Source organism: Drosophila willistoni, assembly GCF_018902025.1.
Source record: "Drosophila willistoni isolate 14030-0811.24 chromosome XL unlocalized genomic scaffold, UCI_dwil_1.1 Seg142, whole genome shotgun sequence".
Classification (NCBI taxonomy): Eukaryota; Metazoa; Arthropoda; class Insecta; order Diptera; family Drosophilidae; genus Drosophila; species Drosophila willistoni.
In genome coordinates this window covers 5,148,289-5,435,400 of record NW_025814053.1, presented here as the reverse complement: position 1 = coordinate 5,435,400, position 287,112 = coordinate 5,148,289, and the positions used below count along the sequence as shown (strand labels likewise).

Below are 287,112 nucleotides of genomic sequence, written 5' to 3'. Positions count from 1 at the left end.
CCCAAATCAAATATAAGAAATCTCAAATATATATCGAAACGGTTATTAGACTTATTATGATGACTGTGCAAATCAAATAAATCAACTCGCATTAGCACCAAAACAAAAAACCAATACCAACATGAAAACTTATGGCAACGACCTGTCCTTACCCTTTACACTAACTAAACAAGATTTGTAATAAGCTTAAGAGTTGTTTTACTTAATTTAGTGGCTGATATGAGCAGGTTCTAGTCTAGTAGTTTATAGCATACCTTGTCTGTGGTCTGATTAGTTTACAGGGTATACATACGTATACGAGAACTTGCCAGACAAAGAGACGCTGTGGCGACGACCCCCTTCCCTCCCCGCCCCTAACGTTCGACCCATCGAAGGCAACACGAAACGCCAACAAAACGCGCGCGCATCTTTGATTAATTGCCATTAAATGCAAATGCAAATGACCAACGAGAAGAGCCAACAAAAAATTAAAACATTAAATGCAAAGCATTTTGACTTTGATTTATATCTACTTGAAAACTCCAACCAAAACATCACCGAATCTCTGTGACATCTTCTATTTGGAGGGCGAGGCAATCTTTTCATCTATCTTGAGTGACATCTTCGTTTCATTTTTGACTAATTTGGCAATTGTTTTGGTTCTCTTTTTTTAGCTGCTTCTTTGCTTTGTGGCTTTGGCGGTGGCCGATGTCAAACATTTGACAGATCGTAATCTGGATCTATTTAAATATAATCCCAGCGATATTTATACACTGCCCGAGGATATTGATGATGATAAACCGGCTGTGCATTATAGCGGCGATGTGATGAAGGCCAAAACCGAGAAATTCCAAAACTTTAATGCTGGCAAGAAATTTAAATTGGAGTGAGTTAAAAATTATATAAATAAATATATAACCTAAATATAAGAGTAGGTCATATTATAATTTTTATTTTTTGCATTTGAAAAGAACTTTTGTTCAAGGACTTTTCTTTCTTAAAACATTTCTATTTGATATGGACATTCGATCTTTATGAAATTTGGCACAATTATAATTACGTGTATTGAGTTAACAGATATTAAGTTTTTTAAGAAACGCTTGAAAAACAGCAAAGTTATAAATTTTTCACATTTTTGCAATTCTATTTTCGTTTTTTTTGAACAGATTGAAGACCCAAAACGGTATTGAGGTCAGCAGTGTGGGCAAACTGAAGGACGATAAGACATTTGTGGTGAGCGGCTCATACTCTTTCACTGGAGCCGATGGCAAACGCTACAAGACCCGCTATACAGCCGATGAGTTTGGCTACCATCCCATTACCGAACTCGATCTGGATATTCCCGAGTAAGTAATCACCCATTTCCCAATTTGAGCGATGTAATTGATTTGTGTGTGTGTGTTTTAGACCTCAACCCTTGGCTGCCGCTGGACAAAAACCCGCTGTCGATGCTAGCAGTCTATTGGGCAACAAGAATCGCTTCCAGTTCCTCAATCAGAATTTGAATCCCGAACAGGCTGGACCACTCCGTGGCAGTGGACAGAGCGGTGACGATTACAGCTATGTGCCCGAACAGGGTGGTGCCCATGGCAATTTGTTTGGAGCACCCTATGGTGGCGGTGCCGCCACTTTTGGTGCCCAGAGCGATTACTACGGCTCGGTTGGCTCTGGTAATCCATTTGGTCCCGGCAGCAGTGCCTACGGCTCGGCTGGCAATGGCAATGGCTATGATTATCAGCCACCTCAGGTGCCTTTGATTACTCCGTCACGTGAATACCTGCCCGTGGCTTAAGAGTACTTTACAACAAATCCACTCCCAATTTACCTCCAACCCCCGCCCTCGTCCTCGTCCTTCGTCCTGGTAAAAATCCTCGTCCACCCCAAATATTTCCTACAGTTTTTGAACCCTAAGCTGCAAGTATTTAGTTTTAAGTGCTCCAATTCTCGAATTCTCCGTATATAGCGCAATTATTATTATTTTGTTTAATAATTTTTTTTTTTTTTTATAAATCATTTTTTAGTGTTATACACAAAAATATATAATCTATTATTAATTTCTTTCGTCCTTTTACAAAACACAACAAAAAAAAAAAAAACAAAATGAAAAAAAATAAACAAATCAACACTCCCCCTCCCTTCCCTACCCCCCCCCCCAAAAGAAACGACACAAAACGAATCTATGTATATACACTGAGTGATATTAGTAGTAAATAATAAAAATGGCTAAACTAACTTCAAAAAAACAGAAAATGTTCCAAATTCAATATTTATCCTAGTGCATTCTGATTGCCGGTTTGTATTAGAGGTGAATGAACAATGTTTAAAATGAATGAAACTGAATGAAATGAGAATGAATACTAGTTCGAATGAATGATGTTTGAGGAGCTTTTAAGGCCCATTCACTTAACAACATGTACAAACTAGACATCTGCATGATTTCATTCACATACTAAATAAAATGAGTACACTCGAATTAAATTGAAGTGAGTGTGTGGGAGGCTTATACTGAGTAAGTGTGTATGAGTATTACTCATACAAAGCAAACTGAATGAGTATGAATACTGCTTAAAACGAAATGAGTACTTAGACAGCATTCGGACAACTCGAATATCCCATTTCAAATTTTGTAAATTTCCATTTTTTGTGTCGAAAGTCTACATACACCGAAATCCCTCCTATTAATAAGGTAAAAAAAAACAATGATAATTTGTATATTTCAAGACTCTTTCGACAAATTGCTACTTTGTAGGTCTTCCTTATTGCTCAGAGTTTTATAAACAGGATCTAATCTAGGCAACAATCGGGTAACTTAATGTACGTTTCAGAGCACCTTACAAAAGTCCTTCAAAAAACAAAACTAGTAGGCAGAAAAGGACGAAACACATCGCTAAATGTTATTAAGAGGAGGGATTTCGGTGTATGTAGCACTCTTTTCCCAGCACTTTTTCTGCTTTCGAGGTGTATGTTGACTTTTTTGCTTGACTGTATGCATGTTTCTGTAAGTACAAAAAAAAAGAAATAACAACAACAAACACTTTGTCATTCGAATACATTCGAGACCTGTCAACTCATTCGACTCATTCATTTCGTTTCAACATAGTGTGACTGAGTGTAGCCTGTTTCTCACTCATACTCACTCAATTCATTTCGAGTGGTGTATATTCGAATATGTTTTTTTGCTAGTCATGCAGATGTCTAGTACAAACTGAATGTTTGTTTTCGAGTACTCGACAATTGAATTCTTATATAATTTGTAGTCTTTTATTCGTTTCAAAGCTCTTTTAAGAACTTCAAACAAAGGAATCGGTGTGAATAAATCAATCAAATCGTTGAAAAACTCCAAGTAGTATTATAAATATTCATTGTATTCAAATTATTTTGAGCATTTTATTTAGTGCAAGGCTGGGACTCAAATACGAATCGTAGTTTCAATAGTTTGAGCCATTTTTGAAGACACATTGGTTCATCTGTCAATTGATTTAACTCAAATTCGAACCTTAGTCATGAAAAAATGAGTTATTTCATTTTACAGTGCACTCATACTTATAGATATTCATTTCACTCAACTCTCAGCTCGAAATATTCATCTTAAAATTTCTTGTTAAATGTGTCAGATGTCTAGTTTCTATCCCATTTTAAAATAGTTCCCTAAATGTGTAAAGTAAATTTTTATCCAAAAACGTTAAGAAACTCGAAAGCAATTTCGAAATGAGCTTGTGATTTCATTATGTATTAAATATTTTAAACTTAGGCTCCTTGAAAATTAAGTAGACAAAAACACAAGCTATGTATATTCAATTCTAGTCTTAAAGAATCTTCTAATTCATTTCTAAAAACAAATTATGTAGCATACATCTAGGGATAAATTGAGGGCTACTGCCGACCCAAAAGCAACTCCACTCGATCTCTGGCCTCAGTATAGGCGGCCATCACCTCATCCAGAGTGCTGGCCTTTCCCATTTCGGCCGTCTCACTGTCACTTTCGAGCAGCTCATTCAATTGCTGCTCAGCCGGTTGACGTTGCTGCAATTTCTGTAGACGAAGCATCAAGAATCCTGTACTCCGCATGGCCTGGCTTATATCAGCATTCAAACGATTATGCAGACCGCCCTTTAAACGCAAATTATTCGGATTGAAGTAGCCAACGAAATCGAACAGTTTACGTCCACCGATAAAATAGCGATTCATATCATCCAACCAAGTGCCCAGAGGTCGCATGCATTGCAAACGAATTGCCATGGGATTAAGTGGTAATGGGGTAACCAGAGAGAATGCATAATGGGCATAACCCTCACAGCGTTCCCTCTGCCAGCTGTCGATGCTAATCACCTCGAAATAGATGTGCAATAAATGCTCGGGATTGTGCTGTTCCTCGCACAGGAGATTCAATTGCCAGCAATGGGAGAGATGGGCTAATCTCTGATCGCCAGCCTGCATGCATGTGGCTGTGGCGCCACGCAATGGGAATGGCTCCTCCACATTGGTGGAATCGAGAATAGTATTATCCGGCGGCTGGACATAGTAACGTACATGTATATTGGCATTTTCAAAGTCTTGAGCCTCACTCAATTCGAACATTAGCGAAATGCGACGCATCCGCTTTGGTGGCAATTCAAAATGTAATAAACTACGCAATTCATTGGCCCAATCTCGTTGTTGCTGATGATGATGAATTAAACGTCCTGTGGAGGCATCTGAGGGTAATTCCAAATCCACATCGAGATTATCATCTTGCTGTGAACTAGTTGTCGTTGTCGTTGTTGTTGTTGTAGTCACAGCAGTCGATGAACCAAATTCCGATTCTAAGGGATTGACATTTTGAAAGCCATAGGCATATAGCTGACTGCAATCGTTGTCACGATTGATTTTTATCATATAATCCAAATCATCGGCACTGAAATTGAAGTCCGGATAGACATAAAGCAAACCCAATGACGGTGAATACTTGAGAGTGAGCAGCAGAGTGTCAGCCTAAAAAGAGATGAAGAAGAGATGAAACCCATTTGCAATTGGAGTTTGGAGTTTTCCTTTAGGTACCTGCAATTCAGCATAGACATACATCAGTTGGAAGCCCTCCGCATGCAGTTGATGTGCCTCCTCGGGCAAGGCCTCTTCGCCATCGGCATCGATCAGAGTGTGAATGAGACAAGTGCGTGCCGCAAAGTTGGGATCCTCTATGGTCTGGACACTGATCTGTGACATGGGCAACGATGAGAGACCCGCATTTTCAGATAAACTGGACGTGGGCGTAGCATGGGCATTCCGCCGCCTTTTACTCTTGCGTGGCTTGCGGCGTACCCGTATCTCTAACGGTTCCTCATGAGCTTGAGAGTGAGCCAGCTCGTGACGTTGCTGTAACTCGATTATGTCTTGGGTCCAACGATGATAGCGACGTTGCAGGGGAGTAAAACAATTCCTCGGATCCCCGTAACGTTGCAGCTCCGAACGACTAAAGTGTTTCTGTTGCCAGCCAATACGCAAATTGGCTGTGGCTCCATTGCATAGTTCCTTATTGAGATTGTAGAATACTTCATTGGCACCCTGTGGCGTGGTATTGGACTTTAATTCATCCATTCGATATGATTGTGGCTGCTGATCCTGCTCCTCTTCCAACTCTTGTTGTTCGTCTTCCCCAGTCGCCTCCTCTTCCGTTTCTTCATGTACCTGCTCCATTTGGGAGCTGAAAACTGAAGTGGAATCCCCTGGCTGACGACTTCTTCCCTTGATCTTTCGGCTATTCCTTTGACTAAGATTACTGCTATTGCTGTTACTGCTGGCGGCTCGATTGCTGCCTATTGAAGCCCGACTTGTGGGATAACCACTACCAGGATTATAATAATTATAGTAGCCTTGCATGCCGTAGCTAAACTCATCGCTATATGGCACATAGATAAAGCAATCGGACCAATTGTCCTGACCATCGCCATTATCGCCATTCTCCTGACGCGGACTTGGCGATGGCGAGATTACGGGATAATGATCACTGTGCGGAGAATGCGGATTGGCTCCGTTGTATTCAAATTTTGGCACAGGCAGCCATTCGCTCATGTGTCGTAGTTTGATATCCAATTGAAAATCAGCCATACTACCAATAATACGATATATTCCCGTTCGTTTCATAATTGTTGGGCCTTTGGTTATTAACTATTTTTGTTTTGTTTATTGTTTGTTTACTAATAAGTTTCTATTTACTTTTGAGATCGGTTGTTATGGTAACTGTCAAAACGAAAAATACCAATTACGGTATTTAATATACCGAAATATAAAACTATCGATAGGTTTTAACTGACGGTGAATTTATTTCGAATTTAAATGCATACTTTCAGGCTCCACATATTCTTGTGCTGCAAATGTAAAGCTAACTTCATTTTCATTTCCCACGAAACAACTAGTTTTAAATCAAAAAGTTTACATGTTTGGATATGTTTTACAAACAAATGAAAATTAAAGTTTTTATAAGGTTTTTAAAAAGTTATTTTCTAGTACTTTTGACCATAAAAATTGGCAAATTTATCAATCTTGTGTCTAAAGTTTATCTTTAGACTTATTAAGCAATATTAGCTTAACAAGTTATTCATACTAGTGTGATGTTATGAAAACACTTGTTAGCAACTCCATTTAGGCCTTATTTAAAATGATACCTGATCGTTTAGTAACTTCTTTTTCATTAAACAGCTTTCTCTTGATATCGACTCTATTTATCGACAGAGCTTTGGAAACCTCCAAACAGTTAGAATACGTTTACTCACCACTCTGGGAGCTTTCGTTACAGCGAATATTCAATTTCTTAAAGCGAATATTCAATTCTTTACAGCGAATGTTCAATTTTTTACAGCGAATACTCAATTTATTACGTCTCCGGCGAATTCGGCCTTGTGGTTGTTGTTGCATTTGAGAGAAACTTAACTTAACAGAGAGCACCCCGAGCGAATTGAAGAGAGTCGTGGCGAAGTGTCTGCACTGAGAGAAAACATATGGTATGTTTTTTCATACATTTATATTTTATATTTTCATATTTTCAAATTATTAATAATACAAATACAAAATGAATTAGAACTAATCTACTACTTACAAATATTGTTTAAATCAATTGCCACCTCGTACACCAAAAAGTATACTATACCTGCCTCAACACATACATTGATCCTTCTCAGATAGCAACTCAAACACCTTCTTTGGCACCCTCTCGGAAATGATAAAATCAGTTTTGTTTAATTTGCGGGGGCGGAAGTTGGCGTGGCAAAATTTTTAAAATAGCCAGTTTCTGCGCGTCTGTTAAACTAGTCTGCATACCAAATTTGATGTCTCTAGCTATTATACTTTTTAAGAAAAACAGTTTTATGTGATTCCTGGGGGCGTAAGGGGGCGTGACCGAAATTCCAACTAACTCTATATATGTACATAATACACGAGTATACATACCAAATTTGGTGGCTCTAGCTCTTATAGTCTCCGAGATCTGCGTGTTCATACGGACGGACGGACGGACGGACAGACAGACAGGGCTAGATCGACTCGGCTGTTCATCCTGATCAAGAATATATATACTTTATAGGGTCGCAGAAGCTCCCTTCTGCCTGTTACATACATTTTGGCGACTTTTATATACCATTTCACCATTCACTATGGGTGTATGGTATAATAAGCCAAAATGGCAACACTGCTTGCCAGTTGCTTGCCAGTTGCTTGTCAGTGTTTAGCGCGCGCGCAACGCCGCGGAATAATAAACTTTACACTTTTTTTTTTGAATATAACAATTAATATTCGTACAAATCAAATATTAATTCAGTTATATGAAAACAAACAAACAATCAAACCGAAAATAAAGCGAGAAAGTATTAACAAACGTTGAAAAAAGTGAAAAGTGTTTTGTCAAATTGCATTTTTTTTGTGTGTTTCCCCTCCAACCACATCGATTGCATTTTCTTACCAAAAAACCAAAAGAAACTTCAAATATGCAGCAAAAGGTTGAAGAGGTTAGTATCAACACTAAGGGAAATACTGTGTGAAACTATATTTAAAGATTGTTACTAAGAAATGACAAATAATTTTGGTGAAATTCCATTTCCCTTTTTTTGGAAAGAAAATTGAACATTTTTTGATATCAAGCTCAGGATTATGATTCGTTTTTAACATTCCCGTTTGTTTTTAGTAAAAATCTTAGTTTCTTACGGTTTAACTTTCCGTTTCTCCCCGCTCTATGGAAAGAAGAAGTATTCAATTTTAAACCAAGTGGATCATTTATTCTTTATAAAGTTTGATGGATGCATTTTTCATTTAGAAATATATGTAGTAAATTTTCAAATTTTCAACAGCCAACAAAATGTTTTTTTACTTTTAATGAAAAGTCATCTTATTAAAGAATAAGAATATGTCAAATTGACTTTTTCTGTGGTTTATAAAGGAATTTTCTAACAATAAAAGTTACATATCGATAAAGTAAAAGTTATAGAAATTGTACATACATTTTCTTAATAACATTTTATTTAACTTTTATAAACTTGTTGGGCTTTTCTTTTAGTTAGTATGACTTAGATCAGAGTCGTATCTCAATAATAACTTTTATAATGTAATGAGTTTATGCAAAACTTGGAAGAACAAATATTGCTAATCAAATTTTGTTTATTGCCATTATTAAAAAAAAAAGTAATTATAATGCTTAAAGCCACCAACTCTGATAAAAACAATTCTTGCTTTTCAATTTATAAATATTGCTTTTCCAATGAACTTTATCTCAAGAGTTGTTCGTTTTGTTATTTGCTCAGTTTGTATTATCTTAGAAGAATGTCTTCCTTACCCTTACCATTACCCTTACCTTTGTAACTTAATGATTTGAAGGTCATTTAGCTAAACTTACTAGTCTTAGTTATTAGCTGGAATTACACGAAATACACAAAGTCAACTCTTGGTATTTATGGCCCATATGTGACACATGTCACTACTATCTAAAACTACTATCTATAACTAAGACCAAAAGATAAGTATTTCCCCTTCCCCATCAAAGAAATGCATATGAGGGAACCTATCTACCATTTACCACCTATCACCTATGACGTTTTTTCTAAAAGATGCCTCATTTCCTCAGCAGTTCTTTGGTTCAGTTCATTTGAGTTCACTTAAGTTCAGTTTAGTTTAACTTACTTTTAAGTAAAGTTCTTTCTTTTGTAGTTTTTGTTTTTTTCTTTTTTGCTAGACCTATTTTTGTATACCTTACACCCTACCTCAAAACTTCCCCCCTCCTGTGGCACCTGGCACCAACTGGCAACTGGTCGCAGTTCTTGTGCTTCTGCCGTGACGTTCCATTGACTGATTCTCTGGCTAAATAAGCCAACAATAATAACAACAATAACAACAACACCCACAAAGAGATCTCATTGTAAAAAAAATGGTTTTTTGTTTGGTTTTTCATTTACATTTTTCTGTTTTTTTTTTTTTTTGGGAGGTATTATTTTTTTTTTTATTTGGTGATATTATTATTTATTTTTGCTGTTTTTGTTGCTCCGACGCGTGTTTTTGTAGTTGTCCTCGCCCTCTGAGTTATTTAAACAGTTGCCACACACACTAACACACACTCACACACACACACGATGTTGTGTGTCTGTTTTGTCTCCTCTTATTATATATTTTTTTGGCTAAAGCAATTGTTTTTAAAAACCAATTTATAATTGTAAAATAAAGTCAAAGTCATGACAAGAGATTATGAAGTGAAATTTGTGTTGATTTCTTGATCGATTTGCGGGCATAAATCACAGTTTCTTCTTTAGCTAGAAACAATAAAACGAAACAGCTTTAGTTTATTTTGCTTTATTTATATTGTTGTTGGTTGTGTTTTTGTTTGTTTTGTTGCCATTGTTGTTGTTGTTTCTGTTTGATCATGAGCCAAATGCAAGAGACACGGAACCAAATTCGAGGCAAAATGCAGTAAGTCGATTGCAAGTAAAAGTCGAAAAACCTGTAAGAAGACCATTGCCATATAGATGGATCGATGGCGGTTTGGGGGGTGCTGCAGAATGGACGGAGTTCGAGATGACTGTCCATGACCCAAATAAATGAAATCGGACGAAAATTGTTTTAAGAATTGCAAACACCGAGACGACATCGAGATAAAGAAGAAAGAAAAGGCAAACAAAAAAAAAAAAGAAAACAAAACAAAAACAAAAATACAAGACATAAAAAAGAAGTAAGAAGACATAAGACGAACAAGTCATAGTAAAGTAAAGATGACATTAGTTCGACTCGTGAAGTGGCAGACGGAGAGCGAAAAAGATTAAGAGCAAGAGGTGGGTGAGGTGGTGAGGTGGGTGGGGAAGTGGGGTTAGCCACATTGATGTCAGACAGATTGATCTATGTGGATTTCGGTTTGGTTATTGTAGAGAAGATAAGATATGATCCCCAGCGACCTGGATTCGTGCAATTGTTAAGTCTCATTCCATGGAGAATGTGTTGATTAGGTTCTCAGTTTGACCAACTCAAATTTGACACTAATTATAGGAATTTGTCTTTACCCAATTTACAGGAAAATAATGTTGAATAAATTTAGAGATTTCCTCAACAAATTTAGTTACTTTCATGTACATAAGAATATCAATATGTATATGTAGTCATAAATTGCTTTGTTTGTGTCACTTTTCAATTGTTTTTTGAATACAAAACAAAAATAATTAAAAATCACAATATAATTAACAAGGAAATAATTAATTTAAGTAATAAATTGCTGACAAATACGAGATGACATTATCTCATTAAAGGGTTTCGAGAATGTGGATTAGCGGTAAAAGGGGCGCACAGTGGGCCATTTGACTGTGTTTAGGTCTAACAAAATTAAAAGATGCTAGAATTTTTGAAATGAACGTAACTGATTCGAATGAAATACGATATTTTTGAATAAGGTTAACCAAAATATTCACTGCCTTGACTTTCCATATTTTTAACTATGATAATGAAATTTGAGATACTAAAATCTGTTATAAATTGTTAGTGGCATACCAAATTTCATAGAAATCGGGTGAAAAATACTCAAGTTATTAACATTTTTAACAAGATCAAGCAATAGAGTGAGTCTAATTGTAAGTGTAAGAGTGAGCGAGATAGAAGGCGTTTGCTTTTATTTTTGACAAAACTTTCTGTAAATATGTTCAACAACTGAAATTTTTAAGCGTTTAATTTTGTATAATTGCGAATTTTGGACAGAACGACTTCAAAAGAATGCCACAAATTTGGCTCATAACTAAAAAAAATGTTCAAAACTAAAGGAAAGTAGTTTTTGAAAAATGATTCTCTCTCCAAAAAGTGTTCCCAAATTCCTCTAATAAAATGTGCATTCAGCCCACACACAAAAGCGAAACAGACATTGTAGTTAAAAAATTTTTGGATATGTTGCCTCCCGCTAAAATGGAGGGAAAAAAAGCAAAAGAAAAGAAGAAAACCGGTTAGAATTTTATGCTATTAAAATTTCGCTTTTCGCGACACCAACAACTAAAAAAAAAAGCAAATTTTCTTGTTTAGCAGCAAATTTTCGCCATTTTGCAATTGAAAGTAAAATTGAACAGAAGTAAGCAAACCAAAACAAAAAGAAATAGAAATAAAAATGCAAAAAGAAAAACCCAAAACCGGTCAAGACGAGGACTTCTTTTTGTTGATTTTGGAAAATCCTAAAGGCCATTATCAAACAGGCAACAACAATGCGTGGCAAGTGTGGGTGTAGGGGAGAGGGGGCAGGGGGGCAGGGCGAAAGAGAGGCTAACGAGATGCGAGGAGAGAACTTTTATTTTATTTAACTACAAACTGTAATTACGTTTAAACGGCAAACAAAACAAACCGAAAGAAAACCAAAAATAACAACAAAAAGAAAAGAAAAGAGAGAAAAAAACGCAAACAAACAATAACAACAAAAGCAAACGAAAAAGTACGCCAAACTTGAAACTTGTCGTTGATGAGAGATCGCTGGAGCTAAGGAGCCCGAGATACTGTGATAGAGCGACCAAGATAGAGACAGAGATAGAGAGGAAGAGAGAGAAGGTGATAGAGGTCAATGTCTGGTTCAATGACCCTTGACCCTTTTTGAAGAAGACTTACATACATACGGAAAAAAAATATAATTGTGTGTTGCGCTAAGAGCAACAGAAAAACTGCAAAACGCAAAGTCCAAAAGCAAAAAACGATTTTGAGATCCATTGGCCCAACTCCTTACTAGAGGATTCATTGCTCGGATGAACTATTTCTACCTTTGCATGTCTATTTAACAATGATCTTGAAAGAATTTTCGATTTTGTCTACAAATGAAACTGTTTAAAGGGTTCTCCTAGCCCTCATTGATCTAGCTAGTTCTGATAAGCGGATAAGTTATCCATCCAACTTCATCCCCCTCTGTTCTCTGTTCCTATATAGATTATCCTACAGTTGATCTACCCTTTGAAGAAACAATTGAAGCCCAAAAAAACTCTTCCAAAAACTAGCCATTCATCCAAGTATTACCAATTTCATAGTTATATATATTCTTGGTCTATACCGATACCAATGAAAACGAAACCAAATATGTTAATGTATATGCTATTCAAATTAGTTTCTCAGTTAAGTAGCTTGTGGATTTGTCACATACAAATGTTTTGAAGGTGTCAAATCATTTATAGACTAAAGCGTTGGATATTTTATTTGAAAACTTTCGATTACATGACCCCCAAACCCTGTTGGACCTAAACAACAATGGCATATAAACAAAAATATTATGCATCATAAATTTCACTCACAAAGAAAGAGCAAGAGAGAGAGAGAGAGAGAGAGAAAGAGCGGGAGCGAGAAAGAAACCGGTCCAGATCTTGTCTTGTGTCAGTTCTGACAATGAACCCAAAAGCCAAGTTAAGACTCTTACGAAACATCTCATAAAAACAAAACGACTTGCATTCAAAATGAGGCATGGTTAAGGGGGGGGGAGGGAGAAATTTTTGGAAAAGTGAATGGTGACCGTTAGGATGAGCTCCAGAAATACTTAAATACAATGCAATTTTTTAGGTTTTTTTTTTTTTTTGAAAGTCTTTTTTGTTTGTTGAACTATATTTTATGCAAGGCGCGTATCTAATTAATTGAGCCAAGCTAAAATATTTACCGTTGGCTGGCCACATTAATTGCCGGTTCGATTTTATAACACAGAAATCAACAATTTGCCATAACCCATCTATCCCTCCCTGCCTCCCTCCATCCTCCACCTCTCATCAGTCAGTCAGTCAGTAAAGAGGGGAAAGAAAATCATATAGCGCTTTGGCCATGTCAATCAAAGTGAAAGAAGTCAACTGATCGTCACAGTTGTATCTGTAGCTTGTATCTACAGGTGCCGATTATCTCATAGATACAGATTGCTTTACTTTGCTTTTGCTTTTGCTTTGGCTCTCAGTTCGTTTGATTGCACAAAACATAATAATTGCCCATGAAAATAGGCCATTGCAATTAGCCAATCAATGATTAAACAAAATTGATTATTTGATGCAACAAAGTGATCACTTTGAGATACTATATATGGGTCTATATATATCGGAAATAGAATGATATACATATACCCTAATACATAGGTAAGGGTTTAGATTCATCTTCTATTTCTTTCAGTTTTCAATCAGACTTTTACGTGGTAACTTCAAATTCATCATTTGGTCCATCTGCCTGTCATTCTTTTCTCTCCATCTCTCTCTCTCTTTCTATCTATCTCTGTCTCTCTCTTCATATCTATCATTGAATAGAACGTGCAAGAGTCATAATGAGATTTTACATTTTCTTTTTCTTTTTTATTTCTGGCCAAATACAGACAGAGTGGGAAAGTTTAACTAGTTTTGTTTTTCTATCAATTTCCTTCTGGCTTTTTTCTTTAGATTTCCGGTGGTATGTGAACAAAAAAAAAAAAAAATCACAGAAGAGAAAAACGTTGATCATTATCATGTGTGTGGGGTCAATTGAAGATGCTGAGTGAAAAGGAACAGAAATTAATCACGATTTGATCAAATGCTATGGGAAATACATATATATACATATATACCTTTGGCTAAGAGAACTTGGTAATAATTGAAAATGAAATTATTTCTGGAACGAATAAATCTATTTCTTATCGAATTTATCTAGATCTAAGACTAAAGGGGAATCTAAGATGCGAACGTTATTTAATTCCAACTTTTAAAAGGCAATCAAAGTTTATTCAAAGTTGAGTCTATTATCTATATCTTGTTGACTACAAATTTGATTTGTTTTAATTTTTGATTAAAGAATGACCCGAAAATAAGTCGCTTATGATACATAGATGATTATAAATGAAGCGGAAACTGATTGAAAATTGAGGTCACAAGATGAGTCATGGCTATGGCGGTATTTTATCCTGAAAAAGGATTCTTTTATGAGCAGAAAGTGAGCCCAATTTGGGTTAAAACAGGATTTGCATATGATCAGAAATTTTATAAAATATTTAATGGGTTATTTTAGTTCTGCTTAAACAATAGATGAATACAATCACTTTATAGTTAATATTTTAATCTTGGAAATCCTTTTTGGAAATTTACACTGAATTGATTCTTGACTCCTTCAACACTTATCCTAACTCTGGACTCTAAACATTGCATGTGTTTACCTTCATTTATTATAAAAATTGTGACTTACCCTTGTGTCTATATGTGTCATATTTCATTAAATGAACTTCCACATATTCGAAATAGTTCTCATCGGCATCTGAGCTTAGGTTTTAGCTCGACTTCTGTATAAATGGCCCTTAGAGGACATTTTCGAATTGAAACATCAACTAAGTACCGATTATGTGGTTAAAGTTCCATTTTGCCAGTTTTGTTCGACTTCATTTTTAGAGTTTGATGATTGTCTGATGGCCTTTTGTGTTGGCATTTCACATGTAGACAAAACTTTTGCAATTGGCTTTCTACTCCATTGTGTTTATGCCGAAGAATGTGCATACATATAATGGTATACACCTGCTGACCTAGGGCAATGGGTTTTTTGGTTTACTAGGCACCACACACATACCTACATAACATATATGTAAATAAACATATCTCCCGCAGTGCTATTTGCATGGCAACCTTAACCCATTGGCATATATGCTTAACGCCCGCACTGAGCTCGGCACTTGGCACTCTCCACTCTCTCTTTCAATTAGCCATGCCTCATGATGGAACGGAACGGAACGGAGCAGGCAACCAAGCACAACACCTGTATATTTTCACACAGGTGACTTCGACACCAGCAACAACAACAAAAACAACAGCAACACAAAATCTCAAATGTAAAATGGCTAAAAAAAAATATCAAATTACTTGCAAAGCGAAGAAAATGTTTGAAAAGGTATATCCAGTTCAGTGTTGGGTTGCTCCAAAAAAAAGAGTTGTATGTTAAACTCTAACTGGAAATGTTCTCTTACAATTGAACAGAATTTATAAATTATGTCACATCGCAATCAATAATCCTTTTTAAAAAGTCAAGTCTATGCAATTATCGATTTTAGTTTCGATAGTCAACACATCGATCCTTTTTGTATAATAGAGTGGAAAATGATTTCAAAATTGAATTTGAAAACTTTACAAAATAATCTGTAAATGCTAAGAGATCAACGTATAACATTGTATGCGCCCTTTTGAGACCTCCATCTATAGATAAAGGGTAAACCTCAAGTCGATAAGTCAAACCTGCTTCACTTTCTTGTGTTTGATTGCATGCCGCAAGATTTGCAGATGATGATGGCAGCTCTGGCTTCAGCGCTGACTTGGGCTCTGCATTTTGTTTGTAGCCCACCTTGCAAACATTTTGTGCTACTTTACATTTTTACATGGTAGTTTTTTTTTTTTTTTTGTACATATTTATACCATACACCCATAGGGTGAAATGGTATATTAAAGTCGCCAAAATGTATGTAACAGGCAGAAGGAAGCATCTCCGACCCCACAAAGTATATATATTCTTGATCAGGATCAACAACCGAGTCGATCTAGCCATGTCCGTCTGTCCGTCCGTCTGTCCGTCTGTCCGTCCGTCCGTCTGTCCGTCTGTCCGTATGAACACCTAGATCTCGGAGACTGTAAGAGCTAGAGCCACCAAATTTGGTATGTAGACTCGTATAGTATGTAGAGTGATCAAGTTTATTTCAAATTTTTGACACGCCCCTTTCCGCCCCCGCAATTTAAAAAAAACGTTTATCTCATAAACTATTCCAGCTAGAGACACCATATTTGGTATGTATATTCGCTTAGTAAATGCACACATTTTGTATGTATAAAAATTTTGCCACGCCTTTTTCCGCCCCCGTAATTTGAAAAACTTAATTATCTCCCGTATTTTTTTACCTTATGCAATCAAATTTGGCACACTTAAATTTAATACTAATATCTAGCAAAATACCAAATTTGATCAAAATCGGACAAAAAACAGTCGAGTTATGCAATAAACGTTTTTCCCATAAGGCCGGAGTTGGCCGTTGGCTGGTGGGGGCGCTAGGGTGCTCGTATGATTGAGTGAGCGAGATACTAAGATATGCTTGTAAGAAGCATGTGAAAATGCATTCGTTTAATAAAGTTGAAATATTTGCTTTACTGGTGTATGGTATACCTAAGTCGGCGAGACGACTTACTTACTTCATTTTTTTATTTATTTTTTGCTGCATTGTTGATTTAACTGTTTCGCCCCCATGGCTTGGTTAGCTGTTGCCTCTTTCTTTTCGCATAGTGTGAACTTGTGGCCAGGGTTGCCAATTAGATTTGCGAAAATTTGAATGAAAGTACAACAAAGTGACAGCGAAATGTCAATGACAAAAGCGTATCGCAATTTTCAACATCATCAGCTGAAAAACATTATTCATGATCATTATTGTTATTATTATTATTACTAAACATGAAAATATCGACTTAACAATGGGGATGGTACTGTACTTTCTCCATCATTTCACAATTTGAATTGAAAAGAGCTTTAAAATGTAATCACCGGGGGAAAAATTGGATTGTGTGGCCAAAAGGAGGAGGAGAAATAAATATCTAGAGAGTTTTTTTTTCTATTGTATTTTTTTTTGCTCTTCATTTATTTATTTATGTACTTTATTTACTGTTTTTTTTTTCTGTGTGTGTGTGTGTGTACATAAATATAAGTCAAGGTTCTATTAACTGTTGGCTTACGAGGGGATTTTGATAAGAAATGTCACATTATCAATGCCAAAAGGCGATAAGGCATGCATATATATGTACATACATATTTATATGGATTGGGATTGGATACTTGGGTTGCAGGTGCATATAGAGTGGAGCTGATCGGGTCCAATGATGGATTTCCAAAGGCAATTTGTCAATGTCAATGGTTGCTAATTAGCATATGAGAATTTTTTCCAATTTCGCTCGCTGGCACAACTAATGAGGGGCAAATCTTTTCAATAAACTGTTATACAATACATTTTTACGTATACAAATGGTGAACGGTAAATCAACAAAGAAATATGACATAATCGGCTAACTGTTATATAAGAAATGTTATCATAACCAAGAATCTCAAGAAATTGACTTAAAAATGTCATTACTTATTAAGTCTAAATTATATTCATATAAGATATATGTAGTAGGGTGTTATACAAACTGTTATACATACAGGAAATAGTGACTTATTGCTATGGTTGAAAAACTGTTATACAAAGTATACGATATTAGAAAGAACTGTTATAAAGAGATAAGAGAAATTGAATATACTTTGAAAATATTGCCTTATTGAGCAAACTATTACACTACATCAGCTCAAATGTTGTTAGTCTAGCAGTTTAGTGTTTATATTTTACGAAACTGTTATACTTTTTGGCAACTGTTATACCTTTGGCAAAATTTTTTCATTAATACTTGGCATGTTCAGCAAAAAATTACTTTTCTTGATAAGCAAAAACACATTTGCCAAATGCATTTTGGGGCCACAATGTGTTATACAACTGTCATAAATTAGACCATCAATTGATATACCAACTTTGCTTTTGCCCTTCACCTCGTTTACACTCTTCTTGGTCTATACAGTATTTGTCGCTGAACTAAGCAAAAACAAAACTTTATCTAATCACAGCTACATTAAACAAATCAATATACATACATACATACTAACTTATAGGCAGTTAGGTACATTTTAGTATATAGTCGTGGCATATTCCAGACGTTCCATTCAATTGAATTTATTATATATTAAATTTAGAAGTGATTAGTCTTCGCTCTATTGTTGTGGCTTGCCCTTAAGAGTTGACAGAGTTGTGGCTGGCCTAATGTTGATATAATTTCGAAAAACAGATAAACGCAATGCACAGATGATGACTCAATTTGTGGTCTGAACTTGAAAGAAGGCCTAGCCCTATCTATCTATGCATATATGTATGTATATATAGTTTACCGATAACAAACAAAATGATAGCCGATAACGTCTTATATCAGTCGTAATTTTTACTGTATATATAAATGTGTCTGTGTGTGTGTGGCATATTTAATATATATACTTAGTAGGTAGGTATGTACATACATATATACAGCTGTTTGGGAAACAAAAAAACAAAATCTTAAAATTCCATTCTTTACACCAATATAATACTAGGGTAACTACTACTACATACATACATATATACAATAATATAATGCAACTATCGAGCATGTAATATAGCGCACCTGTTTGCTTGTTTATTTCCAGAAAGGGAGAGAGAGAGTGGGTGTGTGTGTGTGTGTGTGTGAGGGCAGGGAATACTGTTAGCGGCAATTGGCAAAGGAAACCAGATAAGATACTTGGCTATTTCCACAATTTTTGTTCATTTGAGTAATTGAAATGCCATGGCTAATTATAAATTCTTGCCAAAATGACTCATGCATCTATATTTTAAGTTTTTATATTAAACATTTAGTTAGGGGATTTTCGGATGTAGGGGAAAGAACCTGCCACCTTTGCAATGGTAATGAAGCCATTCGCTCAGCATTTCCGCTGCAGTGAAAAGCACATAAAAGGAGAAAGAGATGAGAAATGAAAAGAAAAAGGTGCCAACTGTCACCGGCAAATGCATTGCAAATGCAGTTTAACGGTCTCTGTCTCCCTCTCTTTCTCTCTCTCTCTCTCTCTCTCTCTCTGTCTTTAGGCCATTAGACTAAGTAACTAAATACATACATTGGAGGTGTACATAAGTAGCTGTTACTAGTCTTAGCCATCTGTCTGTCGGTGTGTGTGTGACAGTAACATATTTTCAATAAAGAAAATAAAGCCATCAAGAGGGGGTAATTTGTGGAAAGGAAAAGAATCTATTAGCATACAGAAGTATCTAGTTTATTTCTTTTTTTAATAGAGCTACATACATATGTATATATAAATATTGTTCACTTTTAGTATTCTATTGTGTGACTTTTGCGTAATTTATATGTGACACGATTTGGAGCATTCAGAGACGATGTCTCTACCGTCTCAGCCACTTTAGTTTTTAGAGCTGGGGGCATCTTCATGTGTGTTTTGTTGGCTAAGCGTGGGAATGCCAATTCGTACACATTCCTACAGAGACGAAATCAAAGTCAAAAACTTAATGGAGTCCTCACCTGTGAGACCATTCAAACTAGCCTCGCTATAGGATTATACTTTTGTAGAATGTTTTCAAAAGGTAGACCCTAGGAAAGATCTACATAAGTGAAAGATCTACAGCAAAAGTTTCAAATTAAAAATTTATATAGAAAGATAAAGCTAAAGATTATAATGTACTTGGATTTTTTTGCTGTAGATCTTTCACTTGTGTAGATCTTTCGTAAATGAATAAAACTTATGAATTATAATGTACTTAAGTTTTAGTCATTTAGATTGTTGAGGAAATAAAACTTATTTAAATTTATATATCAGTTCACATTTACTTGTTAACCAACTGATTAATATTTAAATCAATCTAAATATTAAAATTCAAAGTTTTGCAGTAATTCTAAACTTTGCGCTCCTACTCTCGAACCAGTTGGGAATTATAAACGCCTAAACTGGAATCAAAAGAAATAGTTCATAAAATTGGAACTATGTATTATTAATGCTAGTGGTTTTAACTAATAGTAAACTAAAATTAGTGCTAATAGTGTTGATTATTTCTTTGGATTTATTTGATAAGAGTTGGGGCTCCTAAATATTGTCTATAAAGACCGCTCCTGTACTACATTTGTCTTAATTGTTATTGTTCTTTTCTGTTTCCTCATTTTCAGCATGTCAAATTGAAATTAGTTTGCGGTTTAAGTACACACAATTGTTAAGATCTTCATTTCAAATGACTTTTTGTTTAAGTTTAAGTTTAGAATTGCTTTTTGGTTTGTCTTTTTTTAAGTTAAGTTCGCGAGTTGAAACGATAACGATTTTCGTGTGAATTGGTTTTTACTGCATCAGATTAGTTGGCTATAATCAATTTGTGATTTGACATTCCATTTGCGGTTGACTAAGATTTGAAATGAAATCACTTTCGAAACTAAATATGTGCTGGTAATAAATCAATCAATTCATATCTTTATATATCTTTGGATGGGGGTTTTTCGCTATATAGCGTTTACCTAACTGTTTCTCCTTCTACCTTCTCTACCCACCCAAAGACCATTGTGTGTGTGGGTGAAAGGCAACCACACAAAAATTTCCATATCTCTTGGGCTGCTTCTTAAGTATGCACAACCTTTCACAAAGGCTTAAAGGGATGGCAAGGGAAGGGAAGGGAAGGGCGGGGAGGAGGATAGGGTTATGGTTTTTTAAGCGCACCAACCTTAATGATAATGATAATTTTTATGATCATGCCAACTAACAAAAGCCAAGACAAAATATGACGCTTATAAAGTGCAGTTAGCAACTCTTTAAATCCATCTAAACAATTTACCGTTTAGCTGCTATTGCTGGTCAGTCGGTAAGTAGCCAGTAAGCGGACCGCTAAATGTCATAAAAAATAAAGAAAAAAAAAAAACCCAACAGGTGCCACAGCAGTTAAGCCAACAAATGGACAATGGACGTTGCACCTCGCTAACATGGTGTTTGGTTAGTGTTTTGTTTACTTTTTTTGATGGACAACTGAGCGCTTAAATCAGTCACAAATGGGTGGGAGAAACAACAACAACAACAAACCAAAAAAAAAAGAAAAAAAAAAGAAAGAAAAAATATGAAAAACCGTTTCCCTAACATTTATGATGAAATTAACATGCTGAAGAAACTGAATGCCCCATCCATATTATACTTTCCCACAATTTCCACTTCACTTTTTCTAAATCAGTCAGAAACTGATCTAGTTTTCAAGCAACTCAATTAAGTTGGCCCATGTTTTGTGGTATGGCAAATATACATACACAAAAAAGCACAAACATCAAAACAAAAACTAGAAACAAAAACAAAGAACCGCCAATGGCAACACCTAGCTAACATCACCCAACACAATTACCTCAATTGTTCTGCAAATATTTGCTACAACTTTTAATTAAACAGACCGCATTGGCAATATGAAACAACATTTTAATTATAAGCACACACACACGGGGAGAAGATGTAGCCAAAAACATGGCAATTACAAAGAGATATGTAAGAAGGAACAACAACAATAGAACAGAACAGTTCAAAAGAACCAGAGAAAAACCCGATTGCAAACTACAAACTACAAATAGTACAGTAAACTCCCACTACTAACTAGCTGTGATGTGTTTTTTTAGATCTATTAAGAACCTTCTTAAACTAGGATAAATGATTTTTTGACATGTTTTTCTCTGGTTTTTCTGACTTTCTCTTTTTTAAACACTTCTGAAAACAATTAAGTGAAAGTTTTAAGAATTAAACCTAAATGATCCCTGAATTGATGGATATATGGATTGCTTTTGGTAATATTTTTATAGAGGGAGATCTTACTTGCTATCTAACGACTTTTTAGCCCTAACATGACCTAAAAAAAAAGAGTTTATAAACGAATTTAACCCTGTATTTATTTGGAATCAGCCACGAAAGAGTGAGAAAGAATAATATTTATAGAAGGTTTTGGTAAACAAAGAACGGCAAGAATTTAGTTAAATTAAAGTCATGGGAAGACATTAAGTCTAAAGATCTTAAAATACTTAGAGTCTTCTTTTCGCTAGTCATTTTTGTACACAAAAACCAAAAAAAAACCAATAATTGTTTCTCTGTGTTAATGGGTCAACAACAACGAATGAACTTAGGGTTCTTACGTCTCTTTCTCGCGCGTACAATTGAGCTGCGGGTGGGGCGACCACTGTACTTTTACATACTAGTAGTAGTACTTTGGGGCTAGCCTACTTGACTCTCTGTATCTTTTACGTGCTTCATGTAGCGTGGCAGCTGTTGCCAATAGAAGAGGAAAAGACAAGAAAAGCGCGCATCAAGTTCAAAAGCCTAAAAGCAAAGCAAATGGCTGACACGCAACAAGAAATGCAATGCAATGATAGATACTTATAGTACACACACACACACACACATGTATCTGTATCTGTATATCCATCTCCTGTGAGCTATATCAGTGTCTCTGCATCTGTATCTGATCAGTTGTTCTTCTGGCTGTTTAATGTCATTGGCCCAGCAGTCGGTAGCAGCTGTCTAGCCTGGAAAGTTGAAGCTGTTTTACTTTAGTTTTTGTTTCGCTCTTCTTTCTTTCTCTCTCTTGTTTTTTTTTTTTTAGTTTTGCCCATTGTAGAATGACATAATGTGCCTTCGTCATGCCCCTCACGTTGGCTGTGGTCATTTGGCATGCAGCACAGTCGCCGCTCCAGTGTCTTGTCTCTTGTCTCTGTTTGTCTCTTTGCACTGGTTGACATAATTTGAGTGTTTGCTGTTTCTTTTTGTTGTTGTTGTTGTTGTTGCAGTCTTGTGAGTGGATGGACAGATCAACGTTTGAATGTTGTCACTGCTGAACTGCAGCAGTTGTGTGATTTTTGTGTGGAAATGAAAAGTGTTATACAACTGTCATAAGTGTCATGGGGTTATGAAGTGCTAGAGCACTATCCAACTTATCAACATTTGCTGGCATTGAAATTGAAAGCTGTAATAATATTGTCACATTTTTTGTTTAGCTGTGACAATTTGTTATCCAAACTGTTATACAAAATGGTATACAAATAGAGAGTGTTTTACACTCACATGTCTTTCATAAAACCTTTATAGAGAGTGTGAGACACTTACATGTTTTTCATAAAAGTCATATCATAGCATAATTTTATTTAAATTGTAATACAAGCTGTTATACATATTGTAACACAAATGATGGGGTAAAAAGCTCACTAATGTTGAAAAAAGTCTAGTATTCATATAATGTTATGAAAGCTATCATAAAAACGGTTATACAAACTGTTATACAACCTGTTATACATACTGTTATACAACCTGTTATACATACTGTTATACAAGTTGTAGTACAAATTAAAGGCTTGAAAGCACTAACCATAGAACACATAGATGGGACAAACTCATGATTTTTTGATTGCAAACGCTAGCCTAGTCATGGAACCCCAGAGAACTTCGGGAAAACCCGAACGCTCTCACTCTCAATGAGAGCGTAAAATGGGGAGAGGGCAAAGCAGCTACGAAAAAATTTCAGTCTAGCACAGACTACCGAACGACGAAGGCAGGCCTACGTCGCTTGTGATTTCGTTCTGTCTATGTATGTGTACACTCGTCGGTACATGCTTAGGCTTCGTAGTGTGGTTGTGACGTGAAGTTGTACAACATCGCATTTCAATAGCTCGCTCGACCAAAATTTTTCATTTTCGTCAAAACAGCGGCAATGCGAATAGGATATGCCCCTGTCGAAAGAATATCAAGAAATATTGGCATCAGCTACGTATGTATCCCGGTGGCTGTGCCGATAGAGTGTTTGCTTGGCAATAGGAATGTCGCTGGTTCGAATCCCAACTCGATTATCGTTAACGAATTTTTTTTTTGTCTATTTTTTTTATTTATATAAAAATAAAAAAATAAAAATAAGCAAAAGGAAAAAAAAACAAAATGAAAATAAATAAAAACAAATCAAAAAGGAACAAAATAAAAAATAAAACAAAAAAAAAAAACGACAAAACCAACAAAAAAAAAACAAAACAAAGAAACATTATTTATATTATTATTAGGAAACCCCCTAAGACTTCGTTAACGATAATCGAGTTGGGATTCGAACCAGCGACATTCCTATTGCCAAGCAAACACTCTATCGGCACAGCCACCGGGATACATACGTAGCTGATGCCAATATTTCTTGATATTCTTTCGACAGGGGCATATCCTATTCGCATTGCCGCTGTTTTGACGAAAATGAAAAATTTTGGTCGAGCGAGCTATTGAAATGCGATGTTGTACAACTTCACGTCACAACCACACTACGAAGCCTAAGCATGTACCGACGAGTGTACACATGCATAGACAGAACGAAATCACAAGCGACGTAGGCCTGCCTTCGTCGTTCGGTAGTCTGTGCTAGACTGAAATTTTTTCGTAGCTGCTTTGCCCTCTCCCCATTTTACGCTCTCATTGAGAGTGAGAGCGTTCGGGTTTTCCCGAAGTTCTCTGGGGTTCCATGACTAGGCTAGCGTTTGCAATCAAAAAATCATGAGTTTGTCCCATCTATGTGTTCTATGGTTAGTGCTTGAAAGGTTTGAAATGTTGGGAAAAACAGTTTTACAAAATGTTATACAAACTGTTATACAAACTGTTACATAAACTGTTATACAAACTGGTAAACACACACACACTATTATCTGCGATGTTTTTGTCAAAGCTAATGTTAGTATTTTTTTTGAAATCTTACCAATTGAATGATACTTCCAATTTATTTAACTGTTATACACTTATTATAAAGCCATCAAAAATACAAATTTGTTTAAATTAGTTAAAATCAAGTCCGTTTGATGCGTTCTTTGTTCTCTGTTGCCTTTGAATAGTACTATTTAGCTGTTATACAACTGTTATATGTACATTAAATGTTGCAATCATTTATCATGATTGACTTGCCATTGAAATCCCAATGCAAAATCACGTTTTTTATTAGCTTTTAAAGGCCTATTATGGGCAATAAATTGATTGCTGATCGCCATTAAACTCAGTCTCTGCCCAAGTGATGATATAATACATATACACAGACGATTTTTGGATGGCCATACTGCAGGAAAAAGAGAAAAAGGCCGCCATCATCATAGAACACTTAACCTGAATCATACATACCCTCGTCTTATATAGTCTCTCTATATATGTATGTATATACATATATCGTTTTATTTTTATTTCATTTTCCTTGCATGGAAGCACTTAATTTAATGACTAGTCTGACTTACTAACTAACTAACCGACTGCGTGGCCTAAGCGACTAACCGACTGAGATTTTGGCTTGGCAGAAGGCCCAATAAAACTGACCAGGCCAAGACCAAATTAATGGTCAGACATTTGCAGTGGAAAGTAACGGCAAAACTCTCTGATTTGGTCAGGTCACGCATTGTTAACGTCTTTCAGAGTCGTTTCTGGCCAACAAATAAACAGAAAAAAAAACTAAGCAAAAAAAACAAACAAAACCATCAACGAGAAAGACAAAAAAAAAACCAACAACATACCAAATGGACATGCCACAGAAAGTGATCCAATCGATGAGGGCATTTTATCAGTCCCTCATTTGATTTTATTCGCTTATCGCGAACTAAGTTTTATTTTTCCAGGAGAAGCACACACACACACACACACACAAACACATGCCAAAAGAAATAAATCGAAGAGGTAAGATAACGAAAATGATTCCATTTAGGTTGAAAGCAAAAAAAAACAACATTTTTACCAATAATTTGTACAATCAATTAGTTAGTTAGTCGCTTTGGCCTAAATCCATGGAACTACACGGGGCAAAAACTTTTCGTCTATATATATAGAAAAGTTAACTAATGTTTCCAAATAGCCTAGTTAAAGAATTTATAAAGGAATCCTTGACAAGATCTTTAGATTTAGTATATTAGCAATGAATGAAATCTTTGTATTAATTGAGGTTAAGAAGTTGAACCTTTGAATACTTCAAATGGATCAATAGATTACAAATCAATATTAAACTCTGATGGCATTGCAGATCAGTAAATATATATACAATAGATCTATATCTTTTTGAATAGATGTTAAAGAGTTCACAGCATTTGTTGTCCTTTTGGGATCACTTTTAAATTTAAATCCCAAACCATATGGGGAATTTCCTGGTTCAGACGACTTTCAGTTGCAATTAGTTAATTGCTGTGACTTAATGACATTTTATATTTAACGATTTACTTTCACTTGAATCCCCTTTGTTTATGTATTTTTCTTTTTGTTGTTGTTGTTTATTCTGTTTTGAAATGACGCAAGATTTGTGAGAAAAAAGATGCGTGTTTCTTGACAGGAAAATTTTAGCCATTATGTCTGTCCTGGTTGTTGTAGGGGAGAGAAAGAGAGAGACATAGGGAGAGAGGGAGAGAACAAGAGTAAGACCTTATGAATCCGTTTTGGAAATGTTTCGCAAAAACCAACCCAAAGTGTATGAAATTTTGTCTGTTTTGTAACCAAGTTTGATTTTCACTAAAGTAAACGCTTACGATTCTTCGATCTTATTAACATTAAAAGGCCTTGTCTTTTGTCTTGAAATATGCATATTTCTCTCAGTGTATTTAAAGTTCTGCTTAGGTTTTGGCTTTGTGTTATTTGCTCTTTTTGGCATATTTTCGCTTTGTTTACCAATTTGTCAGTTTGCTAATGGTGCCGCCTAGACAAAAGAGACGTGACTTTGTGCACAATTTTTGGCCAAGATGTGTTTTTTTTTTTTGGGTGCCTGCTGTCGTGGTGTGTGTGTGTGTGTGTGTGTGGCAACCTAAAGCATGGTAAATATAATAACAGCAATCGGTATATAACGGTAATTTTGGAATGGTAATGGCTAATGGTAATGATATGGCGTCATAATTGACACATGCTTCAAGTGCATCCGCCTTAGATTGTTGTTGATTTCAGTTTTTGGCTTGCTACGTTTTTCTTTGACTCTCCACTGATGATGGCAATAGATCACGATTTTGTCCAAAAAAGAAAAGAAAAAGAAAAACCCCAAATTGATCGCGCGCTGCTTTCTTCAGGTCAAATGGGGCACAAACTTGGTCTGAGGCTGAGGCAAATGATCCGATTGATTTCGCAGACAACAAAGAGGAAAACTCTGAAAGTATAATCTCACGATTTCCAAGAGAAAATTGCACAAGAAATAAACCAAAAATAAAAACAAAAATAAAAAAGAATCCATCTATCTATGAAAAATCTCAACAAAAATTGCACTTGAAATTAAATTAAAGTTAGTCACTAAAGTCTCATTGCAATCAATTTTATTTCAAATTGATTTGCTTTAGGTTAAGGAAAGGAACTTGAACACTGAAAGGATATCAAACAATTTATGTATAAGTATTCATCTAAATGAAATAAGTCAATGGGTTCTCATTACCTCATCTCATTTGAACAAATTTGTTAACTTTTATATATGAAAAGTATTCAGATAATGTTCAGTTGTTAATGTTAATCCTCGCAAAAGAGATTGGCCAAATAGAAGAAATCTTTCTCATCTTAAAGCAATATTACATTGAATATTGATTTTAAAAATCGTCTAACTTTTCACTTTTGAAAAGTTCACTTTGAATTCCTCATTCTACAATACATGAGAAAGACTCAGAGACATAATTCATTATAGATTATATAAATTTCATAATAAAAAGTAAAAACCATTTTGTATAATATTCAATATTCGTTGCCTTTGACTTCAAAAGTGGTTTAAAGGGCAAAAATGTTGGCTTAAGTTATTCATTGAAAGATCTATGAGATATTGGCCAAAAGCAGCAACAGCAACAGCAACAACAATTCAATGGGTCAGGCTTTATTCCCATCATCCTTCATCATTGACCCAAATGCCTTGTAGGCAAAAACATTTTGAGTACTCGCCCCTCTTTTGCATATCAATTTGATAGTGTTTGTTGTTGTTGCTGTTGTTGGTTTTGCACGCTTCAGCTGCAATAACGCTAAATGAATTGGCCCAAATACGTTTTGTTGGTGTTGAACACGATGATGTTGTTGTTGTTGTTGTTGTTGCTGTTGATCGTCATGATGATGATCAGTCGCCTGGAAACGACAACAACAGCAGCAGCCCAAGCTAGAAGTGGATCACCTCAAAGAGTGAGAGAGAGACAGCGAGAGTGAGTGAGTGAGGGAGAGGGCCAAAGATGTTGCTGGAGAAGAGCCCAAGTCACGGTCACGTTTCACGTCACGTTCTCTCGTTGTTTTTGTTGTTGTAGCTGTTGTTCTTCAATTCTACATTTCTTCTTTCGACTTGTTTTTTCTTTCTTTGGTGTATCAGCGCACCCTGTAACCAATTGGCTTAAAGGGCATATCAAGCTAGGCCAAAAGCTCAAGCCAACAATCACCAACTGATCTACTTAGTCTTTAAGCCGAGATATTTGCTCTGTTGTTACAGAATATTTTTAGGTTTTTTTTTTTTTGTTTTTTTTATGTGTTTCTGTTTTTGCCAATTTGCTTTTGACTTGCCTTTTGCTGATCTAGCAAACTAACAAATTGCCCTACAGTTCCTTTAGACCTCCCCCTCATTCTCCCTTGCGTTGTCTCGTGCTGTCTTGTCTTGTCTTGTTTGTGTGCCTTGGTCGATTGCATGACCCATGGTGACCCCGATGAGGCGGCATCCACACAGCATGCAAATGAGTTCAAAACTTTGACTTTGACTTCCACTTGCAATTGCCAGTTGCCAGACGGACGCGCGCCAAAACTGACAGCTGTCAACTTGACATTTTGGGCAGCAGCAGCAGCAGCAACAGCAGCAGCTGCTGTCATTGCACTTCGTGGTGGTGGCAGCAACAAGTTGTGTGGCAACAACAGCAATAATAATAATAATGATAAAAAACTTCCGTTTTTGTACAAGTTTTGCTGTTTTGTATTGCCCATCATATGGATGTCCATTGGTTACACATTGTGAGTCTTTCTTTTGGGTTGGCAAGTGAAAACGACAACGACAACCACAACGACAACGACAACGACGCAGACGACGCACATTTCAATTCGATTTCATGGTACAACAATTGAGTGAAAATCTGCATCGAATTTGCCCACGAAAAATCGTTTAATGAGCGGCTTCGTCTCTCTTATTTTTCGGGGTGTTGCCATTGTGTGGCGACTACTACGACTACTTATTTCTTTTTTTTTTTTTGTTGCTGTTCACAAGGCAACAATGCTCATTGCGCGCCCACTTAACGGCATCGAAAAGCGGAGACGTAGACGGAGACATTTTGCTCGCCACTTTCTAATGCGGAAGCCACCAGACAAACCAAAACGACAGTCAACCATCCGACAACAGCAACAAAAACAACAACGCACCCACATGCCACAGACCAGAGTCATAGACCCTCACTCTCAATGACTTGAGGCCTAGTCAAAGCCACTTTGGTCGTCCAAGTCGGGCAGGCGACGTTCGGGTGGGCTCAGTGACCCGCAAAAAAAGCTTGTAAGAGCCCTCTTCACCTCACCTCTCACCCCCTGGTTGGCCATAAGCTGTATATGCCCACCATGGGGGGGAAGTATTTAGTCATCAAATGGATGCTGATTAAATGCAATCAAGATGCTCTCCTTGTTATCATAATAGTCTGTCACATAAAAGATATCATCGGAACTATCATCATCATCATCATTATCAACGTATGAGTGATTCTTTCTAAACTTTAAAAGACATTTGAAAACGTATGATAAGAAGATGATAACTTATAGCATTCTTTATTGAAAAACTACCCGAAAGTATGCTGTATTTTCGCTTGATTTAGTTGTAGTTCTCAATCAATTGGAGCGTTCAGCGTAAGCTAGACTTTGAGACATATTTGTGAATTTTGAAATATTGAAGGGTTTAAAAATGTTTTTGTAATTTCTCAGAGTACAAAATGTCTTAAAAATATGTATTTTCTAAAGTTTTGAAATGAGATGAAAGAGAATGTTTCAAATTCCATTAACTTACACAGAATTTTCCATTGCATTTAGGCTTATATATAGTGCACAGGTTGTATATCTCCGATTCAGCCGGATCGGACCACTATATCATATAACTCCCATACAAACGGCAAAGTCACGAACAGTGACTTTTCTCAATAACTTCGTTATTTTCTGAGCTTATGTTATGTGAAATTTAATATTAATGAGTTTATTACACATCTAAACGAGTGTGCTTAATTTGATGAAGATCGGGTGACTATATCATATAGCTCCCATAGGAACGATTGATCGAAAACAATGACTTTTGTCAATAACTTCGTTACTTTTGACGCGATTGCTTTCAAATTAAACATTTGTTTTAGTTTTAGTTTAATATATCTGTTAATGACTGTGCCAAATTTGATAAGGATCGGGTAACTATATCATATAGCTCCCATAGGAACGATCGGTCGAAAACAGTTACTTTGATCACTATCTTCGTTATTTCCTATACTAAGATTGTAGGCCCTTCTTTCGGAAACATTAGCCGTTTTAGATAAAACGTTTTTCCACTTTGATGGCTATAGGTAAGGAAAGAGTTACCAAAAACGTTGCAAGGGTATACAAACTTTGACGCGGTCGAAGTTACCCCCGGCCCTCTGGTTGTATTTTCTTTCATTACTTAAAATTTACTTTAACAAATTAAAAGCCTTGGCAAGGAAATATGTAAGTAATGTGTTAATTAGTCCTAACACCATATCTCCCTCTCTCTTTCTATCTCTCTCTCTCTCTCTCTCTATCACTCCCCTTGTTTCTTTCTGCCAGCATGAACTCTTCACACCTTTACCTGCATATAATTATTTGATATTTCTGCTAACTGTTTTTCGTTTTTTTTTTTTTTTTTGTATTTAACACCCGCTGTAAGGTGTTTCACTCCGTTCAGTCAACCGCAAAACATAACTTTGAACTCCACATAGATACATAGATAGTGATGGTAGGGAGAGACAGAGGAGGGCGTAGAGAAGTTATTGCATTTTAAAAAACCAACAACACAACAGATAAATTTATGCAACATGCGAAACAATAAAACAGAAATTCCCTCTATATCAGCAGCACTTTTACTCTCAATTGTTAAATATTTATTTTATTTAACATTTTAACGACTTGTGGGGAACAATGGCGATGAGCTTTTGTTTAAATTCAATTTGGATGTGATTTGTCACGCGACTTTTTTGCCGATCCGCTTACTTGCCACCAATCTGTTGTGGTTTTCCCCATTGATTGAGCTGATCGATCGTTGGGATAAGGGAAAAAGATTATGCAAGTTGCGGCCGAAAAGGGCGTTTGATACGATTTCCTTTCCTCAAGTGGTGCAACAATGCGGGTTGCTTGCCGCATTTGTTGTCTGCCCCACACTTCTTGAACCTATACGCTCCATTTGGCCGTTTCTTTCTTGCATATTCGATTACATTCAATGAGCTAACGGTAAATGTGTGTGTGTGTGTGTGTGTGTGCATTGTGATCGAATGAACGCACAACTGATGAGTGTAATCCGAGTAGCATTTCCTCTCTGGAGGTCACAATCAGCTCAAATAACTCAAAGACAACAAAAAGAGACAACATCAACGAAGCGACATGAGCAATCACAAGCATTACAAAAGGAACTACAAAGCTTTAAGTTTCGAAATGATTTCAATCACGACTCGATCAGTGATATTAATAATTATCTCTTATATACTCTTCGGTATTCGAAAATTAATCTGAGAAGGACCTTTTCCATGCGTCTTTCCGTCTGTTGCAATCCAATTGAATCTATTGGAACGATCTTTGGTTTTTCTTATCATACTTGGCTTAAGTAGTTCAATCAGCCACTATAACTGTCTACTATAGCCAAAAAGATAGCTTCTTTGTAACAAACTTGTAATTTTCATTAAACTAAACTCTTGTTCTTGTTGTCTTTGCAGAAGGTCGATCCCTTGACACGCATTCAAGAGGAAATCAAAGAGGTGGTGCGACGTGAAGAAGAATACCGACAGCTGGTGACCCTCACTTCCGTATCGGGTGGCACTCCGCCTGTGGAAGTGGTGGAGTTTGAGACGTACACAGTGCAACAGGATAACGAAGAGAAGGAACAGCCACAACAACAACAACAGCAACAGGATCGTGGCATTTTGGTTACAGCCCAACCTGTTGTTGCTGTCCAAACGACCAGTTTATTGGTGCCCATTGATGAGCATTCGAATACACCCGACTCATTGGCATCCAGTGTGAATAGCAGCACCAAAGAGGAGAGTCTCGATGGTCAGCATTCTGATGATTCTGGCATATCGGCATCTTCCAATAACAACAATAAGAATAACAATGGTCAGGTAGCAAAGCAACCATTGAAATTGACCATTGTGGGTCGTCAAGAGCAGCGTTACATTGGACCAAATTGTTACAATCTAACACCAGAGCCGCCACAACAAAAACTGAAGGCACACACAACCATAACGAGCACACCGCATCAGCAGCAGAAGCGACAATTTGCCTTCAATGGCATTGCCACCAAGGGGGTGATGCAGCGTTTCATTGCCTCGCATGGCAAAGTGCAGCAATTGGGTGGTGGAGTTGGTCTGGGTGGTCCGGTGACGCCAATTGGCCTTAACACACCAACTTTGGCCATCAATAATAATAATAACAATACTAGCACTACGATCGCCAGCAATGGCACATCGACGACAACTTTGAAATTGAATTCGCGCACTGCTTTGGCCTTTCTGGAGAATGGAGGCAACACCCAAACCATCGGCAGCAACAACATCAATGTGAACAACAACAATATCACAATCAGTTCACCAACAGCAATCGAACGCGATTCAGAGGGTCGTCCATTGCGTCGTGGTTATGTGCCCGTAGAACAGAAGATTCAACGTGAATTACAGGATCTGAAATCCCGTGAAACGGAACTTAAGCGCCAGCGCAAGCTCAATAGGCAAAATACATTGAAAGCCTCACTGGACAAACTGTGAGTCACCAAGATTCATTTGACATTGATTAGAATGTTTTTCCAAATTTCATTTTCTTTCCACAGACAACTGAGCACAGACGATGAAGCCGATGGCGAAGAGGACGATGACGAGGATGATGAGGATTCCGAAGTGGAGCATTGCTATGGACCAGGCAAATTACGGAATGCCCAGTCTACCCTAGAGCTGGATAGAGATTGGTAATGCAAAAAGAGAGACAAAAATGAAGATATGGAGAGGGAAGCTAGAATATACGATTTTTTTTAATGGTTGGACAAAGTAATTTAAGTTTCGCAGCCAGTAAAAGATCTTCCACTCTGAAGTCGGAGACCTTGAGCTTTACATTTGCTTATAATTCACAACTGGTGTAGACATAGCGATCGTTTCACATGTAGTTAAGACAGAAAGATTATTCAACACTGAACCAAACAACTGGTTAAAGCAAAGTGGCAGAGCCCAAAATCACATGAATACAGTGTTGGACTGCTTGCGTTACTTAAGCAGTTGTGAATTATAACAACTGCTTAAGTCACTATCCAGTAAAAGATTTCAAATTGCTTTAACTTTTGCCAAACTGAAAAGAAACTAAATTAATTATCTTTCATTTGTTGTAGTAACGACCAGGAATTGACCTACAAGGCCACGGGCAATCGTAGCCTCAATGCCGCCGTCCTTATTGCTGCCAATGGGAATAATAACAGCAATGGCAGCATTTCCATTGGCCTGCGTCCGGCCATGTCGTTGGCCCAACTCTGTGATCTAACACCCGAGGAGGCGCCCTCATCGCATCGCCTAATTGCCCAATGGGAGAGTCTGATCAAGAAGAATGCCGAAGGTGCCGCCGCGCCAATTGAGGCGATTATCTGAGTGCCGAATCCGCATTGGAGGATCGATAGTAGCAGACCAAATTATTTGTATTTTGTAATTTCTATAATCACAATTTATGCCCTAACTTTTCCATTCTATGTAGGTTTATATGTGCAAATCCTTTTTCTTTTTTTTTTGTGCCTTTCTTTTCCTCTACTTCTTGTCAACGAATTAATTTTAGTTAATCGATGGAAATTGTATTGCCCATGTACTTAATATTGTGTAATTTATATTTGATTTACTCATTCACACATACATACATACATATGTTTGTGTGTATGTGTGTGTGTATTGCATGTGTGTGTAAAATGTTATATAATCCTGTTGTATATAATTCTTAACGATGTTTCCAATGCAAATCAAAGTCCAACAAAGATAACGACTTGCATATAATTTATTGAAAACAAAAACAAAAAACAAACTTACACATAAAAATATATAAATATATATTATTTACATACATATATGCAAACACGATTTAAATAAAAGCAAAAACAAAAAGCAATTCTGTCATCTTTTTGTAAAGATTTATAAGTTCGGCACTGCTTGAACTGCTTGAGCTGGATAAATCTAGATTATGAGATGAAAAAAAGTAACTAAAGAAGTAAATGCTTTCACATGAAGTGAAATCGCAGTAAGTTTTCAAATTTGGTGGCCATTTTTGCTGATCCTGAGCAAAGGATTCGTTGATGTGTCTAGTGGTGGCACATTTAATCCCATGATACGCAACGATCGATAATTTTTCTGCTTACGATTTAATTGTATCGAAAAATGCCTTTCAATTAATGGAATTGTTAGTCGATTATTAGCTCAAATAATCGTCTCATGGTATAAAACATATTTAAACCTAGACATACATATCTCTGCTTCAGTTGTAAAGGATTGGATTAATCGTTAATTCATATGATTAAATAATCGATTAATCATTTTTATGTCCCATCATTTCCAAAAATAATTGCAAACACCATTTTAATTCTATTATGTTTTTGTTGTTTTTTTTTCTTTCAGTTTTTTTGGTTTTCTGTTAATATTTTTATTAAATATAATTTCGTTCATTTCATTTTGTTGCTGTTCTTGCATTTGGTTTTTTTGGTATTTAATAAATACTCAGATATTACACAGTGCCATTGTATTGTATGGGGGACGGGGGAAGTGGGTACCGTGAGGGAGAAGGGATAAATCTGGTGGAGAGGAGATGGTAATATGGATTGATGGTTGATTCGCTCTGCTCTTGCATAGTGTAAACTGAGTGCACAGTGGTATACATATATGTATATATATATAATCGGGTGCTATTTAATGTTAATTCTCTCTTAAGATCTGATTTGGTTTATTTTTGGTTTTCTTTACTGCTACGGAAGCCTCAAAAATGTTACTATATTTCTGTATGTATGAGTGTTTCAATGTGTGTGTAGGTGTAATGTTTGATGTATTCATTATATGGAATTGAAAATCTTATGCTTAATAATCGTTAGGCAAGTATATAATTTCTTTATTTACAAAAAGCAAAAATTGAAAAAACCACAAATGATAATGAGAAAAAAAAAAGAAAATCTCTACAAAAAAAACTTTACAAGCTGGACAGTTTGAAAGTCAACTAAGTTGACATGCTCTTGTCACAGAAAGAGAGAGAGAGAGAGAGAGAGAGAGAGAGAGAGAACATGAAAGAAGAAATTTAAAAAGATCTCAAACGGTTTTTTTTACATATTTTCTTTTGTTTCATAATTTAAGATAGTGAAAAACGATCGTTAAACTTATGTAACTTGAACCTAGTAGAATAAAAACACATATAGAATTAGTTGCATACTTTTGGGGATCACTTTTGGAAAACCAAGATATGCAAAAAAAAAAAAAAAAAAAACAAACCCAAAAGAAAAGATTAACTAAACTAATGTATAATTGAATCACTATATGTTGTTCTCAAACTAAATTCTAGTTTGCTTGAATGAGAACTGCCCCATTTACACTTTAAAAGCAGTGTTGGAAAATGTAGATTGTCAATCCCTTTCTCTCTTGTTTTCTTCGTTGGCATGGATTAAATGAAATTTTTATCAAATATATATGTAAAAACATATTGCACTGCATTGAATTGTCTAAAGTACAGTTAGAAATTAGACAACAAAATGTACACAAATAAACATAGGACTAAGAATAATTATAATAATAAATACTTTGGCACACATAAATTTATATAAAAATTAAATATTTGAAATTGCACAATCGAAAATTATTTGTATTTGCGAAAATAAACGAACGTATTAGTCACATTACAACTTGATCGTCCTGTACTAATTCTGTTGGAACCAAAAAACCATTGACTGCTCGTTAATATCCTGTGTGTGTTTATATATATAATTTAAATAGTAAGTATATATATATATATATATGTATATATATAATTTTTGTTTCGTTTTCATAATATAGTTTTTGGTTGGAGATTTAGAAACTAACACTTAATACCGACTTTTTTTCATATGCGTTGCTATATCCTTGACACAAAAAAAAAATACTATCCTCCCTACAAAAAAAAAAAAAAAACAAAAATAAAACCGAAATTTCACAACAAATGAAAGAAAGCGCTTAAAGCGTTATTCTTCTTCTTTTTTTCTTGGCCTATCAGATAATTTGAAAAAAAAACTAAAATGAAAAAAAAAACTTGTTCAATATATTATTAGTTATTATCATTCCGAATATACGCACACACACATATATATAGATATAGATATATATATGTTGGTATTTACATGTACATATATCTTGTATTTTGTAAAGATTTTTAACATAAAATTAATCAACAAATTTCTTAGAGTTTCGAGTTAAATATTTTTGTTTTTTTTTTCTTTCTTTTTTGTTTTGTTTCAGTGTATGCCTGTTTGTTTGTATGTGTGTAAATGCCGTCCTGTAAGTTAACGGGGCTTTACGTCAGAGGAAAGTAAAACTGGAAGAACGTGACCATTTCCACTGGTTGGTTTGGTTTGGTTTTTTAGACGGCATGTGAATGGGCCATAATGTGTAACCCCCTTTGGCTATCTTCTGTCTATCTGGTTGTGTGTGTGTGAGTGGGTGTGTGTGTTTGTAGGTGTGTGTGTGACTTAGAAAGTATACGCTTGATACTGATAAATATATATATATATATATATATATATCTGTATACTCTACCATAAAATTGCTATACCAAAGATGAGTTGATGCTGTCAGTGTAAACATGTCTAAAAACGTTTAAACACACAAATTAACCATTGGGACGAGATGTAAACCTTGTCTAAGTTGTCCAATTTAACAGCTTTAATCTTAACATCTGCCAATTTCTTATGCAAAATACAAATATTTGTAAAATATTGGAACTCTAATTTTGATTCAGATAGATCAGCATTATCTTAGACAAGGTTTAAGCAACTAAAGAAGAAAATGAAGCTTTGCGATTTTCAAAGTTCCCCAGAATATTTTATAACTAGCAACTGTCAAGTGCTATATACATATATATATATGTATTTGTTTAGTTTTTTTTTTTTTTTTTGGTATTGTCTGAATGTGCTAAGTACTTTAAACGCTAATCTAGTTCGTGTCTTAGTCTGTGTGTGTGTATGTGTCGATGAGTTAGTGAGTGATTTGAGTAAACCGACATAAAAAATGCACGACAAAAAAAAAAAAACAAACAATACAAACAATCTTATATAGTAAAAACTACAGCATATAACTAGTGCATAGTTACATATGTTTTATACCCTTTGTTTTTGGTTTTTTTTTTGTTCTCTCTATATGGCTAATTAATATGTTATTCTGTGTGTGTGTGTGTGAGTTCGTTTCGCCAGTTCTGTGCTCTGTGTGAAGGCCTAAAGCAACTGTGCTATTACGGGCTCAATGAGACACATATGTTCGGCCCCACGAACCGGCAATCGATTGAGACAGAAATGCCTTATCATATCGGGTACCGTTTCAAAAGGACGACTGAATTGACCCAGTATATATTGGCCGGCTTCGTTGCGCTGTATTCGCATATGCATAAATCCCTTGGCTCCCCTACAAAATCGACAAGAGAGAAGGAGGACGATAATGATATCGAAATGTTATCGAAATGCCATTTCACTTACTTTAGCGATAACGAATAGTCCTGTTTGGTTGACTCGCAATTGCGGACAAGAAATGAACCTTCGGCCAAAGGACGCAGCGTAGTTTCTGCCTCGATGCGAGTTATGGCCCCATGGTACCAGCTAAAAGAAAAGATATCGATAAATTGGAAAACCGATTAGTAAGCAATAGGGGCAGGGTAACCGATAAACTGTCAGTTTATAATTGTATTTGATCTTACCCTTGACGCTCTAGTGGTATGGTCACTTCAATTAGATCCACCGCTGTGACATAACCCTGACAGAGATTTATGTTTAGTTCCTTGTTGCTATTGAGTCCCCTCAGATCAAGACTGCCAAATTGTTTGGCCGCCTGACGTGGCTCATTCAGATTTAATGTCAAGTTCTGACGGAAAAGTGCTGTGTCTGTAAGAGAGGCAAAGGAAAAGGTGAAATTCACGAGAGTGTTAACTAGAATCTTATGCGGTCTTACCCAGCTTATTGGCCATTTTTGGATCATCACATCGCATGGAATGACTGGACGAGGCCTGGGAAATTCCACTGGATTCGGTGCTATGCATCATTAGATTATTGATCTCGGCCTGATTGGCCCGGAGGCGTCGCCTCAGTTTTGGCATGTCGAAGGGCAGCTCGCCAAGATCCACTGAAGTGGCACTACCCGAAGTGCAGGCGGCCTCCTGTTGCAGGGTTTTGCGACGCCGCAACTTGGGCATATCGAATGGAAGATCACGTAGCTCTTGCGGCAAGGCAGCATTGGCATTAGAGCTCGCACTGGTCCCACCGCCTCCTCCTCCTCCTCCTCCTGTTGCTGCTCCAGCAACACCAGAATTGCCAGCATTGCCTCCACCACCAACAGTTCCACTGGAATTCGAGGCGTCTGAGGCACCAATTAGCTGGAGTTTCGGTAGGGTTAAGCGCTGGAGGGCCATTGCTGGCAAAGGTTTGCCATCTTCACGTGAATGCAATGAGATGCCGCTATCGGAGCCGAGGAATTCATCAGCCAGATGGAGTAGGGCCTTATTGGGGGCACCTCCGCTACTGCCTCCACTTCGCCGTTGCTGCTTACCCGTGGCACTAGCCACAGTTAACAATTGAGGCTGAGCGGCTGCAGTTGCTCCCTCCTCTTGGGTCTGTCCCTGCTGCTGCTGCTGTTGCTGCTGAGACTGCTCTGAGGCTGGCTCTTGCGAGGATTTATCCGATATGGGACTGAGTATATGCAATTTGGAATGCAATAGCAAGGGCGGTGGTCTCAATGGATAGGCCACACTTGAACTGCAGCTGCCACTCTCCGAGCTGTGCGAACTCAATGAACTGGAGTGCCTTGACTCGGAACTGGAAGTGCTGCGATTGCCCTCACTTGTGCTGGAGCGCAATGATTCCATGCTGCCGCCGCTGCTTGAGGTGGCAATGCTTTCCGTGGAGCTATAGTTGTGTCCACCACCAGCTTGATGTTGCCCATTGCCACCGGCAGCATGGCTGGCATGGCCATGCCGCGTCCTTCTTGCCCCATGATGGTTATGATGGTGGTGATGATGATGGTGATGGTGATGAGAATTCTGACCGGTCGGTTGGCCTCCACTGCGTCGCAGTTCCAATACTCGTCCCGATTCTAGGACAAAGGATCGCGGCCTCCTTGCTGCATTCGGCGCGGAAGCTGAGGCAGAGACGGAAGCGGATGCAGTAACCGATGCTGATGCCGAGGCACCGGCCGAATTGTTTGAATTCGAATTGGTTGAGGGCGGATTCACGTAGGCGCTATCGGTGAGGCTATTATCATTGCTCGAATTGCACAATTGCTGTGGCAATCGGAGATCTCTTAGACGGGGATGCGCCGGATTGGCCAATGGCAAGTTCGGGGCACTCTTGATGCTGTTCAAGTAGCGTTCATGTTTACCCGGAAACTTCATTGGCAGCGGCGCCGTGGATGGTGGCGATGGGGTATACCCTCGTATGGGCAATTGTGAGATGGCTCCAGTTGATGTTATTCCCGTTCCTCCTCCTCCTCCTCCCGTTATTGATGTCGCTGCTGGTGTTGTTGTTGTTGCTGCTGCTGCTGTAGCTGCTGCTGTCGCTGCAGTTGCTGCTGCTGATGATGTGTTAGATGTTGCTGCTGGGTTTGTGATATTCTGATTCTGATTTTGCTGATCCCGATGATCAAAATCCATTTGGCTTAATTGCATTTTGGCCATTTCCGTTTGCGCCTGATGCACTTGCACCTGCAGGGCATCACTGCTAACCGAGGATTGCTCTTGCAATGCCTGATTTTTGGAATTCTTTGCCCGCTTACACTCCAGGCGGGACTTTCGACTTTGTGACTTAACATCCGTATTCCCATTGTTAAGTTGCAGCAGAACCGAGTGATTGGTTATGCGATCCACCTCATCCAGATCATCATCCGATTTGGCTATCTTACAATCGAAAGCCGTCTCATAGATCTGTCGTCGACGGCTAGCCATGGTGTCCGAATCCTGATCTTCGTCGTCGTCGTCAACGTCGTCGTCGTCGTCCTCCTCCTCTTCGTCGTCGCCGTATAAATCGAGCGTATTAATCGACTGTGATTGCTTCTGGTTTGTCAATTTGTCAACTGTACTGGGTGGAGCCGCCGGTGGAGCACACTCGGCACACTCATGGACCCCATGCGGATGGACATAGAAAATGCTGCGTGGACGAAAATACTCCTCAATCTCGTCGAGATCGACACCAATGCCAATGCCAGCAGCAGCAGCCGATGGGGCGGCAATACAGGCACCACACACGGCTGCTGGTCCCAGCAGGCGGTGCGGTGGCATCGGCGGTGAAGCCTCCGCCGGTGGTGGCGGCGCCTGTGCCTGTGCCTGTAACGCCTGTGGTGGGCAACACTTAAGTAGCTCACCCTCACCGGCGTCGCAGTGCTGTAACTGCAATTGCAATTCTCCGCTGCCGCTTCCCGTGGCACAGATCTGTGGCGTCTGCTGGTTACGCGGCTGAACGTTGCACGTTTTGCGCACTAAGGCCAACGCACGAGCATGCCATTCACGTCGCTTCAGACACTCGCTGCAATCCGATTCCTCGGAGGTGCTTGTGCTAGGTGTCTCACACCTTATGATATGGACACCCTCCTCGGTGAAGCTATAACGTTTCGGTGTCGACTGATCCCCTAGCAACTCCTCCTCGAGTCCAAGTTGACTCTCGTCCAATTGTGGTTCGTTGTTGGCTACTTCCGGGTCAGGTTCATCAATGTCATCCGCAGCATCGGCTAGCGGTTCATGGGGAGCATCCAAGCTAGAGCTCTTACGATAACCACTGGCAGAGCCACCAAGCGAACCGAGTATCAATTGATTATGCGTCTGTTGCGGTGGCTCACTTGCCGTACTTTGGCGGCACTTTTGCTTCGTCTCCTCACGCTCTTTGTCCTTATCCTGCAATAATAATAATTAAAATCTAAATCGATATTCCTCACAATTTATATATATGAGTGGCTTACCTTATCACGACTCTTTAGCAAGTCAGAGTAATAATACGGCGATGGTTGACGCTTACTGTGCTCGGTCTGGGCAACGGTTAGTTTACGTGGACTACGTTGCAATTGGGGTGGCAAAGGACGTACCAAGTCATCAGAAATGCTATCCGGTGAATTGAGTAAGGTTTGAGGTTGTGTTGATGCCTGAATTGTCTTTGACTCAATCGTTTCAATTTCCTCCTCGTCTATGTCCCCGTCATCGTCTGAGGATTTTGGTGCTGAAGAGTCTGCAAATGATCAAGAGAATGTTTCTATAGTTTGCACATTGAAGGAGGAGCATTGGGATTTTGCTGACAGCTTTTAATTAAGTCGCATATTGCGCGACTGCAAGTCGCCGCCGCCTAGCCAAGCGGGAGGTGGACGAGGGGGGGCAAAGGCAAATGAAGTCAAAGTTGAAGGCAACTTGTAAACTTGTAAGTGACGCAGTCTATTTGGCGCTTCACTGGCTAACAAGCACTCAGTGTGTCTGTGTCTCTGTCTGCTTCTCTTCTCTTCTCTACTCTACTCTACTCTCTGACCAATCACTGTCTGCCGTTTTCCATTTAACGCTTGGTTTAACCCCACAAAAACCGCAAGCAAGAAATTGGCATAAAGTGCCACTTAATCGCAAGACTAGTTAGTTTCACAAGCTAAATTCAATTTGCTAATTTCATAGGCCTACGAAATAAGTTTTCCAGTAAAAAAAACTTAAAAAAACAAAACTAATCAGTTACATCTAGAGAAACACATTCTATATAATCCATTACTAATTTACTAGGCATAGAAAAACTATCCTTTGAAGATTTATATGGTTTTGCTTTGGAAACGGAAATGATAAGTTATTGAGAATATTATAGTATGGAATTAATTATTTTGACATCTAAAATTATTCTCTTATTCTTTTTTGATTATAACTTGTTCACTTCTAATGTTTTTTCGTTGCCTTTGCAAACAATTTTTATTTCTTTGGTTCAGCCGCAAAGTAGGCAATACAATTTATTGACTTACCTGAATTGTAATTTCGTTTATCCTTTCGATGATTACCGTTATTATTATTGTAAGTGGAATGACGTTGTTGTTGTTGTTGCTGCTGTTGTTGTTGTTGTTGTTGCGCTGTTCGTGGTGTAGGCAAAGTCTGCAGTTGTTGTTGTTGTTGTTGTTGATGTTGCTGGTGACGTTGTTTTTGTCCCGTTCCCACACGTCGTTTGGCCTTCTTGTGAAAGACCTTTTTATGTTGCTGCTGCTGCTGCTGACCGTGAACGTTTTGTGAACGTGTATCCTTGGGATCAGAGTAACCTTCGATCAGTTTCACTGAGGCCTGTTTAATGTTGCTATTGGGCAACGGTGGATGCTGCAAGGTGGAACGTTGTTGCTGATGTTGCTGCTGCTGCTGCTGCTGTTGTTGTCCCGCCGGCAATGTGTTGTTGTTGTGCGCTTGATTATTTTGTGTATTATTGTTATTGTTGTTAATGTTAATGTTGTGCTGTTGCTGTTGTTGTTGTTGTTGCTGACTGAGCAATGTGGCCAAAGGGGCGGGCAATGGCGGTGGCGCAACAGCTGCTGCTGCTGCTGTTGTTGCTGTTGTTGCTGCCGCTGTTGTTGCTGTCGCTGGTTGCTGTGACGCTTGTTGGGCTTCTGTAAATGGCAGCTGTTGGTATCAGAAAGTGTGTGTGTGTGTGTGTGTGGAGAAAAAAAGAGGCAGCATTAGCATTTTCGCAACTAATTTGATTTGCGTTTCAATTTCGTACAAATTGTTTGCCATTTAATTGAAAATGTTGGTGCCTTAATAGGTTTTCATTTAACCCCGTTCTAACCCCAAAAGTAAACTTTTTTTTTCCTCTCCTCCCCCTCTGCCCCATTGCGGTTACATGATAGACCAACAAGAGAAAATAATAGAAAAAGAGAGCCGAAAGCCTAAAAGTGAAAAAACAACAAACATGAAATGAAGGAAACTCTCTATCAAGTTTTTTTTTTTACAGAGATTCTACAAATTAAAGATTTCATCTATACATAATATATTAGATTGGGTTCTGGAAACAGATCCTCAATGACATTTCGGAAAAAGAAACCATTTGGATTCATTTGTCTTTAGTCCAAAAAACATTTAAAAAAAAACTTGCAACATTTTCTTAAGTTCTCAACCTTTTCTCTACGGAGAACCATAAATTTTAATTGCAAAGAGCTGACTTTATAAGGCTACAAATCAATTAGGGCTTAAGTGGAAGTGGCTCCCCCTCCCGGCCAACGTTTTAAATTTGTCGCTTGAGTAAATAGAATTTGTGTGGCATTGAATTGAAATCATTTACGCAAGAGAGAGTGCTAATCAGATGACACTTCCAATTACCAAATGTCTCAATTACTCTGCACCTAAACATGTATTCATTTATCCAAACAACCATCCATCCATCCATCTATCTGTCCATGCAATATGCCTTGTTATGCTCCTCATGCAATTAATGTCGTTTAGACATGACAAATAGCTGACATATTACACAACTGCAACATCAGACTGTGACATTAAGAGTGACGGGGGGTGGGCAGGGAGATATTACAAATATGAGCATTGTTAATGTTAACACACACTTAGGCACACACACACACACACACATAGAAATATTTATTACATTGAGGAAACCAAATGAGGATGACCATATGGAAATGACAATAATAAGATGGGCTTGCACTTGCAATTTTGGAGAATATTTTTGTAATTGAAACTCATAAATTAAACTTTAATGGGTGTGTGTGTGTTTTAATGAATATTGAACTTGAAACCCGTGCAATGCGAAATGAGTTGTTGTTGTCGCTTAGCTACCAGGCAAGTATGTCTAGCCAGTCAGCCATGGCTCGTCTCTCCATCCACTCCACACAGACATGCCTTATGCCCCATCATCTCTCATCTCACAATCAGTTGTAATGTTCCCCTCCCCCGCCCACCATACACCCCTGCCAGAGATCCCTCCCTTCGTGATGGCAAATAATTGGGGTTGAGTATTCTGCTGCTTAGGGTGTTTATTCTGCATACACATACAAATACAGATATACGTATATATGTATATTTCCAGGATAAGGGTGCTCTTTCTCACTGGCTGTGACTGCACATAGATTGCTGTTTAAATATTTGCCTTTGATTATCAACATGCGATATTAACAGACATATTGTGTCTCGTTATAGCCATGTATGAATTGTATTCTCTATGGCTTTCAATCAAATCGAAACGGAAGGAGCCCGAACCGGGGAACCAGGCCAGAAGAAAGGAAAAACTTGAACAAATCGCTTGCCACATGAGACTAAACGAGTTAAATGAAGTTTGAAAAGGGATAGCAGGCAAGCAAAAAAAAAAAAAAAGAAAGAAAGAAAAAGCGGAAAAACTATTAACGGACAAGACAAATTGTATTGAACCAAGGAATGTTTCCTTATATAGATATTCTTGAAATCAATTGAAAAGATTTTAAATTGAAGCAAACTAAACAAAAGTCTAGACTCTAGACACAAGAGATTCTTTCTACTAGATTAGAAGCTAACACTAAACTGTTAGTTAGTAGTTGACTGCGGTCTAATTCTCTCGCTTAAGTAAATTTGTTTAAAACTAATGGAAATTAATAAAAACTCAACTTCCATTTGAATTTAAAATCTCGTGGATCTTAATAGTCTTGAAAATTAGCGAAAAGTTTCGAGAAATTAAATTAATACAGAACTCATAAAATAATAAAATAAGCAACATTTTTAAATCTATCAACAAGTAGAAAAAACAATTTTTGAAACATTTTGTAGCCATTCTCACAATATGCATTTGTTAGTCTTTTAAGGATATACAAAAAAGATCCTATATATGGCCAGGTTTGTTAAAGCAAATTTTTAATTAGAAATTTTTCATCGAAATTAATATTTCACTCATTATTCACATAAAGTCTTCATTTAACTTTTTGCAACTTTGCTTCGAGTTAATATTCAAAGAGGGAGTCAATCTTTTCCAACTCGTGATAATAATTAATGAATGATCTCTTTACTGGTTGGCCAATGTGGCGTATGAGTTATATTTAAGCCTTGTATGAACTTTAACTTTTGTTTTTGCGAAAACAAAGCAAAAAAAACGAAGAGAAAAACAAAAACAGGAAAAATAAATATCAACATAGGCAAGTTATTGAAATAAACCGAAAGGAAAATATACATATACACTGACACACAGAGGCACACACACAGAGATGAATGTGCATAAACGTGTTCTGACTGCCATACCAGGACACAGCTCTTTGGCTCTTTTGTGTGTGAGTGTGCGGTTTTTTTTTGTTGTTGCTTTTGCTGTTGCTGTTGCCGCTGACTTATCGCTGAATATTACTCCATGGAGAGTAATAGCAAGAGCAACAACAGCAGCAACGGTAAAAGCCATGACAAACTCCACTCTCACTCCGAAATCCTCTTGTTTTCCTCTCTCTCTCTCTCGCACTCACACTCTCATTATGTCTCTCCCTCTGTGTCTCTGTCTCTCTCGTTCCCTCCATCTCTCTCTTTATTTCAAGTGCATACTTCAGCAGCAGACGAGGAGGTGCATTTCATATCGAAAAATGTCGCGTCCCCATTAAAAACGTGAACAACAGCAATACACACACACACACACACACACACACAAACACACTCATACATTTGTATTTATGTACATACATACATACATATATCTATGAGTGCCTAGTATATGGACACGCGTCCAACTGTTTACGCCAAACAAAAGTCATGAGATAAAATTACATTAATAATTGTGAGAGCTGGAAGAAACTGGAAGTGGAAATGGAAATGAAAATGACTTCAAATGAGCAACAGACACAGCAATGGGGAGTGGGGGATGGGGATGGGGATGGGGATGGGGATGGGGGAACAGCAACTCAACCCAGGAAGTAAAGTCCTAAACGATGTTGCCATAGGCCATTTGCTAGTTTAAAAGGCTGGCCAAAATGAAAGAAAGTAGGGGAAACTCGTGAATTGGAGTTTAATGGCGTTTAGGTAAATACATAATAAATGACTTTAATGAGTAAATAATTAAGAAACTTTATCCATCTAAGAATCTATGACCAAAAGAGTTGTGATTTAGTCATTTAAGGAGTAAATACTAATAAATTCTGCCTAAATTAAAGATTTTTACAGCGCCTCTCATCATTTATGAATATTAATTGAGAGTGAAATAAAAGAGAAGAAGAAATTTTCAATAATTAAAATATTAATTGTCATTCAAAAAAATAACCCACAAATTGGCAGAGTTAAAGATATGCAAAAGCAAAGAGTTTTTTAAAATTTTGAACCATTTTTTAAAGTAAATTTTTATGATTCCCACTGTATACAGTTCTAACCGAGTTTCATCTCGATCGATATCAAAGCAAACAATTTATAAAATTATATTTCGATACGAGTTTTGAAAGAAATTATAATGATATTGAAAATTTTCAACAGTTTTGAATCATCATGTTAATTCCCAAAGTTTTAATGCCAATAAAATGCTCAATTTTCATTTCAAAGAAATTTTCAGGTGAGGGTTAAGGGCCTTTAATCTGTTTTCAACAGTTATAAAGTTTCGAAGGGCATAAATTAAAAAAAAATATTTTGAACATTCATTCTATACAATTCATTTAATCCATGTCAATCTTTGAATAACTCTTCAAAGTGCAAGTGTAAATAATGTGAGTAAAACTTATTCATATTGAAACTTATCGCATTTAGTTGAGATTCATTCATCATTTATGTAATGATTTCTTTACTCACCCACTCACCCACTCACACACACACACAAAGATTGATAGTGATAAACATAAACTGCCACATGTCCTTACCACCCCCCTCTCCGCCAACAGAATACAGCCTATCACCCCCGTTATGCATATTCTTTCGATAACATAAACATAGTTTGATTCCATTTGCATACTGATTCTTGCCAATATCCTGCCGTAAATCTTGACAAGATTTCTCAATCTCTTTAAGCTCCTTGGAAGATTGCCAGCACAAATCTTATGAAACACACACACACACACACGTACACCCAGTGTGCCCCCATCTCTGCCCTGCCTTCTTCGTCCGGGGCTAAACAAATTTCAATAAAATGAAATTCAAGTGGCAACGAGAAGCCTGTTCACTTTTCTTTTCGCTTTTTTTATGCATGTGCCTCATGCGGCGCACCATTTTTTGTGCTTTCACTTTAGTGGCAATATGCAAAAGGCCGAACAGGGGAGATGGAGCGGTGCAGGAGTGAGGGAAACAATACTCATACACACACACACACAGAAAATATTTCGTATGGGCCATAAAAAAGAGCATCCCTCCAGCTTTCTCCTTCTCCCCTCCCCGCTTCTCATTGCCACACACATTTCTATATAGATAACGTGCAGAGATTTTTCTTCGTTTTGTTTTTATTATTTTTTTTTTTTTTGCACACTGGGATTCCAATTTCGTCCATGGGGAAATCTAATATCGAATCTGTGCCGATTTCTTTTCAATAGACATCTACAAGTGTCCATAGACATATGCCCAAAGGAGAAATTTGGCAAATATTATGTAAATATTCTTAATTAGCATGAATTTGGCAGATCTTGAGTCTAGTTCAATATCTGTTTGATACAAAACAAGTTGAATAACTCAATTCATTCCATGGAGCTCTTCGTTTTCTATTTCTATTCTTCTTCTCTTGATCACAATTAGTTCTAGACTCTAGAGATCTGTATTCACTTCAATTCAAATGATGACAGAAGTAAATTTAGGTATTCATACAATATTCATTCTCATGGAAAATGAGTTCAGTAAGATTTATGCAAAGTTTTGTCTAAATGTAAACCACTGTGCTGGAGGGGTGGGGGGTTGTGCCTGGCTGGTGTGGTCAAAGCCGTTTGATTTGTGGCGCATTTTCTGCAGGCTGAACGCCATAATATGAGGGAATATATCTGCCAGTTGCCCATCTCTGTCTCCCTCTCCCTCTCTGTCTCTCTCTCTCTCTCTCTCTCTATCTCCCTCTTTCTTTCATTTTTGGTTTTCGTTTGAAACATTGTTGTAGCGCCCGCTGGGCAGTCATAGTCGTTTGTTTTCCCTCCTCTTTCCTTCGTTTTGTTGTTCTTGTTGGTTTCTCTTTCTTGTTTTTTCTTTCTTTTCTCTCCTTTTGCAATATTTTTAGCCAATAGTCCGTTTGGTCCATTCCCTGTACATGGGCATTGTTTGAACAATGCTTTGTTTGTCCAGTCAACCAGTCAGGCAATCGGGCAGTCAGCGTACACCCAAGCCAATCCTTCAGCCTTTGGGCTGGAATGGCTTTTCATTAGCGCATTGCTGATGCAGCTGACGACGTTGTCCTTCGTCTACATTTAGCTATCTACTTCTACCTACTAAAGTTTAACAATTAGGCCTGGCCTGCCAGCCAAGTTAATTGCCTTTTTTTTTGCTATAGCTCTGATGAAAAATGAGGAAAAAATTGATATTAAATCTACTTACAAATTCAGTTTGTGGACTTGGCGCTATCCAATGCTCGGGATTTGTTGGTATTGCCTCGGCCAGGCAAGGATCAAAACTGGACGGTCGTTTCTTCACAAAATCTACGGGCAGGCTGTAATCATCACAGATGGCAATCTGAAAGAGAGATAGAGACACAGAGAGAAGCCATGGAAAAGGTGTGAGTAAGTAAGAGATGAATAAGAAGCTTTCACGCAATTTATTTATGCTAAAAATAACATTTACAGAACACGACACGTGCCCTCGTCAAGTGGCAAGTTCTGATGGTGGAGGAAGGGGGGAGGGAAGGTGATGTATGTGGGCCCCCTCTTACCTAACCCATCATCTTTTCTACCTTTGCCATTTGCGTATCGTTGTCGTTTGCCTGCGTCATCAAAAGTGTTCAACAATGGCTAAATTACAGTTACAATTAAAAATGGCGACAATGCCCGCCTTATTCTCTCTCCTTCTCCCTCTCACTCTCACTCTGTGAGATGTGTGTTTGAAAGAATTTGAGCCCAGACCAGGCAAGCAAAAGCCTTTTGTCAAGTATTCTTTTACCGGATGGAGTGCTTACTGAATGAGTGGTTACATGGCTGGTTTTCTTTTTTTTTTTTGGCGATGGAAGGAGTGGGACAGGGGACGGGAGGGATCCAAATGAATTTGTTGTTGCCAGGTTTTCTGCAATTAACATCAAGTGGTTAGAGCTATTCTGATATAACATATACACACCCACGCACAGACATTGAGAGAAAGCATTTTCATAAAATTGGTACAGTTGCACGGGAAAATGTAGCAAATATTGAATACCATTGCCTACTTTTGTGGGCAATAAAAATGTGAAAACACATCTGATTCGACAACTAAATTTGTTATTACATCTTATCCAATAGTCCACTCAATAGTTTATAGTCATTTATTGTCATTGTCTTTGGAGAACGCATATATCTATACTAACGCCCAAAAGTATGCTACAGGTTAAAGTTGTATATGATTTGTCAAAACAAAGAATGTTCAACGAATGTTGCTAGGCTATAGAAGGCCTTTTCAACAGTTTTTTTATAATTTTCAGAAGATACACTCTCAACTGCCTATTGCATACTTTAGGGCCACGTGATGCGCTCTTAACTCTTAAGACAAAGATCTATGGAAGATTAAAATCCTTTAGCCAGATTTAATGTTGAAATTGTTCGACGACTGATGCTGGTCTATTAAATAACCAATTTGATGTACCTCGAAATACAATTGCAAGCGATAAAGTTGACGACAATGGCGACAATACCATTCCATGCCATTCCATTTAGTGCCATTCCGGCAAGTGAACTCATGCGCCAACTCTCTGGGGATATCGACACAGCTGCTATGAAAGCGCCAGGCACAGGGACCAGAGCAGACCACAAAAGTCTCCTCGGTATTAAAATCAATCCAACAGCGACGACAGAACATGTTGCTAATAATTTTTCAGACTCCACCACCACGAGTCTCCAAGCAGACACAGACAACGCAAAGTCTGCTAACAGGATACCTAGGATAACAGCAACAACAACAAGGACAACACTTAAGAAAATTACAAAATGTACAAGAGACGAGAGCAAGCTAGACCGAACGAAGTTGAGGTGAGATAAAAGAAGGACTAAGCGCGCTTTGCTCTCAGGTGTTGACAAGCGTATGCCAAATCCAAGACTGAGACCTCCCCCCATCTTTAGCCATAGTCTTATATAACTCTAGAGAGCAAAATGAGATGTCTTTTAAGAGATTTGAACCAACTACCACCAACTACATCTAGAAGGTGGACTACTGATGACTCAATAAGCTACATTTAGTTGCCAACTGGCCAACTAGTCTCATCTTTGTCGTTAGTTGCCTTTCACTTAACATTGGACCATAAAAAATGTATTGCCAAATGCTTTTGGCTCATTGGCTGCATTTTGTCTGCTTGAGTAAATATCATAAATTTTAAAGACAGCATTAATGCAACTCGATGTCGAGTCAGATAGCCTTGAGGCCCTGAGCTACCTGGCCACACACACACACACACACACACAGTTTCTGTTGCCTGTTTGGTTTTAGTTTTCCTTTTGCTTGCACCTTTCCCTCTTCCCCCTTACCCATTTCCCCCTTCCTGCTTCCTGCTCCATAGTGGCGCATAACCGCAGGCACTTTGGCAGCAAGCCCGCTTTTGCGTAAAGACAAATGCAACTTGCAAGTGAGCCTGGGCTCATTCTGGCTTGTGTTTGGTGGCCACATGTTGCCCCATCGTGGCAAGCTTTTGACACAGTTCTCTTCTCCTTTTTTGTTGGCACTGGCCACGGAAATGGCAACCTGGCTGCACCGTTTGGTCTTGGCATATTGCGGAAATCGCAAAGATGCCACAAAAACCCCTAAACCAAAGTAAACCGAGATAGAAACAACGTAGAAAGCATCCGAGCCGGGACACGACGCGCCTTTTGGTCTTGGCTTTGATTTCGCCAAAAAAAATAAAATAAATATATGACAAATTCCTAAAATAAAACAGAAATTTCTTTAATGTCGACTTTTGTTATACCCTTACTAAACTTAGTCACGTATGTATGTTTGGAACGCAAAGTCAATAGGTCCTGTTTAGCTAGTGACCTTCGAGGATGATCCTTTAGACTTGTAAACTCGTGAGCTAAGTTCTCTCCTAACCACTCAGATGTCAGCAACATACGCGGAACCTCCTTATCAAACTGTCTATCAAATTCTCTCTTTCTCCTTGTCAATCTCATTCTTCAAGTTACTCTCCCTCTCTCTCTCTCTCTCTCTCTCTCTCTCTCTCTCTCTGTCTCTTTATATAGACATTCGAGTAGGGCTTATCCTGTTAATCCTGTTGTTGCTGTTTGTCAGCGCTGTCAAAGTGTCCTTCCTCTTCTAATTGCAATTAGCTGAAACCAACTTTAACCTTTTAACCTAACGATGGTCCTACAACTGTAAGGGATTTGCCCTGACTTTAGTTTGTCGCTTTGGCTTGACTAACTGACTGATTGACTGATTGATTGATTAATCGATTGCCTGCCATCTCTTTCACACTAGCTGGCCAATCGTTAGCTGATTGATTAGTTCGCTATGCAAGGGCTGGCGCTTTCAATTACCAATTACCGTTTGACCACCATTCTCCTGCCCCGTCCCCATTGCCTGTTGCAGGATAAACAAGCAATTCGCTTTCAGATTGGCCCCTTGGGGGGGGGGGGGGGGGGGGGGGGGGGGGTGAGGGGTGGTGTGGGTCGGTTGGCGTGTGTTAACATTGGCCTTTAACGCTCAATTGATTTGTATAGGCAAAATGCGTGGCGATTACAGGTAAATTTCTCTTCCCTCTCGCTCTCTCCCTCACCATCTTCCCGTGTCAATGGGAGGGAGCAATGCAACTTTTTAATAGCTCTCACTGGTCCAACCCCAACACATAAATGCTGTCTCCTCTCCTGAGGAAAGTATGCAAAATATATATAAGTTTTTTTTTTTTTACCGATGTTTGTATCAGCCTCAATGGCACTTTTGGGAGTGGGTTAGGCAGAGGCGTGTCAAAGTTTCAAGTGTTGCTCAAGTGGTGGAATGGGGGGGGGGGGGGTTAAGGGAAAGGGGGCATATATTTCATTTACACAAGACTGCCCCTCAGATTGCTTTGGGGTTGCACATAAATTTTAATTAAATATTCTTGGTGGGTTCACGCTATTTTTTTGCTTTCTGTTTTTTTTTTTATTTTTCATCCCGTTTTAAAACTCAAAGTGACTCAGGCAGATAGACGGACAGATAGGAGAAGAGAGATGGCGAGTTGATGTGGCATGTGGCACATGGAGATTCACCACCTGCCATTTCGTCTATAAATTTCAATGTCGCACCACCCGAAAACAAAAAATGCCACCTCATCTCAATGCAGTCAACTCACTCGCTGCCACGCTGAGGGTTGAAATACCAAATGGCAGACACCAGGAGACAGAAGGCACTCTTGGCCAAGTGACAACGACGGCGACAACCCTCTACACACACAATCCGAACTGAGCCACCATAAATTGTTTGCCCAAATGTAATGAAAATTACAAAAAAGAAAGCACACACACCACACACACTGGCAAAACGGATGAATGTAAGGAAAACGAGGCAAACCGTAAAATAAATAAATTCATTTGCGGCTGCTGACCAAGGCCGGTTGAGTTTTAAATACTACACATGTTGCCAAACATGGTTGCAACAACAAGCCAAACCGCCACCCGCCACCCTCGACACCCACGACACCTTCCCCAACACACAGACACATCCAAACAGTGGTGCAAAGTTGGGGCAAAATAAATGCCAAAGGCAAAAAGACTATCAAATTTTCTTCCTACAGATATTACTAAAAGGATTTGGCTTCAACCAAATACCGCTTTATCTTTAAGGACTTTGATAACATGTATTTATTATCTAAATTGTGGTAATAGATAGTAATAGAAACATGATTTTGCTTCAACTTTAAGCTCCACAACATTTTTTTGACACCTAAAAGTATGCCATGAATTCATTTTTCACTTATAAGAAGCGTTTTCAAATGTCTTATAGTTGAAAAAATTGTACACACTGCAAAACCTTGTTTATAAACTAATTTCCTTATCTACAGGACATAAAAAAATGTCATAAAACCAATTTTGTGGCATACTTTAGGGGGTAAATTTCACCCATTGCACTTGCACACCCTATATCAACACCTTTAAGTGATATGGTCAACAATTCATTACGTAAATTAAGTAACTTTCGTGTCTCTAGTGTGGCTTAGAGCCATTTAGAGTTATAGATATATATTATTGCGCTCCGACGGTCTTGAGTTAAGACTATTACTTGACAATCTGTTTGCTTCATTCAACCATGATCAGTGCTAATGAAATCTATGAGAGAAACACATACTCTCTGGCCATGATAGTCAACTGGCAACTGCCAAGCGAAGCTAACTTCCTGTTTTTGGAGCAGAGAACATACATACATATACATATAGAATATAGAGTTGGCCAACCCCGCTTCTTCTCTGAAAACCCTTTATGCCATTCCAACATTTCCATCCGCAATGTCCTCCTTGCCCCCCATCACCATCTCCAGCTCCAGCTCCAGCTCCAGCTCCTTCTCCATCGGCATCGTCATCGTCATCGTCGTCGCCACTACAGTTGAGCGCACATTGGAAATTGTTCTGCTTGTGGGAGCAGAAGTTGAGCGGGTTTTCTGCGCTGGGATTGTGTATAGTTTTTGTGAACTTTGCAGAAATGCAGTGACCGGAAAGTTGTAATATCCAATCGGCACTTTATTTGCGAGTTGTTCACACTGGCGCAATTCTCCTCCCTCCTTCACTTCACTTCATTTCACTTCAGTCCAGTTTGAAACTGTGATTGGTGGCGTCTGTTTTGTTTTTTTTGGGTGTGCCATGTGTGGGTGGTTGCGGGCTGGAAATGATTTGGTGTAGTCACTTAAATGGGCATTACGTGGCAAACGAAATGAATTGCCTGCAAAAGTGCCAATAATTGAGACCCAAATGGTCATTCTATATCGGAAATTGTAGTTGGAATTGGAATTGGTTGCAAAAGTGACCAGAACAGAAGCCAGCCAGTAGTAGTCAGTAGCAGGGAATATTACAAAATAAATTGCAATTCCTGGTTGGTTGTTCGTCGTTTGGCTTTGTCATCAATTTAATGTTCCACATGCAAATGCAGTAGCAAATTATCTAGATTGGTTTATATGTATGTACATGGCATATCATTATTTTTCCGACTAGTTCACGTCCTATATATTTACACATTAAGGATATTTGTTAGTAAGTGGTTTAGATTACCATTACCGTTTAACGAATTGCTCAATTCAAAAGAAAACAATGGCAAATAAAGGTTCCTAAGGTGTAATTGGTTATCATTCTAGGTAGACGTCTTAATACTAAGGCAAAGAAGATATAACTCATGGGATCTGCCTATTAAATGACACACCTGAAAAGTAGAGATAAAGGACTCCAGAAATTAGAGTAAATATTTTCCAACCTAAATTTAGGATCTTTCTTGGAGAACTTCTTAAACAAAATAAGCAAGAGTTAGGTCACTTTTTATGCCTTGCAAGAAGTTCTTTTCTAGATATTTATCTCGCATTTTTATTTCCCAATCTGAATTAGAATTAATCATAATAGCCACTCAAAAGAAAAACAACCCGAAACTAACCCGAAACTCGGCCTCAAAATGGCTAACATAAAATTTAAAGACGACCATTTCCTAGGTGCAAAATTACGTATCTAATGAACAATGAACGTTGGCTCCTAAGCAAAAGCCCATTGTTGACCTTTTTTTCCACACCCAATTTTTGGTTTTGGTTTTTGCTTTTGTCAGCTAACCACAAAAACTACTTCGATGGGTTGGTGGGCCAAGCATATGGGTCCAATTACGCAGCACATCCGGCTGAAAGCGTAAACCAAACCCCAAAAACCAAACACCCCCCGCTCACTCCACAGGCCTCACTCCTTGCCGTTTCCAATTCCAATGGCAAGCACATCAACAAACACTTCACGCCTGACATTTGACAAGAAGACGTTCATGTCGAGGAGGAGGAGGAGAAGGAGGTGGAGGTGGAGGTTGGGTTGAAGGCGGAGAAGGAGCAGCCAAGAATGACGCTCACAAAAATCCAAATACAAAAAAATGGCAATAATATTTTTATGGGTATAAATAATACAACAGAGAAAGAGGGAAACAGAAAAGGCCAGAAGGGGGAAGGGAAGTGAAAGGAGGACAGAGAGCTTCTGTGGGGGATGGCACAAACTGTTTTTCACGCCATTTTCATGCATTGTGGGTGGTTGGGTGGTTCATGGGGAAGTCTTTCGTTTTGGCTAACCACACGCATTTAATGTTGGCAAAGTCGATTAAGCTTCTTCGTCCGCTTGTTCATAGCGGGTTTTCCTTTCCATTTTTTCTTCATTCCTTTTTTGGTTACCCACCAAAAAAGAAAAGGCAGCTGCTAACTATGACTTTGTCGTAAGCAAGGCCACCAGTGAAATGGTGGAGAGAGCGGAGGCGGGGCCGGGGGCAAATGTGTCTATGACTCAGCCATAGTGGCTGTTTGTTATGGTGAGATAGTGGCCGGGCCGGGGCGAAGGGGGGAGACAGCAAATGGTTGTCGCTTTTGTGGCTTATTAGTTTAGTTGAGAGTACAAAAACAATTTGAGAAATTGCTTGGCAAAAACAAACATATTTCATTTATGGCTGAGAAAGATTCATTGCAGATTCCTTTTCAACAAATTGAATAAATTACAAGTCACAACAAAATGGAAATCGAAAATGCACAAAACTCAATGCAATGGAAAATCTAAATATTTAATATCCAACTACTTAGTCTAATCAGTCTCTGGATCTATTTTCAAACCATGTAATCCAAACTTTCAATACTCAGAACAGACTTATACTACTGCTTCTTTCCACGATTCTAAAAAGCATTCCTGAAATATCACTTAACAATAACTTTCGGAATTATTAGAAGTTTACCAAAAATCCTTTATAGAACTTTTGGGCTTTAATTTCAAAAAGTTGCCTCAACTTAAAATGATAAAGCCTATTTTTTTGGCCATAGCTTCTGCCAATTTAGGCCCAAAAAATTTCCTAGTCAAGTCTATATGTGGAACTGAGGGGAAAGAGAGGAGAGTAGAGGAGAGGAGGAGTATAATCAGCAAGTCAAGCTCATGGATAAACAAAACCAGCCCCAGGCCACATATTTCATTTACGAAAATATTTGCGGAATTTAATTTTATGAAATTTTCCACTCGAGGGTTAACACACACACAGCCGAATCGAGCCGCCGACATCATCCTCTGTGGGTGGTTAACGTGGCCAAAAAGAAAAATGAAACGAAACCGAAGATGGGAACCCAACGCATAATGCTAAACAAATAAAAATTTCTGATGTTGATGCTGATGCTGAGAGGCATTTACATTTTTTTTTTTTTTTTTGGCAAATAATCACGTTGACTGATGTCGATGACGCGCTGAGAGAAAGAGAGAGACACTGACTGAGTGAGGGGAAAGAGGTGAGGGTATCGAAGTTGAGACAGGCTACTGACAGGTGGTTTGGCAAAGATTTCGAAATGCCTATTCAAAAATACAACAAGAAGTCAGCCTGAGTTATAGCGATAAAGCTAAAGCTTCCCCTTATTTTCACCCCCCCATCCACCCTGCACCATTTTTGCAATAGACTCACGGCACTTGAGTGCAAACATAACAGACCAGTTTTGGTTCTCATCCCCTTGATACAGGCCAAGTGAATGTTTTCATTTCACTGTCGAGACTTATGGCAATTTGTCTGCAAGTGTTTGTTTGTGTGTGTGTAAGAGAGAGAGAGAGAAAGAGAGACAGTATGTGCGTATGTGTATATACAGCTCATTAAATACAAATCAGCTTAGCAGCAACAGCGCATCCTCATTCTCATCATCATCATCATCATCAAGAGACAACTGACAACAGTTTGTGGTAAACTACATTGACATTAATGCCGAATATTTGTATACTCTTGCTAATTGAATTCGCTCAGAGTTTTCTTTCCAAGGGTAGAGCATTCGATAGTGCACTCTGTAAAACAAATTGCTCTGCAGCAGACTTCATAAAGTTAAAAGGATTCTAGGATAATCACCTTACGTGTAGATAGCTACAGAAAAGTGAACCCTTCAACCACACTGATACTTTGCTACCCTGTCAATAAAGTAGGATGGACAATTTCACAGAAAAGTGAAGAAAAAAACTACCAACTAAGCGAAGAAACACAAGCCAAACCAAAATCCACCTTTCAAATAGTAGTTACTAAGCAAACTGCGGCAACTCTTTTCTATAGTGTTGAAAAACACCTGCTCAATGTCTCTTTTTTAGATCTACTGACAACTCTTTTGCTGCAGTGTTGGTAAATGTAATGCCAAATTCAGCTGCCGATTGTAGAGTAAAGTGAGTGTAGTTCTTTTCTTTGTAAAATGCCCAAGCCGAAACATCAATGTAATTAAACCGACACGGTCGTTCACACCACACTCCATTAGGATGGATGCCACATGGGACACGGGATGTAGTGGAAAATTCACTTAAGCTTCAGGTAAGATGCTTGCCAATGCTTATCACAGAGACAGGCAGGCAGGCAGGCAGACAAATGCCGGCTCATGGACAACTCAATTTTCGGGGACCCCGACCTGAAAGTCAATTTAAAAAGCAAATATAAAACCTCTCAGTCAGTAGTATGGTTGGTGGTGTGTGTGTGTGTGTGTGTGTGTGTGTGTGTGTGTGTGTGCACTTAAGCCAAAGATAACAACGACAACAACAAGAACTGGCTGACAAGCATATCATCATCATTATTATCGTCATCATTCGCTTGGTCTTCAACGTCCAGACACTAATTAGTAATCCTTGACACGAGTTTCTTTGTCATTAAATATGCTACATGCGAAATGCCGGGACTCAGCTGCTGTATGTAGTTGTAGTCTTCGTTGTAATTATTTGTCCAAACACACACACACACACACACACACACACACACGCGAGTACAGGTATTAGGTTCATGGCATTACTTTTTGGTGCCATATCAAGTTTATGACCGACAGCCCACCCGTCATCCCATTCATCCCTTCCCATCCTTACTGCATACTTTTTCATTTTTCTCCCGTTTTTATGACTCATAATCCAAAAGAAAAGAGCAAAACCAGAAGCGGCAAAAGGGACAAGTAAGAAAGAAAGAAAAAACTACTATCTTATACCCCACTACTTCTGTTATATGTATGTGGACATAGCATCATCATTTGTATGACAACAGATCAATAACTTATAGAGCTTAGAGCCTTCTCTCTGAGCGGCATCCAGCTGGGACCATAGCCGCCTGGACCGAACATTCGAACAATTTCCATAATCTGCCAATTCGTAATTCATAGTAAATATATGAAAATTCGATTCGATTTGCTGTGATTTCATATTATTCTATCTTTGTATTTATCTCTCTCTGTCTTTCTCTCTCTCTCTATCCTTCTTTCGTTTCTTTCTTTTGGCTCGCACATATAGAATAGATTTAAGGGCCGCCGTCGCGTCAAAAGCATAAATCAGGCATTTTTCCATAGCATACTTATACGGGCCAGGCCCAGTGGGCACAGTAAGTCAAAAGCAGATATTTTAGCTTTCAATTTGTTTAAACAGAGCAGAGTTTAGCATTAATTATTTTACTCAAGTAAAAGTTGGATTTATTTGAAATCGAAACTTTATTAACGACCGAGTTCGAGTTACCCGAAATTAGAGTTTTAAACGGTCGTTAGGAATGTTCGCAAAAGTATGCAATAAACAGTTTGAGGATTCGCTTCAGGAAACATATAAAGAAGTTTTGGAATATTCTGCGGATAAACGAAATCTTCAAAGCAAACATTGCTTAAAAATTTTTTTGGAAATAATAAATACATTTCCAGTCTGTTGCATACTTCAAGGAGCAAGGTATATTGCATTTTATTACCATATTTATTTAGCATTTTCCATAGCTTTTCTAACCAAGGTGCCAACGTCTGGCCATGGTAAGATGAAGTGGAGAGAGAGTGAGAGGATCTTGGGGATTGTTTGGTATTGGTTAAGGTCTTTTCTGTGATTATTTTGCACGCGTTTTGCGTTTTGGCCCTATTCCAATTTGAAAATGCCGCCGGTGCAACGGAAATGTAACCGCAAGAGCCAAAAGCAAAGCATAAAAAAATGGGGTGACAAAAGGGGAGGAAAAATGTATATTTCAAAGCGTCAGACGACATAGCAATTTGTTGCGCACATGTGACGACGGTGACGCACATGTATGTGTGTGTGTGTGTGTGTGTGTGTGAGTCTGGTTGTATGCGTATTTTTGTGATGGGGCAGACACCGGCTAACATTTGACGATGACGCATAAAGCACATGTGGGATCGACTTTGGGGACTCTGACGGTAACAGTTCCTCCCTCCTCGCTTACACTTACATATTTTATGAAATCCAACACGCATCCAGCATATTGGACTATGCAGCGGGGGGGAGGAAGGGAAGGGAAGGGAAGCTCATGGGGCATGGACATGGCGCATGATGTTGATCTGTGGTTAGGTGGAAAACCGGAAATTGTAACACAAACTAGATTTTTCTGTGACTTGTCAAGGAGTGCCTACGAATTAGCATAATTTGTTAGTTTAACACGCTGCCCATCCATCCATTGAGGGTGTTTGTTGGTCAGGCGGCAGCTGTTTCTACACCAAAATGACATTATTATTATTGGTATTGGTAAATGATTATGCTGTTGCCTGAATCTATCTATGTGTATCCTGTATTATGTACGTGCCGAAATCTATGAAAATGACCCAACCATTTCATTTATTAGAACACAGACTCACACCCGTCTGACGTGCACTTTACATAACTAATGTCCAATGTCCAGGAACAGATGCCAACAGACTGCCAAACACTGTCAAAATGGCATAGCATAAATAAGCAATTTGTTCAAACTGTTGCCAGATTTTAGGCGCAAAAGCTAAACTCATTAATATGAGTGGTGACACAAATTTAAGAGGCGGAGAGCGCCCATGTCCACACCCAGGTGGACACTAAGCGAGGATACCAAGTGGTTATATATTTTTCCTAATTGAAATTTTGTTAATTAATATTGATAAATTACAATATTTTGTAACATTTTATCTAAGACTTTAAATATATAATCTAAATTATATGTTATTAAGGCATTTATTATCACTTCCTAACTTGATTTGATCATATGTACATGTGTTCAACGAATTAAAATTTTAGTTTAGTTCTTTGTTCTAAGGAATGAAGGAACTTAGCTCCTTGAAAGGTGGACTCTTGTATAAGGATAAGGAATGTCCTAAGGAGGACATTCCGAAAATTGTTTTAAAAAAACGAATTCTAGAATTGCCTTTTGCATACTTTACAGCGCAAAATGAAAGGCTTTATGTGTCCATAACTTAAGAGATTAAAGAACTTGGGCCTGTATCGATTCTGTATATATGGGTCTTAGACTTCTCTCTCCCATTCTATCCCCTCCTCGTTTCCCCCTTTTTATACTACTCTAAATGGTTTATTTGAAATCACAACTAAAGTTATCGGTTACACAACTTTTACCATTCTTTTAAACACTTTAGATTTATGGTTATTCTTAGGGCGAAGGGCAATGAAAAAAGAAAACAATTTTTGTTTCTTTCTAGCAAACATTTTTATTGACTAATTTTTGATATACTCTTGCCTGCTCTGTCTTTCTCTTGCCCTCTCCCTCCCCCTCTGTTTTTTGCTGAGTGTAGAGTGTTTGGAGTATTTCAAAGATTATTATATACAATATTTCAGCTGAGTCAGCGTAAACAACATGTTTACCACTTTAACACTTGACACATGACAAGGACAGAAACCAACAGACGCCAAAGAGACTAAGAAAATCAGCACGAGAAGAAGAACAAAACAAAACATGAGAAGAAAACCGAACAGAGATATAGAGAATGAACAGCAAACTATATGTTTACATACAAAAGGCAACTCACGTTCACGTTCAACCGCAACACGGTCCAGGACCCCCAGGACCCCCAGGACCGACCAGGACTCTCCCACTGCCTTCTTGTCCTGTATCAAAAACAACAAACGTTCAAAACGTTTTTTTGGCCAAAACACAAAAAGAAACTTTTTTCATTTTGGTGTGAAAATTTGTTGTAAACGAAACTTGCATGTTTCAAGTTTTTTGTAACGCCCCCGCCCAACCCCTTTACAGGAGGCGAAAAAAAGGGTGAATATTTAATAGAGCAACCAGGTAGCAGGTAGCTAAACATTTTGTTTGATTCTTAATACTCTCTCTCTCTCTCTCTTTTTTCTACATTCGCCAAATGACAAATTGTCAGGTCCAAAAATTGCAGGGAGAGAGAGACCGAGGGTGACTATGAGATCAGAGGTCACCGAAACGGTTTGCATGGGTTGTGTTTGGTGGATGGGTTGCTTATGTGTTTGACTTAACACTTGTTATTGTTGTTCCCGATGTTGTTGTTGTTGTTGCTGTTCTTGTTGATACACATGTAGCAGGTCAGACAATTTCATATGAGAAAAGTTCAAGTTGTTGTTTCGCCAGTTTGTTTGTTTATTTGTTTGTAGAGACCTTTTCAACGCAATTTCCATGAATTACTCCTGGGAGGCATTAGGGCAAGGATTTCCCGTCTGCCCCAACTCCCATTAGCAAAAATTCACATTTTTCCCTATTGCTTGTTGTTATTTTTTTGTTTTTTTGGTTTTTCATTCTGCAAGGCAATGAGATCACACACTTTTGGAAAGAGAAAGGTTCCAAAAAGGTTTACCTTTAATTAGATTCCAATCTTTAAGTTTTAAACTCATCTAACGAGGTCCTTATTAGACAAAAATTACATACTAGACAACTTATAATACCAAAATAAAATGTTAGAAATATTCTTATCTTAATCCCGATAAAGAACAAACGATCCAAGGATGTAAATCAGTCATTTACGAGGAGATAGCAAAAATATATAAAAGAAAGTTGACTTTACACTAAGAAAACTTTAAAAAGGAAATCATCTTATAATAATTTACTACCAAAAAAGATTAATTTAACTAAAGGAACTCTCTTCAAATATTCAAATTTATACGTTTCTTTAAGCGGACAAAACCATCTGCAAACCCAACCACTTTTTCATTCACTCTGATAAGGGGAACTTAAAATTCTAACAATCAACCAAAAAAAGGTTTCTGGCCATTATTTATATACGTTTAAAATGTGAATTCCATTGTGTAAACCCATTTTACAGTACTTGCACTTTATTATTAAGTTGAAAAAGAGAAAAAGAAAAAAGAAAGGAGAACTTTAAATAGATTGCACCCAGAACATTTCATTTAGCTTAGGCAATTCGATAAGCTGTGCTTTAGCCCTCGAGTAATGTCAGAGATAATGACAAATGTCAACAGGACACGCTTCAAATGCATTTATCAACACTGTTACGAAACCCCCTCTCCATCCCCGCTGTAAACCTTCCACACCACCCCCCTGGGGCTATGAGATTTGCAACAGCTGCAATGGGAGTACTTAGTTCTTGTAGGGGTGTAGGCGGGGGGCTGGTAAGGGGTGCTAAAGGGGGATGAGTTTAATGTGATGGAGTGTATTCAAGTCCGTTGAAAAGTTTTTTTTTGCATTTTGATCGGCTTTACACGACTTTAGCTCCGGGGCAAGGTAAAGGACAACGCAAAGACTTACAGGATGACAACCATTAATCATTAGAGTGAAAATGCCACGAGTCCTGTCTATGGTGGATGGTGGAAGACCCACACCAACCCACCCACGTATCCATCCAGACACCAGAAGCATTCATCGTATAGACCAAGTCCAAGCAGTTAAGCGGCTTGTGATTTTGCCTTTTTTTTCTCTCATTCGTTTTTCTTTCATTCGTTTCTTGAATATTTTGTCCATTCGCAACAACAATGGGCACATTGTGAGAAGGCCTAAAATGTTTTTCAGTTTTTCTTTATCTCATTTTGCAGACGTGGAAAATCACTTGATGAAAAGCAGAATCAGGAAGCAGCAGCAGCAGCAGCATCAAAAAAAGGACTTCAACTTCTGCAAGCATTGTTAGAAATGACTGAGCTGAGGTGAATGGATGTGTAAGAGGGTAGCGGCTCCTCTATCATAATTTATTATTCATGTTCTTATGTACACACTCACACACACACCAACACACACCAATACACACACGTCTTGTATTCCGTTGCCTTTTGGCAATTGTTGGGCATTAAATAAGCTTCAAATTGATGGCCCTGGCCCATTTGTTAATATTATGTCTGTTGCGACATAAGACTTTTCCCATTCTTGCTCTTTGATTACATTTTTTTTCTCTTTTCTTCTTTTTTTTTTTGTGTGCCTCATTCTTTACTTGGCAACGCCTTCCATAACCAACAACAACAAGAGCAGCAAAAAAAGGCTAGGAGAAAAAAAAAAGAAGAAACGCAAAGTATATATATTTATTCTCTACCATATTCATTTGCATTTCAGTTCTGCCCACTTTCGTTCATTAACTTTGCCCTTCGATGGGTCTCATTAAAAGCCGCTTCATTAAAAGGCTTACAAAAAGGCAAAAAAAAACTTTTCTGGATGGGCTTATTATTGCATTCCACCATTCTCTACCCTTCCCCATCCCCCCATTCTTTCCCCTTTTTGGTTGATGTCGCAAATGTGAAAGCGTTGCAAAATTTAACCGACTGTAAGTGTAATATATGTAATAAAAGTTTGGCAGACAAATAAAAATTTTTGCCCCGTCAAAAAATATAATAAAACTAAAAATAAAAATACGTTCGTATTAGCATCGAAGTTTATATACACTTTCAAAGTCAATCGACCTAGCGATTTCTCTCAAATTAGCTGCAACCACTCTGAAATAGTTAATATGGCCAAAATAAGTTATGGACTCGAACTAAAAGTTGAGAGACCAACAATATATGATGAGGAAGCATAAAATGATAGTCAAACCAAAATTATATATAGACAGCTGATGGTTTTAGTGCAATTTCAATTATTTTTTTAGGGAAATTTCCTTCTGTTAAACTTTCAAAGGAGTTTTTTTTAAATTATTGAATGCAAACTTATAAACTTTCAATATTATGTTAACAGCAAAAATTGACAAATTTGTGACTCAATTCTCTTTCATCGTTATTTTCTTAACGAGCAAACTTTTCTCAACTTTAGCTATAATTTAATTAATTTCCTGCTCTGAAAAGTATGCTACGAATTAAGTAGTTCTATTACGCTTGCCAACAATTTCCGTTGCAACTTATTAAAACCATAAGATTTGATTAGCAGTTTAGTGAAAATGACTAATCAACTGTTAAAGGGCCTATCCCCAGGATGCCAACCCACAACAACAACAAACTAACCTTAGTTAACCTTAGTTCTTGGTAATGACTCGCCCTAGGCAAAGGTGTGGCCAACCAAAACACAAAAAAAAACAGTAGCAACAACTACAAACAACCAAAAAAAAAAAAAAATTAATGACCCACAACTATACATAAATTACATGCGCTCCAATTTATATAAGCCATTGTATAAGAGGACAATTTAATTAAATGAAAAACCGTAAAACAAAACGCCTAAAATGGCAGGCGACATACCTAGTAGAATAATAATAGAATCATAACTTAACAAATACAACTCAAATATATATGCAACTTTGATCAATGGGATCAGGAAACTATAACTTTTCTAAACCTTTTGACTGCTAATTGACGTTCTTTGATGTGTATTAAAAACTGTTGGTTAAATGGTTCTAAGATCGAATGACTATACTCGAAAGGGTAAAGCAATTGCTGTCAATCGATCTTAAATTGAATAATACTAAAATAACTATTAATCATTTTTTTAATATTTAAACTATGTAATATGCCCGATTGCAGTGGGAGTACTTAGTATAGGGTATACATGTTCAGATATAAAAAAAAGGCGGGCCCGGCCTACCAACAATACACAACATATGCGAAGGCACGTAGCCAACCTGCCCACTCTTGCTCGTGCTCACTCTCCCGCTCTCTCTCTCTCTCTCTCTCTGTCTTAGAATAGCCCCAGCGATGAGTCATGAAGGTCATGACGAAAGCAGCGGCAAAAAAGGAAAGAAAAAAATATATTAAGCTTTGATTAGCAGCAACACACAACGAGGAGAGAACATTGCGACAGGTTGACAGCCAGACAGTATGGCAGCAGCGGTGGCCAGGCCTCTCTTTCTCTCTCGTTCTCGTTCTGTGTGCGTCGTTTGGATGTAGCGCTCTCTCAACGTTGCTTGCCGTTATGTCGCACGCTCTCTCTCTGACGAACAAAAATTGAAGTGAAGAGAAAGCTGAAGGAAGCTAGCGAGGGAAAAATCAATTTCGCAATATTACAACAACATGCGCACTTGTTTTGTTTGTGTTTGTGTTTGCTTTCATCATTTCGTTGATTTTGTGTTTTATTTTGTATTTTCCTGGGCCTTTTGCGCCTTAATGGCAAACTATTTGCCATTCGATTAATTATATAAATTAGTTGTAAGGCTCACCTAGCGGTTTTGTTTTTGTTTTGTTTTTTATTTTTTATTTTTTTTTAGTTTTGTTTGATAGTTTCTTTGGAAAATGTTTATAAATTTGTTTCACTTTGGCTCTGATATTTGAGTTTAGGCTTATGCCACGGTTGTTTTGTAATTTGTTTTATTTAAATTTTGTGTTTTATAAGTAGTTTGTTTTTTATGATATGTCTAAGGACCAGCACAAGTAGAACAACAACAGAAAAAAAAGAGCACGAAAACGAAAACAAACAACCAACAACCAAATGGAAATTGTTTTCTTTTTGCAAATTTCACACACACACAATTTCTTGTTGTTATTTTACATTTATTTATGTTTTATTTCTAGCTATCTTTCTCCTCTCTCTCGCTATCTTTTGTTGTATTTTTGTTAATGTTTTTTTTTTTTCTTTTAGTTAATAGAGTTTTTGTTGCTGTTGTGTTGTTGTTGTTTTTAAATTAAGGACCGTCGGCGGCAAGGACGGCGACAACGCCCGCGTTGCGTTTGCTGCTGCTGTTGCTGGCACTGCAAAGGCTGATGCTGAACTGAATACGAACCAAACACCGACGTTGGCCAAGTTAGCTCTGCTCCGTTCGCTGCTCTGCAACAACCCCCAAAATAGGTTGTGACACGTGCGGCACCCACACAACAACAAAACCAATACAAAAATACATATTGCATGTGTGTGTGTAGCAACCCTGCAGAGCGTTGCCGGCCTTACCAACACTTCAATATCGGCGTCTGCGCAGAGTGGCAATACCGCTAAAAAAAAACTCTCACACAAACACTCACTGCCAGAAAAAAGTGTACTTGTTTAACAAAAATACTGATTCTTCAAAAGATATAACAAAACAATTCACAATAATCATTTCCAATTACCAAGAAAAGCGATAATTGCAAATATATCAATAAATTAATCAATATCGTACCCAATAATTTGCATTAACTAATTGTTTGAAACACCTTAGCAAGTCCTTTCTGTATTATATAATGACAATTTCTTAAGATTATGAAACATTTTGTGATATATTTCTGTTTCTATGTGTTTTTTGTATTTATTCTTTCTTTGTCATTGTCACAAAGAGCTGTAAAAAGCATTAGAAAAGTCGGCACAAGATTTTTTCGACGCCCGAAATTATCTTTATATTGGCAAAAAAGAAGGTCTACAATATACATACATATATATTGCATAATATGTATAAGAAGAATGTCGTGGGAAACTTTGAATTAAAATACTGTAACAGTCAAGAAACTTGTTCCCAAAGAAATTTCTCGCTGATGAAAACAAAATGGAGTTCTTCAAGTGTTCAAATGTAAAGAGGAGTTTCATTTTGCAAAGTTTTATAATTATTTTCGGTTTAACGAGCTTTTCATAGGAGTAAGCTAAATATAAACTCTAAAGTATAAATAATTTCAAAAGTGATAACAAAAATTGTGAAAATGTTCGACCTACTTAAAAAAAAAAAAAGCTAATTAGTTAGGCATTTAAGGGGGCAAATTTATTATTAGCACTGTGCAAATGAAATAAGAGAACCATAGCCAAAGATAGAGAGAGAGTGAGAGCGAGCGAGCGAGTCATATCATCATAGCATACTTTTATGAGTTGAGCTCTTGACGTTTTTTGGCCGCACTTGTGTAATATTGGCAATTAACTAAACCAAAATGGGGTTGATATTTGAATTTGAATTCGAATTGAAGTGATGAGAGAGAAAGAGAGAGAGAATGGAGAGAATGGAGAGATTGAGATTGAGGCTAGTGGCTAGGACTGGGACAGGTTGGGTTGTTTGACAAAAAGGATGCTGCAACTGACTGACCGGTTAACTAACTGACTGCGGTTACGAATCGCCACAAATGAACACAGGTCATTGGACAGAGTGACCTCAAAAAATCATTCCTATTTCAAAAGACAAAACAAAAAACCGAGAGAAAACTGATTAAGACAACATTGGATAAAAAGTTGATATAATTTATGGCGGGTTGGCAACATCATCATAAACCCCACAGAATGCTCCACTTTTATTAGTGTTGTTGTTGCTGCTGGTGCTGGCTCAAATGAATCAATTAGACAATGTTGCACCTGGTGAAACATCTGACGACCCATTCATTTCGAGCCTTTTCTCTTGCTCTCAGACCCCCTCAGAACCCACATACATTTCAATTATTTTGAAAACATGCGAAATGCTCCAATTTCTCTGGTCTTGACCAAATAAATCATTTGATTTGTACACTTGGTTCCACGATTCCATGGGACTCTACTTTACTCCTTAAAGCGGTCCCAGGGCACAATGGATGGACGATGGAGGGCGCCGAGTGGAGCGAGCACGTGATGTGCGTGACTTCCGGCTCTAAATCAAGGCAAACGTTTTCAAATTGTCTTACCTTTTGGTCCAAGTTTGCAAGCCAGGAGAACTGCTGGCTTCATCTCACACTCAAACACCCACCCACACACACACACGCACACCCGGAAGCAACTGTAGTTAATATTTATGGCGATTTAATCTTCTCACTTGAGCGCTGCTCGGTTAAGTTTGATAGACACACACCAGAAGCAGGAGGCGAATGAGGTACTCGCGCCCATCTCTCTCTGACTGACCCTTTTTATACCCTCTGCTAAGACGAAACAACTGGGTGCCATCAATTGAAGAAAGAACTACATTTGGCCCAAATTTATTCCAACTCAATGTTGAGTATAACCCCTTTTTGGGTTGTTGCTATAGGGTATCGGAAAGTCAGTGTTTCCACCTTATGCACTAATTCTGCTTCTTTTTTTTTGGAGTTGTTCTTATTTTGGGTTTTGGCCACCAGTTTGTTTTTGCGTGTCCATTTAATTTCCGTCTGGAATTGCTTAATCAAACATAGCATCGAGGGGAATGAGAAGGGATAAAACTTCTTCATCCTGGACAAATCGCCACAGTTTCCCCCCCCTGCCGCCTTGGGGATCCAAATGGAGGTGGGGAAGGCGAAAGTTGGCTTAATGAGTAGTTTTTCCCTCCATGCGTCAGTGTGTTTGTGTGTGTGTATGTGTGTGGAGAGGGGGAACAAGAGGTTAAGCCCACCAAAAAGCAAACAAAAAGTGCATTAGCAACAAATTGTTATTGTTGCTAGGCTGACTTTTTGTTAAAGTTGCCCCCAAAAGAAAAACAAAAAGGGCGAAGCCATAGCATAGGATAAGACTCTTATAGTTACAGAAGTTGGTTAAAGTTTAGTCAAAGCAAATGTCAAGTTAAACATCATTATAATCATATATTCATACAAAAAAAAAAAAGAAAAGAAACATCTATGCTTTAATTGGAATATAATTTTCGACATAAAATTAACTAGAATTGGTTAAATGTTTGCTGAAGTTATTGAGAGGCAAACAGACGATTCACGCGGAATTTGTATTAACTATTTTATAAAACATTTTGTCAATTTCTATTATTCTTTGAAATTTTTTGGAAATCTTCATGGAAGTTTATAATAGTAATAAATGAAGAGCTTTATTGACTTCATTCAAAATTGTAGAATTTGAGAAGAAATGGAAAGAAATTCAAAAGAGAATCCTTTTTAATTACTTCCTTGAACTTCTATTTACATATATTGCCCCCAAAAAGGTTATAAATTCTTCGACTACATAAATGTTAAATCAAACAAAGGCGAAACAAAAAAAAAAAAGAAATCCGAAATTGATATGAAGATTAAATTGCCATCATTTTGTCGAGTCATCGCCTCTTCATTCATTTGTAATCTTTGTATGTAATTGATAAGGCTTCATTTATAAGGCAAATTCATAAGGCAAATGCAATAGATTGGCAAATGGGATAATCAGCAACGAACGCCAGACCAGGAATTGCTATCATCACAGTCGGAACGGAAATGAGGAACTCTAATTTAAATTAATGACACATAACAATCTCAATGAGAGAGCGAGAGCAAGCAAGCGAACGAAAGGAAGTAAACCGAAAAGAAGTTTCCAGTTCTCCTTTGAGTTCTTATTTTTTTTTTTCAATTAAACAAATAGCTGAATTTGACATTTCTTGTTGCTCGTTGAAAAGTTCAAAGTAAAACGGAAAATAACGATGAGGGCAAGGACGCGCGATAAGACACAAACACACACACAAAGCACCGCCCTCCCGCCCCCAATCTTCAGGTTTTTCAGTGGAATTTCACCCAGGAAACTTTATGTCGAAAACGATTGGAACACAAAAAGCGCCGGGGTGGAGCGATGAGTGCGTGCCAAAGCTTATCAGTGCAATGCCATCGCCTAACAACAATAATAGTTAGAGGGGCCACGGGGACTCGGTTCAAACTCAAAGCCAAGCCAGGACCAGGCCAGGACGAGACCAGACCAGACCAGACCAGACCAACATACTGCAATATTTGTGCACTTGGGCAGCTTTTCTCAGCTGCTTCTTGGCTCGTTTAAAAGGCGATTACACAGATATCTAAACATTTTCTTTAGATTAAATCATAATTCAATTAGTCACAGGCGAGTGAACTGCAAAGTGGGCGTGGGGCAATGACAAAAAAGAAAAAATAAATGATAAAAATGTTGACTTGAGCAAAAATAGCAAACAAAAAAGGAAAGAAACGTTCTGAAAGTCCTGAATTATGAAAATGTTTGTGGGAACATTACACTGTTGCATACTTTAAGGGGCCTTTTACTAAATTTTCATCAGCAATTTGCTATGTATAACAGTTTTTTCGACACAAATAATTCTATATATGCAACAACAAATAATTCTATATATTCAACAAAAGGTTAAGCGGCCATCTTTATAAAACTATATCAAGAACTACTAAGATGTAAAACAGTTAGGTATAACAGTTAGGTATATCAGTTAGGTATAACAGTTACGTATAACAGTTAGGTATATCAGTTAGGTATAACAGTTAGGTATAACAGTTAGGTATATCAGTTAGGTATAACAGTTAGGTATAACAGTTAGGTATAACAGTTAGGTATAGCAGTTAGGTATAACAGTTAGGTATAACAGTTAGGTATAACAGTTAAGTGTAACAGTTGGTTCTAACAGTTAGACAAAACAATTTTATTGAAGTTAGGTATAACAGTTAGGTGCAATAGTTATCTCTACAAGCTAAATATGCAATTTAGGTATAACAGTTAGATATCATAGTAAAGTATGACTACTCTGTATAACAGTTTTTTCCCTAGCCATGATCTAATTTATTTTAATTATATTATTAATTTACACCAAAAAAAACAACCTTTAAACCTGGAAATTGTATAAATCGCTTTACTGTCACAAAGTACAGTCTTCAGTGTCAGTCAAAACATGCAAATTTTGTTTCGCAACACCAAAAAACAACAACTACAACGAGTACCTGCATTTAGAATCGAGTACACTTAGTTAAAACAGTTAGTTGAGAGTGTGTGTGTGTGAGGGAGAGAGAAGCTGACGGTAACAGCTGTCAGTGTCATATTCATTGTAAATTACAAGTTCATTTGCGACTTGGCATTACATCCGTTTAAGCGTTTAAGCCCAAGAAAGAAAAAGAACGACGAAGAACCCTTGGTTGCATAAATTACACACCAAAGACTAAGAAAAACGAAAAAGAAAAATACATTCCGGAAACTATTTTCACAGCAACGAATATTCTATACACTATGTGAGATGAATTTATCCTTTGAAGCAATAAACGATTGTACTAATGTGACTCAAAAGGAATTCGAAATTGATTAAAAGAAGGATTCATAAGCGACTCATCAAGAGGAGTTATGATTATTTGCGATCCAAAACTAAATTTAATTCGTATATGATTAGAAATTTTATAAATAAGAAATCAAAAGGGATTTCTTTACTGAGATTCTTTGAATTTTTATTTAATATTTGATTTTTATAAGGATTAATGTTATAAATTTAAAGACACTGAACTTAGCTAGAAACTATTTTCTACATTTTTCAAGGGACTTAAAAGATTTGTTTCCTGAGTTTTTTTAAATTTGAATTTTATATATCATTTTTATAAGGATAAAGGATATACATAGATTTGAAAACATTTTAAAACTGTTTTCTACATTTTAAAGTCTTTGAAATTAGCATTAGCTACTAAAGCTATTTCTTCAGAGAAAGGGTATGGAGAAAAAGAGAGTGTCTGGTGTACAGTCTCTGCTAATGAAACTTAATGATGGACCATTAGCGAGTGTCGTCGTCGTCGTCGTCCAGCTAAAAGTGTAGATACATTATGCATTTTGATGCGTCAACCAAGCATAAACTTCGACCAGCAAGACAAAAGAATCGAAACCAGCAGAAAAACTCTGAAACATCTTAAAGTAAAAAGAACAACAACAAACAAAGAAAAAAAACCATCTCTAACATCTTGAGCACGCGTTCTAAGCTTTAACCTTTCGCCACAATTCACAATGATTGATCATAAGATCATAAGGGAACTTGCAAAAAAAAAAAAAAAACTTCGAAACGATCCCCCTGAAGCATCATTAGCAACTTTACTTTTCACGCTTTTATTTGATTAGTTCATCATTTATTATTATTTATATTAATTAATGAAGTTTTCGTTTCGTTTCGTATGGTTTCGTTTGATGAGCAATGGCAAATTATAATAATTGCGGATATAATATGATGAGAACCAAACTAAAATCCTGAACAAACATAATAAGAATTCCAAATATAGCGATAGCAAACATAAAAACCCAGAATGAAAAACCAGTTCTAATAATGCAGCTCATCTAAAAATATCTACAATAGATAGATTGAAAATAATGATTGGGCACAAATATCGCAAGCATTAAAGGAAGGGTAGGGGGGAGAGATGGATTTAATTTACATTTTACATGGACCTTGAACTCCATATGAAAGCATCTGCAAAATGAGTTATTAAAGTTTCTTAATTGTGGCTTTCTTTACTTTTGCTACCGTATTGTTTGTTGCCGTTTTGATGATCATTAGCATACAAATGATGATGTTCACGATCAAGCCATAATAAAACAATGTTTTTTTTGTTTTTGTTTTGTGTTCTCAAGTTGTTTATATGCTTCAAAGGCTTGTGGCCGCTTAAGGCAACATTTTTGTTTTGGGTTTTTCGTTCTTGTAATGGCCCTCAAGTGAGGGCATTTTTGGAATTAACTCAAACCACTCGATTGCGTTTGGCGAACCGGAACTCCGCCAGGTGCTTAAGCCCAGTCTTAATGATGGAACAAAGTATACTATCTAACATCAAAACACATGAATCTCTCTTTTTTAAGAACTTATGAAAAACTCTTTAAGTTTAGTTTTCTTTCTTTCTCAAGTTGTAAGCAAAACACAAAATGCTTTGTCCCAACTGAATAATCACTGGGTATCAAAAAAAACAGCATATATAACGCTCTTTCTAGCCGATGTTTTGCTGCCTGTTGCTATAATTAGTTTAAGCGCAGATTTTTGTGGTATGGTGTGTGTTCCTTCTCTTTGACCAAAGTGCCAAATGTTATGTACAATCCCCAAATATGACCTCGCATCATCATCATGAGGTGCATCTGACGAAAAGCAATCATACAATCGCAATGCCTCACCCACACACACCCAGCAAATTAATCTCCAAATGAATCACACGAATAGCACTTGCTCTTTTATTAATAAATTTGCCTTCGTTTTCTATAGATTTGGTATAGTATTTTCGCTTATCTCCTTATCTTAGCCATCATTTTAATATATTTCAATTCATTTCGTTTGATTAAACTAGTTGCGAATTATAGCTACGACGGAAAAACAGAAGAAATTACTTGAACTAATCTAGGTATCGCCTAGTTTACTTCCTTATCTTATTGTTAACCATCATTCTAATATATTTCAATTCATTATTAAGCTTTCGTTTGATCAAACTAGTTGGGAATTATACAAAAAGAGAAGAAATTATTTCAACTAATCTAGGTATCGCCTCTTTGCAAAATGTATTTTATATTTCAAGTAGCATTAAAACGATTTTTCTGTTATGATAGTTCGATTTATGAGGCAATCGATTGTAATCAATGCCAGAACTCTTAAACTCCTGTATAAGCCATTAAAAATGTCATTAAAAACTAAAAAAAACTTGTTTCGAACTTGACAACAAAGTCGAGATACAATTGAACGTAAAGTAAAGTAACGATTTCCACAAGAATCTAGTTCTTTAACTTAAAGTAAACAAAATTTAAGCGCAGTATTTCATATTCCCAAGTCTTATAGACTTTTGGCATAAACTTTTATCAGTAATAGAGTATAGAGCAAGAGAGAGAGAGAGAGAGAGAGAGAGAGATGAGCACATAATTCTTTAAATTGTTTAATCTGATTAATATTAGCTTTTTAAATTCCCCATAAACTTATAGAAATGTGTCACTTTTGTACAAAATCTCATTGATTTGATTGATGCACATTAATTTATCTAGTTAGAAGTCAAATCGAAAAGCACAAAAAATGTAAAACAAAGGCAAACAGAAATTGCAACGCCTTCAACACAAAAAAACTCTTAGCATCTAACTAGCATCTGCTGGCCAATCTAATCTCTTGGCTAATTAAACGGCCAAAACAACTGACTTGACGACGCGACGCGACGCAACGTCGACGACGTTGAACAAAAAAACAATTAAAATTGAGCATGGCATAGGCCAAAGCGAAAGAGAGCTTGGGGTCGGGTCGGGTCCGGCGGGCCGGGCCGGGCCGGGCCGGACTGACTGAGTGCTCCATAGAGTTTTTTTTGTTGCTTTTGCTTTTGGCTTTTTGGTTTTTGGGATGGCTATAAAAAGCAAAACGCTCCAACCAGACCAACAGCAGTCGGCGTTGAAACGTTTCCAACTGAAATTCATTTGATTTGCGGTTAGTAAAAACAAAATCGAGAAATCGAAATCGTTTAATTGTTTTTTGTTTTTTTCAATACTTCAATTGAGTGTGTGGTTCTTTTTTTTTTTACTATTGTGGTTTTTTTCTTGTGGTGAAAGAAAGAGAACATTATGTTTTGGCATCCCATAGTGCTAGTCCTGATTGCAATCAGTTCAATGGTTGCGGCAGGACGTTTACCTCAACGTTATTTACCGGCCTCGGTATCGGCATCGGCCTCGGTGCCCTCCAATCAGTATTTGGCCCCACAGGCCAGTCAATTGCGTTATCATGGCGTCCACAGCGGCGGTGGACAGGCGGGACATGTTCGTCCAATTGGCGGAGGACTTCAGCGTCAGCATTATGGTCAACAGCAGATTCCCATTGTGAGAAGTGATTATCAGAGTGATGCCAATGGAAATTACAATTTTGGGTGCGCGAAATCAATGAGAATCAATCGATGAATCGATCAGAAACCAACAATTTGCTTTTTTGTTATTGTCCTATTAGATACGATACTGGCAATGGCATTCATCGCGATGAGACTGGCGAGTTCCATGGCGGTTGGCCCCATGGATCATTGGGTGTACGTGGCTCCTATTCGTATACCGGAGATGATGGCCAACAATATACGGTGAACTATAAGGCCGATAAGAATGGTTTCCATGCCGAAGGTGCACATTTGCCAACATCGCCCACAGTGCCACACGAGTAAGTCGTCCAAGTCATCCTCCATTATTGGCAGCTCCTACAACTTTTCCATCCATTCCACAGGCATCATCATCAAGGAGGACGCAGCGGTTTTGGTGGCAATGCTGGCTATCATGGAGCTGCCTCATCGAATGTTCAGGTGCCCTCATCCCGTTATTTGCCACCTGGATATCGTCAACGCAGACACTACTAGAGTTACCTATGCCCAGATCTTTAGCAAGAGATTTTTGTAAAAACCCATATTTTCGATATGATAAATAAATTTTTTAACTTTTCCAATCCAAACTTATTTCAAATTCAAACTTCTTTCTCTTTTAAATGTACCATTATCTATAGGATTGCAATCTGCATCAACTAACTTTCAAAATATTGGAAATCCTTTTGAATTGTGTTTTGCTATGCACTCAAGTGAATCATAATCACATTAGATTACTTTAAATACTTCAAAAAAGACTTAAGTTGTTAAACAGAGTAATAGCTTGGGAAAGATTGAAAAGTTTTTTCTCTACAACCCACAGTCTGAGAGTCTCTAACTGTCTCTCAACTGTTTGACTTAACACTTTGGCCTTAATGCATCATCGTAACTTGGCATTGCAATCGAGTTACTTCATTCAACTATTTTATGAAAATGGCAACATAAAAAAGAGTGAACAGGTTGTCTCATAGCGAGCAATTTCTTTCTAAAGATTTTTAGAATTGCAAGGCCAACATTGATAAAACTAGTTGAGAATCACAACTCAGATTGAGGCAAAGTTTACAACATCAGAGTTTGTCAGTTTGAAGTAGTATAGTTTATTATTTTTTACATCCAAGCCAGAGGTTTCAAACATTTCAACATGAAAAGAAATCTTTTCCACATCAAAAAGATAATTAAAGTAAACAGTCAACAAACACTATAATTTTTAGAGTATGCGTAAAGTTGAAAGTTTATTTGAGACTAGAGGCATTTCAAAAGGGATATCCCTCATATGGCAGGGCACAACTACATCAAAGCAATAATTTCAAACCAAAAAATTATGGCTACATGGCTATGTACACATTCGCAGCTATCAAATTGATAGACATTAAAAGTTAGAGTGTTAGGATGCCAAAATGAAATGAAAATAAAAGTAAGTTTTACCTTGGAAAACTTTTCAAAGTGTTGTATGATTGAGGAAAGTTTTCTTACCCATTTTGCCCCCCTCTCTCTCTCTCTCTCAGACTATTTCTGCCTCGCTCTTATGATCTAAGGGTTGCAGGGCGGGTAAATCCGTTTAAATTTATGGCGTGTCATTGTTTTGGGCATAAAATTAAGTGAGTTTGTTGAAGAACAGAAGAGAGAAAAGAAAAAACAAGTTATGGGGGCGAAGGGGGAGTGAACGAGACAGAGCATAGTCAGTCACCCGACATGTAGTTAAACATGCACAGACATGCATGCAAATGATTGCATTCGGGATGTTCGCCAAAGCACATGTTAATGAAATTCAATAAGTGCTGCCTACTTTCGGGCGCAATGTCTGCTCTTAATGGGCTTCTCCCACCCCCCCATTCCTAGCAAAAATACATGGCAAATAATTTATAAAATTCATAAGCGCCTTTAATTTATGAGCAGAGACCTTTCCCTGCGTCTCCACCCGCTCTGCTCCTGCTCTGACTCTTCCTCTAAAGCGCCCCCAAAGCGTTTCTGTGTAATTTTAATTAATGCGACCGCGGCATGCCAGAAAAGAATAGCTAAGGAAACAAAAAAAACGAAAAAAAAAAGAATCACTGAAGAAAAAAAGGAAAACAGACGAAAGTTTCAGAGACAATTTCCAAAATATACATACATACAAAAAAAATGACAAGAACAAGAACAAAAGATACGTTTTGCATTTTAAAAAGCTCCGTGGCAAAAGAAAGAACATTTAACGCTTGACATTTCTTCTTTTTTTTTTCAACCACTTTTTCAGTTTTGAGTCTTTCATTGAAGTAAGCTTTACGCATATGATTAATGCCACAAAATGTTGCCAAACCCAAAATCCAAAAGAAAACCAAGGAGTAAGAAGAGGGGAGAAGAACACTTTTCTTACACTTTTCTTCGACTTTTCTTACACTTTTCTTCGACTTTTCTTTATTTTTTGACAATTTTTGCTTATTTTATTTCCATGTCGCCTTAACTGCATATTAATCAGTTACTCTAACTGTGACTTTTGGCCATGTCTGTGTATGCTGGTGGATGTAGTTGGGGGGTGGCGGGGAGGGAGGTAACTTTGGCAACTCTGCCAACTTATTTCAAGCAACAAACGCAACAGCAAAGGGGCGTATACAAAAGCAAAGGTTCGTGGTATGAGTTACTCCTCAAGTTGGCTGATTCTTCTTTTAGATTAGTTACCAAAATGCTGAGAGTTGCTTTTCGTGTGTTTCATTTAATTGTTAAATTGATTTTTGGCCCTAAGGAAATTGATGATGAAAGAAATTTATTGTAATACGCATTGGAATAAGTATGGAATCGCTAGAAATTCAGGGGCAATAGAATGGCAACCCTGTTCATATACTATAGTGTTGGGAAACACTCAAAAAAAAGATGAACTTATTTGTACCACTCAAAAAAGATGAGCAAGAACAGAGTACCGAGATTCATAAGTGGATAGGATCAATAAAGCAAACACTAATTCCTTTTAATGACAGACTCTTTGGCAATCTCAATCGTGTAATAAAGTGTTAGAAAACGGTTTATAGAAAATGCAACCGTATCACAAACAGTTTTCTTTCTTTGGAATAAGAATGGAATCGCTAGGAATTCAGGGGCAATAGAATGGCAACCCTGTTCATATACTATAGTGTTGGGAAACACTGAAAAAAAAGGTGAATTGATTTGTATCACTTAAAGGAGCAAGAAATACAGTACAGAGATACATAAGTGGATAGGATCAATATAGCAAACACCAATTCCTCTAAAGGACAGACTCTTCAGCAATCTCAATTGTGTAATCAAGTGTTAGAAAACTGTTTATAGAATATGCAACTGGATCTTAAATAGTTTGTGCGTTATGTTCAAAAAGAGAGCCATAGAAAGCAGATCATCTAAGCCAAGACAGCTCAAAAAGAGACAAAAGACAATGTCAGGATCTTGACTTGTGTACAAGTTTTTTGCACTTTGTGTGTGTTTGACCCTCTATGCGGCTATGCGTGTCGACCCTCTGATCTAAGCTTGTAAAGTTGACCATTTCAGTTCAATTGAAATACATTGGCAACAACAAAAAAAAACTGTGCAAATAATTTTCAGGCATTGCGTGCAAAAAAACCAGCGAAACGAATCCAAGTTGGGGGGGAAACTCTAGTGTTAATACACCTGTTCCACGTGTGTGTGTGTGTGAGTCTCTATTAAGAGGGAGAAGGAGCTGTAGGGGATACGCTACACTTTACTTTGATATTGATATGGCAGTTGCACGCACGATGCCCCACCATGACTTTGCTCCAAACACCACGCACTCGAATTCTACAGTGTTTCATTATTACTATACATTTTCGCCAGTCAGGCTCCACCCCTTTGCACCTTCTTCATCTTATTCCCCCCCATAGGTTGGCAAAACCATCTAACTCAAACCATCTCCTCCCCCTACTCTTTGCCATTCCTCCTGCATCTGTGAGTCATCGTCATTGGCAATGCGAGAATGTTGTTACCCCGTCCCAGTGGACATCATTTTCATTAAAATTTTAATAGCCAGCTTGTAACTGTATTTCGTTGTGTGTGTGTGTGTGTGTGGAAGTGGGTGTGTGTCTCTGTGTGTGTGTGTGTGTGTGTGTATCCCTCTGGCTATGTGTAACACGTAATATTATAAATTTAAGAAGTTTGCCGAGGGTAAGGAGAAATTGAACAACTTGTTTTAGTTGCCACTGAGTGAAACTTAATTTTTGAAATGCTGCAACACAAAAATTTAATAGTTAGATGACATTTGAGAATTTTTAGTGTTTCAAAAAAGAATTTTTGAATGTTACAAACTTAAAAAGACAGTTAGATAGAGTAAAAAATGTCAATAGAATGCAAATTTCAAGAAGACTTTGATTTAATTTAGCAATTTTTTGCTTCTAAAGGGCTTAAAATATCCATTAAAGGATGGAAAAACTAAAGAAAGGGTTAAAAATATCCATTAAAGGATGAAAAAACTGAAAAATGTTTCTGCTTCTTTCAATTATAATCGAAAAAGATAATAACAATTTCACAAAAAACTTTACAAAATGTTGTAAACTTTCTGCTTAAAAAATTTGTGGTTAGCCAAATGTATTTAGGAATTGTATTCTGTATTCTGCTTAACTAATCAAAGGATAATAATAATTGAAAAAGTTAAATCTCAAATGCATTGAATTCAATTCGTTGGTTGGCCAAAACAGGATGCCCTCCCTCCCCTCTTGGCCCTGTCGCAATAAATCGTCGAGTCGCTTTCGAATTGAAATGGAAAACAAGAAAATTCCAATAAACTAATTTGCACACGAACGGCAAAAAGAGCAACCAAGACCAAAACTTGCCAGACAATTGACAAACGAAACGGGGGATGGTAGAAGGGGCGGGGCAAAGAGTCAAAAGGAATTCTTGTGTATGAATTTTAAGAAGCTCTAACAAAATGCAAAAGCCAATAAAGGGGAATCAAATTGAAGAAACTCCCTTCGACCCCACCCAAAAAAAAAAAAAGGAGAAAGCTGTGAAAGATTGGAAAGTGGAGCCCACATGTTAACGGATGCAAAAATTCTGAATTCGAAATTGTAATTGTCTCTCTCACTCCTCTGCCCTCTGCCATATGGTAAAGTTGAGATCTCCTTGTGTTTGGTATAATAAATTAGCAACGCGTATCGTATTATTGACTGGATTTTGAATAATAACACACAAAGGACCTCTGCTTCGTTAGAAAGGACTCCTGCTTGGTCTAAACGTAGTTTGTAGAAGGTGAAATCCCCCATTGACGCAACGACGACAAATGAAAATCGAGATGGAAACTCGAATACACAACATGTAATACATTCCAAATGATGTGCTGGAGGAGCAAAAACGGATCCTTGAGATGGGTTGGGTTGGGTTGGGTTGGGTTCGGGTTGGCTTAACTTGGAATGGGATTTGGACACGTTACACACAACTCAGCACAATTGCGCACATAAATTTAATGCGCCAAATAATACGCAAGGCAAGTGAAACGCATATTTGAGTTGGCAAACAACAGCAGAAAGGAAACTGCTAAGAAACATGTTCAAGATACAGTGGCACCAAAGGCTAACTACAACGTTTGAATCATATATATCTTATAAAGGTAAAGGAACATTTCTTGAAACACTTCTGAAATAGTTTTTCTTAAAGTCGACTTGATTTATTGCTAATGACTCGATTGATTGGTCTTAAATTTTTACAACTTGTTTTTAGATATGTTCTTAAGATATTAAAGAAACGAAGAAGAGTTTGGAGACAACGAGAATTCTTAAACCAAATTATTCGAAACTCACTTATTTGGCTAACCTAACTGGTGGCTTAGTGGAGACCTATTAAATCTTCAATTCTGTTGATCTCGAATTCCAACCCCCGACGTAGGTGGAGTTTTCCCCCTGATGAAGCAATACTAAAAAGTAGTTCCATCGGGGATAATGGAAACGATTGTGAATAACGAATCATTTTTTTTTTCACTTATTTGGCTCGGCCTCAAGTCCGATTCATCGATAAAATCATTCAAAATCGCAAAGGTTTGTTAGACTTTTGGTTTAAAAAAATATAGTTTTCCTTGCCATAATCCTTCAATTTGCTCAATAAACTTTTATTAAACTTTTCCACTGTGCAAAAAAAGAAAAAAAAAAACGCGTTAAACAACGTGTATGTATATTTTTTTTTTTTTGTTTTTTTTTTGCACGGTTGTTGCATATTTCATATGTGTTTTTTCTTCAATTTTTTCTTTTTTTTTTTTGTGTTGGCACAACTTGAGATTTTTCAGTCACACACACACACTCGTGAGACAGACACACTTAGACACAGGAGCGGTTTTTAAGAAACGAGTGAAACGTATTATAAAACGGAGAGGAAAAGTAAATTTGATACTGTTGGATGAGTTTTTTAGGTAAAAAGTGGCGAGAAAAGAAAAATTACTGAAATGAACTATGAAATAGAAAAATTGTTGATCGATTTAATCATAAAAGGGATAATCATTTAAATTGACACCCTTTTTGCACCCCTTTAAGACTAATACGCTCCTGACATGTCTCTCATTTGAATGCATTACACACACACACACACTCAGATGTTGGAATGTTAGAGCAAAAAAAAAAAGGAAACACAGAACGTTGTTGGCGGCCTGAATAATTTAGAACCACCTTGTGCCCCCAATTCAGCTGCCTCCCCCACCACCCCACAACGCGACCGCCTTGCCCTTTCCTTTTAGATATGTTTGATTAAATTTGTAACCACTTGTGTGTATGTGTGTGTGTGTGTTAGAGGTGTTGGAAATTAACTGGTTACAGTACTTGATACCTTCAACTATCGTAGTAAATTTTTAGCCTCGAATGAGCTACTTAATGCCTCAATTTCTTGGCCATATTCCCATATGGATGAGGAGGAGGAGGAGGAGCAAAAGGAGGGCGGTGAAAGGCAGAGAGAGTTCTCAAAGATTGCCCCGGTTGACTGACAAGGCAATTTCACTTATTACCAACAATAATTCACACGCAACACGCCAAAGAGGGTGGTGGGCGGTCGGACAGGTTGGGGTTGGATTTAAGCTGTGACGAGCAATCAACAATTGTTGCATGAATGAAATGACAAGCGGATGAGAAGTAGAATAGAAAGCAGCAGCAAGGAAGTCGGAAGAGGAGGACCCATAAGCAGAACCCGAACCAGGACTAGGACCAGGACCAGGACATTCGAGGCTAATGATTGCCAACACACAGATCACTGAGCAATTTTCATCATCGTCGTTGAGTGAGTAATGGAGGAGAATGGGGAAAGGGGGATGGGTCTGTTGTTGTCTGCTCTAATGTTCAAAATTGTGCCATCAAAAGTAATGCGTAGGCCGTGAAAATTGGCTCTGGCCCCTTCAGATAACGCATTTAGATGATGGAAATTAACCAGGACAATGAGTACCTTTTCCATAGCATTCAAACGGCAGAATGTATGGGGAGGGGGGGAGATGAAAAATGTGAAACGAGTAGGCAAAAGGGAAAATGTAATAGAATGTACAACAAGTGAATTTAATTTCATATAAATTATACAGAAAAAAATACATGAAGAGACAAAGATAAAAGGCCATAAAAAATAAGAAGAAAAACCCATAAAATCAGTTTCTTAATAAAAATATTTTTAAAAAAATATACAAAAATTCAAATAAAATAAAGAAAAAGAGCAATAAAACACATAATGAAATTTTTTTTTTTTAACAAAACGATTTTATTTTTTACATAATGCATTGAATATATTAAATTGATTACATAAAACAAATAAAATATGATTAGAAATTAAATAAAGCTTACATTAAACATGAATAAAAAACACTGTAAGCAACAATTGTCAAATAAATATTAATAAATCAAATTAATTGAATTTAAGAACTAAAATATATTATAAAATTAAGACATAAAAGTTCAAAAAATGTTTTATTTTAATATATATTTAGGCAAATATTTATAAAAAGGAACTGAAAAACAAGCAAAAACTAAAGAAACAACAAAAAACATTAAACAAAAAGAAATTTTAAGTCATTTAAATTTAATATTTTCACAGAAAATAAAACAGTAATAACAATAAATGAAAAAACAAAAATTAAAATGAAATTTCCAATTGCCTTCAAAATGTCAACCCCAAAAAGTAGGCAACAAAAAAAAAGCTAAAAGGACCAAAGCAATTTTAATCTCGAACTATGAATTGATTGAATTTGATTTTTATTTGACCTTTTACTCTGAAACTAATATACACAAATGAAATTTGTTGTCGGAAATTTTGTTGGCTACCAATTTGCCTAAAGAAGACAAACAAAATCAATTTCATTACCTTAATTCGATTGTTCAAAAAGGAAAACCATTTTCTATGCCCAAATAACACACACACACACACACACCGGAAAAGTTTCAAATGAAATTTTGTTGTATAAACCTTTTACGCGGTGGTTTTTCCAACTACTTAAACTGCCAGAAAAAATTTCAATGCCATTTGTCTTGCGTTATTTTAGAGGAGCAAAAACGGATGCCTCCTCTTGTCCTGCCATGGCCTGCCCCATGCCCCATGCCCCATGCCCCATGCCCCTAACAAAATTGACACTGACAGGCAGAAGTGAACCAACAACAGCCAAAACAGATTGTCAGACACGTCTCACTCCGTATGATTAGTGGGTGTCAGTGGATGAGGCGGGATTCCCCCGCCGGAGTTCACGTGAGAATCTCGAGCTGTCACGGGATGGGCCTGGAGACCATAAATCTAAGCGAAAGCCAAGCAAGATGCAAGCTGCAAGGACTTCATCATCATCATTATCAGCATTATCAGCAGCAACAGTCGCAGTGTCTCTTCTCTCCTGTCTCTGTCTCTGTCTCTTTTATCTAATTGAATGGGAAAGCGAAGCGAAGCCAATTTTTTATTTATTTATCACACGGACAAAACTTGCCGTGTGCAGGTGGTAAAAGTTTCGTTGCCTCCTCGCCCTTGAGTTAAAGTCCAGCCAGCTTATCGAAACGGACAGCTGACAGTTGTTAGATTGAAGTCAAGACACATCACACAACACCCACCAGGGATAGGGATAGCAATGGTTGGGGAATTCTTCTTTACTTCTTCTTTTTCTTATTGTGGATATGTTTTTTTTTTTAGAAGGATGATGAACCCAGCCAAGGCACGACAACAATTTCAAGTGCTCTGCGGATACAAAACCGCAGCAAGAAGAAGAAGTACTTAGACAACCATCAACTGATAAATGGTTGCCTGTCACTTGGATGGAATACAACATTCAGCGGACCACAAAATCTGCCCCACCCGAAGGCAAAAACAAAAATCAAGAGAGGCAAAGAGAGAGAGTGATGGTTAGTAGAGAAGTTGAAAAATTCATTAAAGCTTTAACGCAACTCTCTGATCTTTCTGACCTTACAAAACCCACGTCAGAAGAATTCATTCGTTGGACTCAATTCTAACAAAAATTTCAGCATTGCCAAAATCAAATTAAAGTTAACTTAGTTACTTGTGCAGCCATTTTTACACTTAAAATCAACGCTCGACGCTCAATTAAAATTCAATTTGCTACACGCCATTAATTAGATTCCTCGGCCCCCACCCCTCTTCATTGAACTAGCCGGGGCTCTCTCCTGGGGTTTCGAATTGGGGGCAGGGCAAGAAACTTTCCGTTTTCGGCACCTGCAGCCAAAGTTTATGCAATTTGTGGAACCTAAAAAGCTTCATAAGCATCGAATAAGTTTATATCCTGTACACAGAAAGGAGTTTACTTTTTTCTATAAATCATAATGAACGCAAAGAATATTGATGAAATGAGGTATGCCCAAATTACGCCCATTGAAGTGTGGGCATCCTCTTAGACTAATTAATCGAAGTTTTCCCTTCAATTGGGTGTAATCTATGCGCATAAATTTCATGTCTGGGGCATGCAACATGTGCTCGGGTGTGCGGGGATGCGCATAATTTAAGCCGCCTTAAGGCTAATTGCAAGTAAGAAACCAAAGGCAACGCAACGGAAGGGACAATAGACGAACAACAAGGAAGTAAGGCCAATGACCAACGCGCTGGAGTTTTTGTTAGAGGTTTTTCTCTTTTTGTCACTCACCTGTTTCTGCAATGTATTGGAGAGCTCTTCGAGGCACTCCTTGCGCTCGAAACGTTCAAACTTGAAGCTATTGGAACGATAGAGCTCATTGTCCTCACGTCGACGATTGCGACAAAGGCGACGAGTGATGATGTTGCCACTTCCGCTTAGACGAGGCCTGGTCAGAATGGGGGAATGAAAAAAGAAGAAAATTCAATTAAATAGCCGTCTAGTTTGTGCGATTATTTCTAAAACACTGTCACCCTAATGCCCCTCCCCCCACACAACACACACACACACACACACATACACATACACGGACCCAGAGTCAAAAGGAGGAGCTCGTTAGGCGCTTCATTAAAATTGTACACAAAGCTCTGCTCCATTTACCTTATATTGCCAGGCCACGGTTTTTATTTCCCCCTTTTTTTTTTTTTTGGTTAAAAAAATTAAATAACGATGAAATAAAACCAAATGAAACGATGTTGTTGATGATGATGATGACGATATGCGACCCACTTTACATTTGAATTCATTCGAGGACCGTAGGCACTTCAATGAAGCCCAACTAACGCCACCCACCGACCCACTCACCCACCCACCTATAACCCCACTCGAAATGAAACAAAAACTTCGCGGCCAACAAAAGGGCAAGCCACTGGAGTAAGAAACTCAAGTGGCAGGGCCACTTGGTCCACTCAGCTCATGCACCCAGCTGGAACTTCAGAAGCCACTCACCCGCAGGGTTTGCAGTGCGTCATATGCAGATCCCAGTTGAGATGGAAGTTGAACATGCGCAGCTTGGCCACGGCTCGTTGACGCAATGAGATGTCCGGTGGAGCAGCAGCACCACCACCACCAGAAGCTGCAGCTGCTCCAGAATTCGATGTGGTTGATGATGTGACTTGTCCAGAAGCCGAACCAGCTGCTAAAGTTGGAGCACGCTGGGCATTTGGATACATCATGACAGTGCCGCTAGGCGCCGAGGTGGCAAAGAGGCGACGCGATGAGAACGAACCACTAGCACCACCACCACCACCCGCACCACCAATACCACTGCCAGAAGTGCCATGGCGATAGTGTTGATGGTGCTCCTTAAGGGTGTAGAAACCGCCAGAGGAACTGCAAGGGAGAAAGCAAATCAGTGAAGAAAGAAGTAACACGGAGACACCAACAAATGAATAATGGGGAGATGGATATCATAAGCTATAAGAAATGATGGAAAAAATGAATAGGGAATTCTGACAATAAAGAAAGAAGGGAAAAAAAAAATCAAAAAATAATGACAAATAAGAAAACAAAAAGACAATGAGAGACAAAAACTGAGCATGGAAAGAAAATAAGACTAAACGGAAAACCAAAAGGGACGAATGATCAAGGAAAAGCAAGAAACTAAGAAGAAAAGTGAAAATAAATGAAGAGGATATGAAAAACACCAAAGAAAGATGAAAAAATTTGGAAATTTTGGACAACCACAAAAAAAAATAAAACAGTAAAGTGAAAAAAAAAACTTTAAAAAAAAATTAATAATGTTTTTAAAAAGAATGATAAACTGAAGAAGAAAGGCAAAGCGAAGGATATTGAAAAGAAAAACACTTAAGAAATGAGAAAACAACCAATGAAGAATGGGAAAATGATTCAAAAAGAAAGGCATAAGAAAGGAATATGAAAGGTAAAGTGAAGGATTTTGAAAAGAAATTCTTTGTTCAAGAACTAAGGAAGCAAAAAAATATGTTTGTAGAACTTACGACATATTATCACCACCGCCGTCTCCTACACAGCTGGTGACACTCATGCCACCGCCTCGACGTGGTCGACTCTTTCGGCGACGCCGCCGTCGACGTTCCGATGAGGCGGTGCGCGTCTGTAGGACATGTTGACTCAGCGACTTGTGGCAACTTGTGCCCGGAGGTAACTGTAATTGCTGCCCACCGCCACTGGTAGCCAATCGTCGGCCAGTTGCATTGCTGCCACCGGCAGCAGCAGCAGCAGCAGCAACTGATCCAGCGCCACTCGGCTGCAATCCTTGGACAGCTACCACGAGCTGAGCATCACCGAAACCGCCCGCTGAGCTAATCGTATCGGTGGATAATGGTGTGGCAACAGCAACGCCAGTTCCAGCGCCAACTCCAACGCCAGCAGCACTTGCATTGCAGGGGGCATTAGCTTGTTGCGAACTCGATGATGATGATGGATGCTGCTGCTGATGATGGTGATGATGATGTTGATGATGATTCTGTGATTTGCTATTACGCAGACTGTGGTTCACTTTGCGCCACATGCGCTCCATGGTTTACGTTGGTTTTTGTTTTTTGTTATGTTTTGTGGGGTGGCGCGGAGGTTGATGGATGAGTTGATTGGGGAAGAGGGTAAGATTATTTCCTAAGCAATTTCAGCTAACTACAAGATTAGGCAGGGCTTGGGATAGGACTCAGGGGTGGGGTGGGGTGGGGCGGGGCGGGGGGAAGATGAAAAAACTAGGGTCCTTTCAATTGTTGTTGTTGTTGTTTGTTTATTGTTTCCAGGCGGCAGTGTTTGGTTGTTGGTATTGGTTTTGTTAGTCGTTGTTCTTGTTGTCGTTGTTGTTGTCGTTGCAGCATGATGGCTGCACAGGCTCACGCACAACCACACGCACACACACACACACACAAAAGCTACTCAAAAGGAACTATTCATTGTTGTTGTTGTTGTTGTTATCTGTGAATAGCGGAAACAAGTAGAAAAAAAAAAGTTGAGAAAGAAAGCGTATGAATTGAGTTGACGCGCCTCTCTCTCTCGCTCTCTTGTGTTTATTGCTCGCTCGCTCGCTCTCTTTCTCGTTTACTGCTATTCCTGCACTTTTAGGTTAAGCACACGCTTCACTCATTTGCCTAAGCCGCTTTATTATTCCCGCTGCTGCTGCTGCTGCTGCTTCTGTTGCTGTTGCTGCCCTTGTGAATGAATGAATAGTGAATTTTTGTTGGGAATGAGAATGAGCTGGCAACTCTACTCTACTTTGGGGAGCAGCAGCAGCAAAGACAACAACAATACTGCTTAGAATAACGGCAATAACCGCATTTAATGGGGCAAACATACAAAAAAATTTTGTCTTATTTAACACTTGATTTCATTACACTTAATTCACGTGACAGCATAACAAAAAATATTACCAAAAAAAAAAAACAACACAGTTTATACACAAATTTGAGCTATAAATATTTTTCTTTTTTTTCCGTTTGTTATTTATTTAATGTATTGTTTTTATTTTCGATGTGTATTTTTCTGTATTTTATTCGATGTAGATTTTTGCGTTTTGCTCCTCCTTAGCCCAGCGCCGTGTTGGCTGGCTGTCACGTTGAGTCAACAATTTTTTTTTTGTTGGTCGCCAAAAAGCGAATTTTACTTGCTCTCTTTAACTCTCTCTCTCTATCTCTCTCATTATTTGACTCTCTCTTATATTAACGCTGTGCCTTAGTCTGAAAATACAGTGGTCTTCATGCAAATCCTTCAAGAAAATTGTAATCATTAATGAAGGGGAAAACTGTCATGAGTTTAGTTTGAAACAGTTTATTAATTTTCGGAAGTATTTTAAGTAATCATTTACTATTTACATATTTGAATGTAATGTGATATTTAAATGGCGATCAGCTAAGCTCATCCTTTCTAAACATTAAGCTATCTTTTTCTTAGACTTTAGGCCCACTGTATGGCACTACTCTCATCTTTTGCTCTCTTTCTCGCGCTGTCTCTCTGCGTGGGCGCAAAAACTTTTTATGGATGTGTTGGTGTCAGTGTGTGTGTGTTTCTAGGTCCTGTGTATAACACTGCAAAGGAATTCCTGCTGAGAGGGCAAATACAGCCCGCAGCGGTAACAGCAGTTGTTTAAGGTAATCGACAGAGAACGTGAGAGAGAGACAGAGAGAGAGAGGCTGGACCCCATCGATAAACAGAGCAGCTTGAGCAGAAGCTTTGTTGCTGTTGCTGCCTCAATCAGGAAGATGTTTTGTCGCTGAAAACACTTTTGAATTTTTCATTGTCTACTTCTAGGCGCACACACACACACACACACGCACTGACTCACACACACATGAGCATAATGATAAAACAAATGGTAATATACACACAAACACACCTATACACCTCACGTGTATCATACTGATTCAACCGGCACACTCAAGACAAGAAATAACAATAAATTTTCGTATTTGTTTCTGAATAACTTTCATTTATATACATTTTAACCGCACACACAACATGAAAATAACAAGAAATCTCTCTTCCGGAGCGAATTCAAGTTTTAAAAAACTTTGCCCAGTTAGGCGAAGCGAATTTCAATGAATTCCAGCGAACTGTTCTTTGGGCTCAAACAAGCAAAGCGAATTTATGTTGGCTTAAACAAGGCGAATTCAAGCGCCCTCTATGCATGGGCGGCGGAACTAAAGTTACAGCATAACAATTAAATCCAGGATTGGAAAAGAATGCAACGGTGGAAATTTCAAATCCTCAAAAATCAAGCATACGACTATATTAAGTATACGACTTGTTAGCCTCTAAAATGCTACGGTTGGTTTTTTTTTTTTTGTAAAACATTGGAACAGTATAAGATACAGCATATGCCTCCTATGCTTAGATATCCTTTAGCTGAAAATTGATTTGCCGCATAATTGGTCGAATTTTTCCGAAATAAAAATTAGATACAAACCATGTCAGGGGAATCTTCAAATAGACTTCTTAATAATTATTCCAAGGTTTTCGGAAACAATTCACATCTGTAATTAATAAAAGTCACTCAGAACCTTCAGGATATGAAAGCTTTTTTGTCCATTTGTTTTGAGTTTTAATTGTTCTTAATTGTTTTTTTTTCCATTTCCCCTGTTTGTTTTTGTGGTGGTGGGTGGTGGGGCAGAGAAAAGGGGTAACTAGGGCCATGCAAATTTTGTTTTTATATATTCTTTGTTTATCTTAAGATCTTTTTTCTTTATTATTTTTTGTTTTCTTTTTGTTTTTTTCCATCATTATGATAATGATCCTTTCGTTTCGCTTCACTTAACTTTATATAGTTTTTGGATACTCAAATGCTACATCAAATTTTCGATTATCGATTCTCTTACACTTTTTTGCTGCACTTAATGATTTTGTTTTTGTTTTTTTTTTTTCATTTGTTATTATTTGCCATTCATTTCAAAAAAGATTTTCAGGCTATGCAGATAGTATATTATGTGGTAAGTTGTTTAGTTTTGTTATTAGTTTATGGTTTTTTACCTGTTTTTTTTTTTTATTTTAACATTTAAGTGACATCAAACACACAAATATATTTACTGAGTTCTTTTTTTTTTTTTTGTTTATATCTTGATTTTGTGTTTTTGTTTTTTCTTGTATGCATTTTATATATGTATGTATGTGGTACATCTTATATAAGCGATATCTATTCACACTCACACTTAAGTTCCCACCCACACTCATACACCCATAACCCCCATACACACAGTCACACACTCATACGCCCACTCCTTCCACACACACACCCACACAAACACACTTACACACTTACGAAATTTTACAAAGAAATTGTTAGTTAATCAATTATATGTATTTTTGTTGTTTTTTTCTCTTAGATTACTAAAACGTTGGTATTGGCCTATTGCAAGTGGTTTTTTTTTTATTAATGCTATAAAAATTTTTACGAATTCGCGCTGCTAATACAACTTCCTTCTCTCTCTAACGCTTAGAGCATCTAATTGAGATCCTTCAACGAAAGTCAGCGGGAGAGAGAGAGAAAATATTGAGACTGAGTTGATGAAAAGACGACTTTGGACTTTTGTTGCCCCCTGTAGAATATGTCGATATCTACTTTCATTCTTCTTCTTCTTCTTCTTCTTCTGATTTGTCTATATCACAAAATGTGTTTAAAAAAAAAAACCAACCAAAAATCAAACAAAACTTTCTCATTTTAGCCCAAAAATTAGAAAAAGCGCCATCAAAATTATTTCCGTTATGAAATTTAACGGTACACAATCGACTATCGATAAATTCAACATTATCGCTCTGCTTACTAATCGTTAAAAACATTTTTTCAACTTCTCTTCAAGCCATACATATATTTCAATGGAACTGCTGAGTTATCAATACTAAATCTTCTTTAACGATATTGTTCTTGCTCAATGTTCTTCGATATTTTGGTATATTATCGTTAGTAAGCATCAAAACAATAATCGACGATTAAGTTTGTCGATTTGCACATTTATTTTTGTGTCCCTTTGAAACAATTTACATATATGTAGAGATGCCTTTTTGATTGAACTTTTCTAAAAGCATGTTTTAAGAAATTGTCTTTTGAGTTTTCATCGATTTCATTTTCAAATCGAATCATCTCTTTACCACAACCAATTTCTTTTAAACATTTTTAAATTGGTACCAAAGCTAAACAAGATTCCAACACTCACATAGCATGACAGATATATATTGCTTATATATTCTAATCCAAAGATCAATTCTGTGCTTTGTATGTGTTTGTGGCGCACTGCTGGAAAATAATGATGAATGTTTTGGCCAAAAACGAGGGCTCACATCATTTTGTCATCATTGTTCGACTTCATTTCACACTATATATATATGTATATGTATGTATATATGTATATGTAACTATATAGAAATACTGTATACATACAATATATGAATGTGAATGTATGTATTTTCTGTTAGTTTCTTTTAATTTGATTTCCATTGCTGTAATATATCGTTTCGTTTATCTAGTAAAAATCTCTAGTTTAATATGCATAATACCTACACACATACATATATATATATATATATATATATGGTAGGAGTGAGTGTGTGTGTGTATGTGTTAATGTATACTTTTTGAAGACTTCAAAAGTGAAAAAGCCATTAAATTCTATTAGAATTCAATTGATTGGCTGACTCTTGACTCAAAAATGTTTCGTTAGCCACAATTTATAATAGATGTAATCCATATAAATGTATATATTGTTGTTTTTTATTGCCAAATTGAAAAAATGTTTGGCAAACAAATTGGAAATCAAACAACAATAACAAAAGAAAAAACGCCTTCTCCTATACATACACACACACACACACACATTCAAAACGCCTTTCTGCATATTGCTTGATTTACTTTTTGCCCCTCGTATCCTCACACTTTCCAAGTGTTGGGAATATCCTTTTCTCCTATGCTCTCGCTTTAACATTCGAGTTTGTTTTTCATTTTCATGTTGTTGTTGTTTTTGTATATTTCTACATTATTAAGTATATATATATTGTATTTATAATTCCAATTTATGTGTGTGTGTTTCGTTATCATTATTATTATTATTTTTCTTTCTTTCTTTTTTTATGCGGTACGCAAATATGTACAATTATTTGTTTTCTCATTCTTTAAATTAAATATAATTATAATATAATTTATAAAATATATTATATATATATACTATATATATATATATATGTATAATAAGACAATATTAATTATAATAAAAAAAAAAAAAACGAATTGGTAAAAAAAAAAAGATCGTGGTGTGTGCAACATCTATAAAAATAAATTAATAATTAATATAATAATAATAATTAGTAGTAGTACAAAACTAAATACAGTTTTTGTTTTTCTTCTTTATTTACTTAGTTGTCCTCTTCTCTTTCTATCATTTTTGCTGTTTTTTTTTTGTTTTTTTGTTTTACGTTATTTATTTTTTGTTTTGCATTTGCTCTTATGCATTTGCTTTGCTAAATATATGATATTTTAAAAAAAATAGATATATATCTATATATATCGTAATGCTATCAAGTGTATTTTTAGGTGTATAAGTTGTAGTTGCTTCTTCGTCTTCTTCTTTTTCCATTTTTTTTTTTACTTTTGTTGAAATCTTCTTTGCTCTTTTTTCGTTTTTTTTTTTATAAATTGGCTGCAAATATTTTTTATTTTGCACCATTTTTCAAAAATTTGGTTAATGCTCCGAAAAGCTTTTGGTGTTTTACTTTCTCTCCAAAAATATCAACAAAAAAGTAAAATATACACACACATATATATATATACATATGTATATAAGTGGTTCAAAATTATCCAAACAGCGCATCTCAATTCTCGTTTTCTTTCCCCGATTCAGAGACAACCTTTACATTTTCGTTACAAATTTTTCCCCTTATTAAATTAGATGGCGATTCTAAAAAACAAAAAATCATGAGACATACATCTTATATTAAGATTTATGGCATATCCATTTAACAATTTGCATTTGGGGGGGAGAGATTATTATAATCGCCATCGTCGCCCAATAACGCGCGCCTCCATTTAAAAGTCATGATTGGTTTTAGCTCTTGTGTAGCATTATTTGAAATTTATGTCAATTTGTTTATATTATTTGCCACAAACACAAATGGAATGTTGGCCGCTCTAGCGACGCAGAGACGCATCGTGCATTGTGCATGGATTTTGATTTGAAAAACATTGTAGACTCGCCTCCTTGCCTGGGGATACCACAATTGGATTGGATTGGATAATTTTTTGTATCAATATACGTATGTTGTATATATGTATATATATATATATATATATATATATATATTGTAGGTTGGTCGTCATGGACAGAGGGCGTAAGCTATTTCGCCTGCCCTCACAAAAAAGTTAGCATCCTCTGCTATTCCGCCGCTAAATTTGAAGCGGAGCGGAGGGTGCGCGCTGGTCTGGTCTGGTCTGGTAGGACGACACTGTGGCCACTGTTTATGTGTGTGTGTGTTTTTTGTTTTTATGTGTGATTGTGTATGTGTGTGTGTGTGTGTGTGTGTGTGTGGGTGTTTGTTTGTATGTAGTTTAAAAGTGCTCCAAAGCTCGGCGCAGCTTTTTACAATAAAATGGACATTAAGACTCGCGCTCCTTTTTAACCTTGACCTCTTCGCCCAATATGGTGGTGATCTCGCCCTGCATAAATGCCCAAGGTATGGTGGAATTGGCCAATGGACAGCGATCGCCGCTGGGGCAATATACTTCATTGCCCAGTCCCTGGAAATTGAAAGAAAACCAAAAATGAGTTAGATTAGTTGCACTCAATTTACACCGAATTAACATCAAAAACTTACATTTTGCCTTTTGATACTCTCACGACTGCAGGGGAAGCAGAATTTATGATGATTCACGGATGGGCATTGTACGAAATGTGTATCCTCCAAACGCTCCTGGCATAGTGTACACTTCAGGGTAGCATTTTGTGCTGCTGCCGCTGCGGCTGCTGCTGCTGAATTAGTTGCAGCACTGCTGCCCGGTGCACTACTGCCTGGACCACCGCCATTGCCTCCACTGCCACTGATGCCACCCGAACCAGGTGTGCCCTGCTGACTACCGCTGCTGCCAGGACCAGCATTGACAGATGTTCCACCAACGCCGCCAGCGCCACCACCAGCCACAGAGCCGTTTCCCCCATTTGGCCCACCGCCATTGTTGCCACTCGCTGAGCTGCCATCGCCACCAACCGAATTGGGTGGCAGAACTGAGGATGGTCCAACGGTGCCACCGTTACCAGAGGTTGTACTACCACTGGGTCCACCGCCACTGCTGCAGCTGCTCAATTGTGAACTGCTGCCACCGACACCGCCAGGACCTCCGCTGGCACTGCCAACAGGTCCTAGTACACCGCCCTGGCCGCTGGGATTTGAGCCGCCACCGCCGCCGCCGCCCACCTCACTGCTTGTGACAGTTGTGCTTGACACATGACGTGATCCCGACGAACGACGACCAGATGAGGAACCTATATATACGCGTAAAGTAACATATGATTATCAGGAAAAGCTCAATTTAATTTCATCATCTTACCCGAACTATTTGGCGAGTGTACACTTCGCGGTGGCAAAGGCCCTGATGGCGGGCTGGATCCATTGCGTCGACTGGCTGGCGATAAGTGCTCTGCAATGGAAGAGAAAGATTGTGATTAGCTAAGGTCAATTAGCTGCCAACTGGGCTAACCATCTAGGACTTTGCATGGAAATAAGAAAGAATTATATTGGTTTAAATGGGCCGGGATAATAATAACCAAAATAACCAAATTTTATGCAATTTAAACCAATTTGATTCTGTTTTATGTTCTATAGATTTTTATATTGTTAAATTTCCTTAAACCGAAATTCCCTTCTTTCTGTGTTTATTCTTTATTCGAGATGACGAATCCTAAATTAAGTTTGAGGTTAGGATAATATGTATCTGAGATTTTGCTATGGGTAACAGGACAAAATCGTATAACTGTATCTTTATATTTTTTTTAAATCGTTCAAAACAGAAAAACTTTACAGATACAAGAGAGAGAGAGAGAGACTAAGAGGGAGAGATAGAGAGACAGAGAGAGGGGAAAAAGAGAATGGGATAGATAGATGGCGAGTTCAACGACAGACCTTAATTGACTAATGTGAGTGGTGTGGTGGGGTGAGGAGAGCAAGGGGATTTTGGATAGATGTGGAGGTTGTTGTTGGGCAGCTATGCATGTAAAGGCGATCAGATGTATCATTTTTTTGTGTACAACAAGTCAAGTGCATTGTTTGCAGGGCCTTGGCCTGTTGTTAGTTGGCTATTCCTCGCACACACACACACACGCACACACTTGCATGCATTTACATACATATATGGAATATTGTAAGTTTACTTTTTTTTCTATACTTCAGAACGAGAAACTGTTTACTCAATGGGGGCGCTGCTGCTGCGTTACTATAGTTCGTGTGCTTTCGATTTTTCATGCGAATGAATCAGAAAGAAAAAATCTATTTGAAAACAAATTGAAGATGAATTCGACTTGAGAGTTACCCTACACACATCATAAACAACAACAGAATATGAATGACGTCATCAAATTGGTCAATTCCTTTCAGGTAACACAAACTGCCCCTTTTTTATACTATGATAATGGGTATGATCATTTTTGTATTAGGCTTTTTGTTTGTGTTTTATTTTTTGTTTTCTTCTGTTCTGTTGTGGCAATGTAATTTTAGAAGTTGGCACGAACGAACATGTTGCCATGTCTCCCCCGTGTGTAAACACAACAAGTTTTCATTCACATGATGACATGACGCCGACGACGGCAACGGCAACAACAACGGCGGCCATAACGACGTCACAGCACCGACCCATTGCGTGTTTGGTACCACTGTGCCACAGCTGGTTATCTTGTTTTATTTTTTTTTTCTTTTCTTTTCTGTTTCGTTTTTGCGCAAAACGTCAACGTTAGTTGCGCGCATGCATACGTCATAAAAGCAGCGACGCAGGCAGCGAAAGCAAGCGAGAGAGAGAGAGAGAACAGCAGCAGCACATTTCAGAATGCAGTTTTTGTTGCTGTTAAACAAGAGCCGGTTTCACGTTTTGCATGCATTCCCACTCACTCACTGTGTGAGAGTATTTCTATGTGTGTCTGTGTGTGTGTGTGTATGTACTTACTTACTCTCTCTCTCTATCTCTCTTTCCCCATAGATTTTACAGATTTTTGTAGTTCGTCACGCAGTCGGCGAACTACCGCGTGACTCTCAATTACCAATTTACATAGCCGAAAGCTTTAACAGGGCTCTGTTAAGATTACTCCCCCTCCTCTCTCATTCCTACCCTTCTCTTTCTTGTACACTGGTTTTGTCTTTAGCTTCTTCCTCTTCTTGTTCTTCTTCTTCTTCTTCTTGATATGTGTGTGTATGCAAGGCACGCGCACGCGTAGCCACAATTTACTTTTGCTTAAAGTACACACACAAAAAGGCAAAAATAATAATAATTTGTATGCCGAACGGCCCCATGGCTCAAATGTCGTGGAGCTGCCCCGGACTGGCTGGCTGTCAGTCAGTCAGTTAGTTAGCCGTCGTACTCCGCACAGTGGGTTGCATACGAAATAGCCGTATGCTGTTATGTTTATGTATTATATCAACATACATACATACATCCATACAAATGCACATATGTACATACATATACATATGTATGTACATATTTTTGTATATAAACATTTTGCCTACGCGGCAAGGCAAAAAAAAAACCAACACAACGTCGACATTGCCAATTTGGTTTTGTTTTTGTTGTTGGGTGAGTGCGTGTGTTTTTGTGTGTGTGTCTGTTGCGTGTGTGTGGGCTGCCCATATAAAATGGTGTGTAATTTATTTATAGCTATTGTTTATATTTTGCATGCTTAGAAAACGAAAAGAGACCAAGCTACATACATACATACATATGTATCATCAGCCCAGTTGTGGGTGGTGGGGGTGGTCGGAGCAGAGAGTGGGTTGGGTGGGTGGTGTGTCAGTAGCAGCAGAACAGCATCCATCCATTCAATAGATTCAATAGTCAAAATGCATATAAGAATGTTCCACAGACACACACACACATACACAGGCATGCCGGCCGGCTGGCAGGCTAAGCACCGTGGTCAATATACTATTTGCATTTAGCGCTAAATTGGTAATGCAGTTTGGATACAAGCTCAACAATGTTTCAAACAATTTTCACATTGACGGTAAGCAAAAATGGTTAAGGTTAATGTCCGCTTCATGACACAATTATTGTGGTTTTTCGTAATTTTTGATCATTTTTATTTTGAATTTCGCTTGAAATGCAATCTAAAACGGCAATTGAGCCATATTCCCCAACACATTCCCGTTCTTGATTTGGTCTATAATTCCCTTTTATTCGTCCTGGATGCGTAATGACACAATTTTCACCTTAAATTCTAAAGAAGTTTCACTTAGAAAAGAGGACTTCAATATCTTAATAGTTTTTCCCATTGGTTTCGATTTAGTCTTCTCTAATGGCTTCAAAAATATATGTACATAAATTGTATACAAACTTCAATTCGGTATGAACATATGTACATACATCTCATCTTCCTAGTGTATCGATTCTTCTTCTTCAAGGGTCTCTATTTTTAAACAAGTTCCTTTTTCAGAGAATATGTGTGTGGTGAATGCACTTCTTTTCGATGGAAGAGATTTTCAAAAAGGGGAGCCAACCAACAAACAAACTAACCCAACTAGCCCCTCGCCCCCATAAGGAAGAGGAGTACATACAATGAATGTTTATTTGTTTTCATATTTCCACTGACACCCCGAGACGGCGGCGGAGACGAAGACGGCATAGAGAGCACACCCCAAAACGATTCCAATTCAATCCAATACAATCTCCGCTGCTATTGCTCTGTGTTCCCTCTATATCTGTCTATATTTAGCATATAAGATTACTTTTTAGCACATTTTTTTCGTTTTTTTTTTTTTTGTTTTGCCTCGGTTTGGGTACAAAATACCATTTGTTGTTTTTGTTGTTGCTGTTGATTTTGCACTATATAGTAAAAAATGTGTTGAAGAGAATGAATCATTTGTCAAATTTATTATAAAACAAACACAAAGGCAAATAGCAAAAACAAAAACCGATATTGTACAAATGTAGAGAGAACCGCACCCAATACAATATTATGATCGGAAATTGTATTCGATCTTCTAATATGCATTATCCTTGGGGGTTCTTATATGAAGGGTGTCTCGTTTTCAATCCAAGTGTTTAAGTATTTTATCGATTGATTTCCGTTAATGATGATATGAAAACCTTATCTCAATGAGCAAATAGATTTCGTTAAAAGGTAATATTAGAATCCTAGTACTAGCTCCTTATCATCCCCGCGTTGCGTTTGCACCGTGTTCTTATCAGTCAATGTAGAAGATTAGATAAGTAGGTTTTTTCTCGCCCCCCTCCCTCCCTACCTACCTCCCAAACACCCCACCCACCCATTGATAAGATAAGAAAAAACAGCTGTGTGTACAAAGATATATGTCTAAGTATGGGAAGCCCAAATGAAAGTGACGACGACGACGACGAATCCAAAAGAATTAAGTTAGGTGTATTTGCTTTTCGAATTGAAGGAGAAACTAATACTAATCTACAAAATGTCAGGCCGCGTTAGCTTCTTATCAGTTAAAGTGCTCTAGAAACAGAAGAAAATAACAACAAAATTAGCTTGAACTATATTTGTTCATTTTTTTTCTTTCTTTCTTTCGTTTTTTTTGTGTTCTGATGAAATTTGAAATGTGGGAAAATTTACATATATATACATATGTATGTATAGCTGATAACTGAACTGATAACGACGACGACTCTACTACTAACTAACACACAATCGGCTGCCACATTTTCTATCTTATCGAGCAATTCTTTTTTTCTTATCACTCTCTCTCGCTCTCTCTCTTTCTCTCTCTCTCCTTATCACTATCTCTATACCACATGCTTTTGATAAGCTGATAAGATATACTCATTAGAGATTAAAACATAATACTCAGTTGGGCAAAAGGAAATGCATTGTTAAAGTGCATTCACAAAAATTATGTGGATCACTGTGCAAGCCCCACCCGCCCACAAACTACCCCTGGCCCTTGCCCCATTTTAGCAATGGCAAGCGGCAGCAGCAACGTGCCTAAAATTGCAAGCCGGTCAAAAGAAAAAACTTTTAATTATGTCAAATTTTGTATACCCTTTCTTTTCAGATATTTTCACAATGTATAAATAAACTTGAATGACATCCTTATACCTTATATAAAGTGTTTACAATCCAATATTATGTCCGAATCAATATTTGTGATCCTAAAGTTAGTTAGTTATAAAGTTTTCTTCGCCTATTTTTTGGTTCAAAGCCAAAAATTGTGTTAATTTGATCGAATTTAAATTGATGAGAATTTTTTCCATCTATGGTAAGTTTGAATATGATTTATCGACTTTAAGGACACGATTTATCAACTGTTTAATGTTTCAGATATTGGGAAAATCCTAGGGAAAACATTTAATGCGGAAATTGAATTAATACTAATACTACTAGTTCAAAGGATATAACAGTACAGAGAGATTACACAGACAATTGGCTGGAGGATTTCTTGAGAAGGAAACAACAAAATCAAAAAGGCTCAACCGAAGAGCAAGCCCAAACCGTATTAGGCACTTTTTCTTCTTCTTCCTCCGCACGAGGCGTAAAGTTGCCCCAAAAAAAAAAAAAAACACAGTTTCCTTACATAGTGCATATATGTATGTATATATGTATATGTGTGAATGTATGTACATGTATACATAAACATTTGTTAGTATACACAAAAACAAAATAGATACGCGTAATAGAAGAACAACATTATTCCGCTAGCTTTGTGTTTTTTGTTGGTTGTTGTTGTTTCTTGTTTGTTGCTCTGTTGCTGACTGACTGACGGACTGGCTTTTGCTCCCCTCTAATCATGTTTTCATTGATAGAAAAAGGCAGAAAAATTTACTGTATATGTATGTGGACTTTTGGGGTCTGAAATTTGTTATCAGCCCAAAAAATAATATCCAAAACGACTTTGCCCGGATTCCATTTGATTTCTTGGGAATAATCCGAAATCACAAACTTAATAAATACATATATGTATGTACATATGTACATACAAAAAATACTTCCACAATATGTACATACGTGATGATTTATTGTGAGAACCTGATATAGGAACTAATATCCTACAAAATCAAGAGAATGTCGAATATAAATAACCTCTATTACCTTTGGAAAAATGAGATGAAAATCAAAAACTATGCAATACGATTATTAATATTAATAAATCAGATGAAAAATCTACGTAAATACACCATTGCAGATAAAGCAACCTAGTGTTTCTTTTTCAGAAACTGTTACTGTTAAATAATATATTCATTAATAAATAATTAATAATTTGAAAATCATAGTGAAAATGCAAAAAATTGTACGTAATCTATTAATCTATTTCTCTCTCTCTCTCTCTCTTTTCTAAAGTTAATAGAAGTAATTGATAAACGAAATAACCATTAATTACCGTCCCCAGTTGTTCTACACTAGTTCTTAAATCAAGTTTTATTTATATACAGTATTTTTCTACATTTGCCCCACTGTTCCTCTGCCAGTGCAGATGACGGCATCGGCATGCGCAAAAAAATGTGTTGTTTTTTTTCTTCTTTCTTTACGTTTCACACACACACAGATACAGACAGATACACACACATGTATGAAAGTAGGTACATGCATATATATATGTATATATATGTATATTTATTTATGTATGTATGATCATTGCAGGCTCGTTCCGTAATTCCGTATACCAACTAAAATGTATCTACACTACTAAATATACATGTATGTACGTGTGTGTGTGCAACTTGTTATCGCATAACGTAAAACAGCTAACAAGAAGCGTAGGGGGTTTGGGTTAAGCGGGGGAAAAGGAGGTACTCTCAGCCAGAGAAGAGACAAAGACGAAATAAAAACCAAAACAAGTTTAATGACGTTTTGCGCGCGCAGCGCAAAGGCAAAGAGGAATATACACAACCAACTCACACACACGCACACATACACACATGACGAGCAAGCACGCATCGAAACGAGTTTGCCACTGAACAAACATGAACGAGAGAGAGAGAGAGAGCGAGAGAGACATCCAGCACAGTTACATGGAGAGCAGGTAACTTGGGTTTTTTTTTGTTGTTTTTTTGCACGTTTCTGTTTTTATTACATTTTGCGGGTTGCGGCAGCCCTTAGTATGTGTTTATATACATATATGTATGTATATGTATGTATATTTTGTAAATTTTTTCCCCATATTCAATGCGCATGTCCCTTATAAGGCAAGCAGCAGCAGCAGCAGCAGCAAGAAGAAGCAAGGGCTGGGGCTTTAGCCAGGCGGCAGCAGCAGCCTTCTTCCCCCTTTTTAAGAAACGAAACGAGACGAAACGAGGGTTGCAAAATGCGCTTACGTGTGTGTTGTGTATCTGTTGTGTGGCCTAAAGAGCGAGCCTGGACTGGAAGTTCCAACAACTGCAACCGCCAACTGCAGCAGCATCATGCGGCATCAAAACCCGGGGAACTGGGAAAAATTGATAAGATTCGAACCTTTTTCTGTAGTAGCCCCCGCTGATTATGAGTGTGCGTGTGTGTATGTGTGTGTGTGTGTGCATTATCTAATCGACCGCCCCTGGTTATCAGCTTCAAGTCCATCGCGTTGTCTCCCCAAAAGACCTCCCCACCCATCTCCCCTTCTCCTTAGTCATTCTTAAACTTATGCTAAGAGTTGTGAGGTTGATAAGGCCTCCCCCTCTCTCTCTCCCACCAAATTCAGCTGTCCCTCTTCTTCGTGTTTATAAAGACAAGAGGACGATACACACACACATACGCATTATCTCTTTCATGTACCAGATTCTCTGACTCGCTTATCTCCCTATACTCCTCTAGAGGAGAAGGGGATAATGTAAGGAAATGAATCCCTTCCTCTTCATTGCCTTCTTAATAGTAATCGAGTTGATCAGCTCCTCATCATCAGTGGAAAAGCATTATCATTATTATTATCGCTTTTTTTTTTTGCAGTTTTATTATCAGAGAAAAATTTTATGTATGTAGGAGGTAACCGTCCTGATAATTTAAAATCTAATCTACTTCTCTTCTACACAAAAGTAAACAGCATTCTTTGTCAAACTAACCAATCGTTACATATATGACTATAGATTGTGGGGAAGAAGAAGGGTGGGGGTAATTGGAAGTGAATCTTAAATCTGTTGGCTCATTCTTACCTGCTTTAAATGTTGAAGCATCAAAACTTGGTGCCCTAACGGGCTGCTGTTTATCCCGTAAATTGAGTTGCCTCTCTGGCACATAACTGACAGCGGCTGGCAATGATTCACCACGGGTCAATGGTGGCCTCACTCCACTGGGATCATCGACGACCAGAGCAGTACGCTTCACACCCGTTGGTCCGCCCACAAGGCCACCACCAGGTCCGGCTGATTCGACCGAATGTGGACCATGCGGTTGTGTTGGATCATCAATATCTTCAGAGGGTGGACGCTTTAAATTGACTGACAAAGCTGGGGGCACTGAGGAGCCGGCTCCGGAGATGCCACCGCCGCCACCACCACCACCGCCTCCTCCTCCGCCACCACCAACTCCTGGTTGTGGTTGCCTTTGTGATGTTGTCGGAGGCATATGGTGGGGCGTCATGTGTGAGATGCGCACGGGTCGTACTCCGCCCGCACCGCCGTCGTGTGGTGAGGATTCTAGCTTAATAGCAGGATAATCCATGAGGCCCTGCGTGCTCTGTTGCTGTTGCTGCTGTTGGGGAGGTGGAGGTCCAATCCTTGGGACTGGCAAATATGATGCCACAGTGGCCGCATGATGATGATGGGCAGCCACTGCTGCTGTCACAGATAACGGACCAGCACCACCGCCGCCACCTCCGGCACCCGAAGGACCAACAATTGAGGCGGTGCTAGACGATGGTGCCACACGATGTGGCGGTGGAGGTCCGGGTACTTGCTGTAGTCCGGCAGCCACTGCTGCCGCTGCAGCTGCTGCTTGTTGCTGCTGTTGAAGAACAACGACTTCTCCATTTTCGAGAGCACGCTTGCTACTCGGATGCAAGCGTTTCATTTGTCTGGCCGCATCCAATACAACCTCAATGCGATCGGCTCCCTCATAGTTAACACAACCACGGCAGACGGCCTCTGAGAAGTCATTGATCATGGCCCAGGGCATGCGGGGCAGATCGCAGAGATAACAATGTTGGCGTTTCGTTTGCAACGACATGATGCACAGGGGATATAACACTAACACCAACTACTACTACTACTATTATTCTCTTCTTCTACACACAAGAAACACACTGGAAGTAGCCGCCGCCAATGGAATGGCGCAGCACAGCGACGACCCAAATTTACGCGCGCTCAAGTCGCCCCAGTTTTTCTGTTTTCTTCCTTTTTTCGTGCCTTGTGCGTCGTCTTCTTCCTTCCTTTGCTTTTTTCTATACACTTCACTCTCCGAGAAGAAAACAAAAATATACAAAAAATTTGTTACTTTTTTTCTCGTTTTTTTTTTTTTTTTACTTTGCTGCTTCTGTCAGTTTGTGTATGTCCTTGCTGTTGTTGTTGATAACGATGTTGCTTGTTGTTGTTGGGGGGATGATAATTATCGATAAAAAGTAATGTTTAATAATTGCCGCTCAAATTGTTGTAGAAGCTGCTGCCGGCTACTATCGCAACGACGACAACAACAACGCTCAGTGTTTGTTGCTTTTGCTGCTGCTGCTTTTATTTTTATCATTGCTCTTTGGCACATTTTCTTCCCGTTTCGTTCTCTTCTTTGATATTGATTTTCGCTGACGACGCTTCTTACATGGCCTTTCAAATTTTTTAGTTTTGGCGTTGTTACTTCTTTATTATTATTATTTTTTTTGTTTTTCTTCTTTCCTTTTTTTTAACAATTTTTTTCTATTGCGCCGCACAACACAAGCACAAACAAACACTTCTATGCATACACATAGATACACTCACACACACGGAGAGACGCGTTTACGGTTTAGTCGTCGTTGTGTATGTATTTCCTCTCCGATTCACACTAAAAGAGAGTGCGCGAGAGCGAGACGGAGGCAGAGACACGTACAGAGACCGCGCTCTAGTACTACACACTATGCTACTACGATGATGACGATGACGAAAAGGGGCGGGCAGCGGCGCGGTAAGAGCAGCGTAAACCAAAAAAAAAAACGTGTAGATATGCCGCCGTATGCGTGCCTGCCAGAGAGTGAAAGAAATGGACAACTTGACGCGACAACGTTCGGCAACAGAATAACGGCAAAAAGGCAAACCCCTCGTGATACCCTACCTTCGAACTCTTTCGTTCGATGCAACTTGTGCGGTCATACACGATTCGAGTCCAACATCAAGGGAAAGGGGCGAACATCGGGCGAAAGGGGGCGAACATCGAGCAATGGAGTCGAACTCGAACTGAAAGGTGTATGTGTGTGCGTGTGTTGCTTTACACTGCGCAAAATTAAAAGTGATCAAATTCTTAAGAAGTGTAAGTAGCAGAGGGGTGTACCCAGTGGTAAAAATTATCATCTTTAACACCTTACTTTTTTCATCTGTTGAGAGAGATGCAAACCCCGTTTGTTTTGTGTAACCAAAATAAAAGCTTCAGCACAAGAAAGACCTTCTAGTTGGTGAATTAAACCAGTTCGAGGCCAAGGAATGAAAGTTTTGCAAGAAATCGGAACCAAAACCCGTAGTATTTTGTATCTGAAACGTTTAACAAATTGGCAATTGGGTTGGAACTAATTTTGTTTTTAGAGCGCAGTGTTCTTTCGCTCTCCCTCTGTCCCTCTCTCAGTCATTCCTTCATCGATTCTTTCACAGATCTACACAACCATGCATACATACATATGTACATACATATGTACGTACAAATGTATGTTGTATGTATATATTTTGATACATATATAATGCATACATACACATACAACAGTTGCGTACGTGCTAGCACGTCATAAGCAAAAGCTAAATACGAATACGACGACGACGACGACGATTGTGACGAACACGAGTATTCGTGCAACACCCCCCAATATTCCAACAATCCTTGGATACGGAATAAACGTACAGGGAGGAGGGGTGGAGGGGTAGACCATGTACAATTGTACGTAAGATATAAAAACATGTATGTGTATGTGAAGTCTTGTTCGGGTTCGGGTGGGTAACGAAGGGGAGGAGTTGGGGTTGACTACTTTTGGGGGTATCGATACACAAATGTAGACCTTGAATACGTAATGTTGCTTGCTTGCGTGCTCTTCCTCGCTCTCTCGCTCTTGCGCTCTCTCTTTCTATATGTGTTTAACTTGCTGATGGAACAGCTGTTTTAACAGAGCTGTTAATGAAATTAAAAGCAGAATAAGAAAACTGTCGCTGTTATCGCCAACATAACATTACAAAAACAATAAGAAAACAAAAAGGAAAACTGTTCTGTAAACCTATGAACCTGGGAGACCCAGGAAAAAGGAAATATATACACACACACACCCACTTAATATATTTACGTATAGAATATACATATTAGTGTATCTGTTTTGTGCGCATGTATGTATACATACACATACATACATATGTACATACATACATACATATACATACATACATATAAAAGTTGCATTGATTTTTATTGTGTGTGGGTACGCCTCTTTTTTTTTCGTAGCTCGTACAATCGATCCATTCGAAACCATGGTCTGGGACAAATTCCACGATGGAGGAATATATGTATGTGTGTATGTATGTACATATGTATACATACAACCTGTCGTCATTGTGGTTGTTTGTTGCCCTTTATTTTCCGTATTTTGTGTATGTATCCTTTGAGCAAAGCTTCCTGGGAATAAAAAACTATGCTTATATAGAACATTTAGGACTTGTGGGTGGAAGGCAACTGGGTCCACGGACCAGGTTCTACACTCCTGCATGTATGTGTGTATGTAGGTGTGTGCAGGTGCAAGCCAAAGCTTCGATAGCGACATACACACATATACACATTTACATATGTATGTACATATACATACATATGCATTGACAATGCAATTCACTTGAATAGATGAGCAACTGTACCGCGATGTACAGGAGCAGGAGCAGCAGTAGCAGGACAATGAAGGCGGAAACAAAAGTTAATAGTTATACATATGTATGTACATACATATGTGTGTATACATATTGGAAATCTATCAAAATGTAACTAAGAATCCTTCTGTCGACACAATAGTTCTAATAATTTAATCATTTTGTCAGCTATAGAAAGGATTTATGTTAAAGTTAAATACCCAATCAGATTAGTTGCAATTGCCTTCAAATTATGGATTCCAATAAGAAACGTCGTACTGCCCGCCAATTAAATCGAAACAACCTCTCACATTTTTGACCAAAAAATTTTATTCAATTCCGATTTCCATTTTATATATACATATATGGTTTTAATTGTTCAAATATTGTAGTTTTATTAAAAAAAACCATATATGTACATATCTATATAAGTGGGGAAAATGGGTTTTTTAATAAACATAATCCGTGCCGAAAAAGCGCTGTAAAAGATTTTTGATTACTGAAAGGTTGATTCATTGTTAATTCATTTAATAAATTACCATCTAAATTGACAAAAGTTAATTAAAAACTTTTTAACAAAACCCTTAACGTTGCACATTTGTTACTTTTTCGAATTTCAAAAGGTTTTCGAAAGTGATATAGCTTTCTAACATTTTTTTATTGCGCTATTAGTCAAATGATGATATTTTTTTTTTTTTACAAACTTAATCAATTTTTAAAATATCTAAGTGTTTGCCATAAAACTGAGATATAATCGGCTGGAAATTGTCGAAAATGCGAACATTATCTTTGCGAATCTGTAAATTCGTAAGTCTTAGACTGATTTTCATTCATGTCCTAACACCCTTTACTCATATTTTAAGCCAAATCCGGCACTGGATTTAATCAAATAGACACACACAGAGCATATAACAGTTAGAACAGCATAAGTATTTATTGTATGGAATGAACAGTTAGAGCGTTTCTTTTCGTTTTATTTATACTAATAATTACTAACCTACTTGTAAATCAAGGGACAAAAAAAGAACAAAAAAATTACAATTAAAAACAAGAAAACAAATCTATCTATGTGTATGTATATATTGAGCAAATTCGATATTCAAAGTTATGTTTTAAATGAATGATACATAAAAATATTATGCCACAATAAATTAGAATTAAACACTAACATGGAATGTGCATTGTATATATATATATATATATGTATGTATAAGTGTATATATATGTATGTATATATATATAAAAAAATTAATTATAATTATATACTTTATTTGTTTTGTCTTTTGTTTTTAGTGGGTTTGCTGTTGGATTCCTCTCTTTGCTCTACTACCAACTACACATCTCTCTCTCTTTCGCTCGCCCACTTAATGGGTCATGGCACAAGTTTTCTCTCACTATATCCATCTCGTTCGTTTCGAATTGCTTAGCAGTTGTTTAATTATATTATTATTGAGCTAAAACTGGAACCAGATAGGGTAAAATTTAGTAATATATGTATGTATATATATAGGCAAGTTTAGGAAAATTTTCAAGTTCATTTTGTGAGTTTTTGAAACTTTTTTTTCAACGAACTAAAATTCAATTTTGATCTGTCAAACAGATAATTGAAATCGATCAAAGTTTTGTTTTGTTTTTTTCTTTTTGTCAGTTCGAGTTACTTTAAGTTAGTTGCAATCATTAAATGGTTTATAATCATATACATATACCTATATAGTATATAAATTAATTGAATTTGCAATTTTTACTGTACAATAACAATTACATACATATATGTATATATCTAGTTCCAGTTTTTCTTTCTTATTTTGGACATTTCTTACAACTAAACAATTATCGTATATGAATAAAATTAGTTTCTTTTGAGGAAAGGGGAACAATATTTTCGTTAGTTTTTTTCAGTTACAATTTAACCCTGGTTAAACTTATGTACTAAAGATTTTTGTTTTTTATACAAATCCATTTTTTTTTTATGTTTGTATGTCTTGCGCGTTTTATATATTTGTATGTGTAAATATTGCATTTGTTTTCTTTTTTGTTTATATTTTAACAGGCACTTAACCTTATTAGTAAGTAGTTTGTATGAAAAATACAACAAAAAAGTGTCTAATATTAAAAAAAAAAAAAAAATAGAGAGAAAAATGTAAAATAATACCTTAAGCTTAACATCGGTGTTACCGATGTTAATAGAAATACCCTTGCAGTTTTACTTGATGTGATAATCTATCTACATATATTTTAGGTCTATATCCTGTGTGCGCTTCTTGGAAAGTTTTTGAACTGGAACTGAGGAGGAGGAGTTCTTTTAATTTTCGCTTATGGAAGACATTCTACATAGTTATAGATAATATTTTGTAACATAGTTATAGTTCTAGTTGATTAAAGTTTATATATAGTTAGAAATTAGGAATGGTAAGTGCTATTCTCACAGACCGACTTGTGTATAAGGTATATATAGGGTTTCTTGGTTAATACCCTCTGCAAGGGTATATAGAAAGCGTTTTCATCGAAGGTTCGTGGTATAAATTTGAGCTGCCTGGATTAATTTCATATTTTATCGTCTTTATCATCTCCACACAATTTTAGAAACTGTGTGTGTGGTCGGGCTAATTCGCTTTTGTTTGTTGTGTCGTTATATTAATAATAATTTGTTTGTCGTTTTGGTTTTTGTTTTTAAATGGAATGCCTTTTGTTGGGAGGTGGGGTGGTGATGGTAGGGAATGCTAACGATTAATGCCACGCACTGGCGGTGGCGGAGGTATTCTGCGACGATTGTTGCCACCAACAACAACAGTTCCACCAGTTCCAGAACGATGCTGTCCATGACCATTGCTGCTATTGCTATTCGTTGCTGCCGCTGCTGCTGTCTCTGAGGCTTCGCGTAACTTTTGCTTTTGATCACTGAGACGAGCACCCAAACGATGCACTTTCTCCGGACTGAGTATGGTGAGGCGTGTTGTTGTGTTGCTATGGGTGGAGGCGGACACTGAAATGAAATGAAACGAGTATTAGCATATACAATTCTCATGTGTTGGAGGGCGATTAAATGTCTAACCATTACTATTTAACCGCTGAGCTGTCGCTGCCGTGTGCCTCTGGGCTAAATGTTTACTTGGTGATCCTGGCCTGCTGCTGGTCGTTCTTATATGTCGCGTGGGTGATATTGAATTATTGTTGCCTGTCCTTAGGGATTTTGTTAGGGGGGCACGAACTGTTGTTGTTGTTGCTGTTACTGGTACCAAGGGTAAGGTTAATTTATGCTTTTTGGCCAGCCAATCGTTGTGGGATGAAGAAATTCCGGATGCTGCTTGTGATGATGGCCTATGCATTTCGGCATGACAAATGAGCGTTGTGTTTGCTATTGGTCCTGGTTTAGCTGCAGCTGTTGTTGTTGCTGTTGTCGTCGTTGTCAGGGTAGCCTTACTTCGCTTTGATGGCGAAATCGTTGGCGGTTTGGCAACTCCAACTAAATGCTCTAAAGATTCAGCTTGATTTAACATCGTGGGCATTGGAGGCGGCGTCTTGGTTGTGGTCTTAATGGGCAAATGACGACGTCCGAAGATTGGTGTTTGATTTATGCGTTGAGCGCGTGGAGCAGCGGAGCCACCATTAAGATTAGCCTCGTGCTCCAAACGTTGAAACATTTTCAAGGCCACTGGCGGTGTTTTAAAGAAATGCTTTAAAGCTGCCGGTAAGGGGCGTGTTGCAGAAGGCGGAGTCGGAGAAGCAGTCGGAGCAGGCGCACTAGGCAGCGGCGTTGCATCAACTTTGAGCTCAAAATTCGGTTGAATTGCATCCAATTGGTTTATCTCATGATAATTGAGACTTGTATCACAACTGGAATCCACATCGGAATAATTATTCAAATCACGAACATCGTGCAACTGCAGATCTCCGCCTGGACGCAAATCCACTAGATAACCCTTCTCGCCAAAGGGTCGGCATTTTTTCAAGGCCTGTTTAAGGGCACGTTCGGTTGATGTAGTCTCTGGTGTTAAACCTCGATGATTCTGCTGTTGTTGTTGTTGCTGCTGCTGCTGTTGCTGTTGTTGCTGTTGAGCACCCAAAAATCTCTGACGACGTCGTGCCCGCATGCTATCCCTTAAACGTTCACCTGTGGGTGAGAAATCTTTGCCTAAATGCGGTGATTTCGGTATATCCTGTGGTCGCATTATCACATTCTCCTTTTCCTCGGCCAGCAACTGTTGCGGCGATGTTGCCGATAATGCTGGCAATTGTCCTGATGCCGATTTCACAGGCGAATCATGGGTCTCACATAGATTATCCAAGCTACGTTGGGATGTGGGCGATAGAGCATCTTCAGAGCTAATGTAACTACTGCTCTCTTGGAAATTCTCAATCTCATGCAAAAGTTCTGGTGCCGATTCGGCGCCACTATCCAAATGCTGATGCAGTTGCTCTAACCATATATACAAGGTATCGAAGCAGGGACGCATATCCGGATTGAGATCACAGCAAACAAAGGCCACTTTAACAAACGCCTCCGGACAGTGAGAGCAAAATTTCTCACGAAACTCTTGCTGATTGAGTGAGAAATCGGAATTACGTGGCATATAATCGGGATCGGCTTCAACGCGTCCAATGATCTAAAGGATTCAGGAATGGGAATAGAATTAGCATTTCCTTTACAGAGACAGACACAGAGACAGAGACACTCACCTCACAAAGCATAATGCCAAACGAAAAGACATCGACTTTCTCATCATATTTGAGACCCTTCATCATTTCGGGTGCCATCCAATAGGGATTACCCACAACCGTATAACGTTGACGTCGTTGGCGGCTCTTGCTACGTTTCAATGTCCCACCGGGTGACCATACGGCAGCAGCATCCCCCACCGTATTGGCCCCAGGCAAACGAGGTGGGGCATCAACACTGCGCGCCAAACCAAAATCGGCCACAATTACGGAACGATCTTCGCGTACCAAACAGTTCATTGAATTCAAATCCCGATGAATGATATTCATAGAGTGCAAATAACTCATACCGCAGGAAATGTCTCTGGCCAGGCGAACACGTTGTGACCAGCTCAACGATTGCCGCCCATCGTGGATGAGCTCTTTGAGACAACCGCCGGCCACATATTCGGTGACCATGTGCAATTTCTTATCCTTATAGAGAACGCCAATGAATTTGAGTACATGCCGATGATCGAGCAGACGAAGAACGGCAACCTCTTTAATGAAATTCCTTTGGGCCTCCTCATCGGCACGATGCAATTCCTTGAGTACCATTATTTCGCCACTCAAACGATGTGTCACCTTATAGACCTTGCCAAAGAAGCCTTCGCCCAGTTTCTCACCCATCACCAAATCGGTGGCACGAAATATTCGCTGCGGCTTCTGGACAACGCGACAACTTTGTGTTCGCGAAAGATCATATAATTGCGGATGAGCTGAATGCTGTTGGGCTGTATGTTGATCATCCAGGAGCTTTGATAAGCTAGAGCAGCGTTCCTTTTCCTTAAGGCTAGTCGATGTGCAATTGCTAACAATGGCGGAAAGATTGTTTGTGGTTGTTGTTGTTGTGGTGCTGTTGTTGTTGTGATTGTGATTATTGTTGATATTACTGCCCATTGATGAAATTTGTCGCAATTTCCTTGTCTTTGTCCCTCCAGGCGGAGGCGCCGTCTGCTGAAGCGTTAGATCGTTGGTTTTGTACAGATTTCGTCCCACTTCGACACTCGAAGCAGATGTGCTCAAGGGCAGGGCCAATGTGGAAGCGGAACAGGCACGTTGTATATCCGCCTGACTGCAGGATCGACAAACTTGCACTGGATCATGTTCGACCGTCAATTGCAGCATCTTCTCATTACTGCGTATCAGTTTATCGATTTGCTCCACCGACGAATCACTCACGGGCTGACCATTGACCTCCAAAATGCGATCACCAATATGCAGATTTGTTAAATTAACATCGATTCTAGACAGAAGATACACACAAAAAGAGAGAAACTTAATCACACACGAATAAAAATGGATCTTTAAACGAAATCTGTTTCGATTATCCGTGCTTTTTACCTATAAGAACCACAACAACGTTCGGCCATCGAGGTTAGCAGGGAGAAGGTATATTTACCCAAGCGACCATAAAATTTACAAATGAAACTGCATTTTACATGAGAGCATGAAATCGTTTAAACACAAAGAATATAGAGACCATAACCATGTTGCAATATTAGTATGATGAGAATTAGTAGGCTATATTAATTATTAAAATGTCTGTGTGGTGTTTTTGTTTTTTTTTTTGTCAAAAGAATTCCAAAATACTTTAATTAGAATTACAAGCAAACCTATTGAATTGGCTGCTGCATTATAACGTTGTTGTTGTCGTTATAAAAGTTATCAATTTATTTAATTTAATTTTTCAAATGCTGACAACATTTTGATGGATCACTTTGCTAGCCCAACAACAATTTGAGTTATTTTCTTTTCCATTTTCAATTTGTAGAGTAGTTTTTAATAAGATTTACTAACATAGTGGAAATACTTGTCGTATGTGTATTATATTACGCATACGACAGATAAGCCACAAGATGGATTCATGTTATTGGGCAGATTGAACAAGAAAACATAAAAATCTCTAATAATTTTAGACGCCCAAAAATATGAACTATTTAATTGTTAGAAGGAAAAATTCTTTCTGAACGCAATTTGGAATTCCAGTGGACACTCACTCACACAGAGGGAGAGGGAGAGGAGAAAGAGGGGGTGTAGTGTGCAATATGCTTACTCAGTTATCCGAACAGTGGGACAACCATCATCCAATGGTATACCGCCATCCACACGTAAACCGGGTGTTGCATCCTTCGGAATCTCAACCAGCCGTATGGAATGCATTGGTTTGCCAGCTTTCGTTATCCGTGCTCTAGAATCTAGTTCACATGAGTTGGCCGAATTACTGGAAACGGATGTAGGTCGCGTTTGATTGCCATTCCGTTTGCCGTAACATTGACCACAATAGAGTTTGGAACGTTCCACGAGAGCATAGGATTCCCCTTCGCCAATGAATGAACCGCAGGCTGTGCAACAAAAGCATTCCGGATGGAATTTATGTTCGCCGGCAACCATCACGGGTCCCGTAATTACGGCCGTACACTGCTGGCAGGCATCACCGAAACGGGCATAGTAATCCTCACGGCAATAGAGTAAGCCCTCGCGTTCGAAATACCAATTATGCAGATGATTATTGCATACAGAGCAACGGAAGCAATCGCAATGCCATTGCTGGCCCAATGCCATGACAATGGGTTCTGGTTCATCATCGTCTAAATCATCTAAATCATCATCATCCAAAATTGTTGTTGATGTGCCCTGATGATAATTAAGTTGTTGTTGTTGTTGCAGCAATTGTTGTTGTTGTCGTCTTTGGCGGGGACTTGGATGTGAGAGCTGGCAACGGCAATTCGGACAGACTGGTGGGCCACCTCCACCAGCACCAGCACCAGGTCCAATCCTTCGTTGTGTCTGCATGATGCAGCACTCAGCACTGGAAAAGGGAGAGAGATAGTGATAAATAAAAATTCGTAAACATTGGCTAATATATAAATAGCAACTATTGCTAATATCAAAAGCCTGGTCAATAGAGCTAACACACAAACACTCACATATATATATATATATATATATATGTATTTATTTATATATAAAGCTGACGCAGCTGCTCTTGGCATGTTGTCGTTGCATGTATATGAGCTGTTGTTATTGTTGTTTTTGTATTTTAAACTAAAACAAATGACGAATGCGCTAGCCAAATAGCTACACACACAGTCACACACAAGTTAACAGGCGACGGTCAAACAGCAACAGCAGCACAGTGGTTTGTGATATGAACAACATCTTGTCATTTGTATATTTTTTTTTATTAAATTAAACGTTAAATTGGTCAAATATTTTAAATGTTTTCAAGCGAAAGTTTCAGTTTTAGAATTTAAAATTCGAAAAAACTGCCTTGAACCACTGTGCAAGCAACACTCATACAGCTACACGCACAGGTGCCTGGAACCCAAACACACGCACACACACACAGGCAGAAATTTTTTGTGTGTGGGGGAACGGGAACAACTAACATAGGTAATAAAAAGCAGCAACATTATGTCTTTAACTTGTCTCAGCAACATTAAGCGCTATTTGGTTACTAAAACTAGCTTTATACACTCACATACACACACACACACTTACATAATTTTCTGTATATTTTTGTGGGTTTTTGGATTTTGGAATTCTCTGCGACGCCTTACATCACGGTGTTCCTGACGACAGGGTAATGTTTACGGTACTGGGATGGAATTTTAATTGGCTGGGTTAAACTTTAAAGGCTTAAAAATGCATTTGCGTTTGCATTTGTTGTTAAAAAAAATAGCTGCCAGCAGCTTAGAGGTGGGAAAACCATCGATATTATCTGTGATGTATCGATGTTTTGCATTTTTGTAAAACATCGATATTTGACAACAGCAGTTATCGATATTACAAAAATAGTGGGAGTTGAAAAAATTTAAAACAAGGGGGACAAATACCAGGGATACACAAATTTCCCTAAAGCGACACAAAGATAATTTTTGCACTTCAGTTTGAACTCTAATAAGAATTTCCAACCTTAGTTTCGCAAAAATTACTTTGTAAATTAAATTTTTGAATTTGTTTTTAACCCGAGCAAAATAGTCCCCGCTCACAGGCGCCACCTGCTCAGGCTATTGCCATAACAGACACCTATCGTTATCGTCATTTTCGAAGCAAAGTTGTCGTTATCGGCATTGTCAGAGTAAAGTTATCGACGCTATCGGAACAAACCTAGCGTTATTGACAATTTCGAAGCAAAGCTATACATATCGACAACATTTGAGCAAAGTTATCGATACCACGATATATCGTATCGATATTTTAAACATCCCTAGTTTTTTGCTTTTGCATTTCAAATTCAATTTCTGCTCTGAAAGGTTGAGAACGCCGACTGCGACTAAAATACACACAAAGATATATATATATATATAAAACCACCACATACAGAGCCAGTCACAGCTGACATACATAAAAATAAAGTGCGCAAGAGAGGAATACAGCAAAAAAAAAATAAACTGCGTTTCTTAGTTAATAATTTAATACAAACAATCATGAAGTTCCAATATAAAGAGGAGCATGCATTTGAGAAGAGACGTGCCGAGGGTGATAAAATTCGTCGCAAATATCCTGACCGTGTGCCTGTAAGTAGAAAAAATACACTTCAACATTAACACACACACACATACGAATACACATTAATACACATATGTGTGTGTATGCGTTTGTTTTGCGTCGTTCGTTTTTGTTGCTGTCGCTTTTATTTTTCGTATGTGTGTGTGTGTGTGTGTGTATACGGGGGAAAATCAATAATGCGCAAATTGTAATTGTTGCTAACTTTTTATATAATATTGCATATAATTATATAAATTATATACACTTTCTAGGCATGTTAGTTAGCTTTGACCAGAGTTTAGAGTATAGATGGAAAAGCCACTAAAAGAGTTCATATGAAAAACGAAATTGACCCTCACATACAAACACAAGCCCAAAACACACACACACAGAAAAACTGCTTTGTTCTCCTTAGATGGTGTCTGTGTGTGTGTGTGTATGAGCAAGAGAGCGATCTAGTGGTATATAAGCAAGGGGGAAGAGGGTGTGGGGATCGGAGGGGGACAGATGGAGAGTAGCTATGTAGTTTCAGTTATTTTGCTCAGCTGTTGTTGTTGTTGTTTTCACTCCCTCTCTCTTTCCACCTGTGCTTTTTGCCTTCATTACTCAAACCACCCTCTAGCCCGAAGTCTTCCCTCCCCGCGTTCCAGAAAACCATAGAACCAGTTGTTTTTAATTTTTGTGATTTTTTTGTTTCAAATTTGGTTTGTTTTGCGAAAAACAACAACAGCCAAATAGCCAAATAAGAAGAAGAAAAACAAGTATTGCGCATAAGCACAAATCGCGATTGCTAATATTACCTTTTTGTTGTTGTTGTTTTTTGTGTTATTGTTGTTGATTTGTTTTCCACTGTTAGTCATTCCCCCCATTGTTTGCACTTTTTGCAATTTCATCATGCCAAAAGACCTGAAATATACATCCTTATCAGCAGCAACAGCAAAATGCCTCTGCTTTCCCTTTTTGATGGTACTTCCCCTCTCTCTATCTATCTCTTCTATCTATTGCTTTCCTTTTCCTACTTCTTGTCACCCCAGTGTTGTTGCTTTTTATAGATTTCATCCTTTTTAACCAAATTTCTCTCTCTCTCTATCATCAAATATTTAAATTTTGTATGTTTTCGCTTGTTTTGTTTGTTTGTTTGTTTTTGGCAACCAGACAAATCACATAACAGCTGACCAATTGGTGGCGAGGCCAGCTGGTCATACAACTATATAGTATATATATCTACATATGTATATCTAAATATATATTCTATCAAAAATATATCCTATAGACACCTTGACAAAGGCCAATGACGTCGAACAAAGAATTAGCAACATATTCAATACAAAAACTCGAAATTGAAACCAGAATTTGTTAATTATTCATTATGTTTTGGCGCTTCTTCCTACTCCAAAAGATAATTATAAACATAATTAAGGAAAATATTGAAAGTCAAAGTGTTTATTCTAAAGTCCACACAATTTGCTAAGATATTAACGAAGTTTTTATACTCTAAACAAAGAAGAATACTTTAAAACATATTTTTGGTGACCTTGAAATGTGTTAAAAGAAAGTTTATCAAAATTTCATAGTTTTTCAAAAGATTTCAAAGATATTTCTTAGTTAAAAAATTAATTTTTATACAATTTTTAGATTTGTTATTCCAAGGATTTTTTTTTTAATCTTATCCTTTAGGACACTAAGAGAATGAAATTGTCCTAAATTAGGAAAATTTTAAATTGATAGTGCTAAAAAAAAGTGGTTTAAATCTATTAGGATTTCATCGACAATCCGTCATATCCTCACAAATTTATCATTTAGTATCAATGAGAAAGAATTTGGGTTAAAAACTGTATAGAATCAATAAGTGTAAGAAAATCAGCCACATGCTGCTATATCAGCCGTTTTATACCTTGAACCAATTGTCATTGCATATAAAGCAAATATTGTGAAACTCACGATTACTAATGTTGAGTCATCTAAACTTTGTTTTGGGAAAAGTATTTTCCATATTTCTTCGATTGCAGGCCAAAGTCAAGGTCATCAAAATGATGTTCTTGTTCTTTGTGGCCTTGTGAGAAACAATCATGAAATGATGTGAAAATTTGAACTAAAAATAAACACAGAGATTATAATAAAAAGAAGAACAAACGAAATCTTGCAAATGAGAATATGGGAAAAGTTGTGGTTCAAAAAAACAAGCCGAAAAATTAATAAAAGTATTGAAATAGTTAAAAGGATTTAGAAATACTTGGAAAAATGCTGCATTCCAAAACGCCTGCATGAATAATTTTTGTTATCTAATGTCAGGGTATCACGTATTCGTTATAATAAGACGAACACGGGAAAACACGTACAAAATAATTTAATAAAAGGCGCAGTACAAAATTTTTGTATAATTATTTAACTTTTACCCTCTCACTTACTCACCATCACCCTATCTCTATCTCTGTCTAATTCAGGTGATTGTCGAAAAGGCACCAAAGGCTCGCATTGGGGATTTGGATAAGAAAAAGTATTTGGTACCATCGGATCTAACTGTGGGCCAATTCTATTTTCTCATACGCAAACGCATCCATTTGCGTCCCGAAGATGCTCTATTCTTCTTTGTGAACAATGTCATTCCACCAACATCGGCTACCATGGGCTCATTGTATCAGGTGAGTGTTTAAAATCAACTTGAATTTCAACAGGACTTAATTCCATTTTTCATTATGCTGCAGGAACATCATGAAGAGGATTATTTCCTGTATATAGCCTATTCCGATGAGAATGTCTATGGAGCGGCCAATTAAGGGAGTAGTCGCTCGAGTATATAGAAATGCATCCAACATCAACAGCCTATACAGAAATCGATCTATATATATATATTAACTATATATAATACGTTTAGCAGACAGCTTAAAACAAAAAAAAAAAAAGAAATACAATCGAAAAATAATGAAGGCAAAAACTGCTGGAATTAGCTAAACAAATTGATGGAATAGAAAACAAAACAAAAAGAAACAACAAAAAAAAAAACACAAAAATTTATTAAACATAAAACAAAACAACAAAAAAAGATTGATAAAAAGTATATTGTTATGTGACACTTATTTTATATAAACATTTTCTATACGATCTAAGTATTTCAAACGATTTGTCCTATGCTTTAATTATGTAACAAAGCCTCCATCCCCGTCTCCCCCACCCATCTCCCAAAAACTTTATGCAATATGAGTTCTTCCTGACGACCCGCCCCCCAATCCTGTGCCCCCTTATCACCCCTTTTTCTTCTATAAAGCGCAATTACTTTAAATTTGATTTATCTGTAATTTTTTTTCTTCTCATTGCGTTTGCTTTGCTTTGTGTTTTTTAATACAAAAAAAAAAAAAAAAACCCAAAACAAAAAAAAAAGAGATGAAATAAATTTTGTGCATATTTAGTATGTATGGCTACGAATAGGACTCTCTCGGTTAAGTGTATGGTAATTAATCTATTATTAATTAAATAAATAAATACAACAAAAACAAAATAAAAAGATAAAAACAAAAAAACAAACAAACTAAATCAACAACTTATATAAATATATGCATATTTTAGTGGCAGCTTTTATTAATCAAATTTGGAAATCATTAATTGAATTTGGTTTCAGTTTCTAGAAGAAATTTTAATTCCACAAAATTTGTGTGGCTATTATTAATAAAAAAAAAAAAGGAAAAAAAGTTCGCAAAGCAAATGATTTTATGAAAATGTTCAATTTGAATACAAAAATTGTAATTGGTAATTGTGAGATATCGGGAATAAACAACAAATAGAGAAAAAACAATGAAAAATCGCAATCACAAAGTTTTCCAATTTTCAAATGATCCTGGGATAGAAACTTCTGAAAAGTTGATATTTATTAATTTTGGTTGAATTTTAAAATATTCCAAATTTCAAGGATTGTCATTAATCGCTATCGCACCAGTATTTGCTATCGATATCTAGGTAGTTTGCAAAATGTTTGAGGTTCGGCCCACTTGATGTTGGCTCATCGGTTCGAAGTTTTGGCTCAAACATGCTTGAGTTCGACTCATTTTCGAAGCGAAAATTCAGTTTGGTTCGGCAAATATTCAGTTTGGATGGGCGAATACTCAGGTGGGCGAATTCATTGTTTTGTTGCTCGATACTCGATAATAGCGATACTTTTTTCGTGTCCCTATTTCGGCCGAATTGTTATTATTATTATGATTGTTAATTGCGTGTGTGTGGAGAAGCGTCGCTAAAATACAATACCGAATTAAACGTTGCTCGCAAAGCCGAGAATAGTGCGTGAATAACAAAATAAAATTGCAAACAAAAGCAAAGAAAAAAAAACGAAAGAAATAACGCGTGAGGTTTTTTTTTGTTGGTTTTGGTTTTTTTTTTTTTGGTTAACAACGCCGCCAACAAGAACAACAACAACAATATTAGCAGCAGCAGCAGCAGCAGCAGAAACGAGACACGGTAGAGAGGATTTTGTTAAGAAAGGGAAAAACTCATACGCGAGTAACAAAAGAGAAAAATGGTAAGTTTAATATTATTTTTTTTTTTGTTGCTGCATGACTTAAGATATTTTTCTACGAACATAAAAAAGAGAAAAATTGTAGTGAGTTTTTCTTTTTGCACACACACACACAACCGTAGAGGCGCAGCAGCTGAGCGTGTGCATACACTGTAGCCATCTCGCTTACTCCCACACATTTGGTTGAAGCCACATGGTTATAGTTATAAATGTGTGAGATAGCAGTAAACGTTAACGCTGACGCTTACGTTCAGTCTCAGTCGCTAGAGCACCAGCACCAGCAGCCGCAGTAATAACAAAAACAAAAAGAAGAAGAAAACTGCGGCCCCTCCAACCTCCCAACCATCACTCTCCCTCTCTCGATCTCTCGTCTTTTCCACACATGCCATTGAAGAGTTTTTCCTCATTGATAACCATCCTCTTTTGCCTTATCTAACTGCCTCCCCTTCCCCTCTCTCTTTCTCTTTAGTTGTGTGTTGTAGTTTCTTTTGTTTTCTAAATATTTTCAATCACATTTTTTCATTAAATTTTTGTTATTGTTGTTGAATTTAGTTTTTTGTTCCGCATGGTTTTTTTTTTTTGCCATGTGTTTCCATTCAAACGTGATTCAACTTTATGTTGTTGCGCTAGGTTAGGGTTAAGGCCAAATGATCCCAGTACATTGAGCAAAAGGTGTGCCATGGAGGAATAATATAATAGATTAATGTCCTCTCAAACCTAATTTCCCCCACAAAGTCATCTCATTGATTTAGTTTTCTATTAAAAGAAGTTTTCCTTTATAATTTTTATATTCTTGATATAGCTTAAATCTATATAGATTTGCATTTCTCTTGTCAGCTTAGTAAATTAACTTAAGGCTAGTCAGAACGGGACAATATTCTTATCTATATAGGGCTAATGCAGAAACTATCGGTTAACTAATATTAGTTTTAGCACAGTTTAAATTCACCAAGAATTCGAAGAATCCTTTTGAAACATATAAAAAAGTTTTGAAAAATTCTACGGATAAAAAAAAAATTCAAAAATCAAGCATTACTTCTACACAGTTTTTAAGATACAGGGCATAAGAAATGTTAAAAACAATGTCTGTTGTTGTTGTTATTGATAAAATAATTCAATATCAATCATAAATCGACTAAGAGCGCTCAACAGGCAGAGCCAGACTAACTGATTTAGCCCTTGATATTACATGTGGCTCAAATTTGAACGTGAATTCAATATACAGTGGCTCACAGCTTATTTCAACCAGCACCCTGAAAAAAGTTTGTCTTTCTATAAAATCTAAACAAAAAGCGATATCAAAAAAATTTAAATGCAGGTAGTTAATGTAATGTTTCAAAATATAAAATATGACTTAATTTATTTTTTAAATGTATTTATAACATTTTCAGAACTTGAAAACTAAAAAATGAACCAAGAAGAATGCCACAGCTTATTTCAACCAGGCCACTTTTGGAGCCGATAATCTTGGGTTTTCCTTTATTTTGCGAACAATATAGCGCTCGTCTGATGAATTAAAATTTTTGTTGGGAGCACTTCTACCCTTGTCATGGGTTCTATTTTCGCGAACAAATCGGTAAATGATGCTTTGGACTGTGGAATCACTAAGTCCAACTATCTCCCCAATTTTCCTGCGGGAATGACCAGATTTAAAGTGGCTGAGGACAAGTTCTCGCTGTTCGATGTATGTGCGTGGTCCCATTTTGCGTAATGAATTTTTGTGCAAGATCTACTCTCAAAATTCATTAGAAATATGAGAAAATGCTCAGCTGACAAAGTAGGTGGTTGAAATAAGCTGTGGCATTCTTTTTGGTTGATTTTTTAGTTTTTAAGTTCTAAAAATGTTATAAATACATTTAAAAAATAAATGAATTCATATTTTATATTTTGAAACATTACATTAACTACCTGCATTTAAATTTTTTTGGTATCGCTTTTTGTTTAGATTTTATAGAAAGACAAACTTTTTTCAGGGTGCTGGTTGAAATAAGCTGTGAGCCACTGTATATATATCTTTATTATTCCGTTCATTATTATTTATTTATGTTGTCTCAACTTCAGGCAGCTTTTACATCGAATTTCTATAACTAATTTGTCTTTATAATATTAAATATTATGAATAGGTGAGCTTTATTAATAAACCTAGATCAAATTTTAACGAGCAATGGCCGTGGGTATTGATCATCTGTCCAATGGATGCAGACGCTTTAGCTTTTGCCTGGAATTGTTGACAGCCAAGTCGTTAGCTAAAAGATTCGGATGAGCTTCGACCGTTGGTAGGCCCAGGTCGTGGTGGAGACATTTCTGCTCCTGTAATGCGACCAGGCGCTTTGTTCTGTATGGTTTGGACTTTTTTGACTGTATATTTAGATGCAGAGCTCCAAATGGGAAGGGCATATGTCAACGTAAGTACCACGATCGCTGTATAAATTTTTATTTTACTTGCGAGGGACAACGTGCTGGACCCTCTGAGCGTCCAGTCCAGCATTTGGAGTTTTCTGGTTTTCTGGTCTCCGCAACGTGTATCGTAACGCCCAAATATGTGGCATTGCTGGCTGCCGGAATTCTTTCATTGTTGAATGCTATTACATGGCAGGTTCAGCTTCCAAGGGCAAATGGGGTTTCAGTTGACTTTGTGGTATTTATAGATTTGCACCATCGTTTGGTCCATGCATGGAAGTCATATAGGTATGATTGAAGGGCTTCCGTCGTATCTTGTGGGTCGCATGCACTAAAGAGGATAGCCGTATCATCAGCATACGTCGCAATCATCATTCCGTTGTTTGGGGACTCAGTAGTAAATTAAGTGATTGATGGATTTTTCGAATAGAACTTAAATGATTTATTTATTTAGTTGCGCCACCTAGATTCTTTATTTTCGCCTAGAGCATCCCTATAAAACCTGTGTAGACCTAGAAAAGTTGTAGATCCATTAAAAAACAAATAAATATAAACGAAATATAATTTTAGTGGCAACACAAAAAACCCTTTAAGAAAAAAGTTGTTGTTTTAGACTTATAGACTAAATGGTAAAGAAATATTCTTGGCTCTAAGAAAGAAGGATTTAATAATAACTTATAACAGTATACATAATGTGAGAATTTTAGGGAAAGTTAATGTCAACAAATATTCATAATTTCCCTAATTCTTAACCGATTTGTATATATTTTTTTTTGCAATATTTGTTGCATCTTGAATTCAAAAAGTAGTTACAAATGTTACAAAGTAGTTAGAAACGTATTTAAGAAATTAATTTAATTTTCGGGGCCAGTTGAATTGAAATGTCATACAAATTAAAAGCATTTGGGTTTGAAAACATAAAAAATTTAAATTATAAAATGTAATAATGTAAGATAAGCAGAATTTCCCATGTAAAAACTCAAATAATGATTAAGAAAATGCGCAATTATCTCTAGAGGAGAAACACGGGAATTTGCATATCTTCCATCTCTTTCATGCCTTAGCTTCTTTCGTAAGCGTAATCTTTCATAGTCCTCAGCTAAAGTTAAGTCCTTTTGTAGGCCAACTTTAATGAAAAAGGTCAAAAATTAAACATTTTCATATATTCTTATACATACACAAAAAAGTGTATTACGGAAGATTTAAGTTTGAAGTTTAAAGACTTCATTTTCCATTTAAACCAACTGATTTTAAATTTTGGGTTTCTTGTTAATCGTACTTGTTGCTTAGTCGAGACACAAACCAAACCCCCCACACACACACCATTCAGGCTTAGCTTAGACGCAAACCATTTTTTTTGTGGGTCTTTGTCATTTGTGGAGAATAATGAAAAGTGTTCGGGGATTGGCGGTGCATTCGTCTTAATTAATTATCCTAGTTGCAATTGCAATTGCCACTCCCACAATCTGCGCATTGCAATACATTTCCCCACCCGTACAGCGTGAGACAGAGAGAGATGGGGAGAGGCCAGTAGGCTGGTCCTTATGGCTATTTATCACATTATATGCTTTGGTCATTGCATTCGCATAAAGGATGACGCATGCGCTCCAGAACTGAAAATCCAGGATAGATGGATGGATGGATAGATGGATAATGAGGGGTGAACTTCTCATTTTGTTCTCCTTTTTTTTCTTTATCCTTTTTTATTTTGTTCATTTTTGTTTTTTTTATTTTTATTTTTGTTGCTTCTCTTATTCTCTGTGTGGCAACAACATGTTGATGTATCATTCTCTCTCTTTCTCTCCCATCCGTCGCCTTCTCTGAAGGAGATGGAGGCGTGGTGGGAAAAACATGTGTTTATTGGATATAAAATATTTTCAGCATTTCCTTTATTGCAAGGTCATTCGTTTTGATTTTATTTTGTGTGTCAACACACAAAAACTGCCCTCGTCCCCTTTTATCCCGTGTAGGAGTAGATGAGGGGCAGACGTTCTCTCTGTATGTGTGTGTGCCAGAAGGGAAAAATAGATACTTGATTGATTTTGATTCTATTTATACACAAAAATAGGAAATTTTTGTATTTATATTTACAGAATATAAAATATATCAATTATAACATTGTTATATTAAATCGCGTAATTAAATTTATATTGGAAATATATTATAAAACCATCTTTAGAAATGTCCAAAAAGGAACGAATGCGTAATTACAACTAATTCAAAAAAAAAAAAACCCTTATAGAAATTAATCAGGAAAACTCCACAAAGAGAAATTTACGAAAACATATATATGTTAAAAGATATAATGCAGAGATCCTAAGATCGAAATCGAAAACATTTGAGTTGTATTTAACTTGATTTTTTATTTCTGGAGCTTTGTCAATGTTTTTACGCTTTATTATGTTGTAATTCCCAACTAGTTTTAGCTCAGTTGAAGATATGGAATGAGACATTGCAGTCTACTGATAATAACTAGACCTTAGGTGCCATAGGTCATATATATCTGATTTGAGGAGGCCAAATTCCTTCTTTGGCAATTGTCACTGTATGTGTTGTTCGGTGACGTCAAACGTCCCAAGAGGTGCAGGCACAATCAGGCCCTGTGAGTGTCAGGGTAACCAGTCGACGGCGTCAGTTGTTATCTGTCTTGCTCTAATTGCTATACATGCACCACATTGCCCACTATCCACCTCGCCACTCCTCCCCCCCCTAGTCCATTGCTATTGCTGCAATACTTTGTTTTTAGAGCAGAGGCCCTGATATTGTAGTGGGCATAGGCTTTTCCCCAACAAGAGACAGAGAAAGATAGTAAGTGAGTGAGTAGGAGGGAGAATGTCTGTTTTGGTAAAGGGGGTTGGGTGCATTTGCATAAGGAGCACTCGCATCGACTCCTCTGCATGCAACGACCAACCCCTCAGTTCATAACCTCTCGCCTCATGCAATGCGCTGTCGCGCACATTGGGCGCACTTTACCCATAAGTGAAACAAAACAAAGTTATTCAGTTCAGGACAATCGTCTCAAATAAGAGACGAAGAGAGATTGTCAATTGTCAAATTAAAGTTTGGGTAACTCCTCTGACCTTAAGTTAAATAAAGTTAGTTGGCATATAAAAACAAAGTATGAAATTTAGCTGAATCGGATCTATTATACTATTATTAATGTCATGCATCATCAATTATACAATTTGAAGAGTTTTTAATGTCATGCATCATAACTCCGAGTTTCGAGTAGATCGGACGAATAGATTTATTGTAAATTGGCTATAAGTTTCTGCCGCAGGAATGCAAGGAACAAAAAAGGGTTATGTAAATGTGTGTCCGTATTCCCTAAAAAACGATAAACAAAGTCGAAGTAAGGGAAATTGTGATCTTAGCGAAAAGAAAAAGGGAGAGAATAATTGTAAGATCCATTATTTAAAGTTTGAAACATAATATTAAGGTCAATTACAGTGAGAGTATAAAGACTTCGGCATAGTCGAGGTTAGGTTACACTGTACCGCCTACCCACACACATATGTACATACATGAGAATGTACCTCCCCATGTAGCAGTGTATATTTTCCATTTATCCCTCCATACACGTTTGAATCACCTTGTATTGTCTTCTTCTTGATTACAACCATAGCCTAACCAGCCAAAAACCAACCAACCGACCAAACACCCACCCACCAACCCAAACACCCATCAAATCGTCGTCGTTGTTGTCGTCCACCCCACCAACCCTTTCGGTTTTGTATAATTTTCGACGAGAAGAAGGGGTGTGTTTATCGGTATCGTCGGCACGGGGACTTTGTCTCTGCGTTCCACTGTGTTCTGTGTGTGTTTCCTTCATCTCTTCTGCTTCGGTTTCTTCTTCTTCCATCTTCTAACTCTTGTTTCGCTCTCTGACCGTTACCCATCCGAGAACCACCCTGGACCTGGTTGGTTCCACCCCACCCTTAACTCATTTCCATAACTGTGTATAGTGTAGTGTGTAGTGTATATGGTTTAGAGCCTGCAGTTTTTGTGTTGGCGAAATTTCCATATTGGTTTGAAAATTTTCGTTGAATTTCGTCGTCTCGCTTCCTCCTCCTCCTCTCCTGCCCGTTGCCATTGCCGTCTCCCTTCCTCTCCCCCTCCGACTCTGCTCTCTGTCTCGCTCCTTCACTCGTCGCTGTTGTTGTTGTTGTGTCAAGTTGGCGGGTCGGTCTAAAGCATTTTGGGTTCTGGGTACTGGGTCCTGGGCCATATCCTCTTGTAGTTGGCTCTAACACGAGCATAGAAACAGTCGCATAAGCGTAAAGCCATCGGCATATAAATTTTCCTTTCAAAAATTTTCGTTGTGAATTGTGAATCTCGGAAATCTGTTTGCAAAATTAAGAAAAACCCAAAGAAAAGTAAAAAAGAACCCAGTCAACTGGTTGACTGAGTGACTGCCTAAATAATAAGTAAGTGAGTGTTAACATTTTTCTTTTCTTCTTTCGTTTCTTTATTCGTATGCAATGTACGCTCGGTCTATACATTCGTGTCTCTTCGTTATTTTTTGGTCTTCTCTCTCTTTCTCTTGCTTTAGATGTGTGTTTGTGTGTGCAAATTTTTTGCTCGTGCTTTTTGTGCCGTTTTTTCTAAACAAATGCAAAATATTTTTCTTTCATCCAGCTTTCTATTTCCCTCGCTCGCTTGCCCTCTCTCTCTCTCTCTCCTTCTCTCTCTCTCTCACTCTTGCTGTAATTGTGTTTAACAGGATGACAACTCACAAAAGTGTGCTACATTTTTTGTTGTTGAATATTTTCATCAATTGTCATGTAACTCTGAAAAGTGTACTACATTTTTTTTTTGCATTGTTTCATCAATTTTATGTAAATTCCCTTTAAACTTTGCAAAGTTATTGATTTTTATTCTATAAGAACAGTGAACACTCTCTTGACCAGACAGACAGTGAATACCGTCAGTCAACGAAACCCATGAAAAAAGGGTGGTGTCCCTTTTCCTTCCCATAACGTTCATTAAATGTTACTATTTACCATTTCTTATTTTCTTTTCTTTTTAACAGACTTCAAAGAAGCGAAAAATCTTTTTAGACGCTGGCGACGACGACGATGATGATAATAATTTCGATGATGAAGATTCTGGTTCAGACTTTGATGACGATGAGGATCCAGATCAAATCGAAGTGCCAGGTAAATAAATCCACATTGATTTCCAGTCGAATCATATTTTCATTATCTCCATTCTGGCCCATTTATTGTCTGTAATTTTGTATCTTTGCTAATGTTAATTAAAAGCCCAACTTGCATTAGGAAGCATTTGAAATATTCATGAAATGTGCACTGAGTGCCTAAGGTTTCAATCAAAGTGCACCAAGTACCACCCATGACCACCACCACCCCCCTTAAAACCACTGATGATAATGATGTATACATACTTGGAATATCTCATTATCTGGGGTCTAGTTGCCTTTCAGATGCATATAATTATAATCCACGTACATAACATTCGCATATACACATACATATGTACATATGTTTATATACTTGGACATATTGTACATGTTTCTTATTTACCCGTTCATCAAATTAGTCTTGTTTATCGATTGATGAAATGACCATTAAATTGATCCAGTTGGTTGTCTGAATAATTTACAAAGAACATGAAATGAAATGCTTAAGGGCTATTAGGAGAAGGAATTGTTAATAACTTTACAGGCAGAATAAATGAATAAACAAACACACACACAGTCACAGGTTTGTAGTGTTGTAAGGGGGAGTGAAAAATGCATTTCAAATGAAAGGTGAAAGTGTTTTTCACAGCTGCTAACTAAATTCAATAACTAAGAACTTTCGTTTAGAGCTTGAAAAGATTGAGTATTTAATGCTCAGTGTTAGCTTTAAGGAATGACTATCTTTAGTTATATTACTTAAATTCGAATTCCTTTCCTATTTTCAAATAAATCAACTCTTTGTTAAACCTCAACAACAATTAAACTTATTTTGCAGATACGAAGACATCGGTTTTTATTCTAGACTATTGTCTCTTTATTTCAATTTCTTGTATTAATGTTGTACTAAGTCCTATTAGTAGATAATCCTCCTGATCATTATGAAAAGTATAGTCAAGGAAATTTATAAGTTTTTCGTTATTCTAATATTGTAACCGATAAAAGTACCTATATATGTATGATAATGTATAATAATTCAACACAAATAACTAACTAGTTATTAAATATTTAGATTGAATGTGGGTGGAACTCATTATGGTTGAACATATACGACAAATTCGATGGAAGTTGACCGCTGATTCTGAAACCACCACCACCTCACGCCAGTCAACCCCATCTCTCATCTTTCCCCCTCCTTCCGCCATCCTCCCTCCTCTATGTACTCTAATTGCAAGCACATTATAATGTTGCACCTTTCTATGTTCTAGGAGAATGTCTACGCCTATGTATATATGCTTAAGTTCAGTTTATATATGTATATGCATATACCTTTGAGTCTCCTCGTCATCATCTCCTTCATTTATTATGTATTTGCAATTATGCAATGTCTTATGGTCTCCCTCAGTCTCTGTCGGTCGTTCTCTCTCTCTCTCTCTGTCTCTCGCTTTCTCCCTTGGAGCGGGGGAAGTCCGAAACCATATATTCCACCCACTTGCAATGTCTTGACTTAACCCACGCATAATTTTCAGCATGGCTCATTAAATTGTTAAATGTATATTAAATCTCATCCATGAAGAAGTTAAGGTATAAAAAAAAACACACACACTCACACACAAAGGACACACACATTCAATGATATATAGTTATATATTGGCCAAAATAAAAGTACTTGTTGCTCTTGCCACGTGCTGTTGATGTCAGAGAGAGAGAGAGAGAGAGAGAAGAAAAAAAAAACAAAAACCGAAACGAAATTTTAATAAAAATGCTGGTTTTGCCGCCTCTCTTTCTATCTCCCTCGCTGTCTCTCTCTCACTCTCTCCGCCTATTGTTTTCGCCCCCGGCATCAGCCGGCTAGCCATGTGCGTTTGCTCATTTTTTGGTTTTTTTGGTCTCTTTATACCCTTTAATACTCACACATTAAGTGGGTATATTCATAGATGAATCATACATTTGTAGTTTTGATCAAAAATGTTCTCTTTTGAATACTGAATACCTTCATGTGAGTTCATTTTGTCGCCTAGAAGACTTCTTCAAGTCGATTAACAACGAATTATTTCGAATATATCGACTTTATAGAGTGCTAAAAAGAGTGCTAAGTTCAATCTTTTGACGACAAAATGAAACTTTGTTAAACCTTAAGAAGTGCAATAACTAGTTAAACTAAATAATAAATCTTGAATTTCATTATCCATTAATCGCATAAAAAAGTTCATCAATAATTTATATAAATTCTTGTTCAGTATCAACAGTTTAGTTGTCCATTAAAGGGAAAAATTGAGATTTTATCGCCCACGAATTTTTGAGGAGGCAAAAGAAAAGGGTATCTTGTAGTCGTTCCTATCCATCATCAAACAAACTTCAACTCGTAGGTGTTGGCAAAGATAAAATGGAGGGACAGCAACAGCTGATAATGTGTATGTTTGCCGGTTTGTTTGTTTGTTTTTTTTTTCGTTTATTCTTTTCTACAGTTTACTTTTGACGTAGAACGCAGAGCTGCTACAATTACACACAGTATGCACTACAGTGAGCATTCAATATAATGCAAATTTGTTTCGCTCTCGTAAAAATATTCTCATAACATTCTCGTATCCATGAAAAGCTTAAGCCATCTCCTTACAGTATGCTGAAAAACTCAAAACTTTTACCCTTTAACTTCAAGATTGAGTTGCCATCCAAACGACGAACGAAATAAACTAGTTTTGTGGTCGTCCTCCTTAGGGGGTTATAAAACTATAAGAACCATTAGGTATAAGAAGCTTTCCCTTACAAAGTTCTAATCAACCTAAACATTGGGCGTCATTCTAAGAACATTCTGAGAACTGAGGAGTTTTCTGTAATATGAACGATTTCAGTCCCAATTACACATGTGTAGACTCGCCACTTTACTCCAATTCTTAAACACTTTTATGAGTAATGAAATTATGAGTGGAACTGATTACTTTTACTTATTCTTAAACGTTCATTTTGCAGGCGGTGGTCTTAATCTAAATACAGCGGTTACGTATGCCCAAAATATACGAAGTGGTGTTGGAATTGCCACAAAAGGTGGAACAGCAACAGGAGCAGTAGTTGCACCAGCAGCAGCAACAACAACAACACGACTTCAAGGAGGTGTAGCAGGAGCAGGAGCCACAATTATACCCACAATTAGCGCTAATAAAATCATCAATATCAATAACAATAATAATATAAATAATAATAAAACTGTTTCGTTGCTGCGTCTCAACAATAGTATAATAAATAATAATAATAATAATAATAAAATAAATATTATAACAAAGAATAACAACAATAACATCAGCAACAACAAACATCATAATAATACAAACAGTATTGTCGCAGTGCCAATTGGAGGAAAAATAACAACAATACGAATACCAACAACAAAACTCGTAACGGTAGCAACGCCAGGAGGTGGAGTGGGAGCAGCTGCAGCAGCAGGAGCCGGAGCGGGAGGAGTTGCATTAAAAGCGACTAAACTGCCGTTAGATACAGCAATTAACAGCAGCAACAATATGCCAAAGAAATTGAATCAAACCATGGCGGGTAAGTGCACACACACACACACACACATACTCACACACACCACCAAAGTATAGACACACGTTCGAGAGAGCTAATTAAAATCAGTGAAAATTTAATTAATTAATTAATGTCGCCTTGTGTTCTCTCTCTCTCTCTCTCTTTTTCTCTCTCTTCCCTCCAACAAAAAAAAAACAAACAAAAAATAATTACAAATATCTATCTATATATACTTATCTACCGATATATATATATATATATATGGATATATATCATGCTTTCGTCATTAAACAATACCTTTATTTGTTTGTTTCTTTGCTGTTTCGTTTCGTTTCGTTTTGCCAACCACAAACACTGATTTTGATTTATCCCCCTCCCCCTCCTCAATCCTTTGTTTATTGTTTCAACATTAAAGCAATGGCCAATGCCGCCAATACGAATACCACCACCAATGCAAGGAATAGTCTTAGTAATCCTTCTTCATCCACAACCAAATCTAGCACCACTGCCATGACTTATACAACTAGCGGGGGCGGTGGTGCTGCCACTGGAGGAGGGGTCGCTGCCAGTGGCGGTGGCGTGGGTTCAGCCAACTCATATTTAAGTAGCGGTGCTGGCAACTATCTCAACAGTTTGAGCACCAACGAATTGATGAATCTGGCCGCTTATGTAGCCTCCAAGGGTAACAATGCGTCACCCACAAATTTCAATAGCAATGCCAACACAAGAGGCTCCACCACCACTAGTGGTGGTGGTGGTGGTGGTGGTGTTGGCGGTGTCACTTCATCCTCCACATCTTCAACAATCTCCTCGACGTCGTCATCATCATCTTCTTCGGCTGCTAATTTCAATATGGCCGCGTCTTTATTGGCGCAGAGTAAGTCGATTAATGTTGGTAACAACCAAGAATAATAATAATCATAATAATGAAAAAATTAATCAATGGATAGCGTTTAGTAAGGCGCCAATCATTTTTCAATAGTTGTCGTTACATTTCGTTTTGTTTCTTTTTTGTTTCTATTTTATTTTCCCAATTTTCAATGACTAAACTTAGTCAACCGCACATGTTGCTGGCCATATTAATATCTTCAAGGCTAAAACTAGTTGGGAATTACAACTAAATAAAACAAAAAAAGGTTGGCGAAGCCTGCAAATAAGAGGTTTATACTTTTGTGTATACCTCGGTTAAAAAAAAAAATACTTTCTATTGATCAAGAATGCTGAGATTTTGTATAAATCCATGACAATCCTAGCTAACTTCGAGATTAAAATCATCAGAAAGTGTCACATTAAAATATTCATTCGTGATGGAAAGAGAACAGTGTGCTTAGTTCACTTTTGCCAGGTGTTCTTTCTATCATTCATTCAGAATTTGTTATCCATCCTCTCATCTGACAGTTTTTATTTTTTTAACCCATCAAAGTAACCTGGTTCTGTTGACCTACATAGAATTTTTCATTTCACTTCTACAGTATACAGATTCGCTTCAGTAGAGTTGTATTTATTTTCAAAAATTTGTAGTCAGTATTAGTATTATTGGATATTATTATTTTTCCCAAATATTTTTTCCAAATTTTTTCATTTCTAATGAATATGGCGATGGAAGGTCATAAGCCAACACACGAGGCTTTATTCACATGGAAGCAAATGGAAGAGGCCATCAATATAAATGTGGCAGAGGCAATGAATAAGTTTTACAATGTTCATGCCACAACATTACGTAAATTGGAACTTTTGATTGTGGATGATTTCATGCCACGACTGGAGCGGGCAATCCGCGAAAATGCCCCCAAAACAGTTCGCGACGAGATGGTTAATAGGTTATTGCAGGATGTCAGAAAGAAAACGCAAGCCAAACTGAAGCGAGCCAAACGAAATCAGACCAGGGATATGTCATCGGAAGAAATCTTGATCAAAGCCGCCCAAAAGCCCCCAAAGAGCAAATCAAAACACTGTTCTTTAATCTATCGCAATAGATATTGTTGTGGTCCAACTCCAAGTGAATATAGTGCTATTAATCCTTCGGAGAACCGCAATAGGAGGGAATATGATCGTTACGAAAAAGAGTCTCGTAGGAAGGAGAGAGGAGACCACTACGAAATAAGATCATCGTGTTCCACCTATGTGAATCGTTTGAAGAAGCACAATTTGCCATTCAATACACGTTCGAAGGCACGTTTTAGCAGTGCCTACCCTAAGCCGCCACCACAAATGTTTTCAAAACATGAAAATGCTAACGTTGGGCGCCAAAAGATGTAGCTCTCATTTTATAAAACCTGATTTCCAATAAATTGTTCAGAGCTTTTCGCGAATTACTTACAGCAGAATTTTGCTTTTTGAATTGAGTTCATTTTTTGAGAATTTATTGCCAGAATATATAATTTAACATTCACGTTGGGCGCCAAAAAACACATTTGCTTCCCTATTGTACGTTGGGCGCCAAAAGACTTATATTTTTTAATCTTTAGAGAAAGAGAGAAAGCGGTTTAAGTAATATAAGCTTGGAAATAAACTAAAATTGGACGCCATTCTCTTAACTGGGGAGTTTTTTCTGTTTATTTTGGTTCTGTTCTGTTCCTTAGTTTGTTTTTGCGTGTATTTTCTTACATGTTAAGAGTTTAGTTTCTAAATGACGAATTGCATCGCCTTTGCTCCTCTCTAATACTAATCACAGGTGATTTTCCATTGCTCTCTCTTTCTCTCTCCCCCTGTTCCACATCCTTACTTTTTTCCTCTCCATAAACATAAACAAAACAATAAAAACTACATAAACACTTAACACAATCACCACCTACACCTGCCAAATCTCCTTATATTGCAGTGAGCTATGCAAATGCCACGCCTATGCGGCCCTACATGATGACAACAAAACCAACGACAACGCCAAAAATAATCATGCCCGCAGGAGCATCATCGGCAGCAGCATCAGCAGCAGCAGCAGCAGCAGCAGGAGGAGCATCAACAGCAACAGCTGGAGGCGGTGGAGCCGCAGCAGCCGCCGGCGGTGGCGCAATGAAAGTCAACACTATGATGCTGGAGGCAGTTCAGAAATTAATCGCCATGAATCCGGAATATCTGACCAGCGGTATACCCAATAATGTATTCCAAATGTTTTTACAAACAACACGAGCCCCACCAACTCCTTCGGTGGCGATGCAACCAGCCAATCCCTCAATGGTTCAAGTCAATGCACAAGCAGCGGCGGCGGCGGCGGCAAATGCGGCAGCAGCAAATGCAGCAGCAGCAGCAGCTGCCTCCTATGTCCAACAGCCGGAAGAAGATGAAGTCGACTATGAGGAGATGGGTGTGGCCGAGACTTATGCCGATTATTGGCCAGCAAAGCGTAAGTATAAACCACAAAGACATGCAACTTTGACACATCCCTTCATCGTAAATTGTCATCTCCTTTTGTTGTGCAGTTAAATTGGGTAAAAAGCATCCCGATGCTGTTGTGGAAACCGCCTCGCTTAGCTCGGTGGAACCCTGCGATGTTTACTATAAGGTATCCATTCCCAGCGATACAATCAATAGCGGCCAGCTGAGTGCATTGCAATTGGAATCCATCACATATGCCTCACAGGCGCACGATCATCTCCTGCCCGATGGCAGTCGTGCTGGCTTCCTAATTGGCGATGGCGCCGGTGTGGGCAAAGGTCGAACCATTGCTGGCATTATCTATGAGAATTATCTCAAGGGACGCAAGAAGGCATTATGGATATCGGTATCCAATGATCTCAAATATGATGCAGAACGCGATTTAAGTGATATCGGTGCATCGCGTATTGAGGTTCATGCTTTGAATAAGGTAAGAAGATAAGATAATTTCTCTAAATTGAATTGATTACTTATTTCCGTTTTGCTCTTCCTCGCTTAGTTCAAGTACGCCAAGATAAGCTCGGATGTGAATAATAATTGCAAACGTGGCGTTATCTTTAGCACATATTCGGCTCTAATTGGTGAATCGAATAATAAGACTGGAAAATATCGTTCACGTTTCCGTCAGCTATTGCAATGGTGTGGCGAGGATTTTGAAGGACTCATCATATTCGATGAGTGTCACAAGGCAAAGAATTTGTGTCCCGTCGGTTCGGGTAAACCCACAAAGACGGGTCAAACCGTCTTGGAGTTGCAACAGAAATTGCCAAAAGCACGTGTTGTATATGCATCAGCCACTGGAGCATCCGAACCGAAGAATATGGCCTATATGGTGCGCTTAGGTCTCTGGGGTCAGGGTACAGCTTTTCCCAATTTCAATGATTTCATTACGGCAGTCGAGAGACGGTAAGTTTGGACAGGTCATAGAAAGTAATAGAGAAAGTAAGATAATGTGTTCTCCTTTTCCGTTTTTGCAGTGGCGTGGGAGCTATGGAAATTGTGGCCATGGATATGAAACTGCGTGGCATGTATATCGCAAGACAATTGAGTTTCAAGGGCGTTACCTTTAAGATCGAAGAGGTTGCCCTTTCTAAGGAATTTCGTAAGATCTATGATCAATCGGTTGAATTATGGGTGGAAGCAATGCAAAAATTTACCGAAGCCGCCGAACTGATCGATGCCGAGAGCCGCATGAAGAAAACAATGTGGGGACAATTCTGGTCATCGCATCAGCGTTTCTTTAAATATTTATGCATAGCGGCCAAAGTGAATCATGCCGTGATGGTGGCCCGCGAATCGATTAAATATGGCAAATGTGTGGTCATTGGTCTCCAATCGACGGGCGAGGCTCGCACATTGGATCAACTGGAACGCGATGATGGTGAGCTAACCGATTTCGTATCCACAGCCAAGTAAGTGTCCCAGTAAAAAAACTGTCGCTAGTCAATATTTTTATTTGATTTCAATTACCTTCTAGGGGAGTTTTTCAATCGTTTGTGGAACGGCATTTTCCTGCACCTGATCGCAATCGCATTAATCGTATTCTTGGTCTCTATGATGATAATAATAGCAGTAGCACTACAATTAATACCACCGCCAGTAACACGACAAGCAGCGGTGTCTCATCGATGTCTGCGGCCTCTAGTCTCAATAATAATAATAACAATAAGAATAATAACAACAACGGCAGCAGCAGCAAACGTAAAGGTGCCAGCAATGCAAGTGATTCCAATTCGGTTAAATCGAAACGTAAGAAGACCCAGAAACGCAGTGCCTCTTGGCAATATAGCGATAGCGATGATGATGCCGCCGGACATACGCCATCGAATAGTGATAGCGATAATCCCAGCCACAGTGACGGTGCGTACAATAATAGCGATGATGACAATGGCGACGATGACGACGACGATGATGAGGACGAGGATGAGGATGACGATGATCATGACAGGGATAGCGATCGTCGGAGTGTGGCCAGTGATGCCAGTTCCGATTTCAATCCATTTTTCAGTGGCAGTGACAGTGATATTGATCCCTGGGTCAATGCTCGTAGCAAAAAATCCACCAAAAAGATCAAAAAGAAGACCAAAAAGAAGGTGAAAAAGGAAAAGGCCATTAAAAAAGAGTCAAAAGATTCCATTGCATCTGCAGCAGCAGCAAACCCCATGGGAGCAGGAGCAGCAACAGATCCTAGCGGTAGTAGTGCTGGCATGTCAGCGGCTGTTGCCGCCGCTCTCAATGCGGTCAAGACACGCAAGTCTCAGCTATCGACACAGGATAAAATCCAAGATTTGCTGCAAAAGAAACAAGAGCTAAAGGGCACTGTGACTCCCGTTGGAGTGAATGGTGTTAAATTAAATTATGGCCCGCCACCGAAAGATGCCATCGAACGGGCTTGCACCATGAAGGAGGAATTGTTGCGTAAAATTGAACGCCTGGGCTCTCGATTGCCACCCAATACGTTGGATCAGCTGATCGATGAGCTTGGCGGTCCCGAGAATGTGGCCGAAATGACAGGACGACGTGGTCGTGTTGTCCAGAACGATGATGGCACCATACAATATGAATCCCGCACTGAATCGGATGTCCCTCTCGAAACATTGAACATAACCGAAAAGCAGCGATTCATGGATGGACGCAAGGATGTGGCCATTATATCGGAGGCAGCGTCCAGTGGTATATCATTGCAGAGCGATCGTCGTGTCTTCAATCAGCGTCGTCGTGTCCACATTACCCTCGAGTTGCCATGGTCAGCCGATCGGGCCATACAGCAATTTGGACGAACACATCGTTCGAATCAGGTGAACGCCCCGGAGTATATATTCCTGATTTCGGATTTGGCTGGTGAGCGACGTTTCGCGTCGACCGTGGCAAAACGTTTAGAATCGTTGGGAGCTCTCACACACGGTGATCGTCGTGCCACGGAGACTCGGGATCTATCTCAATTCAATATTGATAATAAGTATGGCCGTCAGGCATTGGAGACCGTAATGCGGACCATAATGGGCTATGAGTCACCATTGGTACCGCCCCCCACCGATTATTCTGGTGAATTCTTTAAGGATATTGCCGGGGCCCTGGTCGGTGTTGGCATCATTGTCAATAGCGAGAGTCATCCCGGTGTTCTCAGTTTGGATAAGGACTACAATAACATATCAAAGTTTCTCAATCGTATATTGGGCTGTCCGGTCGATTTACAAAATCGTCTATTCAAATATTTCACCGATACAATGACGGCCATTATAAATCACGCCAAACGCGGTGGTCGCTTTGATTTGGGTATTCTAGGTAAGCTTACAAATCCAACCTAATCAGACTTGATTCTAAACTTCATTTTCTCTCGTAGATTTGGGTGCCGCTGGTGAGAATGTGAATCGTGTGCGTCTTTTGCGATTTGTACGTAAACATGCCACAGGCGTGGCACCCACAGAATTGCATACAGTGCGTGTTGAACGTGGCATGATCTGGCAGGAGGCTATTGACAAGTAAGTTGACAAACCTCCTTCATCTCTGTGTGTCTGTGATGATTCTAACAAGCTAACATTTACTCCCTAGATATGCTGATCTATTCAATGATAGTGAAGGCTTCTATGTATCGCATCAGTTGCGTAATCAAAAACGTACAGCCATTTTGGTTGTCGTCCTGGAGCAGCAACAATCGCGTAGTTCATCAGATTTTGATAGCATCAAAAAGGATAAGAAGAAATCTCGCAGCAAAAAAGAGATAATGTGTCAAATTTATCGTCCCAACACCGGACTACAAGTTCGCCATGAATCCCTATTCGAGCTGGAGAAGAAATATCGTAAAGTTCCCAGCGAGGAGGCCGAACCGCATTGGACCGAACAATATGATGCCTCGGTGAATACATGCTCGCATGCCTATTGGAATGGCAATTGTCGTAATGTCAGTTTAGGCACCGATTGTGAGGTATATATATCTTTCTATCACCAAACCAAACCTCTTCATCATTTACATTTCTTGTAAACTCATTCTATTCGATTCGTTTCGTTTAGGTGGGCTTGCGTCAACGTTTGTATCATGTGCTAGCTGGTTCGGTTCTATCCGTTTGGGGACGTGTCGAACACATCTTGAATACTCGTTCCAATAGCAAAATGCAAGTGATACGCATGAAGACAACGGAGGGTGAGAAAATTGTTGGAACACTTATACCCAAATCTTGCTTTGAAACGCTTATGAACGATTTGCGCAGCGATTCGCAAAAGGAAGAGGAGTTTAATTACTAAAAAAAAAAAAACAACAACAACAACAAACAAAAAATAAGTTGTATTTGTTATGGCTTGTGTTTTCCAATTTCACATGGAACAAGTTGCGTTTAGATCTTCCAAATCTAACCGGAAAAAACACAAAGATGGATTATATATATATATATATATAATATGATATGCATATACATAGCTTATATGTAAGCAAACCCCCTGTTCCCTAGATACACCCCCCCACACACACAGAAACACAAACAAATGAAGATTGTTTTTTTTTTTTTTAACAACCATTTTTCAATAGACTTAAAACGTGCATAATCTAGCAACTATTTCAATAGAAATTAAGAGTAGCTACACATATAGGATATATAAAGCTACATATAGTATATATACTTACATAGGCAAGAACATAATTTCTTCATTTTTTTTGCTGATATCTTATAGGTTTTTTTTTTTCTGTCGATGACTCTCACGCATAAGAAGAACTTTTTAAAGATTTGTAGTGAAACAAAATGAAAACGCTTATAAAATGGACTTTTTCTTAATGATTATTTAAATATCACCACCTACTATTAGTTTAATTAATTTAAAAAACTAACAATAACAACAACAACCACAACAAAGAGTTGTGCAAAGGACACCCACACACTCACACACACACAGACACATGCATATGTAAACTATTTATTGAGCGTCTACTGTACAATACGTACACATATTGTATATTTTTTTTGTTGTTGTGGTCTATACGATATTTTTTCTATTCCTTTTTTTTTCCTTTGGAGTGTTGACGCATGTAAATGTTTAAGAAATCATATTTGACACACCGACTTTTACAAATCATTTTATTCTCCCACTTATCTATATAAATATGCATACACACAATTTATACATATTACGACCACCTACCTATATATTTTTTTTCCTCCCATTTGTAATAGTCTTTAAGTTTAAAGTGAAACGAAAAAGATAAACTTCAGTTTGTAATTAGATCTTTACAAAAAAATTTAATATTTAAGCTTAGATTAAGACATTAAATATGGATAATAATAAAAAAAAAAAAAAAACAAAAACAACAAAAATATATACACAAAAATTAAAAAAGAAACGGAACTAAGAACATCCGTGCAACATACACTGAGCCAAGAGAAGATCTGTACGAAAAATCTCTCTATATCCAATTTAAAATTAATATGTGAAATTAATGGAGTAGGCTAAATAAATCGGGAGAGATGTAAAAAAAAAGAAACAGAAAAAAGAAAGAAAAAAAAAATTGGGCTAAAAATACACATATACTTATTAATAAATCTAAACGTGCGGATTACATAAAACGAAGTGACATCTTTTATTATTCGTCAAAAAAGGTCGACATAAAGTCGCAGGAGAATCTCCATCTATACAGCTAATCCTCATTATATAATTTTTAAAACTATACGAGTATAAACTTATAAACCTTCGAATTTTCCGCCAAATACTTCGCTTTTCAACACTGATTTCTTGCGTACTGCCAACTTGCCCACTTGAGAACGTCTGGCAACACTTTTTTTTTGTGGGAGAGCAAAACAGCTGAAACCAAGACATAACAAACCATGCAGACAACACGCAACGCCAGACAATTATTAAGCCGGGCCCGGCTTTTATTAAGCCGGAATGGTGTTAGAACAGCCACGACAGTGAGCCAAGAGAAAGATGCCCAGACACCGCAATCGAATCAAACAGACACAGATCAAGGAAAAACCACACATTTTGGCTTTCAGACAGTCGCCGAGAGCGAAAAGGAGCAAAAGGGTACAAAGAAGAATCTCCAATGACAACAAGCCAACTAATAATCCTCCTCCTCTCTCTCGACAGTACATGAGGTCTTTGAGCAGGTGGCCCAATCCTATGATGTGATGAATGATGCCATGTCCATGGGCATACATCGCCTATGGAAGGATATATTCGTAGAGCGTTTGGGTCCCACGCATGGTATGCGTCTATTGGATATGGCCGGCGGCACGGGTGACATTACTTTTCGCTATCTCAAATATTTGGCCAATCAGCCCAATACAGAGGGACGTTCAAGTCATGTCACCATATCGGATATCAATCAACATATGCTGAACGTAGGCGAGGAGCGTTCCAAACGTCTGGGTCTCACCACAGACAAGTTACCCAATCTAAGCATCGATTGGCAATGTGCCGATGCCGAAAAGTTGCCCTTCAAAAATGACGAATTCAATGCTTATACCATTGCATTTGGCGTACGGAATTGTACACATGTGGATAAGGTGAGAATAACTAGTCTTCATGTGAGGTTCAATGAGGCTTAGCATCCTTTCCATTGGACTATTTCAGGTGCTGAGCGAGGCTTATCGGGTCTTACAGCCAGGTGGACGTTTCATGTGCCTCGAGTTCAGCCATTTGACCAATGAGACAATGCAATGGCTCTACGATCAATACTCTTTCCAGGTGATACCACCCATGGGTCAACTGTTGGCCGGCCAATGGCAAGCCTATCAGTATCTGGTTGAGAGTATACGCAAATTTCCCAAACAGGAAGATTTCAAGCATATGATTGAAAAGGCTGGCTTTGTGGGTGTTACCTACGAGAATCTTACCTTTGGCATAGTTAGTATACACTCTGGTTTTAAGTTGTAATCCCATCTTCAACCTGGACAGGGGATTTTATTACATATACATACTTATGCTAAGTTTAGAAACGTTTTTTGAACTGAGCTGCAATTGCTTATGCTGAGCACGTTCAATTGAACACGTTGTTGTTGTTTTCCTTCTGTCTTGTTTTCTTCTCTTTTCTTTTTTCTTATTTCTTTTTTTTTTTTTTACATGTAGCCATAAAAAATTAAAAGGTTTTCGGTTTCGATTGTGTTATGTTACATGTGCGAAATATATGAGATTTTTTTGATGGTTTATGGAGTCTTTTATGATGTCTTCCAAGGCCGGGGAAAGACCTTGAGGATATAATAATGGTTTTTGGTCAACATTCGACCCACTTACAACTTAGTTAGATTTTGTGTATCGAGATATGTAGTCGAATTAAATTAGATAAATAAACTAAAATTTGTACAACAATTAAAATTCCTGCCGCACACACACACACACACACACACACTGACACACACAGAAAGTGAAAATCCATTTACCATTTAAGTGGGTGTGTGATATAATGTCAATAAGTATGATTGCTGCTGCCCCTGCCCCTGTCCCAGTCGCTATCAAATTTAGTGCAAGTGAAATTTATGCGTGTGAATAGTTGAATTTTAAACGTTATATGGCTACATTAAATACCTTAAAAAAAACTATCGACTTTGACATACTCTGCATATAAAGTTGCCCCACAACCCCCACCCCCAAAAATAACAAAATAAAATCACAATTTAAACTAAATACTTGTTAATTTCATTTTCAGAGGCTAAATAGAATAGATTTCTGAGACCCATAAGGGAAATCATCTACAATAATTTTTGTGATTTGTACTAGAATATACATATGTACTTCTCTCAAACCTCTTACTGCTTAAAACAGGTCAAGCTACGTTAGAGTGTAGATATAGATCTAATTATATAGGATTCGACATAATAAACTTGTGATTTTCATTTGAAAATACATACATATCTCTAAGACCTAAATACTAATGTCGCTTTATATATCGACAAACAATAAAATCAATTTCAAGTATAGCTAATTCATTTCGATTTATGCTTTCACCTAGGCCAAATGGCCCAATGCAAATTCCATTTCAGTTTAACCCAATTGCAATTTGAGATTTTTGCGATTATGATTACCTGATTATATGATTATATAATCAACTATGGATGGGGTCATTAATGGCTATCCATATATAGCATCAATTTCAGTTGAGACCAAAAAAATTAAACTACTGAATAAACTTACCAAATTTGTCTCTAGTCTTGAGTGGTGGGGAGAGCGGGGGAGCGGTTGAGGAGTTGGGTTATATGTAAAGTGAAAAGTGGCCAAAATGCGGAACATGCAAAGGCAAAAGCCATTGAAAACAAAAGTTATTTGTTTATACCTATATACATTTACATATATTTCTCTACATTTCTTTTGCATGGTGCGTGCTGGGCATGTTGTATGTAATTGAAGTTACAGTGGTTCAAAAACTGATCATAAATTATGCTCTGCAATTGTCATGAAAGCTTTGCATATGTCTGTTTAGTTTGCAGGACTCGATCTTGGTAGAACTTTTAACGATTTGAAAAAGGGTTAAAAATATTTTTAATTTAAGCTCTAAAATGGGCGAACTTTGTCCCCCAAAGTATGCTATAGGCAGTCAAAGAAGAATTTTTAATATCTCCTATGGATAAAAAGTAATTCTCAAAACAAAAACCGTTTCAAGAACATTTGTAAGCTACATGCGTATGAAAAATTATAAATTTGTTGAAATAAATGAATAACTTTCCTGCCTTTTGCATACTTTAAGGGTCTAAATTTCCCCTCATTTCATAACTACGTGATAATATATTAATCCATTTGTCCAAAGGGTAAAACGCCTTTCTTACCTAGTTACGAACCACTGTAAGTGGTGATTGAAAGGGGTTTCGTTTCTGGGGGGGGGGGGGGGGGGGGGGGATCATAATGAGGCATTTGAGTGTTTGGTTGGCTACAAGTGAAATGTCTGCGTAAAAGTCATAAACTGACCAACTGAACCAATCCAAGCCAACCCAATCAATGCGCACTGCAATGGCCCTGCTTGGTATGCATCACCATTCTATTCCATGTGGCTAGAGGTGGCTATGTGGCCATGTGGCTATGGTCGTGCTTTATTGATATCCGCTTTATAAATACAACAAAGACCAAGGAAGTTCATTTCATTTTCTTGGCAACGATCGTGAGGCGTTGACATAATAATCGCGCGGATTAAGTACGCTTAACTACGATGAGGAGTCCATGTGCCAGGAGTTTTCTTCGTCAATGCCATGTGGCCATTGGCATTGTGTTCATTATCATTGGACTTGGATTGGGTTCGACAGAGGCTGCTTTACGATTGCGTAATGCAAATCGCTTGACCACGCCCACACCAACAGCAACACCAACAACGACGACGACATCGGAGATTGCATCATTGACCACATCCACTTCGAGCCATGCTGCTCTCGATTCAGCTCAGGATTTGCCCACAGTTGAGGGTGAAACGGAATCATCAGCATCGTCAGCAGTGATCAGTGCATCGAAGGAAACAGCTGGCAAGCACAAACGTGGAATTCTTCATGGTGCCAATCACGGTTGGCCCACACGAACCTATGCTGCCCATTATGGCTATAGCCTCCAGTTGCCTGGAGGCAGTAGTTTTCTAGCAGCGGCTCCACCACATCGTCATGGTTTCATCAAGTATGCCTCACCATTCCAGGGTATTCACTATAAACCATTGACGGCTGCAGCAGCTTTCGCCCCAGCTGCCACTGCACTGACTCCAGCTTTTGCTCCTGCCGCCGCTGGACTGGCTCCGGCTTTCGCTCAGGGTTTAGCTCCCGCTTTGTCTCCAGCTTTGTCGCCCGCTTTGTCACCCGCCTTGTCACCCGCTCTGGCGCCCGCTGCTGCTCTGACTCCATCTGTTGGTGCTCTAACTCCTGCCTTGGCTGCTGCTGCACCCTCGTATGTCCTGCGTCCGGGCAATGCTGTGGTCACCTCCTACAATGTCAACTATCCGCGTCAGCATCTGTTACATAAGCCCGTGGTGGTCAAGCCACTGCACTTCCATGCGCCTGTCTCTCCGGCCGTCTTTCCGGCTGCACCTGCTCAACCAGCAATCCAGCCCTTGCCCTTGCAGCCGGTGCAACCAGCCATTCAGCCTGTGCAGCCAGTGGTCCCATCGGTGCCAGTTCAACCAGTTCAACCAGTGCAGCCGGTCCAATCGGTGCCCATTCATCCAGCTGTGACCTTTGCCTTTTCCCCGCCATCTTTTGCTCCTGCTCCTTCAGCTCCTGTTCCTCCACCAGTTCCTGCTGCTGCACCTGCACCATTGCCACCTGCCCAAACGCCATTGGCATTCGATTTCCCAATTGTACCACAATTCCCATCGTTTCCCACAGCGCCAGGGGTGCCCACTTTCAGTTTCCAGCCGGCTATTCCCGCCCAGCCGGCGATCCCTGCCCAACCACAGCCGGCAATTCCAGCTACACCCGTGATACCCACCCAGCCAGCCATCCCAGCTGCAGCTGAGGTGCCAGATGTTCCACAAATCCCTGCCATCCCACAAATTCCCGCTATCCCACAAATCCCTCAGATTCCACAGATCCCTCAGATTCCGGCATTCCCTCAATTCCCCGGATTCCCACAAGTGCCGCAGTTTCCCCAAGTACCCGCTGTGCCTGCCTCCCCGCCCACCAATCAGTTCTTTCCCTCGTCTGTCCAGCCGCCGTTGCCCCAACAGCCGCCCACATTTGTCCAGCCTGAGGTGCAATTTCCTGGCGGCATAATACCATTGCCCGGCTCTGTTCCCGTCAAGCCAGAGACAGGCACAGCCATAGCGTCACCCGAGATCCCAGCACCACCAGCCCCACCTGCACCACCCCAACAGCCGGAAGTGCAGCCAGAGCAGCAGCAACCCGACCAGCAGCCCTGGAAGCCAGTGTTCTATCAACCGCCCACAGCATCGCCCAATCGTCCATCTATCACTCTGCTGCCACCTTATGGCAGAGCCCCAGCTGAGGGTAAGTTCCCCCCACGCTCACTCACTCTTGTCTCTCTTTCACTCTCTCTCTCTCTGTCTCTCTCTTAGGTTATCTGCCACCTGTGGCCTCGGCAACAACTTCATCGGCCCAATTGACCCAGGCGTCAAGTGGCGGTCAGGGAATCTTTGATCAACTAACCGATGCCGAAATCGAGCATATCTTTGCCCAGGCCAATTTGGCTCAAAATCATCACCATCATCTGAGCCATCATCAAGGACATGCCTATCAGCAATATTAGATCCAAGTGAAGCTTTGCCGATTGCATTCTATCTTATATATATACATTTATTTTTGTTTTTTTTTTTTTAATTGTTTGTTAAATTATTATTAAATTAGTTATTTATATATCTACCTATCATATGAGAAGAAAATGCCTAGAAGTGACTATTTGAATTTTAACGTCAACGGTTTCAGGATTCAAATTCAAAAATGTTGAAAAAGTTCATTTGACAGCTTTTCGAGCTTTTTGATACCCTGCACATTTAAAGAGGGGAAATGGTATATATAGTAGAGTATAATAATAGACAAACAAAAGCTAAATGCCACAAGATAGTAAAACTATTTGGACCTAAGAGTTGTCCAAGGCCCTAAAAATATGAGCTTTTAATTTGTAAGCTGAGCTTAATTATTGTTAAAGCCATTATAATTCGCAACTAGTTTAGTTCATTGACAAAAGTGGCAATTCTCGAGTGTGATAAAAGGAAAACTTAATAGGTAAAACGAACAATGCAGATGATTTTTCTATTCTTTGGATTAACTATTAAACTCATGGAGTCTAAATCTTTTACACTTATACGGGATATATCAAAGTCTACTCACTTCATGTTTGATGCCTTGAACTTGCTTTTTGAAAGAGCTTTTCTTGCTTTCCATTCATAAATGCCGCTTGTTAGAATTTTCCTCAATGAGTGGGCGGACCACCACAGATGCCACATGTTGCAAGTGGCATCATTCAGTTGTTGGTTACCGTTAGCCGGGTACGCGCACCATCTGCCGTCTGCGCAATACGAAAATAAATTAAAATCAAAATATTCAAAAACGAAAATACGTTTCGAAAATTCGTTATTGAAATCGACTTATCCCCGTAACTTGCATCTCGTGACGATCTCAACAAAAAATAAATTGTGTTTATTTATTTTACTGTGTTTCCAAGTGTGTGTGTGTATTTGTGTGTGTGTTTATGTTTGTGTGCATTTGCCATATACATAAATATTTAGTTCCGATTCTCCAAAAATAATTTACTATACCGCCGACCAACCCACAATGACGATGTCTAGCCCCAAAACAATAATCAAGCTAATGATGCTGCTGATCGGGATCACATTGCGTACGTCTCTTGGACAAATAAACATTCTCACATCAGATCTGTGTATGTTTTCTTTTCCCATATATATCTACTTACCCGATAATGTTATTGGCACTTTGATAAACAGACATGGCCATGTGGAAAATTAATAGTACATATAGGTATATCTCCTTGTGTTAGAAATTTTTTGGAATTGATAGAATTGTAAGAATGTGAAATAGTCAACACTCAAAAACCCCGACTAAGAGCTCATTTTTGAACATTTGTAGAGGTTTTTTAAAAATTTAAAACTCATCTTTGAATCAAAAAATCTAAAAGATTTCGCAACAATTTGGAGATTTAAAGGGTCTTTTAACATCTTTATTTTTAAACTTTGTGTAATTTAAGATTAAGATAAGTTTAAGATTACAAAAGGATGTCTGTTTAGGTATTTCAAGTGTTTCTAATTCTATTATTAAGAGACTTGACTGAAGACTTAAGAACTTCAAGCGTAAAACTATTTTTCTATAAACATGGCGTAAACAATATAAATTAAATATCTAGATTTCAGAGTTCCTTTCAATTATTTCAATGTAGTTGAAAAACTTTCCACATTTTTGTCGATTTTATAAATTTTTCAAAAGAATTTGGGCTTACAATAACGCTTCAAGTTACCATAATTTGTAATATCATTTAGTTTTTTTACATAGGACGACAAAACTGAGAACCAGAGACACCAAAGTACACGTTTCCAATCGTTTATGATGGGTTGAATCCGAATAAAGATATACCTACCATTAAAGATATAATTAGTGATGAAAGTGAACTATAATTTTGAAACAAATGGCTAGAAAACAAAGACCTTATATTATTTTTGCAATATTTTACTGTGTATTTTGTATTTGGTTGAAGCCTGGAAATGGGGGCAGAAAACGATATAAACAATGTTGGCAATGATGAAAATCATTTTTGAACTAGAGAACATTTTTAAAACTTTATTAAATGAAGTAAGTAAGTCGTCTCGCCGACTTAGGTATACCATACACCAGTAAAGCAAATATTTCAACTTTATTAAACAAATGCATTTTCACATGCTTCTTACAAGCATATCTTAGTATCTCGCTCACTCAATCATACGAGCACCCTAGCGCCCCCACCAGCCAACGGCCAACTCCGGCCTTATGGAAAAACGTTTATATGCATAACTCGACTGTTTTTTGTCCGATTTTGATCAAATTTGGTATTTTGCTAGTATTAGTATTAAATTTAAGTGTGCCAAATTTGATTGCATAAGGAAAAAAAATACGGGAGATAATCAAGTTTTTCAAATTACGGGGGCGGAAAAGGGCGTGGCAAAATTTTTATGCATACAAAATGTGTGTATTTACTAAGCTAATATACATACCAAATATGGTGTCTCTAGCTGGAATAGTTTTTGAGATAAACGCTTTTTTTAAATTGCGGGGGCGGGAAGGGGCGTGGCAAAAATTTGAAATAAACTTGATCACTCTACATACTACACGAGTCTACATACCAAATTTGGTGGCTCTAGCTCTTACAGTCTCCGAGATCTAGGTGTTCATACGGACAGACGGACGGACGGACGGACGGACGGACGGACGGACGGACGGACGGACGGACGGACGGACGGACAGACGGACATGGCTAGATCGACTCGGCTGTTGATCCTGATCAAGAATATATATACTTTGTGGGGTCGGAGATGCTTCCTTCTGCCTGTTACATACATTTTGGCGACTTTAATATACCATTTCACCCTATGGGTGTATGGTATAAAAATGTTAAAAAGTAATCTACATCCTTAAAAGGCAATGTTCGAGTTTACCTGCCTATTGCTTATTCTAAGGACCAAATTTTGTCATATTTTTCATCTCTATATATATGTATATCTATATTATATATATAAGTTCTCAAACATAACAAATTTCATAAGAATCGAACTAAAAATGTCTTAATTACATAAAGACAAGTTTTGCATTGATAAAGATTCAAATGGTTGCTCCTGTCTGTTGATTTTGGTAAATAAAATGGCAATTAAGGAAATAAGTTTTGTAATTATTTAAATTTAAACCTACAGACACTTCTAATGAGTCGTATTATACAAAAGAAGTCATCCGATGTTGTTTGGCTCTTTTTTGTTTTTGTAAATGAAAAACTTCGATTCTGTTGTTCGATTATGTTTATTTATACCTTTAGAATTAATTGTGTTAAGTCGAGAAAATGATATCGGACAAATGGGCGCCATCACAATTGATTGCCATACGGGCTCGTTTTATGGCATTTTCCATCACTTTGGCGAGCGTTTCGGGCGATAAATTCTCGCATTCGTGTCGGATATTTGTTGATGACTTCAAAAAACCCCATAAAAAGAAGTCCGGGACCGTTAAATCGGGAGATCTGGCAGGCCAGTGCAAATCGCCAAAACGCGAAATTAGCCGACCCGGAAACGCGTCCTTCACAATTATTTCGCGTTCTTGGGGAGTGTATCGCTCCATGGCTTATCCACTTGTATTCTGTATCTGTCTAGTCCACAAATGTCAAAACAGATTTGACATTGGCAGCCATTTGCAAAAATGAAAGCATCTTCCAATAGAGTGATTCTTCTTTCTTTTGCGCCACTTTGTTTGTACTAACCAACTAGTTACTAGTTATGTTTAAGCGTTACCCATGTCTCTTTACTTTACATTTCCTAAAACTAAACTAGAATTTTGTAGTGTTTTATATTAATTTAAATAAAAATTTTTTTTTTACAAATAAAAGTATTATCTAGCAGATTAAAACAAAAGAATATGATTACTAGATTCAAGACTTTTGACTAAAACAAAATCACATAATTCAAAACGTTTTTCAAATTGTTTTCTAAAAATTTCTGAATATGACATATACATACATATATATATCCATGGTGTAAACGGGGGAGAGAGTGAGCCAAAAATAAAATGAAATAGGTAAATTTATAAACAGTTCTATTTCTACATATACACACACACTGTATGTGTGTGTGTGTGTGTCATTTTGTGAAGCAATTTGCATATTAATTTTACATTATTAAAATGACAAACCGATTCAATCTAAGTACTAAATGAATTTGACGAGAACCCAACTCAAAAGCCCAATGCAAAAACAAAAAAAAAAAAAAACAGAACCCAAAAAAGGGCGCGGACATTGATTTTCGACTGGCGCGAATGATTTTCGTTCAACATTTTGTCCGATGTAATAAAATGTCATTAAGTGTAAGTGCGTCGTGTCGTTTAGATTTATGAGGTCAAAGTGAATTACACACAAAAACCAGCCACCAGAGAGTGTGTGAGTATGTGTGTGTGTGTGGTTAAGCATGGAAATGGTTTTTGGGTTAGGTAAAGATGGGCCTAGGCTAGGTGTGATGATTTGCGGTTACTGTGACTACTAAAACCCATCCGCCCACAAAAAAAAAAGGAACCAAACTGTAACCGAATGTCCAGCTTAGACCAGCTTGAAATCAAACACAAATGTTGGCTAAAAGTTCCCTTATTAGTTGTTAACGCTTTCGACACCTTATGCAAAATCCTGCGGCTTACAACATAAACAGAGAGATTTCATCACATTGCAGTTTGGGAGTTGTAATATTTTACTTTATGGACCAGAGAAATAAACATATTGCCATGCCAACCAGTTTCACCTTAAAAGAAGTTTGCTATGACATTATATATGAAAATTAGTCGTAACTATCATTTACCTGATTAGCTTTTAATGCCATGAATATGAGCATGTAATTAATGTTATCTTCAACATTATGTGTCCATCTGGAGCAGTATTTTTCTTTTTGAATACCTCTTTTTGTTCACAAAACAAAAAAGTCAAATGTTTTCTGTGATACAGTGAACATCCTAAAATGATGAGCTCTAATCTGATTGTGAGTAAAGGAAGTCAAGGATAGGCTTCAATTTGTTTTACTAAAATCAAACCTCTAAAACTACTCGATAGATCTTTTATCCTGCGTTAGTCGTGTGTTGTCTTTGACTCTTTTTCCTGTTCACTCTCCTTCTTGCAGCAATTCGGCTTAATTTAAATCTATAGACAGATGCTCACAGCTTAATAAAGTTTATAGAAATTGTAACACTAAAAATTTATAAATAGACACGAAACTTTTTTACTTGCCAACTTGTTGGTTATTTAGTTTCTATTTGTTTCCAAACTTTGTTTAGGCCATTTGCCATTTGCCTGGTTTGGCATCTGAAGACTCGCGCGATCCGAATATGATTGAGCGATGAATCTTAACAGCATGATCCATCTTCTCTAATGAGTAAGGAAGGAAAAAGTTGAAGGAATCAAATGAAGGCCAAGGCTCTGATCTCTGAAATGAGAATGTATCTGCGTCTTGTATTAAGAAAGATTCATGGCTGCGGAATGGTAAAGATCTCTGATTGAAAGATTTTTGCAGTGAGGAATGCTTCAAGTAGACATCTTCGAAATTCCAAAGTCATGCAACTTTCTACCTGTGCAAAAAGGGTAAAGGATTCCTCTATACGAAGTTCTCTAGTGTAGGCGATCAGAATTTTAAAAGACATTCATATATATGGCCAATTCTTCAAATACAAATCTGTTGACCATTTACCATTTATTTGTTAAATAGAACGTTTATATTGTAATTTTTGTCCTCATTCTTTCGAAAATTAATCATCAGAAAAGCCCTTTACCCACTTATACAAATATTTATTTAATTATTTATCAGAAGAAACAATTTAGGTCATAGAACTTTCCTTTGAAATAGCTAACTAAATTTGGCGAGCACTTTTTTGTTTGATTCGTTTACTTAAGTTTAAACTTGAAAAAAGTCAACAGTCACTTATTGTTAAATGGCAAAAACGAAAGTGTGAATGAATCGCATTAACTTTATGCTTGTTCTTTAAGCCCATGAATCCTTTTTGCAACCTTACTATCTAATAATATATTTATACTCCGGAAAAAACAAATACTAATTCACACACACACACACGCACACCCACCGACATTTAACCGAAAAATTCAAGTAAGCAAAGTTTACTTTGACTATGCGAATAAATGAATACCCTTTTGAAATGTCTTTGCTTGCTCTTAGCCATGCTCTATCTAAGAGCTATTTGAGCTTCATTCCTCGTCTATTTCGATTTGTGTTATAGTTTTATTATTCACAACTAGTTTTAGTGTCTTGAATATATGTAAAACATTTAAATTTTGCTAGTAATAAAAAAATTTCAAATAGCAACTGACGAAAAAGTATAACTATGCCCAATTTTCAGGTAAGGGCATACAAAAAGGAGATAAACTGCTGCTGCTGGTGCTGCTGCTGCTACTATAAAACCTAAATACACCATACACCAAGCCACGCCACGCCAAGCCCTCCTAGCCCCCCTTGCCCAAGCTTTTCACGCTCTAAGATATTGCAAACGAACTGAAGGAGAAAAAATTTCACCCAACTATGTAGGTATTGCAAAATGAAAGGGAAAGTCGATTTTCCATTTAAACTCTTGTCGCCAGCGGCCAGAATCTGCCCAGGGAGTAGAATATGTGTGAGAGTTGGGTATTGGCCCGTTTTTGGGTCCTAGTTTGGTTTGCGTTGTGCTTGGTTGTTTTTTTTTTATTTAAGAAACTAATCCTTATGCTGATGACTATAGCTTCTCTCATGGAGGCGGTTGGCTTCCTTTCGGCTGTTTGTAATTTGAATATGGGGCAATCATTATTTATGGCCCAGCTTCTCGCATTTCCACAAAAGCTTAAAAAAAACAACAAGGAAATTTCTCCATTTCCCCATTTCCCTTTTGTCCAGCATCATCATCATCATCAGGCTGGTCGCTAATCGACGTCTAATCATATCAAGTGACAATTGCTTCATCCCTGGTATGTGTGTGTGTGTGTGTGTGTGTGTGTGTGTGTGTGTGGGCGGCTTTTAAGTTGATCAAGTCATACAGTTTTATTACAATTTTCAGTTTCTTGTTTTGGGTGGGTAATGCGAAACGCCTCATAAATGTTTACTTCAATGTTCGAAAAGGGCGGCGGTTCAGGCTGAGCGATTTGCTGCTTCCTTAATATTGAGTGATTGCCAAAAACGGAAAGGTCAATGGTCATCAGCAGGCCGATCTACTCAAAGTGGATTATGCATATTTTATACCAACATCCTTTTAGGTGCCCTTGAAAGTATGCAATTGTTGCCATATACATATCTATTAAGTACCTATATTTATCTGTCGATATGGCGTGACGTAAGCAGTCGAAAATCTTTGGTTCAAATCTCTTTAACCCACCTGCACCCGCATCGTATACATAAATACGTTTGCCGAAGCAATTTGAAAATAAAACAAATCTAAATATGCTGAAATTCCAAAAGTTTTATTCACTCTCCATAAAATTGTTGTCTGTTTTTTTTTCCTTTTTCGTGGAATTTATATATACACAAGCCATACATACATACATACATATATACAGACACACAATGTATATATTCAAACAAAAGTTATAAACAATGCAGAATCTTTCTGTCTGTTTGTCTGTCTGTTTCTCTGTCTTCTTATCTACGCCCACTTATTGTCTCTTTCTCTGTCTCTCTGATATGACTATATCTGCGTGGCACTCTTTGAACTACTCCACTTCATAGGTTAATTGTTAATCCATTAGGGCAAATTCAAAAAAAGATATTATTCAAATGGCAACGACTTGGCAAATGCCCTGTACGAATACAGGCAAGAAATTTTGAGAAGGATTTTACTTAAAATTTTTTTCCCTGAAAGAATCAATTAACAAACAATTGAGGTCAGTTATAAATGAATAAAGTCAGAGAAGTTCAATCAAGAAATAATAATTCCCATTTAAGTTCCAAAATCAACTCAGTTTCGCTTCTAATACGCTTGCTTCAATGGCTCACCCGACGTATACGTTATTTACATTACGCATACGACATGTTGTACTCTAATATAATGTTTGCCAACGAAATCTTTTTATCTCAGCAGGAGAAAAGAGATTCAAAAATTGCCATAAATAATTTGAAAGGGTCTTCTTACTTTTTTTTTGCATTAACTGGGCCTTTGGTCTGACCTTCTGTCAGATATACCCAATTGTTTTAACCAATCCCCCTGGTGATTATTTGATAATCCAACTACTATTGTGTTTTGTTGTTATTTGGAGACCCAAAAAAGAAGCGAAAAAAAATATATTTGCTCCACAAATTTAATTACTTCTCATGGGTGGGTTTCCTTCCTCTCTCCTTCTATTAATCATAGTCAACCAATTTCGAAAGGGGGGATGATTTGGTGGTGTAGAGTATAGAGGGTGAATGTGATGGTAAAAGTCAATATCTCAATGTTTGAACTGCCGCAGCTACAGTAAATATAAATGAATATAAATGTAATGGCGGACTTGAGTTAGGTTAAGAATTGTGCACATCTACGGAGGGGGGTTGAGGGAGACGAGGTCATGTGACAAAGCTCTTTTGGGTTTTACACACACACACACACTGAAACTGAAAATTAAGCGGTTTATATAGGCTGCCATTTTTGTTCTGCTCTTTTGACTTTTACGCTTCAATCAAGCATTTAACGTATGCCAATTTTTCATTTCTCTTCGTTTTTTCTCGTCCATGTGGTTGGTTGTTGTGGCTGTTTTCTTAGAGGGGTTTTTGGGGGTCACACACACACACACACATATGTAGATATGAATTCGTAAACAAAACACATTGCCTATCCCTGTATTTGGTTTTGTGTAAACAATCAATTTGCGTTCTGCGGCCAGTTTAGCCATCCAATATGAGCCACAAAAGGCAAATTATTTTATTTGCTACGTCCAGAGGCAAATCCAGTTCAATTTCAGGCCATTCTAGTCCAGTCCAGCCAGTAGTAGAGATAAGAGAAGAGAACAAAATGTTAATTATATCAACTGGAGATTGACTGACAGTTCTTTGTCCTCGTCCTCGTCCTCGTCCCTTGACGGTCAACTGTCAGTGACATTTACAATATAAAAGTATAAGCACTAGGCATCTAGGGAAAATGGGATTTTTTACAGACACTAAGCCAAAGAAAATAGAAAGTCCTCTGGGGTCTTTTGCTGACTTCCTCATTTTCTCATTTTGCTCTTCGTTTAGTATTAGAATCAGAAGTTAATGCCACAAAATGTTAATCATTCGGTATAAATCTCGTTACCCTAACAAACAGTCAGTGTTTGCATATGGCAAGTGACTTTTCAGCCAATAATAACGTATACGCATAGGATGCCAGCGAATTGGTAACAATCTTGCAATTTCTCACTTACTTATAGTATCCTCGTCCACATATTATCCTCGTATATCCATTCTGCTGATCTTATAGTCCACATAAAGAATAGTGGAATCGTGTAAGGGTATTCCAAATTGATAGAGTTGTAATTAAGTTCATTCGTGTTTACATAAGAGAGAGAGACCAAGACCCAACCCGAATCTCAACCCTATAACAATTTTGTGGCATCTATTTTTAAAGGTTGCCCCTCCCTTTTTGGTTTTTTTTTTTTACCCACGAGTGGGTATGAATATATACTTATATTCATATCTATATACAGATATATATTCTTCTGTCTTTTCTGTCTTAATTTCGATTTTCTTGGCGAATTTTTCTATTTCTGTGCGTTTTAGTTGCATGCCAAGGCAAAAGGCATATTCTCTTTAATTATTTGGAAACGGAGATAAACAAAACCAAACAAACACAATAAGAAAAACAAAAAAAAAAAAATAGACCCAAACAATTGCGTGAATAGCGCCTCATTGGTAAATTGTGTGTGTATGATGTGTGTGGGGGGGCTAACAATAAGTAGGTGAAACTACTAAACTATATATTATTCATTTAGTATGGATTAGCGATTCCAAAATTTATGGGCTCTGAAAGCTTTTTGCCCCAACCTGCCAACTGGGCCAAAGACGCAGATTGTTTGTTTGTAATGCTCCAACTTCAATTCCCATATCCATGAGATCCATAAGAGGCAGCTCATCAATCATTCCAAAGAAGCGAAGTGAAGAGCCCATCAAACATTTCAATTTCTGCGGAATGAAAGTGTTGACAACTTTGTCGTCTGGATGTAGGTTTTGATATATACATATAAATATGTTTGTGGTACTCCCTCCCCCAAAATCAAGCAAACCGAATGCATGCTTCCTTCGTTTGCACATTAGCAACACGTGTCAAATGGTCTTTTTTTCTCTCTCTCTCTCTGTGTGTCTCTATCTCAGTCACAGTCTCAGCAATATTTGTGCCCTTGTGTCCTTATATCTGGGTCTTTCTGTTGCCATCTCTGGTCCGTCGCTTAATTACACTTTTATGGAGTCATCGCCGTGGTCGTTGCTGTTGTCGTTGCCCTCATCTTGGGTCCGCGGCCCATTCGTAATTGCAATCCCTTGACTTTGGCTTTTGTCTCCTTTCTCCTGAGTTATGAGCGGCATTGCAATTACAATTGTCTATTATGAACCAGAACCAGTGCAGTATACAAATACTTTAACTTACAGTGACCTCTATCTTGGCTTTTCACCACCAAGTTGTCCGAAATGGCAGGCACCTGGAGGTATAATAAAACTATAAAAATCTCTAAGACAACAACATTTTCAGGATACCTTTAGAAAAGAAAGTACTCAAGCCACATGTCGTCAAGTTGTTGGCAATATTTCGATTATTGTTTTGGCTTAAGCTAAGATCAAAAGATTTTGACTTCAGCTAAGATCCTGAAGAAGAAATTGGCCAAGGATAGTTGAATCTCACGACTTTTATTAAATCAAATACAAATTGCTTACATAATTCGTTATGAACTTCAATATTATTTATTATGTTAATAATGCAACCAAATCAAAACAAAATAATCAAGGATTGGTCGGCCATATTAAATTTGCTGTTTGGCTTTTTGTTGCCTACTTATATGGTTTTTATGCGCTATTACTGTGATAAAATGTTGCCTACTTTTCAGGCCAGGCAGATTGAACTATTTAACTAAACTTAAAGAATTAAAAGGCTTAAACTATTTTCAAAAGAATAGACAATAGAGAGTAGAGTATATTGAATTCGTCATATACATTTTACCATATGTTTAATTTAATTTGTTTTGATTTGCTGTCATTGGGTATTTCTTTCTCATACCTTGATTCTTATCTGATTTACATTTATTTGTTTACCACTTGCGGTTGTATATTTTATTTTATTTATTTGTTGTTTTTTTGTCGGTTTTTTTTTTTGTTTTTTGCTGCTGTTTTGCTTTACTACTTCTCATTTGCAGCAGCTGTCAGCAGGAGCAGCAGGAAAGTCAAATCATGCTGATAACTTATCGTTGATCCTGACGATGGCGAGGCGAGGGAGTTGGCGAAATGTTGTGGAATTGGTCTTTGATGGAAGATGTCCCAAATGGGCCATGGCAGATGGCAGAATGAGAGTTTCATGCATCATTGCACCGGAGGGGACGACAAATGTAGTGTGCATAATTTTTATTACAAACAATTTTATGGCATATATGCAGATGCGATAATATTTTCCATATAAATATATATACATATTTACAAATTACAATTGCTTTTCAATACAAAGGTCATATTATTCATAGGGCACATTAAATTCGATCGTTAAGAATGATTAACTGTCTGCAATGAGATGGAAACATTGCTCCGAACGACACTAAAGAAATTATATTTGCTTAATAATTCAAAATTTCTGAAATTATACGACTCTTAACAGGGCTCCATCGTTCCAAAGAGATGTCACTTCTTCAGATTGTTTAATTGTTAAATAAATTTATATAAAATGGATAAACAGGGCAAAGTTTATTTTGGTGACCCCGACGTTGGATATTAACAAATTGTATTAATTGAAAGTCCTTTTATAGTTAAACTACTAATTCATTGAATTATAATAATTCCAATAGTAAATTAAATGGTTTTCTTCCATTTTACAGCTTCCACCGTAATAAGTACAGTTGCGCGTAGATCTGAAACAAGTGAAATGGGAACATGGAATGAAACGAATTGGGAAACGATTACGTTGCGCAATCAAAATGCCGATCCCATACATTTTCTTGGCAGTACAAGCAGCAGTACTAGCAGTAGCAGTAGCAGTAGCAATAGTAATTCCGCTAATAGCTACAGCAATAATAATGTTATAGAATCGGCAATATTAATGCCCGATGCGAATAACAATTGTCAATCGGGTTATTTTCATTGCAATGGCACGGCCCAGTGTGTTCAACAGCGAGCCAATTGTGATGGCGAAGTGGATTGTGATGATGGCTCCGACGAATGGAATTGTGATAATGAAGTGGATGCAAAATATTGGGATCATTTGTATCGCAAGCAGCCCTTTGGACGACATGATGACATACCAATTGGCAAATGCTGTGAGTAACAACAGAAACAGAACAGAAAACTGAACAAGGTCAAAATAATTAAAGACCTTTGGATAATGTGGCGCCGTCATTTTGTCTTGTAATACACACACACACACACAGACGACAGAAATTTACATGCAACACTGTAATAAAAAATTGCACAAGCTTCTTCAATGAATATATTAAATGAAAAAAGTGCAAATCTTTCATTCTCGCAATGATTGTAATTGTATTTGTTTATTTTCATTTTTCATTTCATTTCAGTCTGGCCAAATGAGAATCTCAGTTGCCCTTGTCGCGGTGATGAGATACTTTGCCGATTTCAACAATTAAATGCATTGCCTAATAATTTGCCAGTTAACAATCTGGCAACGCTGTAAGTACAGTTGTGCATGGAAAGAAAAACTATTTACATTTAGATGTCATTTCGTAGGCGCTTACTAATTAAAATAATTTAAAAGGTCCTGAATTCACCCCCTAAAAGTATGCTTTGTATTTTTTTTAGCAACTTTTAAAAGTTCTTGGAAATTGTTTATAGACACAATTTTGAAACGAGAATAGTTTTATCACATACTAGACTCCAAAAAAGTTGGTTTTAGTTTCTCAAATCATTAATAGCATACTTTAGTGGGTATATTGAGGCCATTTGCACACTTTTCTTTAATATTTTTGAGTTTCTTATTCTAGAATATTTTTAATTTAACAAAATTTCTTTAAGAAAAGTGAACCAACTAATATTGTGATTCCATTTTCTCTGTTTTCTTATATTTTACAGCGATCTCACTGGCAATAACTTTGATATCATACATGAAACCTTCTTTGCCAGCCTGCCAAGTGTGGAGAGTCTGTAAGTGGGAAAGAGACAAGAGGTGGAAAAACGAGTGAAGGGAAATGGACTCGGTTTGCTTAATTAAAATTGAAATATAAGTCGTTCAGTTCGAATTTAAGTGGGTTTGTTTGTGTGTGTGTGTGTGTGTGTGTGTAGTTTTTCTCCGACTTTTTTTTTTTAAAGATATGCCGCAAAAATTATTAGCGACATGCTGTGTCCTTAATGTGTTGATGGTGTTGGGTGTTGAATGGTTGTTTTGGGCTTGAGTTTAAGCAGCTTCAGCTTTAGTAGTCGCAGTAGTCGTAGCCTCATGCTGGCAGTTCCACCAAAAACATAGCCATACATACAAATTGCATACAAACAAGGCAAAACGATGGAGCAGCTAGTGGGATATAAAGCTAGACAGACAGACCATGAGACCCTGAGACCATGAGAGACCGACACTGGGAATCGTGTTGCATGGAATGTCATGTCCAACGGTTGCAGTTTATGTGTCACTGTGCTAAAGGACATTTTTCACTGGGCTTAAAACCGTAAATGACCCAAGCACCAGCACCAGGACGAGGCAACACGATTGCTAGTTAAAGAGTTAGACAGATGCCATCTAGTAGAGAATGCTTAATACTCGCGTGTTTAGATAACCTTTTTAGCATCTTTGGTTCCTGTGAGCAAATCTGAGGTTTATAGTCCATTCAAGTTGAGCTCCTGTTGCTAGCTCGATTTGAAAAATCATTAAAAGTCTACACATGGCCCACCATCTGAGTACCCAAACTTTTTTTTTTGAAGGGCGGAAGCTCATCATCTGTGACACGTTTCGTCGTTTTGTCGCCGTATTTTACGTGTCAGCATTTTAAAATTGACAAATATTTTCCTCACATTGGCATCCTAATTATGACAATGCGGCAAGAGGTTGAAAAGAAATCAATATATTTCGCCAATATTCGAGAGACTTGGCTTAACTCGTGGAGAAATGTGAAAAATGGCAAACAATAAAGTGTCTATATGTACATACATATAAGTGAATGCTGTACGAAATAATCTTTGAGACACTGTATGTACATTCATTTCCACAGAAATCAATTCTTATGTTGCAACTTGTGAAAAATTAAATCGCCCTCCGGTATCAAATCAAAAACAAATAACTACACCAACAATAAGCTTAAATATAATAAACAATAACAACAACAACGGCATTAGGGGGCGGAATAACTATGGTAACAGGGGCTCCAAAAAATAAGAAGATTTCTTTTTCAATTTCATTCTCTTTTTTCTTAGTTTGCATGGGGCTCATATAAAGTGGTGGCCAAATTCGGACCTGAATCAACATGCATAGAGGGTATTAACTGTGTATATAAATAGATAGATTAAGTTTTCTTTTACATCGTTTAGTTCTGGTATTTATAATAAAAACAATTAAGAATAAGACTATAACTATTAACCACATTTACGTAAGACCAAATTCAACAATTTAGAATGAAGAACTCCCTGTGCAAAAGCTACAAAATATTCTTCTGCCAATTTAATGAGTTTTAGATAAACTCAATTCTGAAAACAGAATTTTTACAATCGATTTAGAGGCAAATGATTAACTGGTTTTACTCATTAAATTTTAAGGATTCCATTCAATAGAACTAAATATGTTTCTTAACTTAGAGTAAGACCAAAAACTGTTGTAATGCAAACCAGAATCAAGTTAAATCCTTTTCATGTCCCCGACTATAAGAGCTCAAGCGACCAATAGAAGAATTCATTTCATCTTTAACTTTGTCATAAACAGGATAAATAATGAGGGGATCTGAAGTATCTTTGATAAAATTTTCTACTTTATATTTAAATGTCAAGAGTTCCTAGTTTTGCAACTTGTGACATTAATCAAGACTCTAAACAGACATGAACGAGTTTTAGATTCAAAAAACTTCCTTTAGAAACATGATATATCCATTTAAGGCCTTTACTGAAAGGATAGAGCGAATCGTAAACCATAATTGTTACAGTTGAAAAGATTCCTTTTCTTTTAGTTTGGTGAAAATCTGAGCCCACATTTTGTGTTGCATTCAATCAGGAAACCTTGATTAAGAGTTGTGTGGAATTTCTTTGATGCCAAAGTTTCTGTCTCGCCCCTAAATAAAGTCTAGAACTTTTGTTATTGTGCATAAGAGACAAAAGACAAATTCTTGTACACTTTAATTTCCTTTGCAGTTACCCTCATTTTAAGCGTGTGTGTGTGTGTGTATGTGTGTGTGTATGTGTGTGTGTCTGTGGGAAAAAGAAAGTTAACAATTGAATTTCATATTTTTATTAAGTTTTATTCTCTGTTTGTTTTGTTTTTCATTCTCACCCCGGAACAGTGTGTTAAAGTTTTGCACAATTCGTGAGATTGCCTCGCATGCATTCGATCGCCTGGCATCCATTCCACTGAAGACTCTGTAAGTATCTCAAAAGCAAAAAAAAAAAAATAACCAGACCATAATTCACAATTAAGTCGTATTATTTATGTGCACTTAATTTGCCAGTAGCCAGTATAATAATTTTTTTTTTTACAATACTCTTGCGGTTCTTGGGGTATTTCTGTATTAAATAGGAAAAGTTTAATATGTATAAATGTCCTTTGATTATATATTAAGAGTTGATTGAAGTGAAATTTTATAATATTTTTTTTTTATTAATATTGTTTAGTTATCCGTTTCTGATTAGCTGCAAGAGTATAAACAATTCGTTGCATTGTAGATTTTTGTTCTAATTTGTTTGGTTTTTCGCTTGACTCATAATTTTTTTTCTCTCATTCCAGCTATATGGATGATAATAAATTGTCCGAACTGCCGGAATATTTTTTTACCAAAGGCAATCAATTGAGAATTCTGTAAGTATAACCAAAACAAATACTAATAATAAATATTATTAAATTAAATTTTCATTTACCTGCATTTAAATCTAATACTTTATGATCAATTTCCTGCATTTAAAAGTGCTTAATATTCCCTTTAGTTAAACAGGCAATATTGGTTTTGGGGAAAAGAGAACCAAAGGCAGCAAAGTCTCTTACCTTGAAGGATCATCATGGCGTATACTTAATTTCAAACAAATTTTAGTTTCAATTGAAGTTTGTTTTGGGTTTTGGGATGATAATGGGTATGCTGTAGTCGTATAGACATAGCCAATAAACGTATTTAGGCTTAAATATATATGATTATTTATTATTTACCAACAAAGCTGAAACAATTTCTACTTTTGTTTATGGTTTAGATATATAATTAAAATATGCATAAACAAACCGAGAATGCTGGAATGGGGGGGGGGGGCTAGTCAATGGGCATAAAATTTAATGTACTAATGTAATATACTCTGCACTTGATTGGAGGTAAAGTGAAACCCTTTTTGTATAGTGTAGAATTTCAACAATTACACAATAAATATTTAGTTATGAACACACACGCTCAACCTTCTATCACTCTCTCTCTCTCTCACACACACATTCCCCCCTTCTCCCTCAGATTAGTATCATTTTGTGGACTAGGACATGATTTCCCACTCCTGTCCACTGAGATGATAATCGAAATTGGTATTGGCCATTGGATACATATTATGTCAGTAACAAAAAAAAAAACAAAAAATAGTTTCCATTGTGTGTGTGTGTGGCATTTGGGCCCACAGTTTAATCGACTGACAAAGTCACAAATTCTTTGTTATATTGGGTAAATGGGAGGGCAAAGGGGCAGAGATTTAGGTTGAGGTGGTGTTTGGGTTTGGGATTACGGGATGACAGGACACATGTTTAGTTTTGTTGTTCTTTGGAGTTGTCAATTCCAAATTGTGGTAAAACAAAGCCCCAACTAACTCGAAATCTAAACTAAAAGGATTCTAAATCATTTAAATCTAAAATAAAAATGAGGGCCTGCAGTTTTCTAGGCTTTGCTTTAAGAGCTTCAATTCGATTGGTCATAATTGCAACTGTAATTTCCAACTGGTTTTAGCATTAAAGTAATTAGTTAGCTGATAACAGAACTTGGTTATCAATACCTTCTCAAAATATCAATTTTAGTTTGATAATTTAAAACATTATTAAATGAAAATTGACATTCATCGAGCTAACTTATAATACACATACACCCTCTCTACATAGACAAAGAACACACATACACATGTACATACATATATTTGTTTGGTTTTTTTTCGTTTTTAAAACTAAACTAAGAACTGCAAAACTGGCGACAGCAAAACACATAAACAACTCAGTTACACTTTTGCGGCATTTTTGGGTAGAAGATAGAGGATGAAGCAAATTTTGAGAAAGGGGTGGAAGGGGCGAAGGGCGGAAGGAGGGAGAGGGCAGAATCAGTGCCAGTATCAAAGCGTGGTAGAGTTGAAATCCTGTGGCACAGCTGTGCTTGGCATTGGCTTGAAAACTTTTTGGCCAACTGACAATGGACACAAACTGAGCAGCAGCTCGGAGCAGGAGCCTCGTTTTGTAGACTTGAAGGTGGACTCGAATGGCTTTTCAGTGTGTAACTTGCGCTTAATGGCTAATTAAAATCGAGATATATGTCCTGGCTTTTGTTTCAGCCATTGTTCCCCCATTGCAATTGGTAGGTGGAATTGTACGGACTTTTGTTGCCAAGATTCTAAAGACCAAGCATTAAAATAATATTTAGCATTTTTTCCCCCAACACTTTCTCACCATCCACCTTGAAACCATATTTTTCTTGCAGCATTTTGGCCAGAAATCATTTGCAACAGTTGAATCGCAGCAATTTCGAGAATCTGCAAGGCCTACAGGAATTGTAAGTGAAGTTCGCATTTAAATTCAATATCTAATGCATTAATTTATATTACCATCTAGAGATCTGCGTGGCAATCGTATAAGTCATTTTACGGCCAATATATTTGCAAATTTACCAAGTCTAGAAGTACTGTAAGTAAACTCTTCTAAACTAGAGATGTAACAGCTTAACACGTTAACCACTTAAAGTTAATATTTTAGTTAACTATATTCTTTATTCTTATAATTTTGATGACTCTTTCTGTGATTCTTGTCGTGAACACAAAAGCATAAACTCTAGCGTTCAAATGAACGAAATCGTTGTAATTCTCAACTAGTTTTAGCGTTAAAGAAATAATTTGAGGGAACTCATCCACAACTATAACCATCTTTAATCCAAAGAAGACTACAAAAGTGTTTGATCATTAAATTATTTTGACTATTTTCCAGACATTTAAATGAAAATCGTCTGCAATTGCTATATCCAGAAATGTTTCCAAATACTTTAAGCAATTTGCATACCTTATCCTTGGCTCATAATCAAATAAAAGATATTGCCCGAGAGACATTTCCCTTTCCACGTTTGCGTTACTTGTGAGTACAAAATTTGGACTAATCACTTTGAAGAGGACCAATTGATGAGATATTTCATTACAGATTTCTAGCTGGCAATCAATTGACCCATATACGTGCGGCAACATTTTGTAATCTGACTTCCCTACAAGGATTGTAAGTATCAATAAGTAACTAAACTTTTAGTGATGATTTACTAATGTGCTAGACTAATTCTGAGGCAAATCCCAGTGCCCAGCTGGGCCAGAACGATTAATCATTTGATTCCTTCCCCCATCACCATATTTTGTTTGTTTGAGATTTCTTTCATCTTTGACTTTTTCGATTTTATCCACAGAAGAGGAATTTAATTTATCAGTAAATGTAAATGTACAGAAAGAGGAATGCCAAAAGGCTGACAGCTTCCTGCTTTTTTTTTTTGGTTAAGTCTTGTAGGGATTTTTAGAAAAAGGAAGAAAATAAAGAAAACTATCAAAAAGATGGGTGGGATTTTCCCACATTCCAGCGTCAAAACAAAACACACATCAATGGGCAAAAAAAAAATACAAAAAGAAAAAATTACTTTCATCGGCCCTTTTGCATATTGAACAGAAAATGGGTTTTGGTGGCTGAATGATGGACAAATATAGAATACGATACGTGCTCTGGCATCAGTGCCTCAACTTTAATGATGAAAGTTTGAGCTTTTGCTCCTGCTCCTGCTGCTGTTAGCAGACTCTAGAGTTAGTTGTCCTGCAAATGCAAATAAGCTAGAAAAAAAAAGAAAGAACAAAACGCAAACTAAAATAAACATCAACTAAGTAGACCATGCCGTTGCGTGGGTTTTATGCGATACACCATAAAGCGTCTGTCTCCCTCACTCACTCTCTCTCTCTCGTTTACAACAGGCACTTGGATGAGAATCAAATCGAAAAATTCGACCTACATGCCTTCGATTGTTTGATAAATTTAACTTCATTGCTCTTAACGGGCAATCGCTTTCAGACGCTCGATCCGCAGGTCCTAAAGAGGCTAGAGAAGCTGCAATATATGTAAGTGACAAAATCCACACACACAAACGCATTAACCCTAATAGTTATAAGAACCATTTTATCTGTCTTTTGCCTTTCTCTTGTCTTTGGCCAGTTATTTTTCACGATTCCATTTGTGTCGTGCTGCAGAAAATGTGAGAGTCTGTGATCCCCATGGCGATGGCATAAGCAGCATACAGCATCTTTTGGACAATCAAATACTGCGCGGCAGGTGAGTTTGGTGAATTGTGGTGAAATGCATTACCAACAATGCTAAAATGAGGTGTTCTATGGTAAAGTGCGACTAATTTAAGGAAATGTTCTAGTTCAAAAAGAGGAAGAACGTAAATGGTAAAGTGCTGTAAAGTGTAGTTAACTCAAAAACGTACGAAAGTAAAGTGTAAAAAAGTGTTGTAAACTATGACAAATAAGTGAGAGATGGAAGGTGAAATAAGTTAAAACATAGCCGATTTTGGGCAACCTTATTAAATTGTAGTCAAATAACACAATCAAGGCAACTTCTATGGATACTTACATTTTCTTTGATTAGAATTTACCTAGATAACTTTAACTTTAGTATTATAATTATTTCCTTTAAAATTAAGTATACTTAAATCAAGTAAACTTTAACATTTATTAATCTATTTTCATCTTCAACCATGATAAGTTATGAAATCGAAGCCCACAAAAAGAGACCGTTTTCAACTTAATGTTGAAATAGGCAACATTTGCTTACCATAAACCGACCACATTGACCAGGTAGGCGAGAGTAGAAGGTGCAACTTGAAGATGCTGCACACATTCTAATTTGCATTTGCAAATGCACTCGTTAACTTCCAATTAAATCAATTCAAAGGCACTTGAGCGTAACTCAAATCTCAGCCAGCTTTCACACATGCAAGCAATTCCAAGTTTAACCGAAAACAAGAGCCAACTAAACTAAAGTAAACTAAACTATAGCAATTAAAAGCTACTAACTACACTCCAATTGTCATGCCTATGCCAAGAGTCCTCTCGAGTTCTGCCCCCCCTCCACCCCCTCACTCACTCAAGAAGGTGCAATTACTTAGCCGCCACTTGGGTCCTCCATTCAAGCGCTAAGAAGCTATGTTATGCCAAAACAGGAGCGTAGCCAGTGTGTATTCTTTTGATACTCCAGAGCTTTCTGTCTTATTTATTTTGTAAACCAATTTTTGGAAATATATTGCTGCTTATCCATATGTGCAAAAGAAAAAGTTTTATAGTCGTTCTTCTTCATCTTCATCTCGTTGAGAATTTCAGTTATAGAGGGCACGTCGCAAACGTTCTCGCACCACCAGCAATCTAACCTGATGCTGATGATCTACACTGCCATCCAATAGCGGATCGGTAGACATACGCCCATCGGCCATAATGAACGGATGTCGTCGTATATATGTATCCACAGCAGCTGAACCGCCTCCGCAATGACGATCGACTAGAGGATTGATAATTATATTATTCAACATTTTGCCGAAAAAAAAGAAAAGAAATTTCGGATATCGAACAATGACCAAAATTTTGTAATTTTTTTACTGTGTGTGTATGTATGTGTGATCAGGTTAAAATTTTGAAAATTTCTGTTTAATCAGAGCCATGAAAAATAGTTAAGCCTTTGACATGTTTCAAATGCAAAAGTAAAGGCTAACTGGATTGTAAAAAATGATTTTCAAGTATTTTCAACGCAAGCCCATTCTAATAGAGAGCCCCACGTTGGGCGCCAATTGTGCAGGCATTAAAATTGCATCGAAAAATTGGCCAAAACTTTAGCTGTCTTCTTGGTTTGATATATGTCTTTATACTCTCTCGATGTAGAGACTTGGAAACAAGCAAATAGACCAGCAACCAGCAACCGGCAACCGGCAGAGCCACTTGTCATCAACTCTACTGCTGAGTGATTATCTGGTTGCCAGGCTGCCTGCCAGAACGTCATCGTCAACATCGTCTTCTAGGATGTTGCTTCCGTTGATGGTGAAAATGAAAATTACGTTTTTTCTACCAACTGCCGTTTGTTTGTTTGTTTGCTAACATTTACACGCCCTGCGTGCTGTCTCTTCGGTAAGATGGGGAATATGAAGAAGGCTTCTTCATCTCCCTGGAATGCCCCAAGTGTTGCACACACACAGAACAAACATCAACAGACACATAAAAACACGTACTATATACATGGCTCTTGCTCCTCTCCCTCTCACTCTCTTTCTGTCGCTACTGAAAGTGCCTGCACGTTAAAAACCAAAGAATCTTCTCGGCGTACATTATTTCATTATTCTTAAGTTGACGTTTTCATAAAAATTAAATACTTTACGGTATTAAGGATGGCAAAAGGATGAATAAAAGTACAACGAATGCCCCAAAAGAAAACCAAAACAAAAACATGGTGTGGGAGTCGAGTTGTCCTTGTGGGCATCTTTTTATATCCTTGAAAAAAAAGTGGGTTGATTTAACATTTTAAGCAAAAATTTGCAAGGTAATAATATATCATCTTGATCTAATTTAAACTTATTATACATATATAGTAGTCTGTAATAAGTATATAGACTACATAGGTTATCAACCAATTATAACGTATACGCAAGGTGTAACAGCTTAATCAAAATGCTAATAAACTTTTGGTAAGGTCTTGTTGAAGGGTATTAAAGTTTCGCTCACTGTCAAAATTAGCACAAATTCTCTGGCTACCTTTTTTATTAGCCAAAATGTCTTCTTCTTCTGGTTTCTCTCTGTATGCATTATAGACACCGACTACATGCATATTTTAGTTGCACTTTTTGTGTCTCACCTTAGCTCGACTTTGGCCAAGAATTTAACTGAGCAGCCGCTAGAGACTCGAGACTTTGTGAGAGAGCAAAGGAAATAAAAAAAATACATACATACACACACACACATACATATACATATGTAGTGCATAGTTAACTAGAATAGGTAGCTAGAGAGCTTAAGAAAGGATAACAAATTTTGCTGGTCAAATGAAGGAAACTTTAAAAAATGTTTCAACTATGTATTTAACCCCGAGATTAGGATGGTTATTTTTTGTCTTGCTGAAGTGTTGAAAGCGTCTTATAGAGTTGAGAATAGTGTTGTAAAATTAACTTTAGATTATTAATATTCACTTGTTTAATTTCAACTATTGTATCATTGAATCATGCTTTTTCTTGTACTTGTTGCCCCCTTGGGGAGTATTTTTATCAATCAGCAACCTAAGTAGGAAGGCAAAAGAAATGCAAATTAATAGGATGCAAAGCACTTGTGTCAGTGGCATAAATTACAAGCAAGCCATTCATTCAATCGACCCACCCAACACCCATTATCCAACACCGAACATCATCATAATAAGTGAAAGCATTCCTGTTACATAACCTCAAAGAATAATGTCAAAAGACACAGCACAACTGACCTAATGAGACGTTGGCTCTGTCAAAGTTCGCTCTTCTGCCCTTTGTTTGCCCCTAATTGGTTCAGAGTCGCAACCATATTTGGGTCTACTTAAATTCTCTTTAATTGCCCCAAAAATTTATGAGCATTCGAATACTTTGGAGTCAAAGACGAGCAGTTTCCTTTTGTTGCTCTTGCCAACACACTGTACGAAAAAAAAAAAAGAAAAGAGGGAACAATGACTTCATTTAAAAGGACCAAATATACATAGTACTATATGAACAATCAATAAGATAAACTGCTTATTGGTTATATTCGGAAATTCTTAGCCAAAATGTTTACTTATATGTAGATATGTATTTTGTTGTCTTTTTCCCTCAGTGTTTGGGTAATGGCCTCCATTGCTGTAGTTGGCAATCTTTTGGTCCTGTTGGGACGTTATTTTTACAAATCGCGTAGCAACGTGGAACATTCACTGTACCTGCGTCATCTTGCCGCCAGTGACCTGTTAATGGGCATCTATTTAACATTGATTGCCTGTGCGGACATAAATTTCCGCGGCCAGTACATTCGGCACGAAGAGTCCTGGCGACATAGTGGTCTCTGCGCCTTTGCTGGTAAGTACATACTCCAAAAAAGAAAAAAAAAAAAGACGAGAAGGCGAAACACGTGTAATTGTTCATAATGAGACTTGCTTGTTTGTGGTATTTTTATATTTTAGGGTTTTTAAGCACCTTTAGCTGTCAATCGTCGACATTGCTGTTGACCTTGGTAACGTGGGATCGTTTAATGTCGGTGACAAGACCCCTAAAGCCCAGGGACACTGAAAAGCTACGGTAAGCTGTCTCTGTGTGTCTGTGTGTGTGTGTGATGGAATGTGAGAAAGTAATTTCAAAGGGTTTTAAAGGACGTTGCTTTCGAAATTGAATACCACAAAAAAAATGGTGTCGTTATTAAGCAGAAACGAGAGTTACATAAAGTTCAATCAAGTAAAGTAAATTAAGACTACTCGCTGTAAAATATACATACATATGTAAATGACGAGTTAACAACGAGACACAGCAAAGGTTAAGATTCTCGTTACTTATGCTTCATGTTTGTCTCACTATTTGCATTTCTTTTTCTTCTTTAGAATTGTTTTACGTCTCTTGGTACTGTGGGGCATCAGTTTCATCCTGGCTGCAGCTCCTCTGTTGCCCAATGCATATTTTGGTACACATTTCTATGGCAATAATGGCGTCTGTCTCTCGTTGCATATACACGATCCTTATGCCAAGGTGAAGTACGAAATAATTTCTATATTTTGCATAATAATTCATGTTTTTCCCGTTTTTAAGGGCTGGGAGTATTCAGCTTTGCTATTCATCTGCATCAATACGATCTCGTTGATATTCATTTTATTCTCCTACATACGAATGCTTCAGGCTATAAGAGATTCAGGAGGTGGCATGCGTAGTACGCATAGTGGACGGGAGAATGTAGTGGCCACACGGTAAGTATCAGAATATTGGATAGCTATCAAATTTCGACTATTTACCTGTATTCTAAATAGATTTGCCATTATTGTGACCACAGATTGTGCCTGCTGGTTACCCATTATCGTTGTCAAACTGGCGGCTTTATTAGGTAAAAGTGTCTTTTTTTAGTGGATTAATGGGTTTTACTAATGAGTTTTCTGTTCTGTTGCAGGTTGTGAAATCTCTCAGGATTTATATGCCTGGTTAGCCGTTTTAGTTTTACCCGTTAATTCGGCCCTGAATCCCATTTTATATACCCTAACAACGGCTGCTTTTAAGCAGCAATTGCGTCGCTATTGCCACACGCTGCCAAGCTGCTCGCTGGTTAATAACGAGACTCGCTCTCAAACCCAAACAGCCTACGAATCAGGCTTAAGTGTCAGCCTGGCCCATTTGGGTGGCGGTATTGGCGGCGGTTCCGGACGTAAACGTATGTCCCATCGACACATAAGCTACTTGTAAACGCTCCAGAGACTTCACAAGACTTTGCCACAGCAGACATAAAGTGGCGATTAATACGGAATTCAGAGATTGATCATTAAGTAAACTGAATTGAACTAACTAATTAACTAGTTAAACTATTTGAAATTGATTAGATAGAAACAATTGGAGACAATTAAAGATCAGTTATTGATAAAACAACGTTATTAGTGTAAAAACTTTATGGATGATCATTAACTCTCTTTATATATTTGCATGATTCCTCTTCAAATTGGTTTACTTAATGATCTATCCTGATTCCCTTAATACATAGTGTAATATGTGATTTAAATTATGTAGTTAAATATTGTTGTAAAAAACACAAAACTGTAATAAATCTAAAAATCTAATTATCGTTTAATTTAAAAGTAGTTTTCAACTGTTTTTTTCTTCTTGTTTTCTAAATACATTCGAAATGCTCACAAAATCTACACCAAAGTCTAACACTCTACCATATATGTATGTATATGTAATTGAAGTACAATCTAAGATTTAAATGAATTTTGTTTTTGACTGTTTTGTGTATTGCCATCTCTTTCGGAACGATGCTCAATTAAGCATTGCCCTGTGGTTCGGTGGCTACATTCATATCCGATTGTATGTAGTAGGGTCCCTCGTTGACATAGGCCGTGAAGCGTACTGTTTCGGTGGCCGTGAAATCCGAACTGACTGATAAAATTTCCATTATCTGCCATTTGAGAAACTTGACATCTTTGTGCAAATCCCGTTGACGCGATAGAAGAAACTCAATGGCCCCGCCAGTACGTTGCACATTTAGAATACCCCAACGATATTTACAGAGGGTCTTGAGCCAGGACAAGGCTGCTAACTGAAGATCGGGAAAGGGTGTATTAATCAGTTCCATAATCTGATTAATATGCTGGCCGCCGGCAAAGCATTCATACCATTGCTTCAGAATGTTGCTCAATTCACCTGTGGGTGGCGCCTCCAACGTATATATGACATCCAGTGAGCTAAGGACACGCTCTTTAATCGAAGATGATGCGGATTTGGTGTAACTGCTGTATTTCTTCATTAGTTGCTCCATGGCAGGCTGGAAGTGTACATGCAATAGCGTTTTACCTGGCACTGAACCGGCCAGATTGGCCAGTGTATCAATGGCTGTGGGCAAAACAGTCTCGTCGCCGCTTTGCAACAAATCAAAGAGGCAAGTTATCATTTGAGGATAACCTGCTATTATTTTCTGTGGCTGTACAGCAGCAATTTTGCCAAAGAACTTCATAATGCTGGGTATGAGTAACATGTCTAGAGGATTCTCCTCGATACGCTGCACTCGGCTGCTAATTAGATCGAAAACGCGACGCCTTTCCATATACGAGAGTCCATGATTTTGTTCGGCCAGTGGCACCAATATCTCCATAACACTGGCCTGCAGCAGAACGTCATCGTTGTCCAGTTCACTTAGAGCTGCATCGAGAATGAATTCCACAGAGCTTAAGCAGGCGGCACTATGCTTGGCCAGCATTACGCCCAACTCATAGGCGCGGCAGCGTACTATTTCATTCTGTTGCAGGAGTTGCACCAACTTGGCTTGAATGTCTGCATCATTCAGGCGCTGACTCAACACTATTGTCAATATACTGATGGCAGTGGCACTGCATTGAGTCTCCGTTTGACGCAATTCGTCCAGCACATAGAACAGCAGCTCATTCCCGGGAAGTTGAAGTATCTCGCTGGTCGTCGACTGGCGGCGAAGTTCTTTCAGCAGTGAGCTCAATACTAGCGAACGCAATGCCGGATTGGAATGAGTGAGTCCACGTTGCAGCACTTGTGGCAATTGCTCATCGGTGGTATCAAGACGCAACTGCTCTAGGCAATAACCCAGAAATTCAATAGTCAAATCTGCCAGTGGTTCCTTCTCATTCACCGCACAATCGTACAGAGTGGAGGACTGCAGGAGACGCTCGATCACAGGCGGGGGTAAACTGTTGCCCTGTTTGTTAATCATCGCATTTAGCCTGGTCAACGCATCCTGGCGTTTGCCCTCGGACTCCAAATCCTTTAAATATACAGCCCACCAGTTCTCCTCCATTACTAGGCAATTTACTTTTAACTGTGTTGTTGTTGTTGTTGTTGTTGTTAATGTTGTTTATCGTGTTGTTTTTGTATGACAAACGGCAATCGGTAGCCGATAGGTTCCTAGGGCTACCGAAAAAAACAACAATACCTATCGATAGTAGAAATAATTTTTTTTCCCATCTGTTACCAATCACGAGCAACAAATTTTTTCATGTAATGAATTGCTTTCTGTATTTGAAAGAGCTTTCCAATTGTTCTTTGCGGAAAATGTCATTGCTATATTTTTTTTTGGCCCCAAAACCCATAGAAATTCTCTTCTAGATTTCCCTGTTGGATTTCCACCCCACGAACACACAAAATTCAAATATGCCAATCAATGTGCACGGTTGGCGCGCTTATCGATAGACGGCCACAAATACAACCCTCGGCAGCGGCGTTCTGTTTCTGTCAAAATAACAAAGCGCAGCGCACAAAAGAAAATCCAAAAAGAAAAGAAAAAAACGAACGAGAACCCGAGTAGAAGTGGCAAAGAAGGAGAGAAAAACGCAAAATACAAAAAGAACACGCGAAAAACAAGAAAGACTATATCCAAAGGCAAAGCATTTATAATTTAGCGCTTCTTCGGGCAGCGCGCCAGCCTCCTCCAGCAGTTCGCACGAACCGAAATAAATTAAAACAACGAAAAGTTCTTGGATTACTACTTCGGACTACTCTACTTACGGCTCTACTCTTCTGTTGGTGCCCCCCCGAAAATAATACCCAGCGTGAAGCGAAAGCGTAAAAAATCTTAAAATGAAAATCACTGTCACCACCGCCGATGATCAGGTCTTCTGTTTGGACGTATCCGAGGATCTCGAATTGGAGAATCTCAAAGCTCTCTGCTCCATGGAAATTGGTGTCGAGAGTGATCAGATTTTGGTACTTTTCAATGGACGCGAATTGTCGGATAACAAGCAAACGCTGCAACAATCCGGCGTAAGGGATGGCGATTTTATTATGCTGGAACGTCGTAGGGTGAACAGTCAACGTCCAAGTGCAGGTGAGTTCAAATCGATAATGATGTGTGGTTGAGGTGACCAGATCCTGTAGAAGCGGCAAAACAAGACGCCACTTCGAGATATTTCCATCAGTAGTCATTCTTATTGCAATTAATGACGAAATCGTCAGGTACAATTTGAACTGTCATCTAATGATAAACAAAATTCCATATAGGTCAGAGTTACTTATGTTACTCTGGCTCTTTGGAGACAGTTTCGGCCATTAGCACAAGCATTAACCATAATTGAAAACACATTGTTAAGTGGGTGAAGATCGGTTCGTCTTCTGCGGCGCATTTAATTTTTAAAAATAAACGCCTTGTTTCGTTTATTTTTTACATACATTTATTTTTTTGGCTCTGCACTTTTTTTTTTTCTTTTCTTTTGTTTTATTATTACTTTTTTTTTGCACATTCCAACTCATACTCATGTATATACTGGAAGGCGGTGGGCGGCATTTTTGGGGATAGCAATTTGATGCCATTGCATTAAAAAAAGAAAATACATATATGTATTTATATATACACATATCTATCTACATACATACATATATAGATAAAGGAATGGAAATGGGAATGGTGGCGGCAGGTGCGATCTGCTAGATCTGTATCTGCTTCTGCTCCGTGTGGTAGATGACCCCATGCGTTGGCACTTTCTGTTGGCTGGCCTTGTCTGACCGAATTGCGGCACACATTATGCTTATATACACACACATATACATACGTATGTGGGTATATGCATGTGTGTGGGCACAACAATTTGTTGTCTCAACTTTGGTTATGACGCATATTAACCGCATGTTAATCAGGATGGGATCCGGAGACAAGACAGTAGTAGATTAACAGGGTAGGAAATGAGGCATTCTAAAGGGGGTGGATTTCTATTAACTGTTACCATTTAACTCACCAAAATCCCTACTGGGTCCCGCCGCTGGGTCAAGTCGACAATTAGCTTCTAAGTCAATTAGCTTATTTGCCTGTCTAGAAATGCCCAAACTTAGATTGGAAACTGTTTATAGAGATTAAACCTTTTGTGAATGACTTTTTGTAAAGACTATATATCTTCTATAGTTTAGTACATGTTTTAACATTTACAGTTATTGAAAACCCATTTAATATTATCGTCTGTTTGGTTATTGTTTAAGCCGGCTCTGGCAATTCAGCGATTACTAACTTGGATTTTAGTAGCATTGCTGTACCGGGCACAAGCAGCGGCGGCAGTCCCACCACCAGATTGCCAACACCCGGCCAAGCGGCCGCTCCCACGTCCTCACTACTACCACCACAAAACACAAATACCAATCCGCTCAATCAGCAGAGTCTCACCAACATACCCACAACAGATGATTTCAATGTTAATTTCGATGATGATCCGGCCGCAGTGCGTCAATCGTTTCTGTCCAGTCCAGAGACATTGGCACTGCTTCGTCAATATAATACACGTCTGGCCGATGCCTTGGACTCCGGTGATCAGGAAACATTTGCTCGAGTGCTGCGCGAAAATATTGCCGAACGGAAACGTCGCAACGATCAGCGCATGCGTATGCTGACAGCGGATCCATTCGATCAGGAGACACAGCGTCTCATTGCCGAGGAGATACAGCAGAAGAACATACAGGATAATATGGCAGCGGCCATCGAGTTTAATCCAGAAATCTTTGGTACCGTGACGATGCTGTAAGTTTTCCATGACCCCCCATCCCACAAAAAGAAAATATCTTCCTAACTTAGGTAATTGCATTTCGTTTTTAGGTATATCAATTGCAAGGTGAATGGATTTCCTGTTAAAGCATTTGTGGACTCGGGAGCTCAGACTACCATCATGAGCAAGGATTGCGCCGAAAGATGCCACGTAAATCGTTTGATTGATACCCGTTGGAATGGTGTGGCCAAGGGAGTGGGCACTCAGCCCATTCTCGGCCGCATTCACATGGTTCAATTGCAAATTGAGAATGACCATTTGACCTCAAGTTTCACGGTGCTAGGACAACAGCCAATGGACATGCTGCTGGGTCTGGATATGCTCAAGCGTCATCAGGTGGGCACTTGGTTCTCTCACCTCCCTCCCAAGATTAGTTGTTAATAATGTCTTTTGTTTGCGCAGTGCCTTATCGATTTGCAGCGCAATTTGTTGATCATTGGAACCACTGGGACCACAACACCATTTCTGCCTGAAAGCGAACTGCCGGCCAGTGCACGTTTGACTGGCAATTCCGAGGAGCAGGCCGAACAGAAGGCCATTGACGATGCCATTGAGCAGAGCAAACGTGATGGCAGCAGCGGAGGCAGCAGCAGCAGCAGCGGTGGACCCTCAACTAGTGCCAATGCCACTGTGAATGCCATCCAAGTGACGGATCGTTTTACCGAACAAGATGTTACCGATCTCATGGCATTGGGCTATCCACGCAACGAAGTTCTTACCGTTCTCCGACTCTGCGATGGCAACAAATTGGTGGCCAGCTCTCTTTTGGTTAGCCGTCATGAGGCAGCCGGTGGTCGGCTTAGCTGAACTCGACCATTATCAATTGCAGCACCATCAATACCACCACCACCACCACCTTCTCTTTGTTCACTGCTCCACCACAAACACAACCACCACTGGGATCAATCAAAATCAACCAACATCATTCTGGTCCAATAACAACAACAAAATACAAATACTCCCAGCTAAAAACAACAACAACAAAAGGGTGGAGAATCCAACTCTGGCAAATTTTATAATTTAGTCAAATTTTTTATATTAACTAAATAAGAGCAAACTTTTTATAATGTTTATAATATCATGTATAATAATAGTAAAATAAGGGGACACAAAAGCATAGATCGAAAACGAAGTAAAAGAAAAAAAACAGAGGAAACAGAGAAAGAGATCATGTAGGAAAAAATGAAAAAGGATATGGCAAAATGGATTTAGTTATATAAAGATATATATACGTACTTGTATATGCCTGACTATATAACTAATATATATATATATAATACGTAGACATATAATTTTGGGGCAAACCCTGCTAAAGAACTTGGATCTAGTTGTTTAAGTCAGAGTCTGCTATGGAATGAAAAATGGGTTAATAAATGATTAACTAAACTAAGTAGTTGTTTATATACTCTTCTCTCTTATTCTCATTCAATTCCAATCAGTTTTTTTTTTGATTAGTTGGACAATGAATAGCTCTTTTTTTGTTCAATGATTTATTATCTATACAAAAAAAATCAATTTCTAGATGAATTAATGTTATTAGAAATTATAAACCAACTTTACATATCAAATAATTTTACATTGCATTTATGCTGAAGCATTTTATTCTTTTACACGTTGTTTTAATCAATAAGTAGGTAAAGCCGATTTCGATTTCGGTCTTAAAATATGCCTTAAAAAAGAAAACAAAAAATTTTATTTGATTTTTCAATTCACAAAAAGTTACAGTTATTCAAAAGACTTAAGAAAAAAGAGATTAAGCATAAAACAAAGATAAAACATAAAAACCAAAAGCAAAAGATAGTCGAAAAGAAACAGAGACTACATCTAAAACAGAGGCAGGACATTGTAGGGTACTAAGGTACATTATAATTTTATTAAATCTCTTTAACATTAAGTATATAATTAGACTTTGTTTGGCCGCCACATGCGACTGCTACGGGGCTCGGGCAGATTGCGTTGACGCCGCTTCTCATCATCAGTCTCCAATGGTTGTGGCATTATCTTCTTGGCCATTGGCTTTGACGGTGTGGACTTGGGCTTAATTAGGACACGTGGCTGACGCAGACCCAATGGCATAATGGATGATCTTGCCGATGGCTCAAACTCCTGATAGGTATCATTGGGATCTGCACCAACTGCAGTATGAGCAGCATCTGGATTACAATTCTCATCCGGTAAATATTCATACTCATCATCGGTGGGCGGCTGAATTTGTATGGCTACCTTGGTTGAAGAAGCGGCAGCAGCAGCATTGCGATTCTTGCCCATACTACGTCGTCCAAGGCCACCACTGCGTCGCATGGTGTTCTCAAAGACACGTACACGCCTCAAGGGCGAATTCTTAGAGGTTTTGGCTGACAACTGACGCTGCGCTGGTGGACGTCGATTACGTGGCGACGGTACGGGCGATTTCAAGAAGGATATTAGATTGCGCTTGGCATTGGGCGTGGCCGTTTCATTAACAGAATTGGTCGAGGAGCCGCTGGTCAACAGATGGCGGCGTTTATTTAGATTGCCAGTGCTACCCGTAGTCAATTTGACCTGAGATGGTGTCTTTCTCAATGAAAATGTGGAGGTCGACACATTGCGCATGGACATGGGAGTACGTGGCGCCTGTGTGGGTGTAGGTGGTGGCAACATTTTGCCAGCATATACCGGGCGGTTCTTCTTCTTAGTCTCCCAGTCTTCGGCAATGCGTTCCAGTATATTCTTACCAAACACCAAGAATGGAGCATTCTCTCGCTCCTGATATTCCTGAACAAGCTCGGTTATTTCCTGTTCAATTTTGGGCAGCTTCGAGGTAATAGCCTTACGTTCACGCTCCTCTTTAAGTAGTTGGCCACCACGATTGTTGAAGCGACCCGGCTCATTGGCTTTGGCCTCCAAAGCCTCCATGCGAGCCCAGAGAGTACCGCGACTCTCGAATAGCTCGAAAATGGTTTTGTTCTTATAATAGTAATTCTTCAGATCGTCCAGTTCGAACTCATGCAGCTCGAGCAAATCCTCATTGTAGAAATCATTGAAGAAATTATAGAAACGCTTGCGCTCCTGTTCGCTCTTCAAGGTGAGATCCCACCACTTGTAGATCTCCACACGTAGATTCTCAATGAAACGCTTCAGATTCTGGCTTCTTAGGGTCTGGCAGCGTTGCACCTCCTCGCGGAGTATATCGAATGTATGCTGATTGTATTTCGATCTGCATTCCTCAATGCGTGTCCTTTGCTTTGGCTCGATCACCTCGTCGCCGAGACGGTCCCATAGCTTTTGTATTTTCTCAAACATCTCATTAATGCCGGTTTCCATTTCCTTGATTTGTGCCTTGTAAGTTTCACGCAGTTTCTGAAGACTGGCATATGTCTCCGGTGTTAGATTCTGATTGATGGGATTCAATAGACGCTCAACATTCTCATTTATGGGCAGCAGTTCCAGTGTCTTCATGTGCTGTTTAATCTCCTGACGCAACTCGTACATCTCCTTGAGCCGCTGATCACGTTTATCACGCATTTTTTCCAAGTGCTCGCGAAATGTAAACAATTCGTCTTCTTTAGGTAGTGGATCGGCCAACAAGGGCAGAGGCAATTCACCCAGTTCATCGCACAGCTGCTCCTGTTGCAGAAGCAACTCAAAAATTTCAGCACGACGTTCGTTCAGGTCCTTTCGAAGGTGCTCAATGCTTTTGTCCAATTCCAATTGCCACATCACCAGGGGCATGTCCTCGGGCCGCTCACCTACGACAACCTTTTCATTCAATAGGCGATTAAGGTCCTCGGCCTCAGTCTTCAGACTGGCTATTTCGCTAAGTATTATCTGTTCCTTTTGTGTCGATTCGTTAATTACATCGGCAAAGAATATATTCACATGCTCCTTAAGACGCAAAAGAAACTCATCGCATGTTTTGGGCTCAAACATATGAATCCACATTGACTGCAGACGATCGACGTATGCAGACGTTTCCTCAAGGATTTCCAATTTAACTGTGTGGTCCATTTTCTTTTTTTGAAATATGTCTGTTCAATTTCCGTGAATGTGCACTTCAGATTTTTATAAACGTATTGTTAGCTATGATGTATTTTAAAATAATTTTGTTGCTGTTCTACATCTAAAAAAAAAGGACGCCAACTTTTTCAAAGTGTTCGGTAAATTTAAAAAGCAATGGCGGTTAGAGGTGGTGCTTTATGTACATCACGTTATCGACTTATCGCACTAAATATATTTAGAAATATAGTGTTGGAAAATAAATCTGCGTATTTCAAACGAACAATTTCAAATAAATTTATGTTTTAGATATTGGTCTTTAAATCCCAATGACACTAGAGCAAAAGCAATGTAAAGATAATGAGCTTTTGCTTTTTTCACTTTTCCCTTTACTTACAACGAGAAGTGCAAACAAAGTTTCGCTTAAGCTTCCGCTTCCTGGTCAACATAATTAAGATACTTTCGTTAGCCTGAATTGGATGCTGGATTATGTACAGGATTTTGCTTTGTAGGGTGAAGGGTGGTCACGGAAATGGGATATGGTTATGGAGAATGGTGTTCGGGTAGGCTTGTGGGTTTGTTTGTTTTGACATTCAATACGCTCGTCGTAGGTCGTTGTTGCCTTCGCCTTCGGGTTTCTTGGCCAGACGGAAGCGGAAGAAGCATGTGTGCTTGCGCCCGTATGCTTGTGCACAATGTATGTGTGTGTGTATGTGTGTAGATGGGAGCCATGTATAAATAGCCGAACGCCCCACAGGATTCGGATACTTGGCGAATAACGCTTCGGACGCGCAAGTCGCAGCGCCTAAAAATAGGCAACAGTAACGGAAAGGAAAACCAAACAAATTTATTAATAATTTTTGCGCAGTTAGTTAAATTTTTGGTTGAATTATGTCGAACATTTGAATTGATTACACACAGACAGAGAGATGACGGGCTATCAGGATATCACGGCATTGGAGAAATCGGTAAATATCAAAACACAAAACTGAAGGGTAACTATTTATACTTATATTCTCCTCCCCCTGACATGGGTCATAAAACCTTGCCCTTTGAAAGGTGGCCAATGCTGGCAGCCAATTGTATACAATGGCCCACAAGCTGCATGCAGTGGAACGTAGCCTGGACCAGACCACAATGGAGCAAATGGATGAAATGGAGGTTATGGAGTTATTGGAATCTATGACCGAAGTGACAAATGAGTATCAAAATCTGCGCAAGGATATACAGGAGGTGCAGCAATTGCAGCGTGACGTCAGCACATCCATACGATTTCAAATGCGAAGCATGCAGCAAACTTTTCAGATGCTCAAGAAGCGACTTGCCACATCCCAGGAGCAGCAAAAGAAACGCCGAAGAAACGAACTGATGACACCCCAAGAGCATTAGCAGATGTTGGATATGGGTATGGGTATAAGAAACCAAGAAGTGGGTAGTGTAATGGTAATGGTGGCACCGCCTACTCAATTTATGAATATTCCATGATATTTTTATTCGTTTTTTTATTGATTGGTCAGGCCTGTAATACATATTCAACCTAGTTAAGTAACCCAAATCCCAGATAGGACTCGAACTGCAAATGGAAATATCAAGAAAATCGTAAGCAATCAAATGTGTACTGTAACTAACAACTACTTTAAAAACTTATATCAAATAGAATGACACCAAACTATTCATTTTTTATACTCTGAAACACTTTTACATATGTAGTATGTAAAAGTAAACCAAAAATACTTTATTGCAAGCAAAATGCAAACCAAAACGTCTGATTACCATTTGAATGAAAAAAAACTGCAATTTTCCAAACGAAAAAAAAAAAACCAAAAACAAAGATTTGCCTTAATATAAAAAAACCAAATTATACTAATTTTTGATATATACACATTTTAAGACATATACACATATATTAAACATTTCTATAGACCTTTATTATTTTTGTTTTAATGTGTTTGTTAGTTTATGCTTAAGTATTTGTTGTTGAATAAATTATAATTAAGAAATTTCATTATTTTAATTTTCAATTTCGGCGCCTTATAAATGTAAAGGACGCAGGTGTTGGCAAATGGTCAAATTGGCGTTGACAAAAACTGAGTAATCGATATCGATTGTTTGGCGTGTGAGAGAAAAAACTGGGAACCTTACTCAAATACTGGGAGCTGGGCTCCAATATAATTTAGTGTACGTACAAGTTGGTAACACTGCTTCAGTTTACCGTTGTGTTTGTCTTTATATGAGTGCAATTGCAATTAGGGACGAGCGCGAGTGTATGTGTGTGTGTGTGTGTTGTGTTGTGTTGATGTTGTTGAATAGTAGCAACAAATGCAATTGTTAATAACTAATTAGCATATCGATTAAAGAGAAAGCAACAAGTGAAAACGCTATCTCTCTCCCACACTACAGCATTTTGCATCTGTCAGAGTGTGCGCGCCTGCGGTCTGTGTTGTGTTTGTGTGTGATATTTGTTGTTATTGTTAGCTGCTTACGTGTCTGCGTCGTCGCAGATTCGTATTTGGCGGTAGAGATATGCCGCCTGCTCTAGCTTCCTCGTATGTTCTTGTGATCCTAAAATGCATTTGCCTTGTCCTTACAATTGCCTCCCCCACGGCGTCTTCAGTAAACAGCATCAGCAGCGACAGCAGTGAAAATGCCCAAGTCGAAGTAGTCGAGGAAACGGAGAATTTCCTCTCCAATCCCCATTATCTTAATAACGACGAAATCGGTCAACTCTTCAAGCAAATCGGCGGTGATTATCCACATTTGGCTCAAGCCTATAGCATTGGACGATCTTCGCAAGGTCGACCATTGCATGCTTTGGCCTTGAATGCTCCACCCACGCCGGATAATGAGAAAACCGGGGATTTACTTCGTCCCATGGTCAAATTGGTGGCCAACATACAAGGCGATGAGACATTGGGTCGCCAGATAGTACTCTACATGGCCGAATATCTGGCCACCAGCTATGACATCGACACTGATGTGCAAAAGTTATTAAATACCACGGAAATACATTTTCTGCCCAGCTGTAATCCAGATGGATTTGCTGCTGCCCAGGTAAGTTCGATCAAAAGAAAAGAAAGCAATGAACAAAATGAAATGAAAGAAGCAGAACAAAACAGCTGCAAGCTCCATAAGCCCTGCTGTGTCTAAACCCATTTAAAATATATGAATACAAAAAGTGAATGTATTTATGTACATACATAGGTATATACAGACCCAAATCTTTAAAAATTTTACATATGTATGTACACTTTTATGTACATTGTCGCACAGTAAAACCTATGAATCATAGAAAATCTTTTCTTTCGAATTATGAATATATGTATATATAAGCAAGTTAAACCGGCTAGCAAGCCCCTTGCCTCTGCTCCGCACCGCCTACGTCATCAATCCAAAACAGCACCTTTCGCTCTCCCTCTCTCTCTCTCTTTCTCTCTAGTTCTCTCAATTAAATTGGGGGCGCATTGTAAAGGGGGGCAAAGTTTTTGATCATTTTCTACTACGTTTCCCCCATATACAGATAACTTGCTTTCTCCACCCATGTGTCTCTCTCTCTCCTCTCTCTATCAAACTGAAACCAAGATCACCTGCAAATTAGCTTTTTAAGTTATTTGCTCTAGTTCTAGTTTTTCGTTTTGGGTCACGATTGAAATAGACTATAATTAATAGCATTTGGGAACTGAGTCTGTTTAGAGATATATAGGACTTTGGATGTAAACTTGATCAATTAACTGTTTTTATATAACCATATTTAAGTTAATTTTATTGACTTTACCCAACGTGCTGGCGCAAGTGTTTTTCCTTACAATAATAAAATCCAAATAAATGTTAAAATGCATTAAGTATATATGCATGTATATTGATAACTATAGATGTACAGTCGAGCCTCTATAGTTATACCAACCTACTCGTAGCCAGTAAAAATCATAAATTTGCAGTTCAAAACAGTTTCTCTAGGTATCTAAAGGACTTTTTCAGAATCTGATAGTGTAAGTCGCTGTCAATCAATAAGTACTGCAATCTGGTTAAAGGTCATGCCAAAGGACTTGATTTAAAAGAGATTATAGCTTGCAAAGCTTTAAGTAGTTGATCCAAAACCAGTGATGGATCCCCGAGAGGGTTAACTAGGAATATCACTTCCCCATACCAATCATGTTGTTGTTGAAATGTTAACAATTTGCTTAAAGTAAATCATTTTCCCCCTCACAGTCTTTAATCATTATATCGATTTATAGTTTTTCTAAAGAAATAAAGTCGGAAATGCTTTCTTTGCACACTTCTTATCGAGCACTTGCCTATTTTGAGGGGGCTATTTCACTGCCCGGATCCGAATCTTGTATTCTGCTTTAAGTATAAGTTACTATTACGTTTTTCTACAAGTGATTTGCATGGAATTAGTCAGTTGATCTAAGCTAAGTTAAGCCTTATCGTGTGTGCTAGTTTTTAGAAAGTCTTAGCAATCCAGTTTTCTCTCAATCCATTTTATTTCAAGCAACTACAACAATTTCCATTTGTAGTTGCTTAAGTAAGCAATAAGGTAAAGATCTAGGTGTATGTAGTTTGTTAATGACATGAAATAAGCTACTTAAGCTTGTGTAATTTGTTGTATTTAAAATGTTATCTACTAAACATTTCACAATCTTAGGCCCTTAAGCGTAACGACGCTCCCAAAAAGACAATTGTTGTTCACTCTTAATGCGAATATTGCGAATGTTTTTCCCTTTACCTGAAATAAAAACAATTGATGAATAGGTTGTCAAAACCTTTTCTATTTATATATGTTTGTGCACTGTTCGGGGATAATCTTTCGTTGACACTTTTTTAGTTCTGTTGGAATTTCTAGTTAGTCATGATTAGATTAAAATGTTGGCATTCAAATGGCCATAACTTCAAGTGATTTGCGTGATAAGTGACTTGGGGGCCGTAGATAGTTTATTTCGACAGTTTTATGGCTTCTTGTCATAAATTTGTTGAAGAAACAAGGTACAATTTGTTGTCGTTTCGGGCTTTGCCTTTTGACAGATTAACAGCTAACACCTGACGTCATTTGTTGTTGGTTTTTGTTTTGGTGTTGCAATTGCAGAAACAAAACAAACGGTTGCAATTATCTTTCAAAGAAAACTGGTTACACACAAATGATGCCGCCAACGCCACCCGCACCCCCACCCCCACTGCCGTTGCAGTCATCATCGATATTTGTACAAAGTTTCGGCTTACATATTCTCTGTCTGTTTTTGTTTTGTTTTTTCCTGCAATTGAGAGGCATTTTGTATGCAACCGGTTTACCTTTACCCAAGGGATGGGTGGGTGAAGGGGGGCCGGTGGTTACAAAGTGTAATAGTAGTAGCTTAACCAATTTCCGTTGACAGTTTTAAAGTAACTTCTAGCAGTATGTCAATCTGATACTCTTTTCTATACAATCCACTGACACCCGCTCATGCTCTCTGATGTACGTACTTATCTAAGTTGTCTAAGTTATTTCGTACAACTACGTTTCGTCTTATTATCAGTACATACATATGTATAAGAATTGATGATCTCGAAACTGACCTACACTTGCCAGAAAAAATATCCGTACACCATGAGAACATAACAATTTGTCAAAAAAATTGTGCTTTAATAAACTTAAAAGTATGAAATTGCTATTCATATGTTCAACATATTTATTGTCCAATATATTTAACTCGTTTTTACACGATTCTATTATTTTAAATTAAAATTAGCAAACAAAAACAAAAAACTTCATAAGAAAGGAACAGAAAAAGTATCCGTACAACAAAATAAAAACCTAAAAAATATTCAAAAATCTTATAATATATTGAGCTTTAGTAGCTCGTAGGATAGCCCTTCCTCTTAAGGACCTCTGCAAGGCGACGGGGCATCGAATTTACCAGTTTGGATGTTTCATCTTTGGTAATAGCATTCCATTCACTCAAAAGGACGTTTTTGAGCATTTCCTTTGAAGTTATGGTGTGCTGTCGAATTTTGCGTTCCAGCAAATCCCATAAATGTTCGATGGGGTTAAGGTCTGGTGATTGTGGTGGAGTATCTAGCCTTTTTTTGGTATTAAATAGCAACCAGAGCTTAACATTGTGGGCAGTGTGCTTGGGATCGTTATCATGTTGGAAATAATAATCGTCTCCCAGCCCCAACTGCTCAGCACTTGGTTTCAAATTGGACTTTAAAACATTTAAATATCCATATTGGTCCATAATGGATTCTATAAATACGAGTTTACCCACTCCTTCGGCCGCCATACACCCCCAGACCATCACCCCACCTCCGCCATGTTTGACAGTGGGCGCCAAATTTTCTTTATTCAAAGCAGTACCACTTTTTCGCCATACGAGTTTTCTGCCCTTTATGCCAAATATGCAATATTTGCTTTCGTCCGAAAATAAAACACTTTCCCAAAACTCTGGAGGCTTATTTACATGGTCATTGGCAAAATCCATTCGCTTTTTTCGGTTGACATCTGATATGTAGGGCTTTTTACGTGCTACACGGCCATGATAACCCTCTTTTTTCAATATTTTGCGAACAGTGTCTTCATGAATGGTTTTACCAAACGAATCTTTAACATTTTCGCTTAATTTCGATGCAGTTACTCGAGGATTCTTCTTTACTTCCTGCAATATTGACCGTTTTTCACGATCTGACAGCTTGCTCGGGCGCCCAGAACGTGGCTTTGAAAGAATGGAGCCAGTTTTTTCGAAGGTATTAACCACGTACTGGACAGAGGAGTGGGACCTGCCTATTATTTTTCCAATTTCTCGAAAAGACTTCCCTTCATTTCGAAGTTTTAGAATAATTTTCCGTTCGTCTGGAGTAATTTCCTTACTTTTGGGTGCCATGCTAAATACTCGAACTTTTTATATGTTAAGCCTATCTTGAAAGTCATGTATTCACGCCACAAAATACCACAAACTAAAATGTAACTGTAATTGAGTTAATAAAGATCTGCTGATAGCATGGGATGCCCCCTTTTCGATGCGTACGGAAACTTTTTCTAGGTTACAATGTTGCCACATTTTCATTTTAAATTTAAAAAAAATGCTTCTCGTGTAACAAGAATTATAAAATATTGTGAGAATCAAAAAAAAATATCGAATAAACATAATAATAAAACAGACCTATCAAATTATAACTTTATCGCTGTTATTATCCGATGTAAACTTGAATTTTCTACTTAATACTTGCATGTACGGATAATTTTTCTGGCAAGTGTAAGTCAATTCTAAGAAAAACTACGAGTCAAAAAGTCAGATGTGAAAACTTTTCTAGAATGATGAAGAACTTTTTTGTTTTGTGGGTTTCTAATTATTTGCTTATCGCTATGTTTTCCTCAGGTTTGTGATAATGATAATGGGTAAAACCGCAGTTTAATACGAAACTGTTGCTCAGTGCTAAATGTTCTCAGTTTAACAATGTACAAATGTCGAAAAAAAAAAAAGAAGAAAAGTTGCCATGAAGCCGACTGCGCAATGCTCTTTAAAGGAAGAGAATATTACAATTTTCTTAGAAAAGTCAATGGCTACATTTGATTAATACAAGGTATTTGTCCAGAAATCCCCTATAAATATTATTAATGGGTTTTTTGTAAGTGCAGGGCATTAAAAGCGCAGAGACGTGACTGCGACGCCGACGACAATGATAATGTCCGGGATTTCAGCTGATAAGCATCGACGAGCAAAAACCAAACATGAAAGTGTAAGGAGAGGCAGAGAGAAAATACGTGCCATTGTGTGGGTGTTGAACCCACGCAGAGGCTCACAAGATAACACACACACACACACACACACAGGCACACACTCAGATGCGGATAACGGGAAACAGTGGAGGAGCAAGGAATGCTGTTGCTATGACGCCAATGCGACGTCATTATTGATTTTTTATCTCTCTTTGGCTAAAAATATCCTGCACGACTGACGTACATTGTCAAGCTCTCTCACTCTCTCTTACTTGCGCCGGCGCCTTGCACGCTTTACATCTGGCAATGCCGCAACTCAAAGCAGCGCCACATTCAAAAATAAAAACTTGAAATAATAACAACTATTAATTTCTGTTAAAAGCAACAAAAACAAAAATAAATATATATATACATATATAGAAGAAAGAAAAAACCGTCAATTGAGAGGAGGAGGGCGATAGCGCGGTTGGGTTGCCGTGTAATTTCCCTACAATTAGCGCGCGCTTTGTGTGACTCTCTGCAGCAGCAGAGCATTGCGACGTAAGCAGCGATAGCGGCAGCAGCAGCAACAGCGGGCACGGGCTTAAGGCCAATCAACGCAACAAATTTTCAAACAGTACATTTTACGAAGCTGAGCTGCATCAACCATATACGCCGCCACCACGGACAAAACGGACGACGACGACGACACCAAGCACCGCCGACACTGACAGCGACCAGCAGCAGCAACGACAACAACAAGAGACGAGAAAAAGAAGAGACCACAAAGCCAAACACAACACGCCGCCGCCGCCGTTTGGTGTGTGCTGTGCGTCAGTGTGTGTGTGTGTGTGTGTGCTGAAAGGAGAGCATAGCCAAACAAAATAAAACGAAATTTAAACATAAAAAAACAACAATAACAAAATAAAATTAACATCAAGACGACGACGAAGAGGCGTAAGAATAACAGAAGAATTATTACACACACACACAACGAGAGGGAGAGAGAGAGAGAGACAGTGAGAAAGGAGAGGATTGGAGTGGAGTGTTGAGGAAACGGGAGCTTTCAATTTGCACGCCAGTGATAACCAAAACAGCAGGCGAACGAACCAAACCCAATTGAGGTCAAAGATGAAGCTGATAATGATGAAAATGAAGATAACATCCCTGATGTGGCCACTGATGATGCTGGCGATCTTCTCGTCCAGCAGCTATTCGTATATCATCAAGGAGGATGAAAGCTTTCTGCATAATCCGCATTATGCTAGTCAACAGGAGCTGGAGGATGTCTTTGCCGGACTGGCAAAGACATACCCGGAGCTGGCCAGTGTCCATAGTCTGGGACGTTCGTTGGAGGGACGAAATTTGTTGGCATTGCAAATCTCCCGACATGCCCATCAGCGGAATTTACTTACTCCGCCCGTGAAGTACATAGCCAATATGCACGGGGATGAGACCGTGGGTCGACAGCTGCTTATCTATTTGGCTCAATATTTGCTAGGAAATTACGAGACGAGCCTAGAGATTGGTCAATTGGTGAATTCAACAGATATCTATCTGATGCCCACCATGAATCCCGATGGTTATGCCCTGTCCAAGGTATGTGAGCTTCACACACAGTTAAACAGAGAAAAAGAGAGAGAGATAGAGAAGGAGAGCGCGCGGAGATGTCACCTGTTTGTGGTATAGCTTGTTCTCTCTCTCTCTCTCTCTGTCTGTGTTTTGTTCCCTTTTTTTTGTGGGGGAAAAAAATCAATAACTGTGAAATTGTTATGTGCGTGTGTGGGTGGAGTAGATGGTATGAAGTTTAGGGGGGGCTGATGGCATAAACCTTTTCCTGCCTACCTCCCGCCTCCACACCCGTCCTTTGGCCACGCCCCAAAGAGCAATGTTGACATATTGCACACACACACACACACACACAGAGAGAACTATCATTATATTTGGCAACAAAAAATGTTGAAAATTAATGTTGTTGATTGGTTGGTTGAGTTGGTGAGTGATGGTTGTAGATAGGCTTCAATGTTTAGACCGATATCAAAGGTATATGTACAATGTATGTATGCACATATATCTTTAAGATATCATATGGAAATGTTTTCATGTTTTCATGTTAACTCGACAGGTGCGCCTAGACCTAGAAACCTTCTCTTTAGAAGAAAGAACTCCAAATCAAGTTGCATTTAAGCTCAAAGGCCTGTTTAGACTTAATTAAAAACTAAATGAATTTACATGCTGGCTGCCACACGTGTGTTCTTTTACCATTCCCCTCCTTCAATCGCACCACCCTTTCCCCCAACTAGCCAACTTCTCCTCCTCCTCATGGGGAATGTGTTTGCCTAGCGTGACTGATCATTTTTATTCTGTTCACTTTATGTGAACTTTATACATTTTATTCTATAAATTTAATTATATAATTTGCTTAAGCACAATGGTGTGAGAAGACTAAAGAGGAGAGGGAGAACAGGCGTGTGGTGGGGAAGGGGGGAACGGAGTTCATGTGCGTTCGTTGGATTAAACATTTGAGATAAGGTAAAAAAAAAACTGGAACTCTGCTTTTGATTTGATTGACTTGCTCCAGTTTTAAAGTGATTATGCATTCAATCTATACATATATTTATATGGATATATATGCATTGATTATGTCCTAAGCCGACTTGCCCCTACCCCGCCCCCCACACCGTCCAACCAACACCTGACTGACATTTAAAAGTAGAAACCGAGTCTAAGAGCAAGTGAGAGAGAGAGAGAGAGCAACTTGGTAAGGAGACAAGCTTTGAATGCCAAATTGGGTGAAACTTTTGTTGTCGTCCATTAATATATATTACTACCCATGATACCCATGATATCTGACATAACGCCAACGCCCCATCCCTCCACCGCCGCCCCCAAATTGATCCAACTCTATAGATTAAATGAGTTTTGGCTTTTTTCTTTTTTTGCAGGAAGGCCATTGCGAATCTCTGCCCAACTATGTGGGACGTGGCAATGCGGCTGGCGTTGATTTGAATCGTGATTTTCCGGATCGTCTGCAGCAACCGCATGTCCATCAGTTGCGTGCCCAAACCCGTCAGCCGGAGACAGCTGCTCTAGCCGAATGGATAGTGAGCAAACCATTTGTATTATCTGCCAATTTCCATGGCGGAGCCGTTGTTGCCAGCTATCCCTATGATAATTCCATGTAAGTGCTTGAATACGGCAGAAAAACCTAAAGAGCATTGAATTAATGTATTTCTATCTTCCACCACCGATTGTTAGAGCCCACAATGAATGCTGTGAGGAGAGCCTGACGCCGGACGATCGCGTCTTTAAGCAATTGGCGCACACATACTCCGATAATCATCCGATCATGCGACGCGGTAATAACTGCAATGATACCTTCAATGGGGGCATTACAAACGGTGCCAATTGGTATGAACTATCCGGTGGCATGCAGGATTTCAATTATGCCTTTACCAATTGCTTTGAACTCACTATCGAGTTGAGTTGCTGCAAATTCCCATTGGCCAGCACATTGCCCACGGAATGGCAACGCAATAAGCGTCCATTGCTCGAGCTCTTGAGACAGGCGCATATTGGCATTAAGGGTCTCGTTGAGGATCGCAACGGCTATCCGATTGCGGATGCCAGCATTATAGTCTCTGGATTGGAGGATAAACCCATAACCACCTCGAAACGGGGAGAATACTGGAGATTGTTGACGCCTGGCATCTATAGTGTTTATGCTGCAGCTTTTGGGTAATGATAAGATGATTGATTACAAAAGGAATTGTGATTTCATATTCGAATTTTTGGAATCTATTTGCATTACAGATATCAATCGAGTACACCGCAGGAGATACGTGTGACCAATAATAATGCAGAGGCTTTGCGTATCGATTTCAAACTGTTGCCCCTTGAGACGAAATATGATGGTATTAGCAGTTTATATAGTCCATATTTCTTTAGACATTAGAGACGATCGATGAAATCTGCATACAAATGATGATGATGATGATGATAATGATGATGATGATGAAAATCGAATGATTATGTTGATGATGATAATGATTAATGTTCATGATAATGTTGATAATGACACTGCACAATTGCATACTGCATCCTTTTAGCTGGCACTACACACACACACACACACACATACACACATAGACATAACTTTCCATACCCACATTCTCCTAACCCACCCACGGTATTGAAATCACACACACACACTGTCTATATATGCACACTCATATGAAGCCTCTGAAAGAGAATCACTTTTAAGAAAAGGGTTTTAGGCTATTGTATTTAATTTCGAAATCTCTTTTTTAGTTTTGTTATCGTTTCCCTCAACACCTCTATATACATATATCTCTCTCTCTCTCTTTCTTTCTCATGTATTTAGCTGCCATGGCAAAAAGATAAAATGATTAAGTACATATGTATATACATAAAAATATGTACAATTATTTTTCTTTTGGTTTGTTATTTGTTTGCATTTTTTTCTTGTTTAATTTAAGCTGCTCTCTTTTCATTTCTCTATCATTTGTATATACATACATTCATGGAATGGAATTTGGAATAGAATGAAAAGTTTGACTGTTAGTTACCCCTCCCCCCGCCACTTGGGATGGCATCAAATGTCTCCTAGAGCTCAAACAACCCGCCAAACAATCCATTTCCATTCTCTTCTCTGTTTTCTTCTCTTTACAACTTATTCTTCTTACAAACAAAAATAAAAAAACATAATGGAAAAAAATATTAAAAAAGAAAGCAAGTGTAAAAGCAGTAGAAGAAAACCATGTGTAAAATAAAACAAAAGAAAACCAAAAAAAAAAAAAAGCAAAACTATGCGCAAATTTATGATAAATATGAAGAAATATACAAAAATAAATTTAACTATATAATGAGATAAATATATACAACAAAATATATATATCTATATATACATATATAGATTTATGGTTAATCCTATCAGAACAAAAACTAAACCACTAAATTGTTAAACATTTTTTTCTTTACTACAAATTTTTATTCTACAGAATATATATATATTTACGATCTATATGTGAAATTGCATTTCTTTTTGTCATAGTTAAAAAGCAACTAAACAAAAAAAAGAACGTAAATTAAAATGTTTAGGAAGGGCAAAATAAAATTATTTGACTTATCGTTTCTATATATAAAAAAACAAAAAAAAAAAACCATAAATCCTTAATCTGCATTAAACAATTGTCTTTTCTATTGCCTTTCCATTTTTAATGGTTATTTTTTCTGTTTGATTTAAAATTTGAATCAAGTAAATCAGTAAGAAACAAATATTCCTCAATATATCAACGTATATATATATATATACATATATTCCTATATGTATGTAATCAAATAAGTACCTAAATTGTGCAACAAATTTTTTTTTATTATGATTATTTTTTGGTCAAAACAAAAATGTGCCAAAAGCTACGAGATAAACTAATGTTTTTTTTTCCCCCCGTTAGTTTATACGATTTAAGATTTTTAACAATTTTTGCATAATGGTTATAATTGTGTTGTAAATTTTTCTTTATTCAAATATAAATACATGCACACACACACATACACACGCACATACACATACAACTACAAAATAACAGAGCTACAAAAAAATAAATGTTGATACAAAAATACAACAACAACAAAAAGAAAACCAAGAAATTGAAAACCATGAATGAAGCTAAATAAAATGCACTTTGCTTTCCATTTGCTCCTCAGTCTGATTGATTTTTTGGCATGAATAAAATAAACGATCAGAATATTTATAGAGTTGGCCTGCATCTGTTGCTTGGTAATATCCTTTCACTCTCTCTCTCTCTCTCTCTCTCTCTGTCTCTTTTATTTTGGCTTTTTATTATCATTTTTGTTTACGCCTTTATTCACAAATTGGGTTTTCGTTTGTTGCATCTTCATCTAAGCACCATTTCTCCTCATCTATCATCCATCAGGGATCATCATTGATCATCATCATCATCTGTTTAATCTTATTTCTGTTTTTTAATTTTCGTATTCATGTCTGTTTATTCTGATCCTGAATTAGGCAATTATCACAAAGTGAAAGTGGAACGTGCTGAACCCGCTGAGGAGAGAAAGGAGAAATTTGATGGCTTTCTTACACCGACCGAATTCGAGCATCACAATTTCACAGCCATGGAGAGGTAATTGTTTTTTTTTATTTCTATTCTATTCTATTTCTACAATTTACTGATCTATGTGTATATATGTATGTATTTCTGATGTAGCTTCCTAAGAAAGATTACGGCCAGTTATCCATCCATTACCCGACTCTATAGCATTGGCAAAAGTGTCGAAGGTCGTGATTTATGGGTACTAGAAATCTTTGCCACAGCCGGAAGACCTGTTCCGGGTGTGCCTGAATTCAAATATGTGGCCAATATGCATGGCAACGAGGTGGTCGGCAAGGAGATGCTCTTACTGCTAACCAAATACCTGGTGGAACGATTTGGCAACGATGAGCGAGTCACTCGGATGGTTAACAATACGAGAATGCATTTCCTGTACAGCATGAATCCGGATGGCTATGAGATGTCACACGAAGGCGATCGCACCGGCTCGGCGGGTCGTGCCAATGCCCATGGCATCGACTTGAATCGCAATTTTCCCGATCAATATGGCACCGATAAGTTCAACAACATCACAGAGCCCGAAGTAGAGGCTGTTATGAATTGGACATTGTCGCTGCCGTTTGTACTATCGGCCAATTTGCATGGCGGCTCACTGGTGGCCAATTATCCGTACGATGACAATGAGAATGATTTCAATGATCCGTATAGTCGTCTGCGGGATGGCAATATCAATGGCCGTAAACTGAATCCCACCGAAGATCATGCCTTGTTCCGTCATCTGGCCTTGGTATATTCCCGGGCCCATCCCACCATGCATCTGGGTCAGCCATGTGAACTCTTTCGCAGTGAGGTCTTTGAGGAGGGCATCACGAATGGAGCTCAATGGTATAGTGTAACTGGCGGCATGCAGGATTGGAATTATGTGCGTGCCGGTTGTTTGGAACTGACCATTGAAATGGGCTGCGACAAGTTCCCCATGGCCAATGAGTTGCGCAAATATTGGCACGAACATCGTGAGCCGCTCCTCCAGTTCATCGAGCAGGCGAATCATGGTATCCATGGCTTTGTACGCAGCTCGATTGGCACTCCCATAGCAGGAGCTGTGATCCGACTGGATGGCGCGAATCATTCGATCTATAGTACCCCCTATGGGGATTATTGGAAACTGGCTTTGCCTGGTCAGCACAATGTCACGGTAGTGGCCGATGATTTTGCTCCATTGCGTGTGGAGGTGGAAGTACCCGATGCGGAACCGTTTGGCATGCGTCTGGATGTTACATTGATGCGTGACGATCCTCAGCATTGGGCATCGGCAAATGATTTTCGCATCATTGAGAATGTGGTCAACACCAGATATCACACAAATCCCGAACTTAGGGAACGACTCGCCGAGCTGGAGAATCAGAATGGACAAATAGCGACCTTTGGCTATGCGGACAATGAGTTTAGCAGATACTTTAATTACCTAAAGCTAACTTCCGATGTGAGTAGGAGTCGGCTCAGTGTCTGAAGTGACTATCTAAATGTATGTTCTCTTTAATTTATAGATTGGCGAACCAGAGGAACACAAATTCAAACTTCTGGTAATTAGTTCACTATTCGATACGGCTGCTCCATTGGGCAGGGAAATCATGTTGAATCTCATCCGGCATCTGGTCGAGGGCTATAAGCTAAAAGACACCGCTGTAACTGATTTGCTAAAACATAGCATAATCTATTTTCTGCCGCAAACCCAAAAGTTTGACGAAGTCTTTCAAATCTACAATGCAAAGTAAGAGAAAGAATGCGATGAATTATATCTAGAAATCTAAACAAACTTATATTTTTGTATTGCAGTAATTCCGTGTGTGATCCAGTGCTGGCTGATGAGCTAGCCGAACGCATATTGAATCCAGAATTGGAACCCGCACGCGATATGTTGCTGCAATTCTTGCACAGCGAACGCTTCGATATGATGCTCACGTTTAGTGCAGGCAATTCGGAGCTGATCTATCCCAAGGGTGAGCCCATCTTGGAGAAATTCGCCCATGGCATTCAACGGACCGAGTTTAACTATTCCCCGCTGCAGTGCAGTAGTACTTCGAGTCGACAAATGCACCAAGAGGTTACCGAACGGTTATCCAATCTATTCTACAAATTGTACAATGTACCCATGTTTACACTTGGTCTGTCGTGCTGCCGTTTGCCCACGCATCATGAGATTGCCTCCGTGTGGCGTACAAATATTGAGAAAATCAAAAACTTCCTAGCCCTAACCCAGACGGGAGTTAATGGTCTTGTGCAGAACGACAAGGGACAACCGTTGCGTGAGGCCTTTGTTCGCCTACTGGAGCATCCGATGGTCTACAATGTCACAAAGAATGCGGCACGCTTCCAACTTATGTTGCCCAAGGGTCTGTACGGACTCGAGGTGAGTGCCCCCAACTATGAGTCGAGGGTGGTCAAGATCGAGGTGCAGCAGGGACAACAGATCGATGTGGGTACCATACGCTTGCATGCCTTTACACTGATTCGTGGCGAGGTGACTGAAATACAAAGCAAGAAGAATAATGACCTGACCAGCGCCACAACAACAGTCACTAAGACTAGCGTAACGGGCATCGTGTTGGACAACGACAACCATCCCATACGAAATGCCAAAGTCTCTGTCTTTAAACCAGCCGGTTTAACGCATGTGCGCAACTTTACCAACAGCCTTGGTGAATACCGTCTATCGGCCGTTCCATTGGGCATTTTAACACTCAAAGTGGAGGCTCCACGGCATTTTGAGGCCACGCAAGTCGTGCATCTGGTTGATCCAACTTTGCCCACCAAAAATGTCATCTTCCATTTAAAGATCAACGAGCATGTCTTTGGGTTACCCCGATTCCTGTTCATCATCATGGCCAGCATATTGATCATTGTGGGCGTTGTCATTTGTGTCCTGTGTGCTCAGTTCTGGTTCTATAAACGACATCGTGGCAATAAGCCATACTATAACTTCTCGCTGCTGCCGCAAAAGGGTAAAGAGCAATTCGAGCTGGATGACGATGCGGGCGATGATGGTGAGACGGAACTGTTTCGATCGCCGATTAAACGTAAGTGATCCTCCAACTAGATATAGAATCATTATCATCTTCTTATTCCTATTCGCAACACAGGCGGCATGACGATTCAGCCCTACTTCGATGAAGAGAACTTGGAGCATATTCTACATACAGACGATGATACGGATGACAATGGAATGGATGATGATATGCAACCCGAATTGGATGTGGCCGATGAGAGTGGCGATGAGATTGTAATGTTGCATAACCACGGCAATCGGCGGAGGCATTAAACACAATTTTTAGAGAGAATTAGACACCTGCCCCTATCCCCCGCCCCCCCAAACTTTGCTCCAACCGTAAACACAACAACACAACATAACTGTGATTCAAACGTTTTTAAACAAAAAAAAAAAAAAAGAAACAAAAGAAAATAGGAAAGAAAAGGCGCTAAAAAAGCAAAACCCATTTTTTTTTTTAATTTTAAATTAATTGATACTTATTTTTAGGGTCAAGGCATTCCCATTGATTGATCGTAAATCAATTTGCCAAGCATTCCCAATTGATATATCAATTATTAAAATATATTTTAAATGTGTAATTACCTATAACTAAGATTGTTCACAATTCCAACAAAAACAAGGAAAAAACTAGTTAAAACTCTTTCCATAAAGCAGCAAATATATGTACATATATATATATATATATATATATACTATATATATGCAGGATCAGTTAACGTCCATTATATTTAAATAGGTTTTAGATTTGTTTTTGGAAGTGAGAGCAATCTAATGAAAAAAAAACCCCAATTATAAGCTTTTATATTTTCATTCATCTGCTTGTGCTAAATGTTAGTAAAAAAAAAAAGAAAATGTTGTAACTATATATAATATATAAAACACAAACACAAAATATCAATGTACGCATAACAGCTTTACGATTTATATAACTTTGAATATCAAACCTATATATTTTATAATATTATTGTATGAATGCGTTGTGGCCTCAGTTGTTTTTTCAACGAATCTCTTTGCGAAACACCAAACAGCCGATTCCGTAAACACTACCGATTTTATATATATATACATATGTATATTTAAATATTTCTGTACCCTCCCTTATGATCATATAATATAGTAAAGTACAATTAAGACTGAGCCTTGCAACCAAACATAATCGAGAAAAACACAAAACAAAACAAAAACAAAAGAAACAATTGTACTTAGGTAGGGCGAGTGAAATAGAAATCCAAAGCAATAATTAAAAAGCGCTTTATAATCTGACATTTATTAAACGAGCCTTACGCCTGTCCATTTTGCTCTTTATATATGTCTATGTAAAAATTATTAAAAAATTATAATAAGCTGATATTTTGGCTTGTTTAACCATTCATTTGGTGGCTTGAGAAACAGTTAACAGAACAGCATAAATTACTTTTGATTTGCTAAAATATATATGTTTGTGAAAACTATTTAGAATTCTATATGACAGAGAAGAGAATAACAAATATTATATATATATATATGGTATAGTATTTATTTATATATATTTATCTATACAAAATCAAAGGAGTTTTTTAGCTCACATGAACTGAAGTTTGTGTGTCTTGGCTATAGAACAATAACCTGTTTATACGAGTACATACATACATACATATATATCTATCTATATATGTAGAAACAAAATACCAATAAACATTTTACTTATTCCATAATCGAAATAAATGAATGTAGTTTTTGTTCTTGGCGGGGAGTCAATCAGATGAGCAGAAATCAAATGGCAAATTCATTGACTTTATAATGGAAATGAAATAGTTGCCATCGGACACATTAACACATTGATTAAGTTTAATCTAATGGTCTTGTTTTTTAACTTGAGCTAGAGCAAATTTTGGCTTAGCACGTGATTCATGCAAAAATTAATAATGATTTAACTTTGACTCTATATAACGAAAGACAATCTTATGCCTATTTATATTTAGTATAGTCATTTTGTTCTGTCAGATCAACATTCAGTTGTAGCTGTTATACCCTTGCATACTAAAGGGTCTGTTTATTTGGTGAAACAGTTTTGGGCAAATCTTGGACTTTGCTCCCTTAAGTATGCAATAGGCTGGCAGAGTATATACTCTTTTCACAAAAATATAATAACTTTTTCAATGCCTTTAATCTACAAATTTATTGTAAGCTATGTTTGTTTTTAAATATTTCAAACGTTTGTTGCAAAAAGTTCATGAAAATTGCTTTTTGCATACTTTATGGAGTAAAATTATCCCCTTTTCACCATTAGATTGATTCCTAGAAATAAAAAGTTTATTGCGAAAACTTTGAAATCGTAAAAATCTAAACTGAGATTTCATTTTTGAAAGATTTTGATAATTTAGAAAGTTAGAAAGTGTTTTCTGCCTTAAAATTCATATAAAAAGTTCTTACTCTCACAAAATATTTGTGGAATTTGATTTACTCTATTTGAGTTTAAGGAACCTAATGAAAATCATGAACTATTTAAACGCCATGGGAGGTAATATAGGATTGGCTAAAGTATTTTTGTTAATACATTCTCAGCAGCTATAAATATACATATATAAGTATATATATGTATGCATATATGTATAACGTATACGAAGACAGACAAATATGATTTTGATGGTCATCGTGAGAGCGTCAGGATCAAGGTTATCGGGGGAGTGAATGCTCAATGCTTATCATCATCGAGTCCGAATCTGAAACTGTCAACAGAAATACGCAACAACTACACAACTATGTAGCATGGACTGGATGGGATGGGATGAGATGGTGAGCTGGTGAGAGCGAGCGCACTCTCAGCAAGTTGGAAACACAAAAGCGAAGGTCGTCATCGTCGTTGTTGTCAACAATGTTATCAGAGTCCGCGGCTCCCTAGAATCCGACATGATGATAGTTGTCTCAACACAAAGCTCAAAGAGCTGTCAGTTCAGTTTCAGACCAGAGTGCTACCTAATATTGTCGTCGTCGTTGTCAACGCGAAAGGAATTATGTTGTGTACACGTAACTTGGCCACCAGATGCCTACGAAGGGTCCACAGCTCCAGCTCAACTGGCCTCGTCGAGCCGGAGCACAGTTTGGGCATTATTGGTGTGCCCTTTGCCAAGGGTCAATCGAAACAGGGCGTTGAATTGGCTCCAGATTTGCTGCGTCAAAGTAATCTACGTCAGGTGCTACAGGCTGCTCACGGTTAGTCAACCAAATTAGACCGGGGAAAATAAGTCCCAAAAAGGAATTAAACTGAGATGAAACCAGATGCTAAGAAAACTAAATTATGAATTTTAAAAGACGCTGAAAAAATGGACAAAGTTTGAAGATCGCCCAAAAATCACGTGACCCACATTTGGCTTAAATTTTGTCTCTCCAGACATCGTCCTAAAAACTTTAGCCAATTACTAACTGATTTCCACTTACCTTTGTTATACTAATTAATCCGGCCCTGGATTCAATTTAAATGAAACACATGAATTTTATAATGAATTTTAAATACTTTATTTTGGTTTCTCGTTTGTATTGTTGTTGTTGGCCAGATCGCTTGGTGATCAAAGACTATGGCAATCTGCAATATGCTGTAGATGAGAACCTGCTGCAACAGCAGCGTGTCCACTATCATCACATACGGAACTATGCTGACTTTATGGCCTGCAATCGAGCCCTAATTGGTCAGGTGAAACAGATGCTCCAGCAGAACTCACAATTCCTTGCGATTGGCGGGGATCATGCCATTGGTTTCGGTGGGTATTGAAAAGATTACTTGACATTCAAAATTGACACACACTCAAACACACACACACACACTCAAACACACCCACACACACACAGGATCTGTGGCCGGTCATTTGCAGCATACACCGAATTTGTCATTGGTTTGGATCGATGCCCATGCGGATATCAATTTGCATAGCACCTCACAGTCGGGCAACATACACGGAATGCCAGTTTCGTTTCTATTGGAACAATTGCGATCGACATGGCAGCATGCGGAACTCGATGAGATAGCCCCAAATTGGTGAGTGCAATACTTTCTCTCTCTCTGCTTCTCTCTCTGTCTCTTTGTCTGTCTGCGTTTCTCTCTGTGTGTGTCTGTAGAATAATGTTTTATTTGGGCTGACATCTCTTAGAGGCTAAGAAAAAACATTAACACTTTAAGGCTTACTTCTCTAGATCTTATCACAGTTGGTTATGGTTTTTTTTTTTTGCTTTTGGTTCTTAATCAACTAAATTTCAGTTTCATTTTAATTGTTTTCGATTCATTTGGATTTTGATTTGTTTGTTTGTTATTCGTTGTCGATTTTTTCTTTGTTTTTTAAGCTTATTTGCTTGTTCTTGTTTGAGCATTTGAGTTTTTTGGTCTCAGTCTTTAGTTTATTTTCTTTTTCAACGTTTCTCAATACGTTTATTCATTTCATTTTGATTGTTTTTTGTTAAGGTTTTTTCTTTTTTTTCTTTGTTTTTTTTTTTTTTTGTTTTTTTTTAATATATATATACAATTGGGTTGTAAGAAGTTAAAGAAATTGAAAAATCAAAGTCATGTCAAACAAGATAATTGAAAACGGAAAAATGAAACTCAATGGCGAGTTGAAGGAAGTCAAAAATTATTTCGAAAAATGAAATTAGCCATTAGAAATGGAAGTAAAATGCTATTGCTACAATATACAAATCATTATAGTCACCGTTATATGTACTTAGTTCATGGACTTTTTTTCCATTTATTAAACTAAAAGAGAGCGAAAGTAAAAACAAGATGAGAGGAAATTAGCTGGTTTTGTGGTTATTTTTCTATAGCATACTTTTTGGCGTTGTTACAACTAGCAAAAGTGAAAAATTATCCTTGTCTAACGCTTAGAAATCAATCCCCGTCTACGTTAAATACACTTATTAATTAGTATTATTATTATTTTGTGCCTAGTATCCATTATACTTCCATTTGGTTTTTTTTTTGTGCTGACAAAATATTGCGTTTTTTTTTGATTTTGTTGTGGTTTTTTTTTTTTGTTTTTTGGTGGTGCTACAAAACAAATCAAATCAAATTGTAATCGAAAACTCAAAATGTCTAGCTTAAACGTTTATGCATGTTTAATAAAAATTAGACTGATTACACACAAATCCTTGGGTCGTCGAGGGACATTCAAGTCCATTGGCATTGAGAATACACAAACAGAAAAGGAAACCAAACTGCAAATTAAAGTCAGTACGAAACATATATATATATATATATATACATACAGATATATGTATATAACAATTAAAGAGACAAACTCAATACACACAAGTTGTGACTAAAACTGAGACAACTGATCTGAGGTCACAATATAAGAACCGAGAGAGAGAGAGAGAACAAAAAAAAACACAATTAAATAAAGTTATACAATATATATATATATATATACACTATACAATATACAGGACAAAAGGACCAAACAATACATATACATACGTATAAACATATGTGTATATACTTATATATGTATATTGCATTGGATAAGGGAAATTTTGTTTTCAGTTGATAATTTTTTTTTTTTTTTTTGTTATTTGCCTATTTTTAGCGGTTTGAAACTAGAACTAAATCGAAATATAAAAACTAAAGTTTTGTTGGAGTAAAACAAACTGAAAACTAAATGGAAAGCCATACAAATGTTTTTGTGTGCTTAGCTTACTCTTAAAAAAAAAAAAAAAAAAAACAACACGATTGGTTTTTGTAAAGTTATTCTTGTCCTTTTCGTAGAAGGAAGGAAGCCACTGAAGATCAATAGGAGGTTTTCAATAAAACTACTCAAACAAAAGGGGTATTGAAATATGTTTGCCCCTTAAAGTATGCAATAGGCTGAAGTATTTCTATTGCCAATGCCTTGTAACTTAGAAATTGTCTTTGAACAATGTTTGTTTTGCTTCGCGATTAATTTTTTATCTACAAGACATTGTGAAATTTCGTTAAATGTATTAAAAAGGGGATTTTGAGACTATCTATTGCATACTTTAGGGTGCAATTGCTCGCATTTCACAGACCTAGATCTGCCACTGTAAATAGACGCATCTAAGGATGTGAATACGGCGGATATTTGCCCCCTTAAGTATGCAACAGCCTGCTTCACCCTTGGAAAAGTTTCTTTAACTACTTATTGCATACTTCGAAGTGCAATTTTTACCAATTTTCGCCACTAAACTGATAAAGCTAAGAGGTAATACAAGAAAACATATAGCTCAAGATAAAACGAAACAAGAAATATATGCTTAGAGCTATTGTGGCTTCCATTCCATTTAGATGAGGGATTGAGAATAATGTTGCTGGAAATTAAAATGTTGGGAAGTTACCAGATAAAATGTGTGTGTGTGTGTGTGTGTGTAGTGGGTTTAGGTGTGTGTGTGAAGAGAGTGTATGTGTGCGTTATGTAAACACTGGAAAAATTCTAATGGGAGAAAAACTGAAATATTTAAATTAAACTGAACAGATATCTAGCTAGGCGCACACTCACTCACCACACGTACACTCACACTTACACTAACACACACACACACACACACATATAGATATATGTGGGTGTATGAGCCAAGGAGAGGAAAGGATGAAAGGAGAATCGGAGCATGATTTTTGTGTCTTTGAGTGGATTTTGGGAGGTAAACCATTCATGGTGTTTATGCATTAAAATAATTACAATTAATTATAATATAATTATACAATAATTATCAGTATTTTTTTGTTCTCATTTTTTGTTTTTTTTTTTGGTTTTCTTTGTTAATTAAACTAATGGTTTTGGAAATTCAATTGAAAATCGAACAACAACACACGCCTGAAAATAAAAAAAAGAGAAAGTAATTAAATTAGAATTCGATAAATATGCAATTACTGGGCTTGCTTGATAAATTGTAATTGATTTTGTTTTTTTTGTTTTTTGGCTGAGGCTACAAATAGAAGAACAAATTGAAGAAAATCGAAGAAGATACATACATATACAATATATAGTCAAAAATATATCAAGTACACACGGAAATAAAAAAACCATCAAAACTTATCATTTTTGGCGATGTTTTATTTTTGGAATTCGAAAAAATCTCTGGTATTTGGTTGTCTGTATGTGTGTGTGTGTGTGTGAAGGCGGGTGTGTGTGTGTGTAAATCCAACATTAATAAGTACAAAGAGATAAGTTGAAGAGAGGAAAAGGGAGAAAAGCAAAATAAAAATTATTCATTTATGATTTCGTTTTTTTTTTTATTGCTGTTTGTTTACTGCATCTATTTTTGTGTGTTTGGAAGGGGAGGAGTATTTTTGGGGTATTTTTGATTTCTTTGCATTACTTACCGAAAAATCACATGAAAAATTAATCAAAATCAATTAAATTCAAACATCAATTCAAATGAAAGCAGAAAATACTGAAAAACTGAAAGCAAATCGAACATAGGCAATGGGGGAAAATGGTAAAACAACGCGGCGGAGAGGGGGAAAATGTTGTTGAATTTGCACTACTTTTTTTCTTTTGTTTTTTGATTGGTTTGGTTTTGTTTTGCGGAAGCAAACTTAGTCTTTGGTTCGGTTTATCACTTGGGCTAGCTTACTTACATCGACTAGACTAGAAATCAAGAATATTTATTTTAATATGTGTGTTGTGTGTATGTGTGTGTGTGTGTGTGTGTGTGTGTGTGTGTGTGTAGATGAAACTGATGAACACTTTGTTGGTTTTCTGGAAGGACATTTCTATAGCTTGGCAAACTGAAGATGGACAAGTGATGGACATAAGAGAGAGATCCGTGAGTCAGTGTGTGTGTGTGTGTGAGAATAAAATAAATGAAATAAATTGAGAAATAATCAACATTAAACTGATCGTACCAAACCGAACCAAACTAAATTAAACCGAACTGAAACTGAACTGAACTAAACCGATGTGGAATCAAGTTTTCTGTGTTTGGTTTATATATTTATATATATGAATATATATATACATTTATGTATATATATATATATTTACATATATATATATATATGTGTGTATGCAAAGCAAAGAAAAACTCATAATTATATATTTTGAAATACATTTATAATATTAATTTTTTGCTTGTTTGGTTTTTTTGCATTTGTATTGTTTTCTTTTTTTTTTAAGTTTGTTTTTTTTTTGTTTGAAATATCATTTGAAATGTGTGATAAATATTATTATTTAATTGATATAAATATGTTAATAAAATAAATTAAATAGTTTTCTTTTTTTTTTGTTTTTTGTATCATCATCGTCAGCATTATTATATAGTATTGTAAATGACTTGATTTGGTTTCTTTTTTTTTGGATTAGCTGCATAAATAAAGAAAAAAATTTGGAATTCAAATCAGAATAATTACTAATCTAGGGTGAAATTAAATACATAATATAATTAATTGTTACATAATCATAAAAATTACACATAATTAAGCATAATTAATGCGCGCACATAAAAGAAATAATTATAGAGATACACAAATACATATATCTATATATATTTATATATATATAAAATGAACTTTTTGACATTTTTTATGTTTACATTTGCGCCACAATAATTCAATCAATCAATCAATTAATCAATGAATTAAGTAAGTAAGCCATAATAATTAGAATATATATATAATTTAATCATAAAATAAAAGTATTTTCAGTTGCACACAAATAATATCGTCGCCATTTTGTTATCGTATCGATGCAAGAAGAAAAGAAAAAAAAAAAAACAGCGAACCGTTAACCGATTCAACATTACATTACGTTAAGTGTCGGTGTCTGCGTGTGTCTTATACATATATAATAGAAGAGTCGGCTAGTTGACGAGTATTCAGGTAGTAACCCGTTATGTCAATCTCTTTCTCTCTCTGTGTGTAAGGTGGAATGTCAGTTGGTCCTGTGTGTGTGTGTGTGTATGTGTATGTCTGTCTATCTTTAAGCGAGAGAATGCATCAAGAGAGAGAGACTAGTGACTAGACAAAGGGAGTTGGAGTTGGGGGTGGGGCAGGGGCGGGAAAGCTTTGGAATGTTTGCTAGCTTTTGAGATCATTTGTTTTTCTTTTGATTTTGGACTTGTTTTGTGAGTTGACTAGAGAGAGCTTCATGCTACGGGAGAGGAGGGCAGCACAATAAACATTTCGTCCTTGAGGGTAACACACACACTCACAACAATACTCAAACATACAGCGATAATTGTCTCGTATTAAAGGAAATGGGAAAATTTTTGTTTAACTTAGTATAGAAAGAAAATAAGAAAACAACAAATTAAAACAAAATTAAATAAACAAAAACAAAAAATAAATATACTAAATTTTATCATTGTGATTTTTATTGAAAATATTTCTTTGTTTTAGCTCTTTTTTTTTTTGCTTTTTTCGTTTTCTCAAAAATCAAATAAATTATATAAATGTAAAACATAAATCAAACAAAATAAAAGTAAGAGAGAGACCAAAAAAAAAAAAAATAAAAATAAAGGATAATATAAAATAAAATTAATAATAAAATAAATCATAATATTTCGATACACAATATTCTCTTTACGTGTTTTGTTTTTTTTGTTTTGTTTTGTTACATACGATATATTAGATACAGAAAGATAATTCTCGTACTGTATATATCTAAATCAAATATTTGTGTAAATTAAAAACTAAAGAAAGCAAAGAAAATAATAAGAAGAAAAAAAAACACAGATAAAAATTATAATACAGAAAACAAATAAAGTTTTAAAAAAAAGAATTGATCATGAGAAAGTGAAAATTCGAAAAGCTGAAATAACGCTAGAGAGAGAGAGAGCAGCAAAAGAGAGCAACGAAAGCGGGAAAAGAAGACAAAGCGGACTAGACAAAGACTGGAATCGAAATGAAAGAAAAGAAATAATCAAAATCGAAAAAGGGCGAGAAAAGTCAAATTAGTTGTAAAACGTGAGATGAGTTAGCAAACAAAAGATACAATCATCATCATCATCGTCATCATTATCTATAGATTAAGCGATCGATTTAAGGATCTCTCCCTCATGGCCTCACGTGATATAAGTCTTCTTCAGTTAGGGTGGCTTAAACCAGAATGAGAACACAATTTCGATTCCATTTGCCAAAGGATTAGACTAAAGGATGGTTGGTTACTCCTATCAAGGAGAGACTTTGGCCATGATTTTGTGTGTGTGTATGTGTGTGTGTGTGTATGTGTGTGTGTGTGTGTCCTGAAGTGTGCTCTCTTCCGTTTAGATGTTGTTGTTAAAAAAGTTATGCTAGATGCATTTTGTTGTTTGTTTGTTTGTTTTCTCATAATTCTCGTTTGTTTCTTTTGTTCTATATAAATCAAAGTTATTTTAAATTCAAATTGAATTAAATTAAATTACATAATTATAAAATACAATAAATAAGGTTTCTTTCTATTTAGCTGTTTTGTTCTCTTATGCTTAAATATAAAGAAAAAAATTATATATCGAATATATATATATAGATAAATATATATATGTACATATGTATATATATACATATACACATATAAAAATGAGCTTAAAATGTAAATTACAGACGAAAAAAATTAGTTGTATAATTTGTTTTTGTATTTTTGTTGTTTTTGTTATTTATCATCATCTATCCATATTTATATATATAAATATATATAGATACATACAGATTTATATATGTATTTGTATATATATATATATATATATATATATACATACATAAGAGAATTAAGTTACATATAATCATAATCGTTAACGGATTTCGGTTTTTTTTATACTTTTCTTTCTTTCATTGGTTTTTCTCTTATCTTTTTTTCGTTTTCGTTTTTGTTTTTTACTTAAAGAAAAAATTATAATAATAATTGAGATGCATGAATTGTTGCTAATTCTTATGTTTTTGTTGTTGTTGCTGTTACTGATGTTCTGGTTGCTGTGTTTGCCATTTAAAACTATTGCACAATAATAGAATTAATACACATAGAGACATATATACATATATATATATATATATATATATATATACATATATATATATATATATATGTATATATTGAGAGGGAGAGAGAGAGAGATGATAGAATGAAGAAGAATTTGACTGAGAAAATAAATTAAACAAAAATCAAGTACATAAATTTCACTTAAAAATATATATATATATATATATAAACATAAATATACATACATATATGTGTGTGTGTGTGTGTATACATATTTAATGCCTTATCAATTGTATACAAAATAAACTAGACAAAATTTCATATAATTATTGCAAACACATTTCTTTTTTTGTATGCAAAACGCAAAAAAAAGTTTACGAAAAAAAACTTAGTTATTTATATATGTATAATGAGAAGATTTACTAAATGGAGCAGAGATTTTCCATCTTTTCTTTCCCATCTCACGCTCTCGCCCTCTCCCTCTGGTTCTCGCTCTATCTATCTATCTCTGTGTCTGTCTCGCTCGCTCGCTCGCTAGATCTAATCTTAATTTGCTTTCTCTCTGCATTGAATTTATGGATTTTGCACTAATAATAATAATAATAAGCATAGTTATAAAAAATAAAATAGATATATATGTATGTGTATAAAGAAAATCTTTGGATACTTCTATAATGTGTATGTGTGTTGGTGTGTGTGTGTGCAATTGTTAAATAAATTCCAAAATGAAAAATTTATAATATTTATACGAAATTAATAGATCAGACAGGCTTTCCTTTTAGATTCTTCTTCATTTTTCTTCTTTGTTTTTTGTTGTTTTTTTTTTTTGATTTTGTACGAATAAATTTGAATTTTGCTACACTTAATTAAATTTAGTTTTCCATTTTTCCCATTTGTGTTGTTTTTCTCTCTTTTTTTCTTCATTTTAGCCGTCAATTTGATAATTTCTTAAGTTTTCTTTGCGGGGGTGGGGGGTGTGGGGGTCATTCCTACCGATCGAGACACAATGTTGTCAAGCAGCTATAGCAAAAGTAAGCCGATTGCACATTTTCTATATAGTTATTCTATATGGCTGAATATATATATATATATGTATATACATATAAGAGAACTTTTTTTTTTGTTTTTGTTGTCAACATTTTCCTGTTAAGAACAGTTTTTGTTGCAATTTAAGTGAATGTTTTCTGTATTTACTACGTTTTTTAGTTCTATATATGTTTTTTTTTAATCTTTATATAATTTTAATGTAAATTTTGGTGCGGCATTTTTGTTTTTTGAACATTTTCACATTTGAAATGGAAAGAGAATTTGCCGCGTTTTTTATTTTTTTTTTTATTTTAGTGTATATATGTATAATTAAACCACCATATAGAAATGAACAGACATATATGTATGTATATAGAGAAAGAGAGATTAGTTAGTTAATTAGTTTGCCGGAATTATCAAACGGTTTAGGAACAACCCCGATTGTTCAGTTTTTTATGTTTAGTTTGATGGATTCGTCTCTTATTTCTGATTATCTCGCTTAAATTTTTAATCTTAATCCTCTCGTTTTCTTTTGCATTTTGCCGACATTTTGTCGCTTGATTTTACTTCTTCTTCCTATTCATATTCATCTTTATCTCATTGTTTATTAGCAGCTGCCTTTTTTTTGTTTTGTTTTTTGTTTAATTCTCTTTACACATTTTCTCTCTGACTAGATTTCTTGTTGCAAATTTTGTTCAAACAAAAGAATAGAAAAAAAAAGTAGAACATGTGGTTTTCCTATCAGATATATATATATATAAATGTATATAAAAAAAAAAAATCATAAATTTACACACATATATATACATACATAGACATATGTATGCCGAGATGCACACACACAGATGCATACAAATAAATATATATGTATATATAAGGATTTTGTTGCCTTTTAAGGTGATGTTACAATGTTTTTTTGCTTGGGATAAATTGGTTTTTCGATCATGTACATATATATATACAGATATATATATATGCTTATGGTAATTAAGGTAAATCAAATGTTGTTGTTGTTGTCTCTCTTAAATACAAATATATATAAATAAATATGCATGGTTTTTGTTTCAAACTTTTACACAAAACAAAACAAAGAAATCAAACACAAAACTTAAGTCAAATTTAAAAACAAATTCCTAAAAATTATATATACATTATGTTATGTATACATACATACATACATATATATATACTCGAAATGTAGTGGTTATTGAAGCAAATAAACTTAATAAACTTAATGCAAAATGTTACAGAAATGAAAGAATTAACCAAAATTTCACAAACAATTGATGAATAATGGCGACAGAGAGATTGAGAGAGAGACTAATAGAGATTAAGAGACAGAAGGATCTGAACGACATAGTTAATATGTTGTGGGCGGGATTTAGGTCAAATTTTTGAAAGAAATTAAAAAGAAAAACTTTAATGTATAACAAAAAAAAAAAAGAAATCAAACTCTTTTTCATCACGTTTTTTGTTTTTTTTTTTTGCAATTTTTTCCATTTTTTTTCTCTTTGCTTAAGGACTACAAACAAAACAGACAGAGAGAGAGAGAGAAAATGAAGCCTGATTTTGTCATATCAAAATGTTGCTTTGTTTATTTCTTTGTTATTCCTATTTGTTTGTTTGTTCTCCTCGCTTTGTTTTGTTTGGTTTTTCCTTTTTTCGTTTTTGTTTTTGTGCTATGCGTTAATAATATTTGCTAAAAATGTTTAGCAAATGTGTTATTTGTTTCCTTCACTTGCTTACTTGCTCCTTGAACTATACATTATATAAAGTATATATAAGACATCATATATATATATATATTAATGTATATACTTGAATATATATATACACATATATATCTGTATAAGTTTTGGTTTTGTTTTTTGTTTTTAGTATAATATTCACTAACAATTATTTACTTTAGTAAAACGTTTTTCTTTCAAATTTGCGCATAAATTATTGTATTACATCTTCTTCTTCTTCTTCTTGTTCAAACATAATTAATCGTTATCTTTCTGTCTGCTTTCTCCATGATTACTATTCTCTCTGTTTTGTTTTTTTGTTTTTTGTTTCTACTTGTTCTCTGTTGTTTTTGCTAGTTGCATTTTGCACACTTGTCCCAAGTTTTGTTATACGTGTGTGTGTGTATGTGTGTGTGTGTGTGTGTGTGTGTATGAACAGGACGTTAGTTGTGCTTTTTTAACACACAAAACAATACAAAAATTGTATAATTATTTAACGTTAGTTTTGTTGTTGCTTTGCCTTAAGTGTTTTTTCTTTTTAGTTTTTGTTTTTGTTTTGTTTATAATACTGTAGCAGCCTCCATACGATCCACATATATTCCACACTCACATTCGAATCGAATACATATGCTTTTTTTTTTGTTTTTGTTACTTGTCATCATATTTTTTAAATACTTTCTTTTTCAAGCTCAACTAACGTCCATTTCAAACACACATCCAATACAATTTTGTTTGTTTTGTTCTTTCTTCGTTCTCGTTTTGCTTCTCATTTTGTTTCAATTTGTTTTTTTGGTTTTTTAAGTTTAATTGTTATTGGTAGAAAAATTGGAGTGTAACTAACAGCATACTTTTGGGGGTTTTTGTTTAAGTTTTGTTTTTAGTTGTTTTTTTTTTGTTTTCTATGTTTTTGGAAGATTTCATTGCTGCTTACTTAAATTTATTAAATTTAAAATTTGCCTTTGCTAGTTTATTATTTGTTAATGTTAAATGTTAATAATTTTTGTTTTTTTTTCTTTTGTTTTTTCGAGTTTGTTGATTTCTTTGTTTTGCTTTGCGACTAATTTGACTGCGGCTGCAACTTGTTGTGCCCCTTTTCACTAACTCCTCCTCCGCTCCCTCCCGCTGCTTTATGGCAGTGGCAAAGGGGTTTGGGAGCGTGCTGAAGTGAGAGAAAGAGCAAGGAAGGAAGATGCTCTTCGCCACAAAGATTGCTTTGCCACTCAATTCTTTTCTTATTGTTGCTTCCCTTTTCCTTTTCTTTTCTTTTTTTTTTTTGTTTGTTTGTTTTGGTTTCACTTAAATGCTAAACAATAATTTAGCTATTGCAACATGATTAGCGGCGGCCATAGAGGGAAAACATTTCGTTTTAGGGGGGGATTTAAAATGGGAGTTAGTGTTGGCGGGTGGCAGTGGACAGAGGACAGAGGAAAGAGAGAAAGTGGTAAGAATTGAGATTTTGGCCGCCGTCGTTATTCGTTGTTTTTCACACGCGGGGGAGATATCTATATGTATATGTATTTTTGAGTGTATATGTGTGTGTTTGTGTGTGTGTGTGTTTTACACATAAGATTTTTTTGTTGCGCTTAGTTACCGTTAATACCATGCATATTTATATATGTATGTGATTGTGTGTATGTGTTTGTGTGTGAGTGTATCTATGTGTGTGTGTGTGTTCATGTATTAATCCCGAGCTTCATCCTTCATATATATATAAATATATATATATATGTATATATATATAGCGTTTTGTTTACTTGGCCTTATTGGTCTTAAAGCTGACCTGCAGCACCCGATTGCCCATAGTATAACCATTTAGGGCCCTTATGGCCATGGCCGCCTCATCATAATTCGTCATGGATACAAATCCATAGCCCTTGCATTGATTCGTGGTGGGATCCTTGACGATCTTCACCGATTGCACTGCTCCGAATGGACCAAATAGCTGCCACAAAGCCGCCTCCTCGGTTTCGGGAGCCAAATTGTAAATGAATATGGGATACGCTCCACCGGGTCCACTGGCCAGAGTTGTGGCCGCTGCCGCCGCTGCACCCAAGCCATTGGGCAGCATTACATCGAGCATGTCACCGGCCATGGGTGAGAATCGAGCCAATCCCTTATTGACCGGGGTGTGCATGGCTCCGCCAATTCGACGCACCAACTGAGGATTCAGAAAAGCGGGCAACTGCGGCTGAATGATTTTGCTCGTGCTTCCGGGAGTGTTTGAGAATTTCACCACTATGGGATCGGTGCAGCTCGATGGTGTAGTTCCATTCAATGCGATTATGGCACGAGTGGCCTCCTCTCGCTTATCGAAACGTATGAAGCCCACACCCTTGGTCTGTGTATCGTTGCCGGCATTCTGTAGGATGCGTGATGTGATTATGGCTCCGAATGGAGCAAATATCGATTCGAGCTCCTGCTGGGTCATGGTCTTGGGCAGACCAGACACATACAGATTGGCCCCCTTGATGGCATCCGAGGAGGGTCGGGCAAATGATACTTTAATGGTCTTGTTTTGCAGTCGTAGGCCATTAAGGACATTCACCGCCTGTTCGGCATCCTGTGGCCGCACATAGTTCACGAAACCGTATCCCAAACTCTGACCTTTGCTGGGGGCCTGAGGATTCAGGGGATCAATATAGACCTGCGACTTGTCACGTATCAGTTTCACAGACTCGATTTCGCCCACACTGGAGAAAAGCGAGCGTATCTCATCCTCGGTCATGGTCTGGGGCAAATAGTTCACAATCAGATTTGTGCGCGTCTCTGTGCTGCCATTGCTGCCGTTCTGTGCCCCGCCAGCATTGCCATTGGTATTCGGCTGGGGCTGTGGGGTCTGCTGTTGTTGTTGCTGTTGCTGGGCGGCCGCCACAGCCTGTTGCACTTGCTGCTGGGCCACTACTTGCTGTTGCTGTTGCACTTGCTGCTGCTGCTGTTGTTGCTGCTGCTGTTGTTGTTGCTGCTGTTGCTGCTGCTGTTGGGCGACGGCCTGCTGTTGTTGCTGAAGCTGCTGGGTGACGGCGGCTGCGGCCGCAGCCACTGCCTGCTGTGTCTGCTGCTGTTGCACTTGCAGTATGGCCTGCTGGACCTGTTGCTGCTGCTGCAATTGTGCGGCAGCGGCCACAGCGGCTGCATTCTGTACGGGAGCAGCAGCCGCATTGGTGGCCGCCACTGCGGCAGCGGCTGCAGCCGTTTGCATTAGCTGGGCTTGTGTGTCAACGCCGCCGCCGGCTCCTGTGTTTGCCATCATGAAGTCCACTGGCGAGTGACGAGTAGCGAGTGGCGAGTGTAACAATTTGAGGTTGAGGATGGCGAGACCAACGCAGATGCAGAGCATGGAAGAAATAGTTAAATGTCAAGATTAAACCATTTGCAAGTTGTGTTAGTCAAAGATTAGCTACTAATTTGAAGGCCAGGAGAGCAAATCAAAGCCAAATGCCTTAATTTGCATCCTTGGTCGTGGTGTTATTAGGTTATAGTACATTTAGTTTTAGTAATTTTACTCATTAAATTCTATTTGCTCACTCTCACTCTCTCTTAAGAAAGAGAGAGAGTCGTGTAGAAAACTCTCACTCACTGATTACAACGAAAGGCAATTACTTTTTCTGGAATCTGGGATGGATAAGGACCTAACCTTATTCCAAGAAAGACCAACAAAAAAAAAAAAACAAAGAGATATGTTAGCGACTTTTTGGGAGCAGCTTTCTTATTTTTTTTTCCTTTTTCTTAGTTTGGTATCTTTTCGGTTTTTGCTTTTTGCCCACCGCGAGAGGAGATCCGCTACGTCCCAAGCACACTATGTTTCTGAGCGCAGGAGCAGGACCTCTTACAAGAGGAGAGGATTTTGTTGTTGTTGTTGGTTTGGTTTTTTTTTTGTTCCTTCTTTTCCCTTTTGACGGTTTGGGAAATTGTTACAAAGCATGAATATACGGACGTATGTGTGTGTGTGTAGCCGGCCCAACCCAGTTATGTAATACATCCAAAAGCGAGTGAGGGAGAGGGTTGGATGAGGGATGAGGATGGAGTATATAAAACTCGCACCCCTTAACCAAAGGGATAAATGCCGAAAAGCATAAAATGAGCAACCGCGGTGCTATATATGTATGCGTGTGTGTATGTGTGTGTGTGTATGTGGTTGTGTGCAGGCAGGCGCAACGAACTATCATCCAACATACCAACCCCTAGTTTAAACATGTTGTCATAAGTTGCGAAAATCAACAAAAATAAACTAAAATTCAAACTAGTCAAAAATTCTAAAGAAAATTTTGCCGACCCTATTAAGGGTTAAATGGTTACAACGGTTTTTCTTGTGCTGGCAACGCCGTGCCTGGCTGCATCATTACCAACAACCCCAGAAGGGCTGCTGTAACGCATTGGGAACTAAGTAGTTTTACGTTCCGATCAGTTGATTCGCCTTGTTTCTTTTTCATAGCATACTTATGAGGGAGGATCACTGAATTGGAAAGATCTCCAAAATGAACATAAATTTTGAATCATATTGCAAACTTTGTTACCAACTGTTTATTGTTTATCGACAGTATTTTTAGCTGCAGCGACAGTAATTTACATTGCTACATATTAGATTGCATTATAGTCAAATATACTTCTAAGTTAGTGACTAATTGAATTACCAATTGGCATCATTTCATTCATAGCCTCACAATGTTTTAATCTCTAACGAAATTTTGTAAAAATATACAATTACTAAGTTGTTAATTGGAAAACAAAACAAAGGTTGCTGTTAATAATCAACTGTAACTGTATTAAAGTTAAATATATGTTCTTAACTTGTTTTTAAATTCTAAATACTGTATAAAAACAAACATTTACGAAGGTGATCTAGTTCTTTTTTGGCTTACATATTTGGTTATTTATGTGGAGGAGTAGAAGAAAATGAAAATGATTGTTTTTAGGCAAAAGTGTTAATGATCCTTGACGCTTCTAACTTTAAATTGTTAATAATTTTTCCTTACACCTTGAAAAAAGGATGAACTAATAGATTATCGAGAATTGCGTTGAAAGACATTGGCAATACGAATTTTGCAGTGTTCTCAACGCCTCCATTGACGTCTCTACATACATTCATACATACGCAGCAAGTCAAAAGGTCAAACACGCACGCATATATACATATGTATTATAGTCAGACCCCTCTCCTCTACATAATATATGTACGTTGTATATACATAGTAGCTATGTATGTAAATATATACAAAGTAAATTCAAACATCTACATACTAACGCCATGGGAACGTTTGTTATAATTTCAACTTAAATTTGGAATATAATTTCATATTTTAGAATTAAATACTCACTTGTATTTAGTTTAGAACACGTTGGGAGGGGGGTTTCCGTTGATTTTCTTTTGCTAATTTTGCCTTTTAGTTTCGTTTCGTTTTTGTATTTTTTTTGTTTTTTTTGTTTTATTATTTTGGCCCGTTGTCAAAGCCAAACAAATAAAATAATTAATATGCGTATATTTTCTCCCTCACTCGTCCTCTATCGTTTTTCTTTCACAGTGTGTTCCGTTGCTCTCGCGCTTTGAGGGGTGTGGGGGAGTGGTGTATTATTTGGTGGTGGGTGGTAATATATATATATGAGGGGTTTTCCTCTCTTTCTATCGTCCTCTCTCACTCGTTCCCACTTTCTCTCAGACTTTTTGTCGTACGCGCGCGCGCTTTATACACGGCGCCTGCTATCGTCCTCGCTCTCTCTCTCTCTCTCGTTTTCTCTCTCTCTCCGTTTTATCCTTTGACTGGTTTCAAGCCGGATTTCCGTTTTATTACAAATTTTACTTAATATTTTTGTTGTTTTTGCTTGTTGGTTGCTGTTGCTGTTATTAATTAACACATGAACGCCGCCGTCTATTTTTAATAAAAAGAAAACAACAAATAAAATAAGAAAATATGTATGTTTGTAAATGTATAGGAAATTAACATTGTGAAAGGGAAAAGCGGCAAATATTTTAGCGTAGGCGTATGCCTAACCATTGTGCGTGTATTTGCGTGTCTGTGTGAGTTATCGATTCATCGATTTTTCCCTAAAAATTAAGCAAATGCCGATCAAAGAAAAACAACAACAAAGCAAGCAGCAGTAGCGGCAGCAGAAATACAATGTAATAATAATCAATAATCAAAACGCAGAGTTAAAACAACATAAAACAATAAAAATGTTATACAATTTCTCAATTCTTCATGGTTTTTGTTCATTACTCCTCCCTCCCTCCTGCCCGGCACTCATTGCTTTCATTCTGATTAGCATGAGAGGAGGTGGTGTAGGGGTGGGTGAAGCAGTGATTTTGAATATGTTAGTTGTTGTTGGTGGTGGTGGGCAGCAGGAGGCGCATAGTGGCCGCTGAGAGAGCGAACGCACTCTCTTACTCACTCTCTCTCGCGTTTCATTCCTTTCTAAAATACTTGTGGTATTGTTTATATGTTCATACACACACACACACATACACATATGCATATATACATTTTTTTTGGTGTATATTATATACATATTCGTGTTATAAACTAAATGCTAGCGCATATTTTGCCATTCTCACTCAACACTCACGCACAAACACATACACACACACACAGATGAACTAGTATCTAAAAGTTTTTTTTTTTTTTTTTTTGGAATCGAAATATGTACATACGCGCCGATGTTGCTTTTTGAATTGTTCTAATTTGTATTTCCGCGGGTTTTTTTTTTTTTTTCTTTTTTTTTGCAGTTGTCCAGCAACGATATACAATATGATTTTACATATTTGCGTTTTTATGGCAACCGGCGTTTTGTTTACTGCGATTAATATGTTATTTCCAGGTTCCCCCTTCTTTCCTTCTGTCTGTCTGACAAAAAATATCCAAATTACTATTTTCTTGTAGTACTTCACACACACACAGGCACGCACACAACAGTACTAAACACAAATCGATAGATACACGTTTTTAGAGATGTGCTAATTGCGCAGGTGTTAACGGACATTTCAAAATTTGCATTCATTCACTGTTATTTAACAGTTTTGTCAATTGTTCACGGCTTACTTGTAACAAATACTTTCTTATATTCTTCCTATTCTTAGTTGGATGAATTCTAGTTTCTAAATATATTCTCAAATTTGTTTCAAATTAAAAAAACACGAAATTTTTTTTAATATTTTATATCTGCAAAAAATGCTAACCCTCGCATTATTTTTTAACATATAATCCTTTTTTTTTATCAAAACTTTAATGAAATCGAAAAAAAAGCAAACAATTATTTAGTTTTCGTGCCTTTCAGCGTTTGTCTCGTGTCACGATTTCATAACTACTAGCTGCGCCCTTTTTGCCACTCACTGCTGGGTTGTCGGTCGTGCTCTCTCGCTCTCACCACAGCGACATAAGCAGCAGCAGCAGCGTGCGAGTTTTACAGATACACAGCACACTTACACACACACACACGCATACATAGTGAGCGAACAACTGAGAGCATCGGCGTCGCATTAGCAATAGATTTAAATGCTTCTACTATGTACTATTATTTATCTTCACTGAGATCCCCTTCCACCCCATAAGCAACACACTTCTACTGATGCTCCTGTCATTCATCCTACACCGCCGCCTCTCCTCTATATATGCGAATGGATCGTTTTTTGCCTCTCTTTGGCGAGTTTGTTGAACTTTTTTTTGCCGTTTTTGTTTTTGCCGAATTGCATATTGTTTTTTGACTATTAATATTTAACACACACACACAAACAAATAAAGCGGGAGAAAAAATAGATATACATATACAAATATAATTGCACAATTATGTACATACATATGCAGCAACGCGTAAAAAAAAGAGAAAAAATTGTTTCTTCTGTTAGCGCTTGCTGCTGCTGCTTCTGCTGTTGTTGTTGTTGTTTTTGTCGATGATGCTGCTTCTGTTTTTGTTGTTACTGCTGCTAATGTTGTTGTAGTAGTTGTAATTGTTGTCGTTGTTATTGGTGTGTTGTTTGATGCTGATCTGATCTGGTTGCACAAGTCTTTTTCTTACGTTTTTTTTTCTCTGTTGACCGTTGATTGTGGCTGCTGCTGCTGGCTGCTTCGAGTTTGTTTGTTTGTTGTTTGTTAACCGTTATATTACTTTCGAAATATTAGCAAATAACCAAAAAAAAATCAATTGCAGAATAGAGCACCTTGGATATATGTGTATATATATAAAAAAAATTTTTATTAGTGGCAGAGCACACACACGGAGCGTATAAAGTACTGCGGCGTACGACGTCTGGCGTGGAAATGAAATGGCAGAGCCCGAGAGAGAGCCGCATTCACGTTGCCGTTGTTGTTGTTAGTGCTGCTGCTGCTGCTTGTGGTGGTGTCGGCGGCGGCAGAACCGACGATGGTGGCAGCGGGTGGGTTTTTTTTTGTTTCTCCTTACTAAAGATGGAAACATTTAGGGAATTCATTCATATGCTTATGAAAATTTGTTTTATTGGGACACGAAAAATTATTTATAATTTAAGAGTTTTTTTTTTTGTATGATACATATGTATGTCTGTATATTATATGGCTTTAACCCAAGTGTAAACACGGCTTAAAGGGCAGACAAATCAAAATGGCCGACATGCGTGTGCCATTGGGGGAGAGAGTGTGGAGAGTATGAGAGCGTGAGCGTATTTTAGAGTTGTCGCATTTCCAGCGCCTGGAAATGTTTGAAATGTTACGTTTTGCGCGCCCACCCCTGCTATAATATTCCATGTAGCTGTTTGCAAAATAGCAAATTCACAAGTTTTGGGCTTGTCATATATAATTTATTTACATATATATATCTCTATATATACATAAATAAATGCATATTAAATGCTTATACATATGACCAGAGTTGCAACTCTGTAACGGCTTATCGAAATTAAAATTATCGAAAGATCGTTAAAGCTTGAAATAAGGAATCTAAACATTCAAAAATTTTTCAAATTTTATTAAAAAAAAAAAACAGCTGAGCCTGGGACTTTTGTCTGTTTCATGTATATGTACATATATATATTCCAGTGAGGTCGTCAACCGTTTTATGATGCACCCGACCAGATTATCCTTGTGTATCCTTGTCGTGTGTCTTTCTTTTTGTGTTTTGTACATATATATATTCTGACCTGTAACATTGAAAAAAAAAAGCATATCCGACTGTGCCAATTCCCCTTAAATTTTTCGCACTTATCCTGAGACCGGACATAAACTAGTATTAAAATATTAACTAAATTAAAACGTTTTGATTACAAAATTTAATAATAAAGACCACCACAATCGTTAGTTTAAGAGCTTTGCAAGAATATACATACATACATATACAAATTTGCAAGGGTAAAAAAACTTCGTCACAGCTGATGTTTGCCTAAACCCTCGGTTTTTGGTTTTTGCACTGCCAGTTGTTGTCGGTGTCGGTCGTCTAGCCAGCCACCACCAATACCATTGACAGCTAGGGTTGCTTCTGTACAAATTGAAAATGGTTACACCCCCTTAGCCCAACCCCCGCCGCAAACACACAAAGAGAGCGAGAGAAACTGCGAGAGAGAGTCTGTTTAACTTCAATCCGAACTCAAACTCGAACTCGGGCACGGACCTGGACATGGACACGGTTCGGCTTTTCTTCCTTCCTTTCCTCTTTTTTTTTTTGGCATGCGTGTGTTTAATTGCGCTTGTATTCAGTTCAAAATTCAACATTCCTCCCTCCCCCATACCACGCCCCTACCCCAGTGTGTATGTACTTCCTGCCCTGTTTATGTTCCATGTGCTGATTTCGTTTCCATTTGCTATATATTGCCTGTTCCAGTTTACAACTTGCGAAATTGTAACTCAACATTTAGCACCCCTTCCGAAGCAAAAGGGTATATCGAATTTTGGCCACAAGCTCTTTTGGGCTCCCTCTACATCTTTGGGACTTCCTTGGTCCGTTTTGATATGATAAGGCAAAAGATGAAGTTTGCAAGGGTATCAAATCTTTGGTGTCTTTGACACTCGACTTGGGATTTTAATTTATTTGCATTTTTTTTTTCTTTTTGCTTTGTTTGGGGGTGGTTTCTGCTTGGTCGGTGGTGCGAATTCACACACAGACATTGCAGACAGATCGGCGTCACAAGTGTTCATAAATCAGCTTGATTAGCGCTGAGCATCTTGATAAGGAAACAAAAAAAAAAAAACAAAGAAAGATGAAAACTGAAAAAAAGACAAAAATATATGTCGACTGCCCATAGCAGTAGGCAATCATTTTCAATGATATCACCGAATGTGGCTTTATGGTGTAAGGGGAGTGTTGTAGTGTGTCGTTAAGGGAGGGTCATCTCCTTTTCCTGTTGTTGTTGTTTTTTTCTGTTCTTTTTTTTCGCAGATCTGGCAAAAAAATATACAAAATACAAAAACCTTTACAACAAAACGGGATTAAAAAAGCAGACCCAAAACAACACAAGATTACAACCAAAAAGGGCAGGGAAACCGTACAGGGACTGACTGCCAGGGGCTGACAGAGAGTGCATACAATGTAAGACTGATGGAGGGGGGGAGGAGGAGGTGAAAGCCAGGGTCCACCCTTAACTGAAATTTTGTTGTATTTTCTGTTTGAGGAACAACAATAACAACAACTAAAATAAAGTTTTACTAGGAGACACCAAAACTGGACTGAACTTGAGTCGAGTCCATGATTCACATGCAACCCTCCCATATATATACATATACCCTAATTTCTCCCCTACCCTACTGCCTAAAATATCCGCATTTACATAATGATCCTTGGAGTGCTTTTAACTTTGCACGTCTCACTGCACGGCGATCGGCTGCAACATAACAGACCGACAGATGCAGTTTTTCCCTTCCAAAACTAATAATAATCATAAAAATTACCATAAGACACCGGGTGAAAGGACCAAAGACTGCAATGCCCAATCGTGTGAGAGAGAGGGTAAGGGAGGGAGAGAGGGAGAATGAGGTCCAAGGGGAGGATGCAGACTGCATGCCATTTGAATTGAGGCATGTGTGCATGCTGTAGCCGTTTTTCTTTTTCCCTGACACACACACACACACACCCATACACAAACAATTTGTTCAGCATTGTTGGAAAAACGGGAGCAATTCGATTTTCGTATTTACCACCTGGCTTACTAATCAGGATCAGCAAAAAGGAAATAGGGGTATAGGCCAACAGATGGAAGAGATGCCAAAATGCTAGGGGGAGACCAAAAATTTGCTAAATTGCAAAAATCTGATAAACATCTATATGTATTAGATTATAGATCACATTATAAATGATATTGATCTTTTTTTTTTTTAACTATAAATGAATATCACTTGGTTATTCAGATAGAATAATAATCAAAACTAGTTCTAGGCGAGACAAAATCTAAGCAAAAATCATGTTCGAAAATATCTGATACAAATGGCCTAGGGTCATTCCCAATGGGAATGGGAATTTTAAACTTTATTTTTCATGAAATTTACCTTGATCATTCTCATCATTCTTGACCACAATTAACAGCCAAGTTAATCGTCATTCTATATATACACATAAGAGCTAAAATCGATTTTAGGTATTAGGAGAATTCATATTGAATTTGAAATTTCTGATGATTGTTTCCAGTTGAAATACTCTTTCGATTGCAAATCGCTTTTATTTGTGGGTTATTTTACCGATCTACTAATTTAGTGTGAATGCTAGTCGATCCTTGGATTGCACTTGATAGGCTTCTCCCACCCCCACCACTCCACCCTGTTTATATTGTATGGGTTATTGTTTTAGTCTGACTTTGACTTCCACAGCTGTTATTATTGTTGTCCGATTCAATATTATTTGACTTTCTTCTTTTCTTTTGCATTCTTTTCGTTTCAGTTTGCCAAAGGATCAATTGGTTTACATTGGCTTGAGGGACATTGACCCCTATGAAGCGTTCATATTGAATAAATTTGGTATACGCTACTATGCCATGGATGTAAGTAGAAAAGAAAAAAAACAACAACAACAACAAACAAACACACAAAAATTTAGGACTAGGTATATCCTAGTACATGTATATGTATGTGTTTGTCCTATGTATGTATGTATTTGGTAGGTAAAATGTCCTTTTTTCCACTCTCTTTTGTTTTACTACATTACAATTCGTGGCAGTTGTGTAAAAATTGTAAAATTCCGGTTTACATTCAATCGCTCTTTCGCTCACACTTTCGCCCTGGGGCTATGTACCTATCTCTGTCTGTCGGTCACCCTCTAGCCGCTGGCTGGGATCAAATGACGTGAACGTGAACATGGATCGTGCTTGGAATGCCTTAAATTTACACAGTGTCCTTCTCGGTTCTGCATTCTGGTGTCGACATCCTTCTTTCTCCTCTTGGCTCTTGTTGTAAGCTTCAGGCATTTATAGGGGTTGCCCTCACTATGCATCATCATCATCGTCGTCATCATCATCATCATCATCATCATGGTCGTGGTGGTCGTTGTTGCACCCTCCCTAGCTCAACTCCTAGCTGCTGCTGCTGCTGCTGCTACCTCCTCCTTCTCCCCCATCCGTATTACATTGCTCTCACATTTCCTCTTTAGTTTTTTTTTTCTGTTGTTTCGAACGATTCGCGATCCCCGGCTTTCCGATCCATATGGTTTCGGTGGTTGGTTGCAACGTAAACTACGTGCTCGGCCACATCCGCTTTTTTCGCATCCTTGGTTTCTCGATTATTTATGGCTCGTGCAAAATCGACGTCTGTTGAAAAATGATTTTAATGTTCTCGCTGCTTCCTTTTCCTTCTGAGCTGCAAATTTATTATAGCTCATTAGTTCGATCGAAATATGCGTGCCCCGATGAGGCAGAGGCAAAAGCAGTGGTAGGGTTGGAGTATCACCAGAGAATCCCTCCAGGGGTAGTAGGAATTATGTTTCCTTTAAAAAAATAAATTTCCCATCATATTTTGTTTTCGGTACAGTTGGCTCGGAAAGGTTGATAGACCAATCCAACTCATTAGTGAAACACGAAAGCTCGCTGAATTATGATGAATTATTAATTAGAAATACTAATGAGAGAATTTTCTATTATAGGTATGTTAGTAACAGATTAGTTCAGCTAATAAGCATTGAATCTTTCGAAATCTAAAGGACTTAATTATTATATATTAAATACCTATACCTATAGGATCAGAATACGAAGTTTAGATCAATCTTTTATCGGTTTTTGCGATTACAAAAGAAAAACGTAAGATCAATTTATTGTTTTTGTATCCAATCATGATTTGATCCGACAGTTCTTAAAAATCAACATCTTTTTTATTATTATCATTAAGAAAATTATTTTTACGGAATCAGTATTATATATTGGAAAAATCAGCACTCAAAATTCTGTTTTCAAAGTTGTTACACGAAAGATATTCAAATGGTCCCTGTTTTGGAAATTTTGGAATGTATATAGACTTAAGAATATTTTCTAAAAATTTTACATACTTTTTAAGATTTAGCTGAATTTAGAACGATCCTCCACAATCTTCTTAGTTAAATTCCTCAAATGTTGAAGGCGAATTTAGTATTCCTAAAAATAGAATCTATCTTAATTACAAAAACTTTAATTATAATTTGAAAAATATATAAAAATATATCCTTTTTAAGTGCCTATAATGTGGCAGGTTTTACATCCGATTGAAAAGTTCCTACTAAGCCATTGATCCTGCCTATAAGAAATCCTTTAGACATTTCATAATTTCATATGATTTATAATTTCTATCTTTTCAGTTTTTCGATATAAATATAATGAAATCCTTGATAATTTCTGAAATGTGTGTTCTATTTTAGGCCATCGATAGACTGGGTGTGCCCAAGGTGATTGAAATGACATTGGATGCCCTTAATCCGCAAAATAAGATTCATGTTAGCTTCGACATTGATGCCCTGGATAGCAATGTGGCCCCCAGCACAGGGACAGCTGTACGTGGTGGACTTACCCTACGGGAAGGCATCAGCATTGTGGAGGCGCTGAGAGACACGAAACGGGTGCAGGGAGTCGATTTGGTTGAGATCAATCCCAAGCTCGGCAATGACCGGGATGTGCGCACTACTGTTGAGTCCGGACTTGAGATACTGAAGAGTATGTTTGGCTATCGGCGATCGGGTCATTGGGGCAACATTGATACGGGCATATTGGGTAGGGAGTAATGCAAGGGCAAATGCAACAACAACAAACTGAGGGAATAAACTAGTATCAACAAATGCTTTTATATATGTTTATATATGTATATGTATATCTATATTTATGTACAATTTATCAAAATCTTACAAAGTATGGAGAGGGAGACACAAAGAAAATAAAAGAAGAATACAACAAAGGCTAAGACAAAAAAAAACAATTGATTAATTGTAATAAAAGCAAAGAACAAGCTGAAAATTTCATTGTCTAAACTAGTTTATAATTTGTTACAGACTGAGATTCCAATTTTGGGTCTACGATCAGTCGATTAGTTATCCGTCTTGGGTTGAGCTGTAGGTAAATACGCGGATATATTCACATTGGCCATTAGATTGGCCGTGTGCAGAAGCTCATTGATCGGTGGCTGTGAGATTGGACTTGTTACAGCTAGGGAGGATGCAGTCACATTGGCTTCACCATTAGAGGCTGAGGATTTCTCCAACTTCTGATAAAGTTGAGGGGCAAAGTTTCGCAGCAAGCGTCGCTGCATTCCCAACAACAAGGAGTTTATGGCCCCAGAGAGCACAATGATACCGGAAATAATGGAGCACAAGCGTATAACGAAAGTCAAGATATGATCACGATCATTGCTGACCACAATCTTCAAGGCGGACCAATCGTACTTAAAGTAGATGCCCGGCGATCCATATGAATTTCGTTCCGAATCTGCAGTATGTAAGACGTGGGTACGTGAGTAAATGTAGCAATTGGATACTGGAGAGGCAACTTCTACTCACCCAATTTGCGCACATTCTCCGTAACGGAATATTGAAACGTATTAATCGTGCTAAATGTCTGCTCGATTTCTGTGGGCACAATTTTGAGAAAATACTGCACTGTGGTCGCTTCCTCCTGTATAATGGTCTCATCTCCCTCCAGTGGCTGGACGATTCGTCGCGAATATTGACCAAAACTTAGACGATTGATGCGATGCGTAAAATTCGCTGGCATGCGACGAAATTCAATCATCCAATGATCCTGAAATAGACCCACCACTGGCTGGGCTCCACCCACCAAATGAAGAACGCCAGCCACTTTATTGATGCCCAAAGTTCCGTGTAAGCGGCAGGCATCGAATTTTGCCTCTGGCTGCTGTAAATGTGTGTCTTGATGCAGATCCAATACTGCTGGAAGCGAGCCGGGTGGTGGGGCCGCCGGTTTTGCCGAAGAATCACTTCTCCCTTTTAAGATACCATCACGCATGATATCCTTAAACAGGATATCAGCCACAGAATGGTATTGCTCACGCAGATAATGATTTGTCAGCTGGGCAGACTGAAATTGCATACGGTCCGCATCGGACATCTCCCACCAGACGCCCTCGCGCTGTAGTGTACCGTACGCGAACACATCCTGTTGCGTCTCATCCATTAGATCCACTCCCGACAAGGAGGCACACGGCATGGCCACCGTTATGTCCACATGCATTGGCACCTGCTCCTCGAGCGCAATATCTGGCTCGAACTGATAGATAATTTGCGTTTCATGCCAATAATATTGAAGTTCCGTATAGACCAGGTACACAATCAGCAGTCTGCTTAGCAGGGAAACTGTTCGGCCGAGCAAGACGAAAAAACAAAGGTTGAAAAAAGTGCCATCGAATTGTGGAGATCTGACTTACGTGTCCCACCAATCTCCGTTGTCTCTGTGTACTTCTCGGGCACCTTTTTAAAGGCATCAAGGTTTTTGGCAAACTCGAGCAAGTTGCTCTTATCGCCACGATAGCGTAACGTAGCTGACATCTGTGTGGGTGGGTGTGTGTGCGCGCTCTTTAGTTAACTGTGCCACTATCTCATCCAAAATCTCATCTCATTGCCACGTATTCCAAAGCTAGTTTCCCTGGAGTTCGGATTAACGGCTCTACACGCCACAGTCGATGAGAATGTTAAATGTTGGCCGTTTGAACGGCGTGGGGAGTGGTGATAAAATCCTTGCTATTTCTTCCTTGGACTTTTATGGTGTCTCTAATGTAAATAAATAAACATTAACAAAAGATATATGTACATATGTATGTAAATTTACACCGGCTCGATGCCAGGGCTGCAAAATACGCTGTCGCCAGCCTCATCAGCTGTTAAATGCAGACTCAGAAATTCTCTGTTAACTCACTGTTAACCTTTTGACATTTGTAATTTTAGATTCTTTAGCTATATCGTAAATTTGTTCAACTAAATAAAGTTCTATTTGGTTAAGAATAGATAAATATTTTTTGTTTTTTCCAATTTTGAGGGTTTTCAAGCTGTATGTGATATGTTAAAAAAGTAATATTGCTTCAATCCAAGAGCACGGCTCAATTAAGATTGAATGCCAAATTATCCCCCAATTATTCATCTCCATCTTTACAAAATTTAATTAAAAGCTTAAATATAGTTTTCCAGAAAATTGCGTTTTTATTGACCAACAATGATTTTCCCTAAACACAATGGTCTGACCTTGTCGGCAAAAAAGAAAGAATTGAAAAGCACGACAAGACAAAGATTAAATCCCAGAATACTTGGACAACTTTCTAGAGTAGGTCTAGCAAGTTAATAATCTTATTAGTATAGTTTTCGAAAATATATGGGTACCTCAGGCGTTCAAAAATTGATAACTTCAAATTTGCTCCTTATTTTGAATTTTGACGTTTAAACTTTATTGCTCGAATAGTGGGTAGATGACCACTTAAATATGACGTAAGCAAATAGAGGGATTCCGAAAATACCGCCAATTTCCTATTTCCCCCTAAATTTTATAACTAGGTTCACCACTGGTTCTAATTGGAAATAAGAACAAGATAAAACAAATTTTAATAAGGGTTCGCCACTTAACTGTATCCTAGGTTTTTAAATTGTATGTAGGGTATTTTTAGGTTCAATTTAAAAAACATTTCTGAAATTCTGAAAAATATTTTGCTTTATTTTAAAGTACGGTTGGAATTATTTGTCGATTTCAACTTTCTGCGACAGGAGAATTCGGACCAATGCAATTTCAGCATTGACCTTTCTCATTCGGGCAGCTAATTTGAAGAAAGGAATGTACATAATTAATGTTATTAAGTCGAAGATATGATCACAAATCGAATGTTGGGGATCAATTTAATATTGAATAGGAACTTAATATTTAAATTCGTGACCACCACTGTATATGGCGCGAAATACATATTTCGAAATCAAATGTAACTCAGACAACTGTCGCATATTCGAATTTATTTCGACGCAATTTTGACGGATAATTCGAACACTGGGATCGGGAGAACAAATATTGGTAACCGGTCCCAAATACCGGGAATGTCGGAGTTCGACTCCTTTACCTGATGTTGGTACTATTTTCCACGATTTTTACTCTTTTGTTCGAAGTTGGGGACTCTTTTGCATGAAATGCACTCTTTTGTTGCATGTTGGAAGCTTCCATCGAGTTGCGACCCCCTAGCAACTCGACACAGTCGACTCTCGTTAATTGAAACCTGCGATAATTCGAACCTCTCCGTAATTCGAAGTTATCACGAGTCCCCTACCAAAATCTCTTGATATTTCGAATTTTGTCCATACACGGCAACTCGATATATATCGACATCGAAATCGATTTATTCCCATCGATTTATCGCACTCCATCGGTTCTATCGATAATATCGATGGTGCTATCGATAATATCGATAATATCTATGGTGCTATCGATAATATCGATGGTGCCATCGTTTTTTTCCCAGCTACTGCCACTTTACCGTTTGAAATGGGTGTTCACTTCAGATCTGGATTTCAGTTTGTGCGCGCGTATTGTAAGAAAATGAGTAACTTGCCAAGAGTTTTCTTTGACATGACCGCCGATGGCGAGCCCGTCGGTAGAATCATCATGGAGGTAAGTGCATTCCATTTGTTAAATGTATTTTAAATAAGAGCCAATTTTTGTGAAAATTAAAAAGTTTAAAAAACGTGAGTTTTTTGCATATTCTTAATCGGTGTGTGTGTATGTGTGTGTCGGTGCATATATGTAGATACATACACGTACCCGGGTTTATGCATGTGTGAGCGTGAGAAAGGAGTATACGACAAAAAAAAAGCCGAATGAAAATTACAGAACACGTGATTCTTAATTTTATCCACAAAAATGTCAAAATTTTCATCAAGCTTATCAAGAAAAAGGTGCATATACATACATACATATACGATTGCACATTCCTGAAATGAGTACCCGCCTCGCGTGTGCGTATGTATGTGTGAGTACATTTCTTCCATTTGCGGTGACGTTGGATGTACATACACACACACACACACATACACGTTTAAATAAGCAATTTTCCATTTAAAAATTAAATTTGCAATTTCATTTTTACAAGTCTTGAATAATTTGCCAAATTGTATACATACATTCATAGTATGACTTGCAGATTTTCATAGTTAAGGTCATGGACTGTACATATGTCAATAACTGTAAATTAATTACAGTTCTAATATCTCTGTGCGTGTGTGTGTACATCACTACACCAACACATACATATTAGAATGGAAAGTTTGCCGGCATTTGTGAATACATGCATATGAATTTCAATCAATACATAGACATACATATGTACATAACCTCTATTTGCACAAATGTGTGTATCATCGAACATACACATGGATGATGCACACTTTGATGTGTGTGTGTTTGTAGATGTATTTTGTGAAACCAGTTTAACGAATGAACTCAAGATTAATTCTGTTGATGATGTAATTGATGAAGCATACGTGCATTTTCTATTTTAAAGCATTTCAGCAAATGTAAAATAGCTAAAAATATATATATGTATATATTTTTATACACACACATACAACCAAACACACATTAAACCATGCATCATTGACTTTGCGTACAAGTGTATACGTGTGTATGTATGTAATGTACATATATAAAGAGATAGAGAACCCGAATTAATCGATAATTGTCTTTTTCGTCTTTCCCCATTTCCATTTTTTAAATTTCCAGCTGCGCTCTGATGTTGTGCCCAAAACCGCTGAAAATTTCCGCGCCTTGTGCACCGGCGAGAAGGGCTTTGGATACAAGGGCTCCATTTTCCATCGCGTCATCCCCAACTTCATGTGCCAAGGCGGTGATTTCACCAACCACAACGGCACTGGCGGCAAGTCCATTTACGGCAACAAGTTCCAGGATGAGAACTTCCAACTGAAGCATACCGGACCCGGTATTCTGTCAATGGCCAACGCTGGCGCCAACACCAATGGATCCCAGTTCTTTATTTGCACCGTGAAGACCGCTTGGTTGGACAACAAGCATGTTGTCTTCGGTGAAGTTGTTGAGGGTCTCGATGTGGTCAAGAAGATTGAATCTTATGGCTCTCAATCCGGCAAGACCTCAAAGAAGATTGCGGTGGCCAACAGTGGATCCCTTTAAATTTTGGACAGACCATGTTTGCGTTTAGAAGAAAATGAAAGGGGATATATATATATATATAAATATAATCAACTGTTGAGAGACGAAAACCGTTCGCATTTTTCTCCAAGATTTTTTTTTACCAATAACTGTAATATGATTAATTATGAAATACAAAACATACAAAATATTTTCAATAGACATCATGTTTCCATATTAGCAATGGGGTTTTCCTTTCCAAAAAAAAAAAAAAAAAATGCAGCTTCCAAGATTTTGAGAGGATACAAGAAAAAAAGCGCGCGCGCGCTTGCTGCTTGGAATCGAAAGATTTGATGCTGGGGTTTCCTTTTTAAATATGGCGCCTTTTTTCCTCATTTCGATATGTTTTTTTTCTATCGAAAAAAATTTACTTTGCAAAATGTTCAAATTGGATTAAAATTCTAGTTGGTTCGAATCCTAGAATGTTCGAATTAGACAAACAAAAGTAACTAAATTTAAATCTACTCTTTATCACTTGTAACTTTGTCTTTACAAAGAAATTTAAAATAAAAGTGTATGAAACATATACCAATTGGCTGGACTTTTGTATTTAATTTCTTTGAATGGATTTTATTTTTCCAGAAAATAACTAGTAATATTAATATTATTGGAAGAATATTTCAGCACTACTTAAAGTAGCATATAATAGATTGTATTCCTGTTCATAGGCATTAACATGTCGTTCAGATATCGCCACCGTCTGTAGAAGTTTCTCATTCTGAATGTTATTGGGTGACGATGCCGACGACGATGAGGACGATGATGAGGCTTCCGTTGTCTTTTGTGTCTCCAGCATTTGCCGCAATTTCTGGCGTTCAGAGTTCAATTGTTGTGTAGTTGTCTGATTCCAGCCAAGTTCGTGGAAATCGCTCAATTGATTCAACATATTCAATATGTAAACCAAACCAATGGCAAATCCATCTTCAAATAGAGAACACTTTGGTTGATCCTTTTTATAGATTTTCATTTTCTCTTTCACTCGATAGTCAATATAGTTCATGATCAGAGCCGGGGTTATAAGAAAGAAACTCTTTAAATGATGATTATGTGGATTGCAGAAAAACGGTTGAAATCCTTGCATAAGCAACTGTCAAGTAAATAAACAAAAAATTGCATACATATATTATTTATAGTAAAAATGACAATGTTTATCCCCCCTAAAATTGCATATTTCATTCATCGAAGTCTGCCACCGAATGTCAATAGAAATTGGAACTCGGCACTCGCCGATTAGCCTTTATAATTATGTGTGTACAATACAATTGTTTAATTAACTATAAATTGTCCAAAGTTTGTTGTCGCTAGCCTCGAGTTACAGTCCGGAAGAAGTCCACCAAACAAACAATCAAAAAATAATACTAATGTTAGGATTAGGTTTCAATGTTTGGGATAGGGGGTTCCCCTTGTTTGTGTGCCTTACCTTAAAGTAATTCGTACAATCCGAATAGCATTCCATCATGTGACCCACACTTTTGCCATACTCTCTTATGGAATTCTCTGTTGCCTCTGGTAATTGCAGATTCTTGGCACATTCATTGCCAAGCAGTTTACTATATGTCCTGGACATGTACGAACGACTTCTATAATTGGCATTTTTACTGCCAGCCTGTAAGAGTCGTACATAGCCCACAGCATTACCTATATATACATATATATAGGTAGTATGTAAATAAAATTGGTAGTATCTTGGATGTATGTGCTAAACTCACCCACTTGGGTAATGACTTTACGAAATAGATCCATATACGTTTCACCATTATTGGAGAAGCCCAGTCTTTTGATTTTCTTAATGAAACTCTCAGCCCTTTCATATGGATACGATTGATATGGCTTGTTGTTATGCTTTTGCTCGGCATGTAGACGAAATTCCTTCAGCAGCCTTGACTTGATGTGCTCATCATGCAGGAACGTTGAGAACGTATAGAATTTCTGACGCAGAAACTGATAGATGAAATTAACGGTGGTATTTATAATGCCAGTGCCATGGGTTTGAACCGAATTGGCCACATGACGGGTTCCAATAATATCCAAATGTTTGCCCTTACTGTCCGTTTCCACAAATAATTGCAAATTCATATTGTATGCATAGGATGAGGCAAATGTGTGAATATTTCGCATTATCTGCAGTACATCTATACCCTATATACAGATAATTGAAGGTTATTTAGGATATTAGTAGTGTCAGAATGGGGAGGGGTATGGGGGCATTCATTGTGTTTACTTGATCAATAGTTTGATTGGGTAGATAATCATCCACTGGCCGCAGCTGGAGTAGGTTATATGCAAAGTGACGAAACTTTTCATACGATTTCCAATCATGAGGTGCGATAGTTGTTAAATTATAGAACGTTGCAGTAAAATAATTCTCAAGGTTATCTAAAAGACAATAGAAACAAGTGTTAGTTAGCAGTAATTGTGCATGTATATGTAGATATGTATAGGTATGGGTATATACCCCTATCTAGAGTATGTATATACTAAATATATTGCATTGCAGGGCCGGTTAATGGTGGGTGGGCGGCGGGCCCCCATACACACACACACACACACAACAAAACTGTCAACAATATTTGGGTCGAAGGTCCTAAATCGATTTATTTACATTGCACACACACGCGAGCCTAGCCAAACATATAATTGAGATTCGGTTATGGACATTAAGTACTTTTGTACTGAACGTATGAAGCTACCACTAGCCATTATTAGTTGTGTGTAAACACAAAAGAAAAAATGATTACTGGAATTACATTGCCATGACTTTCGCCTGGTAGGACTAGTAGAATGGTGTTTACCTCGCAGTATATTATATTGTCCATCGATTTCAATGGCCGATACATTCGTACAGCTACGATAGTCGAGAGTGTTCTGTTGGAATGGCTGATCTTGATCCTGGAACAGATGTGACAAGGCCTCCACACGTAAAAACGATTCAAAATGTGTGCTCAAAAATTCAATGACCAAATCATGTGAATTTCTCGGCGTTGAGCCATTTCCTCCGCATTTGAATACTGTTAGAGCTTTGTCCAAATGATTGCTAGCTGCAATGATATTCTAATAATGCACAAATTTAATTATCATCACACATTTCTAAATATAATTATTATTGCAGCATTCCCCACCTGTAAGGCATACGGATTACGTTGCTGTTGGGCATATTCCTTTAGGATCGAAGTGCTTATTAACCAATAGTTGTACAATAAACTTATCGAATCGAATTGTCCTGAAATATTACGCTGAATGTCACCCAGATTGTTGGCCCGCTGGTAGATGGACTTAAAGAGCTTTTGCTTATCGGCCGGCAGACTACGATCCTTTTCAAGAAATTCACTCAATGCCAAATTGATAACAGTCAAACGTCTCCTTACGGGATGCGATCGTAGGGATTTCTCAGTCAGCTTCAGAGACGACAGTATATTCATCTTTCGTTGCAATAATTTCAAATCGACTATTTTCTTCTTGGTGGTCAACAGCAGATGCAGAACCTTTTGCTTTTGCCATTGACTGAGTGAGCTTAGGAATCGTATGAAACTGATTTGATTTGAGGCAAATGTATGATGTATGACTTTTAAATATTGCATTAGCTTGCATATGGTATAGAAATCGGTTTTTGTCAATGGCACCATGAGGGCAACATGTCGATTAACTAAACCCTCAATGTGTCCAGCCACTTGATCGGCATAGCTCTGTCCGCTGAGAATTAGTTCCGAGAAACTCTTCAGATGGCCAAAAATGCCGGCAGCAAAGACTCGTTGCATATTCAACGACCAGATAGCGATCTGTGTTCCCAACTGCCGACACGCACGCTGATCGTTCTGCTTGATCTTCTCCAGAGACACCGCATTGGGCTGCAATGATGTTGGCACTTTGTTTCCTGGTGTCCGTATCAATGATTTGGCATGCTGCATAAGGAAGACATTCGGCGACCAGTGAACATTTTGATTTATAGGTAAACGATGATATTTCGACAACGTCTCGAGGAGATGTTTCATCAATTTACCCTCGATTTGTATGCCCAGTTGATAGAGTATGGCCACAAATGCAGTCAAGCGTATTATATGCTTGGGTTCCTCATAGTTTCTATATTCATTGGCTTGATGACGGGACTCGATCTCAAGTTGCAGTTTGCGTGTATATGCATTGGAATGTTGCGTTAAATGATTGACATCTTTAAGATTGAATTGTTTCTTCAGTTCCAATAGACTATCCAACAGAATCTATTAGAGTGTATGAGATGATCAGATTAATGGATATGATAACTTGATATGTTGAATACTAACTCGAAATATATTGCCAGAAATCACAGTCTCTAGATCATCGAGTGAGGCATAAAGACCACCAATTTCCAGTTTTGTATACAAACCGGTTAAATCATTGGCCTTGCTTTTGTCCAGATTCTTGAGCCATTTCTTATAGAGTGTCCACTTTTCCGACATATTCGATTGCATGGAAATCTCATTGAATATAACTATTTGCTCCAGCAGCTCACATATCGAATCGAATGTAGTCTAAGCAAGATAAAATACAATTTAGTAACAATCGAATTGGGTTATTGGTTATTTTTTGACTTACAAACAAATGAACTTCACCAATATCGACGGGTAAGCAAACCGATGCACTTATCTGGTTCCACAGATTCTGTAGGATGACAATGGAACGTTTTAGTACAAAATAGACCTGACAATAAAAGTCAATGGCGGAGCTCATGCGATGCAGAGTTTGCTCGATTCCTCCCTCATCGATTTGAAAGTCACCAAATGAGAATGCCAATTGATACTGCTTTAAAGCAGTGGTCAAGTCATGGCATTGATTGCATAGATTGGCAAGAGTCGTCAATGGTTTGTTGGCCAGCAATTCAGCTGCTTCGGCATTCATTTCCGAGATCATAAAATTGGCATTGCCGTAGTTCATTTCCACAGGCGGAGCCACCAATGACAATGAGACAGTTGCTGCTGTCAATTTGTCATTGCCGCCTGGAGATATGGCAGTCTTTAGTTTATCCAAATGTGCGTCATGCTCCTCAATGAATGCTCCATAATCCTTGAGAATATCCTCCGCAAACATGGCTGGGCAATGAGGACAACAACTTTTTAGAGGCATTGTAAATATTTACATATGTACATATGTGGAAATGTGTTAGTGTCTGTTGTACTTACAAAGAGAATTATTTGGTTTTGGTTTCATTTTGTTGGAATTTTTTCTACTTTAGTTCAATTTTGGGTGCCGGCTGTTTGTGTGCTTTGTTTTTGGTTGTTCTCTTCCTTTGTTGGGTCCCCCCTTGGCCTCCTGGCGTTGGGTGCAAGTGTCATAAACACCCACAGAGTTTACTCCTTCTCCACCCACACACACAGAATCAGCAGCACTGACGCCCAACTTTTACCAGTGTTGCCAAAAAATTTAAGGAAAATATTATAAACTTTAAATATATCTTGTGCTTACAAGATGCGAGTAATTTGTGATTTCATTTGCGTCTTAATGGTGATATTCATCCATATTCTTTAATTTCCGATACTAATGCATAAAGGATTCGGCATATTTAGCTGCAAAATTTAGTTCTAAAAGCAGTCAAAAAAAAGCTAAATGATGGTTGGCAACACTGCATACTTTAACTGCTTAACACTGGCAACCTGGACAGCTTATGGAACAGCTGACAGTTTCATAAATTAGTCAATTTGAATAGTTGTTTGTTTTTTTTTTATTTGAAGTCATGGTTGAAGCACAAACTCAAACGACGACCACGACCGCGTCGACGCCACCCATAGATCAGGTGGCATCTATACAGAAGGTGCCCAACAAGGAATTGGATATATATCGTGATACATTTATACGTTACATGGGTAAATAGGCATTTGCGATTCCGTTTGATGATGCCATTGATGATCTAAGCAGTTGGAGGAATTTCTCTGCCTCACAGGTTATAGCAATGAGATAGGCGAAGCCTTTCGTCCTCTGGTCCCCAAATCTCTGGTAGCTGCATCCTATGGCATGGCCATTGGTTATGTGTGCACGGATACATTCGACAAGTCCTTGCGTCAACAAATGTCTGGCTCCAGTCATCGAGAGGTGGCCACAGTGGCAGCCGATGTCTTTACTTGGCAAATGATGGCATCTGTGATTATACCAGGGCTCGTTATCAATAGGTATGACAGAGTGACAGTATTATGTCATCATCATGATATTCTCAATTATCCATTCGACAGGATTACATGGGCCAGCAAAAGCCTGTTGACTAAGGCTCCAGTGAGTGTGCTCAAAACATTGCCCACACTTATTGGCTTGGCCAGCATACCGCTGATTGTGCATCCCATTGACAGTCTGGTGGATCGTGTGATGGACGCCACTTTTCGCAAGGTTGTGCGGTAAAACAGGATACATTTTTGACCAGCGAATTGGTCAAATCTTTCTTCATTGTGTACATAGATCGGTGCTAGTTGTATTATTCTTACATTTAATGCTTGTTAAAACTAAACAATAAATTCTTGAATACTTTGGTATTTACATTTATTATTGCAATAGAAAAAACTGTTTGTGTACACAACAAGCTTGTTAATTGGGTGTAGAAAAATATAAAGCAATTGTTTGGGGAATGGGTGATTGGGGGGTGGGGGTGGGGTTAAGGGGGGTGATATACATTTAATTTGTTTGCGGTATTTTATACAATTTAGGCAACATTGGAATGCCGTTTATTTGATTGGATTTTGCAAAAAAACCCAGAATTCTCAATCTTCATTGTCACTATCAATTAAATAGGGACTATCTAGGGCGCCCAAGCCAGCGGCCACGCCTCCCTCATTGGCAGTGGACAATTTAGTGCGCAGCATATGTCCCGCCTGATAATTATGGACTATATTGTCCGCATCACCGATCACTACACCGAATATACCCAATTCAGATACCATATCCACAATAGGTGGAGGCATCTCACCACCCGGACGCACCATATAACCCTTGGTCAATGGCGGATGTATCAAGTCCATTAAAATCCATGCTGAACGTTCCACTCGTGTCATGCGCTGCAATTGCAAGAAAGTATTAATCGTGAACTCCATTTGATGGGCATCTCCGGAATGAGTTTTTACCTTAAGAGCATCGGGTATATCCACACCGTAAACATTATTTCCACCACCCTCACGTTGGGGCTTAAGTACAAACTTCTCTGGTGTACGTAGAGCCATCTCATAGCTGGCATTGCCTGCATCATTATCATCCAGGGAATACAGTCCGGTAAATATTTTGCCCACAGCCTTTATCTCTTCGGGATCATTGATGAATCGCTCCAATACTGAAGGTTGAGCCAATGCCTGTTGCACTTTCTTCGTTCCAGCCAAATGATATTGAATCGATGGACTTTTGATGGCCAATGAGGTTTCCATCAAATACCGAGCATCCCATTCATTCTGCGAGTGATAATGGCCAGGCTCATAGCCAGCACGGAAATATATGACAGCTACCTCATGAGGGCCCCTAAAAAAACAGAGAGGATATTTGTGTGAGAGAGATAACATTATGGCCAATCCGAGAACTTACAATAACAACTCTTTGCTTAATCCCAGTTTGCCCTCACGATGAACTTCGGTTAGGGTGCGACGCAATACTTTAATATGCGGATATGTCTCTCTGATGTAAAACTCATGGAAACGTTGATCGCAAATATTATAGGATACATCCTCAATAATAAAGAGGATGACAGCATTGGGTTTTCCATAGATATCCCATGCTTTGACCATGCCATCACAGAGACCAGCTAGGGCATTATTTTTGGGCATCTGCAGAGAAGGGAAGAGAGAGAGAGAGAGAGGATTGTTGACTTAGGCCGCCACGACCACACACATCCGGGATTCAGGACAACTCACATTTTTCAACTTTTCCGCATGTCCAAGTTCGCTCAGCACAAAGCTAAACAAGGTGAACAGAAGAAGAACAGGATAAAAGGAACAAATATATAAAGATTAATAATATTCAATGAAAAATAAACCCAAAAAAAAGGGGTTAACAAACAAGCAACAAAACAGGAAACAAACAACATAGTTCTGGTTGGGTGGAGTTATCATGGTTTAGGGATTTAACAAGGGGGTCAGGATTAGGAATTGTAGGTGTAAGTGTGTGTGTGTGTGTGTGTGTGTGCGGAGAAAGGGAGAGGCTCAAAGCCATAACCATTAAGAAACAGAGTGAGAGTGAGAGAGTGATATATAGGCATGCATAAGTCAGGATTAATTGAATCCTTTACTCAATGTGAGGATGTTAACGGGGCTGTTTTTGTTTTAATCGTTTGGTAACGGTAATTCAAATTAACTAATGAGAAAATTGCAAAAGTGCAGTGCATGGTCATATGAGTAACAGAGAGAGAGAGAGCAAATAAGAGAGATTGTGCATTGATGTGTTTGTGTGTGTGTGTGTGGTAGATAGAAGATTAAGAATGAGTGAGAGAGAGAGAGAGAGAGAGAGAGATAGAAGATAGGGCTTAATACTTCTGCAGAGGCACCAAGTGTGTAGCAATGCCACCGAAACTGGAGGCAATCGTGTTGATTTCAACCTGCTTTATTGCACAGCCCTCGTACAAGTGAGCCAAATAGTCAGAACGTAATAGACCGATGCTATAAGCCTGCAATAATTATTGATCATTATACATTATATCTAGAATTTGTACAGGAAATCTATATATGTATGTATAGTATATTTATGTATGTACATTACATCCCCCGTGATTCCCCTTAAACTAATAGACTTTTACCCAGCACAGCCAAACCAAAAAAAAAAAAATAAAAGAGCATCACAAGGAAACAAAAAAAGTAACTAAAAAGGAAAATATGAAATTAAAAATAAACTGAAAATTCATTAAAAACAATAAAAAAGTTATTCTCCTTACACCATTCACAGGCTTTCATTGAGAGAGAAAGAGACAGCAAAAATTGATCATGAGAAAGCGATGAAAATATGATTGAAACAATGGAATGAAACAAACTAACGCCATCTTTTATAACAATCGACACAACTGTACTTCTTCTTTGTCCTAATTAATCTTTATTTCTGTTCCAATACCAAAATCCTGTCCATTTTTGTATGATAGTTAGTAGTAGATGGGTGAATATCAATTTAAGGAACGAATGTGAAGTCACTTACTCACTTGTTCAATTGTTCATTCTGATAGTGTTATATATGTACATATGTATGTTGTATATGCGATTAGAATGGAAATATGCATTTCATGAATATATGAATCATAGTAATGGAGAGCATGCTAGAATGGCATTAGCGATAAGCGAGCATTTCGCAATTTGTTTAAATAAAATGAGAGGAACTTAATTCGATTCTTATCTGGCAAACAAACAAAAAAAAAAAAAGATAAATGAATGATAGGATGAATGCATAGATGATAGAGACACATGATAGATAGATGAAGATATCGGTGGAGATTATATATAGAGATAGAGAGAGAGCGTAAAGTGAGAAATATGTTTTAATTATTTAGTTGTTGTGATGGTTAGGCGGGATGACAGGCAGACAGGCAGGCAGGCAGGTAGGTAGAGGCTGACGGTCAGGCGGGCGGGCGGACGGTCGGTCGGGAGACGTTCAGGCAAATATCAGCATTCGACGAGCGGCATATAGCAGTGTGATTAAGCAAAAAAATCAAAAGAAACTACAATAACGAAACAAAGATCATACAAATCTATATCTAAATATATGTACATATGTATGTACATATAGATGAATAGATCATTAAGAACATAACACAGAGCAAAAGGCTAAAAACATACAAAAATTGCGCTACTTTTAATTGGGGATATATAGTTATGTATATGTATATATATATATATATAGTTGTATGGGCACAACACACACACCCCCAAACACACCCACACGCACACACACAAACGCACCAAAGAGAAGTTTCTCTAACTAAACTGAGAGGGGCGGAGGAATGTTTTTTAAGTTCGTTTTAGTTCATTATTATAGTGGATAGGTATGAAATATCCTTGCATATGTTGGGTTAAAATGAGTCATTAGTCTTAAGAGTCCTTTGATTCATTGCGTATGTGTGTGTGGGTTGGAGTATGTGTGTGTGTGTGTTAGGCTTGTTAAAGAAGGCAAAATATCATGATACTATGTGGGTGGATAAAAGGAATATGATCAAGGGGAAAAAGTATACATGTGTGTGTGTGTATATGTTTGTGTTTGTGTGAGAAAGAGAAAAGAAGGAGGTGGTGGTGGAGGAGAAGGAGGAGAGAGGACAGCACCTTTGTATGGTTTTACTTGCTGGTCCCAAATGGCCAAAACCTGATGCTATTGTATTGATCTCGACTTGTTTCCAGCAGCAATATGCCGATTGTTTGACATTAGCATGACGATCCTTGCATTTGGTTTTTGGTTTGAACTTGGTTGTTGCTTGATTAAAACATATCTCCGCCTTAACGTCCGCTGCCTCCATTGCCACCATCTCTTCCTTATCCTTTGCTGCTGCTGCTGCTACCGTTGCATCTTCATTTTGTTGCCGTTGTTGTTGTTGTTGCAGGATCTTCATTGATAACTCTGGACAGTCAGATTCCAGCATTAGATCGCTACGCAGCATGCCCAATGAAACGCGCTTCGGTTGGTATTTTGTTTTGTTTTTTTTTTTAGGCGATTTTTTTTTTTGGGTTTTTGGTTTGTTTTTTTTTTTTAGGCGATTTTATAAAATTTAATGTATAGATTTATATAGCCATGTAATTATATGATGATATAAATTTGGAAAAAAATAGAAAGAAACCTTTTCAATTCGCCTGATCTTTAAACCATTTTGGATTATGGAGGAGTGTTTTGAATTTTAAATAGAATTGATCGTACCATATGACAAATTTCTCAAATTATCCAACAATCCATAATGGCACTAAAGAACTAATCGAGTTAGCGTGAATAACAACAACAACAACAATAATAAAAATACTTAATAATCACAAGAACAACATTAATGGCAAACATTGATTAGGTTTTAGTAAAATTGAATCAGCTGCTGCTGCTGCTGCTTAACCACTTGTAACCCTGAATAGAAATATATATGTATATGTATATATATTTCTTATATATATGTGTGTACTCGAGATAAGATTCGTTTAAGCATCCTCCACATATAAATCATTTAATGAATGCGATTTATGAAGAGAACTAGAGAACTAGCTGGGCTATACATTTTAGCCACGATAAGATTAAATCGAAATAAATGTTTAACAAATGGCGAAAATTAATATAAACTAAATACCTATGTTGTAATCATTTATATATATATTATAAATTTAAGAAAACAACGAAATGCGCGCGCCTAATGCAATAGTGATTAGATATGAGAATGAGCCAGCTGAAGAGGATGTGGGGAGATGGATAATGAAGTGGTTAAGGGGTGAAGGCAAAAAAAAAAAAAAAATGGTGTTCAATTCAATTCAAGCATCATCTCCTTCTCCTTTTTTTTTCTTTCTTTTATATGTCTTTCGCCATCTATTATAGTGTGCCTTTACTTTTTTTGAAAGAGGGGGAAGTGGTGGGGTCTGAAATTTCATCTCACCTGAGTAAAACCATGGGCCAACACTTTGCGATAGATATTAAACAGATTTGCTGTAAACTCATCGACTTTTATTGTCTCCGCCAATGTGGTGGTTATGAACTCCTCATCATGGGCCACATTGTGCATCAAACGATTGATAATCGGCTGCAGGGCCACCGCCTTTTCGAATTCCTTGCGGGGAAACGATGATGGGACCAAAAGAAAAGGAGCAAACTGCAAAGAAAATAAACAATTTCAATGACGCGAGCGCTTAAGCGGGTTAAGGCTGGCATTACTCACATTTAATGTATCTGGACTGAAAGTGGTTTTCGATCGCATCGCTGCTCCATGCATTAGGGCATAATCCTTGGCCTTGGCTGTTATTTCGAGCAATTCATCTTCGGCTAGGGGCAGTTTAATGCAGCCTCGCAGAACCGGCGTTGGGGCTTCGCTGGACATGATTCAGAGTTTGCGTTTTATTTGCTGCAAATGCGGACGGAATGCTGCTGTTGACGAGATGGTGTCTCTGATTCAATTGAAACGTTTTGGAAGTTCAGTATTAGCTGTTTTCGCCCGAATGTGGGGTGACAACTCAGGTGTCTCAGCTCCAGGTGTCACGTTCTTATCAATTATTTATATATACTTGAACTCTTCTGCTTAGCCCTCAAGTTGGTTGTTCTGCACTTTAAATTTCGTTTTGCAATTTAATTTAGTTTGACATTTAAATAAAAGTAATCCAATGAAAATAAAAACAATTAATAAAAAACAAAGTTCTTAAGTCCCATATGATGCCAACAAAACAAAAACAACAACAACAACAAGGCCGAATTCGCCTTGAGACATTGGCCATTCGCCCGGCAAAAATGAATTCGCTTCAAGCGAACATCTGCCACTATTACTGCCCATATTTTCCCAAGCCCATTTGATAGAGGGCGCCACCGGTACATCAATTTGAAAGTCCTAAGGTCTGAGTAAAAAGTCCTAAGGTCTGACCCGGAAGTGCTAAGGCCTAAGCGGATTTGCCAATTGTGGGAAATTCAATTTTATTTAAAATATTGTGGTGTTATGGATGTAATTGGATGTGCTTTTTAACCCCATAAAGTATATAGATTCCAGATATAGCCATGTCCGCCCGTCCGTCCGTTTTACTCAGCCATCTTAAGAGCAATTAATATGAAACTTGATATTTGAGCTACTTATAATCCGGGTAAGATAAAGTTTTCCAAAAAATTGAATAAAAATGCATTAAGTTCTTTTTTTTTTAGGCATCGGTACAGTTTGGCTTTTGACAACAGTGTTTTAGCTGAATGTCTTGGCCTTTTTGTTTCTTGTATTTATTTTCAGGTTTCATTTCTTTTTTTTTGCGATTTTTTTGTTGTTTTACATTTGTTGATGTTTTGTTTTTTTGTTTGTTTTATTTTAAGTACATTTAAATAAACGCTAAGTAATATATATAGATATATATATATAGTGTAATTTGTTCAATAATTTGTTAATGATTTTTTTGTTTTTTTTTTTGTCATTTTTGCTTTGTTCCACATTATAAATAGTTGATACTGAGTAAATGTATGTATATATATATTTTGATATATGTGTATGTGCTATTTTTGGGAGAAAGGTGTCGGGGTGGGGGAAAGTTGGGAATATTTCGTTTCTTTTTTTTACTATTTTATTTGATTATATTTGTAAAAATGCTTTGGTTATTGCTGTAAAAAATTGACTAAATTTATTATAATTTTAAAAATGTTCATTTCAAAAAAAAAAAAAAAAATTATACATGCTACAGACTAAATTTTCGTCTATCAGGCATACTCACACATACATAGATCGATATATATGTATATATTTCTATATAGCTTAAAACTAAAATATTTAAGCCACACTGCGGTTTCGAAGGCCTCATTTAATGTACAATTCATTTTCGCTTATGTTTTTTTTTTTACTTTTCAATTTAAACTCAAGTCTTTTCGTGTTGTTTTTTTTCATTTGTTTTGTTGTGATAAAACTATATGTGCTCTCGTTGTATATATATATATATAGTATAGTTAGAAATATCATTCTTATATTTATGTATATGTATATGATAGGTAAAAAAAAGAGTAGAAAAAAATTCACTTATATATAGATTCAAATTGTTTGCTAATTTTGATTTTGTAATTAACATTTCGAATTCTCCATGCTAATTACATATTTTTGCTCTCGCTACCAACTACTCGCTACTTGCTACTCACTACACGCTGGTCGGTTACACCGCCAGTAAAATATTTTGAAAAAAAAAAACACTTTCTTTAAACCGAAATTTCTTAGAAAAAAGAAAAAAAAATAGTAAGAAAACTATGCTTTGGTATACAGATATAGATATATATATATATATATATATATATATATATATATATATATATATATAGAACATTGATTCGTTAATCATATTCTTCGTCAATTTACTTGTCCACTCCCAGAAATTTGGCTGCCTCATCGGCGGACGAGAGCAATTTGTTCAATATACCCTGATCGCTGATGCCCAATAGATTGCCAATGAGATCGGTTGAACCAGCCACAGCAGATGGAGTTGCTCCCGGTGTTGTTGCACGGTGTTGTTGCTCGCCCAAATTCTCTTTGTGCTCGCCCAAACGACTGGCTCGCCACTCGTTCGCCTTGTCCAGTAGCTCATGCAATTTCGGTAGACGTAGTCCCAATTTATTATTATTATTGTTTGTGTTATTATTGTTGTTGTTGTTTGTATTATTGTTGTTGTTATTGTTGTTGTGACAATTATTATTGTTATTATTGGGCAGAGGTGTAGATGGCGGTGTGGTTGTTGTTACTGTTGTCATAATTTGCTCATCATCCGAACAATCGGAGCCACCTTGCATCTCTCCAGCATTATGGGAACGTCCACTATGCTTCTTCATGTGCCGCAACATGCTATGCTTCAATGTGAATTTACGCAGGCAAATCTCACACTGAAATGGCCTCTCACCCGAATGGGTACGCATATGACGACGCAAATCCTCAGTGGACCAGAATCGACGAACACAAAAAGCGCAAATCACTTTGCGATTGCTATAATCGGGATATTTACCAGAACCACCACGACCATTGCCGGCCATGCCCAAAGATCCTTCATCATCGGATTGGGGAGCAGTTGGCTGCACTGTCGCCGCCGCCGCCGTCGCTGCTGCGTTTGCTCCCTGGGTGGGTTCATCCGTTTCGATAGCCCCCTTGGCCAAGAGCAAGGCAAATTCATGGGCATGCGCTTGCTTAATGTGATCCAAGCACTGTAAACGCTCGCTAAACGAACATTCACACAGATGGCACTTGAAGGGCAAATCGCCATTGGCCAACTCGTTACTCGCTGAAGTTGCGGCAGCGACGGCTGCAGCGGCTGCTGCTGCTGCCGACGATGAGGCAGCCACGGCCATTTGCTGAGTTAATTGAGCTGCGGCAGCCAATTGATGCATTAACTGCTGCTCTCGCTCCAACTCCAATTCTCGTTCTCGCTCACGTTCTCTCTCCTTTTCCCTCTCTCGTTCCAATTGCCTTTCACGTTCTCGCTCACGCTCAAGTTCACGCTCTCGCTCCCGTTCTCGTTCCAATTCGATCTTCTCGCGCTCGGCCTCTTGGCGCTTACGTTGTTCCTCCAATTCGATTTCTTCCACTGATTTGGGCACTGGTATCGGTTCATTCACATCCTCGGTGGGCACATACACGGACATGGCCGATTCGACATTGCCATGCTTCCTCAACAAATGACGATCACAATTGCTCTTGGTGGTAAAGAGCAATGGGCAGTGAGAGCATTTGAATGGCTTCTGCCCGGTGTGGGTCAAAATGTGCCGTCTCAGGGAACTGCTCCAGGGGAACATACGCTGGCAATAGGGACACGAGACACGATTGGGGGCCAGACTGTAGGCGGATTTCTTTTTGGGCTCTTGGCCACTGCTACTGCTGCTGGTGACATCTTCGGTGCCGGAGTTATTACTCTCGCTGGCGCTGCCCGAGGCAACGAGACCCTCCTCGTCGCTCTGCTCCATGTGATTGGCCACATCGCTGGGACGAAAATAACTGGTGAAACTTTGCATCGATTGATTGCTTGTGGCATTGTCCACTAGCTTGGACACCGGCACCAAATCGGAGAGTGGAGATTCATCTTTATTGAATGGTGAACTGGCCACATCTTTCAGTGACTTGGCCACGGACTCAACCTGAGCAATCATCGACTTCATTGTGGATGGCGCCTGATGGCTACTGGCAACTGTAGTGGAAGTTGGTTCCACTTCATGGCTTATGGGTTTGCCAGCTTTGATGGCCTGCTCTAAAATGGTTTCGGCCACCTTTTTGGCTGCCTCGTTACTGGCCATGTTCTCAATGGTTTGTGGCAAATCTTTGCCATGCGATTGCTGCTCATCATCCACAATTACCACCAGCTTTTTGTCCATATCCACATCGTGAGCTGCTTGTGCGACATCATGTTCATCGTCCTCGTCATCATCGGCACCCACATCCTCGTCCTCATCGTCTTCATCCTCATCGAAATCATCATCGGGTTCGGGTTCAGCTTCATTTTCAGCCTCTGTCTCGTCCTCGTCAATGATTAGCTTTGGTTCATCATCGTCAATGGCCAAACTATGACCATTTCCATGAGCATTTCCATTACTGTTGCCATTGACATTGGCGTTTCCATTGGCCAAGGCATAATTGAAGTTCATCAAGTGAGATGAAGCTGCCGCTGCTGCTGCCACACTGCTCGATCCATGGGCCAATGCCTGTTGCAACAAATCCGTGTTCTTGTGTGCCTTCAATTGTTGGGCCAATATGGCATATTTCACCTGCTCCGAAATGGGTGTGACCAAACCTTGTCCATGCCCCTGATGATGTTGATGATGATGGTGTGGCTGCTGCTGCTGCTGCTGCTGATGATGGTGATGATGATGGGGCGACTGCTGCTGGTGATGGGCCTGGGCTGCTGCTGCTGCTGCCGCGGCGGCTGCAGCTTGGGCGGCCGCTGCTGCCCCACGCCCACGCATCACATGATGGCCACTTCGCTGGCGCTGGGCATAGAACTGCGGATGTTGCTGCTTCACATGTCGCTCCATATTCGAACGCAATGTAAATCTTGCCGAGCAATGCTCACAGGCAAAGGGACGTTCGGTGCGATAGCGACGTTGCTTCTGTTTGGGCATTAGGACACCATTCTTGATGACCATTTTGACTGGACCACCGGGCAGCAGGGACAGACGATTGCTCGAGGGGCTCATTTGTTGTTGCTGCTGCTGCATGGCACTTGACGGTGGCAATTTCTCTCCAACGGCCGAGCCAGCAGACGATGTTGATTGTGGCGGCGGAGCTGGTGGTGTCATGAAGTTAAAGAAGGGAAATCCAGAGGATTGTTGAAACATTAGATTGCGGAAAAGTTGCTGCATATATTGTGAGGCAGCATCATTTTGGCCAAACAATTGCTGTTGGGCTAGCAGTTGCAATTGTTGTTGTTGCTGCTGTTGCTGTTGACGTTGCTGATCGGCTAGATCATTGTTTATTGGCGAAGTTATTGGCAATGTAGTAGTTGTTGCTGCTACTGCTGCGGTTGCTGTTGTTGCTGTGGCATTTGAAGATGGCTTCTTGCTGAGATCTAGCACATCCATTGAGAGATCAATAGCACTTGCTGCTGGCGATGGTGTCGCCTTAATGGCGGGTGTTTGCTTCTCCACTAACTGATCCAGGCTCTTAACCTGGATCTTAAGTGGTGGCGGTTGCACACTTTGCGTCACTCCTGGGCCATCGTTCATCAGCATATGCTTCAGTTGGGAGGCAGCAGTCACCTCTAGCGGTGGCGGCGATGCCGAACGATAACTCTCATCGGTGTCATTTAAACGGGATTTACCCTCACCCTCACCGCAACTGGCATCCTCGGCCGGATGGTAGACAATGGCACGTTTGACATCCTCACGACTGGTTTTGCCATGACGATTCCTCAAATGGCGCTCACAATTCGCCTTGGTGGTGAAGGCGTAATTGCAGACGGCACACTCATACGGACGATCCCCATTATGGGTGCGCATGTGCCGCACCAGGGCGGCCTTGTCGCACACGGCATAGGGACACATGTTGCAACGGAAGGGACCAGCGGGTCCAACTGCACCCAAATGCACCCGATTGTGCCCCTTGAGAGCACGCAAATTGGGAAAAACTGCCGTACACAATTTGCAGGGGAATTCGCCACGCAATTTCATGCGACGGAATTCCGAGGTGAAGACATCTTGGGCCTCCTCCTCCTGATCCCGGCCATCCAGACTGTATTGACTCGACGAGCATGGCGTATTGACCGATTGCTCAAAGTTGCGCAGAAAACTGGATGTACAACTCGAACTGGTCATGTTCAGGATGCTTTGTATATCGGCCAAATCTTTGCTATCATTCGGTTCATGCTTAATGGGCGATGGTGGCGATGTGACCAACTCATTGTTATCCTCGGACATATGGGCATGTTCGGTTTTGCTCTTCAAATACAAATGATGAAAGAAATCGTCACGCTGCTTGGCCTCGGCTTCGGCTTCTTTTTCCACCTTGACTTCATCGCGATGGTCAGTGTCCATGCCATCACGTCGCATCTCTCGATCATCATCATCATCGCGGTCGACGTCGTCGTCATCCTCTTGTTCGCCATGCAATGGTGAGCTACTCGCTCTTAGGAGGGGCGGCAAACCACTGGACGATGAGCCACCGCGACAGCAATGTTTCTGCAGTTGCTTGTGACTCGAAAAGATGACTTCACACTCACGACATTTGGCCAATATATCGGAATGTTGTTGATCCAAATGTTGGCATAAACTGGGCAGGGATTCGAATTCGGATAAACAGACGGGACAACTTATCAGTGGAGTTGCGGGTGATGCTGATCTCGAGGCGCCAGCCAATAGAGCGGCAACATCTGGTGTACTAGTGATGGATACTTCCACTTCTGTTTGCCGATCGCCATCAATATCATCTTCATCCTCATCATCATCCACATCTCCATCGGCATCCAGTTCATCACGTCCTGCCGCCGCATCGTCATCATCATCGTGATCGTCGTTTATTATATTATTATTATTAATTGTCGTCTTTAGGCGACGTTTTTGTTTTAATATCGGCAATTCGTCCATTACGACAGCTGCTTCTCCATCTACTTGCTCATCCTCCGCATCCATTTGCTCTTCCTTGATGCGCTCCTCTTGATTATTGTTTGTAATTTTAATATTATTATTATTATTGTTGTTGTTGTTGTTATTGTTATTATTATTATTGTTGTTGTTGTTGCTACTGTGGCTATGATTGCTGCTTTGGCTTTGATTACTTGACATATCTGTGGAGCAACTAGCATCACTTTCATAGCTACCAGAATTGACATCAGCAATCAATGAATTTTGTTGCTTTTGCTGTTGATGTTTTGTTTGGTGTTGCTGTTGTTGTTGCTGCTGCTGCTGCTGCTGTTGTTGTTGCTGCTGCTGTTGCTGTTGTTGTTGGCGTCTTTGCTGTGCCGTCAGGGATGATGTATTGCTGCCGGCACCACCTGCTGCTGCTGCTGCTGCCGTTTGATGTTGCTTGTGTGTACGCATATGACGATGCATATTACCATTTGTGGTAAATGTCAGGTGGCAGTAGCGACAATTAAAGGGTCGTTCACCTGTATGTACCAGAACATGCCTATCCAAAGATGAGGCTGAGGATAGTACCTAAAAACATAAAAGAGAATAAGAAAAATAAAACAAATTTGTTACCTCTATTGTTAGGTAAGGTGAGGAAAGAATAAACTGATCTAGGGTTGTTAATTGAGGGAATTTTTAACCCCCCCATCCCTACCCCTTAAGGTATGCAATAGGATAATTTTATAATGCAAATCAATTGTAATGTAATCAATTTGAATTTTGATGACCCTCAACTGAACCAAAAAATTGTAATTTCTTCTAATGTTATATCCATTTAGTATGGATTTTTCTTGGACTTTAATCCATTTGATTTTTCTTATTGTTTTTGTGTTTTGATCATAATAATGATGATGATGACTTACCTTGGAGCAAATGCGACAGGTGAAATTTTCGGTATCGCCATTGGCATAATTATGACATCGGATGTGATTGGTAAACTCATGGGGCGTGGCCGAGACAACCTCACAGATGGGGCATACATATTTCATGTGCTCATCGCCGCCAGCACTGGACGATGACATGCAAAGGCCTTGAGGCGAAGAGGAGCCCGAGCTGCTGCTGTTGTGGCTTTGGTTGCTGCTGTTGCTGCTGCTACTGTTGCTGCTATTACTGACGGCGGCAGCAGCAGCACTAATAACGGCAGAGGCATGACTATTGCCAATTAGATAGCCACTGTGTGCGCTGCCATCGACGAAACCCGATTCGGATAGTTCGCCATTGATTAGACTGCTGCTATTGCTGTGGTTCAAGCGAAATTTCTTGCGCAGTGAATTGGCATCGGCTGGGCCATCGATTACAATGCTGGCGCTAGCAGCGGCGGCAACAGAGCCGTTGCGTCGCTGTTTATGGCGTGGGCGTTGCTGTTGCTGCTGCGCAGCTGCTGCACCATTGGCAATTGTTGGTGCAGACTCCTCCTCGGCATCTTCTTCATCCTCGGAGAGTGAGAGTAAATCATGTTGCTGCTGCTGCTGATGTTGTTGCTGTTGCCGCAATTTACGTTTACGGGATGTTGCTATTGTTGTTGCTGCTGCTGCTGCTGTTGCAGTGTGTGGCGTTGAGGTTGGCTGCAGCGTTCCGCTGGCGCTGCTTAATTTCTTTGGTGTGCGGCCAAGATCAAGATGTTCCAATGAGGATTCTGAGGTTGTGGAATCTCTACGTTGACGTTCCATATCAGTGGATGTTGTTGTTGTTGTTGTTGTTGCTAGCATTTTCGTTGTTGTTGTTGTTTGTTGTTATATTTGTTACAAATTGAGATCGAGTTTATCGACTAACTGATTGAAGGAGACACGAAGAGAAAGAACAAGAGAAAAGAAATGTGTGAAATTAAGTAAAGCGCTAGTTAAAGTTAAAAAGTTTATTCAAATATTTAGTATTAAGCGAAAATTGCAATTGCAATGGCAAATCTCTCAAATGTTTATTTGTTTGTCTTCTATTTTCATAGTGCTGGAATTTCTTTTTGTTCTTTTCTTTGAAATTATAAATAAATAACAAAACAGGAAAAATAGTACAAACAGCTGATCATTGAATTAATGTTACATGAGACGAAAGGCTAAAGTAAACAAAACTAAAAAAAAAAATAAATCAAAATACGATCTGAAGAAGACAAATTCCACTACCCCCTCACGCTCTCTCTCTCTCTCTTTACCCTCTCATAGCTCCAACATGTTTGTCCCCCTCCCCCACTTTCCTTAAATCCATACAACATTTGCTTGCAATTGCAGCTGAAAAAATTTCTACCTATAAACACACACACATGCACTCACACCCACACACACACACAACACGCACACTCACTTATATACATACATACTTGTATATACATATATCGATTTCTTATCTATTCCTTATCAGTTATTGCTAGAGTGAGACAGCGTCAAAAGAGAGTTGTAAAAAAAAAATGTGTTCTTATCTTTTCGCAAATCCCCCCAAAAAGAGCAGCAAAAAAAAAAATGTAAAAGGAAAAGAACTTTTTGTGAATTTTTTTTTGTTTTTTTTTTTTTAGTATAAATTCTTTTGATAACCAAAATGTGAGACCAACACAAAAAATGAGAAAAAAAGGTTTTTTATTTTTTGGTTGGCTGATTTTAATTTCGCTAATATTAATGAGTCATAAGCGGCCAACCGTCCATCGTCTAGTCCATCCCTTCTAACCTCCAACCTTGCTCACCCCTCGCCTTAACTCACCTCACCTCACCTAACCTGGACCAGCAATTGCAAAACTTATGAATGAAATTTACGGTTAGATCACTTTAACATTAACCCAAATAAACTTCAAATCGGGGCATCAAAAAAGGTCAATTCTAGTTCACACACAATTTCCAACCAACCCCTTGCCGTGACAAGGGTCAAAACGTTTTTGACCTTGTTGACTTTTTTGGCGAAAAAAAAGAAAGAAAAAAACATTTCCAAAAATTCAACCCTTTTTTTTCTAAATGTTTGACCTATTTGATTAGCTATCAATATAGATAACTCTAACTTAAGCTAATTGCTAATAATCCACTGTTAATCCATGCGTTTTGTTTTGGTTTCATTCACAAAATTTAACTTTAGAATGGTCAACTAAAATAATTTACCTTTTTTTAATTTCTAATAGTTGCGACGGCATTTCCAAAAACAAAAAATAAAAAATTGTTTGTTCCTATATAGTGATATTTGTTGTAATTGGTTGTTGTCCAATTTTCGTTGTTGATTTTCGATTTGGTTGTTGTAAAGATTTTTGAATTTCACTTTCCACTCACAATCAAAAGAAATGCAATTCTTAGTTGATAATTTTTATTTTTTTTATATATTTTTTCGTTTTGTTGATTTCTTGTCAACTTTTTTGTTTTGTGTTTCAATTATTTAGCACTTTTCTTTGGTTGTTTTTCCAAAAAAAAAAAATTATATTCTATATTTTTGTATATAGATATTCCAAATTTATATATATAAAATGTGTATATATATATAGTTAATGCACAGTGTTTATTTTGTTGGACAAAAAAATTTAATTGAATTTATTTTTTGTTTTTTTTTTTTTGGTGTTTGTAATTTGTATTATTATTTCTTTTTTATATAGCGCCCCGCTGCAGATGCTTTTACCGTTGACGCGCACACGAGACACATGAGGCGCAACATGAAGCTTGAAATGAGACGAGATGCAACATACGAAGTAGTATTTATAGACATTCCTCTCGCCGTAACATTTTCTCGCCGTAAATTCTTGCCCTCTCGCCTAGAGAGTGAGAGCGAGAGAGCGAACAGTTATCTGAGCCAGAGCAAGAGCAAGAGCATGGCGCAAATGGCTGCCGCTGTATTAGTGTGTGTGTGCCAATGCGAGCGTGTGTGTGTGTCTGCGTGTGTGAGAGTGTGGCGGCTGCTGCCTGTTGGTGGTGGCTGCGCTGTTTTACCTTGGTATTGGTATTGGTTAGATAAAAATGCACATCGTCGGCATAACGAGGGGCAGGCGACGACGCAACGACGACGACCGAGACGACGACGATACGACGACACGTAAATCTTCAAGCGGCTGCTGCTGCTTCTTCTTTGTTGGATTTTTCTTTCGTTTCATTTTTTGGGCGCAAATAGGATTACTCGACTTCTCCCCCCGCACCATCCCTCTCCATATTCTTTCAAACCAATGCTCTCACACTGTATCTATGTAACTGTTTCGGTGTGTCTTTGTGTGTGTGTGTGCACGCATGTCGCTTTGCGTAAGTGTATAAATGCGTATGTTAGAGCAAGAGAGCTATATACAGATGACCCCCCCATCCACACCACAACCCCAAGACCACATATTCATCCATACATACATACATACATACATATGTACATATGTATTATCATCATTCTCAGGAGGCGTCAACATGGCGTATGTATGCAAGGGAAATCCCTGCAATATTTCCTATTTCAGAGCCTGTCCACTTGGCTTATCTATTGGTTTTACTTTTCAATTTGAATTTAAATTGAAAATTGAATTTCCATTTGCCAGATGCAATTACGGGTTCATGTCTTTTTCTATATGTCTCCATGTAAGTGTGTGTGTGTGTGGTTAGCTTGTATGTATGTATGTATCTTTATACATAAATCCCGTTGTCATGGTTAATGCCAAAACATATTGTTTATCCTAGTGGATAGTTAGAGTAAAAGAGAGACAAAAAGAAAGATGTAGATGCTAGTTAGAGAAAGAGGAAGGGAGATAGCAATAGTTTGATCTTGAGTAGCTACCCAACAACGACCAAAACCAAAAAAAAAAACAAGCACTAAATGTTAAACGAAAGAATAAGAAAAAACGGAAGTAAAAGAAGCTATCCACGTATTGTCCCTTTTCCTCTGGGTGCGTCACGTCGTTACAGTTGACCGACCGCCTTCGGCATCGTCATCGTCATCGGCTTTGGCTTCGGGTCAACACGTCAGCTGCTTAAATATGCAAATTAGATTGAGTTTCCTTAACTCTCTCGAACCCCGTCCACTCTCCCTATCATTGCTTGACACTCCTCCCCCACCTCCTTGGCACGTAGACACACATTCATATGTTCATATGTACATATGTAATTACATTGGTTTGAGTTTGGTTTTAAATTAAGAAACAGCATCAGAAATCCAATTGACCAGTTGAACAATTGTGATAACAAAAGTGTTGCCAGTGTAAATAATAATAATATACAAAAATTAAAACGCAAGCGCAAGTCGCATATAAACAAAATGGTGGTAGGTTGGGGGGGACATGGGGCGAGGAGCGGTGAGGGCGGTGTTGGAAGAAAACAAAGACAAAAGTAAAAAAAAGAAAACAAACGAAAAACAAAAGCGGTGCAAAAAATGCAGTAAGAGTTCAATACACTTACAAATCCACCTCCCCCCCCACCCTTTGCACAGACACATCGCATACATCTACCACTCACGCATGGACACGCGCGCCCCTACGCACACACACACACACACACACATTGCCTCACCGACACGTGCAACGGTGCTGTTTGTATAAATTTAATAATATTTACGTTTTATTTATAATGAACTTGAAAAATATTCGCACAGTGGTCGTTAAATTGAGTAACCTATAACGAAATTGATTCGGAGACAGGATTGTTAACATTCATATAGTATACATAAGTTTATTTAGTATGTAAACGAAAATCACAAATACATAAATTTATAGTTTACTTGTTTGATATACCAATTTCAATTAAACAGACTTCGTTATCCGGATTAGATGCGACCCAAATTGACCATTAAATTAGGATTTGCTATTCATATAATTTTAAAACAACCTTGCAACAGTTATACTCTCTCTTTTTCTCTCTTTTGAATGATTAAAGTATTATTTAGCTGCATTTTGCAAATCAATCAATCTGATATATTAATTTTGAATAGCTTTGTTCCACTGTATAAAGCTGCGCTTGCGCGTGGGTGGCAGCAGGCAGAGAAACAGACAGCATTAGGGGCCGAGAAATTGGCGCTAAACAACATACAAACATATAATATTAAAAGGCAAATGCGTGTTAAATAAACATTAAAAAATGGCTCCAGGTAACAATTGCATTTTTGCCATAGAGAAGCAGGCGCAAACAAAAAAAAAAGCAACAAAAAAAGAAGGAAAACAAAATGAACGAAACAAAACAGCTGAGAAAACCGATTTCAATTTCAATTTCAGTTTCAATTTCGCTGTGATAATGAGGCAAACTGAAGACGATGAAGAAGAAGAAGATGGAGACAGCAATACAACAACAACAAGACAAAGAAGAAGGCGCGACATTAACATTTAATTGCAAGCATTTAGTAAGCATTTAACTTTGCATAAAGCAACACCACCAACAACAACAACAATAACTCAACTCCCACGCTTCTCAGCAGCAGCAGCAGCTGTGCCCTTTACTGCCCCCGTTGGCGTCGCTGCCGCCATCAACGCCACCGCAGCCGCCTCCGCATGACACTTAACGGTATTCATATGGAAACAGAGTTGCCAATGTTGCTTTTGAATTCGAGCATTTAAGCATTGTTTTGTGTATCTTTTCTTTTGTTTCTTTGCCATTTAATATTCATTAACAATGTGTGAAATTCACTTTCATTTGTTTTCCAACTTATTATTATTATATTTTGATTAGATGTTGTCTTTTTGTTGTTGTATTTTAATGGGTTTAATTTGCTCGACAACTGGACAAGTTCAAAGCGAATGTATTACATTATATCAATTCCAACACTTGACAAAATACTTATTAAATTCAAACACTCGAATCAAAGACAACAAAATTTTCCATAATGACAAATCTCAGTAAACATATCCGCACTCTGCATGCCGGGAAAAGAGAACAAAAGAAAATAGAATCAAAGAATTTTGAATTCTGATTTCAGTTTATTCAATAGCACACATAATAAGTTCAACCCTAGCAAAAGGCTTTAGAAGATCTGATCGTAAGGAAAAGGGATGAAAAAGGACGATTTGAATAGGGCAAAATGTACATATGAATAAGATTTTATTAAAAAGGAACTTAGATCAAGATTCAAGTTATTATATATGATAAAGATAAAGATCAGTGTACTTTGCCACATTCTAAACCATATCGAAATAACTAATTAACAAATATTCAAATAACTATAACTATAACTATACAAATAACAAATAACTAATTAACAAATATTCGTGTTTGGGAAATACCTTTAAAGCACAGCCAAAGAAAGGCCAAGAGTACATATTAGGTCAGAACATATAATCAATGTTATGTATTATAAAACATGAATTATTTGTTGTTTTGTTTAAACTTTGCACTCACTTCTTTCCGTCCACGCGCCTCAGAAAGAATAACAACTCTACTAACTAACTACACACATACACATACATATACATATTATATGTGTTTGTTTGTCTGTATATGTATGTATAACCCGTCGAAAACGGCATGTTTAATAATAATAAACTTTGCGGCTAAACAAATGCCTTTTTGCCGGTTCAAACATATACATACATACATATGCGTCAGTCAGAGTCAGTTTACAATTGCTCAGTAAAGGAAACCTTTGTTCAGGGTATATATGTTTCGATCGATAACTAAATGAATCAATCACATCATTATCATTTTATTTATTTTAAAAGGTTGACCAAAAGATATTATGATAGTTAACAATGACTTGGCAATACAACTTTTTTCCCCCCTCACACTCTCTCTTAATTGCCCATGAAATTTAGAGGGTAAAATTATGGTCGATTAATGCCTTAGTTGAACAAATTAAGTTATATAGATTTGCCTTTTTTTTGTGAAATACCCACAGAGCACCATAATAATAATAATAATAATAATAATAATAACAATAAGTAAGCAAATACCAAGCAAAAATGACGTTTAACAAGTACCCACAGTAATAACAAGGTGAAACATAGACAAGTCGGGCCCCCGTTTTTTTTTTTGTCGTTCTGTCGTTCTTTTCCTAATTAGTTCATGGCATAGAAAAACAGAGAGAGAGAGAGAGAGAAATATCTTTAAACGTTTTAAAATTGAAATTGCATATACATCTTTTTTTTGTAAGGAATTTTCGCACCAAAGATAGGATTTTCTAAGCTCATTAGAAACCAATTGACTTTGTCGGGATAAACGACAGGCAGACAAGACAGTCAAGATATTAGGCAACAGAGAGAAGGAGAATAATATCAGATTGTCGGCATTGTCGAGGTCTAGCCAGTCGTCAGTCAATAACCGTTAACAATAACAATAACAACATCATCAGCGCACACGCGCCGTGCAGGTGAAAATCAGGTACCGCAAAGGTAAAACGAAAGGAAGGAAACTATCCCGACGTCGCACAGTGGTTAATTTCTTTGAAAAAAACTACTGCCAAAGGTAAATGGACATCTAAATTAAGGTTACTACTACTGGCAAATGGACGAAAATTTCAGTACTTTTATGATTTGTTTTGTTTGCGTTTTTCAATCAAAACAAAATTTAAAAAATAGATGTTCTCATCAAACTAAACAGTTTTAAAGAAAAGTGGACAAGCGGTATTTATTCTAAAGATTTGCTTCAACATTGTCTTTAACTTTTAGATTATAATTTTGAATTTTTAACCAATTTTAAATAGATGTCTAGGTTTTTACCTTCTTTTTTAACTCCTTTTATCTTCAAGAGCCGACTAAAATCCGATTTTGATTAAATTAACATTTATTTCACTCTAAACTTGTCTATTTGATGTATTTTTTGCTACCTTCTAATATATTGAAAAACTTTTTGCATCTTGAAAAACTGTTAAAAAACCAAATTCAAGTTTTAAAAATATAATTTTTTTTGAATGTTTATATATACATTGTATATACATACATATATGTACATATGTATTGCTGCTAGTAACTTTGGTACAAGTTCGAATCTTTGAAAACTGTTCAAAATGAATTTATTTTTTTATTCATATAAACCGAAATGGATACTTTTGAGTAAAAAATACGCAAATGTTTTTTAGGTGGAGATTTTCACACATATGTATGAATATTTTTGTTTAATCTATTAGTTGGAAAATTGATTTCAACTCTTTTCATATCGAACCACTGTGCCATGGCAAATGAAAGAGTAAATGTCTGATGGATGCTGAAAACGAAAAACGTTAAACAAAAAACGAAAGAACATAAATTCATGTGTGGGCAGTTTAGAGTTTACTCATTTGAAGTGTATCTACATAATGTCAATGTCTCAAGTTTCCCGGTAAATGCTTATGAATCGCCCATCCAGTGATAAGACTTGACTGAGCTGCACCTTTTACTAAAAATAAAAAAAAAAAGTAAATACATATATGTATGTATATAGAGCGTCGTATTCCCCATATCTTGTTGGCCAAGTTTATTTTGGGGGTTTTCCAAATTTTTAGACCTCGTGCTCGTTCATCGTTTTTGTGCTAATTTCATCCAATAGTTAGTGACTTACCGTAGTTATATTTACGTCCGTACTATACGGTACGGTATATAGACTCTGCGGCATTTGAAATTTTGTTAAAAGTTAAAAGTATTTACTGCATTATCATGATGGTCAGTGAGTTTACCTTAACAATTCGTATCTGTATCCGTGCCATGAATCACACTTTCGCACAAATATACATACATATATATACCTATACAATCGTCATCATCATCATCGTCGTCGTCGTTGTCGTCGTCAGTTAAATTCGTTCATTGAATATCGGTGGAACACACACCGCGCCCAAAACAAGAGAGCTCATAAACGATAAGCAGCTGGAACTAGAACTGCCATGGCTATATATACGAATATATATATATATATATGTATATGTATATGTGTATATGGGGGGTGCAGATAGGCAATCCATCGTAGAGCTAGGGGCCGGCTCGAGAAAAATGGGGGCCCTTTCCAATAAACTTGAAATACAGCATTAACCAACTAAAAACTGTATATTTCTAAGCGTTTTCAGTATTTTGAAACAATTTTCAAAGACTTTAATTTCTAATAGAGTAAATTTTGTTATTCTGATACTTCAAGGACATGTAGGGATTTCGAATACATTAGCCGGAATCGAAAAGTATGTATAAATCACCTGAAATATATTTTAAATTTATTTTCGAAACAAATTGTCTTGAAATCGTATTAAAATTTGAAAAGGATTCGAAAACTGCAACAAGTCTGAATGAAATTGTTATACCATGCACCCATAGGGTGAAATGGTATATTAAAGTCGCCAAAGTGTATGTAACAGGCAGAAGGAAGCTTTTCCGATCCCATAAAGTATATAAAGTAAGTTTGTTATTATAAATTTGAAATATTTGTTTTACTGGTGTATGGTATACCTAAGTCGGCGAGACGACTTACTTACTTCATTTTTTTGAAGCCTTCAAGACTAAAGTATCATCTGATATAAATCTGCCTATTTCCCATTTCCTTATTTTAACCCTTTTGTGCCCCCAAAATCCGTCCCTGTTTTCAGTGCACTCGACTTCATTTGAAAATCATTGTTAACACACACATTTACTACCAGACTTTCATACTAACTTCACACTATTAGTTTAACATTATCTACAAAGATCTGTGGCAAAATAGAAAATTTCTCAATAAACCATTAAGAATCTTTGAACATTTTCTAGGCTAGGTAAATATATACATACATATATTTCATTCAAATAAATCAGAATTATTTCTCATAAATTGCGAAAACTTTTGCCCTTGACTTGAGGTTGATGTTCATGATGATGATGATGATGATGATGATCGTTTTATATCGTTTCACTTTTGTTTTTCCCACAGTTTGGAATTGGTTGAACTGTCTTATCAGCAGCAGCCATAAAACTCACGCGGCGTCAATTGCAAGATTTATCACAAAACACCAAAAAAAGAAAACACCGACAGAAAGTTGATTCGAAGCTGTGTGTGTGTGTGTGTGTGTGTGTATAGTCTCGGAGTCTGAGCCAGCTCATATTCTGAGGTTCATTTGGATCGGGAGTGTGTGTTGGGGGTTTGTGGGTGGGGGCAAAGGGGGAGGGAGGGCCTGAAAAGCGTAAGAAAAACATTGCTCATTAGGTTTTCTGACTTGGAGACATCACTTCATCGCATCGCATCGCATCGCATCACATCATCACATCATAAGCAACAGAGAGCTATAAGAGAGCGAGAGCGTTTGTTGATATTTACTCAAGTGTAATTGCAAAAAAAAATACAACAAAAAAATTGTAAAACGCGACGCCACGATGATACCGAATAAATAACACAGATGCTAGTAATGATCACTGATCATCATCATCATCATAATCATCATGAGCCAGTCAGTCATTCAGTCAGTCAGACAGTCGACTTTGGCTGCCAAAAAAAAAAACCAAAAAAAACAACGAGGGGAAAAAAACCTTGCCAGATGGAGCTACGTGAGCTAATTTGGTGATCATGAGATATGATCAAATGATCAGTAAGAAAGAGCAAGCTAGATGGAAAGAGTGAGAGAAAAGAGAGAGAGAGAGAGGGAGGGGGTAGATGGCTCCTATGTATGGGGGGGATTGTTTTGTTTTGCTTTGCCTTTTGCTATTTGTAAAGTATCTTTTTATCTGGCAAAGTTTTCTTTTCGACATTATTTTGTTTGAACGTTGATTGTCAACTGATCGGTATTTACTCCACTATCATCTCCTTCTTCTGCCCCAGCTCCACCTCCACCTCCACCTCCCGGGTACCTCCCGGTCTTCATTCTCTTGGGCCTCTTCAACTGTCACTTGGCACTCTTGGTATCAGTCTGAATAACCAAACTGACTGACTGCTAGACTGGCAGACTGACTGGGCTGGGAGTTTTCAATTTCAGCCACATTTGAGATACACTTAAGCAAATAAACGTTTCTTTTTCTTTTTGTTTTAGCTTCCCATCTGTATCAGTATCTGTATTGGCTGATCTTTACGTTTTATTTGCTATTATTTTCTTTAAACTCATTGCATTTCATGTTCATTATGTATGTTAAATGTATGTATGTCTTGTTTGTGGGTATTATCGATTATTGCATCTTCAAACAATTTATTTTGGTTGCACAACAAGACACTCTTCAAATGCCAAACACATGAAAAATGAAGAAAATCCTACACCTCAATCTATTCATCTGTCTATCCATCCTATCCTGTCCTGTCTTTGAGGCTGCAACTGATAGGAATATTTGCTAATAAGCATAGACAAACAATCCATAATTGACCTTTCTGGTTCTCTCTCTCTCTCTCCCTTTCTCCCATCTTTCTCACTTGTGTCCCTTTGTGGACACATCAGCATCATTGAAAGGTAAATAACCTTTATCAATATCTCATATCCATATTATGCACATTGTGTCTATATTTGTATATCAATTTTAAGCAGGCAATTGATAATAATTTATTGTTCCTCAAAGTGTTTTTTTTTACTTTCTACTTTTAACAAAAAAAAAAAAAATGGTAAGTAGGTACATTTATCAAGTGTTTTTGTTTTTTATTGCATTTATTTCGGAATTTCAAAAATAACAATTATTATTGTCCACAATTACACAAATAGTATATCTAATATCATAAAATTAGTTAGTAAGTTCTTTTAGACATCAATATTTTCCCCATTTCGTATGGGTAAATTCAATTGAAAATGAATTTTGGGTCTAGTTTTGGTTTAAACATTAGTTTTTGAACTTCTTTTTATACCCTTGCAAAAAGAGTGTATTAATTTTGGTCAGAAGTGTGCAACGCATAGAAGGAAGCATCTCCGACCATATAAAGTATATATATTCTTGATCAGTACAACGAGGCGAGATCAAATAGCCATGTCCGTCCGTCCGTCCGTCCGTCTGGATCAACGCAAACTCCTCCTAGACCGTAAGAGCTAGAGAGCTACAGAGCTAAAATTTTGCATGTATGCTTGTATATACTGCAGGGGTTGTATATCTCGGATTCAGCCGGATCGGATCACTATATCATATAGCTCCCATACAAATAGCAAAGTCACGAACAGTGACTTTTCTTAATAACTTCGTTATTTTCTGAGCTATTGTCGTTAAATTTAATATTGGTGAGCTGATTACACTTATAAACGACTGTGCCCAATTTGACCAAGATCGGGTGACTATATCATATAGCTCCCATAGGAACAATCACTCGAAAACAGTGACTTTCGTCAATAACTTCGTCACTTTTAACGCGATTGCTTTTAAAATAAACATTTGTTAGTTTAATATATCTGTTAATGACTGTGCCAAATTTGATAAGGATCGGGTAACTATATCATATAGCTCCCATAGGAACGATCGGTGGAAAACAGTGACTTTGATCAATATCTTCGTTATTTCCTAGGCTAAGATTGTAGCCCGTTCTTTCGCAAACATTAGCCTTGATAGATAAAACGTTTTTCCACTTTGAAAAAGTTACCAAAAAAGTTGCAAGGGTATACAAACTTTGACGCGGTCGAAGTTAGCTCCGTTCCTCTGGTTATAGTTAAAATATATATATATTCCTGATCGCCTTTAGAAACATCATCAGCATTAGATCATATTTAAGACGAGACAGTTTAGGGGATAAACTATTTTAGACAAGTTCAGCTACAAACTCTAAGTTTAGTCTAAGAACAGCAAAATTTGCATCTAAATAATTCTCAAACGAAGCGTTTCTACTTGAAAATTGAACAATTTTATGTCACTTGTTTATTAGACTTCTTGAAACTTGCAAATAAAATTATGTTAAATATATGTATGTCAATATTTCAATTAGGATAAGATAAGAAACAATGTATGTATGTATGTATGTATGTAGATTCCTTTCGGAACCATAGATTAATTTTTGTTTCCGCTCTTGAAAGTCAAATTTCATCATGTCAGCTATAAGTAGTGACAAATCGGCTGACCATAAACAAATGTGGGCTATCCAATGTTTATAACAATGATTTAAACAATTATCGTTGGTTATCGATTAGTCACTGTTAGATACACGATATGAGGTAGTTTGACTATTCTGAACTTTGAAACGTTCTTGAATATTTATCACATGAGAAAGCTATAAACATTTGAAAAAAAAAAAAACGTTAAACGTTAAAAGGTAAAGATATCCATAGATAAAGAAAATTTAGTAATTCTGCAAATGGGGCGGTAACCAGTTGAAGGTTTTTAAACAGCATTTGGATTATTCACTGGCTTATTGGCGCCTAGCAACTTACCCCGAGACTGAGACCGAGACGGTGACGGAGACAGTTCCCACCTCGTTCTTGTCTAATTATAATGAGCCACTTGAGCTTTGACAGAAAATACATTGAAGGAAACGACGTTGACGACAAATGTTTCACCTCTTCAATGGCCAGCGATTGTTACAAAATGAATGCTCTGGTCTTGCGACCCACATTGTTTGGCCATTTTCTTATTTATTTTATCAAAAAGGCCGTCGCCAGATTTTCAATATTTGATAAATGGGGACGACGAGCTCATTATGGATTTTAGTTTGGAAAGTAAACAAGTGAGCCATACCTACTTACCTGCCTAGTTACATACACTCTCAAATACATACGTACATATGTTTTGGCTTAGAGATAATAATAATAATTTTTGGGGGTACAAATAGGAAATACCGCACTTGGATCGCAACAGATTTTCAGTCAGTCAATGCGTGTTAGCCAAAAAGACAAATGAATGATTGAAAACTTATTGGGTGGTAATGGAAGATTCTTCTCTATCTCTCTGAGAGATCGTCGTGAAGCCAAGTCGTGCTCGGGGATCGGTGCTCGTTGGTGACATCAGTTTCCGTAAAGTAAATATTTAACTTAATTAAAGTTATTTGTGTGTCTGTGTTGGCAAAACGAAGTAAAACCAATCGACAGTAGTCTCTCTGTTTGTCAGACTTTATTCATCTATCCGAAGAACCAAAAGCAAGTTACGCCACCGAACACAATAATTTTGTTCGTATTTAGATAGACAGATAGATAGGTATCTAACGCCACGAAATACAACAAAATCCCCCCTCCCCACGGCTCTGGTTTGTAGGTATATACATATAGCATAGTTAGGGGCTGAGTTGTTAGGTGGTTCAGTGGGTTTGGGTGGTTGGCTGGCTGAATGAGACATATGACAACAGCACATCATCATTCAAAATATCTTATCTCTAGCTCTAGGCCGGCACCCAAAGGTACACACACACACAGACACACACACACACACTTGGGCAGACGAAGGGCTTTATGTGGGGGAATATTGAACAAATTTATTGACTAAAGTGCATGAACAAAATCATCGCAAAAACCTATATATACGTATGGTACATATATTAAATAAATAAATAAGAAAAAGGAATCGTGTCAAAAGGCGCGTAGTCTACAAAAATTGCAAATAGAAATATATGTGGATATATATACAAATACATATAGATTGTTATATAGAGACAGAGCAGAGTAGTTCAAGTGACGACTCTAGGTGTGGGTTTTCTATTGGTTTGTATCTCTATCTTTAATGCCTCGTCACGTCACATCACATCACATCCACATCACGTCACGTTAAAGTCATTCTATCTATATTTTCAGGGAAGTGTTATAGATTTTATATTGGCAACCTTTGTTTTTTAGGTAAAACAATCGCGTCACCGTTTTGGTCAAGTGTAAATAGCATCAACAGAGATACCATATTGAAGGTGATTCCCATGATTCCCAAAAATAGGCTAATATTACAAAAATTTCCACTTGATTTAATCACCTACTAAAAATTGAACTTATCTTTATATTCTAAAGGGAAATGATGAGCAAATTACAGTAGAATCCGGTTGTATCGACTCCGCTTATAACGTCCGTCCGGTTATAGCGACTAAAGTTCGATGAGTGATTGGTTTCGACCCAATACAGGGCCTCCGGTTAGTACGTTTTCCGGATATAACGACGAAAATCATCGGTCCCTTGAGCGTCGTTATAACCGGATTCTACTGTAGTTAGTTTAAAGATTCAGATCCCTTTCATGGATCGAAGGGCTTTAGCCGAAAGGGCAAAAGTAGAATAAAACTAAATGCCTATCAATTTCTAGTAGACAATCGATCAAAGTTCTTGAATTGAAATGGAATTTTTTTTTTATTTTATATGGCATCTCATTTTTAATAGTACTTGGAAATGGTTAGAGTTTGGTTTTTAATTATTACGAAAAATCTTATTGATAGATTTAAGCATTTCCGACACTATCAAAAGTCATTGAATCTTAAATCCAAAGTTTATTAAAAACCAAATAAACACCCAAGCACTTATCTCAGAGTTCTCTGTATTCTCTGTCCCCGTTTTGGCCGTTATTTCCAGAAGACATCTCAAGGTTCACCCACCCATCAGACGGCCGACAACTGACGATAACTGGCTCCAGTTATTTAGTGTCTCTTATCGAACCACAGGTGAGTTAAGGTAAGGTAAGGTAAGGTACCTATTTATATGGCGTATGTGGGTAACAAATGATTTTTCTCAATAATAAAAATAGAAGAAATTCAATTAAAGCCATTGTCACCTGCAAGGGCTTATCATATCCAGCTGCCCAGTTTTATGTCCAGAATTCTATATATACCTTGCTCTCTCTCTCTCTCTTTCTCGCTCTATCTTTGTCTTTCACATCCGTCTCTCGTTTACCTCGTAGCTTTATCTCGCTGACTTGCTGACGAAAAAGTGTAGAGTACTATAAGTACCCCTCAGACTGACTCTATCTCGACTGAGTTTTATTTGTATTTGTGCTGGAAAGTCCATTGGTCAGATGATTGATATAAAACAAATTTCTACTGATTACTTTCAGTTTGGCAATTCTGAAAATAGAACGTTAAAAAAAAAGAGTAACAAACTAAATGAAGAGTCTCTGTCTTAGTTCTAAGGTACTGGATCGGGTTCTTTATATTTTTTGTCTAGTATTGTATCTTTAACTTCTCACAACGATTCATGATCTGCTTGTCGAACACCCACCACAAAAGTTGTGAAAAAACTTATGGAGAAGGAGGCGGTCGATTTAGAATACGCTTTTTCAGGGTTTTAATGAAATAGTAATGTGGAAATTTGGAAAACATGCCAATTTTTCAACGGATAATGGATATAAGGATAATAAAACAACGTTTAATGAAACATAATGGACATAAAACTCTTAAGATCCTTGAGGGCAAAGCATGTACTTTCTGGGTAGGGGATATACCCTATAAAGAAAGGGTATCTGAACCAAAAACAAACTCGATATCCGATGACTGTGTGGTAAGCAAATACTCGTAACATACGCTTAAGGTGCTTTACCCCACCGCGGCACCTCCATCCCCAACCTCCCCTCCTCTCTTAACAACACACAAACACACACACACACACACACACACATGCATCCGCATCCCAGTAACTCAGTTTGGCCGTTTCATTTCGTTTCGTGCCGTTATCAGTGACTATTTGTTGCGTTGCGGCACTTTTGATGAAAATACCTCTGGCCGCCCTCGCCTATTGTCTCTTATCCCCCGCCCCCCTCACCTCTTTGCAAAAGGTGAGATTGCAAATCTCCGTCATGGAAAAACCTTGCCCACAATTTGCCGTTCAAAGTCCTCCAGACTTACAAAAGACTAAAACTAAAACTTAAAGAAGTTTGGCTCCGTCCCCTCCCGGGATATTTCTGTTTCTGTTTTTATTTCAGGTTGTTTTAAGCCTTATTTTGCTTAAACTGCAAATTCAATAAGTTGAATGGGAAACCAAATCTTAACCACGATCATCAGTATATCTATAAGATACTGTAGACATACCTGAGTATTCACTTTCCTTATAGAGTTTGCATATGTACATAAAAATCTCTCGATAAGCTCGATTTGCACAGAATCAGCAAATTTCGTTGAATTTTAAATCTGAAGAAATGAAAAAAAAATTAAAAACTTTTTGGGGAGTAAAGGGAGGCAACAAACCAAAAAAAAAAAAAAAAAACAGCGTAGTCAACTGGAAGTTTTAGGTACCTCAGAGAAAGATGGCCTGTCTGTAATATGAGACCCCCGCGAAATGCTAAAGAAGAAGCTTTCTGGTTACTCAAATCCGTAATATGCATATATATATATGAACACAGCAGAGAAAGAGAAAAGAAATAATGCATTGCCAAGATAAAATTCAGGCCAAACAGACAGCAAGTGAGATATATATATATATGTATCTCTGATTCAGAGAAATCGAAAAAACATCATCATCATATCTGTGTGAGTATCATGAAATCGATGCAAATTGATCAATCGAATGGAGAACATGATGATTATAACGTATGTGTAGCGGGTCGTGATTAATTTTGAAACTCTGATCCAAAGTATATATGCATATGTACATATAATTCTGTTAGCATATCAGCAATAAGATACTTACATACATTACCCAGTCATATTGTCGTGTTCCATTTATATAAAACACGTGCTTAGATTCCAGACTTCAGAGTCCACTGACTGACTGACTGACTGAGTGTGTGAGTGAGTGAGTGACTGAGTGAGTGACTGGTAAGATGATGATTTTCTGTTTACATTGTGTTTAAACTTGTGTCAGGTTAATGACTCTACAAATAGATCATCTTTATTTCACTGCATATATATATATATATGGCTATAGTCTTACAGATAAAGTTTTCATATCGATTCCTAATTGAATTTCGCTGATGTTTCGCATATTTCTTAGGCACCTGTAGATGAGTGATCGCTACATTTTCTTTACCTTTTCTCTTCCTTTTTTTGTTAACGTTGGCAAAAAATACAATAAAATGCAACATAATTCTTGGAACTCATAATTCCTCAACTCATAATTTCAACTTGTATAAATCATAATCCGTAATCATAACCAATCACAATTATAATCTGGTTCTGGTTTCGTTTTTTGCCTCTGTGTGTGTGTGTGTGAGAGTGTTTATTTTTGGTTCCCATGAGTTGACAAGATGATGTCCGACCGCAAATTTTCAATGGCTTATCTGTACAATTTCAAATCTATATGTATACATATGTATTTATTATGTTGCGGCAAAATAAAAACATGCAATTGGCTTAAACCACAAGAAAATTAAATGACCACAGAAAAAAACTGATAAGTTTACGTACGCATGGGCAAGAAAAAGTACTTCATTAATGCTTCTTAAAGAATCTGCAACGAAATGGAATTCAATTTGGAATCAAATCGAAGGAATGGAAGTGAAACAATGAAACTGAACTACAGTGGTGGCCAGCAGGTTAGCCCCTTTGAATTTGATTTTCTCGGCTCCTAAGAAATTTAATGAAGAAATTTTTTCAGTAATTTGTTGGTTATTGTATTCAGATAATGACCCATAATTATTGTCATGTCAGCTTTCGACGTTTTTTTTTTTACAGGTGCGTTTGAACGAAAATCGGCCCCCAAATGCTGGTCATTAGTTTAGCCCGGTCTTTCCAAAATCTTAAATATTATAGTTAGACATGTGTATTCTTCGAAGAAGTCGTAGATCTAGGTAATCTAAGATAAACTGCATACCAAAAATTTTCATTTTAGCCCCAGTATTTGTTTTGGGGCCCATCGAAATTTCGTAATTCTTGAGGTCTCTTGGTTTGACGCCGTTTTACGATACCAAATTTAAAAAAAAGGTACTTTTTTCTTACTTTAAGTATGAAAGTAAATTGAATTTCCCGTCAAATGATACTTATATATACATATACTGATGAGTGTGCGTGAACTGAAACAGAATATAAAACTGATCGTCAAAACTAAAACAGAATATAAGACTAATCCTGATACTTTGAGTAAAATTGGAACATAATTCTAGACTTATCTGAAACTGGGAACATTGGTAATGAGACATGTTAAGTAAAAAGAATTATAATGGTGGAATGAGATCGGAAATGAAACTAGAATCATAACAGATTTCTAAACTCTGACAAGGGGAAATTCAGGTATGCGAATCACCGATTCGGATGAATTTTTGATATGTTGTAGAATACCCCGTCATTTGAAGCTGTGTGAAATATTTCGGCGCACTAAGAATAGTGAAATATAGAAATATAGAAATATTTTCCTAATAAATCGGCTTTAAAGTTATAGCTTTGGTGACTTATAAGTAAAACGCCGAGTGGACGGTGATTCGTATACCTAAAGTTCCCCTTGTGAGTGGAAGTGAAATATAAATCTAAGCTTAACTGAAACTGGGATCATAACTCTGATCTGTGATAATAAAACAAGGAACTGAAACCGATTATAAAACGAGTGTCTTTTCGAAACTCCAGAATGAAATATTTCATAATATAAAGGATAAATATAATACTAGAATATAATTTTATAGAAGAAACAAGTTTCTAAATAGTTTATATTATAAATTTTTCTTATCAAATATTTTGGTTCGGTCACATATGTTTATGAGAACTTCTTGCATATCAGAGAGTTTATATATATATTTTTGGTTGTTTTTTTTTTGTTCGACATTAACCGCAACCGCAAGTACAAAGTTTGCATTTGTTTTTCAATTTGTGAATGCTTGAATGAAATGGTTAATGATAATGATTGGCCTTATTAGTCGCACAGCCTCCAGATGTGTGCAAGAGTTGTTTATATGACAGATGTTGAGAGTAAATTGGATAACCGCAATGTGACAGGTTCAAGCTACTAACTAACTACTTACTACTACTGTCTGCCTGAATTGCACAGCCAACTAATTGTGCAAGACTAAATTATTTGACCTTGTTCAGTCGATGTTTACATAAACCTACATATGTATACACACAAGGTTCTTCCTTATGACGGCAATAATCTCCAGCAAGCACTTAATAGGGTGCTGAGTAGAAACCGATTGCAGATACTTTCTGGTCTTTCACTTGAGTTATATTTATTGTTAAATCTTTTTGGCGTTTCTGGCGACAAAATGCAATTAGCTTGCATTTGACTTTATCATTTTTGCTTTTTGTTTTTGTGTTGCGTTGTCGCCATATAGAATTGTTCTGCCGCCAATCAGTCGGATGAGCTTAGCTAGCTCGTGTCGTTCACGTAGTATGTGTAGTTCTCTCACTCAATTATCGAAAATGAAATCGAAGGAACCATAAAAAAAAAGAAAATAAATAAAGGTATAGGTACATACACGACATCCATTTGCTCCAGTTGCCTCAACCTCTCTCTCTCTCTCTCTGTCTCTCATGCTCTGTTGTGGTTTTCCATTCGCCTTACAATTAGTCAGAAATTCTGCACATTATTGCCTTGACGGGCTATATAGATAGATCAATTGTTCCTACGTAGTATGTACATATAACTGTGAACTGTTGTTGCTGTTGTTCCACTGACCGAGGTATATGTCTGTATGAGTAGGTAGGTACTTCTTGCTTAACAGATGTTAATGCTTATCGGACTAACTGATACGAACAGCATGCCTATCTCTATATATGTACATACATACATACATATGTATTTGTATATATGTAGCTATATATTCATAAGCAATTGTGTATATTTTATGGTTTACACATAAATATTATTCGTACTTGACAGGATCGAACTCAAGTCATCATGAGTCATATAGATTTCATCATTTTAAAACCATTTGGCATCACTTTAGGCAATTTGCTGTTGTAATTCCTCAATGTTTTTGAAAATTGGCAAAAACGAAACTTTATCTTTTGCCTATAAAGTTTTATAGCTTATTAAATTTGAGGATAAAATCACGAAATAGTTGTTTTTGTTTTAAAAATTATTGAAAATTTACTCAATACACAATTTTTTTCAGAAATACATGACTTCATTCTCTGAGAAGTTAAAATTATTTAATGGTGACCCCGACGTTTTTATTTATCCAGAGCATCGTTACAATTAAACCATTTTATGTTTAGTAAATGCAATCATATTCTTTAAAAATATTCAAAGTAAATCAAAAATTGGCAAAATTTGGCAGGCACCCAAGGAAAATGTCCATTTTCCAGTACTAGCAAGACCTAACCTCAAAATTTGCATATAACTGCACTGAAAAATGCTGCATCTTTAAGTAGTGACAGGCCATTAAATCACCCCACTATACCTATACAGATATATCTATGGATACATACATACATAGGTATATATAAATGTCCATCTATATTGATTTTTGCTCCGGCATACAAAATGCTGCAAAAGCTCAAACGGAAAGAGCTTGGCATTGGGTGGTAATGTCGTAACCCCCTCTACTACCCTCCATCCACATCCACTGCTGAGAGGTATCCTCCTATATATATACATATGTATACCTTGGATGTTTATATATGTATATGTATGTATGTACCTTCGAATGGCGCAGTGAAGAATTTATCAGAAAAACATCAGAAATTCAGAAGAACTTTTTGTTGGCTGTCTGCTCTCCACTCTCTACTACTCTCACCCCCGTAACCAAACGATGGTATATAGTTTCTATATACTATATATACATATATACTTATATGTATATGTATATATACATAAGAGAGAATCGGCCAAGGCAAACGAAATGAAACGAAACGACAACGAAATACGAGCACAACGACGGCGACGACGACGACGACGACGTCATCGTCCATGATGTTGGATAAAGTGAGAAAGGTGATGGTCGAGGGGCGGGGAACAGGGATGAGATGTGGGGATGGGCAAGGTGCTGAGGGGCGTTAGCAGGTGTGTGGGCAGAGGTCATATAGAGGGTAGTATGACTCTGAGTCTGTTGAGCTGCTGCAACTTGGGGGTTGATTCTCTGCTTCGCTCTAACGAGAAACGAGAGAAGGTCGGACTGGGACATAAAACAAAAAAAAAAAACAAAAAAAAAATAGGAAAAAAGGCAACAAAAGAAATTTCATAGATTTTTTCTTAGAGAACTGAAGGGAATCCAATTAGAGGGAAATAATTCACCTGTCCCAGGGTTGGTTGGTGGATTTACCCTCCAGTGGGAGGGTTGCTGCGTTACGTTTCGTTTCGTTTGATGGAACTGACAAGGCAACTAAACTGACTGACTGACTAACTGAAGGACTCCCGCCATATCCTCCCGCCATGCTGCGTACGCAAAGGATGTGTGGCGGGGGAGTGAATGGAATGGAAAGGAAAGATTTCTTAGGGTGGTTATCCCTACCATCATCCTCTTACCATTCTCTGGCTAACAAAAACTGGCAGCTAAAATTAATGACAGACCTCACAGAATAACTGTGGGCGCCAGAGACGTGAAGCCGTTTGACGGAGCGGAAATGAATGTACGAACAAAAAACCTAAAAAAAAAAAAACCAAAGCCATGAATCTGAAATTCTTTCTTGGCTTTTTTTGCCTCCTCCTCTTTAGACATGACATGCGGCCAAAGTGGAAGAATGGCGATGGGTTTTTTTTTTGGGGGGGAGGAAGCAGGGAGAACTGTGTGTGGCCTTCTGTTGGGCTTCTTTATGTCCTGCTGCTTCCTTCGCTGGGAGGATGGGGTGTATACATACATACGTATATGTAAAATGGCGCCACTCACTTTTTCTCCTCAAATTGCGCATTGATTTTGCTGCATTTTCTTAGTGTTTGGCTGGTGAATAACCCTTCCTTTTTATTTATTTTTTTTTTTTGAAGATTAGTTCTGTGTATTAGTCATAGTCTTCGGCGATGATGATATATATACATATATCTGTATGTACATATAGATTGTAAAATGGAATTATTGTTCAATGTGTTTGTGATTTTTTATCGATAGGCTTCCAATACATGCTTACAAAGAGTAATTATCATTTCCAAACACACAAACACATACACATACAATAAAAAACCCCATTTGATCTAACAAATCGGAGAACTAATACATTTCTTCGAAAGAATGTAAAGGGAAAGTTAAGCTCTACAGTGGAAATTCATATTTATATAAAAAATCATTCCGAAGAACGCCTACAATTAGTAGTTCAATATATTTTCAAATATTTCTAATGATTTTGGTGACCCCGACGTTATCTTTGTGGCATAAAAAAGATCATAACATGTGAAACTTGAAAATTCTAAAACTAGTTGAGAATTTGAAGGCTATAGAGCGAAGACAAATCTTATAGGCCTATCCATTCCGTTCTCTGTTAAACATATGTGTGCTAGATCATATCAGTTCTTTCAGCCTGTCTCCTTGACCAGGCTTTAACCATTAAGCGAAACCCCTGAAATGATGTGATGAGGGTGAACTCTCTAGGGTAGCTAGGACAGCTCCTCCTGCCACTGCTCCTGCTCCTGCTTCTGCTTTTGCTTTTGCTTTTGCTCCTGCCACTAGTGGCCCTTGTGGATGTATGGTATTAGGTATTTGGTATGTGGGGTGTCTCTATGCGACAATTTCCTGTTTTTATTGTATTTGTTGTTGTTGTTGGTTTTGTTTCTTGGCTAACAAAACTGAAATAAAATTCAGGCCCAAAGTTACAGCAGCAATAAATTCGAGCGAAATGTATCTGACGATTACCCTGGGTCACTCTATAGAGGCTCACCTTCTACGCTCCCCATGTTTTTCCCTGCGGTTGGGTGGTGCGCCAGTAAAAAAGAGAAAAAACAAAGTTTCTCCTTCTGATGGACAAAGTTTTTTTTTTCTTTTTTTTTTGTTTTTGCATACGAAATGCGAGCTGTAAATTGTATCTGTGCGCTACTTAAATACAAACCATAGGCAAAATGTTATAATGGGGGTGGTTCACCCCTTACCTTAGCTCACGACAATCATTCCCAACCCACTTGATGTGTGTGTGTGTGTGTGTGTGTGTGGTGCTTTTTCGGTGGTTTTGGTTTCGTTTGCCCGCAATTGGTTGCCGCAGCAACGTTGATTTAATAGATTTTTCCGTTTCAACGTTTCAAAGCTTGAAAATGTATTTTGCAGATACGTGTAGAGTCAGCACGATGACGACGATGACGATGACGACGATGAGGACTATTGGGAGACGATGTGAACGTTAAGAACGAGGACATGGACATGGACGAGGACGCATGTATGTACATACATACATACATACATACATACATGACTTGCGCTTGAGCAATGATACTGACGCTTTTTCCTCATTTTTCCCCCCATACCCATGTAGTTTCCTCTGTTTTTTTAGGGTTGCATCCCATACAACCACTCAGAAAAACCCAACCACCCACTGTCATAAGAGTTTTTCTGCTAAATAATTTATATTCATGACAATTTGCTTTTTGTTTTTGGTTGGTTCAAATTCTCATTCACAGAGGAACCCACTGTGATTTGTGGGCGACCTTTTTTTTGTCGATGGGGTTGGTTGACAGCCGAGCACAAATTCCTGAAAATGATGCAACAAAATGGCGATCAGATTACAAAAATCGCCATTTTAGAAATTTTTTGATTTGCGAATGCAAATAGTCCTTTCTATAAGACCGTAAAATGTATATATTGGCCACTGATGAGATCCTTAATGACTCTGCAAAAGGAAGGTTATCTCTTTCCTAGGAACGAAATTTGCTTAAATGAAATTTGGATGAACTTGAGAATTCTTTAAGAGACTTTCTAACTACATCATTTTAGAATTTCAAAGAATGAGAGGAGAGAATAAGCACAACTAATTAACTGTACTCGAGATTTGAGTGAGACCTTTGACCCTTTGACCTTTTTGGCGAATATCATGCAAGTCCTCTGAAGGGATTGCAAAAATTACAGATTGGCAAAGTTAAGAGAGAGAGAGAGAGAGGAGAAAATAAATTACTGGAACCATTATGGAAATTTAAATTTGTAATGGCCAATGTTTTCACATTGTAGAGGGAATCGCAAATGGCTAAGGTAAAGCCGTGAACAGAACATTATTCATCTACTGTGACAACAATGTGTAACCTCACCTCACCTAACCGCATCGCACCTTGCCGCACCGCACCGCACCGCACCACACTTCACCTCGACTCAATCATAATCCTGTCTAGCACTCTCCAAGGATTTGCCTAATGAGCATGCCATGTTCCATGTTCCCAATGCAAAGGCCTGATAATCAGCAGGTAAAAACCTAAAAACAACAACAATAGTCTCTCCCCCAACTTGTACTGGTAATTACCCACCTATGTATGTATGTATGTATGTAGGAGGGGGACAGATTGAGAGAGAGAGGCGTCATTACATTGGCTTGGACTTGAAACCTGAGGCACATGTGTGTGTGTGTGTGTAGGTACATCAATGTCCGAACTCAGACCTGATGACGACAGCTTCTATGTGTGTGTGTGCTTTTGTGTGTGTTCAGGGACATTTCAGGATGCCCTAGCTCCCATTGAATTGAATGATGCCCAGTCGCGTGACCCACCCACCTATTACCTTGGGGGAAGCTTAACAACATTGTTGTTTCTTGTAGTAGTCGGAGGGCTGGATGGGTGGGGATGGATGGGTGTAGATGGAATGGAAGTCAGGATTATTCATGCATTTGCCAGTTCCTTGTACATAGATTCCGGGGCCATGTTTATCTTTTGGGTGTGTCATTGACATGTCGTCCTGTTTTGGTCTTTCGCTGGGTATTTGGGTGTGTCATCATATATTCCCACTCTCTCACTCTCTCCCTCTCTCCCTCTCTTTCTCTCTCTATCGTCTCGTCTGCAGCAGCATCTGGTTGTACTTTTTGTTGCTTTTTTCAGGCTATTGATTTTTTTTTTTCGGTTTTCCTTCCTTTTTTTTTGTTGTTTTTGCTGTGTTGTTGGTTGGCATGCCTTTAGCACGCGATCGAGGCATATAAGTTATAACACGCATATGAAGGGGGAGACTGACAGAGAGACAGACAAATGGACAGACAGACAGATTGTCTGTCTACTAAGTCAAACGTAACGCGAGTGAAACGTAGCCAGGTGTGGGGCGAGGGCAGGTGTGTGTGAGAGGCAAAAACAAAGTGAAGTGAAAGAGACAGAAATCGAGTGGTGCTAAATGTGGTTAAAGACTCTACAAGCAGCAGCCGATGTGGATAATTGATTAATTGATCCAATTTCAAGGATTTCCCTTCATTTTCGCTCGTTAACCAACACTGTGATCCATAATTGTACTTGTATGCCAATAGGCAACACTCGAATGTAAATTATCAACCAATCAGATGGAAGATGCCAAAGCAAATGGCAGCAAGCAAAACACGAAAAAGAAATCAAAGATACAACAGAGAGATGAGAAGAAGACCCACGAGTCTCCCCCGTGCCCCCCGTCCATCCCCTTTGGCCTATCTTTTTCCGCTAAAGTGGACAGTCATGAAAAATCAAAGCTAACCACAGTGACAGCTAAATATATATGTATATATACATATATATTCACATCAACATCAACAGATACAACAGAAAGAAACGAAAATCATTTAGAGGGGGCCCATTGGTGGAGCATCAAGAGAAACACTGGCGAGGAGAGGGGCAGGGGAGCATGACGCTGACAGAGATTAATGAAGCACTTATGGGTAGACGACGAGACGAGGCTCTCACACACACACACAGTCTGAGTGAGTGAGGGAGAGACAGAGAGAGAAAGAGCAGACAGAGGCAAAGCTATGGGTGCTGGGGCGCTAACGAAGATCATGATGATGATGATCGTGATGATCCCGCTGCTTGTTTATTTGCTATGGCTCAGATTTTTCAACGCCTACATGTGTGTGTCTCTGTGTGTGTGTGTGTGTGTGTAAACAAATGGCCGACAGACTAAAGATCAAGGCAGATCAGGCACTTACTCCTCCTCACGTCCCCTCCAATTCTCTCTCTGTCTCTCTTTCACTCCCTGTCTGTTGATCTTCCTTCCTCTTTATACTTTTTCAGTCTCCCTCACAGACGCTTCCCACTTGTATGTACCATAAAGAATCAATTTGGCCGCCGTCTTGCCAGCATTTATTGTTGTTTTTCACACGCTACGCGGGTCCAAACAATTCGCAAAAAGCCATGACCAGTTGGCCACTGGCTTCACCTCCACGCTCCCCCCCCAATACCCCCACCGACCACTGCTCTCCCATCATACGCAGCGTCCCAACGCCAACGATGCATGTGAGTTGATTTTCTTGTTGTTGGTTTGTATTTTTTGTTGTTGTTAAATTTTTATGGTCATCTCTTCTCATTGAATGGAGGCACATTAGCATTTTTGGTATCCCGCATCTGTAGACGTAACTCCCCGCATATACATACATACATATGTATATGTATGTGTGTGTATACAGATGTAAATGTAGATGTATCTGTAGACTTGGCTTATTGTCTGGCTCTGAAGTTTCTTGTTTTTCTTGGCAAATTTATTAGCCGTCTGCTTTGCTTCCTATAATTTGCTTCCTATTCTAACTTTTACCACGAATCACGAAATTCTTTGAGAATATCTCTGGGAATATTAGGGCTTAAGATTTTGTTTCAAAAGTCCATCTATAACTTATGATTTCCACAGAGATGTTTTTATTTAATGCTCATCTCCAAGCCATCAATCGATTTATATATATATGTATATGTAGATATATGCTCTCATTTATTTTCATGACTTTCATTTTTCTATCATTTCTCGATTGTCGTTTTAAGTCTATTCCAAATTAAGTTTTACTTCAAGAAGATCATCATTAAAACGATTGTTTTTTTCTTAAAATGTAAGCATAAGTATATTCCATATTTATATTTTCAAATTTACTGAGCGAATAATATTTATCATATTATTACGTATACGCCCCGAAGGTAAGTGCTGATAGACTAAGGTTGGTCTAATGAAAAAGTTTGGAAGAATTGCTTGTGATATTGTAAAAAATGATAGACAAAGAACTAAACTCAAATTCGACTTCTGGTGGGAAACTCAAGAGTCTTCACAAAGACTAAATCTTCGCATCAAAACTAATGTCTAAGAAGTTGGGGTTTTTTTTTGATTCTCATTATAATAGGAAATAGTTTTTATATTCTGGCGAAAATCATTATCATGCTTAAATATTCTGATCCTCTTGGCATTCCCACAGCAATGCCATCATCAAGGGTATACGGATACATAAACAAATCAAAGAGTCTAAGCAATCACTGCCTGACTGATCATTAATGGTGCATTCACACACACACACACACACACACACCGAGAGAGAGAGAGACAACTGAAAAGATGTATCTTTATCTGGGCATCATGATGGCTGGCTGGCTGGTTGACTGACTGACTGGTAGATGGAGGAAGAGCAGGAGAAGGAGGAGGAGGAGGTGAAGGGGCAGGGATGGGAGACGTGAAGGGGACTTCCAGCCATTTAAATTTTGTGGCGGAAACGACGGCGGGTGGAGCAAGCTTCACTGAGTGTACAAAAAAACAGAAACAGAAATGATGTCTGGGTCCGGGCAAAGAGAAGAAGAAATGGCTGGCAAGATGATCATGATGATGATGATGTTAATGATAATGATAATGATGATGATGGTGATGACGACGCAGATGTAGACGCACTGAAAGCGAACGTTACGCTTGGTTAAAGATCATTACCGGGAACAACAACAGGGCGTCGGTAGCAGTTAGAGAGACAAACAGAGAGAAAGAGAGAGAGGGAGAGAGAGAAAGAGAATGAATGAGCTCTTTTAATGGAGGTAGGACGACTACATCTATCTACATCCAGGTTATGTATCTGGGATACCCATTGCAAGGGGCATAGGGGCAAAACCACAAGAACAATGACGACCAAAGTTTACCAACACTGGACAACAACTTTGGCTGCGGCTCAATGATTTTTTTGACCAAGACACACGGAGAGACACAGAGTGAGAGAGAGGGAGGGAGAAAGACACAGAGACCTTTGCGTTGTGCAGATGACGAGAAGACGCGACGACCAAAAGGCAGTCAGGCAGATCAGAGCGCACGCCAGACCCCAAACCCAGAGACCCCAGACTACCAACCAAGCTCATCCTCTGACAACAACGACAACCATCATCATGATGATGATGATGATGATGATGACGATGACTTCAGCTCAAACTTAAAACAGAAACTCAACAGACTCTGGCCAAGATGACGGATGTTGTGAGGCAGTCAGTCATTATCTCTTCTGCTTCTGTTCTTCTCTAGAGTTTTCAGACTTTTCGTTTCTGCTCCGTTTTCCGTTTTTTTGTGTATGTGTGTGTGTGTGTGTGTGTGTCTTCTTCTTTTTTTACATCCCAATGTTTACTGAACCGTTTACGTTTTTGAACTGTTTCAAGGTCTGGGCGAGTTGCCATTGTTGTTGTTTTTTTTTTCATCTTTCTTTATTCTTTTATTTTAAGTTTATAGCAGATCTAAAGATTGCCCTCATCCACATATGTGCATACACTTGAAAAAATGGACAAAATTGCAAAATTTAGGACACTAAAATATGATATTAATTTCAATTGGTTTACCAAATTTCTTAAGAATAAATCCAAAAATAACTGAGTTATACATAGAAATTTAGTCGACTGATTGAAGCTCAACAACTTATTAACTTTATTTTTTATTTCCCAGTGTAGTTACGTTTTTTCTTTCAATATTATAGTCAATGAATTATGAATTATATATGTATGCGTGTGTGTGTGTGTAGATACTATGCTAACTATTGCAATTGTAGTTAGATATTCCTATCTCTATCTCTCTTTCAACTTTCTTTGGGAAAGTTGTGACTTTGGCATTTTGCTGAAGCGTGTTAAACGTTCAACGCTTTTTGATATGATAAACTGTTGCCCACTGTTGACCACCGACTATCATGATCATGATCATCATAATCATCATCATGATGATGATGATCAGCAGCAGCAGCGGTAGCAGCATAATTATGACCAGTCAGCGCAGCTATGATTGATTAGCGGGTGGCAACAATCGCTGAACTGAACTAGATCACTTGTGTCAAACGGTTGGATTTCTTGATCCAATTCCCCCAATTTCCTCAATTTCTTCATCAATTTTCTCAATGCAAGAAGAAGCAGGGCGACACGAGCTAAACGGCAGCTGCTTCTAAGCCATCATCATCGTCATCGTCATCGTTGTCGTAGTCATCATCATCATCCTCTGGCATCGTGTAGGTAAGTTAACCCTCCTTCTTCGAGTGGACAACAGCAGGTGCTGCATACTTACCACTTGATTGTCAAGGTGTGTGTGTGTGTGTGCTCCCTGTTTGCTTTCCCTTCTCTTCACCTGGTGGCATGCGATCACGAAAATTAATGAGCAGCAACGTAATTACTTCTTAATGGAAATTAGGCGAACAAACGAAGAGGAAAATGAAAAGAAAAACTTAAGAACATAAAACAAAAAGCTTAACACACAATGACAAAATCTAAAGAAAAGAACAAAAGATCTATAAATAGAAGAAGAATTGCAAATTGTTTGCGCCATGTCTGTAAAAATTGAAAGTGTTTTTAAAAAGAGAAAATATTTACCGACAAATAAGTAAAAACAAATTTCTGTTTCAAATCGAAACTGAAATCTACTTATATATGTATATTAAAAGATTCTAACAGAAAAAAAGCCTTAAATCCTCTAAAGTCCCTTTCAATCAGTAGGAAACTCATCGGGGTCACCATTTTGGGCGATGTTTTTATTCCATATTTATATCAAAGAAAGTTTACTTGTTTAACGCTTCACGAAGATGCATGGACACCCTAAAACCCTTCAAAGCCCCTTTCAATCAGTAGGAAACTCATCGGGGTCACCATGTTGGATGATGTTTTTATTCCATATTTATATCAAAGAAACTTTACTTCTTCAACTTGTTTAAGAGTTGTATAATATTTCTCAAAGACGCTTCTCAAAGATGCATGGACATGCATTTTTCCTATTTTCTATATAGAAAAAATGACGTCATTCTCTTATGTGTCTAGCAATTATGTAATACATATAGAAAATGGCATTTAACAGGTTTTAAAGTATCACACCAAAAACACAAAACCTGGACTTGACTTGGCTTATTATATTATGCGAGTAAATTCAGCTAAAATCACAAGCACGTAGAGTCAGATAGATGAATTGAGAACGAGAATGAGAGCGAATATAGGTTTTATTGAATGGCCGACTCAGAGTTCGCTGCAACAAGAACATATATTGGGTCGTTGGTTCGTTGGTTGGTTGGCTATGTTCTAATTACGTTGACACTGAATGGCGCCATGAGGCTGCAAAAGGTAACCCGAGACCCGATGAAAGAAGACCAACAACCAATATATATGTAGCTACATACATAGAAGATGTGAAGAAGGTGACAAAATATAAAAAGTAGAGAATAAATAAAAAGAATAATGTTTTGCAATAAACAACAATATTTCCCAGAGAGCTCTTTGGCCTGATTACAATTCAATTGAGTGATCGAGTGATTGAGTCTTCCGTCTGTCTCTCTCTCTCTCTCTCTCTCTCTCGCTGTCCATCTCTGTCTTGCTCTTTCTTCCTATGTTATCGAGAACTGAACGCGTGCAATGAAGGGATTACCTACAAGTCGATAAGGAAAGAAACGAAATGAGTAGACGAGAGGAGAGGTTAGAGAGACGTATCAGCATACCGCATAACGTCTGGCGGATGGTGGGTGGGGGTGGGTTGGAATGTGGGTGGGGGGGTGGAATGTGGGGCAAAGAGGATGGGATTGCTTTTCATGTGCTTATACTTTTTGAAAATTTGAATTTTGACACGTCTTCCTGTTCAGGCCAAGTCCATTCGACTGGATTATATAAAAAACACAGAAATATGAAAAATCTACAGAAGAAACCAACGTGACAAATATTATATATACATATACCTACATGCATATATATTAAGAGGTATGTATATAAGGTGGAGTCATACCTTGAGTGCAAAATTTCTACAATTCTTTTGTGTAGAAATCGTTAGAAATGCTTTTTTATTATTATTATTTTTTATTTTTTGTAGTTGTTTTCTTTTTGTGGTTTCTAAAACCTTAAAGATTAGCATGTTTATGCTAATATAGTCAACTGATATTGAACAGTTATCAGTTAAGAGTTAAGAGTATTTACTGATTGCCAAGACAAGTGTGACGCAGCTGTGAAACAAAAGCTTTTCCTTTTTAACTAGAAAACCGTCGTGATGTGGATTTGGTTCAAAAGAATTGTATGCACGAAAAATGTGTGTCTGGGTGGATGGGTGTGCCTGCGTGTGTGTGTGTGTGTGTGTGTGTGTGTGTTTTTAGAATCATGAGTAATTGATATTGTATAAAAGGTGTAAGCAGCTAAAATACTAAAATAAAGAATTCATCATTTATGGAAATTGAAACTTGCACAGCTTCGATTAATCTTACAGTCTGAAACTGCGACTCACAACTTGGGGCCACTGTGTGGGGACTGATTAGATAAGTGTTCCGTGTCCCATGTCCCGTGGCCAGTGTTTCTAGTGCCCCGCACATCAAAAGGCGCGCGATGGAGCAACAGCAGCAGCCGCCGTTCAATCATTTTTATATATATTTTTCCCCCATTCTTTCTTTCACCTGATAAGCCCAGAAATATTAGGTACGAGGGTACTGAGAGGGACTGAGGGGCTGGTCAGGTCGGCTAAACTGGAGCAGTTTCAGAGGGTTTTTTCGTTTTTGTTTTATGGGTTCTCTTCTCGCTTATTTTCTTGAAATATTTTTATAAGACATTCGGACCGAACGTCCAGCAATATCTACAACTATTTATGGTTATTACGCATAGTTATTTGTTATGTGTGTGTGTGTGTGTGTGTTCAATGGTATGGAGAGAATCGAAATTTTGGCAATTAGTCAGCAAAGTCGTGTGGGGTCAAGGACGCGGTCAAAAGAAAACACTTTGAAATGAAAAAGGAGAGGTTTCATTCAAGTGTTTGGCTATTGATTTAAATTATAAAATCCAAAAAGGACGAGGGGGCGTATACGTGACGAGGTGACGACTCCAGGCATTCACTTTGATGGACGTTTAATGTATGAATATTTCATGATGCGCTTGATTTGAAAGGTGGAAGAATGAAAACAATTTTTAATTTTAGACTAAAATCAATTTTGTCTTAAAATTTAATTTATTTACTAATATCAAGTAAACAAAAAAAAAATAGCTAAAATAAAATGGCTAAAATAGGTTTATGTAGAGAAATATCTTAACTGAAGTATTTTTCTATAAACTCAATATACCCTTTCTTACTGTAATTCCTAAGTATGTATGTATATTTAGGCCAATTTCTTGATATTGCAAAAAACTGATAATATTAATATATGTATATACATACATATACATTGAAACTTTCAAGGTCACATTAAATCGATTTTGGCCGTTGACACAACATCAGGGCGAAGGGGTATTAAGGATAGCTGAGCGAATTGGCCATAAATAATGAACAGAATTCCAACAGAATGTTGAACGAGTTTTTATTAAATGATTTGAGTATAAAGTTTTATATGAAAAAAAAAGATTGGTTACATCAAACGCGCTTTCCCAACTTTCCCCACAAAAAACACAACTACAACTTTATTATGGCCAACAACAACAACAACAAAATCATCTCTTACAGTTCCAGAACTCAACAAAACCAAAGCCAAAGGCAAAAAAAACCAAAAACAACCCAAGAAATAGCCGAAAAAACTACCGAAAAAAAACAAAACAATGAAAAGAAAATGTCACTGACAGTTAATTAAAAAACAATTTAAACAAATTAGAGTTGAAGATAGAGTTAAACAGTGCGAGTGACAGAGAGAAAGAGTTAACGAGCGAGAGCGAGAGAGAAAGAGAGAGATGGAGCATGCTGGGGCTAAACGAAAAGTTGCTGGCGATGAAATAAAAACGTAAACAACAACAACGAAAACTAATCGTAAAGCTGGCGACGAAAATTTAACAAATTTTCCCCAAAAAAAAAAAACAAAAAAATAAACGCCAAAGAAGACGAGCAGGAGTTGGCTTGATGGAGCGGGTGGATGAGGTAAGGTAAGGTAGGTGGGCGGGAGGAGGCAGAGGAACTGACAAAGAGACCAAGACCAGCCATTGCCAACAGCCGCCGCGCTGCCATCGTCGTCGTCGTCGTCGTCGTCGCCACACGCTCATTACAATTCAATTGAAGTAGCGACTGCGACGCCGACGCCGACAACGACAACCGTTCATCGACTTTACCGTGGAAGAAGAAAAACCAAACAGCAGCAGCAGCCGCAGCCGCAGCAGCGGGAACTCTCAGGTGTAATAAAAGCGCAAAAGGTAAAGCAGACGACGACGCATACAATGATACATTTAGCTCACACAGATACTTCACATAGATACACAGCAGGAGAGCAAGCTAACGACGGGAGAGCAGACGAGAGAGAGAGAGAGACACACCAATTGCGAGCAGGCACCTTTGAGAGAAAAACGACAGAAAGAGAACGAAAGCAATCGAGAGAGAGAGAGAGAGAGCCCGTTTTGGGGGAGACAGAGTGAGAAAGAGAGAGAGCGATTGCAGCAGCAACATCTCGCCTCAGCGTCCGATGTTGCTGCTGACGCTGCTGCTGATAAATTGCCGCCTGGTAATTGGGCGAAAAAACATCATGCTACCCCCCACCCCCTAGCACACACCCACACACCCACCGCACTCTAAGGGACAAACGACAACGACGACGCACTATGTGGTCTCTCCGGTAGAGTTGGAGTTGGGTTTCTTCTTCTTCTACAGCGTCGTCGTCTGCTTTTGCTGTGATGTTCAGAGGGGGTTATGAGAGGAGGGTGGGTATGGCTGCCTCTTCCTTGCGGCCAGATTTGTTCTCGTAGGAGTGGCTCAGTGAGAGTGAAGTGAAGTGGTGAACCAACCACAGCAGCCAATTCTGTTCTCTGTGCTCTCATTGCTTACGGATGCTTGCTATCTCTGTCTCTGTCTTCTCTGCTGCTGCGCAGGACTGTCTGTCCAATTTACATACACACACACACACACACACACACACACACACACACACACACAATTATATACATATGTATGTATATATGTACATCTCTGACTCTTATTTACATGGTGACTTGCGTTATTCTGATTCGTTTGCTCTTCGTTTGCTCTGCGCATTGATTTTTCTCTACAAGATACACAGCATAACAATGTTGCCCCCCAAAAAAAACTATGTATATACTTATATTGCTTACCTGTACTACATATATACAGTGAAGACTCTACAGGAATCATACCATTCGAATGGATAATGGATGCTTAAGACTCTGAAGCTAAAAATGGGGCAACTTTATACACAAAAAGACCCTAAAACTATATACATTTGTTCAACTTGCTGATATTATTCTCCAAGATCAGTCAAGATTAAATACTCATGGGTTAGGAACTTGGCTAAAATGGAACTTTAGATCGAAATTTCAGATTGTCGTCTCAACCTATGTATGTATATTAAAACTGAGAAAGAGAAACTTAACATGTGAAAGAGACAGCAAGAGATTACAGTTATAATTGTTAAAAGGTCATAAAGTCAAGGACTAAAAGGATCAAATCTTATTGGCTGCCTGAATTTAAGGCCTTTTTTACATTAGATGAAAAACATGAATTTTTTCTCCTTTCGTTAGGTAAATCACACTGTAAAAATCTACATAAATCTTTAATTGCCTACAAGGATATACAATTTTTGGAGTAACTTAAATTTTATAGATTTTACACATGGAAAAAAAGTGTTATTTGGGTTTTGAGTTCTAGAATGTCCTTTTGCTAAAGTTTAGACAATGTGCGGCATCTTCAGGTTATGCTTAGTGTGTCCACCCTATATGTAGATACCTACAATACATACATACATATGTACATACATACATACATATATGTATTTATGTATATGTATATATCTGTATTTTGTATCTGTATCTCAACCTGTACACTTGCTCTCTCTCTCTCTCTCTCGCGGCGGTGGCGACGACCAACGCACGCGCCCGCATTTAGTCAACGACACACCGTACACCGTTCACCGTTCACCGTACACCGTACTCCATAAACCGTACAGTGGCTGGGGGCCAGGAGAGGCTACAGCTGCAGATACATTCGGCAGCAGCAGCAGATACAGATACAGATACACATTTTATTGATTTGCTAGGGTCGTTACCGTTCCATGCCGTTCTGCATCCAAAACAGACAGCAGCAGCAGCAGTCGAAGCAGAAGCAAAAGCAGTTTATGGTTACATAAGGTGATGAAATCATGCGGGCAGAGGGTCGTCACGAAGGTCTCACAATGGTCTGGCCAATGACAACATGATGGCAACATCCGTAATCCACCACCCATCCATCCAACCATCCATCCACCCACACAGAAACCCTCTCGAGGCCAACCACAGCCACCCCTATGCGAGTCTCTTTGTCTCTCTGTATGTTTCTGTGTGTGTGTGTTTTTCTCTGTTTTGGTTTTTGTTATGTACAAATATTCTCCTGGTTTTTCCATAGTAGTTTCTGTTTCGTTGCCTCCCTTTGCTACCCCCACATTTTCCTTATTTCTTTTATTTTTTGGTAACCAAGGTAACCCACTCGTGCTGTATTATGGGCACTGCAGAAACAACCCCCACCACCCCCCACCCCCTCACTAAGGCAAGCAACCATCCTCTTCTAGACTCTTTCAGCTCTCTGTTATCCCTCGCAACTTGGTTGCTCTTCTTCAGTTGGTTAGGTGGAGAACACGGCCAAGTGGATGGAGGACAATCAATAGTTTCTTAGTTATAAATAATGCGTGAGGGGGTTGGATTTCTTAGAAAAAGCATCAGAGCAATAGAAACCCCTTGGGCAGAAGTATTTCTATGTAATAAAGTACAGGTGTTAATATATATATATATATATATATATATATGTATATACAGCACAGGTTGTAGTTGTTGTTGTTCATGTACATAATTCTCTTTTTTTTTTTTTTGTGTTTTTTGGCACTGATATCGACCAACCAAAATCAAGCTAAAAATGTATTGACGTCCAGCATGAATCACACATTTGGGTGCGCTGATTCAGCCCACTGTGTGTAGTTGTGATCGTGATCGTGATCGTGTGTGTGTGTGTGTGTGTGTGTGTGTGTGCTGTCCATGATCAGAAAAAACAAAATATATTTGCCGATCATTCTGATGCCTTTAGTCTTTATCACGCGCTGGTGGGGTGGGCTTAAAAATCGCTTACAGCGTCTTTTCAAGCCTTTTTACCGAAAAGCCCAGAGACAACAGAGACCCAAAGACCCAAAGAGCCCGAGACAGAGACAATAGGAGTAATACATAGTTAAGTAGAATCAGTCTGGGGGGATTTTTTGTTTTTGTTTTTGTTTTTGACGAGCCACGGAAATTGTTTCTGAGAGAAGGGGTGAAGGGTGAAGCAAAAGGAAAACTGTTGCTCTTATCTTCCAAGGGGCTATATATACATATGTACCTAGATCGATTGGTTTATGGCCATACACTATCAAGAATATGGCCTCTTACAACACAGCTGCCCAAGAAGACTCGTCCAAATGGCCTGGGGCCAAAGTAGAGATAATCGTGTGTGTCCCATAAAACCTCTGATCGTTAAATTATTGGCAACTCAAGAAGAGTGCATTAGAAATAGGTAAATACTGCGACATTGCACACACACACACATTACTAAAAACGAAGAAGAAGAAGAAGCTAGCCTTCCCATCATAAAGATAGATCCCACAGTCCCCCATTCCACTTGCCCCTTTAATCAGAATGCCTTAATTCTTGGCCTCATATTGCAGAGACGGGACGGAGGCGGAGGACAATGTCGGCAACTTTGTGGCAACTTCAAGCGTATTTCTTAGAGTAAACGAGAGAGAGTTAGATACTACATTATAGAAATAGCGGTATGCTTATCTATCGCACACTAAATATAAACCAAAAAACATTGAAAAAATGCGTTGCCTAATGATGATGGATCGTGAATTTGAGATGATCGATGATTTGCTCGGGCGATAAGAGGAGCCACGGAAATGCCAAGCAACAAAAAGGCAAAAGGCAAAGTAACCATTCAGCCAGCAGCCAATGAAGAGCGAATAGAGTGTGTATACACACACACACACACACACACACACAGACACCTATACCTATACCTATTCTATATATATATATGCTCTTGAGATTTAAGCCAATGCCCCTGATATGACCAAATCGAAAATAAGTATGTATAAAAGTATAAAAAAAAAATAGAAATAGGTACATACAAATATATGAATTAAGTTTCAATGTTCTCAGCTTAGTGAGGGGATTGGCTTGGGGATCGGAATGGGAATGGAAATGGAAATGGGATTGGGGATGGGGATGGGCCTCTTGCTGGGGTTTCTTTCTGTCTATGATACATTCTCATATATATGTGTGGGGTTTCTTTCAGAGAGTCTGAAACGTTTGCTCAACCCGTTATCCGTTAT

The 287,112-nt window shown here is 37.8% G+C and overlaps 25 protein-coding genes and 2 long non-coding RNA genes across 37 annotated transcripts in view; 14 read left to right on the top strand and 13 right to left on the bottom strand.

Moving 5' to 3' along the window:
• LOC6644733 overlaps positions 1-1,817 on the top strand; it is a 3,777-nt gene extending 1,960 nt beyond the window's left edge. Inside the window, exons 2-4 of the mRNA XM_023177095.2 lie at positions 654-865; positions 1,146-1,325; positions 1,387-1,817. Of these exons, the coding sequence (XP_023032863.1) occupies positions 654-865; positions 1,146-1,325; positions 1,387-1,771 (777 nt within the window). The 3' untranslated portion in view covers positions 1,772-1,817. The remainder of the gene's footprint in view (positions 1-653; positions 866-1,145; positions 1,326-1,386) is intronic.
• Positions 1,818-3,814: 1,997 nt separating this feature from the next.
• Positions 3,815-6,143, bottom strand: LOC6644734 (Meckel syndrome type 1 protein homolog). The gene is made up of 2 exons (XM_002067529.3): positions 5,017-6,143; positions 3,815-4,950 (listed from the first exon to the last, which is right to left on the bottom strand). The coding sequence occupies exons 1-2, from the start codon at positions 6,097-6,099 to the stop codon at positions 3,853-3,855; spliced, it is 2,181 nt and encodes a 726-aa protein (XP_002067565.2). The 5' UTR covers positions 6,100-6,143; the 3' UTR covers positions 3,815-3,852.
• A 1,518-nt stretch (positions 6,144-7,661) lies between these two features.
• Positions 7,662-34,299, top strand: LOC6644735 (GATA zinc finger domain-containing protein 7). Its single transcript, XM_002067530.4, has 4 exons — positions 7,662-7,955; positions 31,884-32,926; positions 32,993-33,127; positions 33,542-34,299. Exons 1-4 carry the CDS (start codon positions 7,935-7,937, stop codon positions 33,792-33,794), a joined length of 1,452 nt encoding a protein of 483 aa, XP_002067566.1. The 5' UTR covers positions 7,662-7,934; the 3' UTR covers positions 33,795-34,299.
• Positions 34,300-36,540: 2,241 nt separating this feature from the next.
• LOC6644736 lies at positions 36,541-87,712 on the bottom strand. Of its 2 annotated transcripts, XM_023177016.2 has the most exons (11): positions 86,816-87,712; positions 85,806-86,189; positions 85,089-85,245; positions 48,823-48,957; positions 42,369-43,008; positions 41,346-41,608; positions 39,950-41,280; positions 38,355-39,847; positions 38,104-38,287; positions 37,886-38,005; positions 36,541-37,814 (listed from the first exon to the last, which is right to left on the bottom strand). In XM_023177016.2, exons 1-11 carry the CDS (start codon positions 87,355-87,357, stop codon positions 37,628-37,630), a joined length of 5,436 nt encoding a protein of 1,811 aa, XP_023032784.2. In that variant the 5' UTR covers positions 87,358-87,712; the 3' UTR covers positions 36,541-37,627. The 2 variants fall into 2 exon arrangements, with proteins under 2 accessions (XP_023032784.2, XP_002067567.3); XM_002067531.4 differs by lacking the exons at positions 85,089-85,245; positions 85,806-86,189; positions 86,816-87,712 and adding an exon at positions 50,053-50,280.
• On the top strand, positions 74,609-75,627 carry LOC6644737 (pupal cuticle protein 20). The gene is made up of 3 exons (XM_002067532.2): positions 74,609-75,073; positions 75,151-75,351; positions 75,415-75,627. The coding sequence occupies exons 1-3, from the start codon at positions 74,775-74,777 to the stop codon at positions 75,542-75,544; spliced, it is 630 nt and encodes a 209-aa protein (XP_002067568.1). The 5' UTR covers positions 74,609-74,774; the 3' UTR covers positions 75,545-75,627.
• Positions 87,713-93,105: 5,393 nt separating the features above from the next.
• On the bottom strand, positions 93,106-104,260 carry LOC6644663 (probable E3 ubiquitin-protein ligase IRF2BPL). The gene is made up of 4 exons (XM_002067534.4): positions 102,607-104,260; positions 94,867-94,956; positions 94,137-94,801; positions 93,106-94,059 (listed from the first exon to the last, which is right to left on the bottom strand). The coding sequence occupies exons 1-4, from the start codon at positions 103,616-103,618 to the stop codon at positions 93,919-93,921; spliced, it is 1,908 nt and encodes a 635-aa protein (XP_002067570.1). The 5' UTR covers positions 103,619-104,260; the 3' UTR covers positions 93,106-93,918.
• Positions 104,261-108,752: 4,492 nt separating this feature from the next.
• Positions 108,753-114,845, bottom strand: LOC6644664 (LIM domain kinase 1). Of its 2 annotated transcripts, XM_023176876.2 has the most exons (6): positions 114,646-114,843; positions 113,198-113,953; positions 112,486-112,572; positions 111,124-112,387; positions 109,499-111,050; positions 108,753-109,429 (listed from the first exon to the last, which is right to left on the bottom strand). In XM_023176876.2, exons 2-6 carry the CDS (start codon positions 113,935-113,937, stop codon positions 109,167-109,169), a joined length of 3,906 nt encoding a protein of 1,301 aa, XP_023032644.1. In that variant the 5' UTR covers positions 113,938-113,953; positions 114,646-114,843; the 3' UTR covers positions 108,753-109,166. The 2 variants fall into 2 exon arrangements, with proteins under 2 accessions (XP_023032644.1, XP_023032645.1); XM_023176877.2 differs by lacking the exon at positions 112,486-112,572 and having other exon boundaries at positions 114,646-114,845.
• Positions 114,846-115,376: 531 nt separating this feature from the next.
• Positions 115,377-118,920, top strand: LOC6644665 (gamma-aminobutyric acid receptor-associated protein). The gene is made up of 3 exons (XM_002067536.4): positions 115,377-115,664; positions 118,080-118,277; positions 118,341-118,920. The coding sequence occupies exons 1-3, from the start codon at positions 115,575-115,577 to the stop codon at positions 118,410-118,412; spliced, it is 360 nt and encodes a 119-aa protein (XP_002067572.1). The 5' UTR covers positions 115,377-115,574; the 3' UTR covers positions 118,413-118,920.
• A 1,109-nt stretch (positions 118,921-120,029) lies between these two features.
• On the top strand, positions 120,030-138,881 carry LOC6644666 (protein strawberry notch). 2 transcript variants are annotated; one of them, XM_023176943.2, is made up of 12 exons: positions 120,030-120,145; positions 127,575-127,701; positions 130,650-131,225; positions 131,617-132,078; positions 134,023-134,544; positions 134,621-135,006; positions 135,076-135,482; positions 135,554-135,988; positions 136,054-137,861; positions 137,920-138,058; positions 138,129-138,501; positions 138,588-138,881. In XM_023176943.2, exons 1-12 carry the CDS (start codon positions 120,143-120,145, stop codon positions 138,816-138,818), a joined length of 5,469 nt encoding a protein of 1,822 aa, XP_023032711.1. In that variant the 5' UTR covers positions 120,030-120,142; the 3' UTR covers positions 138,819-138,881. The 2 variants fall into 2 exon arrangements, with proteins under 2 accessions (XP_023032711.1, XP_023032712.1); XM_023176944.2 differs by lacking the exon at positions 131,617-132,078 and having other exon boundaries at positions 120,031-120,145.
• Positions 138,882-140,278: 1,397 nt separating this feature from the next.
• On the top strand, positions 140,279-141,549 carry LOC6644667 (2-methoxy-6-polyprenyl-1,4-benzoquinol methylase, mitochondrial). Its single transcript, XM_002067538.4, has 3 exons — positions 140,279-140,585; positions 140,649-141,067; positions 141,135-141,549. Exons 1-3 carry the CDS (start codon positions 140,387-140,389, stop codon positions 141,435-141,437), a joined length of 921 nt encoding a protein of 306 aa, XP_002067574.1. The 5' UTR covers positions 140,279-140,386; the 3' UTR covers positions 141,438-141,549.
• A 2,148-nt stretch (positions 141,550-143,697) lies between these two features.
• LOC6644760 (vegetative cell wall protein gp1) lies at positions 143,698-145,742 on the top strand. Its single transcript, XM_047011587.1, has 3 exons — positions 143,698-144,716; positions 144,798-145,471; positions 145,540-145,742. The coding sequence occupies exons 1-3, from the start codon at positions 143,698-143,700 to the stop codon at positions 145,728-145,730; spliced, it is 1,884 nt and encodes a 627-aa protein (XP_046867543.1). The 3' UTR covers positions 145,731-145,742.
• A 997-nt stretch (positions 145,743-146,739) lies between these two features.
• LOC6644762 (relaxin receptor 2) lies at positions 146,740-170,867 on the top strand. The gene is made up of 18 exons (XM_047011586.1): positions 146,740-146,861; positions 157,701-158,138; positions 158,394-158,505; positions 158,905-158,976; positions 161,307-161,384; positions 161,747-161,818; positions 163,665-163,736; positions 163,796-163,867; positions 164,165-164,308; positions 164,372-164,443; positions 165,175-165,318; positions 165,413-165,529; positions 169,069-169,304; positions 169,409-169,523; positions 169,820-169,964; positions 170,025-170,179; positions 170,240-170,313; positions 170,377-170,867. The coding sequence occupies exons 1-18, from the start codon at positions 146,756-146,758 to the stop codon at positions 170,664-170,666; spliced, it is 2,514 nt and encodes an 837-aa protein (XP_046867542.1). The 5' UTR covers positions 146,740-146,755; the 3' UTR covers positions 170,667-170,867.
• A 150-nt stretch (positions 170,868-171,017) lies between these two features.
• Positions 171,018-172,813, bottom strand: LOC6644763 (26S proteasome non-ATPase regulatory subunit 5). Its single transcript, XM_002067542.4, has one exon. The coding sequence runs from the start codon at positions 172,735-172,737 to the stop codon at positions 171,238-171,240; it is 1,500 nt and encodes a 499-aa protein (XP_002067578.3). The 5' UTR covers positions 172,738-172,813; the 3' UTR covers positions 171,018-171,237.
• A 179-nt stretch (positions 172,814-172,992) lies between these two features.
• On the top strand, positions 172,993-176,855 carry LOC26529932 (protein DDI1 homolog 2). 2 transcript variants are annotated; one of them, XM_015177977.3, is made up of 4 exons: positions 172,993-173,763; positions 174,906-175,437; positions 175,513-175,798; positions 175,865-176,855. In XM_015177977.3, the coding sequence occupies exons 1-4, from the start codon at positions 173,517-173,519 to the stop codon at positions 176,267-176,269; spliced, it is 1,470 nt and encodes a 489-aa protein (XP_015033463.1). In that variant the 5' UTR covers positions 172,993-173,516; the 3' UTR covers positions 176,270-176,855. The 2 variants fall into 2 exon arrangements, with proteins under 2 accessions (XP_015033463.1, XP_023032637.1); XM_023176869.2 differs by having other exon boundaries at positions 172,994-173,763; positions 175,104-175,437.
• Positions 176,856-177,308: 453 nt separating this feature from the next.
• LOC6644764 (protein regulator of cytokinesis 1) lies at positions 177,309-179,723 on the bottom strand. The gene has a single exon (XM_002067543.3). The coding sequence runs from the start codon at positions 179,447-179,449 to the stop codon at positions 177,365-177,367; it is 2,085 nt and encodes a 694-aa protein (XP_002067579.1). The 5' UTR covers positions 179,450-179,723; the 3' UTR covers positions 177,309-177,364.
• Positions 179,724-180,223: 500 nt separating this feature from the next.
• LOC6644765 lies at positions 180,224-181,248 on the top strand. Of its 2 annotated transcripts, XM_047011556.1 has the most exons (3): positions 180,224-180,405; positions 180,497-180,842; positions 180,955-181,248. In XM_047011556.1, the coding sequence occupies exons 1-2, from the start codon at positions 180,367-180,369 to the stop codon at positions 180,824-180,826; spliced, it is 369 nt and encodes a 122-aa protein (XP_046867512.1). In that variant the 5' UTR covers positions 180,224-180,366; the 3' UTR covers positions 180,827-180,842; positions 180,955-181,248. The 2 variants fall into 2 exon arrangements, with proteins under 2 accessions (XP_046867512.1, XP_002067580.1); XM_002067544.4 differs by having other exon boundaries at positions 180,497-181,248.
• A 413-nt stretch (positions 181,249-181,661) lies between these two features.
• LOC6644767 (carboxypeptidase D) lies at positions 181,662-196,663 on the top strand. Of its 2 annotated transcripts, none has more exons than XM_015177945.3 (9): positions 181,662-182,488; positions 190,049-190,284; positions 190,362-190,841; positions 190,917-191,017; positions 193,153-193,270; positions 193,355-194,681; positions 194,746-194,969; positions 195,035-196,275; positions 196,339-196,663. In XM_015177945.3, exons 1-9 carry the CDS (start codon positions 181,961-181,963, stop codon positions 196,515-196,517), a joined length of 4,434 nt encoding a protein of 1,477 aa, XP_015033431.1. In that variant the 5' UTR covers positions 181,662-181,960; the 3' UTR covers positions 196,518-196,663. The 2 variants fall into 2 exon arrangements, with proteins under 2 accessions (XP_015033431.1, XP_002067582.2); XM_002067546.4 differs by lacking the exon at positions 181,662-182,488 and adding an exon at positions 188,005-188,702 and having other exon boundaries at positions 196,339-196,661.
• Positions 196,664-198,849: 2,186 nt separating this feature from the next.
• Positions 198,850-224,046, top strand: LOC6644840 (arginase-1). Its single transcript, XM_002067547.4, has 5 exons — positions 198,850-199,439; positions 199,781-199,984; positions 200,073-200,259; positions 221,695-221,794; positions 223,633-224,046. Exons 1-5 carry the CDS (start codon positions 199,241-199,243, stop codon positions 223,990-223,992), a joined length of 1,050 nt encoding a protein of 349 aa, XP_002067583.3. The 5' UTR covers positions 198,850-199,240; the 3' UTR covers positions 223,993-224,046.
• Positions 210,908-215,266, bottom strand: LOC6644841 (protein elav). Of its 2 annotated transcripts, none has more exons than XM_023177115.2 (2): positions 215,187-215,266; positions 210,908-213,189 (listed from the first exon to the last, which is right to left on the bottom strand). In XM_023177115.2, the coding sequence occupies exon 2, from the start codon at positions 213,119-213,121 to the stop codon at positions 211,622-211,624; it is 1,500 nt and encodes a 499-aa protein (XP_023032883.1). In that variant the 5' UTR covers positions 213,122-213,189; positions 215,187-215,266; the 3' UTR covers positions 210,908-211,621. The 2 variants fall into 2 exon arrangements, with proteins under 2 accessions (XP_023032883.1, XP_023032882.1); XM_023177114.2 differs by having other exon boundaries at positions 210,908-213,129; positions 215,187-215,244.
• Positions 224,033-226,107, bottom strand: LOC6644842 (endoplasmic reticulum-Golgi intermediate compartment protein 2). Its single transcript, XM_002067549.4, has 4 exons — positions 226,046-226,107; positions 225,645-225,987; positions 224,761-225,573; positions 224,033-224,689 (listed from the first exon to the last, which is right to left on the bottom strand). The coding sequence occupies exons 2-4, from the start codon at positions 225,763-225,765 to the stop codon at positions 224,292-224,294; spliced, it is 1,332 nt and encodes a 443-aa protein (XP_002067585.1). The 5' UTR covers positions 225,766-225,987; positions 226,046-226,107; the 3' UTR covers positions 224,033-224,291.
• Positions 226,108-227,729: 1,622 nt separating this feature from the next.
• Positions 227,730-229,568, top strand: LOC6644843 (peptidyl-prolyl cis-trans isomerase). Its single transcript, XM_002067550.4, has 2 exons — positions 227,730-227,857; positions 228,965-229,568. The coding sequence occupies exons 1-2, from the start codon at positions 227,732-227,734 to the stop codon at positions 229,388-229,390; spliced, it is 552 nt and encodes a 183-aa protein (XP_002067586.2). The 5' UTR covers positions 227,730-227,731; the 3' UTR covers positions 229,391-229,568.
• A 409-nt stretch (positions 229,569-229,977) lies between these two features.
• Positions 229,978-234,789, bottom strand: LOC6644844 (WASH complex subunit 4). The gene is made up of 9 exons (XM_002067551.4): positions 234,562-234,789; positions 233,978-234,471; positions 233,686-233,913; positions 232,528-233,622; positions 232,201-232,459; positions 231,630-231,784; positions 231,118-231,547; positions 230,829-231,046; positions 229,978-230,495 (listed from the first exon to the last, which is right to left on the bottom strand). The coding sequence occupies exons 1-9, from the start codon at positions 234,587-234,589 to the stop codon at positions 230,013-230,015; spliced, it is 3,390 nt and encodes a 1,129-aa protein (XP_002067587.2). The 5' UTR covers positions 234,590-234,789; the 3' UTR covers positions 229,978-230,012.
• Positions 234,790-235,037: 248 nt separating this feature from the next.
• LOC6644845 (mitochondrial fission process protein 1) lies at positions 235,038-235,899 on the top strand. The gene is made up of 3 exons (XM_002067552.4): positions 235,038-235,242; positions 235,320-235,545; positions 235,606-235,899. The coding sequence occupies exons 1-3, from the start codon at positions 235,113-235,115 to the stop codon at positions 235,766-235,768; spliced, it is 519 nt and encodes a 172-aa protein (XP_002067588.1). The 5' UTR covers positions 235,038-235,112; the 3' UTR covers positions 235,769-235,899.
• On the bottom strand, positions 235,890-241,723 carry LOC6644738 (glutathione synthetase). 4 transcript variants are annotated; one of them, XM_015177902.3, is made up of 8 exons: positions 241,561-241,657; positions 241,218-241,443; positions 240,939-241,151; positions 239,641-239,987; positions 237,259-237,301; positions 236,933-237,171; positions 236,485-236,869; positions 235,890-236,418 (listed from the first exon to the last, which is right to left on the bottom strand). In XM_015177902.3, exons 2-8 carry the CDS (start codon positions 241,374-241,376, stop codon positions 236,125-236,127), a joined length of 1,680 nt encoding a protein of 559 aa, XP_015033388.1. In that variant the 5' UTR covers positions 241,377-241,443; positions 241,561-241,657; the 3' UTR covers positions 235,890-236,124. The 4 variants fall into 4 exon arrangements, with proteins under 4 accessions (XP_015033388.1, XP_002067589.1, XP_015033389.1 ...); XM_002067553.3 differs by lacking the exon at positions 239,641-239,987 and adding an exon at positions 237,874-238,007 and having other exon boundaries at positions 241,218-241,723; XM_015177903.3 differs by having other exon boundaries at positions 241,218-241,657.
• Positions 241,724-243,307: 1,584 nt separating this feature from the next.
• Positions 243,308-249,873, bottom strand: LOC6644739. The gene is made up of 2 exons (XM_023176964.2): positions 248,965-249,873; positions 243,308-248,629 (listed from the first exon to the last, which is right to left on the bottom strand). The coding sequence occupies exons 1-2, from the start codon at positions 249,808-249,810 to the stop codon at positions 243,359-243,361; spliced, it is 6,117 nt and encodes a 2,038-aa protein (XP_023032732.1). The 5' UTR covers positions 249,811-249,873; the 3' UTR covers positions 243,308-243,358.
• A 7,317-nt stretch (positions 249,874-257,190) lies between these two features.
• LOC111518908 lies at positions 257,191-257,990 on the bottom strand. Its single transcript, XR_002724142.2, has 3 exons — positions 257,597-257,990; positions 257,482-257,526; positions 257,191-257,319 (listed from the first exon to the last, which is right to left on the bottom strand). It is a non-coding gene; the product is annotated as an uncharacterized LOC111518908 (long non-coding RNA).
• Positions 257,991-264,193: 6,203 nt separating this feature from the next.
• Positions 264,194-269,373, bottom strand: LOC124460564. The gene is made up of 4 exons (XR_006954462.1): positions 269,058-269,373; positions 265,747-265,845; positions 264,498-264,786; positions 264,194-264,416 (listed from the first exon to the last, which is right to left on the bottom strand). It is a non-coding gene; the product is annotated as an uncharacterized LOC124460564 (long non-coding RNA).
• Between the last annotated feature and the right edge of the window lie 17,739 nt (positions 269,374-287,112).

Coding starts and splice junctions, on each gene's coding strand:
- LOC6644845 (XM_002067552.4), top strand. CDS start 235,113: ATGGTTGAAGCACAAACTCAAACGACGACCACGACCGCGTCGACGCCA. Junction 235,243..235,319: donor TACATTTATACGTTACATGG/GTAAATAGGCAT, acceptor TCTGCCTCACAG/GTTATAGCAATGAGATAGGC. Junction 235,546..235,605: donor CCAGGGCTCGTTATCAATAG/GTATGACAGAGT, acceptor TCCATTCGACAG/GATTACATGGGCCAGCAAAA.
- LOC6644667 (XM_002067538.4), top strand. CDS start 140,387: ATGCAGACAACACGCAACGCCAGACAATTATTAAGCCGGGCCCGGCTT. Junction 140,586..140,648: donor GAGCGAAAAGGAGCAAAAGG/GTACAAAGAAGA, acceptor CTCTCTCGACAG/TACATGAGGTCTTTGAGCAG. Junction 141,068..141,134: donor ATTGTACACATGTGGATAAG/GTGAGAATAACT, acceptor GGACTATTTCAG/GTGCTGAGCGAGGCTTATCG.
- LOC6644739 (XM_023176964.2), bottom strand. CDS start 249,810: ATGCTAGCAACAACAACAACAACAACAACATCCACTGATATGGAACGT. Junction 248,630..248,964: donor CCTGTCGCATTTGCTCCAAG/GTAAGTCATCAT, acceptor TTATGTTTTTAG/GTACTATCCTCAGCCTCATC.
- LOC6644840 (XM_002067547.4), top strand. CDS start 199,241: ATGTTGTGTACACGTAACTTGGCCACCAGATGCCTACGAAGGGTCCAC. Junction 199,440..199,780: donor GGTGCTACAGGCTGCTCACG/GTTAGTCAACCA, acceptor GTTGTTGGCCAG/ATCGCTTGGTGATCAAAGAC. Junction 199,985..200,072: donor GGATCATGCCATTGGTTTCG/GTGGGTATTGAA, acceptor ACACACACACAG/GATCTGTGGCCGGTCATTTG.
- LOC6644734 (XM_002067529.3), bottom strand. CDS start 6,099: ATGAAACGAACGGGAATATATCGTATTATTGGTAGTATGGCTGATTTT. Junction 4,951..5,016: donor ATGTCTATGCTGAATTGCAG/GTACCTAAAGGA, acceptor ATCTCTTTTTAG/GCTGACACTCTGCTGCTCAC.
- LOC6644663 (XM_002067534.4), bottom strand. CDS start 103,618: ATGTCGTTGCAAACGAAACGCCAACATTGTTATCTCTGCGATCTGCCC. Junction 94,957..102,606: donor TGCTTCAACATTTAAAGCAG/GTAAGAATGAGC, acceptor CTTCCATTGCAG/AGCACTTATCGCCAGCCAGT. Junction 94,802..94,866: donor ACACTCGCCAAATAGTTCGG/GTAAGATGATGA, acceptor GCGTATATATAG/GTTCCTCATCTGGTCGTCGT.
- LOC6644737 (XM_002067532.2), top strand. CDS start 74,775: ATGTTTTGGCATCCCATAGTGCTAGTCCTGATTGCAATCAGTTCAATG. Junction 75,074..75,150: donor AATGGAAATTACAATTTTGG/GTGCGCGAAATC, acceptor TTGTCCTATTAG/ATACGATACTGGCAATGGCA. Junction 75,352..75,414: donor TCGCCCACAGTGCCACACGA/GTAAGTCGTCCA, acceptor TCCATTCCACAG/GCATCATCATCAAGGAGGAC.
- LOC6644738 (XM_015177903.3), bottom strand. CDS start 241,376: ATGTCCAGCGAAGCCCCAACGCCGGTTCTGCGAGGCTGCATTAAACTG. Junction 237,302..239,640: donor GCAAGTAAAACCATACAAAG/GTGCTGTCCTCT, acceptor CACCTTGTTTAG/CTTTGTGCTGAGCGAACTTG. Junction 236,870..236,932: donor TTAAGCAAAGAGTTGTTATT/GTAAGTTCTCGG, acceptor CTGTTTTTTTAG/GGGCCCTCATGAGGTAGCTG.
- LOC6644763 (XM_002067542.4), bottom strand. CDS start 172,737: ATGGAGGAGAACTGGTGGGCTGTATATTTAAAGGATTTGGAGTCCGAG.
- LOC6644844 (XM_002067551.4), bottom strand. CDS start 234,589: ATGAAACCAAAACCAAATAATTCTCTTT. Junction 234,472..234,561: donor AAAACCAAATAATTCTCTTT/GTAAGTACAACA, acceptor CTCATTGCCCAG/CCATGTTTGCGGAGGATATT. Junction 232,460..232,527: donor GTAATCCGTATGCCTTACAG/GTGGGGAATGCT, acceptor GTGCATTATTAG/AATATCATTGCAGCTAGCAA.
- LOC6644765 (XM_047011556.1), top strand. CDS start 180,367: ATGACGGGCTATCAGGATATCACGGCATTGGAGAAATCG. Junction 180,406..180,496: donor TCACGGCATTGGAGAAATCG/GTAAATATCAAA, acceptor GCCCTTTGAAAG/GTGGCCAATGCTGGCAGCCA.
- LOC6644842 (XM_002067549.4), bottom strand. CDS start 225,765: ATGTCAGCTACGTTACGCTATCGTGGCGATAAGAGCAACTTGCTCGAG. Junction 225,574..225,644: donor AACGGAGATTGGTGGGACAC/GTAAGTCAGATC, acceptor TCGGCCGAACAG/TTTCCCTGCTAAGCAGACTG. Junction 224,690..224,760: donor GGAGAATGTGCGCAAATTGG/GTGAGTAGAAGT, acceptor TACATACTGCAG/ATTCGGAACGAAATTCATAT.
- LOC6644666 (XM_023176943.2), top strand. Junction 131,226..131,616: donor ATTGAATCAAACCATGGCGG/GTAAGTGCACAC, acceptor TCAACATTAAAG/CAATGGCCAATGCCGCCAAT. Junction 134,545..134,620: donor CGATTATTGGCCAGCAAAGC/GTAAGTATAAAC, acceptor TTTGTTGTGCAG/TTAAATTGGGTAAAAAGCAT.
- LOC6644762 (XM_047011586.1), top strand. CDS start 146,756: ATGACGATGTCTAGCCCCAAAACAATAATCAAGCTAATGATGCTGCTG. Junction 161,385..161,746: donor TCCATTCCACTGAAGACTCT/GTAAGTATCTCA, acceptor CTCTCATTCCAG/CTATATGGATGATAATAAAT. Junction 169,965..170,024: donor TACACGATCCTTATGCCAAG/GTGAAGTACGAA, acceptor CCCGTTTTTAAG/GGCTGGGAGTATTCAGCTTT.
- LOC26529932 (XM_015177977.3), top strand. CDS start 173,517: ATGAAAATCACTGTCACCACCGCCGATGATCAGGTCTTCTGTTTGGAC. Junction 175,438..175,512: donor TTTGGTACCGTGACGATGCT/GTAAGTTTTCCA, acceptor TTTCGTTTTTAG/GTATATCAATTGCAAGGTGA. Junction 175,799..175,864: donor ATATGCTCAAGCGTCATCAG/GTGGGCACTTGG, acceptor TTGTTTGCGCAG/TGCCTTATCGATTTGCAGCG.
- LOC6644760 (XM_047011587.1), top strand. CDS start 143,698: ATGAGGAGTCCATGTGCCAGGAGTTTTCTTCGTCAATGCCATGTGGCC. Junction 144,717..144,797: donor ACCTTTGCCTTTTCCCCGCC/ATCTTTTGCTCC, acceptor ACCTGCCCAAAC/GCCATTGGCATTCGATTTCC. Junction 145,472..145,539: donor TGGCAGAGCCCCAGCTGAGG/GTAAGTTCCCCC, acceptor TCTCTCTCTTAG/GTTATCTGCCACCTGTGGCC.
- LOC6644767 (XM_015177945.3), top strand. CDS start 181,961: ATGCCGCCTGCTCTAGCTTCCTCGTATGTTCTTGTGATCCTAAAATGC. Junction 193,271..193,354: donor AATTTCACAGCCATGGAGAG/GTAATTGTTTTT, acceptor TTTCTGATGTAG/CTTCCTAAGAAAGATTACGG. Junction 194,682..194,745: donor ACCTAAAGCTAACTTCCGAT/GTGAGTAGGAGT, acceptor TTTAATTTATAG/ATTGGCGAACCAGAGGAACA.
- LOC6644764 (XM_002067543.3), bottom strand. CDS start 179,449: ATGGACCACACAGTTAAATTGGAAATCCTTGAGGAAACGTCTGCATAC.
- LOC6644664 (XM_023176876.2), bottom strand. CDS start 113,937: ATGCAGACACAACGAAGGATTGGACCTGGTGCTGGTGCTGGTGGAGGT. Junction 112,573..113,197: donor CCCACTGTTCGGATAACTGA/GTAAGCATATTG, acceptor TGTAAAATGCAG/TTTCATTTGTAAATTTTATG. Junction 112,388..112,485: donor CGTTGTTGTGGTTCTTATAG/GTAAAAAGCACG, acceptor TCTTCTGTCTAG/AATCGATGTTAATTTAACAA.
- LOC6644843 (XM_002067550.4), top strand. CDS start 227,732: ATGGGTGTTCACTTCAGATCTGGATTTCAGTTTGTGCGCGCGTATTGT. Junction 227,858..228,964: donor TCGGTAGAATCATCATGGAG/GTAAGTGCATTC, acceptor TTAAATTTCCAG/CTGCGCTCTGATGTTGTGCC.
- LOC6644736 (XM_023177016.2), bottom strand. CDS start 87,357: ATGGAGCGCATGTGGCGCAAAGTGAACCACAGTCTGCGTAATAGCAAA. Junction 38,006..38,103: donor ATACCACTAGAGCGTCAAGG/GTAAGATCAAAT, acceptor CTTTTCTTTTAG/CTGGTACCATGGGGCCATAA. Junction 37,815..37,885: donor GACTATTCGTTATCGCTAAA/GTAAGTGAAATG, acceptor TCGATTTTGTAG/GGGAGCCAAGGGATTTATGC.
- LOC6644665 (XM_002067536.4), top strand. CDS start 115,575: ATGAAGTTCCAATATAAAGAGGAGCATGCATTTGAGAAGAGACGTGCC. Junction 115,665..118,079: donor AATATCCTGACCGTGTGCCT/GTAAGTAGAAAA, acceptor TGTCTAATTCAG/GTGATTGTCGAAAAGGCACC. Junction 118,278..118,340: donor CCATGGGCTCATTGTATCAG/GTGAGTGTTTAA, acceptor ATTATGCTGCAG/GAACATCATGAAGAGGATTA.
- LOC6644735 (XM_002067530.4), top strand. CDS start 7,935: ATGCAGCAAAAGGTTGAAGAG. Junction 32,927..32,992: donor AAAGCCTCACTGGACAAACT/GTGAGTCACCAA, acceptor TTCTTTCCACAG/ACAACTGAGCACAGACGATG. Junction 33,128..33,541: donor CTAGAGCTGGATAGAGATTG/GTAATGCAAAAA, acceptor CATTTGTTGTAG/TAACGACCAGGAATTGACCT.